The 288264-nt window shown below is 44.0% G+C and overlaps 2 protein-coding genes and 1 pseudogene across 2 annotated transcripts in view; 1 reads left to right on the top strand and 2 right to left on the bottom strand.

The window, feature by feature from the left end:
- Positions 1 to 58437: 58437 nt before the first annotated feature.
- Positions 58438 to 278100, top strand: Dmbt1 (deleted in malignant brain tumors 1). Its single transcript, XM_052175095.1, has 44 exons — positions 58438 to 58498; positions 60985 to 61011; positions 71482 to 71514; positions 73070 to 73393; positions 134586 to 134612; positions 135469 to 135498; positions 148453 to 148485; positions 150005 to 150040; positions 151281 to 151604; positions 214297 to 214323; positions 215132 to 215168; positions 215385 to 215387; positions 218474 to 218496; positions 221241 to 221564; positions 224273 to 224299; positions 227367 to 227399; positions 229037 to 229072; positions 230391 to 230714; positions 233198 to 233224; positions 236629 to 236661; positions 238217 to 238252; positions 239555 to 239878; positions 242238 to 242264; positions 245035 to 245067; positions 246814 to 246849; positions 248134 to 248457; positions 249437 to 249466; positions 250281 to 250316; positions 251076 to 251152; positions 251954 to 251974; positions 255730 to 255902; positions 257374 to 257582; positions 261119 to 261323; positions 262771 to 262979; positions 264118 to 264147; positions 265407 to 265730; positions 266907 to 266933; positions 267477 to 267506; positions 267839 to 267989; positions 269052 to 269260; positions 270135 to 270319; positions 273519 to 273907; positions 276274 to 276545; positions 277934 to 278100. The coding sequence occupies exons 1-44, from the start codon at positions 58438 to 58440 to the stop codon at positions 278098 to 278100; spliced, it is 5313 nt and encodes a 1770-aa protein (XP_052031055.1).
- On the bottom strand, positions 167389 to 168435 carry LOC127695129 (proliferation-associated protein 2G4-like; annotated as a pseudogene).
- Positions 278101 to 287533: 9433 nt separating the features above from the next.
- The window catches only part of C1H10orf120 (chromosome 1 C10orf120 homolog), a 2634-nt gene continuing 1903 nt past the window's right edge, over positions 287534 to 288264 (bottom strand). The window contains exon 3 of the mRNA XM_052197032.1: positions 287534 to 288264. This exon is cut by the window's right edge and continues 25 nt beyond it. Within this exon, the coding sequence (XP_052052992.1) occupies positions 287534 to 288264 (731 nt within the window).

The following is a 288264-nucleotide window of genomic DNA, read 5'->3' as shown; positions in this document are numbered from 1 at the left end:
AGCCCAAAGAGTTGGAGAAAGGCAGGGTCAGAATTAACCCCACCCCCATCCCACCTCCTCACTATCTCTGTAATTATTACCTAGTTCCATAAGACCAGGTTATTAATGGCCAGTTGAGGTTTAGACACTGCCACTTTGTGAATGACCACATGACTTGAGAGTTGTAACACCATGCTGCCTCCTCTTACTTGGCCTTTCACAAGCATTGTGTATGTACAACAGCTTTCCCACATCCCTGGAAGAGTTGCACACGTTACCCTGTGGTATAGATGGATCTGGTTTCTCCTTGGTGTCTCATTTAGCCTTATGGCTAGCTCCAGGTAGATACACCATGCTCCCCAACTTCCAGCCTAGCAGAAGCATGAAAGGCCCTCAAATGCCAAGTGAGATGCCCGTGCTTAGAATCAAATCATGTCTGTCTGTTGCAATCACACCTTGGAGGGGCTGGCCTTTCCAGGCTCTCCAGCCTGGCCTTCGGAGAGCTAAGCTGGGAGGTCTGCTCACTGCATCCAGTGTCTGGGGCCCAGATGTCATAAACCCTCTGGTGCTCCCATCAAGATGTAGGTGGCACAGAGCTAGAGGAAGGGGTCTTCCTGTACCACTCGGTTGTTTTATTTAGAACTTTGCAAAGCTGTTGCCTCAGTGTGGGGGCCCAGCCAAGAGTCAGTGAAGCTCAAATGCAGAAAATGCTAATATGTGCATTTCTCATTTAGCTTGACTTTAAAAAGGCTCAGCTTTTGCCTGGAGACAGCTTCTTATTTACCAGGTCAGGTAAGCTGGGCGTGCATGCTAAGGAATTCACCAGTCTCCCTGTCTCCTCTTCCTCATCCACCATCACTGTCTTCACCATCAGTCATGGAGACAGTATGCTGAAGGTAGCGACAGCCTCCTGATATCAAGAGGCAGGTAGCATTAGAATTTGCAAATGAGGACATTGAGGCTCAGAGTGGTTCACTGACCATGCTGAAATCTTTCACAAAGAGGAAAGATAGCTGACATATTGGAAGTCATGATGCCAAGTTCTAGAATCTTCTCCTTTAACCCTATAATCTCTTCTTTCTGACTACCAGTGACATTGGTAACTGAAGTCCTACTTTCTACAATGGCATCTCAGTAGCATTAAAGAAAAGCAGGCTTGACCCAGGCTTAGGGTAGGTGTGTGACTGAATTTGTGAGACTGATAAATTCTCATCATGTTCCACAGGCACTGATGGCTATGCAAGAACCATGTGTGTTGTGGGGAGTAAGGGAGCAGGTGGGCACATAGAGGGAGAGGCCAAGTGTACCTTTTCTTGGGCAGCTGCCCAGGCTCTATGAACTTGCAGTAGTCTGTCTGTCTTGCAATATCTGCTACATTCTCTTTCAACAACTCATTGGACCAGGATGTGAAGTCCAAAGGCAAGCCTGGATCAAAGCTCAGACTCTGCAAGCTTAGACCCGATTGATACAGAGTTCAGGGATGGTGTCCTGGGGGTGTTGGAAGAGGAAACCAAGACAGATTGTGTGCACAGCTCCATCTTCCCTCACTCTTCTCACAACCCATTCTCCTCACTGTCCAACTACTTCCTGCCCTGCTAATTCTTGCCCTCTTTCATTAATCAGTCCTCTTGGGTCTAAGAATTGAAACTGAGAGAGATGGTATTGTAGTTAGTCTTAAATGTTTCGAGTCTTTTGAGAAGGGAATCTCAGTGGAAAAATTGCCCAATCAGATTGGCCTGTGGGCCTGTCTGTGAGGGATTGTCTTGTTGATTGATGTGGACAAGTGGCCCTGAGTTTTCTAACAAGGCCAGCTAAGTATGAGCCTGGGAGTGAGCCAGTGCTCCTCCATGGCTTCTGCTTCAAGTTCCTGTCTAAGTACCTGCTCTGTCTTGTCACAGTGAAGGACTGCAGCCTGGTAGTGTGAGCTACACAATCTCGCTCCTCATCCACATTGCTTTTGGTCACAATGTTTTATAAAAACAGAAGAAAGTGCATCAAAGTGAACAGATGTTTTAAGACAGTAGTCTCTGAATTAGGGAGCAGGGTGAGGATTTCCCATTTTCGGGAGAGGTATCATGGTACTACTGTGGTACACAGATGGGGTCAACACCCCCACTGACTTCCACTGTATGGATGGTTTTTGAGAGAGGAAGAACAGAAGTTCAGAGAAGCAGCTTCCCTTGCTCACACAGCTATAGCTACAAGAACCAGAGGGTAGAAGCTAGCTTTTGTATCAGGTACTCAAGGCATTGAAGTTCTAGCTGGCTTAATGGTCAGGGAGTATATAGCCCTGTCCCTACTGATGATTTTGAAGGCGGGAGTAAGTAAAACATTCATCAAACATAGTTTTCTCAATAGCAAAAAATACTTAAAAATGTTTTAGAAATTACTTTTATTTTATGTGTATAGGTGATTTGTTTACATGTATGTCTGCACCACATGCATGCAATGCTTGTGGAGGCCAGAAAAGGGTGCCAGAACCTCTGGAACTACAGTTGTAATAGTGCTTGGAACTGAAGCTGGGCCTTCTGCAAGAGTAAAGTGTTCTCAAAGGCTAAGCCTTCTTCTAGTCCTTAAAATAGTACTTTAAGCAAGAATTCATAAAGAATAAGAATCCTTTCTTTCTCTCCCTCTTCCTTCTTTCTTTCTTGCTCTCTCTCCATCCCTTCCTTCCTCCCTCCCTATCTATCTATCTATCTATCTATCTATCTATCTATCTATCTATCTATCTGAGACAAGGTTTCTCTGCATAGTCCTGGCTGTCCTATAACTCACTCTGGAGACCAGGCTGGCCTCGAACTCACAGAACCCACCTGCTTCTGTTTCCCAAGTGCTGAGAATAAAGGTGTGAGCCACCACCACCCAGTTTATTTATTTATTTTTTGTTTCTTTAAGGTGTACCCCTGTAATCCCTGTACCAGGGAAGTGAAGACAGGGAGATTAGGAGTTCAAAGGTCAGCCTTGATGTAAACAAATTTGAGACCAGCTTAACATTAGTTTGGAGTAAAAAACTCATACTTTATACATATTTACCCCAATTAGAAGCAACAAAGATGTCCTTCAATAGCTAATGAATAATCAAACAGTAGTGTAGCCATCCAGTGGAATCATGTTCAGTGACTGTGCTGTCAAGCCACGAAAAGACAGAGAAGGCTTAAATGCACATAGTTGAGATAAGCTGATTAGAAGAAGCTATGTCTCTCTCTCTCTCTCTCTCTCTCTCTCTCTCTCTCTGTGTGTGTGTGTGTGTGTGAGAGAGAGAGAGAGAGAGACACACACACACACATATATATATGTATATGTATATGTATATATATATATATATATATATATATATATATATATATATATATATATAAAACATTAGAAGTGACCCCTTCAGGACACTGTGAACTTAGGTGACAATGAGGAGCTCATGTAGCTGGTGGTGGCTATTGACAGTGGGAGACAGAGTGAGAGGGCCAGGCATATATGGGTATTTTCTACACTTTATATTCAGCTTATTTGTGAACCTAAACTAGTCTAAAACATAAAGTTCACTGATTTTAAAAACTAAACAATAAGAGGCAGTAATCAATCCCAAGGGAGGGGCGTGTCTGACCCAGAAACCCCACCCTGACCTTCTGCCCCAGCCTGTATTGGGCCAGACTGCAGATCTAAGGCAGGTCCTGGACAAAGTGAGTAAGGGGAACTTGTTAGAGGAGGGGGAGACTCTTAGCAGGCGTATACTTGTAAAATGAATGTGAGATGAAAGGACTGGAAGCGACTTCAGAACTCGGCCTCCCACCAGTCAGGAGAGGTACATCCATCTTGGTTCCGTACTCCAGGGATCGGACAGACTGAGGTACACAAACATAATCCGAGGCCAACACCGCGGTGATCTGAGCCCGACGGGTGTTGGCCTGCACCCAGGCCCTGGGCTGGTCGGGGGGGCCATCGGGGTGCCAACCCAGCCAGGAGGTTTTTTGCCCAGGCCTGCATGCGCGCCGCCGCCATTTTGCCTGCAGGACGACAGAGAGCTCTGGCGGGCAGACCTGTAACAGGCATAGCCTGAGGCTAACAAAGCAGGGGTCTAGGCCCTAAAAGGCACAGGACTGACCCCAAGAACTGGGCGGCTTGGTGGGCCATCTGTGAGTCAACCCGCCCAGGTGATTGTTAGCACAGCAGACTCTCCCGGTGCTTTCAGGGAGCACGGGCGTGCACGCCCGCCATCCTAGTCACCTGGCGGACCCAATTAACAGTCATAGCCCTAGGGGAACTTTGCTCGGACCTTGGCCTCCCAGGCTTTTGCCTGGACTCAGGGACTGGGCGGCCAGGCTAACCTTGTGTGCGACAGCCCGGTTGGCGGATCGGCTGCCCAGTGGAGTGAGCGGAACACAGGGGAGGTCACAGCAGCATACACCATAGGCACTCCCTGGGGGTGCACACGTGCTCCATCTGGTCCACAGACACAATCTGGGGCAAGGCCTCAGGCGGAAGCCCTCAGCTCTACTCTCTCCGCTTCCGGATCCAGATCAGCCTGGGCGGCAGCACCACATCTCCAAGTCCTGCAAGTGGCTAGCTGGGCTTCCGGGCGGCCAGCTGGGAGAAGTCAGTGTGCTCCAGTGAATCCAGCTGGCCCCAGCGGGAGCCTTCGGGTGCCTGCTTTGGGATCTGAACAGCCTGGGCAGCAGCACCCTGTCTACAAGCAGTGCAGGAGGTAAGCTGTGCACCAGAGGCCAACTGGGAAGGGGCAGCTTGCACTGGTGAGTCCAGCACTGACAAGACTAACACCAGTGAGAACTAGATGGCAAAAGGCAAACGCAGGAACGTCACTAACAGAAATCAAGGCAATATGGCAACATCTGAACCCAATTCTCCTCTACCAACATGTCCTGGATACCCCATCACACCAGTAAAACAAGATTTGGATTTAAAATCACTGGTCATGATGTTGGTACAGGAACACATGAAGGACATACTTAAAGAAATTCAGGAGAAAATGGATCAAAAGTTAGAAGCCCTTGCAAGGGAAACACAAAAATCATTGAAAGAAATCCAGGAGAATACAAAAGCCAACAAGGAGGAAATGCAAAAAACACTTAAAGAAATACAGGAGAACTTTGGTCAACAGGCTGAGGTCATGAAAGACGAAACACAAAAATCTCTTAAAGAAATACAGGAGAACTTTGGTCAACAGGCTGAGGTCATGAAAGAGGAAACACAAAAATCTCTTAAAGAATTACAGGAAAACACAAACATGCAAGTGAAGGAGCTAAGCAAAACCATCCAGGATCTAAAATCAGAAGTAGAAACAACTAAGAAAACTCAAAGGGAGATAACTTTGGAGATAGAAAGCCTTGGGAAGAAATCAGGAGACAGAGATGCAAATATCAACAACAGAATACAAGAGATAGAAGAAAGAATCTCAGATGCTGAAGATTCCATAGAAACCATGGACTCAACAGTTAAAGAAAATGCAAAATGCAAAAAGCTTGTAACCCAAAATATCCAGGAAATCCAGGACACAATGAGAAGACCAAATCTAAGGGTTATAGGCATAGATGAGAGTGAAGATTTACAACTTAAAGGGCCAGCAAATATCTTCAATAAAATTATGGAAGAAAACTTCCCTAACCTAAAGAGAGAGGTGCCCATGAATATACAAGAAGCCTACAGAACTCCAAACAGACTGGACCAGAACAGAAATACTTCCCGTCACATAATAATCAAAACACCAAATGTTCTAAACAAAGAAAGAATACTAAAGGCAGTAAGAGAAAAAGGCCAAGTAACATATAAAGGAAGACCTATCAGAATCATAGCAGACTTTTCACCTGAGACTATGAAGGCTAGAAGGTCCTGGGCAGATCTCATGCAGACTCTAAGAGAACACAAATGCCAACCAAAACTACTATATCCAGCAAAACTCTCAATCACCATAGATGGAGAAACTAAGATATTTCATGACAAAACCAAGTTTACCCAATATCTATCCACAAACCCGGCCCTAAAAAGGATAATAGGAGGACAACACCAATACAAGGAGGGAAACTTCACCCTGGAAAAGGCAAGATAGTAACCTTTCATCAAACCCAAAAGAAGTTAAGCATTCAAATTTAAAAAATAACGTCAAAAATGATAGGAAGTAACAATCACTATTCCTTAATATCTCTTAACATCAATGGACTTAATGCCCCAATAAAAAGACACAGACTAACTGAATGGATACGTAAACAGGACCCTACATTTTGCTGCTTGCAGGAAACACACCTCAGGGTCAAAGACAAACATTACCTTAGAGTAAAAGGCTGGAAGACAATTTTACAAGCAAATGGTCTCAGGAAACAAGCTGGAGTAGCCATTTTAATATCAGATAAAATTGACTTTCAACCCAAAGTCATCAAAAGAGACCCTGAGGGACACTTCTTGCTGGTCAAAGGAAAAATACAAAAAGAAGAACTGTCAATCCTGAACATCTATGCCCCAAATGCAAGGGCACCCTCTTTCGTAAAAGAAACTTTATTAAAACTAAAAGCACACATTGCACCTAACACAATAATTGTGGGTGACTTCAACACTGAACTTTCCTCAATGGACCGATCAGGAAAACAGAAACTAAACAGGGACACAATGAAACTAATTGAAGCTTTGGACCAATTAGATTTAACAGATATATATAGAACATTCTATCCTAAAACAAAAGAATATACCTTTTTCTCAGCACCTCATGGTACCTTCTCCAAAATCGACCATATAATTGGTCACAAGACAGACCTCAACAAATATAAGAAGATAGAACTAATCCCATGCCTCCTATCTGATCACTATGGAGTAAAAGTGGTCTTCAATAGCAACAGAAACAACAGAAAACCCACATACACGTGGAAACTGAACAATACTCTACTCAATGATACCTTGGTCAAGGAAGAAATAAAGAAAGAAATTAAAGATTTTTTAGAACACAATGAAAATGAAAACACAACATACCCAAATCTATGGGACACAATGAAAGCAGTGCTAAGAGGAAAACTCATAGCCCTGAGTGCCTCCAAAAAGAAAATGGAGAGAGCATACATTACCAGCTTAATGACACACCTGAAAGCCCTAGAACAAAAAGAAGCTATTTCGCCCAGGAGGAGTAGAAGGCAGGAAATCATCAAACTCAGGGCCGAAATCAATCAAGTAGAAACAAAGAGAACCATACAAAGAATCAACGAGTCCAGGAGCTGGTTCTTTGAGAAAATCAACAAGATAGATAAACCCTTAGTCAGACTGACCAAAGGGCACAGAGAAAGTATCCAAATTAACAAACTTAGAAATGAAAAGGGAGATATAACAACTGAAACTCAGGAAATCCAAAAAATCTTCAGATCCTACTACAAGAGCCTGTACTCAACACAACTGGAGAATCTGGAGGAAATGGACAATTTCCTTGACAGATACCAAATACCAAAATTAAATCAGGACCAACTAGACCATCTAAACAGTCCCATAATGCCTAAAGAAATAGAAGGAGTCATAGAAAGTCTTCCAACCAAAAAAAGCACAGGACCAGATGGCTTCAGTGCAGAATTCTACCAGACCTTCAAAGAAGAGTTAACACCAATACTCTTCAAACTATTCCACAAAATAGAAACAGAAGGAACACTACCCAATTCCTTCTACGAAGCCACAGTTACGCTGATACCAAAGCCACAAAAAGATCCAACAAAGAAAGAGAACTTCAGACCAATTTCCCTTATGAACATCGATGCAAAAATACTCAATAAAATTCTTGCCAACCGAATCCAAGAACACATCAAAACGATCATCCACCATGATCAAGTAGGCTTTATCCCAGGAATGCAGGGTTGGTTCAACATACGGAAATCCATCAATACAATCCACTACATAAACAAACTCGAACAAAACCACATGGTCATTTCATTGGATGCTGAAAAAGCATTTGACAAAATTCAGCATCCCTTCATGCTTAAAGTCTTGGAGAGAACAGGAATTCAAGGCCCATACCTAAACATAGTAAAAGCAATATACAGCAAACCGGTAGCCAGCATCAAACTAAATGGAGAGAAACTTGAAGCAATCCCACAGAAATCAGGGACCAGACAAGGCTGCCCCCTTTCTCCTTATCTTTTCAATATTGTACTTGAGGTACTAGCTCGGGCAATTCGACAACATAAGGAGGTCAAAGGGATACAAATTGGAAAGGAAGAAGTCAAACTATCATTATTTGCAGACGACATGATCGTCTACCTAAGTGACCCAAAGAACTCCACTAGAGAGCTCCTACAGCTGATAAACAACTTCAGCAAAGTGGCAGGTTATAAAATCAACTCAAGCAAATCAGTGGCCTTCCTATACTCAAAGGATAAGCAGGCTGAGAAAGAAATTAGGGAAATGACCCCCTTCACAATAGCCACAAACAGTATAAAGTATCTTGGGGTGACTCTTACCAAACATGTGAAAGATCTGTATGACAAGAACTTCAAGACTCTGAAGAAGGAAATGGAAGAAGACCTCAAAAAATGGGAAAACCTCCCATGCTCATGGATCGGTAGAATCAATATAGTTAAAATGGCCATTTTGCCTAAAGCACTATACAGATTCAATGCAATACCCATCAAAATCCCAACTCAATTCTTCACAGAGTTAGAAAGAGCAATTATCAAATTCATCTGGAACAACAAAAAACCCAGGATAGCTAAAACTATTTTCAGCAACAAAAGAAAATCTGGGGGAATCAGTATCCCTGACCTCAAGCAATACTACAGAGCAATAGTGTTAAAAACTGCATGGTATTGGTACAGTGACAGGCAGGAGGATCAATGGAACAGGATTGAAGATCCAGAAATGAACCCACACACCTATGGCCACTTGATCCTCGACAAAGAGGCTGAAAACATCCAATGGAAAAAAGATAGCCTTTTCAACAAATGGTGCTGGTTCAACTGGAGGTCAGCATGCAGAAGAATGCGAATTGATCCATCCTTGTCTCCTTGTACTAAGCTCAAATCCAAATGGATCAAGGACCTCCACATAAAGCCAGACACTCTGAAGCTAATAGAAAAGAAACTGGGGAAGACCCTTGAGGACATCGGTACAGGGAGAAAGTTTCTGAACAGAACACCAATAGCGTATGCTCTAAGAGCAAGAATTGACAAATGGGACCTCATAAAATTACAAAGTTTCTGTAAGGCAAAGGACACCATCAAGAGGACAAATCGGCAACCAACAAATTGGGAAAAGATCTTCACCAATCCTACATCAGATAGAGGGCTAATATCCAATATATATAAAGAACTCAAGAAGTTAGACTCCAGAAAACCAAACAACCCTATTAAAAAATGGGGTACAGAGTTAAACAAAGAATTCTCACCTGAAGAACTTCGGATGGCGGAGAAGCATCTTAAAAAATGTTCAACTTCATTAGTCATTAGGGAAATGCAAATCAAAACAACCCCAAGATTTCATCTTACACCAGTCAGAATGGCTAAGATTAAAAATTCAGGAGACAGCAGGTGTTGGAGAGGGTGTGGAGAAAGAGGAACACTCCTCCACTGCTGGTGGGGTTGCAAATTGGTACAACCACTCTGGAAATCAGTCTGGCGGTTCCTCCGAAAACTGGGCACCTCACTTCCAGAAGATCCTGCTATACCACTCCTGGGCATATACCCAGAAGACTCCCCACCATGTAATAAGGATACATGTTCTACTATGTTCATAGCAGCCCTATTTATAATTGCCAGATGCTGGAAAGAACCCAGGTATCCCTCAACAGAAGAGTGGATGCAAAAAATGTGGTATATCTACACAATGGAGTACTATTCAGCCATTAGAAACAATGAATTCATGAGATTCTTAGGCAAATGGATGGAGCTAGAGAATATCATACTAAGTGAGGTAACCCAGACTCAAAAGGTGAATCATGGTATGCACTCACTAATAAGTGGATATTAACCTAGAAAACTGGAATACCCAAAACATAATCCACACATCAAATGAGGTACAAGGAGAAAGGAGGAGTGGCCCCTGGTTCTGGAAAGACTCAGTGAAACAGTATTCAGCAAAACCAGAACCGGGAAGTGGGAAGGGGTGGGTGGGAGGACAGGGGCAGAGAAGGGGGCTTACGGGACTTTCGGGGAGGGGGGGGCTAGAAAAGGGAAATCATTTGAAATGTAAATAAATTATATCGAATAAAAAAATAAAATAAAAAAAAAAGAAAGGACTGGAAGCATGGCAGATGGCTCCCACGTGACTCCCACGTGACTCCCACGTGGCTCCCACGTGACTCCAAGCAGCATTCCTACCCGCCCAGCGCTTCTGAACACACCTTCTTCCTATGATAGAAACACATGTCCCTGTGAAGGAAAATCTGTTCTAGACTGATGAGTCCCTGGGACCTGACGGGGTAGATATATCATTGTACCCTGTGCCTGCTTAGTGCTTAGGGTTCTAGGTGGGTCACCTTTACCATGTGTTTCTGTATGCGGGGCACAGACCCCTTTTCTGAGGTAGTGAGGGGAGCTACAGCCCCCTCCACACAGCTGCCCACCCTCTCTGTTGACCTCTTTGGTTACTTTTCTTGTTGCTTTGTCTCATCAACCCACTCAGATTCACCTGCTTGGGTAGCAGGTTCGTGTTTCTCCGTCCTGTATTTTACCAAGGTCTTTTAGGGGATGCTTGGGTGGTACATCTGATAGTCTGGTCCCCGCACACACAGTGCCCCTCCTCTTCACTGGCTCACTTTATAACACTGGTCCTTTTTCATTATTGTGGGTGTGATAGCTAAGTTTTTGTGTTTACCAGACTGGGCTAAGGGAAGCCGAGGCAGGTGGGAAAATCTTATTTCTGATTATGTGTGAGGAAGTTTCTGGAAGAGATTAGCTTTTGAATTAGTGGAGTGAATAAAAATGTTTGCTCCTAAAACTAAAGGTGAATGTCATTTGACTCACCAAGAGTCAACAGGATAAAAAGACAGGAAATTCATTCTCTCTCTCCCCCTCCCTCTTCCTCCCTCCCTCCCCCCTCTCTCTTTCTCCCTCTCCCTCTCTCTCCCTCTCCCCCTCCCTCCCTCCTTCTCTCCCTCCTTCTCCCTCTCCCCCTCCCTCCCTCCCTCTCCACTCCCTCTCTCCCTCCTTCTCCCTCTCCCCCTCCCTCCCTCCCTCTCCCCTCCCTCTCTCCCTCCTTCTCCCTCTCCCCCTTCCTTCCTCCCTGCCTCCATCCCTCCCTACTTCCCAGCTTTCGTGTGAAATCCTGTGACTTTCAGCCTGCATTATCATGAGCCCACCCCTCATAGTCGATGTCTTCCTGTGTACTTAAATATATCCTCTTGTTTATGTCTCTCTGTAGACCCTTAACTTATTCTTAGTGAAATTGCAGTTGAATCATTTTATCTAGGGTAGACATTAGAACAAAATAGTTGGTTTTCTCTGAATCTAGGGTAGACATCAGAATGAAATAGTTGTCTTTTGTAAGTTCTTTGACCGTTTAAAAAAAGTCAGTGCAGAAAACTGTAGTAGAACTTTCCCTGTCTAATCACTTTAAATATTAATACAAGAAGAAGTCTGTGATTGGACAGGGAAAAGGGAGGCAGAGTGAGGAGTTGCAGAGATGGAGATGGAGGAGACAGGTAGGGAAGAAGAAAATAAGATGGAGGAGAGACAGGATGATTCAGATTCCTCATGGTTTTAAATAGCCAGAGGTAGATATAATATCATATAGGGATAAAATAATTGGAGTAACTTGTCTAATCTAGGTAGGCATCTTGTACCATTATCAATTGGTCCTGCATTTATTGTGTGGGCATCTTGTGGATTGAGAAGTTATTGATATATAAATCTGACTGATTAATTATAAGCTTCTAGAATTTTGTTTTACTGGCTTATTGAAATGTGGGACCTCCAACCACAGGGTGTTTATGGCTGAGAAGGTCCGGGAGGCACTAAGACTTGTGAACTGGAGCTGGGAAGATCCTGATTGGTTGCTGCAGCGGCTAGCTTAGACAGAGGTGTAGAGACGACCTCCAGTACAGAGAATAACAGGGTGTAGCTCTGGAACTTGCTGTCATCCTTTTAAATATTTCCCACAACAGGAACAGTTGTTGTTTTCTGTTATCAATAGAGCTTTTTTTCTGAAGGAGCTTAACGCCTTTGCATGACTCTGGTCACAAATGGTCTGGGAACACCTGGCATGTCTTGCATTATTGAGCGCTGCAAACTGTGCACCGTAAGGACAAACACTGCAGGGGAGTGATGTTTTCCTTCAGGAAACTAGAGATAAGATTGGGAGCTTTGGAATGAGGAATTTGTTTTACCCAAAACAACTTTTGTGTAATAATCAATATATAGCCGTCTGTACTGCTGTTTGAGGTTCAATTAGTTGAGACTGTTTCTCCCTGTTGCCTCAGAGCCGGAATTACAGTCTGGAGTGACCATCTTTCTTTGAAACATCGACGTTATTCAGTGAAGAAGGTTTATGGCACCTGAGTCTAGGGTACTTAAAATATTTCTTAGTTTGCTGGGAGAAAGGAAAAACAAAAACAAAACAAAACAAAACAAAAAAACCCAAAACGATAAAAATTGTGCAGTGACAATGTTTGTCCACTAGGTGGCGAGCTGACTTCAGGGAAGCTCCTGGAGGTGTCACCTGTGAAAGGATGAAAACCTGGAGGGAGGTAGAGAGGAAGAGCCTGTGAATCTGGTAGCAAGAGTGAGCATTGTATCCTGGAGCCCCCGCTGTGGAGGACAACATGCAGTCAGACCTCAGGCAGAGGCCCATAGCTCACTTCCTATCATCCTCTGCTTCCACCATGCTAACCATCCTAACATGGCAACCCCCACTCACTTGCTTGGTTAAACCCCACTCACTTTCTCTAGCTAAAGGATAAGCCCCATGAGAGTAAGGATCTCATGAGTGATTCCTCCAGCATCAGCAACAAGGAGCAGGATGGGGGTTTAGATACCAAGTGTTTCCTCAAAATTACAGGGTTTGTCATGGGTTTGGTCCCCAGCTAGAGGATCTAATCATCAAGAGGTGACTAGATCCTGAGGGCTCTGACCTAGTGGATGGAATAATCCATCAATGGAGACATAATTTGATGATAATATTGGGAGTTAGTGGTGGCTCAGAAGATAGGCCACAGTTGGAGGAGATGGGTCATTAGGAACAACTTTGAAGGGCCTATCTTGACCCTGGCATTTTCTGTTCCTGCTTTTGGCTGTCACAAGGTAAGCCTACCCTTGCACCACCCACACCCATAGCTGTGATTGGCTTTGCTTCAGGCTTAGAGCTACCATCCCCCAAAGACTACAGACCAGAGTCTCTGAAACACTGAACTAAAACAACCTTTCCTCTTCTCAGCATGTTTATGTGGCCATGCTAAGCATTTTGTCACCAGAGTGAAAAATCTGATCAAGACAAGCAGGATACACACACAAATGGAATGAAAGAAAAGTTTATGAGAAGCCAGGTGGTGGTGGCACACACCTTTCCCCAGGACTCAGGAGGCAGTGGCGGGTGGACCTCTGTGAGTCTGAGGCCAGCCTGGTCTGCAGAGAATGTTCTAGGACAACCAGAGCTACACAGAAAACCCCTTTCTAGAAAAGTAAAAAATGAAAAAAGAAAAGAAAAATAAAAGAGAAGTTCATGAAATATGCCTGGCATCTGGCTCACACTAAAGGAAGCCCCTGACTTTAGGCAACTTAAAATATGGGCACATTTCGGACCTAAAAGACGGGGGAACATTGCTTAGGACAGGAGAACTTTCTGAGGTCCCCTTTCAAGGGGGTATCACATCCCTCTGCATTTATCTTTTCAAAGATATGAGACTTCCCTAAAGTTTCTTCTGTATGGAAGATTAGGGAGGCTCTGTCACTGGGGACTCTGAGTAATGATCAGGTCTGAAACTTTGTTCCCAGGGCGAACTGTCTGGGGATTCCCTCCAACATGGATTGCTGATCTCCCCTTATCTAGCCTAGGTTGTGTCTGTAGATAGACATGCAAATAGGTATGTGAACTCTACCAAGGGAAGGGCTTGATGCCAGAGTCAGACCCCGGGTCCTGACAGCTCCAATAATCCAGGTACAGCCACTTATTCTAAGTCAATCAAATAACTAATAGTAAAAAGCAAGAAAAGAAAACGTATTCATGTGGCCACACTGGGAAGAGGTGCAAAGATGTCCAGCAAGGCCTTCTTCCACAAGAAGACTTCAGCTCCTAATTTGAGGGCGGGTTTAAATGGAAGGTGACAGATGTGTATAATTAAACAGTCTTGGTCATGGCGAGGCTCTTCCCTCCCTCCAGTCATCACTGTTTCAGCTTCAGACTCTCCTGAAAGGTTGACTGGCAAGTGCTGACATTGTAACATCTCTTCCCATCCCCAGAGACAAGATCCCCTGCTGGCTGATACCAGGTCAGAGTCTCTTTATCATCTCAGCTCTGGCTTTCTCAGGGAGAAAGTCTACCTACCCATGATGCTTTGTTTCAACAACCCAAGTAGACATTGCTAGATCAGGCCTGTTTCCACCTCTCTTTGTTCACTTCCTCTCAGGCAAAGAGTTGGGAACCAGCTGATGCCAGGCTTCTCCAGTAGAGCAAGAAAGATTAGACAGAGCCATCTCTGCCTTTCTGTGCTCCCACAAGACCCTCTTCCATCATGGCTGCTTCCTCAGGCTGTGATGTGATGTACCTCTGGGAAGCTGAGCAAGTAGTTCATCTACCTTAGCCATCTCGAGTCTTTCCTCCTACTCAGGGTCAGAGCTGCAGGAGTCCAGGGGTTAGAGAGGGAGTTGCAGAAGTAAGGGTGGTGGTGAGCATGCTGGTGTTTTCACCACACTGACAGAATGCACAGTACATACTTAGTGGAGGACAGAACTTAGCCATGCTTTAGTTCACAGTCTTTTGTATCATTGATTCTGGGCCTGCTGTGAGTCAGAGCATCATGATGGGAGTACACAGAGGAGGGGCTTCTTCCTCTTGTAGTAGAGTGGAAGTAGAGAACATGGGAGGGATATCTAAAGAGATATACTATTTAAAGGCACACTGTCAGACTGTCAGTGACCTACTTCTTGCAGTGAGGTAACACCTTGAAAATTTTTCATTGATTCCCAAAATATCAACACCACTTGGAACCAAGCATTCAACATCTGGGACATGAGGGACATTTCATAGTATTACTGTTCAGTTCCATATGAGGCTGAAACAACTACAGAACTGGTCTCTGTGTCCCAATTTTTTGATGGTCATAGTGACATTTTCCATCATTAGTAACTTGTTTCTTCTGTGTGTTGGCCTTGTAGGTGTGAATAAAAATTTCTGAAAGAAGTTGTATGTGGCCGTGAACAGCAATAACAATAACAATAAAAGTTCTGGGAGGAGACTGTGTCTTCAGAGACTGGAATTTCAGTGCTATGAACAGATTCTAGTTTCGTAGATTCATAGGTTGATACTTTATCTTGGGCTGGTTTTAGATTTATGGAATAGCCATTTCTTACCCCACTCTATATCTGAATTAACACCTCATGATAACAAATACAAACCTTGTGGAAGCTATTAACTTAGCGGCACACTAACTTTCACCAACCTAAGAGCTACAAATGTCATCAAACAGCATCTCAGGCTTATAGAACAGTGCCTCCCCATCTGGATAGATCAGCACCTCTGGTACACCCACCAATGTATTTAAAGTTCCTTTATGATTTTCTCTGCTCTGTAAAACTATAAAAATCCTGAAAAAGTGTTTTCAACTGAAATACAGAATTTGAGGAAACCCAAATCTGTGTTCCTGGCTTGTAATAGCTACAGGATGAATTATCTATTATTCTCTTTAGTATTAGAGTTGTGTTCTTAAAACAGTGACATCATAAAACTTTCAGACACATGGATGGAACTAGAAAAGGTCATCTGAAGTGAGGTAGCCCAGACCTGGAGAGACAAGCATGGTATGTACTCACTTATAAGTGGACACTAGCTGTGAAGTAAAGGACAAAAATTCTACAATCCACAGACCAAGGAAGGTTAAGTAACAAGGAAGAGCTCAAGGGAGGATACATAGATATCCCCAGAAATGGGAAACAGAATAGATTTTGTGGGTGTTCTGGGGGTTAGGTGGGGTTGGGAACAGGAGGGAAGCTGTATTGTTACTTTGTGGGCTATTCTTTTTTTCATCACTAAAATTAGATAGGAGAGAAAGAAGGATAAAGAAGAAAGGAGAAATATTCCTGAATAAGTCAGGGGTCAGAAAGGTGGGGTTACATTATCATTAGACTACTTCTTGCTGATTAGGGCCATCAAGTGCTTTGGGACAAGTTTGATTTTCACCATCAGAATATCAAGATTTTTCTTGTTATTTCTTCTTTGTGCATGACCACTAATAAGCCACAACCAACAACTATTAACAATGACCAAGAACAACTAACAGCAACCAACAATAACCAACAACAACCAATCAACAACCCACTCTGCCTCTCAGGCCCTGGCATTTACATACCTTCTGAAAAGTCTTCAGGATTCCAAACATTACACAATAGTAAAAACTGTCTGCAGGTGGCAAAAATCACACTCTTGCTAGAGCATGAGGCAAATCATAGTCAGCTGCTGTGGACAATCTGAAGCATCCCTGTATTCTAGACCTGGGATTAAAACAAAAACACATTCTTATATTTCTGTGTTTTTAAAAAGAACTCAAAAGTCCAAATTTCTCACTACAATGGATCTGGTGGTATGGTAGAGGAGAGAGTACTGGGAGAGACAAGTGGAATTGAGGGGCATTTGGAGGGTGATATAAAAACTTACTGTGCAGTGGAAACTCCTTGGAATCTACGAGAGTGACCCTAGTGAAGTCCTCTAGTAAGGGGGGTTATAGAGTCTAAACTGGCCATCTGCTATAAGCAGGCAATGCTGCAGACCAAACTCAGGAAGGCACAGGTTTGGCCAAATGACACACAGACACCGAGGTGGTTTTTTGGATCTGAATGTATTTTTTGTTTTGAGGCATGAGCCTTTAAGCATGAGGGGTTGATATTTACATATCAAAAGATATATCCAGTAAAGCAGGCCCAAGGAACAATTAGCATAACCCTTTGGCACAAGGAAGTATAAAATCAACCAGGTAAAATGTTTTTCCCTGTAACAAATTTAGAAGCTCGAAGACAGACAACATCAATCTTCTTGATATAAACTTTTAAAGAGACTTTAAAGGACATTTTGTCAAACTCCCTGAGTCTAAATGAGTCTCAGTGAGTAATAAGTATCCTGAGTCACACCTGGATAAGTTAAGAATGTTGTTTTGGCCAAAGACTCCCTAGGTGGGGTCTGCAGGACAAAAGCAGTTCCACACAAGCTTCCATTGAGGCAGCTCTGAGCCCTGCACCAACTCAAATGTAAATTCTTTCTACCTTGCCCAATACCCACCTGTTCTGCAAGGACATTGTATAAGGTTCTTCAGATGTAAATATCTTCTAGTCTGGCCTAATGTTTCAAATCTACCTATCCTGCAAGGTGACTATGAGGATCAAAAATCAAAAGAAACTTGTATTTTTCATGTGTTGCTGGTTAAACTAGCCTCTTCTTAATAACATTATATCTTTTAAATTATGTCCAATGACTTATAAGCTAATATATAGTCAAGACACGTGAAATATTTATACCACTGTGCTAATTAACGTTTTTCATACCATAGTGTCAGAGCCATACTTCATTTACATACTATTAGAAGGTAAATGTAATTATGTAAACGACTGGAGCAAAGCATTGCAGAATTTTCTGGCTAGTGACTTACTTTAAGATGGATTCTTTTACATCTTAATTTGCTTGGTTTTTCTTAGTCCTGGCTACTAAGAAGGAGGAGAGTTTAGAAAATTGCCAAGTGAGTTTTTCGGTTTCTGCATAGGGGTGTTCCGGAGAGCCGTAGGAGGCATTTCTTGCCTCAGTCTGTAAAACTCTGTCTTACAGAGTTTACTGGGGCCACTACAGCAAGGCAAGGTTAGCACCTGGGACACCAACCTATTAATACAACCTTTGACCTACAATCTGTCCTGTCTGCAAGATGTGCTTGGGTAAAGATGGCACAGAACTTGTGGGAGTGCCCAACTAATAACCAATCCAACTCAAAGCCCATCCAGGAGAGGGAGCCCGCACCTGACACTTTCTGGATGATGAGGAATCAGAGACAAGATAACGCAAGGACTCCAGATAGAACCAAACACAAATGTGGAAAAAAGTCAATGAAGTGATTCCTAATGATATTCTGCTATACTCCTTATCTTAGTTAGGGTTTCACTGCTGTGAACAGATACCATGACCAGTGCAAGTTTTATAAAAGACAGCATTTAATTGGGGCTGGCTTACAGGCTCAGAGGTTCAGTCCATTGTCATCAAGGCAGAAACATGGCAGCATCCAGGCAAATATGGCGCAGGGGGAGCTGAGAGTTCTACATCTTCATCTGAAGGCTGCTAGTAGAAGACTGATTTTCAGGCAACTAGGGTGAGGGTCTTAAGCTAACACCCACAGTGACACTCCTACTCCAACAAGGCCACACCTCCTAATAGGGTCACTCCCTGGGCCAATCATATACGAACTATCACACTCCTAGATTGGTGCCTCGCTCAATTGTCATCAGAGAGTCTTGCTCAGAAGCTGATGGCAGCTGGTGTAGAGACCCACAGTTAAACATTAGGCAGAGCCAGAGGAAGAGGGGGAGGAATGATTGTAGGAGCCAGAAGAGTCAAGGACACCAGGAGAAAACTGCTCACAGAACCAACTAAGCAGGCCATGCAGTGGCTCACAGAGACTGAAAGGACGTGTGTGTGTGTGTGTGTGTGTGTGTGTGTGTGTGTAATGGAGCATAACTCAACCTTAAAGAAAGAGCATGGCCCTAGCATTTGTCACATGGTAGATGGGACTTTGGAATGTAGCATTATAAGTGAAATAAACGAAGCACAGCACCTCAGGTTTAAATGTCTTGAAACAGGTAGATTTCACCATCTAGGAAAGCTCAAAATTATATCTTAAGCAGAAGACTGAAGGAAATATAAATTAGCTTCCTAATGAGTTCTTTCTTGCTCAGAGATGCAAATTCTGTGATGAAGAGAGTCATGGTGTGAGCTTTGTTAAGTGCCTTAAGGGAGGATCTAAAAGCACTTCCCTGATCAATGTGATGTGATGAGGGACAGCTGCAATGCTCTGGACATATCCCAGAGGGAAGGAGAAGCAGAGTGGGAGCCACACAGGATGACTGTGAAAGAGCGACTTCATAGACAAGAATGGCGCCAGCCCGGTGGTCACGGCACCTGAAACTGCTGCCAGCTCACCTGTGCTCCTTCTGAGGGTTTATTTTTGGCTTTTAAATGAAAGTATTTCTGCAAATAACATTTTTTAAAATTTATTTCTTTCACTCTCTTTTTTAAATTTTTAAAAAATTCTTTAATGGTGTTTTGTTCAGAAACTTTCTCCCTATACCGATGTCCTCAAGGGTCTTCCCCAGTTTCTTTTCTCTTAGCTTCAGAGTGTCTGGCTTTATGTGGAGGTCCTTGATCCATTTGGATCTGAGCTTAGTACAAGGAGACAAGGATGGATCAATTCGCATTCTTCTGCATGCTGACCTCCAGTTGAACCAGCACCATTTGTTGAAAAGTCTATCTTTTTTCCATTGGATGTTTTCAGCCCCTTTGTCGAGGATCAAGTGGCCATAGGTGTGTGGGTTCATTTTTGGATCTTCGATCCTGTTCCATTGATCTGCCTGCCTGTCACTGTACCAATACCATGCAGTTTTTAACACTATTGCTCTGTAGTATTGCTTGAGGTCAGGGATACTGATTCCCCCAGAATTTCTTTTGTTGCTGAGAATAGTTTTAGCTATCCTGGGTTTTTTGTTATTCCAGATGAATTTGATAATTGCTCTATCTAACTCTGTGAAAAATTGAGTTGGGATTTTGATGGGTATTGCAATGAATCTGTCTGTATATTGCTTTTGGCAAAATGGCCATTTTAACTATATTGATCCTGCCGATCCATGAGCATGGGAGGTTTTCCCATTTTTTGAGGTCTTCTTCCATTTCCTTCTTCAGAGTCTTGAAGTTCTTGTCATACAGATCTTTCACATGTTTGGTAAGAGTCACCCCAAGGTACTTTATACTGTTTGTGGCTATTGTGAAGGGGGTCATTTCCCTAATTTCTTTCTCAGCCTGCTTATCCTTTGAGTATAGGAAGACCACTGATTTGCTTGAGTTGATTTTATAACCTGCCACTTTGCTGAAGTTGTTTATCAGCTGTAGGAGCTCTCTAGTGGAGTTTTTTGGGTCACTTAGGTAGACTATCATGTCATCTGCAAATAATGATAATTTGACTTCTTCCTTTCCAATTTGTATCCCTTTGACTTCCTTATGTTGTCGAATTGCCCGAGCTAGTACCTCAAGTACAATATTGAAAAGATAAGGAGAAAGGGGGCAGCCCTGTCTAGTCCCTGATTTTAGTGGGATTGCTTCAAGTTTCTCTCCATTTAGTTTGATGCTGGCTACCGGTTTGCTGTATATTGCTTTTACTATGTTTAGGTATGGGCCTTGAATTCCTGTTCTTTCCAAGACTTTAAGCATGAAAGGATGCTGAATTTTGTCAAATGCTTTTTCAGCATCCAATGAAATGACCATGTGGTTTTGTTCTTTGAGTTTGTTTATGTAGTGGATTGCATTGATGGATTTCCATATATTGAACCAACCCTGCATCCCTGGGATAAAGCCTACTTGATCATGGTGGATGATCATTTTGATGTGTTCTTGGATTCGGTTGGCAAGAATTTTATTGAGTATTTTTGCATCGATGTTCATAAGGGAGATTGGTCTGAAGTTTTCTTTCTTTGTTGGATCTTTGTGTGGTTTTGGTATCAGCGTAATTGTGGCTTCGTAGAAGGTATTGGGTAGTGTTCCTTCTGTTTCTATTTTGTGGAATAGTTTGAAGAGTATTGGTGTTAGGTCTTCTTTGAAGGTCTGATAGAATTCTGCACTGAAACCATCTGGTCCTGTGCTTTTTTTGGCTGGAAGACTTTCTATGACCCCTTCTATTTCTTTAGGGGTTATGGGACTGTTTAGATGATCTATTTGGTCCTGATTTAATTTTGGTATTTGGTATCTGTCTAGGAAATTGTCCATTTCCTCCAGATTCTCCAGTTGTGTTGAGTATAGGCTTTTGTAGTAGGATCTGATGATTTTTTGGATTTCCTCAGTTTCTGTTGTAATATCTCCCTTTTCATTTCTAATTTTGTTAATTTGGATACTTTCTCTGTGCCCTTTGGTCAGTCTGGCTAAGGGTTTATCTATCTTGTTGATTTTCTCAAAGAACCAGCTCCTGGACTCGTTGATTCTTTGTATGGTTCTCTTTGTTTCCACTTGATTGATTTCAGCCCTGAGTTTGATGATTTCCTGTCTTCTACTCCTCCTGGGTGAAATAGCTTCTTTTTATTCCAGGGCTTTCAGGTGTGTCATTAAGCTGCTGGTATATGCTCTCTCCATTTTCTTTTTGGAGGCACTCAGGGCTATGAGTTTTCCTCTTAGCACTGCTTTCATTGTGTCCCAAAGATTTGGGTATGTAGTGCCTTCATTTTCATTAAATTCTAAAAAGTCTTTAATTTCTTTCTTTATTTCTTCTTTGGCCAAGGTGTCATTGAGTAGAGTATTGTTCAGCCTCCATGTGTATGTGGGCTTTCTGTTGTTTTTGTTGCTATTGAAAACCACTCTTACACCATAGTGATCTGATAGGAGGCATGGGATTAGTTTGATCTTCTTGTATTTGTTGAGGTCTGTCTTGTGACCAATTATATGGTCGATTTTGGAGAAGGTACCATGAGGTTCTGAGAAAAGGTATATTCTTTTGCTTTAGGGTGAAATGTTCTATAGATATCAGTCAAATCCAATTGGTCCAAAGCTTCAATTATTTTTACTGTGTCCTTGTTTAGTTTTTGTTTTCCTGATTGGTCCATTGAGGAGAGTGGAGTGTTGAAGTCCCCCACAATTATTGTGTTAGGTGCAATGTGTGCTTTGAGCTTTAGTAAAGTTTCTTTTACGAATGAGGGTGCCCTTGCATTTGGCGCATAGATGTTCAGAATTGAAAGTTCTTCTTGGTGGATTTTTCCTTTGACCAGCAAGAAGTGTCCCTCAGTGTCTCTTTTGATGACTTTAGGTTGAAAGTCAATTTTATCTGATATTAGAATGGCTACTCTGGCTCGTTTCCCGAGACCATTGGCTTGTAAAATTGTCTTCCAGCCTTTTACTCTAAGGTAGTTTTTGTCTTTGACATTTAGGTGTGTTTCCTGTATGCAGCAAAATGTAGGGTTCTGTTTCCTTATCCAGTCTGTTAGTCTATGTCTTTTTATTGGGGAATTGAGTCCATTGATGTTAAGAGATATTAAGGAATAGAGATTATTATTTCCTGTCATTTTTGATGTTATTTTTATATTTGAGTGATTATCAAGAATTGACAAATGGGACCTCATAGAATTACAAAGTTTCTTACGGCAAAGGACACCATCAAGAGGACAAATCGGCAACCAACAAATTGGGAAAAGATCTTCACCAATCCTACATCAGATAGAGGGCTAATATCTAATATATATAAAGAACTCAAGAAGTTAGACTCCAGAAAACCAAACAACCCTATTAAAAAGTGAGGTACAGAGTTAAACAAAGAATTCTCACCTGAAGAACTTCGGATGGCAGAGAAACACCTTAAAAAATGCTCAACTTCATTAGTCATCAGGGAAATGCAAATCAAAACAACCCTGAGATTTCACCTTATACCAGTCAGAATGGCTAAGATTAAAATTCAGGAGACAGCAGGTGTTGGCAAGGATGTGGAGAAAGAGGAACACTCCTCCACTGCTGGTGGGGTTGCAAATTGGTACAACCACTCTGGAAATCAGTCTGGCGGTTCCTCTGAAAACTGGGCACCTCACTTCCAGAAGATCCTGCTATACCACTCCTGGGCATATACTCAAAAGATTCCCCAGCATGTAATAAGGATACATGTTCCACTATGTTCATAGCAGCCCTATTTATAATTGCCAGAAGTTGGAAAGAACCCAGGTATCCCTCAACAGAAGAGTGGATGCAAAAAATGTGGTATATCTACACAATGGAGTACTATTCAGCCATTAGAAACAATGAATTCATGAAATTCTTAGGCAAATGGATGGAGCTGGAGAACATCATATTAAGTGAGGTAACCCAGACTCAAAAGATGAATCATGGTATGCACTCACTAATAAGTGGATATTAACCTAGAAAACTGGAATACCCAAAACATAATCTACACATCAAATGAGGTACAAGAAGAACAGAGGAGTGGCCCCTTGTTCTGGAAAGACTCAGTGAAGCAGTATAGAGCAAAATCAGAACAGGGGAGTGGGAAGGGTTGGGTGGGAAAACAGGGGGAGGGAAGGGGACTGATGGGACTTTCGGGGAGTAGGGGTCCAGAAAAGGGGAAATCATTTGAAATGTAAATAAATATATCAATAAATTAAAAAAAATAGAAAAAAAATGGTCACATTTTAAAAAAAATTCTTTAATGTTTTTTTCCAGTCCAGACTTTATATCCCACTCCCAGTCCATCCTCTGACTGTTCCACGTCCCACACCTCCCCTGCCCACAGAACAAATGTCTGCAAGAGGACGTCCCCACCCCTACACCACTAGACCTCCCCACTCCATGGGGCTCCAGGTTAGGTGCATCTTCTCTGACTGAGTCCAGACCTGGCAGTCCTCTGCTGTTTGTGTGTTGGGGGCCTCATATTAGCAGGTATATGCTGCTGGGTTGGTGGCTTAGTCTCTGAGAGAACCCAGTGTTTGTTGAGACTCCTGGTCTTCCTATAGGGTTGCATTCCTAAGCTTCTTCCAGATTTTCTCTAATTCAATCCCAGGGGTCACCAGCTTCTGTCCATTGGTTGTGTGTAAATATCTGCATCAGACTCTTTCAGCTGTTTTATAGGGCCTCTCAGAGGGCAGTCATGATAGGCCCCTGTCTGGAAACACACCATAGCACCAGTATTAGTGCCAGGCCTTGGGCCTTCCCCCTGAGGTGGGTCCCAATTTGGGCCTGTCACTGGACCTCCTTTTTCTCAGGCTCTTCTCCATTTTTGTCCCCAGAGTTCTTTCAGACAGGTATAATTTTTGGCCAGAGTTTTTGACTGTGGGGTGGCAACCCAATCTCTCCAGCTGATGCCCCCTGCCTTTCTGCTGGAGGTGGACTGTACAAGTTCCCTCTCTCCACTGTAGGGCATTTTATCTCAGGTCTCTCCAACTCCTGCAAATTACATTTTAAAATAATCATTTCCTATTTCTAAGTGTGTAGGCAATTTCAGTCACCATCTCATAAATCATTGACTGTGATCAATCAAACACTTACATATTCTTCAAGGTTGAAGCTTATGAGAACTTTGACTTGAGTGACTCCTGGTTCTTAGTGTCAGAGGTCCTTTAAGCCAGAGTATATATCTCATATCTTTAGTGTCTCTTCTGATGTAGGGTCCTTGAAATATCCAGGTTGTCAATTACTTTCCAGTACACCACCGCGGGTTTTGTTTTGTTTTTAATTTTTTTCACTTTCTACCTTAATTGTAAATGCCTTCAGACAGGGATGGTGGTCTTCTTGGAAATTCTGAAGATCTCTGGAACAGTTAGTTGACTACATCTGTCCTCATTAAATTACTGTACAGCTTTTGTGCCTCCCAGGACAGAGCAGCTTTCATTTTGTATGTAATAGGTACAGTAAAAACAAAAAACCCCAATACAACAAGAAAAGACCTTTTGAAATGACTGCTACATAATGCAGGTTTTTACTGTGAATAAAAGAGACATTGAAAGAGAGAGAGAGAAGGAGAGTGAGAGAGAGAGAGAGAGAGAGACAGACAGACAGACAGACATACACACACACACACACACACACACACACACACAGAGAGAGAGAGAGAGAGAGAGAGAGAGAGAGAGAGAGAGAGAGAGAGAGATCCAGAGTAGAGAGAGCAAGAAGTAGACTAGTAGACATGGCCATGGCTGTTGTTAACTGAAGAAAGAACAAATCCATGGTTGACCAGTTAAAGCAAGTTGTGTTCAGTACTGGCCAGGAAGATAGATACTGGGCAGGTCCATACTGAGGATTCACAGAAAATGGTACCAAATTTGTTAGTCAGGTGCTCATAAAGGCAGAACCCAGAGGCCATGGTGCTTCTCAACCCCGTCCAATCGGGGACAAGCTACATCCTGATGTACGTGCTGCCTACACACCTCCTCACTCCATGAGATCAAGCACATCCTGTGTAGTTGGGGCAAACAGCCTTGTTTACCGAAGTGAAAACACAGACATCTTATCTTACATGAACAACAGCCCAGCATTCCAGGAAGGTGTCTGTCCTTGGACAAAAGGGCTTACAGATTAGCTTTGTCCCTCATACTGTCTGTGAGAGAAGAAAGTGGGAGGTGAAGGTAGAGACAGAAGAGAGCAAGGGCAGAACAGCAGAGAAGAGCGGGTTGTAAGGAGGCTGAGGATCCGCAGGGAAGGAAGCCCTGAGGTGGAGCAGGCCTGGAGGTGGAGGGCAGAGACAGAGGTCGGAAGGGTCAGGATGCTAGTGTGGAGGCTTTGAAATGTATAATGGGTACTTGTGAGAAGTGATGGAGGGATTCCGAGACCAGTATAGACTTTTATATGTGACCACAGTAGAAAGCCATTTGTCCCTTCTGCCAGAAGCGAGGCAAATGACTCCTATTGTGGAACAAGAATCTGTTTCCAAGTTCCTGAGGAATACTGGCTTCTATCTAACCCCTGACATCCTTCTATTGTCCAGTTTAGGCTCGTTTCTCGACATAATGCACTGCCTGAGACTTAACAATGTCTTTTTCTTCATTCTTACTACTTGCTTCCTAAAAAGTCACCAGGGCTCTTCAATGCTACTGAATTAAGTCCAGAGTCCTCTATGAGCCATAGTGGAGACTGCACTGTAGCCCAAACACGTAACCCCCTGCCTTGGTTACATGTACCCGTGGGGCACGGCCCGGCCGGCCTTGTACCGGAGATTCGTGAAAACTCGCTGCTATGAAACTGTTCAAATGGCTCCACCCAGCTTGCTAGGTCCCCGGTGGCAGGTCCCCACCATGCCAACACTGTGCTTCATATGCCCCACGGCCTTTGTGAGGTACACCTGGGGAAACCCATTTTTGGCTGACATTTCTTTCTGTCTTGAACCCAGAGGAGCCAACACAGGAAGGAAAACACACCACAAACTTAGTTCAGAAATAATGGTAACTCAATCTCTGGTCGCAACAACTAAAACCTAATCTTGTAAGCTGTATTAGAATCTGATTCTTCTCTTGATACTAGGAAACTATCAGCAACGTCTTACTTCTCTGCTCTCCTGGTTCCAAAATAAACTCCCTCTCTCCCACTTCCTTTCCTCCTCTGTCCAACCCGGATGTCAACCAACATCTGACTCCTTAATTCTTTAGGGAATTGGTTCAGAAGAATAGCACTAGGCCCATCCGCAACACTTCCCCTTTTCTGTTCTAATAAAAAACAAAAGCATTCTTTCAATATAGAACATTACCATTGAGTATTACCATTGTATAATTTATAAGGTATAGATAAAGCTAACACCCAGTCCATCAAATTTTTCATTAAGAGAGAACATTGTCATCTATCCTAAATTAAAAGACTTATCATTCTATACCTGACTCATGTCCTGGCTTTAGATTGTAAGCCATCTGAAAACCATCCTCTCAAATCTATATCATCTTTCTCAATGCTAAACAGCTTGGGCTGGCTATGAGACTCCAGTCTTCATCCCTGTCAGAAACCCAAGAACAACTGATATTAAATGAAAATATATAGGAAGCCTAACACAACTTAATTTATAAAGACTGCTGATCACCTAGACAGTTCCTTACTTCAAAACATTGGAGCATCAGTCTTCAGCCTTCTGGCAAGGTTCATCTGACAGACCTTAGAGATACAGGAATATTAAAGACTAGCCTATTCTGTCTCCACAGAACCAAGCTGTCCTAAACCTGTAATTGTGTCCTTTCTTTGGACAATATTATGTCTGTAGATGAAAAGAGGCAACTCTTGCCTAGTGGCTGTCTTGTCACAACTGGAGTAACACATAGATCTTGAATTTCTTCTTTGAATTCCAGACAGGGAAAACTGTCAGGAGTAGACTAGTCTCAACAACAAGTGAATAAATAATATTAAATGTCACATTCTGTGGATTTCTGACATTTTTGAAAACCAACTATCTACGTAAAGTAATCTGGACTATTGTCTATTAACTACTCTCAGCTATTTCTAAGTAGATTCTTGAAAACACCCTAGGCAATAAACTCAGAGCCATGAATTTGCTATTTGTCCCTAAACTCACAGGCTTGTTTAACATCTCAGATAAGATTAAAATAAAAGTTATAGAAGGACTGGGTCTAATCCTTGTGCTTAAAAATTTTGTATCAGTAGAAGAAATATATACCGATGAAACTATTGATTTTGCATCAAAATAAATTATGTATCATTTTAGAATATGACTTCAGTTAGTAACAATTAAAAAGGTTTTTACCAAATCAGATTATGGCTGTGCAGTCAATTCTAGCTATTCCTCCCTCTTCCAATTATGACTATTTCTACATTCCTTAGAAACACAACCTATAATAACCACTCCCAAACCTAGAGAACTTGGTCAATGGCTCTTCATAACTTCTTCAAGCTGAATATGGGTGTTGAGATATTTTGAAGGGGGGACAAGGGTAGGGAAAATTGGGGAGTTGGTTGGCCTTAAAAGTGCCACACCAATGATTTTTATTAGTCTCTGATGTCTGTGTCCTGGATCTCGATGAAAAATCAAGACATCAGGGGCTTAGGTGGGTCAGTTCAGGATGTCTGACAAGGAGACTCACCAAGGCTCTATATTCTTTAACATACAAATCTCAAAACAATTTTTTAATATTATCGAGATAACCATTTTTTTGATTCTTTGGAATCTAGTTCTTCAGGGGGGGGTCTCCCTCTATCAAATCTGATCATTATAACTCTGGAAGGTGTAAATACTTTAATCACCTTTTCCAAAATCACAAAGACAAAACCTTTTCCCCAAATCAGTATATCCTTGAGCTAGTAACCAGAAAAACCTTGACCTCTCTCCCAGAGGAACAATATAACCCATTTTGAAAACTAAAACAATCTAAAACAAATAAACTAAGATACTGTATGTTCTTATTCTTAGGACTTTCCTCTGTTGCCAAGAGGATATAAAGCTCAATATTCTTGTGCAGCCCACGTTAGACAGAATACAAGTATCCTGCCAGGCAAACAAAGCAATCTTATATTTTCTTGTGGTTCGGATCTCTGCCTAGAGCAGGCAACATGTTATACCATCTATCTGTTCAGCTCTCTGCCTGGAGCCTCAGGCATATATTCTATTAATACCTGTTCACTGCCCTCTCTACTTGAAGTCAGTGACTAATTTTCCCTATCTTAGTTCAAATTAAAACAATCTAAAACAAATGAAGTAAATTAAAATACCCTATGTGCTTATACTTAGGCCTTTCCTATGTTGTTACGAAACTATAAAACCCAGTATTACTGTGGAGCCCAGGTTAGACAGAATTGAGTATCCTGCAAGGCGTATTAGAACAATGTATCTTTATACAATCGTAACACGATTGATTCACCTACTTTATACAATCATAACACAATTGATTAATCTACTTTATACAATCGTAACACAATTGATTTCACCTACTTCTATACCTACTTTGCAGCTAGTCAAAGCAGGATTAAAACCCAGAATTCCCGTGGAGCCCATGTTAGACAAAATTTGAGTATCCAGTAAGAAGTTAGAGCAATATGTCTTTATAACATCTTTCAAACAATCGATTCAAACTTTTACTAACATCTGCCTGTAGGAAGCAGGTAGTTTTTATTTGTTAAGCTCACTGCCTAGAGCAGGCAGCATTCCCCACAGCAGGGGACCTCAGAGCCTGATTTCTATGTTTCAGTTTCCAACTGAGTCATCTCAGGGCTACCCAGCACTTACAAAAAGAAAGGAAATAAAATAAAACTCTAACTCTCAGGCTAATAATTTTGAATTTCTAGTGGATGCATGTCCAGTTAGCATGTTGGTTTGCCATCTGTTGGATGAAATATTAAAAGAGTAGACTCTGCACATTCCTGCACTTGTGCCTCTAACTCTCTGCCCTCGTGGCCTGGCCCGCCATGCACTGGAGATTCGTGAAAATTCACTGGCCGGGAGCTCCCCAAACATCTCCACCCAGCTCACTAGGTTCCCAGGGGGCAGGTCAACCCCATGCTTCAAATCCCTCATGGCCTTTGTAGTGCACATCAAGCAAACCCACACTTGGCCACCATACCTTTCTCTTGTGAACCTAGACCAGCCACCACGTGAAGGAAAACGCAACACAAACTTAGTTCTGAAACAATGGTAACTCAATCTCTGGGTATAACAACTAAAACCTAATCTTGTAAGTCTTATTAAAATCTGATTCCTCTGGTGATACTAGGAAACTCTATCAGCTTCATCTTAACCCTCTGCTGTCCTGGTTCCAAAAGAAACTCTCTCCTGCTTCCTCTCTTTCTCTGTCCAACCCAGAAAGCCCACCTACTTGTCCAGTGATTAGCTCCTTAATCCTTTAGGGGATTGGTTTACAAGAATAGCACCAGGCCCGTCCACAACACCAGATTTCTGTGTAGAACCAGAATCAGAGGCGAGGACTCTTAGTAGTCCCTTTTTCTGGGGTGAGAAAGTTCCCGTGGTGCCTGGCCTATGAGACACAGGGCAGACTGTATCAACCAGAGCCCCTCAGCAGAGTCCAGGCTGTTTGCCTGGGCTTGCGCTAGAAGCCATGGAGACCACTTTGTGAAAGAGTGCTTCCTCCTCTTCTGCTCTGCTTTGACCCTGGTTGCTCCTTCTGGAGGCTGACAGTGTCCTGTCAGAACCACCAGCAAGGTGGCCTCAAGGCCATGGAGAACATGTGCTTGTCTCACTGTGTCCACCAAGATAGGCTCGTGTTAGTTATGTATCTACTGTGACTTAATGTATGACAACATGTGTGAACACAAACACACACATGCACACACACTCTGTAACTCAGTGACCTGGGGCTGTAATGAGGAATCAGGAAATAAAACTGAAATCCATCTACTCAAGGAAGTCACCCAGTGTCAGTGAACTCAGTGGAGGCCATCCACTGTGGTTTGTCCCTTCACTGGCCACACATAAGAATCCCATTATGGCTCTGCTGCCCTTTAGCTCAGGGACATCAATGGCACTGCTATTTTCTTTGCTTTGGCTTAGTGTTCTGAACCTGCCATTGCCCCATACACATTTAAAGTTCCCCTTTTGTTCTAAGTTCCTTGGGTGACAGCGTGTGTTGGGTTCTTTCAAGGCCATCTGCTAAATCCACTGGGGAAGGCTGAGGATATGGTAGCAGTTGTTGAGCAAATCAGTGGTTCTGAGTCACTCGCTTCAGCTCTGCTGGAACCAGTCAGCCGGGGTAGAGTGGCCTGGTGGGGGCTTCTGGGTCCTGAGGAACACACATAACCTTAGCTGATTTGGAAATACAGTGGATTCCTTGGCATAGTGGGCAACAAATTATGAGCCCCCCTCTCTTTCTCTCTCCCTTCCTCCATCCTTCCTTACTTCCCTCCTTCTGTCTCTCTCCCTCCTTTCTTCCCTCTCTTCTCTCCTTCCCCTTTCTCCCTCCTCTCTTTCTCTCTTTCTTTTCCTCTCTCCCTTCCTCTTCCTCTTCCTTCCTTCCTTCCTTCCTTCCTTCCTTCCTTCCTTCCTTCCTTCCTTCCTTCCTTCCTTCCTTCCTTCCTTTCTCTCTCTCTCTCTCTCTCTCTCTCTCTCTCTCTCTCTCTCTCTCTCTCTCTCTCTCTCTCTCTCTCTCCTTTACAGACATGCTTTCCATGCAGCTCCAGATGTCTTTAAACTTGGTGTGTGGTTAAGACCTTGGGTTTATTTATGATCCTCCTGCCTCAAGTGCTGAGATGCCTCCACATCTGGTTTTTGATGCTCTGGGGCTGGAAGCCAGGGCTTCACATACACCAGACAAACACTCTCCCGGTCCCAGCTCCAGCCCTGCCCCCCCCTTTTAGGGATTTCCTTTGAGATGGGATCTTTGAGGTTGTTCAACAGGACCCACTCAGCTAGCAGCTCAGAATGTTTCCTTTGTCCCTAGAGAAGCTGGTACAAATGGACTCTGTACAGTTAGAGAAGTCATGGATTGGGACAAGGAACTGCCCAGAGCCTCCTAGGGTCGTGCTGGGGCTCTAATCTCAGGAGAGCTCAGGACTGGGTTTCCTCATGTCTTCCTCTGAGCAGACAGAACAACATTTCCAGCATTGCTCCCTGACCCTTTGTCACCTTGTCCCTTGCCTTACCCTTCTTCCTCTGTGGCTTTCCAGACTTGGAAGGTACAAACCTCCTATCAAAGGTGAAAAAGGTAAGAGCACAGGACATTCTTCCAGATCCAGGCAAAGGAAGGCCAGTCTACTAGAAACCCGAAGGCAGGAGGAGGGTGAATAGGGCCCAGGCATGCATTGGGAACAGCCTTAGGTGAACCAACCACACAATATCCTACCCCAATATCCCACCCATGTGAGGGAAAGGGGCACTGCCATTCACAAGCCTTGGATAAGAAGTAAGGGACCCTGCTGTTCCAGGCTGACTGGACTCATAGTCTCTGCTAGGGACAGCCATGGAGTTCAGTCTTTATGCAGAGACACTGAGGTGGCCACAGGCGTGTTTAGGAAGGTTTGGAGGTACAGAACCAGGATAGTCCAGTACCCCAACAATGTCCACCCTTCCCATTCATTATTCTGTTCTTCAATCAGTGATGGGTGAGCTTAGCTTTAGCTTATTATTAGAATGGCTAGTGGAAAAGAGTCACTGTTTTTTTCTTCCAAAATTAAATATTGCCCATAATCAATGCTCAGCTATTACAGCTAAAGTGTGTTATTGTCACAATACCTTCCTGGCAGGAACTCCAGGGAAAGATTTTTGACCAATCTTTCAAAAGGACCAAAGCAACTCTGGCCAGTCTCTAGAGGTAACATTCAAAGAGTGACCAGCAGACAGCAGTAAGATTTTGTCTTTCAAACTCAGCCTACTTTGGGAATGCCTTCCAAGGCTCAGTTGGCCTTTGCCAATCCCTATATCCCCCTCTGAAGATCTCCACCAGCAACTGTCTGATCCCCTTACCTTGCATCCACCCTACCCTCTCAGACCACAGAGTTCTCACAACTACAAAAGAGACACAGAAGGGTATACCTAGGATCAGCTCCAGTTATCAGGATGATGAACCTGTTCTTTCCTGCTGCTACATTGCTGCTGTCTGTTTCCTCTCAAAACCAGCACAGATTTAACTGTGAGAGACTTAGAGGCATCACACCATGCAGAAGTACGCTGCCTGCTGCCTGCCCAGTCATGTGCATCCTTATAGTGGGAGAGCAGGCTGGAAGGCTAGAGAGAAGACTTTGTTAGATGACCACCACTGCAACTTTGATCCTGTTGAAGATGGAGTAGATGCAGAAGCTCCTTGTGTGTGTGTGTGTGTGTGTGTGAGAGAGAGAGAGAGAGACAGAGAGACAGAGAGACAGAGAGACAGAGAGACAGAGAGACAGAGAGAAGGAGGGAGAGAGGGAGGGAGGGAGGGAGGGAGGGAGAGAGAGAGAGAGAGAGAGAGAGAGAGAGAGAGAGAGAGAGAGAGAGAGAGAGAGAGAGAGAGTTCCCATGTAGCCCTGGATGGAATTCCTATGTAGACCATGTTTTGCACAAACCTACCTGATTCTGCCCCAGTAGTGCAGGGATTACAGGTATGAGCCATCATTCCTGGACTGTGAGGAAGGAAAGTGACTAAAATATACAGGTGTTTTGTCAAGATATAACTTAAGGAGCAGCCACTGGACATGGGTGAGTCCTCAGGACAGCCCTGGGCATGAAGCGTGCCCTTCAGATGGGCTGGGCAGGTGCTTAATGAGCAGCATTAGCTAAGAGCCAGGCAGAGGCAAAGTTAAATGCAGAGGTCACAGAGAGGTCACAGAGGGTCACAGAGCAGGTCAGGTTAGAGAGGAGGGCAGTATAACCTAATGGGTGAGCCTTGGCTAGAACCAAGAGTAAAGGTGGAGAGAAACAGACATCAAATGTGAAGTCTGCATTTCAGCACACTTGTGGCTATGTATGGTGGCATCAAAGATCCAAGTGGAGGACTGAGCTCAGGGTGGTTGACAAGGATACCATGGAGGCTGATGGAGTGTGAGTCTGGAGTTCTACACTAGGACTGTCAGGGCTAAATTAGGACTGAAGAGGTGACCTTGAGAGACCCTTGTCTGGGAAGTTTCCAGAGGATATGGGGAAGAGGATACTAGGAAGATGATGTAGAAAGCATCATTTTGGCTCCTAGGGTGGAGAATGACAAGTAAGACAGTCCTGCAGGTCAGGGGAGGAGTGGGGTACACGGTGGGGCTAGGGCAGGTCATGGAAGGCACAGAGCCCAGCATGCCAAGAGAGTGGTTCCTGCTGTGTCAGTGCAGGTTTGCCTCTGAGGTTGGTAAATAGGGTGATCACTGTTAGGGCTGGGTGGAGGTCCTGTACCAAGGCTACTGGGGCATCTGGGACAGCCAGAATGCAGATGTTGTCTGTCCACAGCTGGACTGTGGCCATTCTGTATCAGCACCAGGAGGGGCCCATTTTGGTCAGGGCTCAGGGAACATTCTCTTAGGAGCTGTGCACTGCTTAGGATGGGAATCCTACCTGTCCAGCTGTCAACATGATGGGTGGTACAACCATGATTGTGGTCACAGGGAAGATGCCGGAGTCATGTGCTCAGGTAGTGCTGTTCTAGCCTCTAGCTGTTGCATGTACATTCCTAGACAACACTGTGATTGTGTGTGTGTGCACATGCATGTGTGTGCATGTTTGTGTATATGTACTCACACGACCTGTGACTGCTTACCTGCTCTGTTATGAGCCATACTTATTTGACATCAGAGGCTCTATATCACAGTTTCTGTCCATAGACGATGACATTGACTGCTGAGAAGGCCCAATGGGAAGTGTTGAAGACAGATTTTAGCTTCTGTCTTCTCAGACCTCACTGACTCCATCATTCAGTGGACAGCTCTGATGACTGGGACCAAGACCATCCTTGATCTACAGGACAGAAGAGGATGAGGCAACTGCTAGGTCTTACCCCCTAATCTAATAAAGCAATGAGTGGCCAATATGTTCTCTCTATTGGAGATTACATGAAAAACAAAAAACACCATCATGGGGATGACAAACCTTGATTCAACAAAGTAAATCCTATGAAATCGCTGCTGATTGATAATATGATGCTGGTATCCATTCAAATAAAAGGCATCCTTTAATCTACAAAAGACCCACTCAGGATTCCAGTCCATCGAGTGACGGCAAGAATATTGCTAGTCTAACCATTGGTAGGCAGATTTTTTTCCTCCTTTTTTTTTCTTTTTTTTTAATTTATTGATATATTTATTTACATTTCAAATGATTTCCCCTTTTCTGGACCCCCCACTCCCCGAAAGTCCCATCAGTCCCCTTCCCTCCCCCTGTTTTCCCACCCAACCCTTCCCACTTCCCTGTTCTGATTTTGTTCTATACTGCTTCACCGAGTCTTTCCAGAACAAGGGGCCACTCCTCCGCTCTTCTTGTACCTCATTTGATGTGTGGATTATGTTTTGGGTATTCCAGTTTTCTAGGTTAATATCCACTTATTAGTGAGTGCATACCATGATTCACTTTTTGAGTCTGGGTTACCTCACTTAGTATGATGTTCTCCAGCTCCATCCATTTGGTAGGCAGATTTTTGTAACATGTACTGTGCACATGTCACAGAAAACAGTGTGACTGAATAGATAACATCCCACCTGAGAAGGGCACTTAAAGGGACCATGGCCCTGCAAACAGCCAAATTGTGAGTGGCTTTATCTGCCCTTTTGGAATAATTTCTGGAAGATGATGTCGTTCTAGTTGGAGGCACTTTCTCAGAATCATTTTAGAGATGGCAGAAGAGTATATTAAGAGGTTCTGTTTGAACTACAGAAATATCCAAATGATTTTTGGATACTCTGTGTCTACATTGGGACTGCTGGTGAAATGGATAGTATTTTGGATGGAATAGAAACAGAGATGGAGAGTGAGGCCAAAAGATGCTCATGGTGACATCTCAGGAGCAAGTTAGCAAAGGATCATTGCCAGATCCCACAGTGAATTACAGCATTTCTAGTGACGAAAGGTCTTTAGCATGGGAGAGTGTAGGTCCTGCATCTGGGTTCCACAAGTGAGGACCAACATCCAATTAATACTCCCATTCTCATTTTGCAGATATGTCCGAGGGAAGTTGCCTCTTTTGCTCGTTGCAGCCACTTTCTCAGGACTGTTTTTGTGATGGAAAACATTTCCAATGAGAGCTCTTGTTTTAACTTCAGAGATATTCCAAATGACTTTTAGATTCAAATATCATGAGGGTATTTCCCATCATGTTTCTACATTGGGGCCATTGGTGAACTACATAGTGTTTTGGATAGAATAGAAGCAGAGATGAAGGAGATTGAGATCAAAAGATGCTCATGGTGACATCTCAGTGGCAAGTTAAAGAACCATCAGTGTCATATTCCATAGGAGACTTACAGCATTTCTAATGATGAAAGGTCTTTAGCAAGGAAATTGCAGCTCCTGCTTTTGGGTTCCTCAAGTGAGGAGCAAAATCCAATAAATTCTTCCTTTCCCATTTTGCAGATATGTCCTATACACCTGAACAAAACACAGAAGGTAAATTGTGCTTTACCCTTATTGTCCCCAGACCTCCCAGGCTCACCTCTGACTTAGAAAATGTACAGAAGGCAGAGCATGAAACTTCCTAAGCCTCCAGGGAAAATTTTCAGTAAGACTTCAAACCTATGTGGGCATATATGCCATGGATTATGTTCCTGAAATGCAGAGGGTAGGTAGAGTCAGCCAGAGAAGGCATCTTCAAAGGCCACAAAGGAGGTCTTATTTCTAGGGGTTCTATTGACCATTCTCATTGCCCGGAGGTCCCCATGTTTCACCCACACTGTGTCCAATCCAGGGAGCAGAGTCTCCGGCTTCAATGCCTGGAGAGGAAATCAAAACTCATTCCCCAGTGCCTATCATCCTCTGTTCAGCCATGCTAACCTTCTGCATGTGGCAACCCCACTCACTTGCTTGGTTAAACCCCACTCACTTTCTCTAGCTAAAGGATAAGCCCCACGAGAGTAAGGATCTCATGAGTGATTCCTCCAGCATCAGCAACAAGGAGCAGGATGGGGCTTTTGACGCCAAGTGTTTCCTCAAAATTACAGGGTTTGTCATGGGTTTGGTCCCCAGATAGAGGATCTAATCATCAAGAGGTGACTAGATCCTGAGGGCTCTGGCCTAGTGGATGGAATAATCCATCAATGGAGACATAATTTGAAGATAATATTGGGAGTTAGTGGCAGCTCATAAGAAAGGCCACAGTTGGAGGAGATGGGTCATTAGGAACAACTTTGAAGGGCCTATCTTGACCCTGGCATTTTCTGTTCCTGCTTCTGGCTGTCACAAGGTAAGCCTACTCATGCACCACCCACACCCATAGCTGTGATATTTGACCTTGCTTCAGACTTAGAGCTACCATCCCCCAAAGACTACAGACCAGAGTCTCTGAAACACTGAGCTAAAACAACCTTTCCTCTTCTCAGCATGTTTATGTGAAGCATTTTGTCACCAGAGTGAAAAATCTGACCAAGACAAGCAGGATACACACACAAACGGAATGAAAGGAAAGTTTATGAGAAGCCAGGTGGTGGTGGCACACACCTCTCCCCAGGACTCAAGAGGCAGTGCCAGGTGGATCTCTGTGAGTTTGAGGCCAGCCTGGTCTACAGAACAAGTTCTAGGACAGCAAGCATCACACAGTGAACCCCTTTCTTGAAAAATAAAAAAAAAAACAAGAAAGAAAAGAATAAAGAGAATTCCATGAAAAATTCCTTGTATCTGATTCACAGTAAAGGAAGCACCTGCTGCCCCTGGCTTTAGGCAACTTAAAATGTGAGCACGTTTCAGACCTAAGTGACAGGGAAACAGTGCTTAGGACAGGAGGACCTTGCTGAGGTCCCCTTTCATTTTGTTTGTTTGTTTGGTTTTTTGAGACAGGGTTTCTCTGTGTAGCCCTGGCTGTCCTGGAACTCACTCTGTAGACCAGGCTGTCCTTGAACACAGAAATCCACTTGTCTCTGTCTCCCAAGTGCTGGGATTAAAAGCGTGTAACACCACTGCCTGGAATCTGATGTGCCTTTTCAAGGGTGTATCACATCCCTCTGCATTTACCTTTTCGAAGATATGAGACTTCTCTAAAGTTTCTTCTATATGGAAGATTAGGGAGGCTCTCTCTCTGGTTACACTGAGCAATGATCAGATTTGAACCTTTGTTCCCAGGGTGAACTGTCTGGGGTTCCCCTCGAACATGGATTCCTGATCTCCCCTTATCTAGCCTAGGTAGTGCCTGTTGATAGACATGCCATTAGGTATGAGAACTCTACCAAGGGAAGGGCTTGATGTCAGAGTTATTAAGAGTCAGACCCTGGGTCCTGACAGCTCCAATAATCTAGGTATAGCCTCTTATTCCAAGTCAATTAAATAACTAATAGTAAAAAAGCAAGAAGAGGAAACTTATTCAATGTGGCCACACTGGGAAGAGGTGCAAAGATGTCCAGCAAGGGCCTTCTTCCACAAGAAGACTTCAGCTCCTAATTTGAGGGTGGGTTTAATTGGAAGGTGACAGATGTGTATAATTAAATAGTCTTGGTCATGGCGAGGCTCTTCCCTCCCTCCACTCATCACTGTTTCAGCTCCAGACTCTCCTGAAAGGTTGACTGGCAAGTGCTGACATTGTAAAGTCTCTTCCCATCCCCAGAGACAAGATCCCCTGCTGGCTGGTACCAGGTCAGAGCCTCTTTTTCCTCCCAGCTCTGGCTTTCTCGGGGAGAAAGTCTACCTACCCATGATGCTTTGTTTCAACAACCCAAGTAGACATTACTAGATCAGGCCTGTTTCCACCTCTCTTTGTTCACTTCCTCTCAGGCAAAGAGTTGGGAACCAGCTGATGCCAGGCTTCTCCAGTAGAGCAAGAAAGATTAGACAGAGCCGTCTCTGCCTTCCTCTGCTCCCATAAGACCCTCTTCCATCATGGCTGCTTCCTCAGGCTGTGATGTGATGTACCTCTGAGAAGCTGAGCAAGTAGTTCATCTACCTTAGTTTTCTCCAGTCTTTCCTCCTACTCCGAGTCAGAGCTGCAGGAGTCCAGGGGTTAGAGAGGGAGTTGCAGAAGTAAGGGTGGTGGTGAGCATGCTGATGTTTTCACCACACTGACAGAATGCACAGTACATACTTAGTGGAGGACAGAACTTAGCCATGCTTTAGTCCACAGTCCTTTGTATCATTGATTCTGGGCCTGCTGTGAGTCAGAGCATCATGGTGGGAGTACACAGAAGATGGGCTTCTTCATCTTGTACTAGAGGGGAAGTAGAGAACATGGGATATTCTGCTATACCCATAGATTGGTGCCTAGCCCAACTGTCATCAGAGAGGCTTCCTCAGAAGCTGTTAGGAGCAGATGCTGAGACCCACAGCCAAACACTAGGCAGAACCAGGGGAACCCTGCAGAGGAGGGGGAGGATGGATTGTAGGAGCCAGAAGGGTCAAGGACACCAGGAGAAAACAGCTCACAGAACCAACTAAGCAGGCCATGCAGTGGCTCACAGAGACTGAAAGGACAAACACGGACCCTGATGGGTCGGAGCTGGGTCCTCTGCATGTCCTTCATGGTTGTGTGCCTTCTTGTTCTCGTGGGACTCTCACCAGTGGGAGTGGAGGAAGGGACTGGGAGGAGTGGAGGGAGGGAAAACTTCTATCAGGAAATAATGTATGAGAGGAAAAGAAGGGAGTAGAATATTTATTGCCAGAAGATGACAATGAATGCATATTATAGTGAGTATCATTCTACAAGCCTATATAAACTAACCTAAATAGAAATAGTAAATATTTCTGAAATAAAAATGATGAGAGCTGTGGTTTTTGGTTTTTACTTTGATAGAAGTCAGACTGAAGATATCTAAGCCTAAAGTTAAAGGTCTCTGATCCCTTCCCCTTCCCTATGTGTGTGTGTGTTTGTGTGTGTGTGTGTGTGTGTGTATGTCAGAGGTCAATCTGAAGTGCTATCCTAAGGAGCAGTCTTAAGGTATAGTCCACTTTATTTGTTGTATCTGTGTGGGTGTTTTCCTGTATGTGTGCCTATGTACCGCATGTGTACCTGATGCCTGTGAAAGTCAGAAGAGCATGTCAGATCCCTTGGAACTAGAGATACATATCATTTTGAGCTGACCTGTGGGGATTGAACATAGGCCCTCTGAAAGAGTTGCCAGTGCCTTTAACCTTTGAGCCATTTCTCCAGTCCCTCCACCTTGCTTTATGAGACAGGGTCTTTCATTTTGCCTGGGGTTTCTTACCTGGGTAGGCTCGCTGGTGGGTGAGCCCCAGGGATCTGCTGTTCACTCCCACTGATTGCTGGGATTACGAGGGCAGGCAACCATGCATGGCTTTTTCACAGGAGTTTTGAGATTGAACTCAGGACCTCATGATTGCAAGCATTTTTATGATGCACTTTCTTCCCAAATCAGGCTTGTCAGGTCTCTTAAGAAGGATAGAAAACGGGGCCTTTGCAGGTGTCAGGTAGGAAAGTGAATCGTGTAATGTGGTGAGAAGGAAAACTTGGTTCCATTTACTTCCTCAACCTGGATCAAGACTTCAATGAGTCTGATACCAGGCTGTTTGCTGTCAGCATATTTAAAGCACAGTATAGTTTGAAAAAGCGTTTCCTGATATAATACAATCCATGTTGTACAAGAAAGAACAATTAGAGCAGCACTCAACTCAAGGTACATGTCTATTTTGACAAGAAGATGGGTTTTAGAGATAGGCTACCTGTGCTAGCTTGAGGACCTAAAAAAGAATCTGGCCTGGGCTCAGTCATACAGATAACATGGAGTTCATTTAGGTTATTAGCCACCTGTGGTCCAGCGTGAGGGAGATTGGAAGAGCCCCTGGCTATACAGATAATGTACAGATCATCTAGACTATTAGGTTTTTCTCATCCTGATTGTGGTAGCTTGGGGAGCCCTTGGCTGTAAGGGTCATGTATATTACTAGACACATCTGATCCCAGTTGTAGGAGCTTGATATGGCCTGGTCCAACAGATAACATAGGTTACCAGGCTATTAATCACCTCCATTTGTTATGAGAAGTATAAAAAAGTTGAACCTATGCGTTCTAGCATTTGTGCCCCTGCCCTGCTGGCCTGACTGGCCATGCACTGGAAGGCAATAGCCAGCCTGTTTTTATTGGTGGAAATTCTAACTCTGAACTCCACAATCTCTCCACTCAGCTTGCTAAGTTCTCACTGGAGAGTCACTACAACACAGACCCTGAGCTTCAAATCCCTTGAGTACCTCAGGCAAACCTATGTTTCGCTATCTTACCTTTATCTCTTGAACCCAGATGAGCACCTTTGTGAAGGAAAACACAAAACTCAGTTCAGAAACAATGGTAACTCAATTGCTGGATGCAACAAATAAAACCTAATCTTGTAAGCCTTATTAAAATTTGATTCTGCTGCTGGTGCATTCTTGTAGATCTGCCATGCTAATGGGAAACTCTAGCAGCTACATCTTAACCCTGTGCTGTCCAGATTCCAAAAGGACTAACTCTCTCCTGCTTCCCTTCCCCTCCTGTCCAACCTGGAAGTCCTGCCTCCTCACCCAGTGATTGGCTCCTTTATTCACCAGGGGATTGGTTCACAAGAACAACACCAGGCCCATCCACAACATCCATTTCCCAGACTTCTTCTTTTTTTTTTTTTTTTTTTTTTGTATTTTTCCCATTCCTTTCTTCCTCTTTCTCTTGACCCCTCCCCAATCTCTCTGGACCCTGCTTTCCATGGCCCATGTGTTTTTATGTCTCATTTTGGATGGTTGTGAACCACCATGAGGTTGCTGGGATTTGAACTCATGACCTCTGAAAGAGCAGTTAGTACTCTTAAATGCTAAGCCATCCCACCAACCTATTTTCCATATTTTTGGAAAAACACATTATTCATCCTTCCCTTTAAAAGAACAATCCTGGGAGCTTAACATTCTTGGGCTCTCTGGAGACTGGTGTAACTGAAACTTCCTCTGATCTTGAACTCCAAGGGATCGATCTGTCTTTGTCTTTCCGAGATCAGACGAGATCGGGCGCGTTCAGGGTGGTCTGGCCGTAGATTGTCTCTGTCTTTCAAGTGCTGTAATTAAAGGTGTGCCCCACCACTGCCCAACTATCCCAGTGTATTTGAACCTCAGTGTATTGTTTTTCTTCTTCTATGGCACATGTAATTGAAATGGTGAGGTATGATTTTTAACTCTGCCTGGCTTCTTGGGTGAGAGAGAGACAGAGAGGAGGAGAGAAACATAGACACACATTTATATGATCTCTCTTATATATAAGTGTATATATATATATATATACACATATATATATATGTATATATATAAAACATGTGTGTGTGTGTGTGTGTAATGGAGTATAACTCAACCTTAAAGAAAGAGCATGGCCCTAGCATTTGTCACATGGTAGATGGGACTTTGGAATGTAGCATTATAAGTGAAATAAACGAGGCACAGCACCTCAGGTTTAAATGTCTTGAAACAGGTAGATTTCACCATCTAGGAAAGCTCAAAATTATATCTTAAGCAGAAGACTGAAGGAAATATAAATTATCTTCCTAATGAGTTCTTTCTTGCTCAGAGATGCAAATTCTGTGATGAAGAGAGTCATGGTGTGAGCTTTGCCCAGTGCCCTAAGGGAGGATCTAAAAGCACTTCCCTGATAATGTGATGTGATGAGGGACAGCTGCAATGCTCTGGACATATCCCAGAGGGAAGGAAAAGCAGAGTGGGAGCCACGCAGGATGACTGTGAAAGAGCGACTTCATAGACAAGAATGGTGCCCGCCCGGTGCTCACGGCACCTGAAACTGCTGCCAGCTCACCTGTGCTCCTTCTGAGGGTTTATTTTTGGCTTTTAAATGAAAGTATTTCTGCAAATAACATTTTTAAAAATTTATTTCTTTCACTCTCTTTTTTAAATTTTTAAAAAATTCTTTAATGTTTTTTTCCAGTCCAGACTTTATATCCCACTCCCAGTTCATCCTCTGACTGTTCCACAGCCCACACCTCCCCTGCCCACAGAACCCATGTCTGCAAGAGGACGTCCCCACCCCCACGCCACCAGACCTCCCCACTCCATGGGGCCCCAGGTCTCTAGAGAGTTAGGTACATCTTCTCTGACTGAGTCCAGACCTGGTAGTCTTCTGCTGTATGTGTGTTGGGGACCACATATTAGCAGGTGTATGCTCCTGGGTTGGTGGCTCAGTGTCTGAGAGATCCTAGGGGTTCAGGTTAGTTAAGAGTCCTGGTCTTCCTATAGGGTTGCACTCCTAAGCTTCTTCCAGATTTTCTCTAATTCAACCCCAGGGGTCACCAGCTTCTGTCTATTGGTTGGGTATAAATATCTGCATCAGACTCTTTCAGCTGTTTTATAGGGCCTCTCAGAGGGCAATCATGATAGGCCCCTGTCTGGAAACACACCATAGCACCAGTATTAGTTCCAGGTCTTGGGCCTTCCCCCTGAGGTGGGTCCCAATTTGGGCCTGTCACTGGACCTCCTTTTTCTCAGATTCTTCTCCACTTTTGTCCCCAAAGTTCTTTCAGACAGGAACAATTCTGGGTCAGAGTTTTTGACTGTGGGGTGGCAACCCCATCTCTCCAGTTGGTGCCCTGCCTTTCTGCTGGAGGTGGACTGTACAAGTTCCCTCTCTCCACTGTAGGGCATTTTATCTCAGGTCTCTCCAACCCTTGCAAATGATATTTTAAAATAATCATTTTTCTATTTCTATGTGTGTAGGCAATTTCAGTCACCATATCATAAATCATTGACTGTGATCGATCAAACACCTGTTCCTCAAGAGAACTTTGACTTGAGTGACTTCTGTTTCTTAGCGTCAGAGGTCCTTCAAGTCTAGAGTATGCATCATGTTTTTAGTGGCCATTCTTATGTAGGGCCCTTAAAATATCCAGGTTGTCAGTTACTTTCCAGTACACCAGTGAGGGTTTCGTTTTGTTTTGTTTTTTAACTTTTTCCCTTTCCACCTGAATTGTAAATACCTTCAGTCAGGAATGGTGGTCTTCCTGGAAATTGTGCAGGTCTCTGGAACAGTTAATTTACTAAATCTGTCCTCAGTAAATTAGTGTACTTCTTTTGTGCCTCCCGGGACAGAGTTGCTTTCATTTTGTATGTAATAGGTGCAGTAAAAACCAAAAAAAAACAAAAAACAAAAAAAAACAAAAAAAAACAAAACCCAAAACAACAAGAAAAGATCTTTTGAAATGACTGCTACATAATGCAGAAGGTTTTTTTTTTTTTTTTTACTGTGAATAAGAGAGACATAGAGAGAGAAGGAGAGAGAGACAGAGAGACAGAGAGAGAAAGAGAGAGACAGAGACAGAGAGAGACAGAGACAGAGACAGGGAGAGGGAGAGGGAGAGAGAGGGGGAGAGGGAGAAGGAGATCCCGAGTAGAGAGGGAAAGTAGACTAGTAGCCGTGGCCATGGCTGTTGTTAACTGAAGAAAGAACAAATCCATGGTTGACCAATTAAAGCAAGTTGTGTCTAGTACTGGCCAGGAAGATAGATACTGGGCAGGTCCATACTGAGGATTCACAGAAAATGGTACCAAATTTGTTAGTCGGGTGCTCATAAAGGCAGAACCCAGAGGCCATGGTGCTTCTCACCTCTGTCCAATCAGGGACAAGCTACATCCTGATGTACGTGCTGCCTACACACCTCCTGACTCCATGTGATCAAGCACATCCTGTGCAGTTGGGGCAAACAGCCTTGTTTACTGAAGTGAAAACACAAGACATCTTATCTTACATGAACAACAGCCCAGTATTCCAGGAAGGTGTCTGTCCTTGGACAAAAGGGCTTACAGATTAGCTTTGTCCCTCATACTGTCTGTGAGAGAAGAAAGTGGGAGGTGAAGGTAGAGACAGAAGAGAGCAAGGGCAGAACAGCAGAGAAGAGCGGGTTGTAAGGAGGCTGAGGATCCGCAGGGAAGGAAGCCCTGAGGTGGAGCAGGCCTGGAGGTGGAGGGCAGAGACAGAGGTCGGAAGGGTCAGGATGCTAGTGTGGAGGCTTTGAAATGTGTAATGGGTACTTGTGAGAAGTGATGGAGGATTCCAGACCAGTGTAGACATCTATATGTGACCACAGGGTTATGTCAGTGGGAAGCCTTTTGTCCCTTCTGCCAGAAGCGAGGCAAATGACTCCTGTTGTGGGACAAGAATCTGTTTCCACGTTCCTGAGGGATGCTGGCTTCTGTCTAACCCCTGACATCCTTCTATTGTCCAGTTTAGGCTCGTTTCTCGACATATGCACTGCCCAAGGCTTCACAATGTTTTTTTTCTTTCTTCTTACTACCTGCTTCTTAAAAATCCACCAAGGCTCTTCAGTGGTGCTGAATTAAATCCACAGTCCTCTATTAGCCGTAGGCAACACTTCATTGTAGCCCAAACAGTCTTCAGTAGTCCCCTTCTTCATGAATGACGTGCCTCAAGGCCCCAGTAGAGCCTACCAACTCCCAAGGTGGACTATGTTTTCCCTGGAATGAATACTCTAGATAGGGTTTAATTTGTAAATTAAATGCAGCAAGAATTTAACAGCAACTGGCAATAAAATAGTTTAGAGCAGGCCCCTGCGGGAGCCTTCGGGTGTCTGCTTCAGGATCTGAACAGCCTGGGCCACAGCACTCAGTCTCCAGGAAGTGCAGGAGACCTGGTATGCACCTGAGGCAGACTGGGAGTGCACAGCTTGCTCTGGTGGCACGGAGCTTAGGTTCCAGTCCTGAAGCCTCTGGAGGGAGCCCTCAGATCTCTCTGCTTCCGGATCCAGATCAGCCTGGGTGGCAACTCCACATCTTCAGGTCTTGCAAGAGGCAAGAGGGGCTTCCAGGAGGCGGACTGGGAGGAGTCAGTGTGCTCTGATGAATCCAGCAGGCCCCTGCAGGAGCCTTCAGGTGTCTGCTTCAGGATCTGAACAGCCTGGGCAACAGCACTCTGTCTCCAGGCAGTGCAGGAGGTAAGCTGTGCACCAGAGGCCACTTGGGAAGAGGCAGCTTGCACTGGGGAGTCCAGCATTGACAAGACTAACTAACACCAGTGAGAAACAAATGGCAAAAGGCAAACGCAGGAACGTCACTAAAAGAAATCAAGGCAATGTGGCAACATCTGAACACAATTCTCCTTTAACAGCATGTCCTGGATACCCCATCACACCAGTAAAACAAGATTTGGATTTAAAATCACTGGTCATGATGCTGGTACAGGAACACATGAAGGACATACTTAAAGAAATTCAGGAGAAAATGGATCAAAAGTTAGAAGCCCTTGCAAGGGAAACACAAAAATCATTGAAAGAAATTCAGGAGAATACAAAAGCCAATAAGGAGGAAACGCAAAAAACACTTAAAGAAATACAGGAGAACTTTGGTCAACAGGCTGAGGTCATGAAAGAGGAAACACAAAAATCTCTTAAAGAATTACAGGAAAGCACAAACAAGCAAGTGAAGGAGCTAAGCAAAACAATCCAGGATCTAAAATCAGAAGTAGAAACAACTAAGAAAACTCAAAGGGAGACAACGTTGGAGATAGAAAGCCTTGGGAAGAAATCAGGGGACATAGATGCAAATATCAACAACAGAATACCAGAGAGAGAAGAAAGAATCTCAGATGCTGAAGATACCATAGAAACCATGGACTCAACAGTTAAAGAAAATGCAAAATGCAAAAAGCTTGTAACCCAAAATATCCAGGAAATCCAGGACACAATGAGAAGACCAAACCTAAGGATTATAGGCATAGATGAGAGTGAAGATTTACAACTTAAAGGGCCAGGAAATATCTTCAATAACATTATGGAAGAAAACTTCCCTAACCTAAAGAGAGAGTTTCCCATGAATATACAAGAAGCCTACAGAACTCCAAACAGACTGGACCAGAACAGAAATACTTCCCTTCACATAATAATCAAAACACCAAATGTACTAAACAAAGAAAGAATATTAAAGGCAGTAAGAGAAAAAGGCCAAGTAACATATAAAGGAAGACCTATCAGAATCACAGCAGACTTTTCACCTGAGACTATGAAGGCTAGAAGGTCCTGGGCAGATCTCATGCAGACTCTAAGAGAACACAAATGCCAGCCAAAACTACTATATCCAGCAAAACTCTCAATAACCGTAGATGGAGAAACTAAGATATTTCATGACAAAACCAAAATTACCCAATATCTATCCACAAACCCAGCCCTACAAAGGATAATAGGAGGAAAACACCAATACAAGGAGGGAAACTTCACCCTGGAAAAAGCAAGATAGTAACCTTTCATCAAACCCAAAAGAAGTTAACCAATCAAATTTTAAAAATAACGTCAAAAATGACAGGAAGCAACAACCACTATTCCTTAATATCTCTTAACATCAATGGACTCAATGCCTCAATAAAAAGATATAGACTAACCGACTGGATGCATAAACAGGACCCTACTTTTTGCTGCATACAGGAAACACACCTCAGGGTCAAAGACAAACACTACCTTAGAGTAAAAGGTTGGAAGACAATTTTACAAGCAAATGGTCTCAGGAAACAAGCTGGAGTATCCATTTTAATATCAGATAAAATTGACTTTCAACCCAAAATCATCAAAAGAGACTCTGAGGGACACCTCTTGCTGGTCAAAGGAAAAATACAACAAGAAGAACTCTCAATCCTGAACATCTATGCTCCAAATGCAAGGGCACCCTCATTCATAAAAGAAACTTTATTAAAGCTCAAAGCACACATTGCACCTAACACAATAATTGTGGGTGACTTCAACACTGCACTTTCCTCAATGGACCGATCAGGAAAACAGAAACTAAACAGGGACACAATGAAACTAATCGAGGCTTTGGACCAATTAGATTTAACAGACATATATATATATATAGAACATTCTATACTAAGGGAAAAGAATATACCTTTTTCTCAGCACCTCATGGTACCTTCTCCAAAATAGACCATATAATTGGTCACAAGACAGACCTCAACAAATATAAGAAGATCGAACTAATCCCATGCCTCCTATCAGATCACTATGGAGTAAAAGTGGTCTTCAATAGCAACAAAAACAACAGAAAACCCACATACACGTGGAAAATGAACAATATTCTACTCAATGATACCTTGGTCAAGGACGAAGTAAAGAAAGAAATTAAAGACTTTTTAGAACATAATGAAAATGAAGACACAACATACCCAAATCTATGGGACACAATGAAAGCAGTGCTAAGAGGAAAACTCATAGCCCTGAGTGCCTCCAAAAAGAAAATGGGGAGAACATACACTACCAGCTTAATGACACACCTGAAAGCCCTGGAACAAAAAGAAGCTATTTCACCCAGGAGGAGTAGAAGGCAGGAAATCATCAAATTCTGGTCCAAAATCAATCAAGTAGAAACAAAGAGAACCATACAAAGAATCAACAAAACCAGGAGCTGGTTCTTTGAGAAAATCAACAAGATAGATAAACCCTTAGCCAGACTAACCAAAGGACACAGAGACAGTATCCAGATTAACAAACTTAGAAATGAAAAGGGAGATATAACAACAACAGAAACTGAGGAAATTCAAAAAATCATTAGATCCTACGACAAAAGCCTATACTCAAAACAACTGGAGAATCTGGAGGAAATGGACAGTTTCCTAGACAGATATCCGACACTAAAACTAAATCAGGATCAAATAGATCAGTTAAACAGTCCCATAACACCTGAAGAAATCAAAAGGGTCATAGAAAGTCTCCCAACCAAAAAAAGCACGGGACCAGATGGCTTCAGTGCAGAGTTCTATCAGACCTTCATAGAAGACCTAACATCAATACTCTTCAAACTATTCCACACAATAGAAACAGAAGGAACTCTACCCAACTCGTTCTATGAAGCCACAATTACACTGATACCAAAACCACACAAAGATCCAACAAAGAAAGAGAACTTCAGGCCAACTTCTCTTATGAATATTGATGCCAAAATACTTAATAAAATTCTTGCCAACCGAATCCAAGAACACATCAAAACGATCATCCACTATGATCAAGAAGGCTTCATCCCAGGGATGCAGGGATGGTTCAATATAAGGAAATCCATCAATGCTATCCACTACATAAACAAACTCAGAAAAAAAACCATATGATCATCTCATTAGATGCAGAAAAAGCATTTGACAAAATCCAGCATCCTTTCATGCTAAAAGTATTGGAAAGAACAGGAATTCAAGGCCCATACCTAAACATCGTTAAAGCAATATACAGCAAACCGGTAGCCAACATCAAACTAAATGGAGAGAAACTTGAAGCAATCCCACTAAAATCAGGGACTAGACAAGGCTGTCCTCTCTCTCCATATCTTTTCAATATAGGACTTGAAGTTCTAGCTAGAGCAATTAGACAACATAAGGAGGTCAAGGGGATACAAATTGGAAAGGAAGAAGTCAAATTATCATTATTTGCAGATGACATGATAGTCTACTTAAGTGACCCGAAAACCTCCACCAGAGAACTCTTACAGCTGATAAACAACTTCAGCAGAGTGGCTGGTTATAAAATCAACTCAAGCAAATCAGTTGCCTTCCTATACTCAAAGGATAAGCAGGCTGAGAAAGAAGTTAGGGAAATGACACCCTTCAAAATAGCCACAAACAATATAAAGTGTCTTGGTGTGACTCTAACCAAACAAGTGAAAGATCTATATGACAAGAACTTCAGGTCTCTGAAGAAGGAAATCGAAGAAGACCTCAGAAAATGGAAAAATCTGCCATGCTCGTGGATTGGCAGGATTAATATAGTTAAATGGCCATCTTGCCAAAAGCGATCTACAGATTCAGTGCAATCCCCATCAAAATCCCAACACAGTTCTTCACAGAGTTAGAAAAAGCAATTCTCAAATTCATCTGGAATAACAAGAAACCCAGGATAGCTAAAACTATTCTCAACAACAAAAGAAATTCTGGGGGAATCAGTATCCATGACTTCAAGCAATACTACAGAGCAATAGTGTTAAAAACTGCATGGTATTGGCACAGTGACAGACAAGTGGACCAATGGAATAGAATTGAAGATCCAGAAATGAATCCACACACCTATGGTCACTTGATCTTCGACAAAGGAGCCAAAAACATCCAGTGGAAAAAAGATAGCCTTTTCAACAAATGGTGCTGTTTCAATTGGAGGTCAGCATGCAGAAGAATGCTGCATTGATCCATTCTTATCTCCATGTACTAAACTTCACTCCAAGTGGATCAAGGACCTCCATGTACAACCAGACACACTGAAACTAATAGAAAAGAAACTGGGGAAGACAGTTGAGGACATGGGCACAGGGGAAAAGTTCCTGAACAGATCACCAATAGCTTATGCTTTAAGATCAAGAATTGACAAATGGAACCTTATAAAATTACAAAGTTTCTGTAAGGTAAAGGACACTGTTAAAAGGACAAAACAGCAACCATCAAATTGGGAAAGGATATTCACTAACCCCACATCTGATAGAGGGCTAATATCCAATATATACAAAGAACACAAGAAGTTAGACCCCAGGTAACCCTATTAAAAACGGGGTACAGATCTAAACAAAGAATTTTCACCTGAAGAAATTCGGATGGCCAAGAGGCACCTTAAGAAATGCTCAACATCATTAGTCATTAGGGAAATGCAGATCAAAACAACCCTGAGATTTCACCTTACACCAGTCATAATGGCTAAGGTCAAAAACTCAGGAGACAGCAGGTGTTGGCGAGGATGTGGAGAAAGAGGAACACTCCTCCACTGCTGGTGGGGCTGCAAGATGGTACAACCACTGTGGAAATCAGTCTGGAGGTTCCTCAGAAAACTGGACATGAGACTTCCAGAGGACCCTTCTATACCTCTCCTGGGCATATACCCAAAGGATTCCCCTGCATGCAACAAAGACATATGCTCCATTATGTTCATAGCAGCCTTATTTATAATAGCCAGAAGCTGGAAAGAACCCAGATTCCCCTCAAAGGAGGAATGGATACAGAAAATGTGGTATATTTACACAATGGAATACTACACAGCAATTAGAAACAATGAATTCACAAAATTTTTAGGCCAATGGTTTGATCTGGAAAATATCATCCTAAGTGAGGTAACCCAATCACAAAAGAATACGCATGGAATGCAATCTCTGATAAGTGGATATTAATTAGCCCAGAAGCCCTGAATACCCAAGGCATAAATTGCATAACAAATGACTCCTATGAAGAAGTATGGAGAGGGTCCTGATCCTGGAAAGGATTGATCTAGCATTGGAAGGGAATATAAGGACAGAGAAAAAGGAGGGAGGCGATTGGAGAAGGGATGGAGAGAAGAAGGTTTATGGGACATATGGGGAGGGGGGATCCGTGAAAGGGGAAATCATTTGGAATGTAAACAAAGAATATAGAAAATAAAAATATTAAAAGAAAGAAAGAAAGAAAGAAAAAAGTCTCCTTAAAAAAAAAAAAAGCCCAGGCCCAGATGGCTTTATCAAACAAGAAAAAAGCATATCATCATCTCATTAGATACTGAAAAACCTTTAGCTCTTACTTTCATGATTAAAAAACATCTTGGAGGGATCAGGAATACAAGGCACATACTGGATACTGGATATTGGATATTGGCATGTAGACGAATGCAAATAGATCAATATTTATCATCCTGCACAAAACTCAAGTTCAAGTGGATCAAAGACCTTATCATCAAACCAGATACACTGAACCTGATAGAAGAGAAAGTGGGGAAGAGCCCTGAACGCACTGGCACAGGAGACAACTTCCTGAAAGAATTCCAGTAGCTCATGCACTAAAATCAACAATTAATAAATGTGACCTAATGAAACTGAAAACCTTCTGTAAAGCAAAGGACACTATCAACAGAACAAAACAGCAGCTCACAGAATGGGAAAAGATCTTTACCAACCACACATCTGACAGAGGGCTGATTTCCAAAATATACAAAGAACTCAAAAAATCAGATATCAACAAACCAAATAATCCAATTAAAAATGAGGTACAGAGCTAAACAGAGAATTCCCAACAGAGGACTCTCTAAAGACCAAGAAACACTTAAAGAAATGTTCACCAACCTTAGCCATCAGGGAAATGCAAATCAAAATGACTCTGGGGTTCCATCTTACAAAATGGCTAAGATCAAAACATCAATTGACAACACATACTGGTAAGGATCTGGAGCAAGCGGAACATCCTTCATTGTTGATGAGAGCGTAAACTTGTACAACCTCTTTGGAAATCAGTTTGGTGGTTTCTTGGAAAATTGGAAATAGTTCTACCTGAAGACCCAGGTTTGCTACTCCTGGGCATATGCCCAAAAGATGCTCGATGCTTGACCGTGCCATAAGGACATTTGTTTACCTATGTCCATCAATGTCCAGCTCAACTATGTAACAGCTTTATTCACAATAGCCAGAAACTGGAAACAACCCACATGTCCCTCAACCAAAGAATGGATACAGAAAATGGGGTACACTTGCACAATGGAGTATTACCCAGATATTAAAAACATTGATATCATGAAATTTGCAGGTAAATGGATGGTACTAGAAAATATCCTGAATGAGGTAACATAGACCCAGAAAAGCAAACATGGTATGTACTCACTTATAAGTGGATATTATAAAACAGATAAAGGATAACCATGCTATAATCTACAAACCCAAAGAAACTAAATAGAAAAGGAAGGCTAAGGGGAACATGTAAATCTCACTAAGGAGGGGAAATAGAATAGACATCTTGGGTGGGTGGGGAAGGGGACTGGGTGGTTGTGAAGGGAACAGGAGGGATCCGGTGTGAGGAAGATGGAGGGAGAGAATACTGGGAGAGACAACTGGAATTGGGGGAGCATATCTCTGGAATGAGCTAGAAATCTAGGGCAATGGAAACTCTCAGGAATCCATGAGGGTGACTCTAGCATCCTAGCAATGGGGGATATGGAGCCTGAACAGGTCATCTCCTGTAACCAGGCAAGACTTCCAGTGGAGGGATTGGGACACCAAATCAGCCGCAACACTTTTGACCTGCAATTTGTCTTGCCTACAAGATGTGCTGGCTGAGCTACCATGTGAGTGCTGGGAGTTTATCTGTAAGATGGTCATAATGCTGCGCCCTAAGTCCAGCCTGCACAGGGCACATGGGACTGTTCCATGAGGTGCAGGGTGCAGGAAGGTGATAGCATTTGCTAGACTTCCCCAGCTGATGTTTGAGGTCATGCTGGATGAGCAGGGGTAGGAGGGGAACTTCTGAGTAGGACCAGAATGAGTGCAGGTTGGATGTAGGCTGCAGCAGTGTGGCGTGAGAGATGAAGGAAGTCCGAGGAGAGTGAGGTGGGCAGGAGACTGCAGGAGCTGGGGAGGAAGACACCAGCTTCCTGTGTGGAACCAGAATCAGAGGTGAGGACTCTTAGTGGTCCCTTCTGCTAGGGTGAGAAAGGCCCCGTAGTCCTTAGCCTATGAGACACAGGGCAGACTGTATCAGCCAGAGTCCCTCAGCAGAGTCCAGGCTGTTTGCCTGGGGATGGGCTAGAAGCCATGGAGATCACTTTGTGAGAGAGTGCTTCCTCCTCTTCTGCTCTGCTCTGCTCTGTTCTGCTTTGACCATGGTTGCTTCTGGAGGCTGACAGTGTCCTGTCAGAACCACCATCAAGGTGGCGGCCTTCAAGGCAGTGGAGAACATGTCCTTGTCACTCTGTGTCCACCAAGATAGGCTTGGGTCAGTCATGTATCTGCTGTGACTTACTATATGACAACATGTGTGAACACGCATAAACACATGCACACACACACACTATGTAGCTCTCTGGCCTGGGGCTGTAAGAAGGAAGCAGGAAATAAAACTGAAGTCTCTCCACTTAAGGAACTCAGTGGAGGCCATCCACTGTGGTTTGCCCCTTCACTGAATACACATAAGAATCCCATTATGGCCCTGCTGCCCTTTAGCTCAGGAACACCAATGGCACTGTTATTTTCTTTGCTTTGGCTTAGTGTTGTGAACCTGTCATTGCCCCATACACATTTAAAGTTCCCCTTTTGTTCTAAGTTCCTTGGGGTGACAGTGTGTGTTGTGTTCTTTCAAGGCCACCTGCTAAATCCACTGAGGAAGGCTGACTGAGGAAATGGTTGCAGTTGTTGAGCAAATCAGTGGATCTGAGTCACTCCCTTCAGCTCTGCAGGAGCCAGTCAGCTGGGGCAGAGCGGCCTGGTGGGGGCTTCCGGGTCCTGAGGGACACACACACCTTAGCTGATTTGGAAATACAGTGGACTCCTTGGCCTAGTGGGCAACAAATTATGAGCCCCCTTCTCTTTCTCTCTCCCTTCCTCCCTTCTTCTTTACCTGCCTTCTTCAGTCTCTCTCCCTCCTTTCTGCCCTCTCTCCTTTCCTCCCCCACTTTCCCCTCCTCTCTCTTTCTTTTTCCCTCTCCTCCTTTCGTTCTTTGTTTCTTTCTTCCTTTCTTCTTTTCTTTTTCTTTATCTCTCTTTCTTTCTCTCTTTCCTTCCTTATTTCTTTCTCTCTCTTTCTTTCTTTTCTTTCTCTTTCTTTTTTCTTTTCCTTCCTTCCTTCCTTTTTTCTTCTTTCCTTCCTTCTTTCCTTCCTTCTTTCCTTCCTTCCTTCCTTCCTTCCTTCCTTCCTTCCTTCCTTCCTTCCTTCCTTCCTTCCTTCCTTCCTTCCTTCCTTCCTTCTTTCTTTCTTTCTTTCTTTCTTTCTTTCTTTCTTTCTTTCTTTCTTTCTTTCTTTCTTTCTTTCTTTCTTTCTTTCTTTCTTTCTTTCTTCTTTCTCTCCCTTTTCCAGACATGGTTTCCATGCAGCTACAGATGTCTTTAAACTTGGTGTGTGGTTAAGACCTTGGGTTTATTTATGATCCTCCTGCCTCAAGTGCTGAGATACCGTGTATGTGCCTCCACATCTGGTTTTTGATGCTCTGGGGCTGGAAGCCAGGGCTTCACATACACCAGACAAACACTCTCCCAGTCCCAGCTCCAGCCCTGCCCCCTTTTTTAGGGATTTCCTTTTAGATGGGATCTTTGAGGTTGTTCAACAGGACCCACTCAGCTAGCAGCTTAGAATGTTTCCTTTGTCCCTAGAGAAGCTGGCACAAATGGACTCTGTACAGCTAGAGAAGCCATGGCTTGGGACAAGGAACTTCCCAGAGCCTCCTATGGCCATGGTGGGGCTCGAATCTCAGGAGAGCTCAGGACTGGGTTCCCTCATGTCTTCCTCTGAGCAGCCAGAGCAACATTTCCAACATTGCTCCCTGACCCTGTGTCACATTGTTCCTTGCCTTACCCTTCTTCTTCTGTGGGTTTCCAGACTTGGAAGGTACAACCCTCCTATCAAAGGTGAAAACAGTAAGAGCACAGGACATTCTTCCAGATCTCAGGCAAAGGAAGGCCAGTCTACTGGAAGCCCGAGGGCAGGAGGAGGGTGAATAGGGCCCAGGCATGCACTGGGAACAGCCTTAAATGAACCAACCACACAATGACCCTACCCCAATATCCCACCCATGTGAGGGAAAGGGGCACTGCCATTCAAAAGCCTTGGATAAGAAGTAAGGGACCCTGCTGTTCCAGGCTGAACATAGTCTCTGCTAGGGACAGCCATGGAGTTCAGTCTTTATGCAGAGACACTGAGGTGGCCACAGGTGTGTTTAGGAAGGTGTGGAGGTGCAGAATCAGGATACGCTGTCAGAAAGAGCCTGGCTCTAAGCTGGGATACGGTCCTTTAGAGTGTCCTTTGTCACTCATCTCTGGCCTGTTCACAGATGACGTGGATGTGCTAAACTAGAACCTGGTCCTTGTCCAGAGACCAGGCCTTGACTCTGAACCTGCATCACTATTGTGTCTTTTTGTTTAAATATCCATGTATTTCTTTTATGGAGGGGAGGGAAACTGATTTGAGCAAATCTCTCTGTTTATCAAATAGAAATTAGCATATTTGTATTGGTGTCAGAAGAGAAATTCCTTTGAACATTTGCATGTTTGTGGATTATAGTTAGAAGTAAGAAGTTCCCATGGTCTGAACCTTTGGTCTCTGACTTTCTGTTCCCCTCCTGTGACATTTCTTTCTTGAGCTTTGACTCTCAGTCATCCTACTGCACTGCAGCCTTGCCCACATTAGAAACCATAGCCTGATGGACGGATGCACATTTTGGCCTAGGCCCCTGCCTTTTTTTCTTGGCTCTAGCGTTTATATGGGGACGTCACCACACCTTCTTTTATTTCCCTTGTGCCCTGTACCCACTCCCTGCACCAGCTTCTCTGTCTCCCAGCCTCACCTGTGTTCTCTGCCACTATATTCTTAGACATTCTGTTTCCACATTCCAGACAAAAGCCCTGGAATACCAGCTACTGATTTCTCTACTCTCCCGGAAGTTGAGTGGACACGGGGCCCTTAGGTGTAGCCCAATCCTAGTTGCCACTGGATGCTTGGTAGTGCTTCAGTAGACCTTTGACTCTGGTCCTTCTCTCCTGGACAGATCTGCAGGACAATTTTCACGAGGTGGATGTAGCCTGTAAGTTGCAAAGGACTTGAGGGCAGGGCTGGTGGAGATATGTGGGCTCCGTGGAATATTGACTGTCAGTAAAGCTGCAGACTAGATGGACCATCAGGTAGAAGAGGGAGAACAGTGGACGGGACATGGCCCAGGGAACACATGCCCTCCAAATTCCCACTTTCCTTCTGAGTTCCCTATCACACAGGTGGCACCTCTAGCTGGCATCAATGACTCAAAGCCCAATTGGGGGCCATTCTGGGCTCTTGTGTTTGCCATGCACATATTTCCCCAACATAACTGCCGTCTGTAAAGTTTCCTATATTCACTGACTCCTTCTGGTGATTGGAGTTAAGGCTCTTGCCATATTTGTCTGTGTGACCCCAGATGTAAAGCAAATCTGGCACAATAACAAAGTTCTTTGTGTGTTCTTGCATGCAGATATTCTCTATGTTGAGTTAGGTCCTGAACCCATGAATGACCTGTTGAAACACATCACAAGGCCCTATGGGGCGGTCTTGGCTTTTATACTACAAGCTCTTAGCAGATACATGAAGTCCATAGCCCACTGCTTGAGAACCATGGATTCAGTGCAGAAATGCTCAGGGTAGGGTAGTTCATTTAAGAGGAAAATTGCCCTCCTTCTGTTAGAGCCCAAGACCCAACTATGTTTTGGGGTAGCCTCTGCTTAGGCTTGCAGTGAATCTTGATGGATTTTAGCCAAGCATTGCCTTGCTATGTGCCTCCTGATGCACACCATACCATTCCACTTTCCAAGAATTGTGCAGCTAAGTTTTAGAATCTAGGGTAGATCTGACTTGGGGTACACTTGATCTCATTCTGTTCTATCAATGGCTTCTATCTTTTTAGACTGTCATGGGTACTGGTGGCATGCTTGTTTCCTGCTCATTTTTCCTTTGGGTTCAGAGATCCAGGTTGAGCCTGAAGGGAAATGGGGACCCTCTAGCTGGGCATCTCACTGGACCCCAACATCAGTCCATCTTGGCCCTAAGCTTTCTGATGGAAGAAATGAGCTCACCTCTTACTTCTCTCCAAAGGCCAATGGATGCCACTGTCTAACCCAGCTGGAATCCAGCAGGAATCCTTGGATGACCTGAATAGGCTCATCTCATGCTCTGTGGCCATGCCCATGCATGCTCTGGCTTGGAGGTGTCCTCATTAATTCTCTCTTGTCCCCAATATACCTGGGACCATATGTTCATAATTTGGAGGGGCAGTTGTGAGGCCAAGCACTTAGAGATGCCTAGAACAGTTCTTTGTGCAGAAACTGCCTGAGGAGGTCCATGGCAGTTGTCCTTTATCTGGATAAGATTTGCCATTCAGGTTCCTTGTTCTTATTCTTTGCTCTGAAACAAACTATTGGGATGTATTTCGGTCTCTCATATAGACTCATTCTAAAGCCTAAATATACTTCCTTTGTCAATGATTTGGCTTCCTGATGTATCAATTTTATCTGAGCAGTATAATTTATTGTGTAGTTGAATGTATGAGGATCAAGTTTTATTTCAATGTCTGCCATGGGTGACGGTGCAATCCTTGTGAAGGAGGACCTCTCTGAAAGAGCTATCCCCAGTGTCTGAGGACACTGATTAGCACAGAAGCCAAAAATGGAATATACCTTGCCTTTGGATGAATTTAGAGACAGAATGTAAGTCCCTAAAAATGACTTCTCAGAATCCCAGTAGAATCAAGTGATAGAGACTGTGGGTTAACAGGGCAAGTAAAGGAAGCAAGGTACCCTGTGCTCTTACTCACCAGGTCAGAAAACAGTCAATTCTGCTGAGATGGCTGTTTCTTACCAGCACATTCCACCACAGAGTCTATCTTACTCATGTCAAGCAACCTTCTAGGAGTCTTCAATGGGTCTATCAGAATCCAGGAGTGCAAACTGGAGTGTCCCAAAGAGTATGGGGACATTTACATCCTCAACCCAAGGAGGAGGATTAGCATGTAAGATAGACAAAAACAAGGGGTAACTTCTGTGTCTTTCCCAAAATCTGAGCATCATACTGTGTAATGGCTGAGGATAAGAAATCAAAGCAGGGTAAGATGGCCAGGAGTGGTTCAGTGTGAGATCATGGATTTCTCAGCTGAGATGAAGATGTTGGGGGATCATCTGGTGGAAGTTGTTACGGGTGCATGGTCTGGGTGGACCAGTTTTCAAGCCTTCTACATTTAGTCAATGAGCATGGTTATTCTCAGTCCTCTGAGCCTTGGTGATGCCCACAAGAGCTAACTAGGAGGACAGCATGCCAGTATAAACCATCCTGAACCTTCCCCTTGGCACCATGTCTCTTATTTGCCCAACAGCCCACATCCTGCTTCCCAAAAGCTGCTTGGACTCTCCAAGATAAAAATCAAGGCCATGTTCAGGGAGCCACTGGGAGTCTTCGATGCTTACCTAGAAGGAAGTTTTATCACCGAAGTCAGGCCTTCTGTGTTGGGCAACAGCCAGGTTGTTCCTACCATAATCAATCCAACACACATAACCTTGTTCCCATGGATTAGCCAAACTGTTAACAAAGTTCTTCATTTCCGTCATATTGATTTACAGAGGCAATAGAAGCATACCACCAAGAGGGAACACCTCCTTCTACTCAGGAACTTATAAATGTCAAGAAATTTCTACCCAAATCAAGAGGAACCGGCACAATGGGGATCTCCACCATTATCTTTGAAATATGTCTTTTGTGGGGTCAAATCCTTTCTACAGGTATTTTGTCTCATTTATTTATAGTCATGAATTGTGCTCCTGCTAATCTCGGTCCTGGTGGATTGGTTGAAATTGATCATGGTTGTGTGACTGCTCATCTCATGGGGTTTCTTTGCTAATAATTGTAAATATTTGTAAGTTTGTAGAGGCCCGTGCTTCTCTTTTTGACCTGTGTCTGCCTGAGAGACAGAAGTGGTGATGGTGGGGAAGAAGCCAGGCATTCTGTTGGTGTTCCTAGGGAGTCGTTCAATGAAAGGAATGACTGACTGTGCTCAGAAGTCCCCAGGCTCAGGAAAGGCTCATGGGCACTAGGAAGAGACCTTAAACCTTGCTAAATTCCCAAGCTGGGTGCTGTGAATCTGGACGGAGACGAGCCTGTGTAGATGTTCTGCACATGCCTTCTCTTCTGTATGTCTGGCTCTGTCTGCAATATTTACTGAGCAAAGCCAGGGCAAGTGACAGACAGACAGAATGATGTCAGAGTGCCAGTCGCTGACTTGAAGCTCAGTCACTCCAACATGGTTTCATGTTCTCAGAGGGTCAAGTGATGAGCAAGGAAGAGTGACCTGGCCAGTCCTCCACATGGCTGAATGAGTCATCTCACAGAGGACACCCTGTCTATCCCATCTTCTTCTTTGTCTCTGTCTGCCTCTCTCTTTGTCTGTCTGTCTCTTTCTCTTTTCTCCACCTTTTGCTTTCCTGGATATCCTATCTCTTCATCTCTCTTCCTCCGTGCTTTCTCTCTCCATTCCCCTTTCCTTCCTGCCCTCCTTCCCTTTCTCCCTTCCCTTCCTCCTCTCTTCGTTTCTTCTTCACACACGCCGTTCTTTTCTTTCTTCCTTCTGAGTCTCTATGGCTAGGTTCTGTATTTTTGCAAGATTTTCAGATGAGTTACAGAATGCTCACTCTCTCCAGGCTGAGTGAGGGTCTGCTGGAGATGATGTATCATTTGCAGAATAGCTTTCATGAGAACATCAGCTCAAGACCAAAGCCTCAATCTTTGACTGCTGACTAAGGGGTCCTAGACTGAGGCAGTCTAGAATTAGTTAGGTTGTCTCTGTTCTTAGAGAATGTGAAATAGGAAGCAAGGTTAGCTTTCTGGGTGATAGACTTGCTCTGTTCTTGCCCTGTGACCTGGAGTCACCATAGTCCTAAGGGACAGAAAGCCTTGCCCTTATCCACAAAGAAACAAATGCAGTAGTCCTGTGGGGCTGAGGTTATTTGTCCTTTTAGCACGATGCTACCATGTGCTTACATACAGGTATGCATGCTGTGGCTTCAGCACACAGAAGGAAAACTGACCCTCTTCCACTTGTGTCTCTTCTTTGATTCAAACTAGGTATCACCCCAAAGTTAGGCACCATCACTTCCATAGTTCAGGTGAGGCACACCAAGGCTCAATCCATCTGCTATATGGGAGCTGGGCCAGAATTTGAACCTTGAGTAAGGCCTGCTGGCACTGAAGTAACAGCTAGGTCAGATTAAGCCATGGCCTCTCTGTGCAGGGAGCAGAAGGAGCTGAATCTGCTGCATGTGTGGCTTCAGTGCTGTCTTTGTACAGAGTCGGGGTGCAGGTCATGGCGGGCAGGAGAGAGGCTGTGACATTGCTGCTGGTCAATGGCAGAGCCAAGGACACTGTTGGGACAGTCCCTGTCCTGAAATAAAATCCAGTTTACTCTTTGCAAATGGGGTCACATGCTCTGTTCTCCAGAGTGAAGGAATGAGACACCTCCTACCTGCCACCCTGTAGGACTAGCAGGTAGAATTAGTCTTAATATGCTCATGCCCCATTTGGGGCATTTTAAAAATGTTTTCTCCAAATGTAGCTTCCTTAGAGTAGTATGGGTATTGTAATATCTTTGGAAGAGGGGACTTGGGAGGAATCCAAACATTAACCATATACTCATCATCCGTGAACAATTATCTCCCAGTTTCCATGGATTAGATTCTAAGAACTTCCTTGCTTCTTCTACCCAAAACATCAAACTCTCAAGTCTTTTATCAACTTGTGTGTGACCCACAGACACCCTCCTGTTTCCTTCCAGTCACCCCAGATATAGTCCCTCATTGAATATCAGCATTGTGAGACTCAGTGCTACACCACATCACTCACGTGATGATGGCAAGAGGGAAAGGTTTCCATGCTCATTAATACAGAGGCAGGCTTTTTCTTTATATTTTTGATTCACCCCCTGTGTAATTTGTGAAGGAGCCCATGGGTACAGAGGGCTGACTGGAATATTACTAAGACTATTTTATTGTTTTAACCAATGAAAATGGAACCTAGCTGTTTGAGTTTGGGCTTTGAACATACCCATACAGCAAATGTGTAAAAGCTATTGCTTCAGGGCTTGGATGAAGGTGACTTCACATGTTCCTGGTCTGTCTTTGCATAAGAGTAAGTGTTATTGCTTTCTAGGAAGGTATTTGCTAGCATTCTTGTACATTAAACCCAGTACCTGAATTTGCTTTTATTCCTTTCACAGCATCTCAAACAACTCTTCCCACATCTGGTAAGTACATTGAAAATATGGACCTGTATCAGTGTATAATTTCCCTCTATGTTGTGATAGATGCTGATTCAATGTATGTTAATAAATGATACTAGGTTGAAATATATAGTGTCCCATCTAGACTCATAATGACAATAGAAATTCCTGCCAGCTATAGAATAAAGGTTCTATGCTAAGACAATTACAGTCTTCAAGTTTATGTTGTCCCACCCTCAAATTTCATTTTATGGCTGAATCAAATAAAACATCTAGATGTAAATCTTAGATTCAGTCCTACCTGCAAGAAATTCTTACTAGGAGAGATCAAATGGGATTAGGGATCTGTGGTTGGCAGATGATATGGTATGATATATGATATCACATCCTCTTCACACTCGTCCCAAGACTAATCAGAATCTAATATTAATAAGGTTATAGGACCAATTGTTTGTCACTGGTTTATTTCCTCTATTTTGAGACCCATCTAGCCTAGGCTAACCTTGGATTTGCTATGTAGGCCCAGCTACCCTTGAACTCCTGATCTTCTTGCCTGTAGTTTTCCGGGTCCAAGAATCTAGGATTGTGTCACCATGCCCCACTCTTATCACATTTGAAGTGACATATAATTCACTTCCAACCTCCTGCTTTTTAACTTCTTTTGAAAAAAAAAAGGTGTTTCTCATGACCTTGGGCAGTACACATAGCCAAAACTGAAACATTGATCCTCCAACTCCCAGTAAGAGTAAGTGCAGTTGAGGCTAATTTTGTACCCTGTATGGGACTATTTCTTCACAGTGGATTCATTTCTAAACTGAATTTTTTCTTTATTAAGATTGGTGGAACCCAGGGGCGACAAAAAATGGTAAGTTCATTTCCTTCACTTTTGTCTCTGGCTTTGGGCAACTGATGAGATTGGGGTTGAGTTTGCTTGCTGTTGCTGTGATCACACACTGGCCCTAAGCAACTTAGAGGATGAAAAGTCTATTTGGATTACAGGTCACCATCCATCACTGAGTAAAGCCAGGGCAGGAGCTGGAGACAGGAACTGAAGCAGAGGCCATGTTGCATCCCTGCTTCCTGGCTTTCTGACTCATGCTTAGCTAGTGTTCTTGTACAGCAGAGGCTCACCTGCCCGAGGACAGTGGGCGGGCCTTGCCCTAGTGGGCGGGCCCTGCCCTGCCAGTTATCAAGACAATCCATACAGATGGGGCCATGGACAATTCTGGGCAACTCCCAGATTGAGAATCCTTTATATGGCTGGAACTCTGTTGACTATGGAGATAACTAGGACAGATGGCCATCATGGCTGCTGCTGCTGTTGCTGCTGCTGCTGCTGCTGCCGCCTGGTGGAATCCAAAGGAATTGTTGGACACAGCAATCAGGGTTGGGTAGAGGTGAGAGATATGGGTATTAAACTGCTGGGTAGACCCTACCAATCCTTAATCTGCCTCTTCATTCTTCTCTCTGCCCTTCAGTCATGTGATGGATGAACTTAGCTTTAGCCTTCTGTCAAAAGGGCTAGTGGAAAACAGTCACTGTTTCTTCCTTCCAAAATTAAAATATTGCACATAATTAATGCTCAGCTATTACAGGTATTATATGCTATTATTATGATACCTTCCTGGCAGGAACTCCAGGGAAAGCTTTTTGGCCAGTCTCCAGAAAGGGCCAAACCAAGGCTGGCTGTTCTCTATGGGGAACACTCAGAGAGAGCAGAGGGCAGAAATAATGTGTCCTTCAGACCCAGAGTCTTCTTTGGGAACACCTTGGTAGGTTCAGTTGGTCTTTGCCAACCCCCATAGCATCCTCTGAATATCTTCAACAACAACTGTTTGAGCCCCTCTCCTTACATCCACACCAACCTTCCACTCTCAAATCACAGAGTTTTTACAACCACAATGGAGTCAAAGAAGGATCCAGCTCTTGCTGTCAGGACACTGAACCTCTTCCACAGCTGTCTGTTTCCTCTCACAAGCAGCACAGATTTCAGCGTGAGAGACTTAGGGAAACCACTCCATGCAGAAGCATGCTGCCTGCTGCCTGCCCAGTCATGTGCAGCCTTACAGTGGGAGAGCAAGCTGGAGGGAAGACTTCTGTTAGATGGACACCATTGTACCCTTGACCCTGATGAAGATGGAGTGGATGCTGAGGCTCCCTTTGTGTGGTGTGTGTGTGTGTGTGTGTGTGTGTGTGAGAGAGAGAGAGAGAGAGAGAGAGAGAGAGAGAGAGTCTCACCATGTATCTCTGGATGGAATTCCTATGTAGACCATGATTTGCATAAACCTACCTGATTCTGTCCCAGTAGTAGTGCAGGGATTACAGGTGTCAGCCATCATTCCTGTGAGGAATCAGTTTGGACATGAAAGCAACTAAAATATACAGAGGAGGCATCCTCAAGGGCCACCAAGGAGGTCTTCTTCTGAGGGGTTCTATTGACCATTCTCAGTGCCCTGAAGTCCCCATGTTTCACCCACACCTTGTCCAGCCCAGGGAGCAGAGTCACAGGCTTCAGTCCCTGGAGAGGAAATCAAAACTCTGCATAGCCAATGCCCTTGTCATTTCCCTTTGAGGCCTTATAAACCTACTGTGGATGTCATGACCCCTGCCCCCCATTCTGGGACATTACATTTCCAGTTCCATTTCTTTGAGATCTTCCAATAAAAGGTGTTGGTGGCACATCAGTATAGTTTAGATTCTTATGGCCTGGGGTTTGAGAAAGAAAAATCCCTTTCTTTCCTTCTTGGCATTTTTGGATCCAAACACCAGCAAGAACTGTTTTTATACCAATGCCTCTGGCCAGCCTAGAGTTTGTTGTGAATCCAATTTGCTCAATGTCAGGCATTACTTTTCCTTAGGCATGTGAGGTGTCCCAAGGATGAAACTGGGTTTACTTCCACTTAGCCATATTCCTTCCCAAGATTCCACCATGTTTATATCAGGACCTACTGTGTGGGGAGGGTTCAATTATTTCCATATCCTGAGACCTTATGAAGGATACTCAGAAGCTGATTGCTTGGTCCCAGTGGATTACTATCTAGATATCTTTAGTGCAATCTCCAGGACCAAGTCAACTCTTGAAGGTGCTCTGTGCAGGTGTCAGGGCTCTTTAAAAGTAATGTAAACATATGCTTGAACTTTGTGTCTCATTTAAAGGGGACACAATAGAGCCATTTCCAGAACAATAGATAAAACAATGAGCATAGTCACATACACACACACACTTGCATACGCACACACACACATTCAGGCAAGCACACACTCAATAATCTATCATGCAAGATGCTGAAATAGTAGGATCTTGAGTTTCAGTCTAGCCTAGGGTACATCCAGAGATACAGAACTGCATTCACAGAAGCAGGCTTTTTTTCTTTCATAATTATGGCAAACAGGCAGTACACCCATCCACTAATGGAGGCTATATTTGTCTACAGCCAGTTTAATTAGAAAAGAAGAATTACATGTGTCTGTGTGAGAATCATTTTTGTACTGGTTCGCCAGAGCTCTGTGCAAGTACTACAAAGGCAAGTCAGAACTAGGTCTCGAGGTTAATAACACTTTCCCTAAAAATAGCCTTCTAGCCTTGGAGAACCGAAGAGTACATAGATTTCTCACTAGTGTCAAGTCACATAGCATTGCCCAGTACAGACCCTGAGTCACATCCATCAGCAGGTTGAGTGCACGTGCATGTCTTGGTTTTTCTCAATGGAGACTTAACATCATGTTTCTCATTTTTCTCCCTCATCTCTCTATGGACGTGCAGAACTGACTAGTTCAGTTCCTGATCACATACCAATAGGTAAGAAAAGATTGTCTAAATCTCTCTCTGTAGGTCATAATGCTGATTTTATTCTGGGCATTGACTTCCTTGGGACACTTAATGGGATAGTATGGTGGGTGTGTGCTGTGAAGACCTAGAGAAGTTGGGGATGCCTCCTGATCCTGAGGGCTTTCCTCCACTGGGAACCCATTCACTGCCCATTACCCTGTGTGTGTGGAGGGGTCAGTCAGCATGCTGTTGCTGGCCATTTCCCTCTGTGTGTATAGGAGAAGTCAGTATAAGAGTGGGTTCAAAAAATCCGTGGTCTCTAGATTTAGTGTTATGTTAGAAGAGACTCTGTGGTCTTGGTGACCAGCAGTGACAAAGCTTGCAGGCCTCTAGTGTGGGTTCATTGCAGACAGTGTGAGGTCATGTGTTGGGGTCCAGCCTCGACACAGGATCAGAGTTCTCTACTGGAAGCAGGGAAATCTGGAAGGTGCGTAATAAATATACACAGACTACTTTTTGGGTAGAAGCTGACAGGCAATTTTTCAAGGCTTAAAGTTTCTCTTCTCCCTCATTCTCTGTTTTCTTTCTCCCTCGCTCATTTGCTCACAGCTTGAGGCTGCAAACACTCTGCATTCTCCTGCACACTCTGCTCTTCTCCTGTGCGCTTTTCTTTTCTTGCACTGTCATGCTTATACACACCTGTGTGTTCCCCTTTCACTCTCACGCACACTCTTCCCAATCATCTCACACACACACCACATGCACTTTCCTTTCACACACACACACACACACACACACACACACACACACACACACACACACACACTCTTCACGCACATCTCACACATACACCACATGCACTGTCCTTTCACTCACACATACTCTCTTCACACACATCTCTCACACACACCACACATTCTCTCTTCATTCACTCTCACAAGCTCTTCTCATGCTCCCCTGCCTTCTTCTTGCCCCAGTCTTTTATTGATTCTCCAAAAGCAGATAAATAACACATTGTATAATCATAGTCAAATCAAATTCGGAAGAATAACCACATCCCACAAAGAATCAAGAATAACAATTGTTTCCTAAAACTTCCAAGCTTCCCTATTCCTAGTCCTATAGCCATAATAATAATAATAATAATAATAATAATTTCAAAGTTATTGTTATTTAAACTTTAACTTTAACTCTTATACTTCAGAGCTCAGAGCTGGGAGGCCAGCTACTTGCATCCTCTTGTGAAGCTCTAATGATAAATGACATGGGCAAAGCTGCCAGGCAGTGGCCAGGAAGAATCATAGTTCCCCTAGCTTTCTGCTTCTTCATATTGCACACAATGACTCTCCTAAGAGTCCCAGTGTTTTGACTTAGTTTTACTAATATAAGATTTTACATATTCTATGCTTGCTTATCTAGGAACCACTCTCAAATGTTGTGCAAAACTTATTTCATAACTTTAATAAGTTTTTCTTTTGTTGGGGCCCCAATGTTGGCTCTAACTCATTTCCTAATACTTTCATCAAACTTACTTTGCAAGTCAAGCATTAATCTGGAACTACCATTGTGCATTTATTGCATTGTTTCTAAGATGACAACACACGGCATACACTTGGACTCTTAGGACTGTGCTGTGCCTCATGCCTCAATTTTTAATTGTTCAAGAATGATTACATCAGGGAACATCTAGTTTCACAGAATTCACCAGAGCAGGAGAAAGAAGTAAGAAAATCAGACATAATAGAATAATTATGCACATCAAGGTCAACTGAAAAATAATCACACACAAATGAAATCTGTACAGCTGTTGTCCAGGGCTAAGGTTAGAAGAAATGAGAACAACTGTTGTTACAAAGAGCTTCCTAGGACTACTGAAATGTCTCCATCCAGGCCTACTACAGGCAGTCCCTTATTTCAGATGGTGGGTCTCCTGGAGGGATGTTCTCAGGGTCCTATATGCCTCTCCTGCTTCTCAGGGTCCTATATGCCATCATTTTCTACAAGGAGCTTCTGTGGGCAACTGAGATGTCTCCATCCTGGCCTACTGTAGACAGTCTGTTTGCTGTTTCCAGCAGTCATGGAGGCAGTCACTTGGACCAGGAGAGTGTAGACCATCACTGCCTTCAGGTTTATAATTTTATATTGAGCCTGAATGCAGTTCCAAGGTAAACTCTCAACCTTGTGTGTGTAAGCAGGTGTTGAGAGTCTTTGCCAGGGACCCATGAACTTCCATTGTGTCAGGGAGCTCATGGTTCTGCCCCTTTGGTCTCTCATAGATTAATCTGCTCTGCCTTCTCTTTTACTGCTCACAGGTGTGGAACAGGGTGGAGATGGAAGTGAGCATGTGCAGTGTGTATGTGTGGAGTTGGGAGGGTCTGCATCCTTGCTCTACTTGAATCACACTTCATTCTACAGTGCATGGCACTCAAGGCCTTAGGAACAAGGTAGAGTAGGTATCTTGTCACCATCCAGGGCAGATTTAACCCATGCAAACACTGTTTACAGACACCTAGGCATCCTGGTGACAAACACAGTCCTCATGTCTAGAAGAGGATTGAGGGAATTGCAAGGAGGGTTCCCAGGCAAAGTGAGAGGGGAAAGGTATTCACGGGACAGTGTGGCCACGATGCAACAGCAGGAGGAGCTCACATCCCATAATCCTTTGAAGTTCACGAGTGAACTGCCCACAAATTGTACAAGCTCCACCATCCACATAGGACCAACCCAGGAGAAACTACCATGTCTTTCCAGAAACAGATTCCAGTTTGGCTGTGAGGCTGGTGAATGGAGGAGACAGGTGTCAGGGTCGCGTGGAGACCCTTTACCAGGGTTCCTGGGGCACTGTGTGTGATGACAGCTGGGACATCCATGATGCCGATGTGGTATGCAGGCAGCTAGGCTGTAGCTCGGCCTTGTCTGCTTCAAGAAATGGCCAGTTTGGACGGGGCTCAGGGCCCATTCTCCTAGATGACGTGGCCTGTAGAGGCTATGAGGACTATCTGTGGAGATGCTCCCACAGTGGGTGGCTCTCTCATAACTGTGGACACCAGGAGGATGCTGGAGTCATCTGTTCAGGTAAGACCCAGTGATCGTTAAATGTGCCTGACAGCAAAGTGGTCAGGTAACTATTGATGGTCTCAGAACTCCATCCTGCCTCTGTTAATTTGGTCCTTGCATGGGTTGGTGAATATCCAGGAAAATGTCCTTCTCAGTCAGGGCACTGCAGAGTGCTTTCAGGTTCTAGTACCAGGAGCCTAACAGGGAACCTGACTCACAAGAGTGTATTGCAGCCAATGGGATGGAGGATGGAGTTGTGGGCAGTCCATCCTCATGGCTCCTGAGAGACCTGAGCAGTGCAGCTGATTCCACAATTTATGCATATACATAAACACTTATACATACACACCTGATAAACCAGCAATATTAACCACATCCTTCCCATTCCTGAGCAATTATTTCCCAGTTTCCAAAGGAAATGGGTTCCAAGAACTTCCTTGCTTCCACCCAAATCCTCTGGCACTCAAGTCTTTTATCAACTGGTGTGTGACCCACAGACACCCTCCTGTGTCCTTCCAGTCATCCCAGGTCTAGTCCCTCATAGCATCATATCAATGTGTGACTCAGTGCTACACCACATCACTCATGTGAGGATGACAAGAGGGAAAGGTTTGCATGCTCATTAATACAGAAGCAGGCTTTTTTTTTCTTTCATAATTTTGATTCACCCCCTGTGTAATTTGTGAAGGAGCCTATGGGTACAGAGGGCCCTGACTAGAATATTACTAAGACTGTCTTGCTCTTTTGATCAATGTAAAAGGTACCTAAGTATTTGAATTTTGTCTTTGGGGACCGCACATAGTAAAAATGTAGAAGATATCTCTTCAGAAAGGATTTTGCTAAGATCTTGTGGGTGACACAGTCTGATTTTACTTTTATTCCTTTCACAGCTTCACAAACAAGCAGTCCCACACTTGGTAAGTTCTCTGAAAATATGGGTTTGTATGAGTATATAATTTCCCTGTATGTTGTGATAGATGCTGGCACACTAAGTGTTAATGAACGACACTAGGCTGAAATATATAGTTTCCCATCTAGACATGTAATGACAATAGGAACTCCTGCCAGCTATAGTATAAAGGGTCCTTTGGTAAGAAAGTTACAGTCTTCAAGTTTGTGTTAATCTGGCCTCAAATGTCAGCATATGGTAGAATCAAATCGAATATCTGAATGCAGGTCTTGGATTCATCCTACTTGCCATAAATTCTGAGTAGGAGACATGAAGCAGATTCAGGGATGTGTGGTTGGCAGATGATAGGTAAGGATATCATGCGCTTTTGTCATTTGTGCCAAGTCCAGCTTGTCCCAATCCTAATCTGAATTTGATGTTAGCAAGGTTAGAGGACCATTTGTTTGCTATTGGTCTGTTTATTTGCTGTTTCATGAGACCCACCTAGGCCAGGCTAACTTCAGAATTGTTGTTTTTGGCAAGGTCATCCTTGAACTTCTGATCATCTTGCCTGTAGTTTCCAGGTTCTAGGATTCCAAGATTTTGCCACCATGTTCACCTGTTTTTTTTTTTCATCATATTAGCTGTGATGTGTACATCAACTCCAGCCCAGCTGTTTTTTTTTATCTCTCCTTATAAAAAAAATTTTTTTTCAAGACGTTGGGCAATGCACATAGCCAAAAACTAAAACGCTGATCCCAAACCCATCCTCCAGGAGGACTGGCTGTACAGTGCAGTTGAGGCTAACTGTACACCCTGGATGAGACCATTATTACATAGTGGATCCTATTCTAAACTTAGCTTTTTTGTATATTTTTTTAAAATTAAGGTTGGCTTAATTTAAAAAACCTAGCTTTGGCAAATAATGGTAAGGTTTTCTCCTTTGCTCTTGTCTCTGGCTTTGGGATATTGATGAAATTGGGGTGGAATCTGCTTCCTGTTGCTGTGATCACACACTGGCTCTAAGCAACTTGGAGAAGGAAAGGTCTATTTGGCTTACAGGTCACCATCCATCATTGAGTGAAGCCAGGACAGGAGCTGGAGGCAGGAACTGAAAAGCAGATGCCATGGAGGAGTCCTGCATACTTGTTTTCTGACTCATACTTGGCTAGTGTTCTTACACAGCACAGGCTCACCTGCCCAAGGACAATAGGCTGCACTTGCACTGACAATTATCAATCCAGACAATCCATATAGACAGGGCCCTGGGTAATTCTGATCTGGGAAACTCCCAGTTTGAGAGTCCTTTACAGGACTTAGCTGGAGCTCTGTTGACAATGGAAATAACTAGGACAGATGGCCATCATTTCTACTGCTATTGTCTGGTGGAATCCAATGAAATCATTGGGCTCAGAAATCAGGGATGCAGTAGAGTAGACCCTATCAATCCCCACCCTTCCTCTTCATTCTTCTCTCTGTCCTTCAGTCACAGGATGGATGAAGTTAGCTTTAACCCTTTGTCGGCAGGGCTAGTGGAAAACAGTCACTGATTCTTCCTTCCAAAATTAAATATATTGCACATAACCAATGCTCAGCTATCACAGGCAGTATGTGCTGTCATTAGGATGTGTTCCTGGCAGGGAATCCAGAGGAAGCTTTTTGACCAACATCCTTAAAGGGCAAGAACTTCAGGTCTCTGAAGAAGGAAATCGAAGAAGACCTCAGAAAATGGAAAAATCTTCCATGCTCGTGGATTGGCGGCATTAATATAGTTAATAATAGCAGTTCTCTAGGGAGAACATTCAGAGAGTGACCAGCAGGGGGCAGCAAGATGGGCTTCTTCAGACCCAGAGCCTTCATTGGGAACACCTTGGAAGGCTCAGTTGGCCTTTTCCAATCCCCATAGCACCCTTTGAAGAACTCCAACAGCAACTGTCTGAGCCCCTCACCTTGCATCCACTCCATCCTATCACTCTCAGCCCACAGAGTTCTCACAACCACAAAGGAGCCACAGAAGGGCACACCCAGGCTCAGCTCCAGCTGTGAGGATGCTGAACCTGTTCTTTAGTGCTACTACACTGCTGCTGTCTGTTTCCTCTCACAACCAGCACAGATTTAACTGTGAGCATCTTAGGGGCTCCACACCATGCAGAAGCATGCTGCCTACTGCCTGCCAAGTTGTGTGCATCCTTGCAGTGGGAGAGCAGGCTGGAGGCTAGAGAGAAGACTTCTGTTAGATGAACACCATTGCACTCCTGAACCTGCTGAAGATGTAGTGGATGCAGAAGTACCCTTTGTGTGGCAGAATTTGTGTGTGTGTGTGTATGTGTGTGTGTGTGCGTGCCCGTGCATGTATTCTGTCCATCTGAAATAATATCTGGAGGTCACCTTTTTTGCTAATCAGAGCCAGTTTCTCAGAACCATTTTAGTGATGACAAATACTTACAATAAGAGGTTATGTTTGAAGTACAGAAATATCCAAATGACTTTGGATTCAAATATCTTCTGGCTATTTCCATGGTATGCCTCCATTGGTTCTGATGGTGAACTGGAAAGTTTTTTGGTTGGAAAAGTTACAGAGATGAAGATGAATAAGGGCAAAAACTGCTCCTTTTGACATCTCAGTAGCAAGTTAAATTAGTGTCAGTGTCAACTCCACAGGAGCATTACAAAATTTCTAGTGGTCAAAGGCCTTTAGCACAGGAGATTGCAGCTCCTGCCTCTGGGTTCCTCAAGTGAGGACCAACACTGAATGGATTCTTCCTTTCTCATTTTGCAGATGTGCCTTATACAACTGAACAAACCTCAGAAGGTAAGGTGTGCTGTATTGTATCCCTGTGGCCTATTGTTCCCCAGAACACACAGGCTCACCTGTGATGCAGAAGATGGGCAGAAGGCAGAGCGCACGGGGTCCTAAGCTTTCAAGGATATTTTTCAGTAAGTTCAGGCCTATATGAGCATATATGCTATGGACTACGGCCCCAGAGTTGTGCAGGGTGGGGAGGATGATCCAGCAGAGGCACTTTCAAGGGCCACCAAGGAGGCCTTGTTTGTAGGGGTTCTATTGACCATTCTCAAGTTCCTGATTACACAGCAACAGGTAAGAAAAGGTTGTCTAAAGCTCTCCCTGGAGGTCATAGTGCCAGTTTTATGCACAGCATTGACTTCGTTGGGACACTTAAAGGGACAGGGTGATGGTTGTGTGCTGTGAAGACTTAGAGAAGTTGGGGATGCCTCCTGACCTAAGGACTCTCATCCACTGGGAACCTTGTCACTGCCCATTTCTCTCTGTGTGTGGAGGGGTCAGTCAGCATGCTGTCATTGTCTATTTCCCTGTCTCTGTGTGTAGGATAAGTCATTACTGGAGTGGGTTCCAAAAATCCATGGTCTCTAAATTTAATGTTCTGTCAGAAGAGACTCTGGGTTTAGAAGAATCAAGATGGAAAACTTTCCAGTGACGTTGGGTCACTAAATGAGACTGGTGACCTCTTCTGAGTTGCCATTATGAGTCACTTCAAATGGGTGTCCAGTTGAGAAAGCTTAGTCTTAGTGCAAACTGTGTGCAGACATTTGTCTTCTTTAATCATGTTGGGTTGATTCTTGATTTTGATGAAATATTCACATAACTAATCTTGGTGACCAGCAGTGACAAAGTTTACTGCCCTCTAGTTTGGTATCCTTGCAGACAGAGAGTGAGTTCGTGGAGGCAGTCACTTGGCTCAGCAGAGTGTAGACCATCACTGACTTCAGGTTCATAATTTTATATTGGGCCTTAAACCAGTTGTGATATAAACTCTCATCCTTTTGTGTGTAAGCAGGTGTTGAGAGCCTTTTCCAGGAACCCATGAACTTCTGTTGTTGCAGGAAGCTCCTGGATCTGCCCATTTGGTCTGTCATAGATTAACCTGCTCTGCCTTCTCTTTTATTGCTCAGAGGTGGGGACAGGGTGGAGATGAATGTGCATTGTGTGTGCGAGGAGCTGGGAGTGTCTGCATCCTTTCTTTACTTGAATCACACTTAATTCCACACTGCATGGCACTCAAGGCCTTAGGTACAAGATAGAGTAGATATCTTGTCACCATCCAGGGCAGCTTCAACCCATGCCTACACAGTTCGGAGACACTTAGGCATCCTGGTGACAAACATGGCCCTCATGTCTACTCCAGAAGTAGAGGGCATTGCAGTGAGGGTTCCCAGGCAAAGAGAGAGGGGGAAAGGTATTCACAGGACAGTGTAGCCACGATGCAGCAGCAGGAGGAGCTCACATCCCATCATCTTTTAAAGTTCACGAGTAAGCTGCCCACAAAGTGTACAAGGTCCATCATCCACACAGGACCAACACAGGAGAAACCACCATGTCTTTCCAGGAACAGATTCTGGTTTGGCTGTGAGACTGGTGAATGGAGGAGACAGGTGTCGGGGTCGAGTGGAAATCCTTTACCAGGGTTCCTGGGGCACTGTGTGTGACAACAGCTGGGACATCGATGATGCCAACGTGGTGTGCAGGCAGCTAGGCTGTGGCTCTGTCTTGTCTGCCCCACCAAAAGCCTACTTTGGACAGGGCTCAGGGCCCATTCTCCTAGATGATGTGGCCTGTAGAGGCTATGAGGATTATCTGTGGAGATGCTCCCACCGTGGTTGGCTCTCTCATAACTGTGGACACCAGGAGGATGCTGGAGTCATCTGTTCAGGTAAGACCCAGTGATCCTGAAATGTGCCTGACAGCAAGAGGCTAGGTAACTATTAATTTTCTCATAACTCCATCCTGCCTCTGTGCATCTGGTCCTTGCATGGGTTGGTGAATATGGAGGACAATGTCCTTCTCAGTCATGGCAATGCAGAGTGCTTTCAGGTTCTAGTGACTTTAGAGTTTATGTGAGACAGGTAAGCCATGGAAAGGCAATGTCAGTCTCATACTTGAGAAAGTATCAGGGTCAGCATGCACTTGCTCTTTCAAGGAATAACCCAGCCTTGGTTTGGAGCATTGGAATCCTGTTTCTATGTTGAATTTGAATATCTGAATGGCTAATATCTGAATAGCTGTAAGACATAGAGAGCTGAGCAAATTCACTGTTCTTTCCCCCTAGCGTTCCCAAGAATCCTTCTCAGAAAGTCCTGTAGAAGGAATCTTCTGGGGGCAGTGTGAGTTCCTCCTTCCCTCCCTCAGTTTCTACAGAGCTCAGGGTTCTCACACATTGGGGTTCACTACCTGAGTCATGACAACACATTAGGAATGTCAGTTATGAATGTTGGGTTGTGGACATGGCAGCAAGATCAAATGTGGTATGTTCAGAAAATAAGTGGACAAGAAATATTTGGGCCTGGATTAGCAGGTAGGATTGCCAGAGTCCTCCAGAATCCTTTAACCACAAGAGTGTTTCTTTGAATCTTCAACAATGCTGAGTGTGCTTTTGGCTGATTACCCACATGGTAGCAGAGAACCCTGTCTTCTTCTCATGTCTGAAGGTACTCATGATTTTCTTACTTGCTATTGGTAAACTGCAGAAAACCAGGACCCACCTGGGTCATGGAGTCTATAGCAGAAGTTCATGAATTACTGCATCATTCACAGTCTGCCCTGGCAGCACCCACCTTGGAACAGCAGCCTCAGTATATCTGAGTCTGTCTTCCCTAGGGGTCCAGGTGAACTTCTGGGTGCTTTCAATATAACAGTCCTTCTATTTCTCACAGATGTCTATGCCACACCTAGCTCAGGTCACTGTCAACAGCTTGAAGTCCCCCTCTTCTCCTGTTCATTGTAGTGTCACACTTTTTCTTCTGACTCTAGGGCAGTCTTGATAAGACATACACTCCTCCACCACTGTGAGTTTTCACCAAATAAGTTACCTGGGTCATTCACTTTGCTCTTTGCACAGTGATGGCTGACAGAACCTGTGTAGGAGTTGTTTTTAGATCATGCCACAGGGCATCATAGACCTCACTGTAGAATGCTACTGAAGATGGAGGGCCCAAGGCTTCACCATGGTACTGATCCCAAGTCATCTGGCTGGCACCTCACATTTGTGTACTGTCTCCTGGTGATCTTATGTATCTTCCTCTGCCCTGGGTCATCGGAGTTTTCTGTTCCTACATGCTCTTTCCTATGTTCTACATTGATTATCTAACACACACACACACACACACACACACACACACACACACACACACGCTGGAGAATTAGTAGGTCAAGCTCAGCAGCCTGGGTTATATATACATATACGAATGAGTATACACATATAGACATATATACATATATACACAGAGAGAGAGACATACACACACACAAACACACACACACACACAGACACACACAGACACACACAGACACATGCACACACACACACACACACACACACACACATACACACACACACACACACAATCCCAGAAGGGCACACAGGACAGATGTGGACACTGTCACACAGGCACACTCATATACTCCATGTCATTGGGTGTCCATGCATATTCTCCCACAGCATCTCCATTAGCATTTGTCCCCTGCTCAAAACTCTCTGTTGATGTCTTCAGGGGCCTCGATTTGCTGGATTCTCAGCAGGGCAGGGAGCACTCACTGCTCAGTTTGTTCCCAGCTTGGTACATGTGCCAGGAGCCTAACAGGGCGCCTGACTCACAAGAGTGTATTGCAGCTCGTGGGATGGAGGATGGAATTGTGAGCAGTCTACCCGCATGGCTCCTGAGAGACCTGAGCAGTGCATCTGATTCCACAATTTATGGATATACATAAACACTTACACATACACACATGCTAAACCAGCAATATTAACCACATCCACCCCATTGCTGAGCAATTATTTCCCAGTTTGCAAAGGAAATGAGTTCCAGGAACTTTCTTACCCAAAGCCTCTGGCACTCAAGTCTTTTATCAACTGGAGTGTGACCCACAGACACCCTCCTGTGTCCTTCCAGTCATCCCAGGTCTAGTCCCTCATAGCATCATATCAATGTTGTGTGACTCAGTGCTACACCACATCACTCATGTGAGGATGGCAAGAGGGAAACGTTTCCATGCTCATTAATACAGAGGCAGGCTTTTTTTTCTTTCATAATTTTTATTCACCCCCTGTGTAATTTGTGAAGGAGCCCATGGGTACAGAGGGCCCCAACTAGAATATTACTAAGACTATCTTGTTCTTTTGACAAATGAAAAATGTACCTAGGTATTTGAATTTTGTTGTTGGGGACCCACATAGTAAAGGTATAGAAGCTATCACTTTAGAAAGGATTTTGCCTAGATTTTTGTGGGTGACACACAGTCTGATTTTGCTTTTATTCCTTTCACAGCTTCTCAAACAAGCAGTCCTAAACCTGGTAAGTACTCTGAAAATATGGGCTTGTATCAGTGTACAATTTTCCTGTATATTGTCTTTTTTATTTTTATTTTTATTTTTTTAATGAATATTGTCTTCATTTACATTGCCAATGGTAAAACTTTTCCTGATTTTCCCCCTCCCCAAAGACCCTTAACTCCTCCTCCCACTCCCTGCCTCCAAGTATATACCTGTACTGGCTAGTTCTGTGTGTCAACTTGACACAGGCTGGAGTTATCACAGAGAAAGGAGCTTTAGTTGGAGAAGTGCCTCCATGAGATCCAGCTGTGGGGCATTTTCTCAATTAGTGATCAAGTGGTGAGGGCCCCTTGTGGTGGTACCATTTCTGGGTTGGTATTCTTGGGTTCTATAAGAGAGCAGGCTGAGCAAGCCAGGGGAAGCAAGCCAGTAAGAAACATCCCTCCATAGCCTCTGCATCAGCTCCTGCTTCCTGACCTGCTTGAGTTCCAGTCCTGACTTCCTTTAGTGATGAACTGCAATGTGGAAGTGTAAGCTCAATAAACCTTTTCCTCCCCAACTTGCTTCTTGGTCATGGTGTTTGTGCAGGAATAGAAACCCTGACTAAGACAATACCCCTCCACCCGACACGCTCCCACCCCCATCCCCTTGGTTTCCTTTTGTTGGGGGCCTTTATTGAGCCTTTACCTGACCATGGACCACTCCTCCCACTGATGCCCAACAAGACCTTCCTCTGTCACATTTTTGGCTGGAACCATGTGTGCCCCTTGGTTGATAGTTCAGTCCCTGGAAGTCTTGGGGTATCTGGTTGGCCAAAATCATTGATCTTCCCATGGGTATGTAAACACCTTCAGTTCCTCCAGACCACCCTCCACATCCTCTGTTGGGGACCCCATGCCCAGTCCAATAGTTGGTTACTAGTTTCTGCCTCTGTATTTATAAGGCTCTGGCTGGACCCCTCCGGAGACAACCATGGCATGCTCCTTTTGGTATATGCTTCATGTTGTAGTGTTGGGGTTTGGTGACTGTTTATAGGATGAATCCTCAGGTAGGGCAGTCTCTGGGTGGCCTTTACTTCAGTCTCTGCTCCAAACATTGTCTCCCTTATTGCTCCTGTGAGTATTTTGTTCCCTTTCTCAGAGGAACCAAAGCACCCTCACTTAAGTCCTCCTTCTTCTTGAGCTTCCTGTGCTGGGTGAATTGTAACTTGTTTATTTTGAGCTTTTGAACTAGCATCCGCTTATTAGTGAGTGCATCCCATGTGCATTCTTTTGTGATTGGGTTACCTCATTCAGAATGACACTTTCTAGTTCCATCCATTTGCCTAAGAATTTCATAAATTCATTGTTTTAAATAGCTGAATAGTACTCCATTGTGTATATATACCACAGTTTCTGTATCCATTCCTCTGTTGAGGGATATCTGGGTTCTTTCCATCTTCTGGCTATTATAAATAAGGCAGCTATGAACATAGTGGAACATGTGTCCTTATTATATGTAGGAGCACCTTCTGGGTATATGTCCAGGAGTGGTATAGCTGAGTTTGCAGGTAGTACTACGTCTAATTTTCTGAGGAAACGCCAAACTGATTTCCAGAGTGGTTTTCCCAGCTTGCAGTCCCACCAACAATGGAGAAGTGTTCCTTTTCCCCCCACATCCTCTCCAGCATCTGCTGTCCCCTGAGTTTTTCATCTTAGCCATTCTGGCTGGTGTAAGGTGGAATCTTAGTGTTGCTTTGATTTGCATTTCCCTGAAAACTAAGAATGCTGAACATTTCTTTAGGTGTTTTAGAGCCATTACGAGTTTCCTCAGTTGAGAATTCCCTATTTAGTTCTGTACCCCATTTTTTAATAAGGTTATTTGACTCTCTGGAGACTAACTTCTTGCGTTCTTTGTACACATTGCATATTAGCCCTCTATCGGATGTAGGGTTAGTAAAGATCTTTTCCCAATTTGTTGGTTGCCATTTTGCCCTCTTGACTGTGTTCTTTGCCTTACAGAAGCTTTGCAATTTTATGAGGTCCCATTTGTTAATTCTTGTTTTTAGACAAGAGTTTTTAGAGCATAAACCATTGGTTTTCTGTTCAGGAACTTTCCCCCTGTGCCATTGTGTTCAAGATTTGTCCCCAGTTTCTCCTCTATAAGCTTCAGTGTGTCTGGTTTTATGTGTATATCCTTGATCCATTTGGATTTGAGCTTTGTACAAGGAGGTAAGAATGAGTTGATTTGTATTTTTCTGCATGCAGATCTCAAGTTGATCCAGCAGCATTTGTTAAAAATGTTGTCTTTTTTCCACTGGATGTTTTTAGCTCCTTTGTCAAATATCCAGTGATCGTACATGTGTGGGTTCTTTTCTGGGTCTTCAATTCTATTCCATTGATTTTCCTGCCTGTCTGCATATCAATACCAACCAGTTTATTTATTTATTTATTTTTTTTATCACCATTGCTCTGTAGTAGAGCTTGAGGTCAGGGATGGTGATTCCCCCAGAAGATCTTTTGTTGTGGAGAATAGTTTTTGCTATCCTGGGTTTTTTGTTATTCAGATGAATTTGAGAATTACTCTTTTTTAGATCTACAAATAATTGATTGGGGATTTTGATGAGGATTGCATTCAATCTGTAGATTGCTTTTAGCAAGATGGCCATTTTTACAATATTGATCCTGCCAATCCATGAACATAGGAGATCTTTCCATCTTCTGAGACCTTCGATTTCTTTCTTCAGAGGCTTGAAGTTCTTGTCAAATAGATCTTTTACTTGCTTTGTTGGAGTCACACCTAGGTATGAAATATTATTTGGTATTATTGTAAAGGGTGTCATTTCCCTAATTTCTTTCTCATCTTGTTTATCCTTTGAGTAGAGAAAGGCAACTGATTTGATTGAGTTAATTTTATATTCACCCACTTTGCTGAAGTTGTTTATTAGCTTTAGTTCTCTGGTGGAAGTCTTGGGGTCACTTAAATATACTATCATATCATCTGCAAATAGTGATGTTTTGACTTCTTCCTTTCCAATTTGTATACATTTGAACTCCTTTTGCTGCCTGATTGCTCTGGATAGGACTTCAAGTACTTTATTGAATAGATAGGGAGAGTGTGGGCAGCCTTGTCTGGTCCCCGATTTTAGTGGGATTGTTTCAAGTCTCTCTCCATTTAGTTTGATGTTGGCTACCACTTTGTAGTATATTGCTTTCACTATGTTTAGGTATGGGCCTTGGATTCCCAATCTCTCAAAGACTTTTTAGCAGGAAGGGGTGCTGGATTTTGTCAAAAGCCTTTTCAGCATCTAATGAAATGACCATGTGGTTTTTTTCCTTTAGTTTGTTTATGTAGTGGATTACATTGACAGATTTCTGTATATTGAACCATCCCTGCATCCCTGGGATGAAGCCTACCTGATTGTGGTGAATTATAGTTTTGATGCATTCTTGGATTCGGATGGCCAGGATTTTGTTCAGTATTTTTTGCATCAATGTTCATGAGAGAGATTGGTCTGAAGTTCTCCTTCCTTGCTTGGTCTTTGTTTGGTTTAAGTATAAGCATTATTGTGGGTTCATAAAATGAGTTGGGTAGTGTTCCTTGAGTTTCTATTTCGTGGAAAAATTTGAAGTGTATAGGTATTAACTCTTCTTTGAAAACCTGATAGAATTCCCCACTAAACCCATCAGGTCCTGGGCTTTTTTTTTTTGATGGGAGACTATTAATGACTGTTTCTGTTTCCTCAGGACCTAATGACCCATTTAGAAGGTTTATCTGACCCTGTTTTAGAGTTGGTACCTGGTATGTATCTAGAAAGTTGTCCATTTCATCCAGGTTTTCAAACTTTGTTGAATATAAACTCTCGTAGGAGGATCTGATGATTTTTTTTTGAATTTCCATAGATTCTGTTCTTATGTCTCCCTTTTCAATTCTGATTTTTATTAACTTGGATACTGTTTCTGTGCCCTCTGGTTAGCCTGGCTAAAGGTTTATCTATCTTGTTTATTTTTTCAAAGAACCAGCTCCTTGTTTTGTTGATTCTTTGTATAGTTCTATTTGTTTCTGTTTGGTTGATTTTGGCCCTAAGTTTGATTATTTCCTGCTGTCTGCTCCTCTTGGGGGTATTTGCTTCCGTTCTAGAGCTTTCAAGTGTACTGTCAAGCTGTTAGTGTAAGCTCTCTCCATTTACTTTTTGGAGGCATTCAGAGCTATGAGTTTTCCTTTTAGCACCGCTTTCATTGTGTCCCATACATTTTGGTATGATGTGCCTTCATTTTCATTAAATTCTAAAAGTCTTTAATTTCTTTGTTTCTTTCTTGTCCAAGCTATCATTGAGAAGAGCATTGTTCAAAGTTTGTGTGTATGTGTGTTTTCCATTGCTTTTGTTTGAGCTTAAGACCAGCCTTAGGCCGTGGTGATCTGATAAGATACATGGAATAATTTCAATATTTATGCATCTGTTGAGGCCTGTTTTGTGACCAATTATATGGTCAATTTTGGAGAAGGTACCATGAGGTTCTGAGAAGAAGGTATATACTTTTGCTTTAGGGTAGGATATTCTATAAATATCTGTTAAGCCCATTGGTCCATAACTTCAGTTAGTTTCACTGTATCTCTGTTTAGTTTCTGATTCCATGATTTGTCCATTTTTGACAGTGGGGTATTGATGTCTCCCACTATTATTGTGTGGGGTGCCCTTTGAGCTTTATTAAAGTTTCTTTTATGAATGTGGGTGCCCTTGCGTTTGGAGCATAAATGTTCAGAATTAAGAGTTCATCTTGGTAGACTTTTCCTTTGACCAGTATGAAGTGTCCTTCCTTATCTTTTTTGACAACTTTTGGTTGAAAGTCAATTTTATCCTATATAAGAATGACTACTCCAGCTTGTTTCTTGGGACCATTTGCTTGGAAAATTGTTTTCCAACCTTTGACTCTTAAACAGTGACTATGTTTGTCACTGAGGTGGGTTTCTTGTATGCAGCAAAACGTTGGGTCCTGTTTACGTATACAGTTTGTTAGTCTATGTCTTTTTATAGGGGAATTGAGACCATTGATATTAAGAGATATTAAGGAAAAGTGATTGTTGCTTATTGCTTTCTTCTTAGTTAAAGGTGAAATTCTGGTCGTGTAGCTATCTTCTATTGGGTTTGTTGAAAGATTAATTTATTGATTTTTCTATGGTATGGTTTGCTGCCTTGTGTTGATATTTTCCACCTTTGCAGAGCTGGATTTGTGGAAAGATACTGTGTAAATTTGCTTTTGTCATGGAATATCTTGTTTTCTCCATCTGTGGTAATTGAAAGTTTTGCTGGATATAGTAGTCTGGGCTGACATTTATGTTCTCTTAGGGTCTGTATTACATTTGCCCAGGCTCTTCTGGGTTTCATAGTCTCTGGTGAGAAGTCTGGTGTAATTCTGATAGGTCTGCCTTTATATGGTACTTGACCTTTTTCTCTCACTGCTTTTAATATTCTTTATTTGTTTAGTACAATTGGTGTTTTGATTATTATGTGATGTAAGGGATTTCTGCTCTGGTCCAATCTGTTTGGAGTTCTGTAGGCTTCTTGTATGTTCATGGGCATCTCTTTAGGTTAGGGAAGTTTTATCCTGTAATTTTGTTGGAGATATTTACTGGCCCTTTGAGATGTAAGCCCTTGCTTTCTTCTATACTTATAATCTGTAGGTTTGGTCTTCTCATTGTGTCCTGGATTTCCTGGATGCTTTGGGTTACAAGCTTTTTGCATTTTGCATTTTTGACTGTTGAGTCAATATTTTCTATGGAATCTTCAGCATCCAAGATTCTTCTATTTCTTATGTTCTGTTGTTGATGCTTGCATCTATGACTCCTGAATTCTTTCCAATGTTTTCTATCTTCAGAGATGTCTCACTTTGCTATTTCTTTATTGATCCTATTTCCAGTTTTAGATCCTGGATAGTTTTGTTCAGTTCCTTCACTTGTTTGTTTGGTTTTTTTTTTTGAAATTATTTAAGGAATTTTTGTGTTTCCTCTTTAAGGGCTTCTGCATTTTGACCCATGTTCTTCCATAATTCCCTATGGGATTTTTATATTGCCTCTTTAAGGGCTTCTACCTGTTGACCCATGTTCTCCTGTATTTCTTCACGAGATTTTTGTGTTTCCTCTTTAAGGGCTTCTACCTTTTGATCCATATTCTCTTGTATTTATTTAAGGGATTTTTGTACTTCTACCTGTTGACCCATGTTCTCCTGTATTTCTTTAAGGGAGTTATTTATGTCCTTCTTGAAGTCCTCCATCAGCGATATGAGAGGTGATTTTAAATCTAGTTCTTGATTTTTTGACATGATGGAGTATGGAGGATTTGCTGTTGTGGGAGAACAGGGTTCTGATGGTGCCATGTTGCCTTGGTTTCTGTTGGCAATGATCTCGCGTTTGCCTTTGGCCATCTCATTATCTCTGGTGTTAGCTGGTCTTGCTGTGTCTATCTTCTCTGTCCTGCAGGCCTGTGCTTCTGCGTGCCTGGGTTTCTTTTTCTGTCCAATGCCCTGCAAACAGCTGATTCTCCAGGAAGTATCAGGTGATGGGGTCTCCTCTCTGGCAGACTTGGCAAGAGTCGAATGCCCTGCAGGCTGCTAGTTCTCAAATGATCTGCTGCTAATGGATCTCAGATGCCCTGTTGATGCTGGTTCTCGAATGCCCTGCTTCTGCCTGTTTGAATGCCCTGCTGCTTCCAGTTCTCAAATGGCCCGCTCCTGTTAGTTCTTGAATGCCCTGCTCCTGTCAGTTCTTTAGAGAGTATCAGGAAGTAGGGCCCTCTCTTTGCCAGATGTGGTGCTGGTCTACCACATCGGATGGATAGGGGCAGTGACGGGGGAGGAGGGAGGGCTAGAAGGGGCTGAAGGGGAGTGTTGGTCTGGAGGTTGCTGGGTAGTAAGTCTCAGAGCAGAGCGGCTCCAGGAGTCTAGGGGGTGGGCGGTGATTCTTACCTAATGCCCTGCTTCTGTCAGTTCTCTAGAGAATATCAGGAAGTAGGGCCCTCTCCATGACAGATGTGGCGCAGGTCTCTTCCTTGTATATTGTATTAGATGCTGGCACACTAAGTGTTGATGAATGACACTAGGCTGAAATATATAGTTTCTCATCTAGACATATAATGGCAATAGGAACTCCTGCCAGCTATAGCATAAAGGGTACTTGGGTAAGACAATTATAGTATTCAAATTTGTGTTAACCTGGCCTCAAATGTCAGCATATGGCAGAATCAAAAAAAATATCTGAATGCAGGTCTTGGATTCATTCTACTTGCAATAAATTCTGAGCAGGAGACATGAAGCAGACGCAGGGATCTGTGGTTGGAAGATGATATGGAAAGATAACATGCCCTCTTGACACCTGGGCCAACTCCAGCTTGTCCCAAGCCTAACAAGAATTTGATGTTAGCAAGGTTAGAGGACCACTTGCTTGCTATTGGTCTGTTTATTCACTATTTTTTTGAGACCCACCTAGCCCAGGCTAACCTCAGACTTGCTGTTTTTGGCAAGGTCATCCTTGAACTCCTGATCTTCTTGCCTGTAGTTTCCAGGTTCTAGGATTCCAAGATTTTGCCACCATGTACAACTGGTTTTACATCACATTGACTGTGATATGTACATCACCTCTAGCCCAGTTGTTTTTTTCTCTCCTTATGAAAAAAAAATTCAAGACCTCGGGCAGTGCACATAGCCAAAAACTAAAACACTGATCCCAAACTCAACCTCCAGGAGGAGTGGCTATACAGTGCAGTTGAGTTGGCTAACTGTGCACCCTATATGAGACCATTTTTACACAGTAGATAAAATTCTAAACTGAGCATTATTTATTTATTTTGGTAAGGCTTTCTCCTTTACTCTTGTTTCTGGCTTTGGGTTACTGATGAAATTGGGGTTGAATATGCTTCCTGTTACTGTGGTCACACACCGGCTCTAAGCAACTTGGAGAAGGAAAGCTCTATTTGGCTTGCAGGTCACCATCCATCTTTGAGTGAAGCCAGGACAGGAGCTGGAGGCAGGAAATGAAGTAGAGGCCATGGAGGAGCAGTGCTTACTGTCTTTCTGACTCATGGCTAGCTAGTGTTCTTACACAGCACAGGCTCACCTGCCCAAAGACAATGGGCTGGCCTTGCCCTGACAATTATCGATCCAGACAATCCATACAGACAAGGCCATAGGCAATTCTGATCTGGGCAACTCCCAGAATAAGAGTTCTCTACATGATTTAGCTGGAATTCTGTTGACAGTGGAAATGACTAGGAGAGATGGCCAGCATTGCTGCTGCCGCTACTTGGTGGAATCCAATGGAATTGTTGGGCTCAGAAATAAGGGATACGATAGAGATGAGGGACATGGGTGTCAAACTGCTGGGCAGACCCTTCCAATCCCTACCTTTCCTCATCATTCTTCTTTCTGTTCTTCAGTTACCTGGTGGGTGAAATTAGCTTTAGCCTTTTGTCAGAAGAGCTAGTGGAAAACAGACACTGATTCTTTTTTCCACAATTAAAATATTGCACATAACCAATGCTCAGCTATCACAGGGATTATGTGCTGTCATCAGGATATGTTCTTGGTAGGGAATCCACAGGAAGCTTTTTGACCACTTTCCAGAAAGGGCCAAACCAAGGCTAGCAGTTCTCTAGGGGGAACATTCAGAGCGTGACCAGCAGAGGGCAGCAAGATGGGCTTCTTCAGACCCAGAACCTTCATTGGGAACACCTTGGAAAGCTCAGTTGGCCTTTTCCAATCCCCATAGCACCCTCTGAAGAACTCCAACAGCAACTGTCTGAGCCCCTCACTGTGCATCCACTCCAACCTATCACTCTCAGACCACAGAGTTCTCACAACCACAAAGGAGCCACAGAAGGGCGCACCCAGGCTCAGCTCCAGCTGTGAGGATGCTGAACCTGTTCTTTCCTGCTGTTATACAGTTGCTGTGTGTTTCCTCTCACAACCAGCACAGATTTAACTGTGAGCATCTTAGAGGCACCATACCATTCAGAATCCTGTTGCCTTCCTAGTCATGTGCATCCTTACAGTGGGAAAGTAGGCTGTAGGCTAGAGAGAAGACTTCTGTTAGATGAACACCATTGTACTTGTGATCCTGATGAAGATGTAGTGGATGCAGTAGTACCCTTTGTGTGCCTGAGTGTGTGTGTGTGTGTGTGTGTGTGTGTGTGTGTGTGTGTGCATATGTATGCACATGCATTCCCATGTGGATTTCTGGTTTAACTATTGATAGGTAGCATGTACTGTGCACATGTCACAGAAAACAGTGTTACTCTTGTGATCCCACCATACCTGACAATAGTAGAAGGACCACGGTCCTGTTAGTATTCACATTGTGACTGCATTTATTCTCTCCTCCTGAAACAATTCAGGACTTCACCTCTTTTGCTTGTCAGAGCCACTTTTTCAAAACTGTTTTAGTGATGGCAAATATTTATAATAAGAAGTTCTGTTTGAAGTACAGTAATATCCAAGTGACTTTTGGATTCAAATATCATCTGGCTATTTCCATCTTCTTCCTACATTGGTTTTATTGGTGAACTGGATAGTTTTTTGGATGGAATAGGTGCAGAGATGAAGGAGAGTAAGGTCAAAAGATACTCATGTTGACATTCTCAGTGGCAAGTTAAAGAAGTATCAGTGTCATACTCCATAGGAGAATTATAGCATTTCTTGTGATGAAGGCCTTTAGCACAGGAAATTGCAGCTCCTGCCTCTGGGTTCCTCAAGTGAGGACCAACACTGAATGAATTCTTCCTTTTTCATTTTGCAGTTGTGTTCTATACAACTGAACAAACCTCAGAAGGTAAGGTGTGCTATGTTGTATCCCTGTGGCCTATTGTTCCCCAGAATCCACAGGCTCACCTGTGATCCAGAAGATGAGCAGAAGACAGAGCACATGGGGTCCTAAGTTCTCAGGGTTATTTCTCAATAAGTTCAGGCCTATATGGGCATTTATGCCATGGAATATGGCCCTGGAGTTGTGGAGGTTGGGGAGGATGATCCAGAGGAGGCACCTTGAAGGGTCACTGAGGAGGTCTTTTTTGAAGGGATTCTATTGACCATTCTCAGTGCTCTGAGTTCCCCATGTTTCACCCAGACCTTGGCCAGTCCAGGGAGCAGAGTCCCTGACTTCAGTGCCTGGAGAGGAAATCAAAACTCTGTTTAGCCAATGCCCTTGTCATATCATTTTTTCTAAGGCCTTATGAAGGTACTGTGGATGCCTCCGCCCCCATCTGGGGACATCACAGATCCTGTTCCATCTCTTTGAGTTCCTCTAATGAAATATATTGCTGGCATATTAGTATAGTTTAGACTCTAATGACCTGGGCTTAGGGAATAACAAATCCCTTTCTTTTCTCCTTGGCATTTTTTGATCCTAGGACACCAGCAAGAACTGTTTCTATACCATTTCAGATTTTGTTGGGAATCCAATTTGCCCAATGTCAGGCATTTCCTTAGGCCGTACATCCTGAGGTGTCCCCAGGATGAGACTGGCTTTACTCTCACTTACACATATTACTTCCTGAGATTCTGCCCTGTTTATATCAGGACCTGCTCTGTGGGGAGAGGTCAATATTTTCCATATCCTGAGACCTTATGAAGGATACTCAGAAGTTGGTTGCTTGGTTCCAGTGTGTTATTATCTGGATATCTTCAGTCCAATCCCCAGCACCAAGTCAACTTTTGAAGGTGCTCTTTCTAAGAGTCTGGATTTTTTTTTAAAGTAATTTAAACACATGTTTGAAATTTGCATCTCATTTTAAGGGGAGAGATTAGAGTCAAAATAGTAAAAATACAATAAGGGATGTACTCCACCCAGGACTGGAGTAGAGATGAGAGACGTGTGTATTGTTGTAACTCTGGAGACCATGCAGGGCCTCAGCTCAGGTGTGCAACCCCACAGACCGCAGCTTGATGAAAGATCGCTGCAAAAGCATGAGGTTTATTAACTGAAGATTTGTCCACGCATGTGGGGTTGTGCCTCTCAGGAAAGGCAGCAACCCCGAACAAACAAAGTACACACTTTTTATACTTTACAGAGTGTAGTCCAGCAACAGGCTGGGTAATTGGGTACGCTCATTGGTGGGATTCAAGACAAAGGATTCCTGTGGGCATTGGTCAGTTGGCTCAAGGGGACATTCTTGGCCAAGTCAATCAAGTTCCTTCATCCTGCTCTGCACCTGGTCTCGGGGAAGTCCTTGAAAGAGAGCCAGGCTGATAAGGGGGAAGAACTGGGTGGCTGGGAAAATTATGCTGACATATTTCCTCCTTGGAACTTATCAAGAGGAAGAGCAGGGATATTTATTTTTCTCAAGAACAGTTATGCTAGTTTTGGCTAGTCTCAACTAGGCCTATTTACTCTGACCACCCAGCCTCACGTCTATTTTCCCCAAACTCTAGTTTATAGCTATCTATAAAACGTATTATATTTCCTTCAGTATCAAACTGCTCTTCAGACCCTACGAATCCTCACCCTTCCTCTTCATTCTTCTTTTTGCTCTTCAGTCACATGATAGATGAACTTAGCTTTAGCCTTGTGTCAGAAGGGCTAGTGGAAAACAATCACTGCTTCTTCCTTCCAAAATTAAAATTATTGCACATAATCAATGCTCAGCTATCACAGGTAGTATGTGCTGTCATCAGGATATGTTCCTGGCAGGGAATCCAGAGGAAGCTTTTTGACCAACTTCCAGAAAGGGCAAACCAAGGCTGGCACTTCTCTCAGGGAACATTCAGAGAGTGACCAGCAGAGGGCAGCAAGATGGGCTCCTTCAGACCCAGAGCCTTCATTGGGAACACCTTGGAAAGCTCAGGTGGCCTTTTCCAATCCCCATAGCACCCTCTGAAGAACTCCAACAGCAACTGTCTGAGCCCCTCACCTTGCACCCACTCCAACCTATCACTCTCAGACCACAGAGTTCTCACAACCACAAAGAAGCCACAGAAGGGCACACCCAGGCTCAGCTCCAGCTGTCAGGATGCTGAACCTGTTCTTTCCTGCTGCTACACTGCTGCTGTGTGTTTCCTCTCACAACCAGCACAGATTTTACTGTGAGAGACTTAGAGGCACTACATCATGCAGACTGCCCAGTCATGTGCATCCTTACAGTGGGAGAACAGGCTGTAGGCTAGAGAGAAGGCTCCTGTTAGATGAACACCATTTCACTTGTGACTCTGATGAAGATGGAGTGGATGCAGAAGCACCCTTTGTGTGCCTGAATGTGTGTGTGTGTGTGTGTGTGCATATGTATTCCCATGTCTATCACCAGTTTAATGATAGGTAGCATGTACTGTGTACATGTCACAGGAAATATACTGTGACTGTAGTGTTCATACTCGACCTGACAATAGTAGAATGACCATGGTCCTGCTAGTAGCCACATCGTGACTGCATTCATTTTGTCTTTCTGAAATAATATCTGGAGGTCACCTCTTTTGCTAATCAGAGCCACTTTCTCAGAACCGTTTTAGTGATGGCAAATATTTATTATAAGAGGTGCTGTTTGAAGTACAGAAATAGCCAACTGACTTTTGGATTCAATTATCATCTGGCTATTTCCATCTTGTGTCTATGTAGGGGATGTTGGTGAACTGGATAGTTGTACCCTTTCCCCAGACTTGAGTGGGCTAATCAGACCTTGTTTTGCCACAGTTGCCTAGCCCACCTGGAATGGAGTCTCCTGCTGACCACTTCTGCAGTATCCCTGCAAAAACAGGACTGCCTGCTGAAGCTTGCTTTGAAACAAGGATCCAGCTGCAACTAAGGATGGATCTTTACCTATGTAAACGCAGAACTGAAAAATAAACTTTGAGCCCTGATCAGAACTTTTGTCTTGGCTCCATTCTTCTCTCGCCCTACCCCTATTCAGCCTCCCTTTCAGGTAAACCCAGTTTGCCCATGACTACTGGATGGTTACAGGTGGTACCCGAATGAGGGGTCTGAAAATGCGGGGAGGTTGTGTGTGAAGGGGGATAACAACTATGAAATGCTTTCTTGGGTGAAGCGCCTCAGAAATCAGAAGAAAAGTGAACGTATCCAAGAAGCACTGTAAGCAATATACAGAAGTAATGGTAGCGTTAGCCATTGGAAACTGTTGCGGTAAAAAGGTACATTTAGAAGGGTACAGGCTAGGCTGAAGAGGTGTTGGCCTGACACTGACTTCACCTAGGTGTGGCAGCGTAATAAAGCAGGGGAATTCAGGCAATTATCCGTAGTCAAGAACTGCATCAGGCAAGAGGAGTAGGGTTTAAAATAAAATAAAATAAAATAAAATAAAATAAAATAAAATAAAATAAAATAAAATAAAATAAAATAAAATAAATGTTGTCCTTAATTCTCAGAAGTAGGAATGGTAAATATATAAATGAAAGAATCAGACAAGTGGAGGAGGAATTGGGGAAGTTAGAAAAGCAGGGCGCTGGGAAGCAACTATTAGTAACTACCACTGTGCCTCCTCTTCCTCCTCTGGCAGAATTCCCAGAAGAAGAAGGAAATGAAGAGTTAGATCTTGAAAGAGAGAGAGAGAGAGAGAGAGAGAGAGAGAGAGAGAGAGAGAGAGAGAGAGAGAGGAATAGGTTTCAGAAAAGCAGTTGTATATCTGAGTCTCTTTGGACCTCTAATTCTCTTCCCTTTCTGTCTATTGTCTTTCATGCCAAACTGTCCATGTCCATCAAAACTGATTGTTTATGTTAAGTCTGTGTCTTCATTTTGTGGTTTGATTGAATGTTCTATGTTTCATGTTGAAAAGATCTGTTAGTTCACCCTTTGATTTAGTTTTAACTCATTTCAAAAAAGGAGAAATGAAAGAGAGAAAATAAATAAATGGCCGTCTTAATTGGCTTTTGGAGCCCCGCACCTGTAGTTAGGAGTCTAGGACAGGTTAGAAGCCCTCCCAGGAGACTCTCTGTACAAGTCGACCTTAAAGGGGCCAGAAGTTTCTCGGCTTCTATGGTAAGGGAGCTGGTGGCTGTTTATCCTACAAAAATCTCTGTGACTGTGATTATTGGTTTCCTTTAGGTAACAAGGAGTTCCTCTCTTGAAAATACAGTTAGAAAAAGTAAAAATTTTGTTTGGTTAAATTTATAAGATTCATGTGGCTGCTTCAATTTTGTTTCTGATTGGTCTTAAAGGTATCAATATGTTTTGCAAGTCTTGGCTATAGAGTATTGGCTTATGAGTTTTGGGGCATGATTTAAAAGGTGTAATGCTGGTAATAAAAGGTCATTAGCTTAAAACTGTAACTCAGGGTTGGAGTCATTTTAAACAACAACACATGACAGGAACCAACCCAGGAAAACTGGATATTTCTAAATTGGCATAATATTTTGTGTAATTCATATCCTAGGAATGAGACCTATAAAAGATAGGATTTGGAGCAGTGTCTCTTTGGTGAGGCGTTAGAGGCTTCACTGTCTCATGTTTGTGTGCAGGAACAGGCAGTCAAGCTTTGTAGCATGGGAATGGTTCACTTGGTGATTTTGGAGAGACTGGATTGATTGGTGGAGGCTGAGTTTTGCTTTTCAAAGTTGTAGTTATGCTCTAATATTGCAAAAGAAACTCAAGAATTATGGGTAAGCTACCAATGTTCCATTGACTGCAGTTTGCAGTCTGATTGCAGACTTGCGATTCTTTTTTTTTTTTTAGATTCTTTGTTTACATTCCAAATGCTTTCCCCTTTCCCGGTTCCCCCCTCCCCATATGCTCCATAAGCCCTCTTCTCTCCACCCATTCTCCAATCACCTCCCTCCTTTTTCTCTGTCTCTGTAGGTAATCCCCTACAATGCTGGATCAAGCCTTTCCAGGATCAGGGCCCTCTCCTTACTTCTTCATGGGAGTCATTTGATATGCTAATTGTGTCTTGGTTATTCAGAGCTTCTTGGTTATTTAATATCCACTTATCAGTGATTGCATTCTATGTATATTCTTTTGTGATTAGTTTACCTCACTTAGAATGATATTTTTCAGTTACAACCATTTGCCTAAAAATTTCATGAATTCATTGTTTTTAATTGCAGAGTAGTATTCCATTGTGTAAATATACCACATTTTTTGTATCCATTCCTTCACTGAGGGACATCTGGGTTCTTTCCAGCTTCTGGCTATTATAAATAAGGCTAGTATGAACATAATGGAGCATGTGTCCTTGTTGCATGTTAGGGAGTCCTTGGGTATATGCCCAGGAGAGGTATAGCAGGGTCCTCCAGAAGTGTCATGTCCAGTTTTCTGAGGAAACACCAGACTGATTTCCAAAGTGGTTGTATCATCTTGCAATCCCACCAGCAGTGGAGAAGTGTTCCTCTTTCTCCACATCCTTGTGTTTCAGCCAACACCTGCTGTCTCCTGAGTTTTTAAACTTAGCCATTCTGACTGGTGTGAAGTGAAATCTCAGGGTTGTTTTGATTTGCATTTCCCTAATGACTAATGATGTTGAGCATTTCTTTTTTTTTTTTTTGAGATTTAATGCACATCTTTTATAATTTATGATCTACAAAGACTATACTTTAATTTTTTAAAATATTTTTATTTTCTATATTCTTTGTTTACATTCCAAATGATTTCCCCTTTCCCAGATGCCCCCTCCCCATATGTCCCATAAACCTTCTTCTCTCCACCCATTTTCCAATTACCTCCCTCCTTTTTCTCTGTCCTTATATTCCCCTCCAATGCTAGATTAATCCTTTCCAGGATAAGGACCCTCTCCATACTTCTTCATGGGAGTCATTTGTTATGTGATTTGTACCTTGGGTATTCAGAGCTTCTGGGCTGATTAATATCCACTTATCAGAGATTGCAGTCCATGTGTATTCTTTTGTGATTGGGTTACCTCACTTAGGATGATATTTTCCAGATCAAACCATTGGCCTAAAAATTTTGTGAATTCATTGTTTCTAATTGCTGAGTAATATTCCATTGTGTAAATATACCACATTTTCTGTATCCATTCCTCCTTTGAGAGACATCTGGGTTCTTTCCAGCTTCTGGCTATTATAAATAAGGCTGCTATGAACATAATGCAGCATGTGTCTTTATTGCATGCCAGGGAATCCTTTGGGTATATGCTCAGGAGAGGTATAGCAGGGTCCTCCAGAAGTATTATGTCCAGTTTTCTGAGGAACCACCAGACTGATTTCCAAAGTGGTTGTACCATCTTACAACCCCACCAGCAGTGGAGGAGTGTTCCTCTTTCTCCACATCCTCGCCAACACCTGCTGTCTCCTGAGTTTTTGACCTTAGCCATTCTGACTGGTGTAAGGTGAAATCTCAGGGTTGTTTTGATTTGCATTTCCCTAATGACTAATGATGTTGAGCACTTCTTAAGGTGCCTCTTGGCCAACCGAATTTCTTCAGGTAAAAATTCTCTGTTTAGATCTGTACCCCATTTTTTAATAGGGTTATTTGTTTTCCTGGGGTCTAACTTCTTGAGTTCTTTGTATAGGATTTTAGCCCTCTGTCAGATGTAGAGTTGGTGAATATCCTTTCCCAATTTGATGGTTGCTGTTTTGTCCTTTTAACAGTGTCCTTTGCCTTACAGATACTTTGTAGTTTTATGAGGTCCCATTTGTCAATTCTTGATCTAGAGCAAAAGCTATTGGTTTTCAGGAACTTTTCCCCTGTGCCCATGTCCTCAAGGGTTTTCCCCAGTTTCTTTTCTATTAGTTTCATTGTGTCTGGTTTTACGTGGAGGTCCTTGATCCACTTGGAGTGGAGTTTAGTACATGGAGATAAGAATGGATCAATTCGCATTCTTCTGCATGCTGACCTCCAATTGAACCTGCACCATTTGTTGAAAAGGCTATCTTTTTTCCATTGGATGTTTTCGGCTCCTTTGTCAAAGATCAAGTGACCATAAGTGTGTGGATTCATTTCTGGGTCTTCAATTCTATTCCATTGGTCCACTTGTCTGTCACTGTGCCAATACCATGCAGTTTTTAACACTATTGCTCTGTAGTATTACTTGAAGTAAGGGATACTTATTCCCCCAGAATTTCTTTTGTTGTTGAGAATAGTTTAAGCTATCCTGGGTTTTTTGTTATTCCAGATGAATTTGAGAATTGCTTTTTCTAACTCTGTGAAGAACTGAGTTGGGATTTTGATGGGGATTGCGTTGAATCTGTAGATTGCTTTTGGCAAGATGGCCATTTTAACTATATTAATCCTGCCAATCCACAAGCATGGCAGATTTTTCTATTTTCTGAGGTCTTCTTCCATTTCCTTCTTCAGAGACCTGAAGTTCTTGTCCTATAGATCTTTCACTTGTTTTGTTAGAGTCACACCAAGATACTTTATATTGTTTGTGGCTATTGTGAAGGGTGTCATTTCCCTAACTTCTTTCTCAGCCTGCTTATCCTTTGAGTATAGGAAGGCAACTGATTTGCTTGAGTTGATTTTATAACCAGCCACTTTGCTGAAGTCGTTTATCAGCTGTAGGAGTTCTCTGGTAGAGGTTTTCGGGTCACTTAAGTAGACTATCATGTCATCTGCAAATAGTGATAATTTGACTTCTTCCTTTCCAATTTGTATCCCCTTGACCTCCTTATGTTGTGTAATTGCTCTAGCTAGAACTTCAAGTCCTATATTAAAAAGATATGGAGAGAGAGGACAGCCTTGTCTAAAATCCCTGATTTTAGTGGGATTGCTTCAAGTTTCTCTCCATTTAGTTTGATGTTGGCTACCGGTTTGCTGTATATTGCTTTAATGATGTTTAGGTATGGCCTTGAATTCCTGTTCTTTCCAAGACTTTTAGCATGAAAGGATGCTGGATTTTGTCAAATGCTTTTTCTGCATCTAATGAGATGATCATATGGTTTTTTTCTTTGAATGTGTTTATGTAGTGGATTGCATTGATGGATTTCTTTATATTGAACCATCCCTGTACCCCTGGGATGAAGTCTACTTGATCATGGTGGATGATCATTTTGATGTGTCTTGGATTCGATTGGCAAGAATTTTATTAAGTATTTTTGCATCAATCTTCATAAGGGAAATTGGCCCGAAGTTCCCTTTCTTTGTTGGATCTTTGTGTAGTTTTGGTATCAGCGTAATTGTGGCTTCATAGAACGAGTTGGATAGAGTTCCTTCTGTTTAAATTTTGTGGAATAGTTTGAAGAGTATTGGTGTTAGGTCTTCTATGAAGGTCTGATAGAATTCTGCACTGAAGCCATCTGGTCCCATGCTTTTTTTGGTTGGGAGACTTTCTATGACCCTTTTTATTTCTTCAGGTGTTATGGGACTGTTTAGATGATCTATTTGATCCTAATTTAGTTTTGGTGTCTGATATCTGTCTAGGAAACTGTCCATTTCCTTCAGATTTTCCAGTTGTGTTGAGTATAGGCTTTTGTAGTAGGATCTAATGATTTTTTTGAATTTCCTCAGTTTCTGTTGTTATATCTCCCTTTTCATTTCTAAGTTTCTTAATCTGTATACTGTCTCTGTGCCCTTTGGTTAGTCTGGCTAAGGTTTTATCTATCTTGTTGATTTTCTCAAAGAACCAGCTCCTGGTTTTGTTGATTCTTTGTATGGTTCTCTTTGTTTCTACTTGATTGATTTCGGCCCTGAGTTTGATGATTTCCTGCCATCTACTCCTCCTGGGTGAAATAGCTTCTTTTTGTTCCAGGGCTTTCAGGTGTGTCATTAAGCTGTTAGTGTATGCTCTCTCCATTTTCTTTTTGGAGGCACTCAGGGCTATGAGTTTTCCTCTTAGCACTGCTTTCATTGTGTCCCATAGATTTGGGTATGTTGTGTCTTCATTTTCATTAAATTCTAAAAAGTCTTTAATTTCTTTCTTTATTTCTTCCTTGACCAAGGTATCATTGAGTATAATATTGTTCAGTTTCCACATGTATGTGGGTTTTCTGTTGTTTTTGTTGCTATTGAAGACCATTTTTACTCCATAGTGATCTGATAGGAGGCATGGGATTAGTTCGATCTTCTTATATTTGTTGAGGTCTGTCTTGTGACCAATTATATGGTCTATTTTGGAGAAGGTACCATGAGGTGCTGAGAAAAAGGTATATTCTTTTGATTTAGGATAAAATGTTCTACATATATCTGTTAAATCTAATTGGTCCAAAGCTGCAATTAGTTTCACTGTGTCCCTGTTCAGTTTCTGTTTTCCTGATTGGTCCATTGAGAAAAGTGCAGTGTTGAAGTCACCCACAATTATTGTGTTAGGTGCAATGTGTGCTTTGAGCTTTAGTAAAGTTTCTTTTATGAATGAGGGTGTCCTTGCATTTGGAGCATACATGTTCAGTATTGAGAGTTCTTCTTGTTGTATTTTTCCTTTGAGCAGCAAGAAGTGTCCCTCAGAGTCTCTTTTGATGACTTTGGGTTGAAAGTCAATTTTATCTGATATTAGAATGGCTACTCCAGCTTGTTTCCTGAGACCATTTGCTTGTAAAATTGTCTTCCAGCCTTTTACCCTAAGGTAGTGTTTGTCTTTGACACTGAGGTGTGTTTCCTGTATGCAGCAAAATGTAGGGTCCTGTTTAAGTATCCAGTCAGTTAGTCTATGTCTTTTTATTGGGGCATTGAGCCCATTGATGTTAAGAGATATTAAGGAATAGTGATTATTACTTCCTGTCATTTTTGATGTTATTTTTTAAATTTAATTGGTTATCTTCTTTTGGGTTTGATGAAAGGAGGTTACTTACTATCTTACTTTTTCCAGGGTGAAGTTTCCCTCCTTGCATTGGTGTTTTCCTCCTGTCATTCTTTTTTTACAGACCGAAGGTCTGCTGTGGGATATCCAGGGTCCTCTGGTCCAGGAAGGCACAGGTCCGGTTGAGATGACAGACAGAACAAACCACACACACACAGAGGCGGTTTGAACTGAATGTATTTTGGAGCTATAAGGCAAGGATTTTTATACAGGAAGAGTAGGTATTACCATTTCAAAAGATGTAGCCAGTGAGGCAGGCACAATTATCATAGCCATTTGGTACAAGGAAATGCAACATCAATCAGGAACAAAGTTTCTCAAGAAACAGATACAGAGGATCAATTTACAGATGCCATCAAACTTCCTGATTAGAATACAGAGTCACTCATAGTTTACAGCAAACCTTCAAAGAGTTTGAAGTTTCTTATACCACCTGGATCTTAACAAGTTCTTGTGAGAAATCCTTATCTAACATTTAGCCTTTTACCTTGTAAAACAAAAAACTTCCTAACTAAATTAATGCTTTCAGTACCAGAGTGCCCGAGCCATCCTCATATACATACGCACAGCCATAAAAACCTACATGTGGTTGGAAGGTAGTAATTATGTAAACAACTATGAGGCAAGGCACTGAAATTCTAAAACGGGGGTTGGCGGTCAGTGAGTCGACTTCAAAGACCAGATTATCAGCCAGGCCTTAGGAATCCCAGTGAAGAGAGAAAAGGAGGAAGTCAGGGCAAACTGCTACTTGGGAACTAAGGGCTCATCTTAAATAGCCAGAAAGTAAGAGAGTACAGTAAATTGCCAGGTGAGATTATCAGCTTCCACACCTTCCAGAGAGTTCCGTTCTTCCCAGGAGGCCTTTCTTTTCCGCCTCTGTCTGTAAAATATCATTTTTACAGACATCACTGGGCCACCGCGGCATTCTTTGTAGGGCTAGGTTTGTGGATAGATATTGGGTAAACTTGGTTTTGTCATGGAATATCTTAGTTTCTCCATCTATGGTGATTGAGAGTTTTGCTGGGTATAGTAGTTTTGGCTGGCATTTGTGTTCTCTTAGATTCTGCATGAGATCTGCCTAGAATCTTCTAGCTTTCATAGTCTCAGGTGAGAAGTCTGGTATGATTCTGATAGGTCTTCCTTTATATGTTACTTGGACTTTTTCTCTTACTGCCTTTAATATTCTTTCTTTGTTTAGTACATTTGGGATTTTGATTATTATGTGACAAGAGGTATTTATGCTCAGGTCCAGTCTGTTTGGAGTTCTGTAGGCTTCTTGTATATTCATGGGCATCTCTCTCTTTAGGTTAGGCAAGTTTTCTTCCATAATTTTATTGAAGATATTTGCTAGCCCTTTAAGTTGTAAATCTTCACTCTCATCTATGCCTATAATCCTTAGGTTTGGTCTTCTCATTGTGTCCTGGATTTCCTGGATATTTTGGGTTACAAGCTTTTCGCATTTTGCATTTTCTTTAACTGTTGAGTCCATAGTTTCTATGTTATCTTCAGCATCTGAGATTCTTTCTTCTATCTCTTGTATTCTGTTGTTGATATTTGCATCTATGTCCCCTGATTTCTTCCCAAGGTTTTCTATCTCCAAAGTTGTCTCCCTTTGAGTTTTATTAGTTGTTTCTACTTCTGATTTTAGATCCTGGATGGTTTTGTTTAGCTCCTTCACTTGCTTGTTTGTGTTTTCCTGTAATTCTTTAAGAGATTTTTGTGTTTCTTTTTTCATGACCTCAGCCTGTTGACCAAAGGTCTCCTGTATTTCTTTAAGTGATTTTTGCGTTTCCTCCTTATTGGCTTTTGTATTCTCCTGAATTTCTTTCAATGATTTTTGTGTTTCCCTTGTAAGGGTTTCTAACTTTTGATCCATTTTTTCCTGAATTTCTTTAAGTTTGTCCTTCATGTGTTTCTGTACCAGCATCACGACCAGTGATTTTACATCCAAATCTTATTTTTCTGGTGTGATGGGGTATCCAGGACATGCTGTTAAAGGAGAATTGGGTTTAGATGCTGCCATATTGCCTTGATTCCTGTTAGTGATGTTCCTGCATTTGCCTTTTGCCATCTAGTTCTGACTGGTGTTAGTTGGTCTTGTTGTCAATGCTGGACTCACCAGTGCAAGCTGCCTCTCCCCAGGTGGCCTCTGGTGCACAGCTGACCTCCTACACTGCCTGGAGACAGGGTGCTGTGGCCCAGGCTGTTCAGATCCCGAAGCAGAGACTTGAAGGCTCCTGCTCGGGGCCTGCTGGACTCACCAGAGCACACTGACTCCTCCCAGCTTGCCTCCTGGGTGCCTCTCTGGCCTCTTGCAGGGCCTGGAGATGTGGTGTTGTAGCCCAGGCTGTTCTGGATTCTGAAGTTTAGACCTGAAGGGTCCCGACAGAGGCCTCAGGACTGGAACCTAAACTCTGTGTGGCCGAACCCACCAGAGCGGAGCAAGCTGTGTCCTCCCAGCCTGCTTCTGGGTGCACAGCAGGCCTCTTGCACTTCCTGGAGACCAAGTGCTGTCGCCCAGGCTGTTCAGATCCCGAAGCAGACCTAGAGTTGTGTTCTTAAAACAGTGACATCATAAAACTTTCAGGCAAATGGATGGAACTAGAAAAGATCATCCCAAGGGATGCAACTCAGACCTGGAGAGACAAACATAGTATGTACTCACTGATAAGTGGATACTAGCTGTTAAATAAAGGACAATAATGCTATAATCCCAGACCAAGGAAGGCTAAGTAAAAAAAGGGAGCTCAAGGGAGGTGTAGTGTTTATTCCTGGTTGTCAACATGACTATATCTGGAATGAACTACAATCAAGAATTGGAATGCTCACCTATGATCCTAATCTGGAAGCTCAGAGATTAAAGTTTCTGACTTGAATCTTGGCGAGGAGATCTTGAAGCACAGTGGCTATGAATTCCAGAACATTAAGACAAGGACATCTTCCAGTCCAGTTCAAGGTAGTCTGGGATTAAAGGATTGGAGGTACAGGTCATTAATCTGGGCCACACCCTCTGCTGGAGACCTACAGCCTTTAATCTGGGCTACACCTGCTGGAGACCTATTTAAGGACAATTGGAAGAAGGAAGAACTCACTCTTTCTGGCCTTCTTGCCTCGTGGGACTGAACAACTGCTCGATTCTTGGACTTCCATCCACATCTGTCTCATGGGACTGAGCAACTGCTAGATCCTTGGACTTCAATCCACAGCTGCTTCTGACCATTGTTGGGGAGTTGGACTACAGGACATAAGTCATCGACAAATTCCCTAACGATATAGAGACTGCCCATATGTTCTGTAACTCCAAAGAACTCTGACTAAAAAGAAGTGTATGGTTGGGAACAGGAGGGAAGTAGCTGGTATTCTTACTTTGTGGGCTCTTTCTTTTACCACTAAAACTGGATAGGAGAGAATGAAGGATAAAGAAGAAAGGAAAAACATTCCTGTATAAAGTTGGGGGCCAAAAAGGTGGGGTTACATTATCATTATATTACCTCTTGCTGATTAGGGCCATTGAGTTTCTTGGGGGCAAGTTTTATCTTCACCATCAGGATATCAAAATTCTTCTTGTTATCTTTTCTTTGTGCATGACCACTCACAAGCCATAACCAACAACTATTAACAATGACCATCACCAACCAACATCGACCAATAATAGCCAACAATAACCAGCCAACAACCCACTTCACCTCTCAGGCCCTAGCAATTATATACCCTCTGAAAAGTCCTCAAATTCCAAACATCACACAATTGCAGAAACTGGCTGCAGCTGGCAAAATCACACCCTTACTAGGGCATGAGGGAAATCATAGCTGCTGTGGACAATCTGAATCATCTCTGCATTCCAGACCTGGGATTAAAACAAAACACATCCTTATATTTCTGTGTTTTAAAAAAGAACTCAAAAGTCCAATGTTCTCACTACAAAGGATTTGTTGGTGGGATGGAGGAGAACATACTGGGAGAAACAAGTGGAATTGAAGGGCATTTGGAGAGTGGTATAAAAACTTAGTGTGCAGTAGAAACTCCCTAGAATCTACCAGAATGACCCTAATGAAGTCCTGTAATAAGGCAGGATACAGAGTCCAAAGTGGCCATCTGCTATAACCAGGCAAGGTTAGCTCCTAGTAATGGGACTGGAACACCAACCCAGTAACACAACCTTTGACATACAAACTGTTCTATCTGCAAGATCTGCTTGGGTCAAGGTGGCACAGAACTTGTGAGAGTGCCCAACCAATGACTGGTCCAAGACAAAGCCCATACCAGGAAAGGAAGCCCACACCTGACACGTCCTGGATGATCAGGAACCAGAGAGATGAGATAACCCAGAGACTCAGGATAGAACAAACACAAGTAGGAAAAAAGTCAATGAAGTGATTCCTAATGATGTTCTGCTCTACTCATAGATTGGTGCCTCACCCAATTGTCATCAGAGAGTCTTGCGCAAAAGCTGATGGCAGCAGATGCTGAGACCCACAGCCAAACACTAGGCAGAGCCAGGGGAACCCAGCAGAGGAGGGGGAGGAAGGATGGCAGGAGCCAGAAGGGTCAAGGACACCAGGAGAAAACAGCTCACAGAACCAACTAAGCAGTGCATGCAGTGGCTCACAGAGACTGAAAGGACAAACACGGACCCTGTATGGGGCGGAGTTGGGTCCTCTGCATGTCCTTCATGGTTGTGTGCCTTCTTGTTCTCATGGGACTCTCACCAGTGGGAGTGGAGGAAGGAGAAGTAGTATATTTATTGCCATAAGATGGCAATGAATGCATATTATGAGTATCATTATTTAAGACTATATAAACTAACCTAAATAGAAAAATGATGAGAGCTGTGGTTTTCGGGTTTTTGTTTTGTTTTGTATTTGTTTTTTGTTTTTCCAGACAGGGTTTATCTGTATAGCCCTAGCTGTCTTGGAACTCACTCTGTAGTATACCAGGCCTACCTCTGCCTCCCAAGTGCTGGGATTAAAGGCGTGTGCCACCAACGCCTGGCTGGTTTTTGGTTTTTACCTTGATAGAAGTCAGAAGATATTCTAAGATTAAAGTTATAGGTCTTTTATTCTCTTCCCTCCTTCCCCATTTGTGTGTGTGTGTGTGTGTGTGTGTTTAGGTCAGAGGTCAAACTGAAGTGCTATCCTAAGGAGCAGTCTTAAGGTGTAGTCCACTTTGTTGTATGTGTGTGGGTGTTTTACTGTATGTGTGCCTATGTACCACATATGTGCCTGATACCTGTGAAAGTCAGAAGAGGGTGTCAGATCCCTTGGAACTAGAGATACATATCATTTTGAACTGACCTGTGGGGGGAATTGAACCTGGATTCTCTGAAAGAGTTGCCAGTGCTCTTAACTTTTGAGCCATTTCTCCAGTTCCTCTATTTGTTTTATGAGACAAGATCTTTCATTTGGCTTGGGTTTTACTGACCTGGATAGGCTCGCTGGTGGGTGATCCTCAGGGATCTGCCATTCGCACCCCCTCATTGCTGAGATTACAAGGGCAGGCAACTATGCATGGCTTTTTCACAAGTGTTTTAGGACTGAACTTAGGATCTTATGCTTGCAAGCATTTTTATGATGCACTTTCTTTACAAATCAGACTTGTCAGGTCTCTTAAGAAGGACGGACAAGTGGGCCTTTGCAGGTGCCAGGCAGGGAAGTGAATCGTGTGAAGATGTGAGAAGGAAAACTTGGTTCTGATTACTTCCTCAACCTGGATCAAGATTTCAATGAGTCTGATACCAGGCTGTTTGCTGTCAGCATATGTAAAGCACAGTATAGTTTGGAAAATCGTTTCCTGATGTAATACAATCCATGCTGTATAAGAAAGAACAATTAGATCAACACTCAACTCAAGGTACATGTCTATTTTGACAAGAAGATGGGTTTTAGAGATAGGCTACCTGTGCTAGCTTGAGGACCTAAAAAAGAATCTGGCCTGGGCTCAGTCATATAGATAGCATGGAGTTCATTTGGGGTATTAGCCACCTCTGATCCTGCTTGAGGGAGATTGGAGGAGCCCCAGGCTACACAGTTAATGTACAGAGCATCTAGACTATTAGGCTTTTCTGATCCTGATTGTGGTAGCTTGGGGAGCCCTGGGCTGTCAGGGTCATTTATATTAGCCACTTCTGATGCCAGTTGTAGGAGTTTGATATGGTCTGGCCCAATAGATAACATAGGTCACCAGGCTATTAATCACCTCCATTTGCTATGAGAAATATAAAAAATTTGAACCTGTGCATTCTGCACTTGTGCCTCTGCCCTGCTGGCCTGGCCAGCTATGCACTGGCAGGCAATAGCTGACTTTTTTTTTTTTTTTTTTATTTTTTATTTTTTATCTCGCGGAGATTCTAACTCTGAACTCCACAATCTCTCCACCTGGCTTGTTAAGTTCCCACTGAACAATCGCTACTACGCCAACCCTGTGCTTCAAATCCTCCACAGTCTTTGTGGAGTACCTCAGGCAAACCCATGCTTGGCCATCATACCTTTCTCTCTTGAACCCAGATGAGCCACAGTGTGAAGGAAAATGCAACACAAATTTAGTTCAGAAACAATGATAACGCAATTGCTGGGCACAACAACTAAAACCTAATCTTTTAAGCTTTATTAAAATCTGATTCCTCCTGTGATGAATCCTTGTGGCTCTGCCATGGTACTAGGAAACTCTAGCAGCTACATCTTAACCCTGTGCTGTCCAGGTTCCAAAAGGACTAGCTCTCTCCTCCTTCCTTTCTCCTGTCCAACCTGGAAGTCCTGCCTACTCGGCCAGTGAGTGGCTCCTTTATAAACTAGGAGATTCGTTCACAAGAATAACACCAGGCCCATCCACAACATCCATTTCCAGACTTCTTTTTTCTTTTCTTCCCCTTCCCTTCTTTCTCTGGTCCGCCCCTCCATTCGCTCCGTGCCCTTATTACTCTGGCCCATTTTTTAAAATTTGTTTCTTATTATGGATTGTTGTGAGCCACCATGCAGTTGCTGGGATTTGAACTCATGACCTCTGGAAGAGCAGTCAGTAGTCTTAAGTGCTAAGCCATTCCACCAGCCCATTTCCCATATTTCTGGAAAATACATTACTCGTCCTTCCCTTTAAATGAACAATTGTGGGAGCTTAACATTCATGGGCTCTCTGGAGACTGGTGTAAGTGAAACTTGCTCTGACCTTGAACTTCAAGGGATCCACCTGTCTCTGTCTTTCAAGTGCCGGAATTAAAAGTGTGCCCCACCACTGCCAAACGATCCAAGTATATTTGAACCTCAATGTATTTTCTTTCTTCTTCTATGCCACTTGTAATTGAAAGGGTGTGCTATGATTTTCAACTCTGCTTGGCTCTTGAGTGAGAGAGAGAGGCAGAGAGGAAGAGAGAGACACACACATTTATTTTTTTTCATTTTTTAAAATTTATTGATATATTTATTTACATTTCAAATGATTTCCCCTTTTCTGGACCCCCACTCCCCGAAAGTCCCATCAGTCCCCTTCCCTCCCCCTGTTTTCCCACCCAACCCTTCCCACTTCCCTGTTCTGATTTTGCTCTATACTGCTTCACTGAGTCTTTTCAGAACAAGGGTCCACTCCTCCGTTCTTCTTGTACCTCATTTGATGTGTGGATTATGTTTTGGGTATTCCAGTTTTCTAGGTTAATATCCACTTATTAGTGAGTGCACACCATGATTGATCTTTTGAGACTGGATTACCTCACTTAGTATGATATTCTCCAGCTCCATCCATTTGCCTAAGAATTTCATGAATTCATTGTTTCTAATGGCGGAATAGTACTCCATTGTGTAGATATACCACATTTTTTGCATCCACTCTTCTGTTGAGGGATACCTGGGTTCTTTCCAACTTCCGGCAATTATAAATAGGGCTGCTATGAACATAGTGGAACATGTATCCTTATTACATGCTGGGGAATCTTTTGGGTATATGCCCAGCAGTGGTATAGCAGGATCTTCTGGAAGTGAGGTGCCCAGTTTTCGGAGGAACCGCCAGACTGACTTCCAGAGTGGTTGTACCAATTTGCAACCCCACCAGCAGTGGAGGAGTGTTCCTCTTTCTCCACATCCTCGCCAACACCTGCTGTCTCCTGAATTTTTAATCTTAGCCATTCTGACTGGTGTAAGGTGAAATCTCAGGGTTGTTTTGATTTGCATTTCCCTAATGACTAATGAAGTTGAGCATTTTTTAAGGTGTTTCTCTGCCATCCGAAGTTCTTCAGGTGAGAATTCTTTGTTTAACTCGAGACACACATTTATATGATTTCTCTTCCTCTAATATATATATAAATATATATATATAAAGCGTGTGTGTGTGTGTGTGTGTGTGTGTGTGTGTGTGTAATGGTGCATAACTTAACCTTAAAGAAAGAGCATGGCCCTGACATTTGACACATTATAGATGAGACTTGGTCCCATTATAAGTGAAATAAACTAGGCATAGCACCTCAGGTTTAAATGTCTTTAAAACATGTAGTTTTAACCATCTGGGATAGCTCAAAGAGATATCTTAAGCAGAAGACTGAGGGAAAGATAAATTAGCTTCCTAATGAGTCCTTTCCTGCTCAGAGATGCAAATTCTGTGATGAAGAGAGTTGTGGTGTGAGCTTGGCCAAGTGCCCTAAGGGAGGATCTAAAAGCACTTCCCTGATCAAAGCTCAATGTGTTGATGGACAGCTGCAGTGTTCTGGACATATCCTAGAGGGAAGGAAAAACAGAGTAGGTGCCATGCAGGATGGCTATGAAAGACAGATGGCCCAGACAAGAATGGTGATAGCTGCTCATGCTATCTGCAGATGCTGCTAGGTAACCTGTGCTCTGTTTGCAGGTTTTATTTTCGACTTTTAAATGAAAGTATTTCCGCAAATAACATTTTAAAAAAAATGTTTTCTTTCTTTTTTATCTTTTTTTAAAATTTTTTAATTATTTTTTTTTTTTACAGTCCAGACTTTATCTCACTCCCAGTCTATCCTACAACTGTTCTACATCCCACACCTCCCCTGCCCACAGAACAAATGTCTGCAAGAGGATGTGCCCACACCCATGCCACTAGACCTCCCCATTGCCTGGGGCCCCAAGTTTCTAGAGGTTTAGGTGCATCTTCTCTGACTGAGTCCAGACCTGGCAGTCCTCTGCTATATGTATGTTGGGGGCCTCATATTGGCAGGTATATGCTGCCGGGTTGGTGACTCAGTGTCTGAGAGAACGTGGGGATTCAGGCTAGTTGAGACTGCTGGTCTTCGTATAGGGCCACACTCCTCCTCACCTTCTTCCAGATTTCCCCAATTCAACCACAGGGGTCACCAGCTTCTGTACATTGGTTGGATGTAAATATCTGCATCAGACTCTTTCAGCTGTTTTATAGGGCCTCTCAGAGGGCAGTCATGATAGGCCCCTGTCTGTAAGCACTCCATAGCACCAGTATTAGTGCCAGGCCTTGGGCCTTCCCCCTGAGGTGGGTCCCAATTTGGGCCTGTCACTGGACCTCCTTTTTCTCAGGCTCTTCTCCATTTTTGTCCCCTCAGTTCTTTCAGACAGGAACAATTCTGGGTCAGAGTTTTTGACTGTAGAATGGCAATCCCATCTCTTCAGTTGATGCCCTGTCTTTCTGCTGGAGGTGGACTCTACAAGTTCCCTCTCTCCACTGTAGGGCATTTCATCTAAAGTCCCTCCAACCACTGCAAATAAAATAATAAAATAAAATAATCATTTCCTATTTCTAAGTGTGTAGGCAATTTCAGTCACCATCTCATAAATCATTGACTGTGATCGATCAAGTACCTGTTCCTCATGGTTGAAACTCATGAGTGACTTGACTTGACTTGAGTGACTCCTGTTTCTTTGCGTCAGAAATCCTTCAAGTCTAGAGTATGCATCTCATATCTTTTGTGTCCATTCTGATGTAGGGCCCTTGAAATATCCAGGTTGTCAGTTACTTTCCAGTACACCAGCGCAGGTTTTGTTTTGTTTTTAATTTTTTTCCCTTTCTACCTAAATTGTAATTTCCTTCAGACAGGAGTGGTGGTCTTCCTGGAAATTCTGAAGATATCTGGAACAGTTAGTTGACTACAGCTGTCCTCAATAAATTAGTGTATATCTTTTTTGTCTCCCAGGACAAAGCAGCTTTCATTTTGTATGTAATAGGTGCAGTAAAAACCAAAAAACCCCCCAAAACAACAGTAAAAGACCTTCTGAAATGATTGCTACATTAAGAGGAAGGTTTTTTACTGTGAATAAGAGAGACAGAGAAAGAGAGAAGGAAAGAGAGAGAGAGACAGAGAGAGAGAGAGAGATCCAGAGCAGAGAGAGCAAGAAGTAGACTAATAGCCGTGGCCATGGCTGTTGTTAACTGAAGACAGAATAAATCCATGGTTGACCAGTTAAAGGTAGTTTTACCTAGTACTGGCCAGGAAGATAGACACGGGGCAGGTCCATACTGAGGATTCACAGAAAATGGCACCAAATTTGTTAGTCAGGTGCTCATAAAGGCAGAACCCAGAGGCCATGGTGCTTCTCACCCCTGTCCAATCGGGGACAAGCTACATCCTGATGTACGTGCTGCCTACACACCTCCTGACTCCATGAGATCAAGCACATCCTGTACAGTTGGGGCAAACAGCCTTGTTTACTGAAGTGAAAACACAAGACATCTTATCTTACATGAACAACAGCCCAGCATGAACAACAGCCCAGCATTCCGGGAAGGTGTCTGTCCTTGGACAAAGGGCTTACAGATTAGCTTTGTCCCTCATACTGTCTGCGAGAGAAGAAAGTGGGAGGTGAAGGTAGAGACAGAGGGAGCAAGGGCAGAACAGCAGAGAAGAGCGGGTTGTAAGGAGGCTGAGGAGCCGCAGGGAGGGAAGCCCTGAGGTGGAGCAGGCCTGGAGGTGGAGGGCAGAGACAGAGGTCGGAAGGGTCAGGATGCTAGCGTGGAGGCTTTGAAATGTGTAATGGGTACTTGTGAGAAGTGATGGAGGATTCCAGAGCAGTGTAGACATTTATATGTGACCACAGGTTCATGTCAGTGGGAAGCCTTTTGTCCCTTCTGCCAGAAGCGAGGCAAATGACTCCTGTTGTGGAAGAAGAATCTGTTTCCAAGTTCCTGAGGAATGCTGGCTTCTATCTAACCCCTGACATCCTTCTATTGTCCAGTTTAGGAGTTTCTAGACATATGTACTGCCAGAGACTTCACAATGTCTTTTTCTTTCTTCTTACTACCTGCTTCTTAAAATTCCACCTGGGCTCTTCAATACTGCTGAATTAAGTCTAGAGTCCTCTATGAGCCAAAGGTGACACTGCATGGTAGCACAAACAGTCTTCAGTAGTCCCCTTATCCATGAATGACATGCCTCAAGGCCCCAGTAGTGTCCACCAGTTCCCAAGGTGGACTATGTTTTCTCTACGGATAAATACTCTACATAGGGTTTCATTTATAAATTAAATGCAGCAAGAATTTAACAGCAACCAGTAGTAAAAGATAGTAACTAGAGCAAAAGAGGATCTTGGTAATTGGGGGCCACAGAACACCATAAAAGTCACACATGCAACAGACAGCCCAAATGGCTGAGTTACATTGGACCCGGAGGAGCTGTGGAGAGGGAAGGCCAGCTCAGTATATGAGCTGAAGAGTTTAGGGTAGGGCATGAGATATGCCAGCTAGGAGGACCCTGTGATAGGCAGAGACTGAGGGATGTTGGGAGAACCTGGTGGCCAGCATCTGCTTTGATATGTTAATGGACATTTCAGTTAGCAGATGGTCCCAGGTTTGAGAGCTAACAAATAATTTTATTTTACTCTTTTTTTTGGAAACAATAATTTATTTATTATTTTTATTTAATGTGTATTGATGTTTTGCCTGCATGTATATCTGTGCAAGGGTGTCAGATCTTGGAGTTATAGACAATTGTGAGCTGCCATGTGAGTGCTGGGAGTTGACCCTGGGAGAGGAACAGTCAATGCTCTTAACTGTTGAGCTGTCTCTCCACTCTCCACCCTCCCCACCAACAAGTAATTCTTTATATCTTGAACTAATTATTTTTTTAATTTCAGTAGACCACAATCTAGAAATTTTAAATAAATACTACGAAAAGGTATCTTGGGCCCTTGTTAGGAACTTAAGTAACCATTACTTAAGTAAGTGACTTCAAAATCTCTTCCATGTGACTTGAAATAACTTGATGCTTAAGCTTGCCACTGGGCACTTCTGATAAGAGCTGTCTCTCAAAAGCAAGTCTCTGCAGGCTACTGTATAGCCCAGATCCAAAGCCTAGACAGGACAGGCCTTGATATGCTAATGAGCTAACCAGAAGTGGTGTTGACAATTGAAGCAGCCCCAAGCTGTGAGCTCTGGAAGTACAAAGTTTTGCACAAATTGGAAATTGGAGATGCTCTCTAGGATTAACTTGCTGTGCTCCCAGGTGTGGCTTCTCCAGCCTGTGTTGTGTGTCTGCTAGAGACTTGATAGTCTGTGTATGGCCCTGACCTTCAATGTGACCATTGAATTTCTTGCACTGTTGCTGGGCCCACACAGGCTGGCCTGTCAGCACTAGCCATTGGCCTATGCTCTTAAGGACCTCCCTAACCTCTCTGTCAGTGCCATCCTTCTAGTCTGCCACAGCTGAAGGACTTCATGGTAGATGTAGGTTCAGTCCCAAAGCTGCTTAAGAGTCCTCATGGGAGGTTCATCATGGGGAACCCTGTAGCTATATTTCTCACTTGATGTCCCTCACTTGATGAGATGCCTGGTTAACGTTTATGCAACAAGATGTTATAAGGAATGTTTGTGTGAATAAACCAAGCATATTTGAAAAGACAAATCTGGTCTAAGCTCAGGTATACCCCTGGAGAGTCTTATAGGCACCCAGAACAGTTCAGTGGCCTCTGAGCATGGCATAGTCAGCTCTGAGCTACCTCTTCCTCTGACAGCTGTTACATTTAGCATCCTAGAGGAATGAAGCTAGCTCGAATGTCCCTCCAGGTAATCATCTCTTGTTCAAGAAATGCAACTTCCAGAAGGACTTGGAGGAGGCAGCTTGTGTCTAGTCTGTCACTGAGGAAAGCTATCTTAACGTTTAGGCTACAGGTAAGAGCAAGGCAATTGTCTGTCCAACCAGGAAGGAAGGGTAGAAAAATCAGGCCCTTTGGGCTCTGTCTTATCTTCAGATTCCTACTGCATTTCTTTTCATTGGCAGGGCTTAATCTAGGTGATAAAAAACAAGGGGAGCTTGCAAAAAGGAAGCAGGTGGGGTGGGGAGACTTTTACTAGGGGTCTGGAGAGGGCAGGGAAATTTACAGCCTCAGTTTCCTCCTTGGAAAACAAGAAATGCTCATTAAATAGACTCTAAGTTTCGAGAAGAGATTTCAGAGCCAGGAACAGGAAAGTAATGCTTCTAAGATCCAAGAGATGGGGACACACACACACACACACACACACACACACACACACACCACACTTGAGACAGGGTCTCATGTATTCCAGCAGGCCTTGAACTTGCTATGAAGCTAAGGAAAATCATAAGGCAGATGTTCCTGCCTTTAACTCTGAGTGCTGAGGCTATCAGCATGCACACCGGCCATGTGTGTAGGGCTCAAGCCTTGATCTTCTTCACCCCAGGCAAACTTACTATCAAATGAGCTTTATCTATAGCATGGATAGATAGATATCTTATTTCTGTCCTTGCTTTGACTGCCAGGAGGCTCACAGCCACAATGGTGGGGAGGGTAGGGGTGGAGAGGCCTATGGGGGTGCTTATGGGGAAGGCTCCTGGCAGGTCTCAAGTCTGCTCTGTTTCTCCAGCTTCTGTGCTCTTGTCTGCCATTATTTTTCTGTTTATATGATCATTGTTTGCTAGTACATTGTATGAGGTTTTGAAAATGGCATCAGATTGCTTTGGCATAAGCAATACCACCCCAATGAGGAAGGGGAAATAATGTCTCAGTCATGCCTGTTGCCCTCACTTCTTGATCACCACCTCAGGAAGACCTAGCACCCTCTTTGAGCCTCTTTTCTTTATCTGTAAGATGGTTGTACTGCTGCACCCTAAGTCCTGCCTGCCCAGGGCACGTGGGACTGTTCCATGAGGTGCAGGGTGCAGGAAGGTGATAGCATTTGCTAGACTTCCCCAGCTGCTGTTTGAGGTCATGCTGGGTGAGCAGGGGTAGGAGGGGAACTTCTGAGTAGGACCAGAATGAGTGCAGGTTGGATGTAGGCTGCAGCAGTGTGGCATGAGAGATAAAGGAAGTCCAAGGAGAGTGAGGTGGGCAGGAGACTGCAGGAGCTGGGGAGGAAGACACCGGAGGAAGACACCAGCTTCCTGTGTGGAACCAGAATCAGAGGTGAGGACTCTTAGTGGTCCCTTCTGCTAGGGTGTCAAAGGCCCCGTAGTCCTTGGCCTATGAGACACAGGGCAGACTGTATCAGCCAGAGCCCCTCAGCAGAGTCCAGGCTGTTTGCCTGGGGATGGGTTAGAAGCCATGGAGATCACTTTGTGAGAGTGCTTCCTCCTCTTCTGCTCTGCTCTGCTCTGTTCTGCTTTGACCATGGTTGCTTCTGGAGGCTGACAGTGTCCTGTCAGAACCACCAGCAAGGTGGCCTCAAGGCGTGGAGAACATGTGTTTGTCTCACTGTGTCCACCAAGATAGGCTCATGTTAGTCATGTATCTGCTGTGACTTACAGTATGATAACATGTGTGAACACACACACACACACACACACACACACACACACACATACACACACATACTGCAGCTCACTGGCCTGGGTCTGTAATGAGGAAGCAGGAAATAAAACTGAAATCTCAACACTCAAGGAACTCAGTGGAGGCCATCCACTGTGGTTTGCCCTTCACTGGCCACACATAAGAATCCCATTATGGCCCTGCTGCCCTTTAGTCCAGGGACACCAATAACACTGTTATTTTCTTTGCTTTGGCTTAGTGTTGTGAACCTGTCATTGCCCTATAAACATTTAAAACTCCCCATTCGTTCTAAGTTCCTTGGGGTGACAGTGTGTGTTGTGTTCTTTCAAGGCCACCTGCCAAATCCACTGAGGAAGGCTGACTGAGGAAATGGTTGCAGTTGTTGAGCAAACCAGTGGATCTGAGTCACTCCCTTCAGCTCTGCAGGAGCCAGTCAGCTGGGGCAGAGCGGCCTGATGGGGGCTTCCAGTTCCTGAGGTCCAGTCTCATAGCTGATTTGGAAATACAGTGGACTCCTTGGTATAGTGGGCAACAAATATGAGGCCCCCTTCTCTTTCTCTCTCCCTTCCTCCCTTCTTCTTTAGCTGCCTCCTTTGGTCTCTCTCCCTCCTTTCTGCCCTCTCTCCTTTCCTCCCTCTTTCCCTCTTTCTGTTTCCTTCTCCTTTCTTTCTTTTGTTTCTTTTTTCTTTCTCTTTCTCTCTATTTTCTTCCTTCCTTCCTTCCTTCCTTCCTTCCTTCCTTCCTTCCTTCCTTCCTTCCTTCCTTCCTTCCTTCCTCTCTCTCTATTCCTTTCTTTCTTTCTTTCTTTCTTTCTTCTTTCTTTCTTTCTTTCTTTCTTTCTTTCTCTCTCTATTCCTTCCTTCCTTCCTTCCTTCCTTCCTTTCTTTCTTTCTTTCTTTCTTTCTTTCTTTCTTTCTTTCTTTCTTTCTTTCTTTCTTTCTTTCTTTCTTTCTTTCTTTCTTCTCTCTCTTCCTTCCTTTCTTCTTTCTTTCTTTCTTCTTCTTTCTTTCTTTCTTTCTTTCTTTCTTTCTTTCTTTCTTTCTTTCTCTCTTCCTTCCTTTGTCTTTCTTTCTTTTTTTCTTTCTTCTCTCTCTTCCTTCCTTTCTTTCTTTTTTTCTTTCTTCTCTCTCTTCCTTCCTTCCTTCTTTCTTTCTTTCTTTCTTTCTTTCTTTCTTTCTTTCTTTCTTTCTTTCTTTCTTTCTTTCTTTCTTTCTTTCTTTCTCTCTTCCTTCCTTTGTCTTTCCTTTCTTCCTTTCTTCCTTTCTCCCTTTCTTCCTTTCTTCCTTTCTTCCTTTCTTTCTTTCTTTCTTTCTTTCTTTCTTTCTTTCTTTCTTTCTTTCTTTCTTTCTTCTTTCTTTCTTTCTTTCTTTCTTTCTTTCTTTCTTTCTTTCTTTCTTTCTTTCTTTCTTTCTTTCTTTCTTTCTTTCTTTCTTTCTTTCTTTCTTTCTTTCTTTCTTTCTTTCTTTCTTTCTTTCTTTCTTTCTTTCTTTCTTTCTTTCTTTTCTCTCCCCTTTCCAGACATGGTTTCCATGTAGCTCCAGATGTCTTTAAACTTGATGTGTGGTTAAGACCTTGGGTTTATTTATGATCATCCTGCCTCAAGTGCTGAGATACCGTGTATGTGCCTCCACATCTGGTTTTTGATGCTCTGGGGCTGAAAGCCAGGGCTCCATATACACCAGACAAGCACTCTCCCAGTCCCAGCTCCAATCCTGCCTCCTCTTTTTTAGGGCTTTCGTTTTAGATGGGATCTTTGAGGTTGTTCAACAGGACCCACTCAGCTAGCAGCTTAGAATGTTTCCTTTGTCCCTAGAGAAGCTGGCACAAATGGACTCTGCAGAGCTAGAGAAGTCATGGCTTGGGACAAGGAACTGCCCAGAGCCTCCTAGGGCCACGCTGGGGCTCGAATCTCAGGAGAGCTCAGGACTGGGTTCCCTCATGTCTTCCTCTGAGCACCCAGAGCAACATTTCTAGCATTGCTCCCTGACCCTGTGTCACATTGTCCCTTGCCTTACCCTTCTTCCTCTGTGGCTTTCCAGACTTGGAAGGTACAACCCTCCTATCAAAGGTGAAAATGGTAAGAGCACAGGACATTCTTCCAGATCTCAGGCAAAGGAAGGCCAGTCTACTGGAAGTCCGAGGGCAGGAGGAGGGTGAACAGGGCCCAGGCATGCACTGGGAACATCCTTAGGTGAACCAACCACACAATGACCCTACCCCAATATTCTACCCATGTGAGGGAAAGGGGCACTGCCATTCACAAGCCTTGGATAAGAAGTAAGGGACCCTGCTGTTCCAGGCTGACTGGACTCATAGTCTCTGCTAGGGACAGCCATGGAGTTCAGTCTTCATGCAGAGACACTGAGGTGGCCACAGGTGTGTTTAGGAAGGTGTGGAGGTGCAGAATCACGATAGGCTGTCAGAAAGAGTCTGGCTCTAAGCTGGGGTACGGTCCTTTAGAATGGCCTTTGTCACTCATCTCTGGCCTGTTCACAGATGACGTGGATGTGCTAAACTAGAACCTGGTCCTTGTCCAGAGACCAGGCCTTGACTCTGAACCTGTATCACTATTGTGTCTTTTTGTTTAAATATCCATGTGTTTCTGATATGGGCGATGGGGGGGGGCTGACTTAAAATGTCTCTGTTTATCAAATAAAATTAGCATATTTGTGTTGGTCTCAGAAGAGAAATTCCTTTGAATATTTGCATGTTTGTGGATTGTAGTTAGAAGTAGGAAGTTCCCATGGCCTGAAGCTTGGGTCTCTGACTTTCTGTTTCCCTCCCCTGATATGTCTTTCTTTCTTTCTTTCTTTCTTTCTTTCTTTCTTTCTTTCTTTCTTTCTTTCTTTCTTTCTTTCTTTCTTTCTTTCTTTCTTTCCTTCCTTCCTTCCTTCCTTCCTTCCTTCCTTCCTTCCTTCTTTCTTTCTTTCTTTCTTTCTCTCTCTCTCATTCTTTCTTTCTTCCCTTCTTTTTTATTATTGAATATTGTCTTCATTTACATTGCTAATGGTAAAACCGTTCCAGATTTCTCCCCTCCCCACAGACCCCAACCCCTCCTCCCACCTCCTGCCTCCAGGTATATGCTCCTCCACCCAACACACTCCCACTTCCCCCCACTCGGTTTCCCTTTGTTGGGGCCTCTGTTGAGCCTTTACCTGACCAAGGACCACTCCTCCCACTGATGCCCAACAAGACGTTCCTCTGCCACGTTTTTGGCTGGAACCATGTGTGCCCCTTGGTTGATAGTTCAGTCCCTGGAAGTCTTGGGGTGTCTGGGTGGCAGAAATCATTGTTCTTCCTATGGGACTGTAAACCCCTTCAGCTCCTCCAGACCACCCTCCAGATCCTCCATTGGGGGCCCCATGCCCAGTCCAATAGTTGGTTGCTAGTTTCTGCCTCTGTATTTTTATAAGGTTCTGGCAGGGCCCTTCCAGAGACAACCATGGTGTGCTCATTTTGGTATATACTTCTTGTCGTAGTGTCGGGGTTTGGTGACTGTTTATAGGATGAATCCCCAGGTAGGGCAGTCTCTGGGTGGCCTTTACTTCAGTCTCTGCTCCACACATTGTCTCCCTTATTGCTCCTGCATTTTGTTCCCCTTCTCAAAGGAACCAAAGCACCTTCACTTAAGTCCTCCTTCTTCTTGAGCTTCCTGTGCTGGGTGAATTGTAACTTATTTATTTTAAGCTTTTGGACTAGCATCTACTTATTAGTAAGTGCATAGCATGTTCTTTCTTTTGTGACTGGGTTACCTTGCTCAGGATGACACTTTCTAGTTCCATCCATTTGCCTATGAATTTCATGAATTCATTGTTTTTAATAGCTGAATAGTACTCCATTGTGTATATATACCACAGTTTCTGTATCCATTCCTCTGTTTAGGAACATCTGGGTTCTTTCCATCTTCTGGCTATTATAAATAAAGCAGCTATGAACATAGTGGAGCATGTGTCCTTATTACATGTCGGAGTATCTTCTGGGTATCTGCCCAGGAGTGGTATAGCTGGGTCTGCAGGTAGTACTATGTCAAATTTTCTGAGGAATCACCAAACTGATTTCCAGAGTGGTTTTACCAGCTTGCAATCCCACCAACAATAGAGAGGTGTTCCTTTTTTCCCACATCCTCTCCAGCATCTGCTGTCCCCTGAATTTTTCATCTTAGCCATTCTGACTGGTGTAAGGTGGAATCTCAGTGTTGTTTTGATTTGCATTTCCCTAATAACTAAGGATGCTGAACATTTCTTTAGGTGCTTTATAGCAATTTGAGTTTCCTCAGTTGAGAATTCCCTGTTTAGCTCTGTGCCCTATTTTTTAATAGGGTTATTTGACTCTCTGGAGACTAACTTCTTTGTATACGTTGGATATTAGCCCTCTATCAGATGTAGGGTTAGTAAAGATCTTTTCCCAATTTGTTGGTTTCTGATTTGTCCTATTGACTGTGTCCTTTGCCTTACAGTAGCTTTGCAGTTTTATGAAGTCCCATTTATCGATTCTTGTCCTTAGATCATAAGCCATCGGTGCTCTGTTCAGGAACTTTCCCCCTGTGCCCATGTTCCTTAATATCTCTTAATATCAATGGTCTCAATTCCCCTGATATTTCTTTCTTGAGCTTTGGCCCACAGACATCCTGTGGCACTACAGCCTTGCCCACTTTAGAAACCATAGACTGCTGGACCAATGCACATTTTGGCCTAGGCCTCTGCCTTTTTTTCTTGATTTCAGTGTGTATGTGGGTATGTCTCTACACCTTGTTTTATTTCCCTTGTGCCCTGTACCCACTCCCTGCACCAGCTCCTCTGTCTCTCAGCCTCACCTGTGTTCTCTGCCACTATATTCTCAGACATTCTCTTTCCACACTCCAGAGAAAAGCCCTGGATCACTAGCTACTGATTTCTCCACTCTCCCGGAAGTCGAGTGGACACGGTGCCCTTAGGTGTAGCCCAATCCTAGCTGCCACTGGCTGCTTGGTCATGCTTCAGTTGACCTTTGACTCTGGTCCTCCTCTCCTGACCAGATATGCAGGACAATTTTCGTGAGGTGGAGGTAGCCTGTAAGTTGCAAAGGACTTGAGGGCAGGGATGGGGTGAAGATGTGGGCTCCATAGAATATTGACTGTCAGTAAAGCTACAGACTAGATGGACCATCAGGAGGAAGAGGAAGAACATTGGAGGAGACATGGCCCAGGGAACACATGCCCTCCAAATTCCCACTTTCCTTCTGAGTTCCCTATCACACAGGTGGCACCTCTAGCTGGCATCAATGACTCAAAGCCCATTCCATTCTGGGCTCTTGTGTTTGCCATGCACATATTTCCCCAACATAACTGCCATCTGTAAAGTTTCCTATATTCACTGACTCCTTCTGGTGATTGGAGTTAAGGCTCTTGCCTTATTTGTCTGTGTGACCCCAGATGTAAAGCAAATCTGGCACAATAACAAAGTTCTTTGTGTGTTCTTCCATGCAGATATTCTCTATGTTGAGTTAGGTCCTGAACCCATGAATGATCTGTTGAAACACATCACAAGGCCCTATGGGGCGGTCTTGGCTTTTATACTACAAACTCTTAGCAGATACATGAAGTCCATAGCCCACTGTTTGAAAACCAGGGTTTCAGTGCAGAAATGCTCAGGGTAGGTTAGTTCATTTAAGAGGAAAATTGTGGGGAGTGGGGGGCTAGAAAAGGGGAAATCATTTGAAATGTAAATAAAAAATATATCGAATAAAAAAAACCAAAAAAAAAAAAGAAAAAAAGAAAATAATTTCCCTCTATTAGAAAAAAAAATTTTAAAAAGAGGAAAATTGCCCTCCTTCTGTTAGGGCCCAAAACTCAAATATGTTTTGGGGTAGCCTCTGCTTAGGCTTGCAGTGAATCTTGATGGATTTTAGGCAAGCATTGCCTTGCCATGTGCCTCCTGATGCACACCATACGATTCCACTCTCCAAGAATTGTGCAGCTAAATTCTAGAATCTAGGGTAGATCTGACTTGGGGTACACTTGATCTCATTCTGCTCTATCAATGGCTTCTATCTTTTTAGACTGTCATGGGTACTGGTGGCATGCTTGTTTCCTATTCATCTTTCCTTTGGGTTCAGAGATCCAGGTAGACCCTGAAGGGAAATGGGGACCCTCTAGCTGGGCATCTCACTGGACCCCAACATCAGTCCATCTGGGCCATAAGCTTTCTGATGGAAGAAATGAGCTCACCTCTTACTTCTCTCCAAAGGCCAATGGATGCCACTGTCTAACCCAGCTGGAATCCAGCAGGAATCCTTGGATGACCTGAATAGGCTCATCTCATACTCTGTGGCCATGCCCATGCATGCTCTGGCTTGGAGGTGTCCCAGTTAGTTCTCCTATGTCCCCAATATACCTGGGACCATATGTTCATAATTTGGAGGGGCAGTTGTGAGGCCAAGCACTTAGAGATGCCTAGAACAGTTCTTTGTGCAGAAACTGCCTGAGGAGGTCCATTGCATTTGTCCTTTATCTGGATAAGATTTGCCATTCAGGTTCCTTGTTCTTATTCTTTGCTCTGAGACAAACTTTAGGATATATTTTCTTCTCTCACACAGACTCATTGTAAAGCCAATATACACTTCCATTGCCAATGATTTGCTTTCCTTATGTACCAATTATATCTGAACAGTGTAATTAGTGCACTAAGGATAAAGTTTTACTTCAAAGTCTGCCATGGGTGATGGTGTAATCCGTGTGAAGGAGGACCTCTCTGGAAGAGCTTTCCCCACTGTCTGAGGACCCTGATTAGCACGGAACCCAAATCTGGAATGTACATTGCCTTTGGATGAAATTAGAGCCATAATCTCAGTCCCTAAAGATGACTTCACAAGATACCAATAAAATCAAGCGACAGAAACTGTGGGTTAACAGGGCAAGGTAAAGGAAGCAAGGTACCCTGGGCTCTTACTTACCAGGCCAGAAAACAGTCAATTCTGCTGAGCTGGCTGCTTGTTTCCAGCACATTCCACCACAGAGACTATCTTACTCATGTCAAACAACCTTCTAGGAGTCTTCATTGGGTCTATTGGAATCCAGTACTGCAAACTGGAGTGTCCCAAAGGGACACTGGGGACATTTACATCATCAACCCAAGGAGGAGGATTAGCATGTAAGACAGACAGAAACAAGGGACAAGTTCTGTGGCTTTCACAAAATCTGAGCATCATACTGTTTAATTTCTGAGGACAAGAAATCAAAGCAGGGTAAGATGGTTGGGAGTGGTTTGGTTTGAGGTCGTGGATTTCTCAGCTGAGATGAAGATGTTGGGGGATCATCTGGTAGAAGTTGTTAGGGTGCATGGTCTGGGTGGAACAGGTCTTCATGCCTTCTACATTTAGCCAATGTGCATGGGCATTCTCAGTCCTCTGAGCCTTGGTGATGCCCACAAGAGCTAACTAGGAGGACAGCATGCCAGTATAAACCATCCTGAATACATGCCTTCCCATTGGCACCATGTCTCTTATTTGCCCAACAGCCCACATCCTGCTTCCTATAAGTTGCTTGGACTCTCCAAGATAAAAATCAAGGCCATGTTCAGGGAGCCACTGGGAGTCTTCGATGCTCACCTAGAAGGAAATTTTATCACCAAAGTCAAGCCTTCTATGTTGGGCAACAGCCAGGTTGTTCCTACCACAATTAATCCAACACACCTAACCTTGTTCCCACGGGTTAGCCAAACTGTTAACAAAGTTCTTCATTTCCGTCATATTGATTTACAGAGGCAATAGAAGCATACCACCCAAGAGGACACACCTCCTTCCACCCAGGAACTTATAAATGTCAAGGAATTTCTACCCCAATAGAGAGGAACCGGCACAATGGGGATCACCACCGTTATCTTTGAAATATGTCTTTTGTGGGGTCAAATCCTTTCTACAGGTATTTTGTCTCATTTATTTATAGTCATGAATTGTGCTCCTGGACATATCAGTCCTGGTGGGTTGGTTGAAATTGATCATGGTTATGCAGCTGTTCATCTTTGCTAATAATTGTAAATATTTGTAAGTGTGTGGAGGCCTGGGCTTCTCTTTTCAACCAGTGTTTGCCTGAGAGACAGAAGTGGTGACAGTAGGGAAGAAGCCAGGCATTCTGTTGGTGTTCCTAGGGAGTCATTCAATGAAAGGAATGACTGACTGTGCTCAGAAGTCCCCAGGCTCAGGAAAGGCTCATGGGCACTAGGAAGAGGCCTTAAACCTTGCTAAATTCCCAAGCCGGGTGCTGTGAATCTGGACAGAGACGAGCCTGTGTAGATGTTCTGCACATGCCTTCTCTTCTGTATGTCTGGCCCTGTCAGCAATATTTACTGAGCAAAGCCAGGGCAAGTGACAGACAGGACAGTGTCAGAGTGCCAGTCGCTGACTTGAAGCTCAGTCACTCCAACATGGTTTCATGTTCTCAGAGGGTCAAGTGATGAGCAAGGAAGAGTGACCTGGCCAGTCCTCCACATGGCTGAGTGTGTCATCTCACAGAGGACACCCTGTCTGTCCCATCTTCTTCTTTCTCTCTGTCTGCCCTTCCTCTTCTGTCTCTTTCTGTCTCTCTGTTTTTCTGTGTGTCCTTCTCATTTTTATTTTCTGTGCCTTTCTGTCTTTGTCTGTTTTTCTGTCTGTCTGTCTCTATCTCTTCTTTCCACCTTTCTTTTTCCTAGATCTGCTATCTCTTCTCTCTCCCACAGTTCCTTCTCCCTCCATCCCTCTCTCATTCACTCCTTCCCTTCCTCTCTTCTTTCCCTTCCCCTTCTCTTCATTTCTTCTTTACACACTCTGTTCTTACCTGTCTTCCTTCTGAGTTGTTATGGTTAGCTTTCATATTTTTGCAAGATTTCCAGATGAATTACAGAATGTTTGCTCTCCCCAGGCTGGGTGAGGTTCTGTTGAAGATGAAGAATCATTTGCAGCATGGCTTGTACAAGAACATCAGCCTAAGACTGAATCCTTAGTCTTTCACTGAGGACAAGCATTCCTAGACTGAGGAAGCCTAGAACTAGTCAACTCTCTGTCTTCTTGGACAATGTGAAATAGGAGGCAAGACCAACTTTCAGGGTGATAGACTTGCTATACTCTTGCCCTGTGACCTGGAGTCACCGTAGTCCTAGGGGACAGACAGTGTTGTCCTTATTCACAAAGAAACAAATGCACTAGTGCTATGGGGCTGAGGGTGTTTGTCCTTTTAACATGATGCTACACATGTGCTTATGTAGAGGTATGCATATTTGCCATACATGTGTGCTTACATACAGGTATGCATGCTGTGGATTCAGCACACAGAGGGGGAATTGACCCACTTCCACTTGAGCTTCTTTTCTGATTCAAATCAGGTATCACCCCAAAGTTAGGCACCATCACTTCCATAGTTCAGGTGAGGCACACCAAGGCTCACTCGATCTGCTATATGGGAGCTGGGCCAGAATTCGAACCTTGAGTAAGGCCTCATGGCACTGAAGTAACAGCTAGGTCAGATTAAGCCATGGCCTCTCTGTGCAGGGAGCAGAAGGAGCTGAATCTGCTGCATGTGTGGCCTCAGTGCTGTCTTTGTACAGAGTTGGGGTACAGGTCATGGTGGGCAGGAGAGAGGCTGTGACATTGCTGCTGGTCAACGGCAGAGCCAAGGACACTCTTGGGACATTCCTTCTCCTGGAGTAAAACTCAGTTTACTCTTTTGTAAATGGAGTCACATGCTCTGTTCTCCAGAGTGAAGGAATGAGACACCTCCTACCTGCCACCCTGTAGGACTAGCAGGTAGAATTAGTCTTAATATGCTCATGCCCCATTCGGGGCATTTTAAAAATGTTTTCTCCAAGTGTGACTTCCTTAGAGTAGTATGAGTCTTATAATACTTTGGAAGAGGGGGCTTTGGGAGGAATCCATACATTAATGATATCCTCACCATTCCTGAGCAATTATCTGTCAGTTTCCAAAGGAAATAGGTTCTAAGAACTTCCTTGCTTCTTCTGTCCAAAGCATCAAACCCCTCAAGTCTTTTATCACCTTGTGTGTGACCCATAGACACCCTCCTGTGTCCTTCCAGTCACCCCAGATCTAGTCCCACATTGAATATCAGCATTGTGAGACTTAGTGCTACACCACATCACTCACATGAGCATGGCAAGTGGGAAAGGTTTTCATACAGAGGCAGGCTATTTTCTTCATATTTTTGATTCACCCCATGCATACTTTGTGAAGGAGCCCATGAGTACAGAGGGCTGATTGGAATATTGCTAAGACTATTTTATTGTTTTGACCAATGAAAATGGAACCTAGCTGTTTGAGTCTGGGCTTTGAGGGTGCCCATACAGCAAATGTGTAAAAGCTATTGCTTCAGGGCTTGGGTGAAGGTGACTTCATGTATTCCTGGTCTGTCTTTACATAAGAGTAAGTGCTATTGCTTCCTAGGAAGGTATTTGCTAGCATTTCTGTGCATGAAACAGAGAACCTTAATTTGCTTTTATTCCTTTTACAGCATCTCAAACAACTGCTCCCACATCTGGTAAGTACATTGAAAATATGGAACTGTATCAGTGTATAATTTCTCCCTATGTTGTGATAGATGCTGACTCAATGTATGTTAATAAATGAAACTAGGCTGACATATATAGTGTCCCATCTAGACACATAATGACAATAGAAACTCGTGCCAGGTATAGCATAAGGGGTTCTATAGTAAGACAATTACAGCCTTCAATAATATCTTGCCCCACCCTCAAATTTCATTTTATGGTAGAATCAAATAGAATATCTGAATTTACATCTTAGATTCAGTCCTACACGCAAGAAATTCTAATTAGGAAGACTAGATTCTAACTAGATCAAGTGGCCTTAGGGTTCTGTGGTTGGCAGTTGATAACATGTCCTCTTCACACTTGTCCCAACACTAATCAGAATCTAATATTAACACGGTTATAGGACCATTTGTTTGTCACTGGTTTATTTCCTCTATTTTGAGACCCACCTAGCCCAGGCTAACCTCGAACTCTCTATGTAGGCCCAGCTACCCTTGAACTCCTGATCTTCTTACCTGTAGTTTCCCAGATCTAAGAATCTAGGATCGTGTCACCAACCCCAACTCTTATTACATTTGAAATGACATATAATTCACCTACAACCTCCTGCCTTTTAACTTCTTTTGAAAAAAAAAAGTATTTATATTGACCTTGGGCAGTACACATAGCCAAAAGTGAAACACCAGTTCCCCAAATTCCATTAAGAGTGAGTGTAGTTGAGGCTAATTTTCTAACCTGTATGAGGCTATTTCTACATAGTGGGTTCATTTCTAAACTGATCTTTTTCTTTATTTAGGTTGGTTGAACTCAGGGGTGACAAGTAATGGTAAGGCCTTCTCCTTTGCTCTTGTCTCTGGCTTTGGAATGAAACTGGGGTGGAACCTTCTTCCTGTTGCTGTGATCACACACCAGCTCTAAGAAACTTGGAGAAGAACAGGTCTATTTGGCTTACAGATTACCACCCATCACTGAGTGAAGGCAGGACGGGAGCTGGAGGCAGGAATTGAAAAGCAGAGGCCATGGAGCAGCCCTCTTGTTTTCTGACTCATGCTTGGCCAGTATTCTTACACAGCATAGGCTCACCTGCCCAAGGACAGTGGGCAGGCCTTGCCCTGACATTTATCAAGACAATCCATACAGATGCGACCATGGACAAATCTGATCTGGGCAACTCCCAGATTGAGAATCCTTTACATGACTGAGCTGGAGCTCTTTTGACAGTAGAGATAACTAGGACAGATGGTCATCATTTCTACTGCTGCTGTCTGATGGAATCCAACGGAACTGTTGGGCACAGACATCAAGGGTGGAGTAGAGATGAGAGATGTGGGTATCAAACCGCTGGGCAGACCCGACCAATCCCCACCTTTCCTCATTGTTTACTTCTCTGCCCTTCAGTCATGTGATAGATGAACTTAGCTTTAATCTCTTTTCAGAAGGGCTAGTGGAAAACAGTAACTGTTTCTTCCTTCCAAAATTGAAATATTGCATTTTAATTTTGCACTTAGGTTTCCCTAAGTGAGAGACTTAGGGAAACCACTCCATGCAGAAGCATGCTGCGTACTGACTGCCCAGTCATGTGCATCCTTACAGTGGGAGAGCAGGCTGTAGGGAAGACTTCTGTTAGATGGACACCATTGCACCCTTGACCCTGATGAAGATGGAGTAGATGCAGATTTGTCCATGGTTGCATCTGTATGGATTGTCTTGATAAATGTCAGGGCAAGGCCTACCCACTGTCCTTGGGCAGGTGAGCTTGTGCTCTGTAAGAACACTAGCTAAGCATAAGTCAGAAAACAAGAGGGCTGCTCCATGGCTTCTGCTTTTCAATCCCGTTTTGTGTGTGTGTGTGTGTGTGTATAGAAAGAGAGAGAGAGAGAGAGAGAGAGAGAGAGAGAGAGAGAGAGAGAGAGAGAGACTCACCATGTAGCCCTTGGCAGTGAATTCTATGTAGACCATGTAGACCTTGATTTGCAGAAACCTACCTGAGTCTGTCCCAGTAGTGCAGGGATTACGGGTGTGAGCCATCCTTCCTGGACTATGACGAAGCAGTTTGGACAAGGAAGTGGCTAAAATATATAGGTGTTTGTCAAGATGTAACTGACAGAGCAGTCACTAGACATGGGTGAGTCCTCGGGACAGCTCTGGACACAAAGCATGCCCTTCATAGAGGCTGGGCAGGTGTTTGATAAGGAGCCTTAGATAAGAGCCAGGCAGAGGCAAGGTTGAATTGGAGAGGTCATGGAGAGTTCACAGAGAGGTCACCGTGGACAGCAGGTTGGAGAGGAGGGAGGTACAACCTAGTGGATGAGCCTTCACCAGAACTAAGAGTGAAGATGGAAAAAACAGACATCAAATGTGATGACCACATTCCAGAACACTTGTGGCTATGCATGGTGGCATCAAAGATCCCAGTGGAGGACTGAGTTTGGAATGGTTGACATAAATACCATGGAGACTGATAGAGTATAAGTCTGGAGTTCTACACTAAGACTGTCAGGGCTAAATTAGGACTGAAGAGGTGACCTTGAGAGACCCTTGTCTGGGAAGTTTCCAGAGGATATGGGGAAGAGGATTCAGGAAGATGATGTAGAAAGCAACATTTTGGCTCCTAGAGTGGTGAATGACAAGTAAGACAGCCCTGCAGGTCAGGGGAGGAGAAGGGTACACGGTGGTGCTGGGGCAGGTCACGAAAGCCACAGAGCCCAGCATGCCAAGAGAGTGGTTCCCATTGTGTCAATGCAGGTTTGCCTCTGAGGTTGGTGAATGGGGTGACTGATGTCAGGGCTGGATGGAGGTTCTGTACCAAGGCTACGGGGGCAGTGTGTGTGATGACAGCTGGGTCACCCTGGATGCAGATGTCATCTGTAGACAGCCCAGCTCTGGCCATTCTCTGTAAGCACCAGGAGGGGCCCATTTTGAACAGGGCTCAGGGAACATTCTCTTAGGAGCTGCACACTGCTCAGGATGGGAATCCTATCTGTCCAGCTGTCATCATGACGGGTCATTACAACCATGACTGTGGCCACAGGGAAGATGCTGGACTCGTGTGCTCAGGAAGTGATGTTGTGGTCTCTACCTGTTGCATGTTCTCTCCTAGTCAACATTTTGTGTGTGTGTGTGTGTATGTGTGCACATGTGTTCCCATGTGGATTGCTGATTTGACCATTGAAAGGTAGCATGTACTGTGCACATGTCACAGGAAATATCATGCTACTTTGGTGAACACACTCTACTAGAGAATGGCACTTAAAAGGAACATGGTCTTGCAAACAACAACACTGTGAGAGGTTTTGTCTGCCTTTCCAGAATAATATCTGGAAGTCACCTCTTTTGCTAGTCAGAGCCACGTTCTTAGGACTATTTTAGTGATTGCAAATGTTTATAATGAGAGATTCTGTTTGAAGTACAGAAATATTCACATGACCTTTGGATACTTTGTGTCTACAGTGAGGCTGTTGGAAAACTGCATAGTTTTTTTTTTTGGGTGGAATAGATGCAGAGATGAAGGTGAGTGAGAACAAAAGATGATCAAGGTGACATCTCATTATCAAGTTAAAAGAAGGATTAGTGTCACATTCCACAGTGAATTATAGCATTTGTAGTGATAAAAGGCCTTTAGCACTGGAGATTTCAGCTCCTGACTCTCTGTTCCTCAAGGGAGGACCAACACCCAATGCATTTCTCTTTCTTCATTCTGCAGATGTGATCAATACGGCTGAACAAACCACAGAAGGTAAGGTGTGCTATGTTGTATCCCTGTGACCTTTTTGTCCCCAGAACCCACAGGCTCACTTGTGATCAGAAGATGGGCAGAAGTCTGATCATGTTATGTCATAATCTCTCAGGGAAATTTCTCAATAAGATTTCACACCCGTATACACATATATGCCATGGATTATGTCCCTGAGTTGTGGAGATTGGAGAGGATCAGTCAGAGGAGGCATCTTAAAGGGCCACCAAGGAGGTCTTCTTGTGAGAGATTCTATTGATCATTCTCAGTGCCCTGAGGTCCCCATGTTTTACCCACACCTTGGCCAGTCCAGGGAGCAGAGTTGTAGACTTCAATGTCTTGAGAGGAAATCAAAACTCTGCATAACCAATGCTCTTGTCATTTCTCTTTGAGGCCTTATAAACCTACTGCGGATGCCATATGCCCCCACCTCCATTCTGGGACATCACAGATCTGGTTCTATCCCTTGGAGTACCTCCAATGAAAGGTGTTGGTGACACATCAGGATAGTTTAGACTCTGATGGCCTGGGCTTTGAGAAAGAAAAATCCCAAGGCTGGCAGTTCTCTAGAGGGAACATTCAGAGAGTGACCAGCAGAAGGCAGCAAGATGGGCTCCTTTAGACCCAGAGCCTTCATTGGGAACACCTTGGAATGCTCAGGAGCCCTCTTCCAATCCCCATAGCACCCTCTGAAGAACTCCAACAGCAACTGTCTGAGCCTCTCACCATGCAACCACACCAACCTATCACTCTCAGACCACAGTGTTCTCACAACCACAAAGAAGCCACAGAAGGGTGCACCGAGGCTCAGCTCCAGCTGTGAGGATGTTGAACCTGTTCTTTCTTGCTGCTACACTGCTGCTGTGTGTTTCCTTTCACAACCAGCACAGATTTAACTGTGAGCATCTTAGGGGCTCCACACCATGCAGAAGCATGTGATGGATGAACTTAGCTTTAATCTCTTTTCAGAAGGGCTAGTGGAAAACAGTCACTGTTTCTTCCTTCCAAAATTGAAATATTGCACATAATCAATGCTCTGCTACTACAGGTAATATGTGCTATTATCATGATACCTTCCTGGCAGGAACTGCAGGGAAAGTTTCTCGACCAATATCCAGAAAGGACCAAACCATGGCTGGCAGTTCTCTATGGGGAACATTCAGAGAGTGACCAGCAGAGGGCAGAAAGGTGTCCTTCAGACCCAGAGTCTTCTTTGGGAACAACTTGGAAGGCTCAGTTAGTCTTTGCTAACCCCCATAGCATCCTCTGAAGAACTCCAACAGCAATTGTCGGAGCCCCTCTCCTTGTATCCCCTCCAACCTTCCTCTCTCAGACCACAGAGTTCTTACAACCACAAAGGAGTCATAAAAGGGTACAGCCAGTATCCAGCTCTTGCTGTCATGGTCCAGATGTCCACAGGTGTCTGTTTCCTCTCACAAGCAGCATAGATTTCAGTGTGAGAGACTTAGGGAAACCACTCCATGCAGAAGCACGCTGCCTGCTGCCTGCCCAGTCATGTGCAGCCTTACAGTGGGAGAGCAAGCTGGAGGGAAGACTTGTGTTAGATGGACACCATTGTACCCTTGACCCTGATAAAGATGAAGTGGATGCAGAAGCTCCCTTTGTGTGTGTGTGTGTGTGTGTGTGTGTGTGTATGAGAGAGAGAGAGAGAGAGAGAGAGAGAGAGAGAGAGAGAGAGAGAGAGAGAGAGAGAGAGAGTTTTACCATGTAGCCCTTGGCAGGAATTTCTATGTAGACCATGTAGACCTTGATTTGCACAAACCTACTTGAGTCTGTCCCAGTAGTGCAGGGATTACAGGTGTGAGCCATTATTCCTGTCTATGAAGCAGTTTGGACAAGGAAGTGACTAAAATATATAGGTGTTTTTTAAGATATAACTTAAGGCACAGCCACTGGACATGGTTGAGTCCTCAGGACAGCCCTGAGCATGAAGCATGCCCTTCAGAGAGGATGGGCAGGTGTGTGATAAGGAGCTTTAGCTAAGAGCCAGGCAGAGGCAGGGTTGAGTGGAGAGGTCATGGAGAGGTCACAGAGGGTTACAGAGCAGCACAGGTTGGAGAGGAGGGAGGGACAACCTATTGGTTGAGCCTTGGTGAGAACCAAGAGTAAAGGTGGAGAGGAACAGACATCAAATGTGATGACCACACTCCAGCACACTTGTGGCTATGCATGGTGGCATCAAGGATCCCAGTGCAGGACTGAGTTTGGAGTGGTTGGCATGGATCCCATCAAGACTGATGGGGGGTGTGAGTCTGGAGTTCTATACTGGGACTGTTAGGGCTAAATTAGGTCTGAAGAAGACGTCTTGAGAGACCCTAGTCTGGGAAGTTTCCAGAGGATATGGGGAAGAGAATACTTGGAAGATGATGTAGAAAGCAACATTTTGGCTCCTAGGGTGGGGAATGACAAGTAAGACAGCCCTGCAGGTCAGGGGAGGAGAAGGGTACATGGTGGTGCTGGGGCAGGTCACGAAAGCCACAGAGCCCAGCATGCCAAGAGAGTGGTTCCTGCTGTGTCAATGCAGGTTTGCCTCTGAGGTTGGTGAATGGGGTGACTGATGTCAGGGCTGGGTGGAGGTTCTGTACCAAGGCTACTGGGGCAGCGTGTGTGATGACAGCTGGGACACCCTGGATGTAGATGTTGTCTGTAGACAGCCCAGCTCTGGCCTTTCTCTGTCAGCACCAAGAGGGGCCCAGTTTGAACAGGGCTCAGGGAACATTCTCTTAGGAGCTGTGTACTTTTCAGGATTGAATTCCTACCTGTCCAGCTGTCATCATGATGGGTCATACAACCACGACTGTGGCCACAGGGAAGATGCTGGACTCCTATGCTCAGGAAGTGCTGTTGTGGCATCTAGTTATTGCATTGCACTCCTAGTCAACATTGTGTGTGTGTGTGTGTGTGTGCATGCGCTCACATGTGTTCCCATGTAGATTGCTGGTTTAACCACTGAAAGGTAGCATATATAGTGCACACATCACAGAAAATGTGTGACTTTGGTGATCACACTCCACCAGAGGATGGCACTTAAAATGAACATGGTCCTGCAAACAGCCACTCTGTGAGAGGTTTTGTCTCCCCTTCCAGAATAATCTCTGGAAGTCACCTCTTTTGTTAGTCAGAGCCACTTTCTTAGGACTGTTTAAGAGATGGCAAATGTTTGTAATGAGAGATTCTGTTTGAAGTACAGAAATATTCACATGACCTTTGGATACTTTGTGTCTACAGTGGGGCTGTTGGAGAACTGCATAGTTTGTTGGGTGGAATAGATGCTGAGATGAAGGAGAGTGAGAACAAAAGATGATCAAGGTGACATCTCAATATCAAGTTAAAAGAAGGATTAGTGTCACATTCCACAGTGAATTACAGCATTTGTAGTGATAAAAGGCCTTTAGCACTGGAGATTTCAGCTCCCGACTCTGTGTTCTTCAAGTGAGGACCAACACCCAACGCATTTCTCTTTCTTCATTCTACAGATGTGATCAATACGGCTGAACAAACCACAGAAGGTAAGGTCTACTATGTTGTATCCTTGTGGCCTTTTTGTCCCCAGAACCCACAGGCTCACTTGTGATCAGAAGATGGGCAGGAGTCTGATCATGTGGAGTCCTAAGCTCCCAGGGAAATTTCTCAATAAGATTTCAAGCCCATGTAGTCATATATGCCATGGATTATGTCCCTGAGTTGTGGAGATTGGGGAGGATCAGTCAGAGGAGGCATCTTAAAGGGCCACCAAGGAGGTCTTCTTGTGAGAGATTCTATTGACCATTCTCAGTGCCCTGAGGTCCCCATGTTTCACCCACACCTCGGCCAGTCCAGGGAGCAGAATTGCAGGTTTCATTGCCTTGAGAGGAAATCAAAACTGCATAACCAATGCCCTTGTCATTTCTCTTTGAGTCCTTATAAACCTACTGCGGATGCCATATGCCCCCACCCCCATTCTGGGACATCACAGATCTAGTTCTATCCCTTGGAGTTTCTCCAATGAAAAGTGTTGGTGACACATCAGTATAGTTTAGACTCTGATGGCCTGAGCTTTGAGAAAGAAAAATCCCAAGGCTGGCACTTCCCTAGGGGGAACATTCAGAGCGTGACCAGCAGAGGGCAGCAAGATGGGCTCCTTTAGACCCAGAGCCTTCATTGGGAACACCTTGAAAAGCTCAGTTGGCCTTTTCCAATTCCCATAGCACCCTCTGAAGAACTCCAACAGCAACTGTCTGAGCCCCTCACTGTGCATCCACTCCAATCTATCACTCTCAGACCACAGAGTTCTCACAACCACAAAGGAGCCACAGAAGGGCGCACCCAGGCTCAGCTCCAGCTGTCAGGATGCTGAACCTGTTCTTTCCTGCTGCTATACTGCTGCTGTCTGTTTCCTCCCACAACCAGCACAGATTTAACTGTGAGCATCTTAGGGGCTCCACACCATGCAGAAGCATGTGGCCTGCTGCCTGCCCAGTCATGTGCATCCTTACAGTGGGAGAGCAGGCTGGAGGCTAGAGAGACGTCTATTAGATGAATACCATTGCACTCGTGACCCTGCTGAAGATATAATGGATGCAGGAGCACCCTTTATGTGCCTGAATGTATCTCTCTCTGTGTGTGTGTGTGTGTGTATGTGTGTGCATATGTGTGCACATGTGTTCCCATGTGGATTGCTGGCTTAACTATTGATACTAACATGTACTCTGCACATGTCATAAAAACATATTGCGACTCTGGTGATCACACCATTCCTGACAATAGTAGAAGTAACATGGTTCTGCTAATAGTCACAGTGTGACTGCATTTATTCTCTCTGCTGAAATAATTCAGGAAGTCACCTCTTTTGCTAGTCAGAGTCACTTTCTCAGAACTGTTTCAGTGATGGCAAAAATTTTTCGTAAGAGATTCTGTTTGAAGTACAGAAATATCCAAATGATTTTGCATTCAAATATCTTCTGGCTATTTCCATCGGCTGCCTACATTGGTTCTGTCGGTGAAGTGGATAGCTTTGTGGATGGAAAAGGTGCTGAGATAAAGGAGAGTAAGGCCAGAAGATGCTCATGTTGACATCTTAGTAGCAAGTAAAACAAATATCAATGTCATATTCCATAGGAAAATTACAACATTTCTAGTGATCAAAGGCCTTTAGCACAGGAGATTGCAGCTCCTGCCTCTGGGATCCTAAAGTGAGGACCAACACTGAATGAATTCTTCCTTTATCATTTTTCAGATGTGCCTTATACAACTGAACAATCCTCAGAAGGTAAGGTGTGCTATATTGTATCCCCATGGCTTATTGTTCCTCAGAATCCCACAGGCTCACCTGTGATGCAGAAGATGGGCAGAAGGCATAGCACACATTATCCTATGCTTTCAGGGATATTTCTCAATAAGTTCAGGCCTATATGAGCATATGTGCCATGGATTACGGCCCCGGGGTTGTGGAGGTTGGGGAGGATGATCCAGAGGAGGCATCTTCAAGGGCCACCAAGGAGGCCTTGTTTGTAGGGGTTCTATTGACCATTCTCAGTGCCCTGAGGTGCCCATGTTTCATCCATACCTTGGCCAGTCCAGGGAGCAGTGACTCTGGCAGAGGGCAAAGTCCCTGACTTCAGTGCCTGGAGAGGAAATCAAAACTGTTTAGCCAATGCCTTTGTCACTTCATTTAATCTAACCCCTTATAAAGCTACTGCGTATGCCTCAACCCCCATCCAGGGACATCACAGATCCTGTTTCATCTCTTTGAGTTCCTCCAATGAAAGGTGTTGCTGGCACATCAATATTGTATAGACTGACGGCCTGAGTTTAGGGAACAAAACATCCCTTTCTTTTCTCCTCGGCACTTTTTGATCCTAGGACACCGGCAAGAACTGTTTCTATTCCAATGCCTCTGGCCAGCTCAGATGTTGTTGGGAGCAATTGCCCAGTGTCAGGCATTACTTTTCCTTAGGCCTGTGAGGTGTCCCAAGGGTGAGACTGGCTTTACTCTCACTTGGCCATTTACCTTCCTGAGATTCCACCCTGTTTGTGTCAGGACCTGCTCTGTGGGGGAGAGGTCAACATTTTCCATTTCCTGAGACCTTATGAAGGATACTGAGAAGCTGATTGATTGGTCTCAGTGGAGTCATACCTGTATATCTTCAGTGCAATCTCCAGCACCAAATCAATTCTTGAAGGTGTTCTGTCCAAGGTCCAGGGCTCTTTAAAAGTAATGTAAACATATGCTTCAACTTTGTGTCTTATTTAAAGGGACAGATTAGAGTCTTTTTCTAGAACAACAGAAAAACCAATGAGCACAGTCACACATACATACACACACACACACACACACACACAGAAAGAGAGAGAGAGAGAGAGAGAGAGAGAGAGAGAGAGAGAGAGAGAGAGAGAGAGAGAGAGAGAGAGAGAGACTCAGGCAAGCACACACACAATAATCTACCATGCAAAATGATTAGATATAGGATGTTGAGGTTCAGTCTAACCTAGGGTACTTCCAGAGATACAGAACTACAAAAAGCATTCACAGACAGAATTGTGGCCAACAGGCACTGCACACATCTGCTAGTGAAGTCTATATTGGTCTACCAGTCAGATTAATTAGAAAAGAAGAATTAATTACATGTGTCTGTGAAAGAGACCATTTTGTACTGGTTCCCCCGAGCTCAGTGCAAGTCCTACAAAAGCAAGTCAGAACTAGGTCTCAAGGTTAATAACACTTTATAAAAACAGTCTTCTAGCCTTGGAGAACTGAAGAGTACATAGATTTCTCACTAGTGTCAAGTCACATAGCATTGCCCAGTACAGAGCCTGAATCATATCCATCATCAGGTTGAGTGCACGTGCATGTCTTGGTTTTTCTCAATGGAGACTTAACATCATGTTTCTCATTTTTCTCCCTCATCTCTCTATGGACGTGCAGAGCTGCCTAGTTCAGTTCCTGATCACATACCAATAGGTAAGAAAAGATTGTCTAAATCTCTCTCTGTAGGTCATAATGCTGATTTTATTCTGGGCATTGACTTCCTTGGGACACTTAATGGCATAGTATGGTGGTGTGTGTTGTGAAGACCTAGAGAAGTTGGGGATGCCTCCTGATCCTGAGGGCTTTCTCCACTGGGAACCCTGTCACTGCCCATTTCCCTGTGTGTGTGGAGGGGTCAGTCAGCATGCTGTTGCTGGCCATTTCCCTCTCTCTCTGTGTGTAGGAGAAGTCAGTATCGGAGTGGGTTCCAAACATCCATGGTTTCTAGATTTAGTGTTATGTCAGAAGAGACTCTGAGGTTAGCAGTAGTCTTTGTGACCAGCAGTGACAAAGCTTGGGGACCTCTAGTGTGGTCTCATTGCAGACAGTGTGAGGTCATGTGTCTGGGTCCAGCCTTGAGACAGGATTGGAGTTCTCTACTGGAAGCAGGGATATCTGGAAAGTGCATAATAAATATACACAGGCTACATTTTGGGGAGAAGCTGACAGGCAATTTTTCAAGGCTTAAAGTTTCTCTTCTCCCTCATTCTCTTCTCTTCTCTTCTCTCTCTCTCTCTCTCTCTCTCTCTCTCTCTCTCTCTCTCTCTCTCTCTCTCTCTCTCTCTCTCTCTCTCTTCTCTCTCTCTCTCAGCTTGAGGCTGCACACACACTGCATTCTCCTGCATGCTCTGCTCTTCTCCTGTGCGCTTTTCTTTTCTCACACTCTCACGCTCATACACACCTCTGTGTGTTGTCATTTCACTCTCACACACGCTCTTCACACACATCTCACACACATATTGGTATGTACTCTCCTTTCATTCATACACACACACTTTACACACATCTTTCACACACATACCACATGCACTCTCCTTTTACTCACACACACTCTTCACACACATCTCACACACACACCACATGCACTCTCCTTTCACTCACACACACACTCTTCACACACATCTCACACACACACCACAATTCTCTCTTCACTCGCTCCTCACAAGCTCTTCTCATGCTCCCCCCCACCTTCTTCTTACCCCAGTCTTTTATTGATTCTCCAAAAGCAGATAAATAAGACATTGTAAAATCATAGCCAAATCAAATCAAAAGAATAACCACATCCCACAAAGAATCAAGAATTATAATTGTTCCCCAAAGCTTCAAGCTTCCCTATTCCTAGGACTATAACCAAAATAATAATAATTGCAAACATATCTTTATTTAAACTATAACTCTTATACTTCAGAGCTCAGAGCTCTGAGGCCAGCTACTTGCATCCTCTTGTGAAGCTCTAATGATAAATGACATGGGCAAAGCTGCCAGGCAGTGGCCAGGAAGAATCATAGTTCCCCTAGCTTTCTGCTTCTTCATATTGCACACAATGACTCTCCTAAGAGTTCCAGTGTTTTAACTTAGTTTTACTAATATAAGGTTTTACATATTCTGTACTTGCTTATCTAGGAACCACTCTCAAATGTTGTGCAAAACTTATTTCATAGCTTTAATAATTTTTCTTTCTTTAGGATCCCAATGTTGGCTCTAATTCATTGTCTAATAATTTCATCAAAATTTCTTTGCAAGTCAAGCATTATTATGGGACTAACATTGGGCAGTTATTGCATTGTTTCTAAATGAGAAAACACAGCATGCACTGGACCATCAGGACTGTGCCTTGCTGTGCCCCATGTCTCAATTTTTAAAACACACACACACACACACATACACACACACACACACACACACACACACACACACACACACACACACACAGAGAGAGAGAGAGAGAGAGAGAGAGAGAGAGAGAGAGACACTTCTTCCCAGACATAAACACAGATGATCCATACACACATACATAAACACTTGCATGGACAGAGATACAGCCATAGTGATCCATGCTAAACCATGACATAGAGATACACACACAGACACAAAACTATACAAATATATTCTCACATGCAAATATGGAAGTAATAAACAGATCCAAAACAGACACACATTGTTATACACAAAATACCTCCCCACACACATAGACACACACACACACAAACACACAAACACAACACACACACACATACGTACAATCCCAGAAGGACACATAGGACAGATGTGGACACTGACACACAGGCACACTCATGTACTCCATGTCATTGGGTGTCCATGCATATTCTCCCACAGCATCTCCATTAGCACTTGTCCCCTGCTCAAAACTCTCTGTTGATGTCTTCAGGGGCCTCGATTTGCTGGATTCTCAGCAGGGCAGGGAGCACTCATTGCGTATTTTGTTCCCTGCTTGGTACATGTGCCAGGAGCCTAACAGGGCGCCTGACTCACAAGAGTGTATTGCAGCTCATGGGATGGAGGATGGAATTGTGAGCAGTCTACCCACATGGCTCCTGAGAGACTTGCGAAGTCCTGATGATTCCACAATTTATGCATATACATAAACACTTATCCATGCACACATGCTAAACCAACAATATTAACCACATCCTCCCCATTCCTGAGCAATTATTTCCCAGTTCCAAAGGAAATGGGTTCCAAGAACTTTCTTGCTTCCACCCAAAGCCTCTGGCACTCAAGTCTTTTATCAACTGGTGTGTGACCCACAGACACCCTCCTGTGTCCTTCCAGTCATCCCAGATCTAGTCCCTCATAGCATCTTATCAATGTTGTGTGACTCAGTGTTACACCACATCACTCATGTGAAGACAGCAAGAGGGAAAGTTTTCCATGTTCATTAATACAGAGGAAGGCTTTTTTTCTTTCATAATTTTGATTCACCCCCTGTGTAATTTGTGAAGGAGCCCATGGGTACAGAGGGCCCTGAATAAAATATTACTAAGACTATCTTGCTCTTTTGATCAATGTAAAAGGTACCTAAGTATTTGAATTTTGTCTTTCGGGACCCCCATATAGTAAAGATGTAGAAGATATCGCTTCAGAAAGGATTTTGCTAAGATCTTGTGGGTGACACACAGTCTGATTTTACTTTTATTCCTTTCACAGCTTCACAAACAAGCAGTCCAACACCTGGTAAGTTCTTTGAAAATATGGGTTTGTATGAGTATTTAATTTCCCTGTATGTTGTGATAGATGCTGGCACACTAAGTGTTGATGAATGACACTAGGCTGAAATATATAGGTTCCCATCTAGACATGTAATGACAATAGGAACTCCTGCCAGCTATAGCATAAAGGGTCCTTTGGTAAGACCGTTGCAGTCTTCAATTTTGTGTTAACCTGGCCTCAAATGTCAGCATATGGCAGAAACAAATATAATATCTGAATGCAGGTCTTGGATTCAGTCCTACTTGCAATAAATTCTGAGCAGGAGACATGAAGCAGACGCGGGGATCTGGGGTTGGCAGATGATATGTAAGGATACCATGTTCTCTTGACACTTGGGCCAACTCCAGCTTGTCCCAAGACTAATAAGAATGTGATGTTACCCAGGTTAGAGGACCACTTTTTTGCTATTGGTCTGTTTATTCACTATTTTTTGAGACCCACCTAGCCCAGGCTAACCTCAGACTTGCTGTTTTTGGCAAGGTCATCCTTGAACTCCTGATCTTCTTGCCTGTAGTTTCCAGCTCCTAGGATTCCAAGATTTTGACACCATGTCCAGCTGTTTTTTTTTTTACACTGTATCAGCTGTGATGTGCACATCACCTCCAGCCCAGCTGTGTTTTTTTTTAATCTCTCCTTATGAAAAATTTTTTCAAGACCTTGTGCAATGCACATAGCCAAAAACTAAAACACTGATCCTTAACCCAACCTCCCAAGACTGACTGTACAGTGGATTTGAAGCTAACTTTACACCCTGGATGAGACCATTTCTACACAGTGGATCTAATTCTAAACTGAGCTTTTTAAAATTTTTTTAATTAAGGTTGGCAGAACCCAGGTGTGACAGATAATGGTAAGGCCTTCTCCTTTGCTCTTGTCTCTGACTTTGGGCTACTGATGAAATTGGGGTGGAATGTGCTTCCTGTTGTTGTGATCACATACCGACTCTAAGCAACATGGAGAAGGAAAGGTCTATTTGGCTTACAGGTCACCATCCATCATTGAGAGAAGCCATTGCAGGAACTAGAGGCAGGAACCATGGAGCAGCCCTGCTTACTGGCTTTCTGACTGATGCTTAGCTAGTGTTCTTACACAGCACAGGCTCACCTGCCCAAGGACAGTGGGCAGGCCTTGCTCTGACAATTATCAAGACAATCCATACAGATGGGACCATGGGCAAATCTGATCTGGGCAATTCGCAGATTGAGTGTCCTTTACAAGACTGAGCTGGAGCTCTGTGGACAGTGGAGATAACTAGGACAGATGGCCGACATTGCTGCTGCTGCTGTTGTCTGCTTGAATCCAATGGAATTGTTGGGCACAGACATCAAGGGTGGAGTAGAGATGAGAGATGTGGGTATCAAACTGCTGGGCAGACCCTACCAATCCCCACCCTTCCTCCTTGCCCTTCAGTCATGTGATGGATGAACTTAGCTTTAGTCTCTTTTCAGAAGGTCTAGTGGAAAACAGTCACTGTTTCTTCCTTCCAAAATTAAAATATTGCACATAATCAATGCTCTGCTACTACAAGTAATATGTGCTATTATCATGATACCTTCCTGGCAGGAACTGCAGGGAAAGTTTCTCGACCAATATCCAGAAAGGACCAAACCAAGGCTGGCAGTTCTCTATGGGGAACATTCAGAGAGTGACCAGCAGAGGGCAGAAAGGTGTCCTTCAGACCCAGAGTCTTCTTTGGGAACAACTTGGAAGTCTCAGTCTTTGCCAAGCCCCATAGCATCCTCTGAAGAACTCCAACAGCAATTGTCGGAGCCCCTCTCCTTGCATCCACTCCAACCTTCCTCTCTCAGACCACAGAATTCTTACAACCACAAAGGAGTCATAAAAGGGTACAGCCAGTATCCAGCTCCTGCTGTCATGGTCCAGATGTCCACAGGTGTCTGTTTCCTCTCACAAGCAGCATAGATTTCAGTGTGAGAGACTTAGGGAAACCACTCCATGCAGAAGCATGCTGCCTGCTGACTGCCCAGTCATGTGCAGCCTTACAGTGGGAGAGCAAGCTGGAGGGAAGACTTCTGTTAGATGGACACCATTGTACCCTTGACCCTGATGAAGATGAAGTGGATGCAGAAACTCCCTGTGTGTGTGTGTGTGTGTGTGTGTGTGGTGTGTGTGTGTGTGTGTGTGTGTGTGTGTGTGTGTGTGAGAGAGAGAGAGAGAGAGAGAGAGAGAGAGAGAGAGAGAGAGAGAGAGTTTCATCATGTAGCCCTTGGCAGGAATTTCTATGTAGACCATGTAGACCTTGATTTGCACAAACCTACTTGAGTCTGTCCCAGTAGTGCAGGGATTACAGGTGTGAGCCATCATTCCTGTCTATGAAGAAGTTTGGACAAGGAAGTGACTAAAATATATAGGTGCTTTTTTAAGGTATAACTTAAGGCACAGCCACTGGACATGGTTGAGTCCTCAGGATAGCCCTGGGCATGAAGCATGCCCTTCAGAGAGGATGGGAATGTGTGTGATAAGGAGCTAAGAGACAGGCAGAGGCAAAGTTGAGTGGAGAAGTCATGGAGAGGTCACAGAGGGTCATAGAGCAGCACAGGTTGGAGAGGAGGGAGAGACAACCTATTGGGTGAGCCTTGGTGAGAACCAAGAGTAAAGGTGGAGAGAAACAGACATCAAATGCGATGACCACACTCCAGCACACTTGTGGCTGTGCATGGTGGCATCAAGGATCCCAGTGCAGGACTGAGTTTGGAGTGGTTGGCATGGATACCATCGAGACTGATGGGGTATGAGTCTGGAGTTCTACACTGGGACTGTTAGGGCTAAATTAGGACTGAAGAAGACATCTTGAGAGACCCTTGTTTGAGAAGTTTCCAGAGGATATGGGGAAGGGAATACTTGGAAGATGATGTAGAAAGCAACATTTTGGCTCCTAGGGTGGGGAATGACAAGTAAGACAGCCCTGCAGGTCAGGGGAGGAGAGGCGTACACAGTGGTGCTGGGGCAGGTCACAGAAGCCACAGAGCCCAGCATCCCACTGTGTCAATGCAGGTTTGCCTCTGAGGTTGGTGAATGGGGTGACCGATGTCAGGGTTGGGCAGAGGTTCTGTACCGAGGCTGGGGCAGCATGTGTGATGACAGCTGGGTCACCCTGGATGCAGATGTCATCTGTAGACAGCCCAGCTCTGGCCATTCTCTGTAAGCACCAGGAGGGACCCATTTTTTTGACCAGGCTCCAGCAACATTCTCTTGGGAGCTGTGTACTTCTCAGGATTGAATTCCTACCTGTCCAGCTGTCATCATGATGGGTCATACAACCACGACTGTGGCCACAGGGAAGATGCTGGACTCCTATGCTCAGGAAGTGCTGTTGTGGCATCTAGTTGTTGCATTGCACTCCTAGTCAACATTGTGTGTGTTTGCGTGCATGCACTCACATGTGTTCTTATGTGGATTGCTGGTTTAACCACTGAAAGGTAGCATGTATAGTGCACACATCACAGAAAATGTTGTGTGACTTTGGTGATCACACTCCACCAGAGGATGGCACTTAAAATGAACATGGTCCTGCAAACAGCCACTCTGTGAGAGGTTTTGTCTCCCCTTCCAGAATAATCTCTGGAAGTCACCTCTTTTGCTAGTCAGAGCCACTTTCTTAGGACTGTTTTAGTGATGGCAAATGTTTATAATGAGAGATTCTGTTTGAAGTACAGAAATATTCACATGACCTTTGGACTTTGTGTCTACAGTGGGGCTGTTGGAGAACTGCATAGATTTTTTTGGGGGTGGAATAGATGCAGAGATGAAGGAGAGTGAGAACAAAAGATGATCAAGGTGACATCTCAATATCAAGTTAAAAGAAGGATTAGTGTCACATTCCACAGTGAATTATAGAATTTGTAGTGATAAAAGGCCTTTAGCACTGGAGATTGCAGCTCCTGACTCTGTGTTCTTCAAGTGAGGACCAACACCCAATGCATTTCTCTTTCTTCATTCTACAGATGTGATCAATACGGCTGAACAAACCACAGAAGGTAAGGTCTGCTATGTTGTATCCTTGTGGCCTTTTTGTCCCCAGAACCCACAGGCTCACCTGTGATCCAGAAGATGGGCAGAAGTCTGATCATGTTATGTCATAATCTCCCAGGAAAATTTCTCAATAAGATTTCAAGCCCGTATACACATATATGCCATGGATTATGTCCCTGAGTTGTGGAGATTGGGGAGGATCAGTCAGAGGAGGTATCTTAAAGGGCCACCAAGGAGGTCTTCTTGTGAGAGGTTCTATTGACCATTCTCAGTGCCCTGAGGTCCCCCTGTTTCACCCACACCTCGGCCAGTCCAGGGAGCAGAATTGCAGGTTTCATTGCCTTGAGAGGAAATCAAAACTCTGCATAACCAATGCCCTTGTCATTTCTCTTTGAGTCCTTATAAACCTACTGCGGATGCCATATGCCCCCACCCCCATTCTGGGACATCACAGATCTAGTTCTATCCCTTGGAGTTTCTCCAATGAAAAGTGTTGGTGACACATCAGTATAGTTTAGACTCTGATGGCCTGGGCTTTGAGAAAGAAAAATCCCTTTTTTTTTTTTTCCCTAATGACTAATGAAGTTGAGCATTTTTTTTCTTTTTTTCTTTTTTTTATTCGATATAATTTATTTACATTTCAAATGATTTCCCCTTTTATAGCTCCCCCACTCCCCGAAAGTCCCGTAAGCCCCCTTCTCTTCCCCTGTCCTCCCTCCCACCCCTTCCCAGTTCCCCGTTCTGGTTTTGCCGAATACTGTTTCACTGAGTATTTCCAGAACCAGGGACCACTCCTCCTTTCTTCTTGTATCTCATTTGATGTGTGGATTATGTTTTGGGTATTCCAGTTTTCTAGGTTAATAACCACTTATTAGTGAGTGCATACCATGATTCACCTTTTGAGTCTGGGTTACCTCACTTAGTATGATGTTCTCTAGCTCCATCCATTTGCCTAAGAATTTCATGAATTCATTGTTTCTAATGGCTGAATAGTACTCCATTGTGTAGATATACCACATTTTTTGCATCCACTCTTCTGTTGAGGGATACCTGGGTTCTTTCCAGCATCTGGCAATTATAAATAGGGCTGCTATGAACATAGTAGAGCATGTATCCTTATTACATGGTGGGGAATCCTCTGGGTATATGCCCAGGAGTGGTATAGCAGGATCTTCTGGAAGTGAGGTGCCCAGTTTTCGGAGGAACCGCCAGACTGATTTCCTGGCACTTCCCTAGGGGAAACATTCAGAGCGTGACCAGCAGAGGGCAGAAAGATGGGCTCCTTTAGACCTAGAGCCTTCATTGGGAACACCTTGGAAGGCTCAGGTGCCCCTTTCCAATTCCCATAGCACCCTCTGAAGAACTCCAACAGCAACTGTCTGAGCCCCTCACCTTGCATCCACTCCAACCTATCACTCTCAGCCCACAGAGTTCTCACAACCACAAAGAAGCCACAGAAGGGCGCACCCAGGCTCAGCTCCAGCTGTGAGGATGCTGAACCTGTTCTTTCCTGCTGCTACACTGCTGCTGTGTGTTTCCTCTAATAGCCAGCACAGATTTAACTGTGAGCATCTTAGGGGCTCCACACCATGCAGAAGCATGTGGCCTGCTGACTGTCCAGTCATGTGCTTCCTTACAGTGGGAAAGCAGGCTGTATAGGCAAGAGAGAATTCTGTTAGATAAACACCATTGCACTCCTGACCCTGCTGAAGGTTTAGTGGATGCAGCAGCACCCTTTGTGTGCCTAAATATGTGTGTGTGTTTGTGTGTGTATGTGCATGTGTGTGCACATGTGTTCCCATGTGGATTGCTGGTTTAACTATTGATACTAACATGTACTGTGCACATGTCATAAAAACATAGTGCAATTCTGGTGATCACACCATTCCTGACAATAGTAGAAGTACCATGGTTCTGCTAGTAGTCACATTGTGACTGCATTTATTCTCTCTGCTGAAATAATTCAGGATGTCACCTCTTTTGCTAGTCAGAGTCACTTTCTCAGAACTGTTTTAGTGATGGCAAAGATTTTTCATAAGAGTTTCTGTTTGAAGTACAGAAATATCCAAATGATTTTGGATTCCAGTATCTTCTGGCTAGTTCCATCGGCTGCCTACATTGATTCTGTTGATGAACTGGATAGGTTTTTAGATGGAAAAGTTGGAGAAATGAAGGAAAGTAAGGCCAAAAGATGCTCCTGTTGACATCTCAGTAACAAGTAAAATAAATATCAGTGTCATAATCCGTATGAGAATTACAACATTTCTAGTGATCAAAGGCCTTTAGCACAGGAGATTGCAGCTCCTGCCTCTAGGATCCTAAAGTGAGGACCAACACTGAATGAATTCTTCCTTTCTCATTTTGCAGATGTGCCTTATACAACTGAACAAACCTCAGAAGGTAAGGTGTGCTATGTTATATCCCTGTGGCTTATTATTTACCAGGACCCACAGGCTCACCTGTGATGTAGAAGATGGGCAGAAGGCAGAGCACACATTATCCTATGCTTTCAGGGATATTTCTCAATAAGTTCAGGCCTATATGAGCATATGTGCCATGGATTACGGCCCCGGGGTTGTGGAGGTTGGGGAGGATGATCCAGAGGAGGCATCTTCAAGGGCCACCAAGGAGGCCTTGCTTGTAGGGGTTCTATTGACCATTCTCAGTGCCCTGAGTTGCCCATGTTTTATCCATACCTTGAACAATCCATGGAGCAGAGTCTCTGGCAGGGTACAGAGTCCCTGACTTCAGTGCCTGGAGAGGAAATCAAAGCTCTGTTTAGCCAATGCCTTTGTCACTTAATTTCTAAAGCCTTATAAAGCTACTATGAATGCTTTGATCCCAATCCGGAGATTGGGATCTCAGATCACAGATCCTGTTCCATCTCTTTGAGTTCCTCCAATGAAAGGTGTTGCTGGCACATCAGTATAGTATGGACTCTGAAGGCATGAGTTTAGGGAACAAAACATCCCTTTCTTTTCTCCTTGGCATTTTTTGATCATTGGACCCCGGCAAGAACTGTTTCTATACCAATGCCTCTGGCCAGCTCAGATGTTGTTGGGAATTCAATTGCCCAGTGTCAGGCATTACTTTTCCTTAGGCCTGTGAGGTGTCCCAAGGGTGAGACTGGATTTATTCTCACTTGGCCATTTACCTTATTTACCTTCCTGAGATTCCACCCTGTTTATATAAGGACCTGCTCTGTGGGGGAGAGGTCAACATTTTCCATTTCCTGAGACCTTATGAAGGATACTCAGAAGCTGATTGCTTGACCCCGGTGGAGTCATACCTGTATATATTCAGTCCAATCTGCAGCACCAAGTCAATTCTTGAAGGTGCTCTGTCCAAGGTCCAGGGCTCTTTAAAAGTAATGTAAACATATGCTTCAACTTTGTCTCTCATTTAAAGGGGACAGATTAGAGTCTTTTCCAGAACAAAAGAAAAAACACAGTCACACACACACACACACACACACACACACACACACACAAATATACCATGGAAACTGCTGAGATAGTAGGATCTTGATTTTCAGTCTAGCCTAGGGTACTTCCAGAGAAACCGAACTACAAAAACCATCCTCAGACAGAATTGTGGCAAACAGGCACTGCACACATCTGCTAGTGAAGTCTATATTGGTCTACCAGTCAGTTTAATTAGAAAAGAAGAATTACATGTGTCTGTGAGAGAGACCTTTTTGTACTGGTTCCCCTGAGCTCAGTGCAAGTCCTACAAAGGCAAGTCAGAACTAGGTCTCGAGGTTAATAACACTTTCTCTAAAAATAGCCTTTTAGCCTTGGAGAACTGAAGACTACATAGATTTCTCACTAGTGTCAAGTCACATAGCATTGCCCAGTACAGACCCTGAGTCACATCCATCATCAGGTTGAGTGCACGTGCATGTCTTGATTTTTCTCAATGGAGACTTAACATCATCTCATTTTTCTCCCTCATCTCTCTATGGACGTGCAGAGCTGACTAGTTCAGTTCCTGATCCCATACCAACAGGTAAGAAAAGATTGTCTAAATCTCTCTCTGTAGGTAATAATGCTGATTTTATTCTGGGCATTGACTTCCTTGGGACACTTAATGGCATAGTATGGTGGGTGTGTGCTGTGAAGACCTAGAGAAGTTGGGGAAGCCTCCTGATCCTGAGGGCTTTCCTCCACTGGGAACCCATTCACTGCCCATTTCCCTGTGTGTGTGGAGGGGTCAGTCAGCATGCTGTTGCTGGCCATTTCCCTTTCTCTGTGTGTAGGAGAAGTCAGTATTGGAGTGGGTTCCAAAAATCCATGGTCTCTAGATTTAGTGTTATGTCAGAAGAGACTCTGAGGTTAACGTTAGTCTTGGTAACCAGCAGTGACAAAGCTTGGGGACCTCTAGTGTGGTTTCATTGCTGACAGGGTGAGGTCATGTGTCTGGTTCCAGCCTTGATACAGGATCGGAGTTCTCTACTGGAAGCAGGGATATCTGGAAAGTGCATAATAAATATACACAGGCTACATTTTGGGGAGAAGCTGACAGGCAATTTTTCAAGGCTTAAAGTTTCTCTTCTCCCTCATTCTCTGCTCTCTCATTCTCTGCTCTCTGCTCTCTCTCTCTCTCTCTCTCTCTCTTTTTCTCCCCCAGCCTGAGGCTGCACACACTCTGCATTCTCCTGTGCACTTTGCTCTTCTCCTGTGTGCTTTTCTTTTCTCACACTCTCACGCTCATATACACCTATGTGTGTTTTCTTTTCACTCACACACTCTTCACACACATCTCTCTCACACACCACATGCACTCACGTTTCACTCACACATGCTCTTCACACACATCTCTCACACACACCGCATGTACACTCCTTTCACTCACACACACAATCTTCACACACATCTCACACACACACCACATGCACTATCCTTTCACTCACACATACTCTCTTCACACACATCTCTCACACACACCACACATTCTCTCTTCACTCGCTCCTCACAAGCTCTTCTCATGCTCCCCCACCTTCTTCTTGCCCCAGTCTTTTATTGATGCTCCAAAAGCAGATAAATAAGACATTGTATAATCATAGTCAAATCAAATTCAGAAGAATAACCACATCCCACAAAGAATCAAGAATTACAATTGTTCCCCAAAGCTTTAAGCTTCCCTATTCCTAGACCTATAACCATAATAATAATAATTGCAAACTTATCATTATTTAAACTTTAATTATTATATCAGAGCTCTGAGGCCAGCTAATTGCATTTTCTCGTGAAGCTGTATTGATAAATGACATGGGCAAAGCTGCCAGGCATCAGAGAGAAAGAATCAAGTTAATCCCTAACTCTGTAGTTTCCCTCGCTTTCTGATTCTACTTATTGCCCATAGTGAATCTCCTAAGAGTCCCAGTGTTTTGACTTAGTTTTCCTGATATAATGTTTTACATATTCTATACTTGCTTATCCAGGAACCACTCTTAAATGTTATGCAAAACTTATTTCATAACGTTAATAATTTTTCCTTTTTTTAAGGTTCCCAATGTTGGCTCTAATGCATTTTCTAATAATTGCATCAATCTTTCTTTATAAGTCAAGCATTAATCTGGAACTGCCATTGTGCACATATTGTGTTGTTTCTAAGATGAGAACACACAGTATGCACCTGGACCAATAAAACTGTACTGTGCTGTACCCCATGCCTCACTTTTTAACACACAAATACACACACACATACATACACACACATTGCCTCTCAGACATAAACACAGACAATCCATTTGCATATTCATAAACACTTGCCTGGACAGAGACACAACAATAGAGCTCCATGCTAAACCGTAACATAGAGATACATAGACACAAAACTATGCACATGTATTCTCACATGCAAATATCGAGGTCATAAACAGATACAAAAGAGACACACATTGTTATACACAAAACACCCCATCACACATACAGACACACACAAACACACACACACACACAGACACACACAGACACACACAGACACACACAGACACACGCACACACATACACACACACACACACACAATCCCAGAAGGGCACACAGGACAGATGTGAACACTGACACACAGGCACACTCATATACTCCATGTCATTGGGTGTCCATGCATATTCTCCCACAGCATCTCCATTAGCACTTGTCCCCTGCTCAAAACTCTCTGTTGATGTCTTCAGGGGCCTCGATTTGCTGGATTCTCAGCAGGGCAGGGAGCACTCATTGCTCAGTTTGTTCCCAGCTTGGTACAGGTGCCAGGAGCCTAACAGGGCGCCTGACTCACAAGAGTGTATTGCAGCTCGTGGGATGGAGGATGGAATTGTGAGCAGTCTACCCGCATGGCTCCTGAGAGACCTGAGCAGTGCATCTGATTCCACAATTTATGCATATACATAAACACTTACACATACACACATGCTAAACCAGCAATATGAACCACATCCTCCCAATTCCTGAGCAATTATTTCCCAATTTCCAAAGGAAAAGTTTTTCAAGAACTTTCTTGCTCCTACCCAAAGCCTCTGGCACTCAAGTCTTTTATCAACTGGAGTGTGACCCACAGACACCCTCCTGTGTCCTTCCAGTCATTCCAGGTCTAGTCCCTCATAGCATCATATCAATGTTGTGTGACTCAGTGCTACACCACATCACTCATGTGAAGACAGCAAGAGGGAAAGGTTTCCATGCTCCTTAATACAGAGACAGGCTTTTTTTCTTTCATAATTTTGATTCACCCCCTGTGTAATTTGTAAAGGAGTCCATGAGTACAGAGGGCCCTGACTTGAATATTACTACGACCATCTTGTTCTTTTGACCAATGAAAAAGGTACCTAGGTATTTGAATTTTGTCTTCGGGGACCCCACATAGTAAGGATGTAGAAGGTATTGATTCAGAATGGATTTTGCAAATATTCTTGTGGGTGACACACAGTCTGATTTTGCTTATATTCCTTTCATAGCTTTTCAAACAAGCAGTCCCATAACTGGTAAGTTCTCTGAAAATATGGACTTGTGTCAGTATATCATTTCCCTGAATGTTGTGATAGATGCTGGCACACTAAGTGTTAATGAAGAACACGAGGCTGAAATATAGTTTCTCATCTAGACATGTAATGACAATAGGAACTCCTGCCAGCTATAGCATAAAGGGTCCTTTGGTAAGGCAGTTACAGTCTTCAATTTTGTGTTAACCTGGCCTCAAATGTCAGCATATGGCAGAAACAAATAGACTATCTGAATACAGGTCTTGGATTTAGTCCTACTTGCCATAAACTCTGAGTAGGAGACATGAAGCAGATGCGGGGATCTGGGGTTGGCAGATGATATGTAGGGATACCATGTTCTCTTGCCGCTTGGGCCAACTCCAGCTTGTCCCAAGCCTAATAAGAATGTGATGTTACCCAGGTTAGAGGACCACTTGTTTGCTATTGGTCTGTTTATTTGCTATTTCATGATACCCACCTAGCCCAGGCTAACCTCAGACTTGCTGTTTTTGGCAAGGTCATCCTTGAACCCCTGATCATCTTGCCTGTGGTTTCCAGCTTCTAGGATTCCAAGATTTTGACACCATGTTCAGCTGGGGTTTTTTTCTTTTTTTTACACCGTATCAGCTGTGATGTGCACATCACCTCCAGCCCAGCTGTTTTTTATCTCTCCTTATGAAAAATTTTTTCAAGACCTTGGGCAATGCACATAGCCAAAAACTAAAACACTGATCCCCAACCCAACCTCCCAAGACTGGCAGTACAATGGATTTGAGGCTAACTGTGCACCCTGTATGAGACCATTTCTACACAGTGGATCTAATTCTAAACTCTTTTTAAATTAAGGTTCGCAGAGCCCAGGTGTGACAAATAATGGTAAGGCTTTCTCCTTTGCTCTTATCTCTGGCTTTGGGCTACTGATGAAATTGGGTTGGAATCTGCCTTCTGTTGCTGTGATTGATCACGTACCGTCTCTAAGTACCTTGGAGAAGGAAAGGTCTATTTGACTTACAGGTCACCATCGGTCATTGAGTGAAGCCAGGACAGGAGCTGGAGGCAGGAACTGAAAAGCAGAGGCCATGGGGGGGGGGGTCCTGTTTACTTGTTTTCTGACTCATGCTTAGCTATTGTTCTTACACAGCACAGGCTCACCTGCCCAAAGGCTATGGACTGCTCTTGCCCTGACAATTATCAATCCAGACAACCCACACAGACAGGGACATGGGCAATTCTAATCTGGGCAGTTCCCAGACTGAGAGTCCTTTAGGTGACATAGCTGGAACTCTGTAGACAGTGGAGAAAACTAGGACAGATGGCCAGCACTGCTGCTGCTGCTTCTATCTGGTAGACTCCAATGGAATCATTGGGCTAAGAAATCAGGGATGCAGTGGAGATGAGGGACATGGGTTGAAAACTGCTGGGCAGACCCTACCAATCCCTACCCTTCCTCTTCATTCTTCTTTCTGCCTTTCAATCACCTACCTGATGGATGGAGTTAGCTTTAGCTTCTTGTCAGAGGGGCTAGTGGAAAACAGTCACTGATTCTTCCTTCCACAGTTAAAATATTGCACATAGTCAATGCTTAACTATCATCAGGATATGTTCCTGATGGGAATCCAGGGAATCTAGGGGAAGTTCTTTGACCAATTTCCAGAAATGGCCACACTGAGGCTGGCACTTCTCTGGGGGGTGGGGGGGGAGGGCGGCATTCAGAGCGTGACCAGCAGAGGGCAGCAAGATGGGCTCCTTCAGACCCAGAGCCTTCATTGGGAACACCTTGGAAAGCTCAGTTGGCCTTTTCCAATCCCCATAGCACCCTCTGAAGAACTCCAACAACAAATGTCTGAGCTCCTCACCTTGCATCCACTCCAACCTATCACTCTCAGACCACAGAGTTCTCACAACCACAAAGGAGCCACAGAAGGGCACACCCAGGCTCAGCTCCAGCTGTCAGGATGCTAAACTTGTTCTTTCCTGGTGCTACACTGCTGCTGTCTGTTTCCTCTCACAACCAGCACAGATTTTTACTGTGAGAGACTTAGGGGATCCACATCATGCAGAAGCATGCGGCCTGCTGACTGCCCAGTCGTGTGCATCCTTACAGTGGGAGAACAGGCTGTAGGCTAGAGAAAAGACTCCTGTTTGATGAACATGATTTCACTCATGACCCTGATGAAGATGTAGTGGATGCAGAAGCACCCTTTGTGTGCCTGAATGTGTGTGTGTGTGTGTGTATGTGCATGTGTGTGCAAATGTGTTCCCATGTGGATTTCTGGTTTAACTATTGCTACTTAGCATGTACTGTGCACATGTCACAGGAAACATATTGCGATTCTGGTTATCACACCATTCCTGACAATAGTAGAAGTACCATGGTTCTGCTAGTAGTCACAGTGTGACTGCGTTTATTCTCTCTGCTGAAATAATTCAGGAAGTCACCTCTTTTGCTAGTCAGAGTCACTTTCTCAGAACTGTTTCAGTGATGGCAAAAAATTTTCATAAGAGATTCTGTTTGAAGTACAGAAATATCCAAATGATTTTGCATTCATATATCTTCTGGCTATTTCCATCGGCTGCCTACATTGGTTCTGTCGGTGAAGTGGATAGCTTTGTGGATGGAAAAGGTGCTGAGATAAAGGAGAGTAAGGCCAGAAGATGCTCATGTTGACATCTTAGTAGCAAGTAAAATAAATATCAGTGTCATAATCCATATGAGAATTATAACATTTCTAGTGATCAAAGGCCTTAAGCAAAGGAGATTGCAGCTCCTGCCTCTGGGTACCTCAAGTGAGGGCCAACACTGAATGAATTCTTCCTTTCTCATTTTTCAGACGTGTTTTATACAACTGAACAAACCTCAGAAGGTAAGGTGTGCTATGTTATATCCCTGTGGCTTATTATTTCCCAGAATCCACAGACTCACCTGTGATGCAGAAGATGGGCAGAAGGCAGAGCACACATTATCCTATGCTTTCAGGGATATTTCTCAATAAGTTCAGGCCTATATGAGCATATGTGCCATGGATTACGGCCCTGGGGTTGTGGAGGTTGGGGAGGATGATCCAGAGGAAGCATCTTCAAGGGCCACCAAGGAGGCCTTGCTTGTAGGGGTTCTATTGACCATTCTCAGTGCCCTGGGTCGCCCATGTTTCATCCATACCTTGGCCAGTTCAGGGAGCAGAGACTGGCAGAGGGCAAAGTCCCTGACTTCAGTGCCTGGAGAGGAAATCAAAGCTCTGTTTAGCCAATGCCTTTGTTATTTCATTTTGTCTAAGGCCTTATAAAGCTACTGTGGATGCCCCCACCCCCATCTGGAGACATCTCAGATCCTATTCAATCTCTTTGAGTTCCTCCAACAAAAGGTGTTGCTGGTACATCAGTATAGTTTAGTTTCTGATGGACTGAGCTTACGAAACAAGAAATCCCTTTCTTTTCTCCCTGGCATTTTTTGCTCCTAGAACTGTTTCTATACCAATGCCTCTGGCCAGCTCAGATTTTGTTTGGAATCCAATTTGCCCAGTGTCAGGCATTACTTTTCCTTAGGCCTGGGAGGTGTCCCAAGGATGAGACTGGCTTTACTCTCACTTGCCCATATTCCTTCTAGAGATGCCTCCCTGCTTATCTCAAGACCTGCTCTGTGGGGGAGTTCAATTTTTCCCATATCCTGAGACCTTATGAAGGATACTCAGAACTGGTTGCTTGGTCCCAGTGTGTTAATATCTGGATGTCTTCAGTCCAATCCCTAGCACCAATTCAACTCTTGAAGGCACTCTGTCCAAGAGCTTGGACTGTTTTAAAGTAATTTAATCATATGTTTGAAATTTGTGTCTCATTTTAAGGGGAGAGATTAGAGTCATTTCCAAAACAGCCAAAAATACAATGAGAAAGGATGCATACATACGATATTCTGCCACGTAAGATGTTGAGTTAGTAGGATCTTGAGTTTCAGTCTAGCCTCAGGTACATCCACTGAACTAAAAAAAAAATTACATACAAAGTTGAGGCAAGCTGTCATTACACACATCTGTTAGTGAAGGTTATATTGGTCTACCAGCTGGTGTAATTAGAAAGGAAGAATACGTGTGTCCATGTGAGAAACATTTTTGTAGTGGTTCCCTAGAGCTCAGGGAAAGTCATAGGTAGGCAAGTTAGAGCTAGGGTCTGTAGGTTCATAACATTTTCTCTAAAAATAGCCTTTTAGTCTTGGAGAGCTCAAGATTACATAGATTTCTCACTAGTGTCAAGTCACAGAACATTACCCAGTACAGACCCTGAGTCACATCCATCAGGAGGTTGAGTGCATTTGCATGTCTTGGCTTTCCTCAATGGACACTTAACATCATGTTTCTCATTTTTCTCCCTCATTTGCATATGGATGCGCAGAGCTGACTACTCAAGTTCCTGATTACACAGCAACAGGTAAGAAAAGGTTGTCTAAAGCTCTCGCTGGAGGTCATAGTGCCAGTTTTATGCACAGCATTGACTTCGTTGGGACACTTAAAGGGACAGGGTGATGGTTGTGTGCTGTGAAGACTTAGAGAAGTTGGGGATGCCTCCTGACCTGAGCACTTTCCTCCACTGGGAACCTTGTCACTGCCCAGTTCTCTGCATGTTGAGGGGTCAGTCAGAATGCTGTCATTGGCCATTTCACTCACTCTGTGTGTAGGAGAAGTCAGTATCCAAAAATCCATTGTCTCTAGATTTAGTGTTATGTCAGAAGAGACTCTAGGGTTAGAAGGATCAAGATAGACAATTTTCCAGGGAGGTTGGGTAACAAAATGAGACTGATGACCTCTTATGAGATGCCATTTTGATTCACTTCAAATGGGTGCCCAGTCAAGAAAGCTTAATTTTGGTGCAAACTGTGTGCGGATATTTGTCTTGTTTATCATGTTGGGTTGAACCTTGACTTCCCTGAAAAGTTCACATCAGTAATCTTGGTGTCCAGCAGTGACAAATCTTGGTGCCTTCTAGTGTGTTATCCTTGCAGACAGAGAGTGAGGTCATGGAGGCAGTCTTTTAGCCAGCAGAGTATAGACCTTCACTGCCTTCAGGTTTATAATTTTATATTGGGCCTGAAAGCAGTTCTGATGTAGACTCTGAACCTTGTGTGTGTAAGCAGGTGTTCAGAACCTTTGCCAGGGACCCATGAACTTCCATTTGGCAGGGAGCTCATGGTTCTGCCTCTTTGGTCTCTCATAGATTAATCTGCTCTGCCTTCTCTTTTACTGCTCACAGGCAGAGACAAGGTAGAGATGAATGTGCAGTGTGTATGTGAGGATCTGGGAGTGTCTGCATCCTCTCTCTACTTGAATCACACTTGATTCTACAGTGCATGGCACTCAAGGCCTTAGGTACAAGGTATTTTGTCACCATCCAGAGCAGACTCAACCCATGCAAACACAGTTTTCAGACACCTAGGCATCCTGGTGACAAACACGGTCCTCATGTCTAGAACAGAAGTAGAGGGCATTGCAGTGAGGTTTCCCAGGCAAAGTGAGAGAGTAAAGGTTGTCACAGTACAGTGTGGCCTTGATGCAGCAGCAGGAGGAACTCATATTCCATAATCCTTTAAAGTTCATGAGTGAGCTGCTCACAAAGTGTACAAGCTTCATCATCCACAAGGACCAACACAGGAGAAACCCCCATGTCTTTCCAGGAACAGATTCTCCTTTGGCTGTGAGGCTGGTGAATGGAGGAGACAGGTGTCAGGGTCGCGTGGAGATCCTTTACCAGGGTTCCTGGGGCACTGTGTGTGATGACAGCTGGGACATCCGTGATGCCAATGCCGTGTGCAGGCAGCTGGGCTGTGGCTGGGCCTTGTCTGCCCCAGGAAGTGCCCACTTTGGACAAGGTTCTGGGTACATTGTCCTCGATGATGTGGCCTGTAGAGGTTATGAGAACTATCTATGGAGATGTTTCCACCCTGGCTGGCTCTCTCATGACTGTGGACACCATGAAGATGCTGGAGTCATCTGTTCTGGTAAGACCCAGTAATCATTAAATGTGCCTGGCAGAAAATCAGTCAGGTCACTATGAATGCTATCAGAACTCCATCCTGTCCCTGTTCATTTGGTCCTTGTAAGGATTGGTGAATATCCAGGACAATGTCCTTCTCAGTCAGGGCACTGCAGAGTGCTTTCAGGTTCTAGTGACTTTAGAGTTTATGTGAGACAGGTAAGCCATGGAAAGGCAATGTCAGTTTCATACTTGAGAAAGTATCAGGGTCAGCATGCACTTGCTCTTTCAAGGAATAACCCAGCCTTGGTTTGGAGCACTGGAATCCTGTTTCTGTGTTGAATTTGAATATCTGAATGGCAAAGCTATAAGGCATAGCCATCTGATCATATTCACTGTTCTTCCCCACCCCCCACCCAGTGTTCTCAGGAATCCTTCTCAGAAAGTCCTGTAGAAGGAATCTTCTGGGGAAGTGTCATTTCCTCCTTCCCTCTCTCAGGCTCTACAGAGCTCTGGGTTCTCACAGATTTGGGTTCACTAGCTCTATCATGACATCACACTGGAAATGTCAGTCATGTTGGGTGGATGTGGACATGGCAGCGAGGTCATATGTGGCATGTTCTTGAGATAAATGGACAAGAACTATTTGGGCCTGGATATAGCAGGTAGGATTGCCAGAGTCCGCCAGAATCCTTTAAACAAGAGGGTCAATCTTTGAACCTTCAACAACTCAAGGCTGAGTGTGCCTTCGGGTGATTACGCACACAGTAAGGAAGAATGCTGGTTTCCTCTCATGTTTGCAGCTGGTAATGATTCTCTTACTTGCGCTTTGTAAGCTGCAGAAAACCAGGTCCACTTGAGTCATGGAGTCCCTAGCAGAAGTCCATGAATTTCTGGATTATTGATGGTCTACTCTGGCAGCACCCACCCTGGAACCTCAGCCTCAGTACATCTGCCCAAAGTCTGAGTCTGTCTTTCCTGGAGTCTAGGAGAAATTCTGAGTGCTTTCTATCTAATAGTCCTTCTATATCTCAGAGATGTCAATCCCACACCTAGCTCAGGTCACTGTCAACAGCTTGAAGTCCCCTCTTCTCCTGTTCATTGTAGGGTCATGCTTTTTCCTATGACAGTAGTGCACTATTGATAAGACACACACTCCTCAATCCCTCTGAGTTTTCACCAAATAAGTTACCTGGGTCATTAGCTTTGCTCTTTGCACAGTCATGGAGGGCAGGATGTGTGTATGAGTCATTGTAAGAACACACCCCAGGGAATCACAGACCTCACTGTTGAATGCTACTGAAAATGGAGGGCCTGAAACTTTGCTATCTTACTTACCCCAAGTCAGCTGGCTGTCACCTCATAGAACCACACTGTCTCCTGGTGCTCTGCGTTTCTTCTTCTGCATTGGGACATCTGAATGTTTCTACATGTTCTTTCCTATTTTCTACTTTGCTTATCTTTCTGATGTATATGTACGTGTATGTGTTTGTGTATGTATATGCATAACCCAAGCTGCTGAGCTCTACCTACTAATTCTCCAGCCTCATTTCCCAATGCTGGTGTTACCATTGTGAGCTCTCGTGCCCAGCATACATCCTGGTTTCATTTCTTCTCCTTATTACCCAGGAAACTGCAGTTCACTCAGTTTACAATAGTGTGCTTGTCACATTCCACATTTCAACAGTAACCCCTGTAGCTAAAGTCAGGTCACTGCAGATGCTATGGTGTCCTGACGCAGGTCTACTTTTTCCTGTTTTTCACCAGCCTCCACTTGGTTTGTTCTAACCTCTGTTTCTAAAGATCAGGGACACTGTCACCTTTAAAAATCTCTCCCTAACTTATATATTTTAAGACACACACACACACACTGACACTCAGACGTAAACACAGACAAACGGTGCACACATACATATATACTTGTATAGACAGAGAGACAAACACACCTAGAGATACATACACAGACACAAAACCATACACATAATTTTGCATGAAAATATACACTTCTCAGATAGTACAACACAAACACACATTGTTATATACAAAATACCTACACATACACATAGACACACACACACACATAATCACAGAAGGGCACATAGGACAGATGTGGACACTGACACACAGACAGACACATATACTCTATGTCATTGGGTGTCCATGCATATTCTCACACAGCATCTCCATTAGCACTTGTCCTCTGCTCAAAACTCTCTGTTGATGTCTTCAGGGGCCTTGATTTGCTGGATTCTCTGCAGTGCAGGGTGCACTCATTGCTTATTTTGTTCCCAGCTTGGTACAGTGCCAGGAGCCTAACGGGGCACCTGACTCACAAGAGTGTATTGCAGCTCGTGGGATGGAGGATGGAATTGTGAGCAGTCTACCCGCATGGCTCCTGAGAGACCTGAGCAGTGCTTCTGATCCCAATATTTATTCATATACCTAAACAATTATACATACACACACGGTAAACCAGCAATATTAACCACATCCTCCTCATTCCTGAGCAATTATTTCCCAGTTTCCAAAGGAAATGGGTTTCAACAACTTTCTTGCTCCTACCCAAAGCCTCTGGCACTCAAGTCTTATATCAACTGATGTGTGACCCACAGACACCCTCCTGTGTCCAGGTCTAGTCCCTCATAGCATCATATCAATGTTGTGTGATTCAGTGCTACACCACATCACTCATGTGAGGATGGAAAGAGGGAACATTTTCCATGCTCATTAATACAGAGGCAGGCTTTTTTCTTTCATAATTTTGATTCACCCCCTGTGTAATTTGTGAGGGAACCCATGGGTACAGAGGGCCTAGACTAGAATATTACTAAGACTATCTTGCTCTTTTGACCAATGAAAAATGTACCTAGGTATTTGAATTTTGTCTTTGTGGATGCCACATAGTAAAGATGTAGAGGCTATTGATTCAGAAAGGATTGTGTCAATATTCTTGTAGGTGACACAGTCTGATTTTGCTTTTATTCCTTTCACAGCTTCTAAAAAGAGCAACCCCATAACTGGTAAGTACTCTGAAAATATGGGCTTATATCATATATAATTTCCCTGAATGTTGTGATAGATGTTGGCACACTAAGTGTTAATGAACGACACTAGGCTGAAATATATGGTTTCTCATGTAGACATGTAATGACAATAGGAACTCCTGCCAGCTATAGTATAAAGGGTCCTTTGGTAAGACAGTTAGTCTTCAATTTTGTGTTACCCTGGCCTCAAATGTCAGTGTATGGCAGAATCAAATATAATATCTGAATGCAGGTCTTGGATTCAGTCTTACTTGCAATAAATTCTGAGTAGGAGACATGAAACAGATTCAGGGATCTGTGGTTGGCAGATGATAGGTAAGGATAACATGCCCTCTTGACACCTGGGCCAACTCCAGCTTGTCTCAACCCTAATAAGAATTTAATATTAGCCATGTTAGAGGAACATTCATTTGCTATTGGTCTGTTTATTTACTATTTTTTGAGACACACCTAGCCAAGGCTAACCTCAGACTTGCTGTTTTTGGCAAGGTCATCCTTGAACTCCTGATCTTCTTGCCTGTGGTTTCCAGGTTCTAGGATTCCAAGACTTTGACACCATGTCCAGCTGCTTTTTTTAAAAATCACAGTGGACATGATGTGTAAGCCACTTCCATCCCAGATGTTTTTATATCTTCTTACCAAAAAAAAATCATGTTTATCAAGACCACCAGCAGTGCACATAGCCAAAACTGAACCAGAGATCCCACCCCCAACCTCCAGGAGGAGGGGCTGTACAAGCAGTCCAGGCTAACTGTGCACCCTCTATGAATTATTTCTACACAATGGATACAATTCTAAACTGAGCTTTTTATCATTATTATTATTATTAAGGTTTGCTGAACCCAGGAGCAACAAATGATGGTAAGGCCTTCTCTTTTGCTCTCATCTCTGGCTTTTGGCTACTGATAAAATTGGGGTTGAATCTTATTCCTGTTGCTGTGATCACATACTTGCTCTAAGCAACTTGGAGAGGGAAGGCTCTATCTGGCCTACAATTCACCATCCATCAGTGGCTCACGCCAGGACAAGGGCTGGAGGCAGGAGCTGAAGCAGAGGCCATGGAGCAGCCCTGCTTACTTGTTTTCTGAGTCATGCTTAGCCAGTGTTCTTTGTTTTTGTTTTTGTGTTTTAAGATTTATTTATTATTATATGTAAGTACAGTGTAGCTGTCTTCAGACATTCCAGAAGAGGGCATCAGATCTCTTTACAGATGGTTATGAGCCACCATGTGGTTGCTGGGATTGGAATTCAGGACCTTCAGAAGAGCAGCCAGTGCTCTTAACCACTGAGTCAGCTCTCCAGCCCTTAGCTGATGTTCTTATACAGCCCAGGCTCACCTGCCCAAGGACAAAAGGCTGGCCCTGCCCTGACAATTGTCAATCCAGACAATCCATACAGACTGGGCCATAGGCAATTCTGCTCTGGGCAACTTCCAAATTGAGAGTCCTTTACATGATTTAGGCGTAGCTCAGTTGATAGTGGAGATAACTAGAACAGATGGCCACCATTGCTTCTGCTGTTGCTGTTGCTGCTGCTATCTGATGGAATCCAATGCAATTGTTGGGCACAGAAATCAGGGATGGAATAGAAATGTGGGACATGGGTGTCAAACTGCTGGGCAGAGCCTACTATTCCCTATCCTTCCTCTTCATTCTTCTGTCTGCCCTTCATTCACATGATGGATGAACTTAGTTTCAGCCTTGTGTCAGAAGGGCTAGTGGAAAACAGTCACTGCTTCTTCCTTCCAAAATTAAAAATATTGCACATAATCAATGCTCAGCCATCACCGGTAGTATGTGCTGTCATAAGGATATGTTCCTGGCAGGGAATCCAGAGGAAGCTTTTTGACCAACTTCCAGAAAGGGCCAAACCAAGGCTGGCACTTCTCTGGGAGGAACATTCCGAGAGTGACCAGCAGAGGGCAGCAAGATGGGCTCCCTCAGACCCAGTGTCTTCTTTGGGAACACCTTGGAAGGTTCAAGTGGCTTTTTCCAATACCCATAGCACCCTCTGAAGAACTCCAACAGCAACTCTCTGAGCCCCTCACCATGCATCCACTCCAACCTATAACTCTGAGACCACAGAGTTCTCACAACCACAAAGGAGCCACAGAAGCCTCCAGGATTGGCTCCTCCTGTCAGGATGCTGAACCTGTTCTTTCTGGACTACAAAGCTGCTGTCTGTTTCCTCTCACAACCAGCACAGATTTAACTGTGAGAGCCTTAGAGGCAACACACCACGAAGAAGCATGCTGCCTGCTGACTGCCCAGTCATGTGCATCCTTACAGTGGGAGAGCAGGCTGTAGGCTAGAGAGAAGACTCCTGTTAGATAGATGAACACCATTTCACTTGTGATCCTGATGAAAATGTAGTGGATGCAGAAGCACCCTTTGTGTGCCTGTGTGTGTGTGTGTGTACATGCGTATGTGTGCATATGTATTCCCATGTTGATCCCCAGTTTAATGATAGGTAGCATGTACTGTGTACATGTCACAGGAAACATACTGTGATTGTAGTGTTGACACCCTACCTGACAATAGTAGGAGGACCATGGTTCTGCTAGTAACCACATTGTGACTGCATTCATTCTGTCCTTCTGAAATAATATCTGGAGGTCACCTCTTTTGCTAATCAGAACCACTTTCTCAGAACTGCTTTAGTGATGGCAAATATTTATTATAAGAGGTTCTGTTTGAAGCACAGAAATAGCCAACTGACTTTTGGATTCAATTATCATCTGGGTATTTCCATCTTGTGTCTATGTAGGGGATGTTGGTGAACTGGATAGATGTACCCTTCCCCCAGCCTTGAGTGGGCTAATCAGACCTTGTTTTGCCACAGTTGCCTAGCCCACCTGGAATGGAGTCTCCTGATGACCACTTCTGCAGTATCCCTGCAAAAACAAGACTGCCTGCTGAAGCTTGCTTTGAAACAAGAACCCAGCTGCAACTAAGGCTGGGTCTTTCCCTATAGAAACGCAGAACTGAAAAAATAAACTTTGAGCCTTGATCAGAACTTTTGTCTTGGCTCCATTATTCTCTCGGTCCCCTACCTTTATTCCAGCCTCCCTTTCAGGTAAACCCAGTTTGCCTGTGACTGCTGGACATTTACAGGTGGCCCCTGAATGAGGGGGCCTGAAAACAGGGGAGAAATACTATCTTGGATGGATCTATGCAAAAATCAGAAGAAAATTGAAAGTATCCAAGAAGCACAGTAAGCAACACACAGAATTAGTGCTAGAGTTAGCCATTTGAACCTTTTGTGGTTTAAAAAAAATAGTGCAGTCAGAAGGGTACAGGCTGGGCTGAAGAGGTGTTAACCACACACTGACTTCACCTAGGTGTGGCAGCGTAATAAGGCAGGGGAATTCGGGCAATTGTCCACAGTCATGAACTGCATCAGGTAAAGGCAAGTCTGCAGCCAAGAGCTACATCAGGCGAGAGGAGTAGTGTTTAAAATAAAGTAAAATAAAATAAATGCTGTCCATAATTCCCAGAAGTAGGAATGGTACATATATAAATGAAAGAATTAGACAAATGGAGGAGGAATTGGGAAAGTTAGAAAAGCAGGGTGTTTGAAATAAACTACCAGTAGCTGCCACTGTGCCTCCTCTTCCTTCTCTGGCAGAATTCCCAGAAGGAAATGAAGAGTTAGATCTTGAACATGAGAGAGATAGATAGAGAAAGAGAGAGGGGGGACAAGGAGAGGGAGAAGGAAAAGAAGGGAAGGGAGAGGGAGGGGAGAGGGAGGGGGAGAGGAAAAGAGAGGGGGAGAGGGAGAGAATAGATTCCAGAAAAGCAGTTGTATATCTGGATCCCTTTAGAACTTGTAATTCTCTTCCCTCTCTGTCTATTGTCTGCCTTTGGCATGCCAATCTGTCCATGTCCATCAAAACCGGTTGTTTATGTTAAGTCTGTGTCTTCGTTTTCTGGTTTGATTGAATGTTCTATGTTTCATGTTGAAAAGATCTGATATTTGTTCACCCTTTGATTTAGTTTTAACTCATTTCAAAAAAGGAGAAAAGTAAAAGAGAGAAAATAAATAAATGGCAGTCTTAACTGGCTTTTGGAGCCCTGCACCTGTAGTTAGAAGTCTAGGATAGCTGAGAAGCCCTCCCAGGAGACTCTGTACAAGTCGATCTTAAAGGGGCCAGAAACTTCTCGGCTTCTATGGTAAGGGAGCTAGCTGGTGGTTGTTTTTCCTACAAAAATCTCTGGGACTGTGATTATTGGGTTCAGCAGGTAACAAGGAGCTCCTCTCTTGAAATTACAGTTAGAAAAAGTAAAAATTTTGTTTGGTCTACATTTATAAGATTCATGGCCACTTCATTTTGTTTCTGATTGGTCTTAAAGGTATCAATATGTTTTGCAAGTCTTGGCTATAGAATATTGGCTTGGAAGTTATTGAGCATGATTAAAAAGGTGTAATATTGGTAACAAAAGGTTAGCTTAAAACTGGTAACTCAGGGTTGGAGTCATTTTAAACAACACACGACATCAACCAACACAGGAAAATAGGATATTTCTAAGTTGGCATAATATTTTGTGTAATTCTTATCCAAGAGATGAGACTTACAAAAGATAAGAGTTGGAGCAGTGTCTCTTTGGGGAGGCAATGGAGGCCTCACTGTCTTACGTTTGTGTGCAGTCAAGCTTTGTACCATGGGACTAATTCACTTGGTGTTTTGGGAGAGACTGGATTGATTGTTAGAGTTTAAGTTTTGCTTTTCAAAGTTGTGGTTATACTCTAATATTGCAAAAGAAACTAAAGAATTATGGCTAAACTATCAATGTCCCATTGACTGCAGTTTGCAGTCTGATCGAAGGCTCATGATTTTTAACCCACCCATGGTTTGTAATTAGGATGATTTCAAGAGTGATAAAAGTTAAAAACAGCTGTGGTCAGTATGGGCCCGCTGCCCCTTTTACACAAGCTTTATTGGATACAGTGGTAGAAGCAAAATTTAACCCCCAAGATTAAAAAAGACAGGAAATCTCAGTGGGGATTTATTTGGTATCAGACAGGCTTCTGATGAACATTTTTTTTAAGGAATTTGTGGAAAAACAGCAAGTAGAATTTTCAGAGACTCTCAAGCAGGAGAAATTAGAACTACGGCTGCCCCCCCCCCATGGCATTATAACTGTAAATAAAAGAATTGCTCAACTTATTTCATTTCCCTTACATCTACTACCTTCTGAAGCCCTAGAAGTTGTGGTAATGGTAAATAATATTAAGTTGATCGATGTGCCTGCAGAAGGAAATTTCCCTATCCATAGAGAAATTAATGACCAAGGCTTCGGAACTAGTGACTCCATATGCTTTTGTGGGAGGCACAGAAACAGGTGCTTCTGTCCTAGTTTTGCAAGGAAAAAATTATGAGCATCTTAGAACAGCAATAGAAACAGATAGAGAAAAGACAGAAACTTCTATTTATTTGCAAGATTCTCTAACATCCCTGTCTGAGGTAGTTCTTCAGAACAGGAAGGGACTTGATCTTTTATTTCTTCAACAGGGAGGATTATGTGCAGTCCTCCATGAAGAATGTTGTTTTACATGGATCATTCAGGAGTAATTAATAAAGGATGGCTAAAGTTTGAGAAGGACTTGCAAAAAGGAAAAGAGAAAGAAAGAATCAGGAATGGTTTGAATCTTGGTTTTCCACGACTCCATGGCTTACAACTTTAATTTCTAGATTGCTTGGATCATTAATTATAATTTTGTTGCTTTTAACTTTTGGGCCTTGTGTTTTAAGCAGGTTGGCTGCGTTCATGTAAGATCACTTTCAGCAAGCTCAGCTATTCACGATGGCAGCTGTTCATCACTATGAAGAAATGCATTAAGTGCATATGCAGCATCTAGCTTTGACATGTTCTTCGTGGCTTTGGTCTGAATGGAATAAGGGTGTGCTATGAGGGCTGGTAGTCAATGACGGGCCACTGATGTTCTATGACTCTTATCAACCTAAGACCATGTGCCAAAAGACTGTGTTTGTTCATATTAAACACTAAAAGGTCATGTTTGTGCAAATGAAAACAAGCAAGCTGTGCATGTCCTCAGAGTCGGGTAAGAGAGAGAATAGACTCAGACCTAAGCCAGCCATGGCCGCCAGCCACCATAATTCCCAGGTGGGACTATAGAGCATAAGTAAATCTTATGCCCCAGTCCAGCTAAAATTTTAAAAATATAAAAAGGGAGGAATTGTACCCTTCGCCCAGCCTTGAGCGGGCTTATTAGACCTTGTTTTGCCACAGTTGCCTAGCCCACCTGGGATGGAGTCTCCTGTTTCCCACATCCACAGAATTCCTGCAAAAACAAGACTGCCTGCTGATGCTTGCTTTGAAACACGAACCCAGCTGCAACTAAGGCTGGGTCTTTCCCTATGTAAACGCAGAACTGAAAAGTAAACTTTGAGCCTAGATCAGAACTTTTGTCTTGGCTTCATTCTTCCCTCGCCTCCCCCCTACCTTTATTACAGCCTCCCTTTCAGGTAAACCCAGTTTGCCTGTGACTGCTGGACAGAAACAGATAGTTTTTTGGATGGAATAGATACAGAAATGAAGAAGAGTAAGGCCAAAAGAAGCTCATTTTGACCTCTCAGTGGCAAGTTAAAGAAGGATCAGTTTCATACTGCATAGTAGAATTACAGCATTTCTAGTGATTAAAGGTCTTTAGCATGGGAGATTGCAGCTCCTGCTCTGGGTTCTTCCCCCCCTCCTGCCCCCCCTGATGTATTCTTTATTTACATTTCAAATGATTTCCCATTTTCTGGGTCCCCACTCCCCACAAGTCCCATAAACCCTCTTCCCTCCCCCTGTTCCTCCATCAACTCCTTCCCACTTCCCTGTTTTGGTATTCCCCTATACTGTTGCGTTGAGTCTTTCCAGAACCAGGGGTCACTCCTCTGTTCTTTTTGGACATCATTTAATATGTGGATTATTTCTTGGGTATTCCAAGTTTCTAGGTTATTATCCACTTATCAGTGAGTGCATACCATGACTGGTCTTTTGAGACTGGGTTACCTCACTTAGTATGATGTTCTCCAGCTCCGTCAATTTGTCTATAAATTTCATGAATTCATTGTTTCTAATGGCTGAATAGTACTTCATTGTGTAAATTTACCACATTTTTTGTATCCATTCCTCTGTTGAGGGACACCTGGGTTCTTTCCAGCTTCTGGCTACTACAAATAGGGCTGTTATGAACACAGTGGAGCATGTGTCCTTATTACATCCTCTGGGAATCCTCTGGGTATATGCCCAGGAGTGGTATAGCAGGGTCCTCCGGAAGTGCCATGCCCAGTTTTCTGAGGAACCGCCAGACTGATTTCCAAAGTGGTTGCACCATCTTACAATCCCAGCAGCAGTGGAGGAGTGTTCCTCTTTCTCCACATCCTCGCCAGCACCTGCTGTCTCCTGAGTTTTTGACCTTAGCCATTCTGACTGGTGTGAGGTGAAATCTCAGGGTTGTTTTGATTTGCATTTCCCTAATGATAAATGATGTTGAACATTTCTTAAGGTGTTTCTCAGCCCTCTGAAGTTCTTCATGTGAAAAATCTTTGTTTAGTTCAGTACCCCACTTTTTAATGGGGTTATTTGGTTCTCTAGGTTCTACCTTCTTGAGTTCTTTGTATATATTAGATATTAGCCCTCTGTCGGATTTAGGGTTGGTGAAGATCCTTTCCCAATCTGTTGGTTGACATTTTGTCCTTTTGACAGTGTCCTTTGCCTTACAGAAATTTTGTAGTTTTATGAGGTCCCATTTGTCAATTCTTGATCTTAGAGCATAAGTTATTGGTGTTCTATTCAGGAACTTTTCCCCTGTGCCCATGTCCTCAAGGGCCTTCCCCAGTTTCTTATCGATTAGTTTCAGTGTGTCAGGTTTTATGTGGAGGTCCTTGATCCATTTGGAGTTGAGCTTAGTACAAGGAGATAAGAATGGATCAATTCGCATTCTTCTGCAAGCTGGCTTCCAATTGAACCAGCACCATTTGTTGAAAAGACTATCTTTTTTCCACTGGATGCTTTCAGCTCCTTTGTCAAAGATCAAGTGACCATAGGTGTGTGGGTTCATTTCTGGGTCTTCAATCCTATTCCATTGATCCGCTTGCCTCCAATACCAAAAGAATTTTTCCTTTCTCATTTTGCAAATATGTTCTATACAACTGAATATACCACAGAGTGTGAGGTATGTTATGTTGTATCCCCGTGGTCTATTGTTCCCCAGAATCCACAGGCTCACCTGTGATCCAGAAGATGGACAGAAGTCTGATGACGTGGAGTCCTAACCTACCAGGGAAATTTCTCAATAAGATTCCAAGCCTATATAGGCATATATGCCATGGATTATGTCCCTGAGTTGTGGAGATTGGAGAGGATCAGCCAGAGGAGGCATCTTCAAGGGCCACCAAAGAGGTCTTGTTTGTAGGGGTTCTATTGCCCATGCTCAGTGCCCTGAGGTCTCCATGCTTCACCTACACCTTGGCCAGTCCAGGGAGCACAGTCTGTGGCTGCAGTGCCTGGAGAGGAAATCAAAACTCTGCTTAGCCAGATGAAATGCCCTTGTCATTTCCTTTCATCTAAGGCCTTATGAAAATACTGTGGTTGTCACAGTGCCCCATCCTGGGACTTCACACATCCTGTTCCATCTCTTTGCGTTCCTCCAATGAAAGATATTGGAGGCATATCCATATAGTCTAGACTCTGATGACCTGGACTTTGGAAAGAAAAATCCTATTCTTCTCTCCTTGCAATTTCTAATTCCCAGGACACCAGCAAGAACTGCATCTATAACAATGTCTCTGGCCAGCCCAGAGTTTTTTTGGGAATCCAAATGGCCCAATATCAGGCATTACTTTTCCTTAGGCCTGTGACGTGTCCCAAGCATGAGACTGGCTTTACTCTTCACTTAGCCATATTCCTTCCAAAGATTCCATTCTGTTTATATCAGGACCAACTGTGTGGGGAGAGGTCAATTTTTTTTCTGTATCCAGAGACCTCATAAAGGTTACTCAGAATCTGGTTGCTTGGTGCCAGTGGGTTAATATCCGGATATCTTTCATCCAATTCCCAGCACGACGTCAAGTCCTGAAGGTGCTCTGTCCAAGGGTCAGGGCACTTTTAAAGTAATTTAAACATATGCTTGAAGTTTGTGTCTCATTTAAAGGGGACAGATTAGAGTTATTTCCAAAACTTTAAAAAACAATGAACATGGTTACACACAACCACACAAACACAGAAACAACCACACATACTACAAACAATACAAATGCACACAGACACACACACATACACACACATGTAAGAACAGGCACAATATTCTACTACTCATGATGCTGAGCTAGTAGGATCTTGAGTTTCAGTCTAGCCTAGGGTACATGCAGAGATACTGAAACAAAAAAGCATTCACATACAAAGTTGAGGCAAACCAGCATTCCACAAATCTGATAGTGAATGTAATATTAGTCTGCCAACCAGTGCAATTAGATAAGAATTACATGTGTATCTGTCAGAAACATTTTTGTAGTGGTTCCCTAGAGCTCAGTGCAAGACATATATAGGCAAGTTAGAACTCGGGTCTGTAGGTTCATAACATTTTCTCTAAGAATAGCCTTTTAGCCTTGGAGAACTCAAGACTACATAGATTTCCCACTAGTGTCAAGTCACATAGCATTACCCAATACAGACCATAAATCACATCCATCAGGAGGTTGAGTGCATTTGCATGTCTTGGTTTTTCTCAATGGACACTTGACATCATGTTTCTTGTTCTTCTCCCTCATTTGCATATGGATGCCCAGAGCTGAGTACTCTAGTTCCTGATTAAGAAGGTAAGAAAAGATTGACTAAAGCTCTCGCTGGAGGTCATGGCACCAGTTTTATGCACAGCATTGACTCCCTTGGGACACTTAAGGGGACAGGGTGATGGTTGTGTGCTGTGAAGACTTAGAGAAGTTGGGGATGCCTCCTGACCTGAGGACTTTTCTCCACTGGGAACCCTGTCACTTCCCATTTCTCTCTGTGTGTGGAGGGGTCAGTCAGCAAACTGTCATTGGCCATTTCCCTCTCCCTGTGTGTAGGATAAGTCAGTATTGGAGTGGGTTCCAAAATTCCATGGTCTCTAAATTTAATGTTATGTCAGAAGGGACTCTGGGGTTAGAAGGATCAAGATAGACAACTTTCCAGTGAGGTTGGGTCACAAAATGAGACTGATGACCTCTTCTGAGATGCCATTCTTATTCACTTCAAATGGGTGTCCAGTTGAGAAAGTTTAGTCTTAGTGCAAACTGTGTGCAGACATTTGTCTTGTTTATCATGTCGGGTTGAACCCTGACTTCAAAAAAGAATTCACATCAGTAATCTTGGTGACCAGCAGTGACAAAACTTGGTGCCCTCTAGTTGGGTATCCTTGCAGAAAGAGAGTGAGTTCCTGGAGGCAGTCATGTGACCCAGGTCAGTGGGGGACCAACGATTTCTTCAGATCAATAATTTTATATTGGTCCTGAAAGGAGTTCTGGTATCAACTCTGAAAATTGTGTATGTAAGCAGGTGTTGAGAGCCTTTGCCAGGGACTCATGAATTTCTGTTGTGTCAGGAAGATAATCTTTCTGCCCCTTTGGTCTGTTTTAGACTAACCTTCACCATTACTGCTTGCAGGTGTGGGTCAGGATGGAGATGGATGTGTGCATGTGCAGTGTGTGTGTGTGTGTGTGTGTGTGTGTGTAGCTGGGAGGGTCTAAATCCTTTCTCTACTTGAATAACACTTTATTCTAAGTTGCATGGTATTCAAGACCTTAGGTACAAGGTGGAGTAGGTATCTTGTACCCATCCAGGGCAGCTTCAACCCATGGCAACACAGTATGCAGAAACCTAGGCATCCCGGTAACAAATATGTCCCTCATGTCTAGATCAGAAGTAGAGGGAATTGCAGTGAGGGTTCCCAGACAAAGTGAGAGGGTAAAGGTCTTCACAGGACAGTGTGACCACGATGTAGCAGCAGGAGGAGCTCACATCCCATAATCCTTTAAAGTTCTCTTTAAAGTGAGCTGCTCACAAAGTGTACAAGTTCCACCATCCACACTGGACCAACACAGGAGAAACCACCATGTCTTTCTAGGAACAGATTCTGGTTTGGCTGTGAGGCTGGTAAATGGAGGTGATAGGTGTTGTGGTTGCCTGTCATTGGATCCAATTCTGAACTGAGCTTTTTCTTTATTAAGGTTGGTGGATCCCAGGGGTGACAAATAACATTAAGACCATTTCCTTCATTCTTGTCTCTGGCTTTGGGCTACTGATGAAATTTGGTTGGATCTGCTTCCTGTTGCTGTGATCAGACACTGACCCTAAGCAACTTTGAGGAAAGGTCTATTTGGCTTACAGGTCACCATCCATCATTGAGAGAAATCATGGCAGGAACTAGAGGCAGGAACTGAAGCAGAGGCCATGGAGCAGCCCTGCTTACTTGTTTTCTGATTCATGCTTAGCTAGTGTTCTTACACAGCACAGGCTCACCTGCCCAAGGACAGTAGGCAGACCTTTTGAGGACAGTTATCCAACAAAGCAATCAGCACAGACAGGGCCACAGGCAATTCTGATCTGGGCAACTCCCAGGTTGAGAGTCCTTTTCATGAAGTAGCTGGAACTCTGTTGACTGGAGATAACCAGGACAGATGGTCAGCACTGCTGTTGCTGCTCTCTGGTGGAATCCAGTGGAATCATTGGGCTCAGAATTCAGGGATGAGGTAGAGATGAGGGACATGGGTGTCAAACTGCTGGGCAGACCCTACCAATCCCCACTCTTCCTCTTTATTCTTCTCTCTGCCATTCAGTCACGTGATGGATGAAGTTAGCTTTAACCCTTTGTCAGCAGGGCTAGTGGAAAACAGTCACTGATTCTTCCTTCCACAACTAAAATATTGTACCTAATCAATGCTCATCTATCACAGGTAGTATGTGCTGTCATCAGGATATATTCCTGGCAGAGAATCCATAGGAAGCTTTTTGACCAACTTCCAGAAAGGGCAAACCAAGGCTGGCATGGGATATTTCGTTCTTCTTATATTTGTTGAAGTCTCTGGCTGCAGTGCCTGGAGAGGAAATCAAAACTCATTCCCCAATGCCTATCATCCTCTGCTTCCACCATGCTAACCGTCTGTACATGGCAACCCCCACTCACTTGCTTGGTTAAACCCCACTCACTTTCTCTAGCTAAAGGATAAGCCCCACGAGAGTAAGGATCTCATGAGTGATTCCTCCAGCATCAGCAACAAGGAGCAGGATGGGGTTTAGATACCAAGTGTTTCTTCAAAATTACAGGGTTTGTCATGGGTTTGGTCCCCAGCTAGAGGATCTAATCATCAAGAGGTGACTAGATCCTGAGGGCTCTGACCTAGTAGATGGGATAATCCATCGATAGAGACATAATTTGACGATAATATTGGGAGTTATCCGAAGATAGGCCACAGTTGGAGGAGATGGGTCATTAGGAACATTTCTTTTTGACTCCTGATTTTATTTTTCAATTTCTTTTTCTACTAAAAGTAGTCTTTGGTGGCTGGGAAGCCTGGCCGCCCAACTCTAGAGTCTCTCGGAGCTAGAATTTTGGTGAAAGGAGTGGGTGAGTGGGGGACCAGGATGAGGCAGAAGACCCCCCCACACACACCTGTTCTGCTGGTAGTCTTGGGTGGTGAAGATGAACTGCACTTGACAGAGCCTGGGGTGTGGTGGGAGTGAGTGAGGCAGGAATGACAAGCTGGGGAGGGGACACACCTCAGTCCCCAGATTCATTCTCTTCTAATGTTTCTCCACTGGTGGCATTCTCTGCAGTCATGGAGGCCTTCTTTTTCTTCTTTTTCTGCATTTTTCGACTTTCAGAACTTTGGAGAAGACTCTTTAGCCCTGCATCCTGAACCTCCATCTCAGACTTGTCAGGCTCAAAGGGACCACTGGTTATCTGCATGGTGCCATTGGGCATGAGTAGAACTGTAAATTTAAACTGGGCAACAAATTCACCCTCCTTCTCATAGAGAACATTAAATGGCTGTAGTAACTCATGTTTGGCATACTCTTACCACACCCATCCGAGCCTTCTTCTCATCTTCAAATGCTCTTAAAGTAAAGGGCATGGCATCAAAACACCTTTCCACCTCCCTGGAAAAGGCACATGAAGTTTTCATTTTCAGGCCATATTGTTTAGAGGGGTCTCACTTGTAGATGGTGGTTCTTTGTCCTGCATCGTTGGCCTTGCTTTCTCCTGGGCTGAAGAGGATATCCACAGCATAAACCTCATGCACCTCAACTTCCACCTTTTCATGGTCCTTCTTCTGCTGGTCTGTAGGATTCTGGATAATGGTCTTCTCTCTACCGATCACATGTTGCTTCAACTGGTGTGACAACAAACCTTCTATTGGTGTGCAATTAAATGAGTGAGCAACTTTATTCCAGGCTTGTGTCATTTGTGTGTTCTTGTTTCCAGGTTTGACCAGTTGTAAAGCAGCTTCAGCACATAGGTGAGCGGCCTTAATGACATCTGCTTTCTGACCTGTTACCTGGGTCCCCTGAGCTACATCAATTATGAAAGTGTGAGTCACGCTGGCAATGAAGCCATCCACATGAACCCCAAGGTCTATTTTTACCAAGTCACCTTCCTTGAATATATATAGTCCTGGTCACTCTTCAAAGGGGAGAAGTGGCACACACAGTTATTTATGGAAATGCTGGTAGCAAAGGTAATACCTTTCTTCATCTCCTTTTCCTTCTTGAAGATCTTCCCTGTCTCTTCCATGATCATGGCATCGCCTTTCTCACACAAGCTCAGTACACTACTGAAAGGTGCAGAGAAGTCCAGCAAGGCCTTCTTCCACAAGAAGACTTCAGGTCCTAATTTGAGGGCGGGTTTAAATGGAAGGTGACAGATGTGTATAATTAAACAGTCTTGGTCATGGCGAGGCTCTTCCCTCCCTCCAGTCATCACTGTTTCAGCTCCAGACTCTCCTGAAAGGTTGACTGGCAAGTGCTGACATTGTAACGTCTCTTCCCATCCCCAGAGACAAGATCCCCTGCTGGCTGGTACCAGGTCAGAGCCTCACTTTCCTCCCAGCTCTGGATTTCTTGGGGGAGAAAGTCTACCTACCCATGATGCTTTGTTTCAACAACCCAGGTAAACAAAATTGTATCAGGCCTGTTTCCAACTCTTTTTGGGTTCTCTTCCTGTCAGTCAAAGCTCTGGGAACCAGCTGATGCCAGGCTTCTCCAGTAGGGCAAGAAAGATTAGATATAGCCATCTCTGCCTTCCTGTGCTCCCATAAGACCCTCTTCCATCATGGCTGCTTCCTCAGGCTGTGATGTGATGTACCTCTGGGAAGCTGAGCAAGTGGTTCATCTACCTTAGCCATCTCAAGTCTTTCCTCCTACTCCGGGTCAGACCTGCAGGAGTCCAGGGATTAGAGAGGGAGTTGCAGAAGTAAGGGTGGTGGTGAGCATGCTGGTGTTTTCACCACACTGACAGAAGGCCCAGTACATACTCAGGGGAGGACAGAGTTGAGCCATGTTTTAGTCCATAGTCCTCTGCATCATTGATTCTGGTCCTGCTGTGAGTCCGAGCATCATGATGGGAGTACACAGAGGAGGGGCTTCTTCATCATCTTGTACCATAGGGGAAGTAGAGATCATGGGAGGGATATTTAAAGATACATAATATTTAACGGCACACTGTCAGTGACCTACTTCTTGCAATGCGGTAGCACTTTGAAAAATTTTCAAAGATTCCCCAAATATGAACACCACTTGGAACCAAGCATTCAACATGTGAGTCATGAGGGACATTTCATAGTGATACTGTTCAGATCCATATGAGGCTGAAACAACTACAGAACTGGTCTCTGTGTCCCACTATTTTGATAGTCATAGTGACCTTTTCCACAATTATTAATTTGTTTCTTCTGTTTGTTGGCCTTGTAGGTGTGAATAAGTATTTCTTAAAGAAGTTGTGTGTGGCTGTGAACAGCAACAGCAACAACAACAACAATAACAATAACAATAACAATAACAATAACAATAACAATCAAACTTCTTGGAGGAGTCTGTGTCTGCAGAGACTGCTGGACAGACTGGAATGTCAGTGCTGTGAAGAGATTGAAGTTTTCTTGATTCATAGGTGGATACTTTATCTTGGGTTAGTTTTAGCTTTATGGAATAGCCATTTCTTACCGCACTCTGTATCTGAATTAACACCTCATGATAACAAATAAAAACCTTGTAGAAGCTATTAACTTAGCAGCTCAAACTTTCACCAATCTAAGTGCTACAAATGTCATAAGAAAGCATTTTGGTGTTATAGAATAGTGCCTCCCCATCTGGATAGATCAGCCCCTCTGGTATACCCACCAATGTATTTTAAAGTCGCTTTATTTATGATTTTCTCTGCTCTGTAAAACTATAAATATCCTAAAAAACTGTTTTGAATTGGAATACAGAATTTGAGGTAACCTAAATCTGTGTTCCTGGCCCATAATTACTTGTAATAGCTACAGAATGAATTATCTATTATTCCCTTTAATATTAGAGTTGTGTTGTTACATGAGTGACATAAAACTTTCAGGCAAATGGATGGAATTTGAAAAGATCATCCCAAGTTAGGTAACTCAGACCTGGAGAGACAAACACGGTATGTACTCACTTATAAGTGGACAAGAGCTGTTAAGTAAAGGACAATCATGCTACAATCCACAGACCAAGGAAGGCTAAGTACCAAGGAGGAGCTCAAGGGAGGATACATAGATATTCCCAGGAATGGGAAATAGAATAGATTTTGTGGGTGGACTGGGGGTGGGTGTGGTTGGGAACAAGAAGGAAGTAGCTGGCATTCTTACTTTGTGGGCTCTTCTTTCTTTCACCAATAAAACTAGATAGGAAAGAAAGAAGGACAAAGAAGAAAGGAAAAAGCTTCCTGAATAAAGTCAGGGGTCAGAAAGGTGGGGTTACATTATCATTAGACTTCCTCTTGCTGATTAGGGCCATCGAGTTCCTTGGGGCAAGTTTGATCTTCAATATCAGGATATCACAATTCTTCTTGTTATTTTTTTCTTTGTGTACAATCCACAACTAACAACTATTAGCAATGACCAGTAACAACTAACAGCTACCAACAATAACCAACAACAACCAACCAGCATCCCACTCTGCCTCTCCGGCCCTAGCATTTACATACCCTCTAAAAAGACCTCAGGATTCCAAACATCACACAATTGTAGAAACTGTCTGCATCTGGCAAAATTACACCCTTGCTAGAACATGAGGCAAATCATAGTCAGCTGCTTTGGACAACCTGAAGCATCCCTACATCCTAGACCTGGGATTAAAACAAAAACACATGCTTATATTTCTGTGTTTTAAAATGAACTCAAAAGTCCAAAGTTCTCACTACAAGAGATCTGGTGGTGTGGTGGAGAAGAGAGTACTGGGAGAGACAAGTGGAATTGAGGGGCATTTGGAAGGTGATGTAAAAACTTAGTGTGCAGTAGAAATTCGCTGGAATCTATGAGAGTCACCGTAGTGAAGTCCTCTAGTAAGGCAGGATACAGAGTCCAAACTGGCCATCTGCTATAACCAGGCAAGGTTAGCTCCTAGTAGTGGGACTGGGATACCAACCTAGTAACACAATCTTTGTCCTACAAACTGTCCTGTCTGCAAGATGTGTATGGGGAAAGGTGGCACAGAACTTATGAGAGTGCCCAACTAATGACTGGTCCAAGACAAAGCCCATACCAGGAAAGGAAGCCCACACCTGACACGTCCTGGATGATCAGGAACAAGAGAGATGAGATAACCCAGAAACTCTGGATAGAACCAAACACAAGTGGGAAAAAAGTCAATGAAGTGATTCCTAATGATCTGCTATACTCATAGATTGGTGCCTCACCCAATTGTCATCAGAGAGTCTTGCTCAGAAGCTGATGGCAACAGATGCTGAGACCCACAGCCAAACACTAGGCAGAGCCAGGGGAACCCAGCAGAGGAGGGGGAGGAAGGATGGCAGGAGCCAGAAGGGTCAAGGACACCAGGAGAAAACAGCTCACAGAACCAACTAAGCAGGCCATGCAGTGGCTCACAGAGACTGAAAGGACAAACACGGACCCTGTATGGGTCGGAGCTGGGTCCTCTGCATGTCCATGGTTGTGTGCCTTCTTGTTCTCATGGGACTCTCACCAGTGGGAGTGGAGGAAGGGACTGGGAAGAGTGGAGGGAGGGGAAACTTCTGTCAGGACATAATGTATGAGAGGAAAAGAAGGGAGTAGAATATTTATTGCCATAAGATGACAATGAATGCATATTATAGTGAGTATCATTCTACAAGCCTATATAAACTAACCTAAATGACAATAATAAATATTTCTGAAATAAAAAAGATGAGAGGTATGGTTTTTGAGTTGTACCTTGATAGAAGTCAGAGTGAAGATATCTAAGCTTAAAGTTGTAGGTCTCTGATCACCTTCCCTCCCCCCCCCCCCCCCCCCGTGTGTGTGTGTGTGTGTGTGTGTGTGTGTGTGTGTGTGTCAGAGGTAGAGGTGAACCTGACGTGTTATACTAAGGAGCAGTCTTAAGGTGTAGTCCATTTTGTTGCATGTGTATGGGTGTTTTGTTTGTATGTGTGCCTATGTACCGCATGTGTACCTGACACCTGTGAAAGTCAGAATAGGGTATCAGATCCCTTGGAACTAGAGATACATATAATTTTGAACTGACCTTTGGGGAATTGAATCTGGGTCCTCTGAGAGAGTGTCCCATGCTCTTAACTTTTGAGCCACGTCTCTGTTCCCTCCACCTTGCTTTATGAGACAGGGTCTTTCATTTGTCCTGAGGCTTGCTGACCTGGCTAGGCTCGCTGGTCAGTGAGCCTCAGGGATCTGCTGTTCACTCCCACTCATTGCTGGGATTACAAGGACAGGCAACTATGCTTGGCTTTTTCTCAAGTGTTTTGGCGGTTGAATTCAGGAACTCATGCTTGTAAGCATTTTATGATGCACCTTCTTCCCAAATCAGTCTTGTCTGGTTTGTTAAAAAGGACAGACAAGGGATTCTTTGCAGATGTCAGGCAGGTAAGTGAATTGCATGAAGATGTGAGAAGGAAAACTTGGTTCCGATTACTTCTTCGATCTGGATCAAGACACCAATGAGTCCGATACCAGGCTTTTTGCTGCACATTTAAAGCACAGTATAGTTTGGAAAAAAGCTTCCTGATGTAATACAATCCATGCTGTACAAGAAAGATCAATTAGAACAACACTCAACTCAAGGTACATGTCTATTTTGCCAAGAAGATGGGCTATAGAGATAGGCTACCTGTGCTAGCTTAAGGGCCTAACAAGGGGGTCTGGCCTGGGCTCAGTCATACAGACTGCATCGAGTTCATTTGGGCTATTAGCCACCTCTGGTCCTGCTTAAGGGAGCTTGGAAGAGACCCTGGCTATACAGATAATGTAAGAGTCATCTAGACCATTTGGTTTCGCTGGTTCTGACTGTGGGAGGTTGGGGGGTCCTTGGCTGTAAGTGTCATCATCAATATTACTAGCCACTTCTGATCCCAGTTGTAGGAGTTTGATATGGCCTGGCCCAACAGATAACATAGGTCACCAGGCTATTAATCACCTCCATATCCTAGATTTCTTTTTTGTTTCTCTTTTCCCCTTCCCTTCTCCCTCTTGCTCAGACTCCTGCTCGCTCTGGACCCTGTTCACTCGGGCCCATGGGCTTTTTATTTGTTTCTCATTACAGATGATTGTAAGCCACCTGTGGTTGCTGGGATTTGAACTCATGACCTCTGGAAGAGCAGTCAGTGCCCTTAAGTGCTATGCCATCCCACCAGCTCATTTTCCATATTTATGGAAAAAAACACATTATATATCCTTCTCTTTAAAAGAACAATCCTGGGAGCTTAACATTCTTGGGCTCTCTGGATACTGGTGGGTGGTGGGCACAAGGACTTTTGTGCTGAGCTCCTAACATATGGACTCAACAAGAGTTGTTGACAGTCTGAAACTTTCCTGACCATCAAAGGAGACCTATCTGGAAGGGAGTTGTGGAGTCAGAAGCAGTAGAGAAGAGGGCGGTGCAGAGTCCTTAGGAGAACAAGAGTAATTCCCAACCACTTATGGATGGCTCCATCCTGCTCATTGGAGACTGTGGGATACTCTAGATGAACCCATCTGTGCTTGGGAGCTTCCAGTTAAGTTTCTGTTTTTTACACATAAAAGGGATTCTTGGTTCCTGCAGACATGGAGCCCAGTTGACTCCAATGTTCTAAACAGCCACCTAATCCACATCAGAACTGCATCTGTTCCCCCAGTTCCCCCAAAGGCTTCTATTGCAATACCTTCAAGTGTTTCTTTTTGAAAGGAGTGCTTATCCTAAGCCACTTCTGAGTTGGAAGGTGGAGGGATACCAGAATCAATAAAATGCGGGCGCTGTGGAGGAAATTCAATCCAAAGTTTGAGAATTGCCAAGACACGGCTTTGTTCAAAGGATCAACCTGAACTTGCCAGGGACTCTGTCCCACCACATCGGTTATGTTAGAGAGGGCAATCAGCTCCCAGGTGGGAGACACCTGTGTTTGTAACTGATCTTGTTGCTTACGCAAGCTGGAGAATGGTTCAGCCCAGGCCTCCAGGAAATGTACTAGCATCTAGGTCTGGTTCCATCAGTCATATTCACTACTAGAAAAAGCATGTTACCTGAGAAGGAAGTTCACTCTTTCTATGCCCCACCTTCAGCCACCCAGTTGTGTCCAAGGTCAAGAAACTGGCATATTTTGTGTCTGGCAAGGGCCCTCTTCCTGGTTCATAGGAGGCCATCTTTTTCTCTATGTGCTCACAGAAGCAAGAGGTCTATCTGGGGTCCCTCTAGTACAGTGGTTCTCAACTGTCCTAATGCTGTAACTCTTAATACAGTTCCTTATGTTGTGTTGAGCCCCCATCCGTAAAGTTATTTTGTCACTACTTCATAATTACAATTTTACTACTGTTATGAATTATAATGTAAACACCTGATATGCAGGATATCTGATATGTAACCTCTGTAAAGGATCATTCAACCACAGAGGGATTGAGACTTACAAGTTGAGAACCACTGTTCTAATAGGTACTAATCCCATAGTCTTCCTGCCCTATCACTTCCCAGTAAGTGAATACTACTTTTTTTTTATTTCTGTGAGAAAAGCAATTTAAGAAGTAGGGGTGGTATTTTAGCTCACAGTTAGAGGGTGTAGTCATCATAGTAGGAAGGCAAGGTGGCAGAAACTTGAGGCAACTGATCACATTGCATCTGTAGTTGGGAAGGAGAGAGAGAGAGAGAGAGAGAGAGAGAGAGAGAGAGAGAGAGAGAGAGAGAGAGAGAGAGAAGAAGAAGAAGAAGAAGAAGAAGAAGAAGAAGAAGAAGAAGAAAGAGGAGGAGGAGGAAGGAAGAAAGAAAGGAAGGAATGAAGGAGGGAGAAGAAGAAGAAGAAGAAGAAGAAGAAGAAGAAGAAGAAGAAGAAGAAGAAGAAGAAGAAGAAGAAGAAGAAGAAGAAAGACAGAGAGAGACAGACATGCTAACACTCACCTTGCTGCTAACACTCACCTTGCTCCCTTCTTTTATTTAATTTGGGATCTCAGCCCATGGGGTGTTGCCACCTACTCTCAGTGTGGAGCCTTCTCACTTGAATTTATCTAATCTAGAAACTCCTTCATAGACGTGCCCCAGGTTTGTTTCCATGGCAACACCAGACCATCCTATCAAGTTGGCAGTATCAGCCATTACCAGGCACAATTTCAGACAGCATCGTATTGAGGACTAGCTTTCACCAGATAGGTGTAGTCAGCCACTATTGGATTTGAAACTAGTAATTCTCGTCTGACTTACTTTTCTCATGAACCCAGCCCAGTGTTTTCAGAGAAACTAAGGTTAGTGCTAGGTTATGTGGAAATGGCATCCTGATTGGAGCTGGGCTCTTCCTCTGGTTTGACCACACCCCTAGTTTCTCTCCCTTCTGAATGGAAATAGCCAACTAATTTGGCAGGAGACCTTGACCACTGCATGAGGCCCTTACAGTTTCTGGGAAGGAAAATGGTATCTCATAGTGTTTTTGTGGTCTCTTTTTGGATGCTTATTTTCCATTGGTAATTTCTCTTTTGGTGTTCCCTTTCAGCCTTGGGGAGAATAGTGGGAAATGAGCTGCTGATGTCATCTCTTTTGTTTTCCTAAGTCCTCAGCTTCTCTCTTGTGCATATTAGTTGCACTGTGAAGGTACTTGACATACATTACTTTAGTCTTTAGCCCATGAAATAAATATTAATATTCCTATAGTGTATGGAATTGAGCATGGGGAATACCCACAATCCCAGCACTTGGGAGTCTGAGGAGAACTTCCATGAGTTCCAGACTGGGTTATAGACTAGCAGCCTGTCTTCAGAAGAAGAAACTAAGGCTTCAGGTTAGATTCTAAAATGTGGTCTCACTTGAAGAGGTTGACAAGTTACTATTTTAAAATTTCAACACTATAATATTGTCCTTTCAGGAGTCATTTCTTCAGTTAATTACCAGAATGTCAACACTTGTCACACCCATGGAAAGGGAATCTCCTTCTCCCAGTCCTGTTGTCTGTATGCCTATTATCTGTCTTTGGGGATAGGATAAATACCATCCCTGTGTATCCTTATTCTCGGGATCTGTGAATGTGTTCTTTACTGTAACAAAGAGGGGCTTTGTTGGTGTGATTGGATTAAGGGTATTGAGTTTTGGAGATCACTCTGGATTATCTGATGGGTGCAATGTTTTCCAAATTCTTTGTAAGAAGGAGGCTTCAGGGTCAGAAGGAAAAAGAGGCCACTGAAGCAGGGGTTAAAGGGATGGTGAAGGTCCTGGAGAAAGAGGGTGGGGGCAAATGGATTTTAGAAGCTGAAGAAGTAAACAGAAGGCTTCTCCTAGGACCTGAAGAAGGAATGCAGCCCCGCCTTTATCAGCTCCTAAGATCATTTTGCACTACCTACCTCAAGGACTGCGTAAGACTAAGTTTGAATAGGGAATTGGAATGAGCTGTGCTTGTGCAGTGATTTGCCCTCCCTGCCCTGGTATCCATTTCTCCAGTCAGATGGATGCTTGGCTTCCCTGGGAACACGTGTCTACTTAGCAGACATATCTGGAGAACTTGCTACCTTTTTGTGCATGTTGGCTTTCAGGTGGTGTGAGGGGAGTGTAACTTGGTGAGCAGCTAGAGGGAGGGATGAGGTGATTGAAGCTGGTTGTAGGGGTACATGCCTAAAACTCCAGCACTGAGGCTGAGGCAGGTTGATTGTGAATCCAAGGCCTGAGCTATGTACTGAAATAGAGATAAAGTTTCAATGGGAAAATAGGGCAAAGGTCAACAGACCAGGAGGTTCTTCTGGAATAAGGAGAGGCTAAGTGAACAGTAGACTTTTGTGAGCTATGATCTTTTATCTCTCTCTTTGAGCTGCTTGAAACATTAGCCCCCTTCCCCCAATAATGATAATGGTTTTTATCACTACACTACAGTCCTTGGCTCAAATAGAAGAACAGGAGTCAGGGCTGGGTTAATTAGAGTGATTGTTCCCAGCAGTAGAGGGTGGGTGACCCTGGGCATTGTTGACTGCTATCCAGGAATATGCTAGGTCTGTTTCTTCTACATAGTATTTCTTTTCACACTCACCCACAACAGAGTTATGGGGATGCATATTATGGTGTATTTTATTATTTTACTTTAGCAGATGAGTGTTTTTCCTGCATGTATGTTGGTGTGTCACATGTGTGCCTGATATCCATGGAGGCCAGAAGAGGGTATTGGGTACCCTAGAAATGTAGTTATAAACCACAATTTGTGAGACCTTGTGTGCATGCTGAGAATTGAATCTGAGACCTCTGAAAGAGTAGCCAGGGCTCCTAGCCTGTGAGCCATCTTTCAAGTCCCCATGTTAGCATAATTTGTTTTGTTTTGTTTTGAGAAAGGGTCTCACTATTTAGCTCTGGATGTTCTGGAACTTGATTTGTAGAACAGGCTGGCTTTGAACTCACGGAGATCTACCTACCTTTAATTCCCAAGTGTTGGGATTAAAGGCATGCACCCCTATGCCTGGCTTTATATTAGGTTCTTAAACCATCCCAGACCCCTTGATTCTGATGTCAAAAAGATTTGGGGGCAAAATAAAAGTTTTCTTTCTCAGTAATAGTTTCCCTTCAAATATTAGCAATCATATTTATTTTTATGAGCATAATTAATGAAACACTAAGTTTAGGGGTTGGTTTACACATGCCGAACCAACTGATTCTTGTGGTTAATTTCCTGTTAAATTTCTCCAGAGTACATATCAGTCTGGATAAAGGGTATCTCATAGTTACTCTCTATTAACTATTAGAAGTAATGATGGTAAGTATTTTATGGAATCTTAGTCATGCTCCAATTTCGGTAAATTACATGTTATCTCAACTTCTGTTCAACGAGTCACACCTTGTCTTATGTAACAGTCCATTTACTGCATGATAATGTGTAGCATTTAGGAGTTGATGGAAAAAGTGGAGGGTGGTGGACTTTGCCTTGAAAACTTTTGGGAATCAAATCTATCCATTACAATAAAGTGGGTCTGGTACAGGATGTTTCTACATAATGCTGGTGCATGATAACCTTTGGGCCAGCAATGTGGTTATTTTATAACATAATATGACTGAAGCTAATCTTTCTGATGGGTTATTTTTGTGCTGTGAATTACTGGAACCATTCAAATTGTGAGGGACCTCATAAATGATTAACTGCGGGGTAGGGAATGGGCATTAGGGGCCAGCAAGAGGCTCAGTGGGGACAGGTATTAGCCATGGAAGACTGATGACATGCATGCAATTCCTGGGTCCAGGCTGGAGAAGGAGGGTACTGAGTCCTAAACATTGTCCTCCACATGTATGTGGTGGCACACATGCACTTGCATACATGCATGTGAGCACATGCATGTGAGTGCACACATTCCAATACCTCCCCCACTACTACCACCACCACCAATAAATAAAATCTTTAATAAAACAAGTTAATAAATGAAAAGATGTTGGCCTTGTCCCTACATGAGATGACAGTTGAGACAAGTTCTTGTGATCATTTCAATGCAAAGGAAACCAACTCAGCTAGTGTTATATTGCTCTGGAGCAGTTGCACCTGGACCCTTAGGTCCATGCTTGCCTTAAGATGTGAGCTGCAAGTCATGCAAGATTCTGTCCTTTCTAGGCATGGATCCATCACATATGCTTCTATTGCAAATCTAGAATCAAAGCATATTTCTTATATCAGTATTATGAACATGCTTCTTGCAAGAATAAGTAGTTAAACAATACATACTAGGGACTGCATTGCTCTTACTGCCAAAGACTCTCATCTCAGTAGAGGGCAGAATGATGTGGGAAGGTTTGGGGAATGGGAATCAGGCTTAGGCCTTAGCTCAGACCCTTCACTATGTGTCACTGCAGAGTTTTCCCAACTCTATCCCATCTGTAAAATGGACCAAAACAACTGTCTTGGTCAGGGTTTCTATTCCTGCACAAACATCATGACCAAGAAGCAAGTTGGGGAGGAAAGGGTTTATTCTGCTTACGTTTGCATATAGCTGTTCATCACCAAAGGAAGTCAGGACTGGAACTCAAGCAGCTCAGGAAGCAGGAGTTGATGCAGGGGCCATGAAGGGATGTTACTTACTGGCTTGCTTCCCCTGTCTTGATCAGCCTGCTCTCTTATAGCACCCAAGAATATCAGCCCAGAGATGATACTACCCACAAGAGGCCCTCCCCGCCTTGATCACTAATTGAGAAAATTCCCCACAGCTGGATCTCATGGAGGCACTCCCCCAACTGAAACTCCTTTCTCTGTGATAACTCCAGCCCAAGTCAAGTTGACACACAAAAGCATCCAGTACAACCTACTTCACAAACTTGTGTGGATCTACAAAAACACATTCTGTGTCCGAGATCAGTCCTTACTAATTGGAGATGACAGCTGTGACCTCTTGTCATTATGATGCTTTTCCAGTCTGGCCCTTTAGGTACATTTGATGCAGTGGTTTGGGCCCTGGTGGAGCTTGGGAGGGGCATCTGTGCAGCATACATGAGGCTCTGTATTCTATACCAGCACTGTAAAATTTATTGTGATGATGGTAATGAGCTGGGTATGGAGGCTTGCATCTGTAATCTCAGCACTTTGGGCGGGTAAGGCAGGAGGATTGCTGTGAGTTCAACTTGAGCTTGGACAACAGAATGTGTCAAAATACACTGGGTCAAAAGGCAAGTCAACCAACCAAAGAAAAACAAAATGAAGAGCAACACATTCCCCTCAGTCACACCATGGTTTCACTTAGTGTTCAGGGACACATCGGCTACACATACTAATAATGAGTACATCTCTCTTCTTTCCAGAGAGGCTACACGATGTCCTGGAATCACCTTTGTGGCCGTCTTCTGGCTAAGTTTCCTGGGGCCTATTGTGTTGTACTAGGCTCAGACCAGATTGTAGGTATGTAGACTTTAATTATAAATGTTGGCAAAGCTATCTTGACAGGGAGGATGGAAGACATCAACAGAGACCATTGTGTATCTCTGCTCAGCTGTAATTAAGGTGCACCAAGTTTTCTCTGAAGCGAGCACACACTGTGCCCTCATGCCTCTGGCACAGAGAGCTCTTGGGAACCTGTCTAGATTTCCTTATTTCTTTATTGTTAGATTGCCAGAGAGACACTTGTGGGACTTTTTGGTCATTAGGGAAATGTTTGGTAAATGTTAAGATGCTAAGCGGGTAGCTGGCCACTCTCTGTAACTCTAGGGTTCCTGGGTCCCCAGGAGATGACAAGTGCATAGGAGACAGTTGACTGTTGGGTTTGGTTTGGTCCAGACTATAGGCTCAGATGTTGCTTCGTTTCCCTCAGTGACTGTTTCTTCTCTTGTGAAGTGTTTGTGAGAAAGTCTGTGTTTATCCTCTGAGCTACGGGAGTTATACATGAGATAATACAGTTATGACTCTCAGGCCTGGCATGGAGCCCAAGAAAGCTTGTTATTTCTTATTGCTTCTTGTTTCTCCCTAAGGGTGTCAAATGCCAATTCTGTTGGTGATATGATTGCCCAACATGGATGGATTCACTAAGGTGCATTGCATGTGGGCCTCTGTTCATGCATGATAGCTAGGTAAAAGGAAGAGGAGAAAGTCCCCATGCTGTACTTAGAAAACACACACACACACACACACACACACACAATTTCTTCATCTTAAGCATGCATGCAGCCCTGAAGTCCATATGTCTGTGGGACCATATCTAAGAGGCCCCAACCTAGGAAATCAATACTGGAACACTAACATGGAGCAATGCATCAGGTGTGAAGACCCATGAGATGCAAAAATCACACTGAGTATGCAGGAAGCTGACCCCACTCAGTTTCCTTCTGACATCTTTCTTTCCTTAAGGTCATAATCTAGGTTCTCTGAGTTGGGGGATGCATCTCTTGACAGAAGAAGGTTTGGCTTTTCAGGTTAGGATTCCCGTAACAGTGGGTATGGTTTTATAGCAATATCTCAAGTGAGAAGCATTTTTCTGTCAAGGGGAGACTAGCTAGCCCAGGGAACTCTCTAAGAAAAGGATAGGCAAAATCCCAAAGACCTCGTTTTCGGCTGGTCATTGAATGTGTTTGTTGGGTGACTCTAAGAATGGAAAATAGAAGGGAACATTAATGTTGGTCCTTTTATTTAATGTGTTTACTTGTTTAATTTGTCCTATGGTAGTCCAGAAGACTCAGGAGGGCAGAACCCTGTGTTCTCTGATATCTCCACAGAGCTTATCATACAGTAGGCATAATAAATATTTATGGAGTAAATGAAGTCCTATGAGTCTCAGACTGACGTTCTGTGAGAGAAACTCTGAAACCAACCATTAGTCTGTTCTTCCACAGAGCAGGAAGAGCCTAAAGCTCACAGAATGCTTTTGACTTAATCTCTATAGAGAAGTATCTGTTGAGGGAAAAGTTGTAAGTTCATAAAGATTATCAATTCATACATTATACTTCCCAGAGTCCTAATAGATTCTAGCAAGGCTGACATAGTTGATGCCACAAACATTTCCTTTATCATAATTATGCTTACTTTTGCTTTAGTGGAACTTTCTGAACCCATACTTTATTTGTTTTTTTGTTTCTTGGTTAAAATTATAACATCCAAACACTAGGTACTTTCTTGCTTTCATTGGAACCAAATATCTAAGATCAGAAATTAAGTTATTTTGATTCAGACAGTTCACAGAATATTGTTTGTCATGGAGGGGAAAGCATGGTGGCTTCAGTGGCTCAGTTTGTGGTTGTGGGAGCTTGCAGCATGACTTGATTATTCATTGGCTGACTAGGAAAGAGAATTCATACACTGGAAGTGGGGCTAGGCTATCACCCTCAAGGTCTATCCCTAGTGATCTGCTAGTACCTATGTCTCCTAATGTTCCTAAATCTTCCCCCAAACTGCCACCATCTGAAGGCCTAATTTCCAAACACAGCAGCCTGTGGAGAATGCTTCACATTCAAACCACACCAAGCTACATACAAAGTCCAGCAGCTATTTAATCTACCAGCAAAGAGCTTTTCTGTAAGAACAAGCAGAATTACAGTAGCTATAAAAGCAAAACCATGCAGACTTAGATTTTTCCAAGGAAATGGCAGGGATTATAGAGACATTGATAAATGAAATTGAAGGAGACATAAATAAGTGGGATTAGAAGTGGGGTATCATGGATTAGAAGAATTAAGATAAAACATCTATGATACATGAAGTAATTGACACATTCAATGCAGTCCCATCAAATCCCAGTGATGTTTCCCACATAAATAGAAAAATAATACTTAACCAACTAACCCACCAACCAACCAACCAATGAACCAACCAACCAACCAACCAACCAACCAACTACACATAAATGATAATAAGTAAAAGAAATAAGATGACCTCATAAAAGTACAGAGTAGTGATTGTTGCCAGGGTGTTTGGGTTTGAAGATGTTAGAGTAAGTGAATAGGATTTCATTTATACAGAAGGCACAAGTTCAAGAATAATATGGCTGAGATGGGATCTAGTTAGTACCAATGTATTGTACTATTGAAAGTTGCTGTGTAGATTCAAAACATTCATACCACAGAACAATGAGCACAAGTCCGTGCATATATCTTAGCTTTATTAGTCATTCCACAGTGTCTCCTCAGAATAAATAAAATGATGTGGGTTTGTTGTGAGTTGGTTCACACAGTCACTGGTGTGTGTGTGTGTGTGTAATAAAGAAGGAACATTAAGGCTACCCTGAGGACAGACAGCAAGCCAGTGAGGAGACTCCTGCGGCTGTCTGCCAGAGAAGCTAGTCTGGACTGGTCTGCTGGCAGCAAAGATAGATTGACAGGTTGAGCTATGTTATGGCTGTACCTCCAGCTGGAATTGTACATAGGGACTATACTTGGGGACTATGGAAGGGGATTTCCAGCACTTTCTCTCTGTCTCCCTGTCTGTCTTTCTATCTCTCTTTGTTTCTATCTGTCTCTCCTCCCTCCTCCCTTCTCTCTAGCACTATCTCTTTTTCTCTTTCTTTCTCTGCCATTCTAGATGGCCTCAGGTCACTTGAACCTGTGGTAGGCTGGATGGCTTTTAAGTTTACCTCTGTAACATCCCTCCCTGGGACCTCTGGACTGGATAGAAAATATCTTCCTGGAATGAGTAGTATCTTGTCTCTCAGAGACACCTACCCCATATTATTTCTACTTCTCTCTTCTAGATGCATAGTAATTAGAATGAATTTCCCCTTAGAAGTTGACCACACAAATCAAAACTTTATCCTGTCTACTTTTTCTTGCTCCAAGAAATGAGTTTTTTCCCTCTTGAGGGCAGGATGAAGAACTTCCACATGTCCGTCTTGATTCGTGTCTGCTGCCGGTATCTTCTGCCGGTATCTTCTGTCTTTCTCTGTCTAGGCATACATATTGAACCTGAGCACTAATGTTTTTGAAGTAAAATTCTGTTGGTACCCATTCCAGTCTTTCTCCCTGGTACCTACCCTAGTCTAACATTTTTTAGGGAGATAGAAAAGAACACAAAATTCAGCTGTGTGCCATTTTTATGTGCTTCCTGGTTATTTTAAAATTTGAAAAAGCTACTCATTAAGTTTATGAGCATGTTTTACATGACAGCCATCATTTCAGATGATGTCAAGGATCACAGAGTGGTGAGGAAAGTACCTGGTCATTTTTTTTTTTTTTTTTTTTTTTTTGGTTTTTTTTTTTTTTTTCTTTTTTTTTTTTTATTATTCGATATAATTTATTTACATTTCAAATGATTTCCCCTTTTCTAGCCCCCCCACTCCCCGAAAGTCCCGCAAGCCCCCTTCTCTTCCCCTGTCCTCCCACCCACCCCTTCCCACTTCCCCGTTCTGGTTTTGCTGAATACTGTTTCACTGAGTCTTTCCAGAACCAGGGGCCACTCCTCCTTTCTTCTTGTACCTCATTTGATGTGTGGATTATGTTTTGGGTATTCCAGTTTTCTAGGTTAATATCCACTTATTAGTGAGTGCATACCATGATTCACCTTTTGAGTCTGGGTTACCTCACTTAGTATGATATTCTCTAGCTCCATCCATTTGCCTAAGAATTTCATGAATTCATTGTTTCTAATGGCTGAATAGTACTCCATTGTGTAGATATACCACATTTTTTGCATCCACTCTTCTGTTGAGGGATACCTGGGTTCTTTCCAGCATCTGGCAATTACAAATAGGGCTGCTATGAACATAGTAGAACATGTATCCTTATTACATGGTGGGGAGTCTTCTGGGTATATGCCCAGGAGTGGTATAGCAGGATCTTCTGGAAGTAAGGTGCCCAGTTTTCGGAGGAACCGCCAGACTGATTTCCAGAGTGGTTGTACCAATTTGCAACCCCACCAGCAGTGGAGGAGTGTTCCTCTTTCTCCACACCCTCTCCAACACCTGCTGTCTCCTGAATTTTTAATCTTAGCCATTCTGACTGGTGTAAGATGAAATCTTAGGGTTGTTTTGATTTGCATTTCCCTAATGACTAATGAAGTTGAGCATTTTTTAAGATGCTTCTCCGCCATCCGAAGTTCTTCAGGTGAGAATTCTTTGTTTAACTCTGTACCCCATTTTTTAATAGGGTTGTTTGGTTTTCTGGAGTCTAACTTCTTGAGTTCTTTATATATATTGGATATTAGCCCTCTATCTGATGTAGGATTGGTGAAGATCTTTTCCCAATTTGTTGGTTGCCGATTTGTCCTCTTGATGGTGTCCTTTGCCTTACAGAAACTTTGTAATTTTATGAGGTCCCATTTGTCAATTCTTGCTCTTAGAGCATACGCTATTGGTGTTCTGTTCAGAAACTTTCTCCCTGTACCGATGTCCTCAAGGGTCTTCCCCAGTTTTTTTTCTATTAGCTTCAGAGTGTCTGGCTTTATGTGGAGGTCCTTGATCCATTTGGATTTGAGCTTAGTACAAGGAGACAAGGATGGATCAATTCGCATTCTTCTGCATGCTGACCTCCAGTTGAACCAGCACCATTTGTTGAAAAGGCTATCTTTTTTCCATTGGATGTTTTCAGCCTCTTTGTCGAGGATCAAGTGGCCATAGGTGTGTGGGTTCATTTCTGGATCTTCAATCCTGTTCCATTGATCCTCCTGCCTGTCACTGTACCAATACCATGCAGTTTTTAACACTATTGCTCTGTAGTATTGCTTGAGGTCAGGGATACTGATTCCCCCAGATTTCCTTTTGTTGCTGACAATAGTTTTAGCTATCCTGGGTTTTTTGTTGTTCCAGATGAATTTGATAATTGCTCTTTCTAGCTCTGTGAAGAATTGAGTTGGGATTTTGATGGGTATTGCATTGAATCTGTATAGTGCTTTAGGCAAAATGGCCATTTTAACTATATTGATTCTGCCGATCCATGAGCATGGGAGGTTTTCCCATTTTTTGAGGTCTTCTTCCATTTCCTTCTTCAGAGTCTTGAAGTTCTTGTCATACAGATCTTTCACATGTTTGGTAAGAGTCACCCCAAGATACTTTATACTGTTTGTGGCTATTGTGAAGGGGGTCATTTCCCTAATTTCTTTCTCAGCCTGCTTATCCTTTGAGTATAGGAAGGCCACTGATTTGCTTGAGTTGACTTTATAACCTGCCACTTTGCTGAAGTTGTTTATCAGCTGTAGGAGCTCTCTAGTGGAGTTCTTTGGGTCACTTAGGTAGACGATCATGTCGTCTGCAAATAATGATAGTTTGACTTCTTCCTTTCCAATTTGTATCCCTTTGACCTCCTTATGTTGTCGAATTGCCCGAGCTAGTACCTCAAGTACAATATTGAAAAGATAAGGAGAAAGGGGGCAGCCTTGTCTGGTCCCTGATTTCAGTGGGATTGCTTCAAGTTTCTCTCCATTTAGTTTGATGCTGGCTACCGGTTTGCTGTATATTGCTTTTACTATGTTTAGGTATGGGCCTTGAATTCCTGTTCTCTCCAAGACTTTAAGCATGAAGGGATGCTGAATTTTGTCAAATGCTTTTTCAGCATCCAATGAAATGACAATGTGGTTTTGTTCTTTGAGTTTGTTTATGTAGTGGATTGTATTGATGGATTTCCGTATATTGAACCAACCCTGCATTCCTGGGATAAAGCCTACTTGATCATGGTGGATGATCGTTTTGATGTGTTCTTGGATTCGGTTGGCAAGAATTTTATTGAGTATTTTTGCATCAATGTTCATAAGGGAAATTGGTCTGAAGTTCTCTTTCTTTGTTGGATCTTTGTGTGGCTTTGGTATCAGCGTAATTGTGGCTTCGTAGAAGGAATTGGGTAGTGTTCCTTCTGTTTCTATTTTGTGGAATAGTTTGAAGAGTATTGGTGTTAACTCTTCTTTGAAGGTCTGGTAGAATTCTGCACTGAAGCCATCTGGTCCTGTGCTTTTTTTGGTTGGAAGACTTTCTATGACTCCTTCTATTTCTTTAGGCATTATGGGACTGTTTAGATGGTCTAGTTGGTCCTGATTTAATTTTGGTATTTGGTATCTGTCAAGGAAATTGTCCATTTCCTCCAGATTCTCCAGTTGTGTTGAGTATAGGCTCTTGTAGTAGGATCTGATGATTTTTTGGATTTCCTCAGTTTCCGTTGTTATATCTCCCTTTTCATTTCTAAGTTTGTTAATTTGGATACTTTCTCTGTGCCCTTTGGTCATTCTGGCTAAGGGTTTATCTATCTTGTTGATTTTCTCAATGAACCAGCTCCTGGTATTGTTGATTTTTTGTATGGTTCTCTTTGTTTCTACTTGATTGATTTCGGCCCTGAGTTTGATGATTTCCTGCCTTCTACTCCTCCTGGGCGAAATAGCTTCTTTTTGTTCCAGGGCTTTCAGGTGTGTCATTAAGCTGGTAATGTATGCTCTCTCCATTTTCTTTTTGGAGGCACTCAGGGCTATGAGTTTTCCTCTTAGCACTGCTTTCATTGTGTCCCATAGATTTGGGTATGTTGTGTTTTCATTTTCATTGTGTTCTAAAAAGTCTTTAATTTCTTTCTTTATTTCTTCCTTGACCAAGGTATCATTGAGTAGAGTATTGTTCAGTTTCCACGTGTATGTGGGCTTTCTGTTGTTTCTGTTGCTATTGAAGACCACTTTTACTCCATAGTGATCAGATAGGAGGCATGGGATTAGTTCTATCTTCTTATATTTGTTGAGGTCTGTCTTGTGACCAATTATATGGTCGATTTTGGAGAAGGTACCATGAGGTGCTGAGAAAAAGGTATATTCTTTTGTTTTAGGATAGAATGTTCTATATATATCTGTTAAATCTAATTGGTCCAAAGCTTCAATTAGTTTCATTGTGTCCCTGTTTAGTTTCTGTTTTCCTGATCGGTCCATTGAGGAAAGTGCAGTGTTGAAGTCACCCACAATTATTGTGTTAGGTGCAATGTGTGCTTTTAGTTTTAATAAAGTTTCTTTTACAAAAGAGGGTGCCCTTACATTTGGGGCATAGATGTTCAGGATTGTCAGTTCTTCTTTTTGTATTTTTCCTTTGACCAGCAAGAAGTGTCCCTCAGGGTCTCTTTTGATGACTTTGGGTTGAAAGTCAATTTTATCTGATATTAAAATGGCTACTCCAGCTTGTTTCCTGAGACCATTTGCTTGTAAAATTGTCTTCCAGCCTTTTACTCTAAGGTAGTGTTTGTCTTTGACCCTGAGGTGTGTTTCCTGTAAGCAGCAAAATGTAGGGTCCTGTTTGTGTATCCATTCAGTTAGTCTGTGTCTTTTTATTGGGGCATTAAGTCCATTGATGTTAAGAGATATTAAGGAATAGTGATTGTTACTTCCTATCATTTTTGACGTTATTTTTTAAATTTGAATGCTTAACTTCTTTTGGGTTTGATGAAAGGTTACTATCTTGCTTTTTCCAGGGTGAAGTTTCCCTCCTTGTATTGGTGTTGTCCTCCTATTATCCTTTTTAGGGCCGGGTTTGTGGATAGATATTGGGTAAACTTGGTTTTGTCATGAAATATCTTAGTTTCTCCATCTATGGTGATTGAGAGTTTTGCTGGATATAGTAGTTTTGGTTGGCATTTGTGTTCTCTTAGAGTCTGCATGAGATCTGCCCAGGACCTTCTAGCCTTCATAGTCTCAGGTGAAAAGTCTGCTGTGATTCTGATAGGTCTTCCTTTATATGTTACTTGGCCTTTTTCTCTTACTGCCTTTAGTATTCTTTCTTTGTTTAGAACATTTGGTGTTTTGATTATTATGTGACGGGAAGTATTTCTGTTCTGGTCCAGTCTGTTTGGAGTTCTGTAGGCTTCTTGTATATTCATGGGCATCTCTCTCTTTAGGTTAGGGAAGTTTTCTTCCATAATTTTATTGAAGATATTTGCTGGCCCTTTAAGTTGTAAATCTTCACTCTCATCTATGCCTATAATCCTTAGGTTTGGTCTTCTCATTGTGTCCTGGATTTCCTGGATATTTTGGGTTACAAGCTTTTTGCATTTTGCATTTTCTTTAACTGTTGAGTCCATGGTTTCTATGGAATCTTCAGCATCTGAGATTCTTTCTTCTATCTCTTGTATTCTGTTGTTGATATTTGTATCTCTGTCCCCTGATTTCTTCCCAAGGCTTTCTATCTCCAAAGTTGTCTCCCTTTGAGTTTTCTTAGTTGTTTCTACTTCTGATTTTAGATCCTGGATGGTTTTGCTTAGCTCCTTCACTTGCATGTTAGTGTTTTCCTGTAATTCTTTAAGAGATTTTTGTGTTTTCTCTTTCATGAGCTCAGCCTGTTGACCAAAGTTCTCCTGTATTTCTTTAAGAGATTTTTGTGTTTCGTCTTTCATGACCTCAGCCTGTTGAGCAAAGTTCTCCTGTATTTCTTTAAGTGTTTTTTGCATTTCCTCCTTGTTGGCTTTTGTATTCTCCTGGATTTCTTTCAATGATTTTTGTGTTTCCCTTGCAAGGGCTTCTAACTTTTGATCCATTGTCTCCTGAATTTCTTTATGTATGACCTTCATGTGTTCCTGTACCAGCATCATGACCAGTGATTTTAAATCCAAATCTTGTTTTACTGGTGTGATGGGGTATCCAGGACATGTTGGTAGAGGAGAATTGGGTTCAGATGTTGCCATATTGCCTTGATTTCTGTTAGTGACGTTCCTGCGTTTGCCTTTTGCCATCTAGATCTCACTGGTGTTAGTTTATCTTGTCAGTGCTGGACTCACCAGTGCAAGCTGCCCCTTCCCAGTTGGCCTCTGGTGCACAGCTTACCTCCTGCACTGCTTGTAGACAGTGTGCTGCTGCCCAGGCTGTTCAGATCCCAAAGCAGGCACCCGAAGGCTCCTGCTGGGGCCCGCTGGATTCACTGGAGCACACTGACTTCTCCCAGCTGGCCGCCCGGAAGCCCAGCTAGCCACTTGCAGGACTTGGAGATGTAATGCTGCCGCCCAGACTGATCTGGATCCGGAAGCGGAGAGAGTAGAGCTAAGGGCTTCTGCCTGAGGCCTTGCCCCAGATTGTGTCTGTGGGGCAGATGGAGCCCGTGTGCACTCCCAGGGAGTGCCGACGGTGTATGCTACTGTGACCTCCCCTGTGTTCCGCTCACTCCGCTGGGCAGCCGATCTGCCAACCGGGCTGTCGCACACAAGGTTAGCCTGGCCGCCCAGTCCCTGAGTCCAGGCAAAAGCCTGGGAGGCCAAGGTCCGAGCAAAGTTCCCCTACGGCTTTGACTGTTAATTGGGTTTGCCAGGTGACTAGGATGGCGGGCGTGTGCGCCCGCGCTCCCTGAAAGCGCCGGGAGAGTCTGCTTTGCTAACAATCACCTGGGCGGGTTGACTCACAGATGGCCCACCAAGCCGCCCAGTTCTTGGGGTCAGTCCTGTGCCTTTTGGGGCCTGGACCCCCGCTTTGTTAGCCTTAGGCTATGCCTGTTACAGGTCTGCCCGCTTGAGCTCTCTGTTGTCCTGCAGGCAAAATGGCGGAGGCGCGCTCGCAGGCCTGGGCAAAAAACCTCCTTGTTGGGTTGGCACCCCGATGGCCCCCCGACCCGCCCAGGGCCTGGGTGCAGGCCAACGCCCGTCGGGCTCAGACCACCGCGGTGTTGGCCTCGGATTATGTTTGTGTACCTCAGTCTGTCTGATTCCTGGAGTACGGAACCAAGATGGATCCTCCTCTCCTGACTGGTGGGAGGCCTAGTTCTGAAGTGGCCTCCGTGCAGGAAAGGCGCCGCACAACTGCAGCTGCTTGCTGTCCGGCTGGTCAGCGAAGGTCAGTGGTCGTGGGCGCAGGGCCTAACTGGTCCCTGTGACGCCTTGGTTCCACTGCTGATGGCCCTTCAGCTGGAGCAGCCACTGCTGCCGCCGCTGCCGCCGCCGCCGCCGCCCTACCTGGTCATTTACACGACCACTTTCGGAGGTCAAACTTCCTCCAAAATTTGAGTCTTCCTCGAATCTGGTTCTTCAGTGGTTTAGAATTTTGTGGATGACAGAGTTTGCTGATAACAGTTGTGGGTGGAGAGAAGATCTTGGCAATGGGTGGACAGGTATGAGTAGGTGTGCCTTCAAAATGAGAAACCGAGCTCTCATCTCTTCTTTTGCACTCTGTTGGGTCAAGATGCTTGGCTTGGTGTGGGCTTTGGTATTCTCTAGCTACCTAGTGTCTCCCACAGAACCGTGATAGAGCAGAACTCAGCTTTGGGCCCACTTTGAGCTATACAGTGATCTTTTCTGTGCAATTCCCCTAGCTTAGGAACTAGCAGATCATCTCAGGAAATGAGAAATAAAACATAAGAAAACAGATAAAGCCAATGTAAAGCAGTGAGACTCAAATCAGGCTTAGCCAAGGTGAGTGATCTCCTGTTGTGCTTTTAACTTGCATCTCATGGTAAGAAGGTACACTTTCCACCTGTCCAGGGCTGGGTTTCTGAGCTCTTTCTGATAAGCTCTGTTGCAGGATAGGTGGGCTGCTACAAAGAATTGGAGAGTGTTAAGTCCTACTACGAGGGCACAGCTTGGCTAGGACAGAAAGCTCATGGACAGGCAGGTAGATTAGACACAGCTGGTGGAAAGCCCGTAGGCTGTGGGTATCGAAGATTCTGAAAGGTGAGTTTGATGACTGCTGGAAACTGCAAGAGGTCCAAGTTGATTCAAAGCCCAAAGGAGACAAAACAAATGGCTCTTCCGGGCCTTTCAGATGCTGACAGATCTGTGTTGTTGCTATAGTAACATACATCAGCCAGCATACATCTACCTGTCCAGCTATGCATACAAGGCTTTTCTCTGTGTGCAACGCTGCTGTCTGACCCTTACTTGCCCTGCTGTCCCATCTCCCACTCCTCACCATCCTCCCACCTTGCACCTTAGGCTGTCCTCTCCATTTTCACACTGTGCGGCACTCGCTCTTATCTTCTTGTTCCCACGCACTCTAGTTCCTCTGCTCTGAAGCCCTCTTTCCCTCCTGCCTCCCTTCTGGCCTTGCTTCCCACACTGCCTGCTCTCTCTCACCATTACCTTTATGACTTGATGTTCATTCTTTGTGCTACTCCCTCCAGTGAGGGCCTCTTCTTGGCACCCTTATTGCCCGCTTGGCCCCATTATTGCTCTGCCATAGAATTGCCTTCTCATTCAGCTCTCCACCATAAGATTTTATGGAACTTATTTTATTCGTTTTGATTCCTAGTACCAGACCCAGAACCTGACATGGAGCAGATATTTTAGACATTCTTACTAAATGAACAGTGTAGTTTAAATATGAATTGGAACTATCTTATATTAAAGCAAAGCTCCACATGTAACAATGTCCTATAAAAGATTTAAGGATCCTGGGATCCTAGTATCATGGCTCTCAGAGGTTAGGCTCTGACACTAATATGTCGTGATCTCTTCTTAAGAAAGTCAGTGGATCTGGACCAACACTTGCAATACATTTGTATTATCAAAAAAAATATTGCTATTGCCATATCCATCAAGAGCTTGTTGAACAAATTAGGACACTTGGAGAGAGAGAAGGACTTTTCTGTGATCTTTGTTCAGAGGAAGAATTAAGAACTTAGTATGCAGTTGAGCCTGTGGTTGATGTGGATGTGTGAGCACAGTCAGGGCATTAAGTTCCTGGCTGGAGCTTTGGCGGAAAGAGCAGTGGGGAATCACATTAGCTGGATGCTTTTATAGGTAATGTAGAAATTCTCTTATGGGTTTCAACATTGTTTTGAACGTTTGATTCTTCAAGTTTCTGTTAGAATTTTAGATGGGAACCATTGCTTCAGAAAGAGTGGCCAGCCCACCAATAATAAGCCCAAAAGCCCTAGGGGAACACTTTTTGGGGACATCAGTGGCCCTTTTGTTTCCTAGATCTCCAGACAGTTTTTTCAAGATGATTATATGATAAAAATTCAAGGGCTGCACCCTTTTTGTATTTTTATGAAACTCTTATCCTTTGGCAAGTATTGCAAATATGTCTGACCTCCTACTCTCAGTTATTGAATCATTTCCCAGTAGCAATCTCCATCTGGCTGGTTATAAGTAAGTGTTTTTCAGAGAATGATAAGAGGAAAGGATGTTGACATAGAATGTTGAAATCACAGTGTGAGAGCTTTCCCTGGTCTCCTGCCAGTGGTTAGATTTTAATCATGATTTGGTACCTGGTTCTCTTTTATATTCTATAACTCTTCCTTATTCCTCTCAAATTTAGACCTTCTTAATCTCCAGTATCGGAGCTCAAATCTTGGATTGTGGTTTATGGTAGTTGCTTTAATTTCTCCTCCAGTCATATGCTCAATATGCTTCAAGACTATGTTGGTAGAGGTAATGAGATGTTGGTGAAATATTTCCCTTAAAGATTGTATCATTCTTTTTTATCCTTGTAAATATTTTTACTAGAAATTATATATTTTTGCTAAAATCCAACATCACCATGCAAGCAAGCATTTACTTGATATTTGAGTGGTATCTCTTTTTACAAACTTTCAAGGTCATTTTGTTTTAGGCATGACTTTTATAGACAGGGCATACCTTGATTGAGAAAACATGGTAGATATTCTGCTTCTACTGAAAAGTGAATTTAGCCCACTTATATTTAGTGTGATTTCTTGTCTATTTGTATTTATTAAAAATATTTTATCTTTTCTGCTTCTACCTAATTTGTTTGTTTGTTTGTTTGTTTGGTTGGTTGGTTTTTCAAAATAGGGTTTTCCTGGGTATCCTTGACTGTCCTAGAATTCAACTCTGTAGACCAGGCTGGCCTCAAATTCATAGAGATGCCCAATTATTGGGATTAAAGGCATGCACTACCACTGCCTGGCACTCCTACCCAATTTGTTTGCATTTATGTGTTATTCCAATGTTTGTATGAGAAAGTGATATTAGAATCCAGCCTCTGCTCAGGCCTCTTGTCACAGATACTAACAGGTATGCTATTTGGATGTTGTCTGTGAATCCCTAGCTAACAGACTTGCTGGTGCTGTGACTTTCTGACAGTGCTACCTCCTGCCCTCCATTTATTTCCCTGCCTCCTGCCTTAGAATACAGATGGGCTACAGGCTTTTGTGGGGGAAATGCTTCCATCCTAAATATAAGGTACAAGAAGAGAGTCTCTGTCATGCAGGCTTTGATTCTTTTCAGATACCCTGCATGGTGTCTGTCTTTGATGGTGGGGCCTAACTCTATTTGAAGTCCCTCCCTTGATGTTGCCCCTCTATCTTCTGTCCATGGTGTTAATAATGTTTCTAATAACTCCTTAGGTCCCCACAGTCCATCTCAGTGTCCTTTCAAACCATCCTCTTTATTCAAAACCTAACCAATCAGTCTAATTCAAGATTGAATGTCACACTATCATTCTTTCTTTCTTTTTTGGTTTTCTCTCTCTCTTTCTCTCTTCTTCCCTCCCTCCCTTCTTTTCTCTCATTTTTGTTCAGGGTCTTTCTATACCTCTCTGCCTGTTCTGATGCTCACTCTAGCTGGCCTTGAGCTCACACCAATCTCCTGCTTCAACCTCCCAGGTGCTGGGATTAAAGGTATGTACCACTATATCTGACCACAATTTATTTATTTATTTATTTATTTATTTATGATACAGGATATTGCTATATAGCCCAATAGGCCTTGAATTCATTATGTACTGTGTGCTTGTTTCAAACTCTTAATCATCCTGTGTCACCCTCCAGTGTGCTGGGAGATAGGTGTATACTATCACATCTGGTTTTGTGTATCTTTTCCATCCTAGCTTTATGATAATATTTATTAACATGTATTCTTTATCTTTTTTTGCTCAAGTAAAAGGAGTAAATTATACATTATTATTATTTTAATTATTACTCTTTTTAATCATTATTTTTTAATTTTGTTTACATATATGCATGTCTGTGTGAATATGTTCACATGAGTACAGGTTCCTGGAGAGGGCAGAAGATATCGGTTTCTTTGAACCTGGAGTTCCAGGTGGGTGTAAGTTGTTTTATGTGTGTGCTAAGAACTGAACTCAGGTTCTCTGGAAATGCACCAAGTATTCTTAACAGCTAAGCCATCTCTCCAGCCATTTTAATAGCTACTTCTAAATGTAACCATGTACTTGGTTAATGTAACAATAGTTAATACAAACAATAGTTAATGTAACATTTTCTATGAAATATGAGGTTCTTCAGTATTTAGATTCTACCATAGGACACATTCTTTTTTACTTTTATATTATACAAGCAAGTCTTCATCAATGATGCTAGGGGAGTGGGAGTTAGACAGATTTCCTTTTAGACAGACAAGGAGAGGGGCCATTGTTATGTAATAAATGTGGCAAACTTCTAAGACTGTTGGCTTCTTCCTTATCATCCTGACTTGACCCAAAAGCCTGGCAGCTTAAAACAAAGGCTTTGGACTCCACCCTTCCTCCAACAGCTACACAAGGACACTAGAATATCCCCTAGTGAGGGACTGGCCCAGGCTGGATCAGAACTTGCTACAGGACAAACTAGCCCAGGCTGTATCAGGACATACTGCAGGACACATTGGCCCAGTCCGGATCAGGACATACTATATGACATACTGGGCCAGGCTGGATCAGGACATGCCTACACTGTAGGCAAATCAAACATCCTGTCTTTCTTCAAATCACTAACCCTAACTCAGAGGAAGAAAACTCCACAAATATCAACTGTTGAGAAGAAGAGACTAGATTCCCCTTACTCCCTGTAAGGACCTTTTTCTCTGTGTGCCCTTGCTGTGTGAGTCTGTCTCCTCAACCCCCAATAAATGCTGTTCTTCAACTGCTGATTTCATCTGCTGATGCTTGCTATGTGTGAGATTCTCCCACTAATCCCTGTTGCTACTGAGATTTTTTCCTGGCTTTTCATTCTTTAACTGGCAGAGCAAATCTGACTAAGACTATTTTCCTCAATGCACACTGCACACAGACAGACAGACACTTTATTGCAGTTGTCTATTTTGAATGTTCTGTCTTCTATTCTTCCAAGATCACATTTCCTACTGCTTCCTGAAGCTGCCCCTTTCATTTTGGTGGGAGTTCTTAAGACCCAAATTAAAATTTGCTAATTGACTCAGTGAATAATGTGATCCAAAGTAGGCTAATTAAATTCTTTCCCCAAAGTTTTTAAATAGGGACAGAAAGAAAAATATTTTTTTCATGTTATAGACACTGACACATGCCATGGACAATCTCCATCACACACAGTGAGGATGAAGGAAACAACAAGGCCTAGGGAAGGCAGAGGGCCGAAGACCACTAAGCTCATCAGGAAAGGCAGCAGAAGGAAGGGTTGCAATCATTGTGCTCATTGTTTTTCAAGAATTACAGGAATTGAGTATGTTAAATAAATTGGATGTATTTTGTACCTCATGATCTGTGAAAAGGACAAGAAGCTTTGAAGAAGAAGGGTGAAGGGAGCAGGCTGGCGAGAGGCTGCAGTGGGCAAAGTGAAACCCATCTCCCCCAAATAAATAAAATTTAATAAATATCTAAACTTTATGAAAAAGGAAGGATGAAGTTGGAACATGATAAGAGAAGTTTGTAAAGATGAAATTGTGACAGGATAAGACAGTACAGAGGTTTTTTCATCTTGTATTTTCACTGAGACCATTTTAATTTTAAGTAGTTGATGGAGAATCCTGTGGGAAATTATCAAACTCTGTTCTAGGAATCCAAGGTCAAGATGCCCCACTTACCTTATCTTTGTTTTTGCCTACTTGTAAAACATCCCCCTCCATCTAACCACTTATGCTAGCTTCTGTTATACTGCTTGCTTGCACAAAACCTCCCCCTATAGCAACTGAGGAACATATCAGAATGTGATTTTTGCCTTTAAAAATTGCTTACCCTAAACACTTGGAGCTATGCTTGGGTCCTGAATATTTTGAGCGTAGTCCCAGTCAGCTGAAATAGACTTTCAACTGGCTATAAATTTTGTCTGATGTGTCTGAGTGGTCATCTCTGATGAGCTCCCAGTAACAAAAGGCTAGGACAGAGTAATTACTGATGCAACATCAAAGGGAGATAGATATTTCCCTTCTTTATTTGGGTCAATGTTTAACAACGTTCATTCTTGTACATTTTGAGTCTTTTCCTTCATGAAAAGGATAGCTAAGAGGTATGGAACACACACACACACACACACATTTGAGGACTATATCATGACATTATAAAATACATGTAGAGGATAATGGGTATTATGATAAAACAGATGAAACTATTCATCATATATGGTTTCTTTTTTCTTTTTCTTTCTTTTTTTAAAGATTTATTTATTTATTATATCTAAGTACATTGTAGCTGTCTTCAGAAGCACCAGACGAGGACATCAGATCTCTTTACGGATGGTTGTGAGCACCACGTGGTTGCTGGGAATTGAACTCAGGACCTCTGGAAGAGCAATCAGTGCTCTTAACAGCTTCTTTCTTTCTTTCTTTCTTTCTTTCTTTCTTTCTTTCTTTCTTTCTTTCTTTCTTTCTCTTTCTTTCTTTCTTTCTTTCTCTATTTCTTTTTTCTTCTTTCTTTTTTTTTTGTGACAGTAGCAGCATACATTTAAAAAACACAAATCCTGACATAATTCAGTATTATTGCTGTAGTCATTATGCTGTTTGTTAGTTATACAAACTTCTTTGTTGCACATGTCTCTTATTTCTGTATTTTTTTTTTTTTTTGTATTTTTAACAAATCCTTTCCTTGTTGCCACCTACCTGGGATCCTACTATTTCATTCTCATCCCAGAACACACACACACACACACACACACACACACACTGTCATGAAACTTTCTCTGACCTTGAACTTCAAGGGATCCACCTGTCTCTGTCTTTCAAATGCTGGAATTAAAAGCATGCAACACCACTGTCCAGCTATCCCAGTATATTGCCTTTCTTTTTCTATTCCACATGTAAGTGAAATGGTGTGCTATGATTTTTAACCCTGCCTGACTTCTTGTGAGAGAGAGAGGGAGAGAGAGAGAGGGAGAGAGAGAGACAGAGACAGAGACAGAGAGGAAGACAGAGAGAAACAGAGAGACACATATTTATATGATCTCTCTGTATATATTAATATGCATATATAGGTATGTATATACATACACACAAATACATAAAACATGTGTGTGTGTGTGTGTGTGTGTGTGTGTATTTGTGTAATAGAGCATAACTGAACCTTAAAGAAAGAGGATGGCCCTGGCAATTTTCATATTACAGATGGGACTCTGGAGGGTACCATAATGAAATAAACTAGACACAGAACCTCAGGTTTAAATGTCTCAAAACAGGTAGTTTACACCAGGCATAGCTCAAAGTGATATCTTAAGCAGAGGCCTGAGGGAAGGATGAATTAGCTTCCTAATGAGTCCTTTCTTGCCCAGAGATACAAACTCTGTGATAAAGGGAGTTGTGGTGTGAGCTTGGCCAAGTGCCCTAAGAGAGGATCTAAAAGCACTTCCCTGATTAAAGCTCGATGTAATGATAGACAGCTGCAATGTTCTGGGCATCTCTTAGAGGGAAGAAAAAACAGAGTGGGAGCCACACAGGATGACTGTGAAAGACAGACATTACAGACAAGAACAGTACCAGTTGCCAACAGGAAAGTCATTAGGATAGAGACCGGCAGGTGTGCCAGGCACAGGTAGGACTCGGGCCAAGATGCCCAGGCTCCTCTGTAACACCAAGCAGTCTTCTGAGAGAAGACAGCCAAACATGGATTAGTCAGGAGAGAGGGCAAGGAAGAAGGTTCTGGAAGAAAGCCATATAAAAGGAAGACGAGGAAGTCTGTTTATTTGGCTCCAGAGGAGCATGCCCAAAACAAAGAGGGGAGATGGACTTTGTAGGGGGTGGACACAGTGAAGTCCTCACATCCTAAAATAACAAACTGGGGCTAAGGATGAAGGGGAAGGGGGTTTGGCAATCAATGTTGGCAGCAGGAAGAGGAAGCTTTCCCCGGTGCTCTACAGCCATGGCCATTGCCATGCAAAGAGACATAAGATGGCCTGGCCCTTGTGCCAGGGTTTCTAGGGAGTGGTAGAGCAGCACATAGTTTGTTAAGTTGTTCTTCTACAGCCCAGGAACCTGTGGAAGTCTTTCATATGACCCAGAGGTTGAATGAGACCCTCTTCTACATGCTGACTTCATATCCCTCCCTCCTGCCTTCATCTCTCTGTTCCCCAACAGCCTAACTCTAACAAAAAACCTGGGCGTCCACAGTGGGCTTTCTTCTTGGAGTGACCATCAGCTCCTGACATGGTTCAGATGCAAGGAGATGGAACACACGCACACACACACACACACACACACACTCACTCTAAATTAAGCTAAAATAAAAAAATAAAGTGGTTTGTATTTCAACAAAAGGAAGAAAAGAGATATTCTAGAATGTCAGCAGTCACTTTGAAAGTATCCCTTGAGGGTCCAAACTGCTCTGTGAGTGCATTCAAGGCCAGCGTGCTGGTTCCTGTCAAGCTCGTGCTGCCTGGAAACGCTGCTGGGCAACCTGGGTTCTGTTTGAGGTTTTATTTTTGACTTTTAAATGAAAGTATTTCTGCAAATAACATTTTGATTTGATTTCTTTCTACTATCTTTTTTTATTCTTTAATCTTTTTTTTTTTTTTTACAGTCCAGACTTTATCCCATTCCCACCCTCCGACTGTTGCACATCCCACACCTCTCCTGCCCATAGAACTCATGTCTGCAAGAGGATGTCCCCACCTCACTAGACCTACCCACTCCCTGGGGCACGGAGTCTCTCGGGGTTTAGGTGTATCTTCTCTGATTGAGTCCAGACCTGGCAGTCCTCTGCTGTATGTGTATTGGAGGCCCCATATTAGCAGGTGTATTCTGCCTGGTTGGTGGCTCAGTGTCTGAGAGATCCCAGGGATTCTCCTGGTCTTCCTATAGTGTCATCCTCCTCCTCCTCAGTTTCTTTCATTTTTCCCTAAATTCAACCACAAGGGTCACCAGCTTCCGTCCATTGGTTGGATGTAAATATCTTCATCAGACTCTTTCAGCTGCTTGTTAGGCCTCTCAGAGGGCAGTCATGATGGGGCCCTGTCTGTAAACACACCATAACAACAGTATTAGTGTCAGGCCTTGGCCTTCACCCTGAGGTGGGTCCCAATTTGGGCCTGTCACTGGACTTCCTTTTTCTCAGGCTCTTCTCCATTTTTGTCCTTGCAGGTTCTTTAAGACAGCAACAATTCTGGGTCAGAGTTTTTGACTGTGGGGTGGCAACCCCATCTTTCCAGTTGATTCTTGGTCTTTCTGCTGGAGATGGACTATACCAGTCCCTCTCTCCACTGTAGGGCATTTTTTTCTAAAGTTCTTCCAGCCCCTGCGAATAACATTTTAAAATAATAATTTCGTATTTCAATGTGTGTAGGCAATTCAGTCACCATCTCATAAATCACTGACCGTGATTGATTAAACACTTACCTGGTCCTCATGATTGAAGCTCATGAGAACTATGACTTGAGTGACACCTGTTTCTTAAAGTCAGGGGTCCTTCAAGTCTGAAGTATACATCTCACGTCTTTAGTGGCCGTTCTGTTGTAGGGCCCTTGAAATATCAAGGTCATCAGTTACTTTCCAGTATACCAGTGGGGGTTTTGTTTTGTTTTTTAATTTCCCCCTTCCACCTGAATTATAAATGCCTTCAGATAGAAATGGTGGTCTTCCTGGAAATTCTGCAGATCTCTGGAACAGTTGGTTGACTACATTTGTCCTCAATAAATTAGTGTACATCTTTTGTGCCTTCGAGGACAGAGAAGCTTTCATTTTGTATGTAATAGGTACAGTAAAAAAAAAAAAAAACCAACCCCAAAACAACAAGAAAAGACCTTCTGAAATGAGTGCTACATTAAGGGGAAGGTTTTTACTGTGAATAAGAGAGAGACAGAGAAAGAGAGAGAGAGAGAGAAGGACAGAGAGAGAAGGAGAGAGCAAAAAGGAGGAAGGGAGGGAGGGAGGGAGAGAGAGAGAGAGAGAGAGAGAGAGAGAGAGAGAGAGAGAGAAGTAGACTAGTAGACTATTGTTAACTGAAGAAAGATCAAATCCATGTTTGACCAATAAAAGAATTAAAGCAAGTTGTGTCCAGTACTGGCCAGGAAGATAGACACGGGGCAGGTCCATACTGAGGATTCACAGAAAATGGCACCAAATTTGTTAGTCAGGTGCTCATAAAGGCAGAACCCAGAGGCCATGGTGCTTCTCAACTCTGTCCAATCGGGGACAAGCTACATCCTGATGTACGTGCTGCCTACACACCTCCCGACTCCATGAGATCAAGCACATCCTGTGCAGTTGGGGCAAACAGCCTTGTTTACTGAAGTGAAAACACAAGACATCTTATCTTACATGAACAACAGCCCAGCATTCCAGGAAGGTGTCTGTCCTTGGACAAAGGGGCGTACAGATTAGCTTTGTCCCTTATACTGTCTGTGAGAGAAGAAAGTGGGAGGTGAAGGTAGAGACAGAGGGAGCAAGGGCAGAACAGCAGAGAAGAGCGGGTTGTAAGGAGGCCGAGGAGCCGTAGGGAGGGAAGCCCTGAGGTGGAGCAGGCCTGGAGGTGGAGGGCAGAGACAGAGGTCAGAAGGGTCAGGATGCTAGTGTGGAGGCTTTGAAATGTGTAATGGGTACTTGTGAGAAGTGATGGAGGATTCCAGACCAGTGTAGACATTTATATGTGACCACAGGTTTATGTCAGTGGAAAACCTTTTGTCCCTTCTGCCAGAAGCGAGGCAAATGACTCCTGTTGTGGAACAAGAATCTGTTTCCAAGTTCCTGAGGAATGCTGGCTTCCACCTAACTCCTGACATCCTTCTATTGTCCACTTTAGGAGTTTCTAGACATATGTACTGCCTGAGACTTCACAATGTCTTTTTCTTCATTCTTACTACCTGCTTCTTAAAAATCCATCAGGGCCCTTTATTGCTACTGAATTAAGCCCAGAGACCTTTATGCACCATAAGGCGACACTGCATTGTAGCCTAGCGTTCAGTTGCCCCCTTATCCATGAATGATGTGCTTCAAGGTCTCAGTAGAATCCATCAATTCCCAAGGTGGACTATGTTTTCCCTACCCATGAATACTCTAGATAGGGTTTAATTTGTAAATTAAATGCAGCAAGCATTTAACAGCAACTGTCAATAAAACAGAGTAACTATAGCAAAAGAGGATCTTGGTAACTGGGGGCCACAGAACACCATAAAATTCACATATGCTACAGATAGCTCAAATGGCTGAGTTATATGGGAGCCAGAGGAGTTGGGGAGAGGGAAGGCCAGCCCAGTATGTGAGCTGAAGAGTTTAGGGTAGGGCATGAGATATGCCAGCTAGGAGGACCCTGTGATAGGTAGAGACTGAGGGATGCTGGGAGAACTTGGTGGCCAGTATATGCTTTGATATGTTAATGGGCATCTTAGTTAGCAGATTGTCCCAGGTTTGAGAGCTAACAAGTAATTCTTTTTACTCTTTTTTTAAACAATAATTTATTTATTATTTTTATTTAATGTATATTGATGTTTTGCCTGCATTTATGTCTGTGCAAGGGTGTCGGATCTTGGAGTTATAGACAATTGTGAGCTGCCATGTAAGTGCTGGGAATTGAACCTGGGTCCTCTGGAAGAACAGTCAATGCTCTTAACTGCCGAGCTGTCTCTCCAATCCACACGCCCCCACCAGCAAGTAATTCTTTATATCTTGAACTAATTTCTTTTTAATTTCAGTAGACCACTATCTAGAAATTTTAAATAAATACTAAGCAAAAGCATTTTGGGCCTTTGTTAGGAACTTAAGTAACCATTACTTAAGTAAGTGACTTCAAAAGCTCTTCTATGTGACTTGAAATAACATGTCTCCTAAGCTTGCCACTGGGCAGTTCTAGTAAGAGCTGGCCCTCACCTCATAAGGTTACAGAGTTTCTGTAAGGCAAAGGACACCATCAAGAGGACAGATCGGCAACCAACAAATTGGGAAAAGATCTTCACCAATCCTACATCAGATAGAGGGCTAATATCCAATATATATAAAGAACTCAAGAAGTTAGACTCCAGAAAACCGAACAACCCTATTAAAAAATGGGGGTACAGAGTTAAACAAAGAATTCTCACCTGAAGAACTTCGGATGGCGGAGAAGCATCTTAAAAAATGCTCAACTTCATTAGTCATTAGGGAAATGCAAATCAAAACAACCCTAAGATTTCATCTTTCACCAGTCAGAATGGCTAAGATTAAAAATTCAGGAGACAGCAGGTGTTGGAGAGGGTGCGGAGAAAGAGGAACACTCCTCCACTGCTGGTGGGGTTGCAAATTGGTACAACCACTCTGGAAAGCAGTCTGGCGGTTCCTCCGAAAACTGGGCACCTCACTTCCAGAAGATCCTGCTATACCACTCCTGGGCATATACCCAGAGGATTCCCCACCATGTAATAAGGATACATGCTCTACTATGTTCATAGCAGCCCTATTTATAATTGCCAGATGCTGGAAAGAACCCAGGTATCCCTCAACAGAAGAGTGGATACAAAAAATGTGGTATATCTACACAATGGAGTACTATTCAGCCATTAGAAACAATGAATTCATGAAATTCTTAGGCAAATGGATGGAGCTAGAGAACATCATACTAAGTGAGGTAACCCAGACTCAAAAGGTGAATCATGGTATGCACTCACTAATAAGTGGTTATTAACCTAGAAAACTGGAATACCCAAAACATAATCCACACATCAAATGAGATACAAGAAGAAAGCAGGAGTGGTCCCTGGTTCTGGAAAGACTCAGTGAAACAGTATTTGGCAAAACCAGAACGGGGAACTGGGAAGGGGTGGGAGGGAGGACAGGGGAAGAGAAGGGGGCTTACGGGACTTTCGGGGAGTGGGGGGGGGCTAGAAAAGGGGAAATCATTTGAAATGTAAATAAATTATATCGAATTAAAAAAAAAAAAAGAGCTGGCCCTCAAAAGCAAGCCTATGCAGACTACTGTACAGCCCAGATCCAAAGCCTAGACCAGGACGGGCCTTGATGTGCTAATGAATTAACCCTAAGTATTGTTGATGAAGTGAAGCAACCCCAAGCTGTGAGCTCTGGAAGTACAAAGCTTTGCACAAATTGGAATTTGGGGATTCTCTCTAGGATCACATTGCTGTGCTCCCAGACATGGCTTCTCCAGCCTATGTTGTCTGTCTGCTGAAGACTTGATAGTTTGTATAGAGTCCTGTCCTCTGTGACCTTTGAACTTCCTGTACTGTTGCTGGGCCCACACAGGCTGGCCTGTCAGCACTAGCCATTGGCCTCTGCTCCCAAGGACCTCCCAAGCCCCTGTCAGTCCCATCCAGTCTGCTACAGCTGAAGAACTTCATGGTACATGTAGGTTCAGTCTGAAAGCTGCCGAAGAGTCCTCATGGGAGGTTCACCATGGGGAACCCTGTAGCTGTATTTCTCACTTGGTAAGATATCTGCTTAACTTTTATGCAGCAAGACATTACAAGGAATGTTTGTGTGAATAAACCAAGCATATTTGAAAAGACAAATCTGGCGCGGACATCCTGATTGCTGGAAGCTTTATAGCCCCCAGGACTTGCTCTCTGCAGCTCTCCTTGTGTCAAGCTTGGGGAATCAGAATCTTGATGCTTCTAAGCTCAGGCATCCCTCTCGAGTCTTAGAGTAAACCGGAACAGACCAGTGGCCTCTGAGCCTGGCATAGTCAGCTCGGAGCAACTCCATCCTCGGACAGCTGTTATGCATAGCATCTTAGAGGAATGAAGCTAGCTCGACTGGCCCTCCATGGTAATCATCTCTGGTCCAAGAAATGCAGCTTCCACGACTTGGAGGAGGCAGCTTGTGTGTAGTCTGTCACTGAGGAAAGCTCTCTTAACCTTTGGGCTACAGATAATAGCAAGGCAATTCTTGGTCCAACCAGGAAGGAAGGGTAGAAAAATCAGGCCCTTTGGGCCACTGTCTTATCTCCAAATTCCTATTGGATTTCTTTTGACTGGCAGGGCTTAATCTAGGTGATAAAAAACAATGGAAGCTTGCAAAAAGGAAGCAGGTGGGGTGGGGAGACTGTGACTAGAGGTCTGGAGAGGGCAGGCAAATTTGCAGGCTCAGTTTCCTCATTGGAAAACATGGAAAAATTAAAAAAAAATTAAGTAGACTCTTAAATTTTGAGAAGAGATTTCAGAGCCAGGAGGAGGAAAGTAATGCATCTAAGATCCAAGAGATACACACACACACACACACACACACACACACACACATGCACACACACACACACACACACACACACACACACACACACATAATTGAGACAGGGTCTCATGTATTCCAGCTGGCCTTGAACTTGCTATGAAGCTAAGAAAAACCTTAAACTTCAGCTTTTCCTGCCTTTAACTCTGAGTGCTGAGGCTATCACCATGCATACAGGCCACGTGTGTAGGGCTTAAGCGTCGTTCTTCTTCACCCCAGGCAAACTTACTATCAAATGAGCTTTATCTCCAGTCTGATAGATATCTTGTTTCCATCTTTGATTTGACTGCTAGGAGGCTCACAGCCACAAACCTAGTTGATCTTTAGTAGTTAAGTCCCTCTAGTAGGCGGTGGGAAGGGTAGTGGTGGAGAGGCCTGTGGGGTGCTTATGGGGAAGGCTCCTGGCACGTCTCAAGTCTTTGTTCTTTCTCTCCAGCTTCTGTGTCCTTTTCTGCCATTATTTTTCTGTTTATATTGTTTGCTAGTGCATTGTATGAGGTTTTGAAAATGGTATCAGATTGCTTTGGCATAAGCAATACCATCCTAATCAGAAAGGGGCAGGGATGTCACAGTCATGCCCCATTGTCCTCACTTCTTGATCACCACCTTAGGATGCCCTCTCTGAGCCTCTTTTCTTTATCTGTTAGACAGTTGTACTGCTGTACCCTAAGTCCTGCCTGCTCAGGGAACGTGGGACTGTTCCCTATTGTGGTGCAGGGTGCAGGAAGGTGATAGCATTTGCTAGACTTCCCCAGCTGCTGTTTGAGGTCATGCTGGATGAGCAGGGGTAGGAGGGGAACTTCTGAGTAGGACCAGAATGAGTGCAGGTTGGATGTAGGCTGCAGCAGTGTGGTGTGAGAGATAAAGGAAGTCCGAGGAGAGTGAGGTGGGCAGGAGACTGCAGGAGCTGGGGAGGAAGACACCAGCTTCCTGTGTGGATCCAGAATCAGAGGCGAGGACTCTTAGTGGTCCCTTCTGCTTGGATGAGAAAGACCCCATAGTCCTTGGCCTATGAGACACAGGGCAGACTTTATCAATCAGAGCCCCTCAGCAGAGTCCAGGCTGTTTGCCTGGGGATGGGCTAGAAGCCATGGAGATCACTTTGTGAGAGAGTGCTTCCTCCTCTTCTGCTCTGCTCTGCTCTGTTCTGCTTTGACCATGGTTGGTTCTGTCCTGTCAGAACCACCATCAAGGTGGCGGCCTTCAAGGCAGTGGAGAACATGTCCTTGTCACTGTGTCCACCAAGATAGGCTTGGGTCAGTCATGTATCTGCTGTGACTTACTATATGACAACATGTGTGAACACGCACAAACACATGCACACACACACTATGTAGCTCTCTGGCCTGGGGCTGTAAGAAGGAAGCAGGAAATAAAACTGAAGTCTCTCCACTCAAGGAACTCAGTGGAGGCCATCCACTGTGGTTTGCCCCTTCACTGAATACACATAAGAATCCCATTATGGCCCTGCTGCCCTTTAGCTCGGGGACACCAATGGCACTGTTATTTTCTTTGCTTTGGCTTAGTGTTGTGAACCTGTCATTGTCCCATACACATTTAAAGTTCCCCTTTTGTTCTAAGTTCCTTGGGGTGACAGTGTGTGTTGTGTTCTTTCAAGGCCACCTGCCAAATCCACTGAGGAAGGCTGAGGACAGGGTAGCAGTTGTTGAGCAAATCAGTGGATCTGAGTCACTCCCTTCAGTTCTGCAGGAGCCAGTCAGCTGGGGCAGAGCGGCCTGGTGGGGCTTCTGGGTCCCGAGGTCCAGTCTCATAGCTGATTGGGAAATACAGTGGGCTCCTTGGTATAGTGGGCAACAAATTATGAGGCCCCCTCTCTTTCACTCTCCCTTCCTCAGTCCTTCCTTACTTCCCTCCTTCTGTCTCTCTCCTTCCTTTTTTCCCTCTCTCTTCTTTCCTTCCCCTCTCTCCCTCATCTCTCTATCTTTCCCTCCCTCTATCCCTTCCTCTCCTCCTTTCCTTCCTTCCTTCCTTCTTTCCTTCCTTCCTTCCTTCCTTCCTTCCTTCCTTCCTTCCTTCCTTCCTTCCTTCCTTCCTCCCTCCCTCCCCCCCTCTCTCTCTCTCTTTCTTTCTTTCTTTCTTTCTTTCTTTCTTTCTTTCTTTCTTTCTTTCTTTCTTTCTTTCTTTCTTTCTTTCTTTCTTTCTTTCTTTCTTTCTCTCCCTTTTCCAGACATGGTTTCCATGCAGCTCCAGATGTCTTTAAACTTGCTGTGTGGTTAAGACCTTGGGTTTATTTATGATCCTCCTGCCTCAAGTGCTGAGATACCATGTATGTGCCTCCACATCTGGTTTTTGATGCTCTGGGGCTGGAAGCCCCACATACACCAGACAAACACTCTCCCAGTCCCAGCTCCAGTCCTGCCTCCTCTTTTTTAGGGATTTCCTTTGAGATGGGATCTTTGGGGTTGTTCAACAGGACCCACTCAGCTAGCAGCTTAGAATGTTTCCTTTGTCCCTAGAGAAGCTGGCACAAATGGACTCTGTACAGCTAGAGAAGTCATGGCTTGGGACAAGGAACTTCCCAGAGCTTCCTAGGGCCATGGTGGGGCTCGAATCTCAGAAGAGCTCAGGACTGGGTTCCCTCATGTCTTCCTCTGAGCAGCCAGAGCATCATTTCCAACATTGCTCCCTGACCCTGTGTCACACTGTCCCTTGCCTTATCCTACTTCCTCTGTGGCTTTCCAGACTTGGAAGGTACAAACCTCCTATCAAAGGTGAAAAAGGTAAGAGCACAGGACATTCTTCCAGATCTCAGGAAAAGGAAGGCCAGGCTACTGGAAGCCCGGGGGCAGGAGGAGGGTGAACAGGGCCTAGACATGCACTGGGAACAGCCTTAAGTGAACCAACCACACAATGACCCTACCCCAATATCCCACCCATGTGAGGGAAAGGGGCACTGCCATTCACAAGCCTTGGATAAGAAGTAAGGAACCCTGCTGTTCCAGGCTGACTGGACTCATAGTCTCTGCTAGGGACAGTCGTGGAGTTCAGTCTTTATGCAGAGACACTGAGGTGGCCACAGGCATGTTTAGGCAGGTATAGAGGTGAAGAATCAGGATAGGCTGTCAGAAAGAGCCTGGCTCTAAGCTGGGGCAGTTTTTTAGAATGGCCTATGTCACTCATCATCATGTTCACAGATGATGTGGATGTGCAAAAACAGAGCCTGGTCCCTGTCGGGAGGCTAGGCCTTGACTCTGAACCTGTATCAGTCTTGCCTCTTTTTGTGTAAATGTCCATGGATTTCTGATATGGAGGGTAGTGAAACTGACTTTTGAAAATCTCTGTCTACTAAATACAAATTATCATCTTTGTGTTGGTCTCAGAAGAGAAATTCCTTTGAACATTTGCATGCTTGTGGACTATAGTTAGAAGTAGGAAGTTCCCATGGCCTGAAGCTTGGGTCTCTGACTTTCTGTTTTCCTCACCTGACATCTCTTTCTTGAGCTTTGACCCTCAGTCATACTGCCGCACCCCAGCCTTGCCCACATTAGAAACCATAGCCTGCTGGACGGATGCCCATCTTGGCTTAGGCCCCTGCCTTTTGTTCTTGGCTTCAGTGTGTTTGTGAGGAAGTCTCTACACCTTGTTTTATTTCCCTTGTGCCCTGTACCCACTCCCTGCAACAGCTTCTCTGTCTCCCAGCCTTACCTGTGTTCTCTGCCACTATATTCTCAGATATTCTGTTTCCACATTCCAGACAAAAGCCTTGGATCACCAGCTACTGATTTCTCCACTCTCCCGGAAGTCTAGTGGACACGGGGCCCTTAGGTGTAGCCCAATCCTAGCTGCCACTGGCTGCTTGGTAGTGCTTTAGTAGACCTTTGACCACGGTCCTCCTCTCCTGACCAGATATGCAGGACAATTTTCACGAGGTAGAGGTAGCCTGTAAGTTGCAGAGGACTTGAGAGCAGGGCTGGTGTGAAGATGTGGGCTCCGTGGACTGTCAGTAAAGCTGCAGACTGAATGGACCATCAGGAGGAAGAGGAAGAGCAGTGGAGGGGACATGGCCCAGGGAACATATGCCCTCCAAATTCCCACTGACAGCGCCCACACTGCCACAGTACCAAGTATCGGGCATAGGCCTGGGGGATTAATAAAAAACACAGACTCAGGTCATTCTGCAAGGAGAATGCCAAAGCTTTACTCAGAGACTAGCAATATATATATATACTAGAGGCCAGGGAAGGAACAGGAGAAAAAAATTATAGTCATAGGTCAGGCACCTGGGAAGTCCGTACCACACCAGGCAGGAAGGCAGGAATCAAGCTAAGCCACGGGATGTTTTGCTCTCAAGAAACCTGTGCAAACAGCTCAGCTGGGGGTGTTGAGCCAAGCTCTCTGGTTCCCAACATCCCACTTTCCTTCTGAGTTCCCTATCACACAGGTGGCACCTCTAGCTGGCATCAATGACTCAAAGCCCGTTTGGGGGCCATTTTGGGCTCTTGTGTTTGCCATGCACATATTTCACCAACATAACTGCTGTCTACGGAATTTCCTATGTTCACTGACTCTGCCTGGTGATTGGAGTTAAGGCTCGTGCCTTTTTTGTCCATGTGTCTGGCACATTGACAAGGTTCTTTGTGTGTTCTTGCATGCATATATTCTCTATATTGAGTTAGGTCCTGAGCCCATGAATGACCTGTTGAAACATATCACAAGGCACTATGAGGCAGTCTTGACTTTTTTACTACCAGCTGTTAACAGATACATGAATTCCAGAGCCCACTGTTTGAAAGCCAGTGGTTTAGTGCGAAAATGCTCAGGGTAGGGTGTTACATTTAAGAGGAAAATGGCCCTCCTTCTGTTAGGGCCCAAGACCGAACTACATTTCAGGGTAGCCTCTGCTGGGCTTGCAGTCAATCTTGATGGATTCCAGCCCAGCATTGCCTTGCCATGTGCCTCCTAATGCACACCATACCATTCCACCCTCCAAGAATTGTGCAAGGTTTAGACTCTAGGATAGATCTGACTTGGGCTACACTTGATCTCATTCTGCCCTATCAGTGGCTTCTATCTTTTTAGAGTTTGGCAGGTACTGGTGCCATCTTTGTTTCCTGTTCATCTTTCCTTTGAGTTCAGAGATCCAGGTAGAGACTGAAGAGAAATTGGTACCCTCTAGCTGGGCATCTCACTGGACCCCAACATCAGTTCATCTGGGCCCTAAGCTTTCTGATGGAAGAAATGAGCCCACTTCTTACTTCTGTCTAAAGGCCAATGGATGCCACTGTCTAATCCAGTTGGAATCCAGCAGTAATCCTTAGATGACCTGAACAGGTTCATCTCATGCTCTGTGGCTATGCCCATGCATGCTCTGGCTTGGAGGTGTCCTAGTCAGTTCTCCCATGTCTCCAAAACACCTGGGATCGTATATACACAATTTGGAGGGACAGTTTTAAGGCTAAGCAATTAAAGGTGCCTAGAACAGTTCTTTGTGCAGAAACTGCCTGAGGAGGTCCACGGTGGTTGTCCCTTATCTGGATAAGAGTTGCCCTTGGATGTCATTCAGGTTCCTTGTTCTTAGTCGTTGCTTTAAAACAAACTATAGGGATATATTTTATTCTCTCACACAGACTAATTCTAAAGCCAAAATACACTTCCATTGTCAATGATTTGATTTCCTGGTGTACCAATTGAATCTGAGCAGTGTAATTAGCGTAGTTGGACATCTGAGGATCAAGTTTTACTTCAAAGTCTTCCATGGGTGATGGTGAAAGAGGACCTCTCTGAAAGAGCTGTCCCCACTGTCTGAGGACCATGATTAGCACAGAAGCCAAAAATGGAATGCGCCTTGCCTTTGGATGAAATTAGAGCCAGAATCTCAGTCCCTAAAGATGACTTCACAGCATCCCAGTAGAATCAAGTGACAGAAACTGTGGGTTAACAGGGCAAGGTAAAGGAAGCAAGAAGCCCTGGGATCTTACTCACCGGGCCAGAAAACAATTTTGCCAAGCTGACTGCTTCTTATCAGTTCATTCCACCACAGAGACTATCTTACACATGTCAAGCAGCCTTCTAGGAGACTTCATTGGGTATATCGGAATCCTGGAGTATAAACTGGAGTGTCCCAAAGAGTTTGGGATCATTTACATCATAAACCCAAAGAAGAGGATTAGAACATAAGACAGATATAAACAAGGGGCAAGTTCTGTGGCTTTCCCAAAATCTGAGCATCATACTGTGTACTTCTGGAGGACAAGAAATCAAAGCAGGGTAAGATGGTTGGGAGTGGTTTGGTGTGAGGTCATGGATTTCTCAGCTGAGATGAAGATGTCGGGGGATCATCTGGTAGAAGTTGTTACATGTCTGGGTGGAACAGGTCTTCATGCCTTCTATGTTTAGTCAGTGTGCATGGACATTCTCAGTCCTCTGAGCCTTGGTGATGCCCACAAGAGCTAACTAGGAGGACAGCATGCCAGTATAAACCATCCTGAATACATGCCTTCCCCTTGGCACCATGTCTCTTATTTGCCCAGCAGCCCACATCCTGCTTCCTAAAAGCTGCTTGGACTCTCCAAGATAAAAATCAAGGCCATGTTCAGGGAGCCACTGGGAGTCTTCGATGCTCACCTAGAAGGAAGTTTTATCACCGAATTCAGGCCTTCTATGTTGGGCAACAGCCAGGTTGTTCCTACCACAATCAATCCAACACACCTAACCTTGTTCCCACGGATTAGTCAAACTGTTAACAAAGTTCTTCACTTCCGTCATATTGATTTATAGAGGCAATAGAAGCATACCACTTAAGAGGGCACACCTCCTTCTACTCAGGAACTTATAAATGTCAAGAAATTTCTACCCAAATCGAGAGGAACCAGCACAATGGGGATCTCCACCGTTATCTTTGAAATATGTCTTTTGTGGGGTCAAATCCTTTCTACAGGTATTTTGTCTCATTTATTTATAGTCATGAATTGTGCTCCTGCTAATCTCGGTCCCGGTGGGTTGGTTGAAATTGTTCATGGTTGTGTGACTGTTCATCTCATGGAGTTTGTTTGCTAATAATTGTAAATATTTGTAAGTTTGTAGAGGCCCTTGCTTCTCTTTTTGACCTGTATCTGCCTGAGAGACAGAAGTGGTGACAGTAGGGAAGAAGCCAGGCATTCTGTTGGTGTTCCTAGGGAGTCGTTCAATGAAAGGAATGACTGACTGTGCTCAGAAGTTCCCAGGCTCAGGAAAGGCTCATGGGCACTAGGAAGAGACCTTAAACCTTGCTAAATTCCCAAGCCGGGTGCTGTGAACCTGGAAGGAGACGAGCCTGTGTAGATGTTCTGCACATGCCTTCTCTTCTGTATGTCTGGCCCTGTCAGCAATATTTGCTGAGCAAAGCCAGGGCAAGTGAGGAACAGACAGGACGATGTCAGAGTGCCAGTCACTGACTTGCAGTTCAGTCACTCCAACATGGTTTCATGTTCTCAGAGGGTCAAGTGGTGAGCATGCAAGAGTGACCTGGCCAGCCTCCCCATGGCTGAATGTGTCATCTCACAGAGGACACCCTGTCTGTCCCATCTTCTTCTTTCTCTCTGTCTGCCCTCTATCTGTCTGTCTTTTCAGTCTCTCCCTCAGTTCTTTCTCTCTACATCCCCCTTTCCCTCCTGCCCTCCTTCCCTTACTCTCTTTCTTCCCTTCCTCCTCTCTTCATTTCTTCTTCACAACCCTTTTTTTTCCTTCCTTCCTTTCTTACTTCTGAATCTCTATGGTTAGGCTTCGTATTTTTGCAAGATTTCCAGATGAACTGCAGAATGCTCACTCTCTCCAGGCTTTGTGAGAATCTGCTGAAGTTAAAAGATCATTTGTAGAGTAGTTTTCATGAGAACATCAGCCCAGGACTGAATCCTCAGTCTTTTACTGCTGACCAAGGGGTCCTAGACTGAGGTATCCTAGAACTAGTCTGGCCGTCTTCTTAGAGAGTGTGAAATGGGAGGCAAGGCCAGCTTTCATAGTGATAGACTTACTCTGTCCTTGCCCTGTGACCTAGAATCACCATAGTCCTAGGGGACAGAGAGCCTTGCCCTCATCCACAAATAAACAAAGGCACTAGTGCTATGGGACTGAGGGTGTTTGTCATTTTAACATGATGCTACACGTGTTTACATAGAGGTATGCATGTTTGCCGTATATGTGTGCATATATGTATATATGTATATGTGCATATATGTATACAGCTATGCATGCTGTGGCTTCAGCACACAGAGGGGTAACTGACCCTCTTCCACTTGAGCTTCTTCTCTGATTCAAACCAGGTTTCACCCCAAAGTTAGGCACCATCACTTCCATAGTTCAGGTGAGGCACACCAAGGCTCACTCGATCTGCTATATGAGAGCTGGGCCAGAATTTGAACCTTGAGTAAGGCCTGCTGGCGCTGAAATAACAGCTAGGTCAGATTAAGCCATGGCCTCTCTGAATCTGTTGCATGTGTGGCCTCAATGCTTTCTTTGTACAGAGTCAGGTGGGCAGGTCATGGTGGGCAGGTCATGGTGGGCAGGTCATGGTGGGCAGGAGAGAGGCTGTGACATTGCTGCTGGTCAATGGCAGAGCCAAGGACCCTCTTGGGACATTCCTTCTCCTGGAGTAAAACTCAGTTTACTCTTTTTCAAATGTGGTAACATGCTCTGTTCTCCAGAATGGAGGAATGAGACACCTTCTGCCTGACACCCTGTAGCAGGTAAAATAAGTCTTAATATGTCATGCCCCATTTGGGGCATTTTTAATATGTTTCATTCAAATATGAATTCCTTAGAGTAGGATGGGTCTTGGAATATCTTTGGAAGAGCGGACTTGGGAGAAATCCAAATATTAACCATATCCTCACCTTTCCTGAGCAATTATCTCTCAGTTTCCAAAAGAAATGAGTTCTAAGAACTTCCTCACTTCTTCTACCCAAAGCATCAAACCCTCAAGTCTTTTATCAATTGGTATGTGACACAAAGATGCCCTCCTGTGTCCTTCCAGTCACCTTAGATCTAGTCCCTCATAGCATATGAGCATTGTGAGACTCAGTGCTACACCATCATTCATATGATGACGGCAAGAGAGAAAGGTTTTCATTCTCAATAATACAGAGGCAGGCTTTTTTCTTCATATTTTTGATTCACCCCCTGCATAATTTGTGTAGGAGCCCATGGGTACCCAGGACTGGCTGGAATATTACTAAGACTATTTTATTGTATTGACCAATGAAAATGGAACCTAGCTGTTTGAGTCTGGGCTTTGAGGGTGCCCACACAGCAAATGTGTAAAAGCTATTGCTTCAGGGCTTGGGTGAAGGTGACTTTGGGTGTTTCTGGTCTGTCTTTGCATAAGAGTAAGTGCTATTGCTTCCTAGGAAGGTATTTGCCAGCATTCCTGTGCACGAAACAGAGAAACAGAGAACCTTAAAATTTGTTTTTATTCCTTTCACAGCATCTCAAACAAGTGCTCCCACATCTGGTAAGTACATTGAAAATATGGACCTGTATCATGTATAATTTCTTCCTATGTTGTGATAGATGCTGACTCAATGTATGGTAGTACATGACACTAGGCTGACATGTATAGTGTCCCATCTGGACACATAATGACAATAGAAAATGCTGCCAGGTATAGCATAAAGTGTCCTATGCTAAGACAATTACAGTCTTCAAGTTTTTGTTGCCCCACCCCAAAATTTCATTTTATGGCAGAATCAAATAGAACATATGAATTTAAATCTTAGATTCAGACCCACCTGCCAGAAATTCTGACTAGGAGAGATCAAGTGGGCTTAGGGATCTGTGGTTGGCAGATGATATGATATGATATATGATAACATGCCCTCTTCACACTTGTCCCAGGACTAATGAGAGTCTAATATTAACAAGGTGATAGGGCCATTTGTTTGTCACTGGTTTATTTACTCTATTTTGAGACCCATTTAGTCCACGCTAACCTTGGACTTGCTATGTAGGCCCATCTACCATTTAACTCCTGACCTTCTTGCCTGTAGTTTCTGGGGTCTAAGAATCTAGGATTGTGTCACCATCTCAAACTCTTATCACATTTGAAATGATATATAATTCACCTCCAACCTCCTGGATTTTAACTTCTTTTGATAAAAAGTGTGTTTCTCATGAGCTTGGGGAGTACACATAGCCAAAACTGACACACTGATCCCCCAACTCCCAGTAAGAGTGAGTGTGGTTGACGCTAATTTTGTACCCTGAATGAGACTATTCGACACAGTAGATTCAATTCCAAACTGAGCTTTGTCTTCCTTAAGGTTGGTGGAACCCAGGGGTGACAAATCCTTCACTCTTGTCTCTGGCTTTGAACTACTGATGAGATTGGGGTTGAATTTGCTTATCACACACTGGGCCTAAGCAACTTGGAAGAGGAAAGGTCTATTTGGCTTACAGATTACCATCCATCACTGAGTGAAGTCAGGGAGGAGCCAGAAGCAGGGACGTGGAGGCAGGACCTGAAGCTGAGGCCATGGAGGAGCCCTGCTTACTGGCTTTCTGACTCAAGTTTAGCTAGTATTCTTACAAGGCACAGGCTCACCTGCTCAAGGACAGTGGGCATCCTTGCCCTGAAAATTATCAAGACAATCCACATAGACAGGGCCATAGGCAACACCCAGATTGAGAATCCTTTACAAGACTTAGGTGGAGCTCTGTTGATTTTGGAGATAACTAGGACAGATGGCCGGCATTGCTGCTGCTGCTGCTGTTGCTGCTACTGCTGCTGTTGCTGCTGCTGCTGTCTGGTGAAATCCAACAGAATTGTTGGGTTCAGAAATCAGAGTAGAGATGAGAGATGTATCAAGCTGTTGGGCAGACCCTATCAATCCCCACCCTTCCTCTTCATTCTTATCTCTGCCCTTCAGTCCAGTGATGGATGACTTTAGTTTTAGTCTCTTATCATAAATGCTAGTAGAAGACAGTCACTGTTTCCTCCTTCCAAAATGAAAATGTTGTGCATAATCAATTCTCAGCTATTACAAGTAACATGTGCTATTATCACCAAACCTTCTTTTTTGAACAATCTGCAGAAAGGACCAAACCAAGGCTGGCAGTTCTCTGGGGGGAACACTCAGAGAGTGACCAGCAGAGGACAGCAAGATTGTGTCCTTCAGACCCAGAGCCTTCTTTGGATACACATTGGAAGGCTCAGGTGGCCTTTGCCAATCCCCATAGCATCCTCTGAAGATGTCCAGGAACAACTGTCTGATCCCCTCACCTTGCACCCACTCCAACTTTCCACTCTCAGACCACAGAGTTCTCACAACCACAAAGGAGCCACAGAAGCATACAGCCAGGATCCAGCTCCTGCTGTCAGGATGCTGAACCTGTTCTACAGCTGCTGTCTGTTTCCTCTCACAAGCAGAACAGATTTCAGTGTGAGAGACTTAGGGCCACCACTCCATACAGAAGCATGCTGCCTGCTGACTGCCTAGTCATGTGCATCCTTACAGTGGGAGAGCAGGCTGGAGGGAAGACTTCTGTTAGATGGACACCATCACACCCTTGACCCTGATGAAGATGGAGTGGATGCAGAAGCTCATTCTGTGTGTGTGTCTTTGTGTCTCTGTGTGTGTGTGAGAGAGAGATACAGAGATATACAGAGAGAGAGAGAGAGGGAGAAGGAGAAAAAGGGAGAGGGAGAGGGAGAAGGAGAGGGAGAAGGAGAGGGAGAGGGAGAGGGAGAGGGAGAGGGAGAGGGAGAGGGAGAGGGAGAGGGAGAGGGAGAGGGAGAGGGAGAGCGAGAGAGAGAGAGAGAGAGAGAGAGAGAGAGAGAGAGAGAGAGTCTCGCCATGTAGCCCTGGCTGGAATTCCTATGTAAACCATGTTGACCTTGATTTGCACAAACCTACCTGATTTTGCCCCAGTAGTTCAGGGATTACAGGTATGAGCCATCCTTCCTGAACTATGAGGAAGAAGTTTGGACAAGGAAGTGACTAAAATATATAGATTGTTTTCAAGATATAACTTAAGGAGCAGCCACTGGACATGGGCAAGTCGTCAGGACAGCCCTGGGCATGAAGCATGCCCTTCAGAGAGGATGGGCAGGTGTGTGATAAGGAGCTTTAGCTAAGAGCCAGGCAGAGGCAGGGTTGAGTGGAGAGGTCATGGAGAGGTCACAGAGGGTCACAGAGCAACACAGGTTGGAGAGGAGGGAGGGTCAACCTAGTGGGTGAGCCTTGGTGAGAACCAAGAGTAAAGGTGGAGAGAAACAGACATCAAATGTGATGACCACACTCCAGCACACTTGTGGCTATGCATGGTGGCATCAAGGATCCCAGTGCAGGACTGAGTTTGGAGTGGTTGACATTGATACTACCGAGACTGACAGGGTGTGAGTCTGGAGTTCTTTACTGGGACTGTCAGGGCTAAATTAGGACTGAAGAAGACATCTTGAGAGACCCTTGTCTGGGAAGTTTCCAGAGGATATGGAGATGAGGATACTAGGAAGATAATGTAGAAAGCAACATTTTGGCTCCTAGGGTGGGGAATGACAATGTCAGGGGAGGAGAGGGGTAGACAGTGGTGCTGGGGCAGGTCACAGAAGCCACAGAGCCCAGCATGCCAAGAGAGTGGTTCCTGCTGTGTCAATGCAGGTTTGCCTCTGAGGTTGATGAATGGCAGTGACCGCTGTCAGGGCCGGGTGGAAGTCCTGTACCAAGGCTACTGGGGCACCGTGTGTGATGACAGCTGGGACACCCAGGATGCAGAAGTCGTCTGTCGACAACTCGGCTGTGGCCATTCTGTATCAGCACCAGGAGGGGCCCATTTTGGTCAGGGCTCAGGGAACATTCTCTTGGGAGCTGTGCACTGCTCAGGATGGGAATCCTACCTGTCCAGCTGTCAACATGATGGGTGGTACAACCACAACTGTGGCCACAGGGAAGATGCCGGAGTCGTGTGCTCAGGTAGTGCTGTTGTGGCCTCTAGCTGTTGCATGTACACTCCTAGTCAGCATTGTGTGTGTGTGTGTGTGTGTGTGTGTGTGTGTGTGTGTGTGCACATGTGTTCCCATATGGATGGCTGATTTCACCATTGATAGGTAGCATGTACTGTGCACATGTCACAGGAAACATCGTGTTACTATGGTGATCACACTCCACCAGAGGATAGCACTTAAAAGGAACATGGTCTTGCAAACAGCAACACTGTGAGAGGCTTTGTCTGCTCTTCCAGAATAATCTCTCATAGTCACCTCTTTTGCTAGTCAGAGCCACTTTCTTAGGACTGTTTTAGAGATGGCAAATTTTTACAATGAGAGATTCTGTTTGAAGTACAGAAATATTCACATGACCTTTGGATACTTTGTGTCTACAGTGGGGCTGTTGGAGAACTGCATAGTTTGTTGGGTGGAATAGATGCTGAGATGAAGGAGAGTGAGAACAAAAGATGATCAAGGTGACATCTCAATATCAAGTTAAAAGAAGGATTAGTGTCACACTCCACAGTGAATTATAGCATTTGTAGTGATAAAAGGCCCTTAGCACTGGAGATTGCAGCTCCTGACTCTGTGTTCCTCAAGTGAGGACCAACACCCAATGAATTTCTTTCATTCATTCATCCACATTCATCCTGTACTGTGGATGTACAAATGTGATCAGTACAGCTGAACAAACCACAGAAGGTAAGGTGTGCTATTTTGTATCCCTGTGGCCTTATCGTCCCCAGAGCCCACAGGCTCTCCTCTGATCAGAAGATGGGCAGAAGTCTGATCATGTGATGTCCTAAGCTCCCAGGGAAATTTCTCATTTAGATTTCAAGCCCATATAGGCATTTATGCCATGGATTATGTCCCTGAGTTGTGGAGATTGGGGAGGATCAGCCAGAGGAGGCCTCTTCAAAGGCTACCAAGGAGGTCTTCTTGTGAGGGGTTCTACTCACCATTCTCAGTGCCCTGAGGTTCCCATGTTTCACCCACACCTTGGCTAGCCCAGGGAGCAGAGTTGCAGGCTTCAGTTCCTTGAGAGGAAATCAAAACTCTGCATAGCCAATTCCTGTGTCATTTCCCTTTGAGGCCTTATAAACCTACTGTGGATGTCATAACTCCCCTTCCTCCCATTCTGGGACATCACAGATCTGATTCCATCTCTGAGTTCCTCCAGTGAAAGGTGTTGGTGGCACATCAGTATAGTTTGACTCTAATGGCCTGGACTTTGAGAAAGAAAAATCCCTTTCTTTCCTTCTTGGCATTTTTTGAACCTAGGACACCAGCAAGAACTGTTTTCATGCCAATGCCTCTGGCCAGCCTAGAGTTTGTTGGGAATCCAATTGGCCCAATGTCAGGCATTTCTTATCCTTAGGCATGTGAGGTGTCCCAAGGATGAGACTGGCTTTACTTCCTCTTAGCCATATTCCTTCCCAAGATTCCACGATGTTTATATCAGGATTACTGTGTGGGAAGAGTTCAATTATTTCCATATCCTCAGACCCTATGGAGGATACTCCGAAGCTGATTGCTTGGTTCCGGTGGATTAATACCTGGATATCTTCAGTCCAATCTCCAGCACCAAGTCAATTCTTGAAGGTGCTCTGTCCAAGTACGAGGGCTCTTTAAAAGTAATGTAAACATATGCTTGAACTTTGTGTCTCATTTAAAGGGGGCACAATAGAGCCATTTCCAGAACAATAGATAAAACAATGAATACAGTCTCTCTCTCTCTCTCTCTCTCTCTCTCTCTCTCTCTCTCTCTCACACACACACACACACACACACACACACACACACACACACACATACACACACATACACAGGCAAGCACACACACAATATTCTACCACGCAAGATGCTGAGATAGTAGGATCTTGAATTTCAGTCTAGCCTAGGGTACATCCAGAGGTACAGAACTAAAAAAGCATTCACACACAATGTTGAGGCAAAGAGGTACTGCACACATATGTTAGTGAAGGTTATATTGGTCTACCAGCCAGTGTAATTAGAAAAGAAGAATTAAATACGTGTGTCCATATGTGAAACCTTTTTGTACTGGTTCCCCAGAGCTAAGTGCAAGTCATACGAAGGCAAGTCAGAACTAGGGTCTGTAGGTTAATAACACTTTCTCTAAAAGTAGGCTTGTAGACATGGAGAACTCAAGACTACATAGATTTCTTGCTAGTGTCAAGTCACACATCATTACCCAGTATAGAGCCTCATTCCCATCCATTAGCTGGCTGAGTGCATTTGCATGTCTTGGTTTTTCTCAATGGAGACTTAACATCATGTTTCTCATTTTTTTTCCCTCATCAGTATATGGACATACAGAACCAACTAGTTCAGATCCTGATTATACAACAATAGGTAAGAAAAGATTGTCTAACTCTCTTTCTGTAGGGCATAATGCTGATTTTATTCCTGGCATTGACTTCCTTGGGACACTTAAGTATGGTGGGTGTGTGGGGTTAAGGCTTAGAGTAGTTGGGGATGCTTCCTGATCCCGAGGGCTTTCTTCCACTGGGACCCCTCTCACTGCCCATTTCCCTGTGTATGTGTGTAGGGGTCAGTCAGCATGCTGCCATTGGCCATTTCCCTCTCTCTGTATGTAGGAAAAGTTAGTATCGGAGTGGGTTCCAAAAATCCATGGTCTCTAGATTTAGTGTTATGTCAGAAGAGACTCTGAAGTTAGCAGTAGTCTTGGTGGCCAGCAGTGACAAAGCTTGGGGACCTCTAGTGTGGTTTCAATGCAGACAGATTGAGGTCATGGAGGCAATCACTTGGCCCAGGAGAGTGTAGACCATCACCGCCTTCAGGTTTATAATTTTATATTGGGCCTGAAAACAGTCTGATGTAAACTCTCAACCTTGTGTGTGTAAGCAGGTGTTGAGAGTCTTTGCCAGGGACCCATGAACTTCCATTGTGTCAGGGAGCTCATGGTTCTGCCCCTTTGGTCTCTCATAGCTTAACCTGTTCTGCCTTCTCTTTTACTGCTCACAGGGGTGGGACAGGGTAGAGATGAATGTGAGCATGTGCAGTGTGTGTGCATGGAGTTGGGATGACTCTGCATCCTCTCCCTACTTGAGTCACACTTGATTCTATAGTGCATGGCACTCCAAGACCTTAGGTACAAGGTGGAGTAGGTATCTCGTCACCATCCAGGGCAGATTCAACCCACGCCAACACAGTCTGCAGAAACCTAGGCAACCTAGAGACAAACATGGCCCTCATGTCTACAAAAGAAGAGGGCATTGCAGTGAGGGTTCCCAGGCAAAGTGAGAGGGATAAAGGTCTTCACAGGGCAGTGTGGCCATAATGAAGCAGCAGGAGGAGCTCACATCCCATAATCCTCTTAAGTTCATGAGTGAGCTGCCCACAAATTGTACAAGCTCCATCATCCACACTGAACCAACACAGGAGGAACCACCATGTCTTTCCAGGAACAGATTCTGGCTTGGCTGTGAGACTAGTGAATGGAGGAGACAGATGTCGGGGACGCGTGGAAATCCTTTACCAGGGTTCCTGGGGCACCGTGTGTGACGACAGCTGGGACATCAATGATGCCAACGTGGTGTGCAGGCAGTTGGGCTGTGGCTCGGCCTTGTCTGCCCCAGGAAATGCTTATTTTGGACAGGGCTCAGGGCCCATTGTCCTCGATGATGTGGCCTGTGGAGGCTATGAGGACTATCTGTGGAGATGCTCCCATCGTGGCTGGCTCTCTCATAACTGTGGACACCAGGAGGATGCTGGAGTCATCTGCTCAGGTAAGACCTGGTGATCATTAAATGTGCCTGACAGCAAAGCAGTCAGGTAACTATGCATGCTATTAAAACTCCATCCTGCCTCTGTTTATCTGGTTCTTCTAAATGTTGGTGAATATCCAGGACAATACCCTTCTCAGTCAGTGTCCTGCAGAAGGGTCTCAGGTCCTAGTGACTCTAGAGTTTGTGTGAGACAAGCAACCCATGGAAATGCAATGTCAAGTCCCAGACTTGAGAAAGTATCAGGGTCACCATGCACATGCTATTGCAAGGAGTAACCCAGCCTTGGTTTGGAGCATTGGAATTCTGTTTCTATGTTGAAATTGAATATCTGAATGGTGAAGCTGTAAGGTATAGCAAGCTGAGCAAATTCACTCTTCTTTCCCCCCAGCGTTTCCAAGAATTGTTCTCAGATAGTCCTGCAGAAGGAATCTTCTGGGGAAGTGTCAGTTCTTCCTTCCCTCCCTCAGGCTCTACAGAACTCTGGGTTCTCAAATATTGGGGATCACTAGCTCAATCATGACAACACACTGGGAATGTTAGTCATGAATGTTGGGGTGTGGACATGGCCATATGTGGTATGTTCAGAAGATAAATGGACAAGAGATAGTTGGGCCTGGATATAGCAGGTAGGATTGCCAGAGTCCTCCAGAATTCTTAAACCACAAGGGTGAATCTTTGAATCTCAAGGCTGAGCGTGCTTTTGGCTGATTATCAACATGGTAGCCAAGAACCCTGGTTTCTTCTCATGTCCAAAGTTGGTCATGACTTTCTTACTTGCTATTGGCAAACTGCAGAAAACCAGGACCCACCTGGGTCATGGAGCATAAAGCAGAAGTTCATGAGTTACTGCATTATTCATGGTCTGCCCTGGCAGCACCCGAGTCTGTCTTCCTTAGGGGTCCAGGTGAACTTCTGGGTGCTTTCAATATAACAGTCCTTTTATTTCACACATATGTCTCACCACACCTAGCCAAGGTCACTGCTATAGCTTGAAGTCCCCCTCTTCTCCTGTTCATTGTAGTGTCACGCTTTTTCTTCTGACTCTAGGGCAGTCTTGATAAGATATACACTCCTCCACCACTATGAGTTTTCACCAAATAAGTTACCTGGGTCATTAGCTTTGCTCTTTGCACAGACATGGCAGACAGGACCCGTGTAAGAGTTGTTGTAAGAACATGCCACAGGGCATCATAGACCTCACTGCTGAGTGCTACTGAAAATGGAGGGCCTAAGGCTTCCCCATCTTAATCCAGGTTGCTCACCTTGACCTACTAATTCTCCAGCCTCATTTCCCAAAGCTGTGGTTACCACTGTGAGCTCTGGTGCCCAGCATACATCCTGGTTTCATTTCTTCTCCTCATTATCCAGGGAACTGCAGTTCACTCAGTTTACAATAGTGTGCTTGTCACATTCCACGTTTCAACAGCACCCCCTGTAGCCACAGTCAGGTCACTGCAGATGCTATGGTGTCCTGGAGCAAGTCTACTTTGTCATGTCCTTCACCAGCCTCCACTTCACCAACCTCTCTTTCTAAAGATCAAGGACACTGTCCCCTTCAGAAGTCCCTACTGGATTTATACTTTTTAATATACACAAACACACACACACACACACACTGACAAACATACACACAGACAAACCATACACACATACATAAATACTTGCATAGACAGAGACACAAACATGCACTGAGATACATACACAGACACAAACACCATAAACATATATCCTCACATGCAAATATGCACTTCACAGACAGTGCAACACAAGCACACATACACAAAACACCCCCCCACACACACACACACATACAATCCCAGAAGGGCACACAGGACAGATGTGGACACTGGCACACAAGCACACTTACATACTCTATGTCATTGGGTGTCCATGTGTATTCTCCCATAGCATCCACACTAGCACTTGTCCCTTGCTCAAAACTCTCTGTTGATGTCTTCAGGGACCTTGATATGCTGGATTCTCTGCAGGGCTAGGAGCACTCACTGCTCAGTTTGTTCCCAGCTTGGTACATGTGCCAGGAGCCTAACAGGGTTCCTGACTCAAGAGTGTATTACAGCTCATGGGATGGAGGATGGAATTGTAAGCAGTCCACCCTCATGACTCCTGAGACACCTGAGCATTCCTGCTGATTCCACAATTTATGCATATACATAAACACTTATCCACACACACACATGCTAAACCAGAAATATTAACCACATCCTCCCCTTTCCTGAGCAATTATTTTCCAGTTTCCAGAGGACATGTGTTCCAAGAACTTTGTTTCTACCCAAAGCCTCTGACACTCAAGTTTTTCATCAACTGGTGTGTGATCCACAGATGCCCTCCTGTGTCCTTCCAGTCATCCCAGATCTAGTACCTCATAGAATATCAATGTTGTGTGACTCAGTGCTACAAGAGGGAAAGGTTTCCATGCTCATTAAGTCAGAGGCAGGCTTTTTTCTTTCATAATTTTGATTCACTCCCTGTGTAATTTGTGAAGAAGACCATGGGTACAGAGGGCCCCGACTAGAATATTACTAGCACTATCTTGCTCTTTTGAACAATGAAAAAGGAACCTAGGTATTTGAATTTTGTCTTTGAGGACTCCACATAGAATAGGTGTAGAAGCTATTGCTTCAGAAAGGATTTTGCCTAGATTTTTGTGGGTGACACACAGTCTGATTTTGTTTTTATTCCTTTCACAGATTCTCAAACAAGCAGTCCCACACCTGGTAAGTACTTTGGAAATATGGGCTTGCCATCAGTGTATAATTTTCCCCTTCATTGTGATAGATGCTGGCACACTACATGTTAATGAAGGACACTAGGCTGAAATATATAGTTTCCCAACTAGACATGTAATGATAATAGAAACTCCTTCCAGCTATAGCATAAGGGGTTCTGTGGTAAGATAATTATCGTCTTCAATTTTGTGTTAACCTGGCCTCAAATGTCAGCATATGTCAGAAACAAATATAATATCTGAATGCAGGTCTTGGATTCAGTCCCACTTGCCAAATTCTGAGCAGGAGACATGAGGCAGACTCGGGGATCTGGGGTTGGCAGATGATATGTAAGGATACCATGTTCTCTTGACAGTTGGGACAACTCCAGCTTGTCCCAAGCTTAATAACAATGTGATGTTACCCAGGTTAGAGGACTACTTGTTTGCTATTGGTCTGTTTATTCACTATTTTTTGAGACCCACCTAGCCCAGGCTAACCTCAGACTTGCTCTTTTTGGCAAGGTCATCCTTGAACTCCTGATCTTCTTGCCTGTGGATTCCAGGTTCTAGAATTCCAAGATTTTGACACCATATCCAGCTGTTTTTTTTTAAATCACACTGAACATGATTTATATGCCACTTCTAGCACAGCTGTTTTTATATCTTCTTATGAAAAAAAGTATGTTTATCAAAGCCACGGGCAGTGCACATAGCCAAAACTAAAACACTGATACCACCATCAGCATCCAGGAGGAGTGGCTGGGCAGTGCACTTGAGGCTAACTGTGCACCCTGGATGACACCATTTCTACACAGTGGATCCAATTCTAAACTGAGCTTTTTTTTTTTTATTAAGGTTGGTGGAACCCAGGCACAACAATTACTGGTAAGGCCTTCCCCTTTGCCCTTGTCTCTGGCTTTAGGCTGCTACTTGTAAAATTGGGCTTGAATCTGCTTCCTATTGCTGTCATCACACACTGGTTCTAAGCACCTTGGAGAAGGGAAGATCTATTTGGCTTACAGGTCACCATTCATCATTGAGTGAAGCCAAGTCAGGAACTGAAGGCAGGAACTGAAAGAGAGGCCATAGAGCAGCCCTGCTTACTGGCCTTCTGACTCATGCTTAGATAGTGTTCTTTGTATTTTTTTTAAAGATTTATTTATTATTATATCTAAGTACATTGCAGCTCTTTTCAGACACAGCAGAAGAGGACATCAGGTCTCTTTACCAATGTGAACCACCATATGGGTGCTGGGATTTGAATTCAGGACCTTCAGAAGAGCAGCCAGTGCTCTTAACTGCTAAGCCATCTCTCCAGCCCTTAGTTGATGTTCTTATACAGCACAGGCTCACCTGCCCAAGGACAAAAGGCTGGCCCTGCCCTGACAATTGTCAATCCAGACAAAACAAACAGACTGGGCCATAGGCAATTCTGATCTGGACAACTCCCAGTTTGAGAGTCCTTTACATGACTTAGGTGGAGTTCTGTTGACAGAAGTAGGAGATAATTAGGACAGGTGGCCAGCATTGGCGCTGCTGCTGCTGCTGTTGCTGTTGCTGCTGCTGCTGCTGCTGCTGCTGCTGCTGCTGCTGCTGCTATCTGGTGGAATTCAAAGGAGTCATTGGGCACAGAAATCAGGGATGTGGTAGAGATGAGGGACATGTGTCTCAAACTGCTGGGCAGACCCTACCAATCCCCACCCTTCCTCTTTATTTTTCTCTCTGCCCTTCAGTCACGTGATGGATGAACTTAGCATTAGCCTTGTGTCAGAAGTGCTAGTGGAAAACAGTCACTGATTATTCCTTCCACAATTAAAATATTGCACATAACCAATGCTCAACCATCAGAGGTAGTATGTGCTGTCATTAGGATATGTTCCCGGCAGGGAATCCAGAGGAAGCTTTTTGATCAACTTCCAGAAAGGGCCAAACCAAGACTGGTACTTCTCTAGTGGGAACATTCAGAGTTTGACCAGCAGAGGGCAGCAAGATGGGCTCCTTCAGACCCAGAGCCTTCATTGGGAACACCTTGGAAAGCTCAGGTGCCCCTTTCCAATGCCCATAGCACCCTCTGAAGAACTCCAACAGCAACTGTCTGAGCCCCTCACCTTGCATCCACTCCATCCTATCACTCTCAGACCACAGAGTTCTCACAACCACAAAGGAGCCACAGAAGGGCGCACCCAGGCTCAGCTCCAGCTGTGAGGATGCTGAACCTGTTCTTTCCTGCTGCTACACTGCTGCTGTCTGTTTCCTCTCACAACCAGCACAGATTTAACTGTGAGCATCTTAGGGGCTCCACACCATGCAGAAGCATGCTGCCTGCTGCCTGCCAAGTTGTGTGCATCCTTACAGTGGGAGAGTAGGCTGGAGGCTAGAGAGAAGACTTCTGTTAGATGCCCACCATTGTACCTTTGACCCTGTTGAAGATTAAGGTTATGCAGAAGCACCTGAATGTGTGTGTGTGTGTGTGTGTGTGTGTGTGTGTGTGTGTGTATGCATATGTATTCCCATGTTCATTGCCAGTTTAATGATAGAAAGCATGTACTGTGTACATGTCACAGGAAACATTCTGTGACTTTAGTGTTCACACCATACCTGATAATAGTAGAAGGACCATGGTCCTGCAAGTAGCCACATTGTGACTGCATTTATTCTGTCCTTCTGAAATAATATCTGGAAGTCAACTCTTACTAATGAGAGCTACTTTCTCAGAACCATTTTAGAGATGGCAAATATTTATAATAAGAGGTGCTGTTTGAAGTACAGAAATATCCAAATGACTTTTGGATTCAAATATCATCTGGCTATTTCTATCTTCCTACATTGGTTCTGCTGGCGAACTGGATACTTTTTTGGATGGAATAGGTGCAGAGATGGTGGAGATTAAGGCCAAAAGATACTCGTGTTGGCATCTCAGTGGCAAGTTAAAGAATTATCAGTGTCATACTCCATAGGAGAATTGCAGCATTTCTAGTGATGAAGGCCTTTAGCACAGGAGATTTTAGCTTCTGCCTCTGGGTTCTTTAAGGGAGGACTAATACTGAATGAATTCTTGCTTTCTCATTTTGCAGATTTGTTCTATACACCTGAACAAACCTCAGAAGGTAAGGTGTTCTATGTTGTATCCCTGTGGCCTATTGTTCCCCAGAACCCACAGGCTCAGCTGTGATCCAGATGATGGGCAGAAGGCAGAGCGCATGAGGTCCTAAGCTCTCGGGGAAATTTCTCAATAAGTTCAGTCCTATACGGGCGTATGTGCCATGGATTATGGCTCTGGAGTTGTGGAGGTTGGAGAGGATGACCCAGAGGAGGCATCTTCAAGGACCACGAAGGAGGTGTTGATTTTAGGGATTCTATTGACCATGCTCAGTGCCCTGAGGTCTCCAAGTTTCACCCACATTTTGGCCAGTCCAGGGAGCAGAGTCTCTGGCAGCAGTGCATAGTGAGGAAATTAAAACTCTGCTTATCCAATGCCTTTGTCATTTCCTTTTGTCTAAAGCCTTATAAAGCTACTGTGGGTGTCACAGTGCCACATCCTGGGACATCACAGATCCTGTTCCATCTCTTTTGAGTTTCTCCAATGAAAGGTACAGGAGGCACATCAGTATAGTTTATACTCTGATGGCCTGGGCTTTGGAAAAAATCCCTTTCTTCTCGCCTAGGGATTTCCAAAATCCTAGGACACTAGCAAGAACTGGTATCCGTATTTCATACCAATGCCTCTGACCTGCTCAGAGTTTGTTGGGAATCCAATTGGCCCAATATCAAGAATTACATTTTCTTAGGCCTGTGAGGTGCCCCAGCATGAGACTGGCTTTACTCTCACTTAGCCATATTCCTTCCAGAGATTCCATCCTGTGTATATCAGGACCTACTGTGTGGGGAGAGGTGAATATTTTTCTGTCTCCAGAGACCTTATGAAGGTTGCTCAGAAGCTGGTTGCTTGGTGCCATTGAGTTAATATGTGAATATCTTTAGTCCAATCCCCTGCACCAAGTCAAATTGTGAAGGTGCTCTGTCCAAGAGTTAGGGCACTTTTAAAGTAATTTAATCATATTCTTGAAGTTTGTGTCTCATTTAAAGGGGACAGATTCATTTTTGTAACTTAAAAAAAAAACAATGAATATGGTCACACACATACAACCACACACACATAAACAACATACTCAACCACACATACCATACACAATACACATACAGACACAGACACACATACACACACATACACATGCACCTATGTATGTAAAAACATGTACAATATTATACCACTCATGATGCTGAGCTAGTAGGATCTTGAGTTTCAGTCTAGCCTAGGGTACATGCAGAGATACTGAAACAAAAAAGCATTCACATACAAAGTTGAGGCAAACCAGCTTTCCACACATCTGATAGTGAATGTTATATTAGTCTGCCAACCAGTGCAATTCGATAAGAATAACATGTGTACCTGTCAGAAAGATTATTGTACTGGTGCCCTAGAGCTCAGTGCAAGTCATATGTAGGCAAGTTAGAACTAGGGTCTGTAGACTAATAACATTTTCTATAAAAATGGCCCTTTATACTTGGAGAACCCAAGACTACATAGACTTCTCACTAGTGTCGAGTCACATAGCATTACCCAGTATAGATGCTGAATCTCATCCATCAGCAGGTTGACTGCAGTTGCATGCACTGGTTTTCCTCAATGGAGACTTAACATCATGTTTCTCATTTTCTCCCTTATCTGTATATGAACTTATAGAGCCAACTACTCAAGTTCCTGATTACACACTGACAGGTAAGAAAAGATTGTAGAAAGCTCTCTCTGGAGGTCATTATGAAAATTTATATTCAGAATTGACATCCTTGGGATACTTAAGGGGATAGTGTGGTGGGTGTCTACTGTGAAGACTTAGAGAAGTTGGGGATGCCTCCTGACATGAGGACTTTCCTCCACTGGGACCTCTGTCACTGCTCATTTCCCTGTGTGTGTGAAGGAGTCAGTCAGCATGCTGTCATTGGCCATTCTCCTTTCCCTCGTGTGTAGGAGAAGTCAGTACTGGAGTGGGTTCCAAAAATTCATGGTCTCTAAATTTAATGTTATGTCAGAAGAGACTCTGGGGTCAGAAAAATCAAGATAGACAACTTTCCAGGGAGGTTGGGTGACAAAATGAGACTGATGACCTCTTCTGAGATGCCATTCTGATTCACTTCAAATGGGTGTCCAGTCAAGAAAGCTTAATCTTAGTACAAACTATGTGCAGACATTTCTCTTGTTTAAACATGTTGGGTTGAACCCCAACCTCAAAGAAGAGTTCACAGCAGTAATCTTGGTGACCAGCAGTAAAAAAGCTTGGTGCCCTCTAGATTGGTATCCTTGCAGAAAGAGAGTGAGTTCATGGAGGCAGTCATGTGACCCAGGTCAGTGGGGAGCCACCGTTTTCTTCAGAACAATAAATGTATATTGGTCCTGAAAGGAGTTCTGATATCAACTTGGAAAACTGTGTATGTAAGCAGGTGTTGAGAGCCTTTGCCAGGGACTCATGAATTTCTGTTGTGGAAGGAAGATCAACTTTCTGCCCCATTGGGCTGTTTTAGACTAATCTGCTCTGCCTTCTCCTTACTGCTCCCAGGTATGGGACAGGGTGGAGATGGATGTGTGCATGTGCAGTGTGTGTGTGTGTGTGTGTGTGTGTGTGTGTGTGTGTGTGTGCGTGTGTGTGAGTGTGTGTGTGTGTAGCTGGGAGCATCTACATCCTCTCTCTTCTTGAGTCACATTTGATTCTAGAGTGCATGGCACTCAAGGCCTTAGGTACAAGGTGGAGTAGGTATCCTGTCACCATCCAGGGCAGATTCAACCATGGCAACACAGTTTGCAAAATCCTAGGCATCCTGGTGACAAACATGGCCCTCATGTCTAGAGCAGAAGTAGAGGGCATTGCAGTGAGGTTTCCCAGGCAATGTGAGAGAGGTAAGGTCTTCACAGTACAGATGCAGCACCAGGAGGAGCTCACATCCCATAATCCTTTAAAGTTCATGAGTGAGCTGCTCACAAAGTGTACAAGCTCCATCATCCACACTGGACCAACACAGGAAAATCTACCATGTCTTTCCAGGAACAGATTCTGGTTTGGCTGTGAGGCTGGTGAATGGAGGAGACAGGTGTCAGGGTCGCGTGGAGATCCTTTACCAGGGTTCCTGGGGCACCGTGTGTGACGACAGCTGGGACATCAATGACGCCAACGTGGTGTGCAGGCAGCTGGGCTGTGGCTCAGCCTTATCTGCCCCACCAAGTGCCTACTTTGGACAGGGCTCAGGGCCCATTGTCCTTGATGATGTGGCCTGTAGAGGTTATGAGGACTATCTGTGGAGCTGCTCCCACCGTGGCTGGCTCTCCCATAACTGTGGACACCATGAGGATGCTGGAGTCATCTGTTCAGGTAAGACCCAGTGATTATTAAATATGCCTGACAGAAATTCAGTCAGGTCATTATGAGTGATGTTACAAATACATTCTGTTTTATTCACCTAGTCCTTATAATGGTTGTTGAATATCCAGGGCAATGTCGTCCTCAGTCAGGGCCCTGCAGAGTGCTCTAAGATTCTAGTGACTCTAGAGTTTATCTGAGACAGGTAAGCCATGGAAATGCAATGTCAAGTCCCAGACTTGAGAAAGTACCAGGATCATCATGCACATGCTCTTGCAAGGAGTAACCCAGCCTTGGTGTGGAGCATTGGAATCCTGTTTCTATGTTGATTTTTAATATCAGAATGGCGAAGCTGTAAGGCATGGTGAGCTGAGCAAATTCACTGTTCTTTCCCCCCAGTGTTCCCAAGAATCCTTCCCAGAAAGTCCTGCAAAAGGAGTGTTCTGGAGAAGTGTCAGTAACTCCTTCACTCCCTCAGGCTCTATAGAGCTCTGGGTTCTCACAGATTCGGCGTCACTAGCTCAGTCATGACAATGTAGCAGGAATGTCAGTCATGAATGTTGTGTTGTGGACGTGGCAGCAAGGTAATACATAGTATGTTCTTGAGATAAATGGACAAGAAATATTTGGGCAGGGACGTATACTACAGTCCTACAGAATCCTTTAAACACAAGGGTGGATTTTTGAACCTTCAACAACTCAAGGCCCAGTGTCCTTTTGGCTAAAGAGCAACAAAGAATGCTGGTTTCCTGTCATGTCCACAGGTGGTCATGACTTTCTTACATGTGATTAGTAAGCTGCAGAAAACCAGGTCCCACCTGGGTCATGAAGTCCATAGCAGAAGTTCATGAGTATCTGTGTTATTCACGGCCTGCTCTGGCCACACCCACCCTGGAACCTCAGTCTCAGTACATCTGCACAAAGGCTGAGTCTGTCTTCCCTTGGAGTCCAGGAGAAATTCTAACTATCCTTCTGTTTCTCACAGATGTCTATGTCACACCTAGCTCAGGTTACTGTCAACAGCTTGGAATCCCTCTGTTCTTCTGTTTATTTTGGGTCATGATTTTTTTTCTGACACTAGGGCACTATTGAGAAGACACACACTCCTCAACCTCTTCTTTCTTTTTACCAAATTTGTTACCTGGTTCATTAGTTTTGATCTTTGCACATTCATGTCTGACAAGAACTGTACAGGAGTTGTAAGAACACACCACTGGGCATTATAAATATGAGTGCTGTATGCTACTTAAAATCAAGGGCCTGAGGCTTCACCATGGTAGTGACCCCATGTCTGCTTACTGGCACCTCACACTTGTGCACTATCTCCTGGTGATCTTTGTGTATCTTCCCCTGAATTGGGACATCTGAATGTTTCAGTTCCTACATGGTCTCTCCTGTGTTCTATGTTGTATTTTACTGATCTATAAGTATATCACTACAGTAGTATATGTATAACCCAGGCTGCTGCACTTGATGTACTAATTCTCCAGCCTTATTTCCCAGTGCTAGGATTTCCACTGTGAGCCCCTGTGCCCAGCATACATGCTGGTTTCATTTCTTCTCCTTTTTTTTTTTTTTTTTTTTTTTTTTTTTTTTTTTTACAGGGAACTGCAGTTCACTCAGTCTACAATACTGTGCTTGTCACATTCGTTTCAATCCCGGCCCCTGTAGGCACAGTCAGGTCACTGCTGATACTATAGTCTGTTGGAGCAGGTTTACTTTTCCCTGTCTTTCACCAGCCTCCACTTGGTTTGTTCTCTAAGGGTTAAGGACACTGTCCCTTTCAGAAGTCATTTCCTAATTTATATCTTTTAAGACACACAAAAACATACATATCACACACAGACATCACACACACACACACACACACACACACACATATACACACACAGAGACACTCAGATATAAACACAAAGAAACCATACACAAATACATAGATACTTGAATGGACAGAGACCCAAACATACATAGAGATAAATACACGGTACAGAAAAAAGACACATATTGTCTCACATGGAAATGAAATGGGTTCCAAGAACTTCCTTGCTTCTACCCAAATTCTCTCACTCAACTCTTTTATCAACAGGTGTGTGATCCTTAAACATCCTTCTGTATCCTTCCAGTCATCCCTGATCTAGTCTCTCATAGAATACTAATGTTTATTACTCAGTGCTACACTAAATCACTCATGTGAGGATGACAAGATGGAAAGGTTTCTGTACTTGATAATACAGAGACAGGCTTTTTTCTTTATATTTCTGATTCATCACCTGTGTAATCTGTGAAGGAGCCCATGATACAAAGGCCCCGACTGGAATATTACTAAGACTATTTTGCTCTTTTGACTAACAAAAAAAGGAAGCTAGGTATTTGTGTTTTGACTTTGGGGTGGGGCCCACATAGGGGAGTTGTAAATGCCATCACTTCAGAAAGGATTTTTGCCAGGATTCTTGTGGGTGACACACAGTCTGAATTTGCTTTTATTCCTTCCTCAGCTTCTCAAACAAGCAGTCCCACACCTGGTAAGTTCTTTGAAAATATGGACCTGTACCAGGGTATGATTTCCCCTTATGTTGTGTTAGACACTGGCACACTACATGGTAATGAATGACACTAGGCTGAAATATAGTGTCCCATCTAGCCACAAAATGACAATAGAAACTCCTGCCAGCTATAACATAAAGGGTCCTGTGCTAAGACAATTACAGTCTTCCATGTTATGTTGCCCTGGCTTCAAATTTCAGTGTATGGCAGAGTCAAACAGAATATTTGAAGGCAGGTCTTGGATTCAGTCCTGCTAGAAGAAATTCTGACTTGAGAGAAGAAGTGGACTCAGGTATCTGTGGTTGGCAGATGATATGTAAGGACAACATGTCCTCTTCAAACTCGGGCCAACTCCTGCTTGTCTCAAGACTAATCAGAATCTAATATTGACAAGGTTATAGGACAATTTGTTGGCTATTGGTCTGTTTACTTATTATTTTTTGAGACCCATCTAACCCAGGCTATCCTCGGACTTGCTGCTTTTGGCAAGTGTACCCTTGAATTCCTGTTCTTCTTGCCTGAAGTTTCCAGGTTCTAGGATTCCAAGATTTTGCCACCATGTCCTGCTCGTTTTTTCTCACATCTGACATGATGTGTACATTCCTTACATCCCAGATATTTTTATCATTTCTTACCAAAAGCAAAGCAAAACAAAACCAAAAAGGAAAATCATTTTTATCAAGACCTTGGGCAGTGCATAAAGCCAAAACTAAAACACTGATACCACCCAACCCTCCAAGGAGGATTGGCTGCACAGTGCAGTTGATGCTAACTGAGCACCTGGGATGAGACCATTTCTACACAGTGGATCCAATTCTAAACAGAGCTTTTTTTCCTTTGTATTAAGGTTGGTGGAACCCAGGGGCGACAAATAACGGTAAGACCATTTTCTTCACTGTTGTCTCTGGCTTTGGGCCACTGATGAGATTGGGGTTGAATCTGCTTCCTGTTGTTGTGATTACACAGTGACCCTAAGCAACTTGGCTTACAATGTTACCATCCATCATTGAGTGAAGCCAGGGCAGGAGCTGGAGGTAGGAACTGAAAGAGAGGCTATTGATCAGCTACTGGCTTTCTGATTCATGCTTAGAGAGTGTACTTTGGTTTTTTTTTTTTAAAGATTTATTTATTATTATATCTAAGTACATTGCAGCTGTCTTTAGACATAGCAGAAGAGGGCATCAGGTCTCTTTACCGATATGAACCACCATATGGTTGCTGGGATTTGAATTCAGGACCTTCTGAGGAGCAGCCAGTGCTCTTTAACTGCTAAGCCATCTCTCCAGCCCTTAGTTGATGTTCTCATACAGCACAGGTTCACCTGCCCAAGGACAAAAGGCTGGCCCTGCCCTGACAATTATCAATCCAGACAATCCAAACAGACTGGGCCACTCCAGTCTGATCTGATCTGGATAACTCCAAGATTGAGAGTCCTTTACATGATTTAGGTGGAGTTCTGTTGACAGTGGAGATAGCTAGGACAGATGACCAGCACTGCTGCTGCTGCTGCTGCTTCTGCTACTACTACTACTACTACTACTATCTGGTGGAATCCAATGGAGTTATTGGGCACAGAAATCAGGGATGTGGTAGAGATGAGGGACTTGTGTCTCAAACGGCTGGGCAGACCCTACCAATCCCAACCCTTCCTCTTCATTCTTCTCTCTGCCCTTCAGTCACAGGATGGATGAATTTAGCATTAGCCTTGTGTCAGAAGTGCTAGTGGAAAACAGTCACTGATTCTTCCTTCCACAATTAAAATATTGCACATAACCAATGCTCAACTATCAGAGGTAGTATGTGCTGCCATTAGGATATGTTCCTGGCAGGGAATCCAGAGGAAGCTTTTTTTTTTCCTTTTTTTATAATCCTTTTTATTTAAATTTTTTGCACTTGTGGTTATATTCCTCTCCCAGTCTACTCTCTGACTGTTCCACATTACATACCTCCTCCCTGCCCCTGTCTCCATGAGGATGTCCCCATCCTCACACCCCAGCTCCACCAGACCTCTAAACTCCCTGGGGTCTCCAGTCTCTTGAGTGTTAGGTGCATCTTCTCTGACTGAACACAGACCCAGCAGTCCTCTCCTAAATATGTGTTGGGAGCCTCATATCAACTGGTGTATGCTGCCTGGTTGGTGGTCCAGTGTCTACGAGATCTGGGGGTTGGGGGTTTCAGGTTAATTAAGACTGCAGGTCCTTATACTTCCAGAAAGGGCCAAACCAAGACTGGCACTTCTCTAGTGGGAACATTCAGAGAGTGACCAGCAGAGGGCAGCAAGGATACCTCCTTGGGACCAGAGCCTTCATTGGGAACACCTTGGAAGGTTCAGTTGGCCTTTTCCAATCCCCATAGCACCCTCTGAAGAACTCCAACAGCAACTGTCTGAGCTGCCCACTGTGCATCCACTCCAACCTATCACTCTCAGACCACAGAGTTCTCACAACCACAAAGGAGCCACAGAAGGGCGCATCCAGGCTCAGCTCCAGCTGTGAGGATGCTGAACCTGTTCTTTCCTGCTGCTACACTGCTGCTGTGTGTTTTCTCTCACAACCAGCACAGATTTAATTAGGAGAGACTTAGACCACTCCATGCAGGAGCATGCTGCCTGATGCCTGCCCAGTCATGTGCATCCTTGCAGTGGGAGAGCAGGCTGTAGGCTAGAGAGAAGACTTCTTTAGATGAACACCACTGCACTTGCGACCCTGATGAAGATGGAGTGGATGCAGAAGCACCCTTTGTGTGCCTGAATGTTTATATGTGTGTGTGTGTGTGTGTGTGAGTATATGTGTGTGTGCATATGTATTCCCATGTTGATCCCCAGTTTAACTATTGATAAGTAGCATGTACTGTGTACATGTCATAGGAAACATACTGTGACTGTAGTGTTCACACCCTTCCTGACAATAGTAGAAGGACCATGGTCCTGCTAGGAGCTACATTGCAACTACATTCATTCTGTCCTTCTGAAATAATATCTGGAAGTCAACACTTTTGCTAATGAGAGTCACTTTCTGAGAACCATTTTAGAGATGGCAAATATTTATAATAAGAGGTGCTGTTTGAAGTACAGAAATATCCAAATGACTTTTGGATTCAAATATCATCTGGCTATTTCCATCTTCTTCCTACATTGGTTCTCCTGGTGAACTGGATAGTTTTTTTGGATGGAATAGGTGCAGAGATGGTGGAGATTAAGGCCAAAAGATACTCATGTTGGCATCTCAGTGGCAAGTTAAAGAAGTATCAGTGTCATACTCCATAGGAGAATTACAGCATTTCTAGTGATGAAGGCCTTTAGCACAGGAGATTTTAGCTTCTGCCTCTGGGTTCTTTAAGGGAGGACTAATACTGAATGAATTCTTCCTTTCTCATTTTGCAGATGTGTTCTATACAACTGAACAAACCTCAGAAGGTAAGGTGTTCTATGTTGTATCCCTGTGGCCTATTGTTCCCCAGAATCCACAGGCTCACCTGTGATGCAGAAGATGGGCAGAAGGCAGAGTACCCGGGGTCCTAAGCTCTCAGGAAAATTTCTCAAGTTCAAGCCTATGTGGGCATATGTGCCATGGATTATGGCTCTGAAGTTGTGGAGGTTGGGGAGGATGATCCAGAAGGGGCATCTTAAAGGGCCACCAAAGAGGTCTTGTTTGTAGGGATTCTATTGACTATGCTCAGTGCCCTGAGGTCACCATGTTTCACCCACATCTTGGCCAGTCCAGGGAGCAGAGTCTCTGGCAGCAGTGCCTGGAGAGGAAAGTAAAACTCTGCTTATCCAATACCTTTGTCATTTCCTTTTGTCTAAGGCATTATAAAACTACTGTGGATGTCACAGTACCACATCCTAGGACATCAGAGATACTGTTCCATCTTTTGAGTTCCTCCAATGAATGGTATTAGAGGCACATCATTATAGTTTATACTCTGATGGCCTGGGCTTTTGAAAAAAACCCTTTCTTCTCTCCTTGGGATTTCTAAATTGTGCCAATATCAAGCATTACTTTTTCCTAGGTCTGTGAGGTGTCCAAAACATGAGACTGGCTTTACTCTCACTTAGACATATTCCTTCCAGAGATTCCATCCTGTGTATATCAGGACCTACTGTGTGGGGAGAGGTGAATTTTTTCTGTATTCAGAGACCTTACGAAGGTTACTCAGAAGCTGGTTGTCTGGTGCCATTGAGTTAATATGTGAATATCTTTAGTCCAATCCCCTGTACCAAGTCAACTCGTAAAGGTGCTCTGTCCAAGAGTTAGGGCACTTTTAAAGCAATTTAATCATTTGCTTGAAGTTTGTGTCTCATTTAAAGGGGACAGATTCATTTTCCTAACTTAAAAAAAAACAGTGAATATGGTCACACACATACAACCACACACACATAAACAACACACTCAACCACACATACCATACACAATACACATACAGACACAGATACACACACACACATACACATGCACCTATGTATGTAAAAACACACACAATAGTCTACCACTCATGATGCTGAGCTAGTAGGATTTTGAGTTTCAGTCTACCCTAGGGTACATGCAGAGATACTGAAACAAAAAAGCATTCTCATACAAAGTTGAGGCAAACCAGCATCCCACACATCTGATAGTGAATGTAATATTAGTCTGCCAACCAGTGCAATTAGATAAGAATTACATGCATATCTGTCAGAAACATTTTTGTACTGGTGCCCTAGAGCTCAGTGCAAGTCATATGTAGGCAAGTTAGAACTAGGGTCTGTAGGCTAATAACATTTTTTTTAAAAAAAAAAATAGCCGTTTAGACTTGGACAACACAAGACTACATAGACTTCTCACTAGTGTCGAGTCACATAGCATTACCCAGTATAGATGCTGAATCTCATCCATCAGCAGGTTGAGTGCAGTTGCATGCACTGGTTTTCCTCAATGGAGACTTAACATCATGTTTCTCATTTTCTCCCTTATCTGTATATGAACTTATAGAGCCGACTACTCGAGTTCCTGATTACACACTGACAGGTAAGAAAAGATTGTAAAAATCTCTCTCTGGAGGTCATTATGAAAGTTTTATGTACAGAATTGACTTCCTTGGGACACTTAAGGGGATAGTGTGGTGGGTGTGTGCTGTGAAGACTTAGAGAATTTGGGGATGCCTCCTGACCTGAGAACTTTCCTCCACTAGGACCCCTGTCACTGCTCATTTCCCTGTGTGTGTGAAGGAGTCAGTCAGCATGCTGTCATTGGCCATTCTCCTTTCCCTCGTGTGTAGGAGAAGCCAGTATTGGAGTGGGTTCCAAAAATTCATGGTCTCTAAATTTAATGTTATGTCAGAAGAGACTCTGGGGTCAGAAAAATCAAGATAGACAACTTTACAGGGAGGTTGGGGTCACAAAATGAGACTGATGACCTCTTCTGAGATGCCATTCTGATTCACTTCAAATGGGTGTCCAGTCAAGAAAGCTTAATCTTAGTACAAACTATGTGCAGACATTTCTCTTGTTTAAACATGTTGGGTTGAACCCCAACCTCAAAGAAGAGTTCACAGCAGTAATCTTGGTGACCAGCAGTGAAAAAGCTTGGTGCCCTCTAGATTGGTATCCTTGCAGAAAGAGAGTGAGTTCATGGAGGCAGTCATGTGACCCAGGTCAGTGGGGAGACACCTTTTTCTTCAGAGCAATAAATGTATATTGGTCCTGAAAGGAGTTCTGATATCAACTTGGAAAACTGTGTATGTAAGCAGGTGTTGAGAGCCTTTGCCAGGGACTCATGAATTTCTGTTGTGGAAGGAAGATCAACTTTCTGCCCCATTGGGCTGTTTTAGACTAATCTGCTCTGCCTTCTCCTTACTGCTCCCAGGTGTGGGACAGGGTTGAGATGGATGTATGCATGTGCAGTGTGTGTGTGTGTGTGTGTGTGTGTGTGTGTGTGTGTGTAGCTGGGAACATCTACATCCTCTCTCTTCTTGAGTCACATTTGATTCTAGAGTGCATGGCACTCAAGGCCTTAGGTACAAGGTGGAGTAGGTATCTTGTCACCATCCAGGGCAGACTCAACCATGGCAACACAGTTTGCAGAAACCTAGGCATCCTGGTGACAAACATGGCCCTCATGTCTAGAACAGAATTAGAGGGCATTGCAGTGAGGTTTCCCAGGCAAAGTGAGAGAGTAAAGGTCATCACAGGACAGTGTGGCCTCGATGCAGCAGCAGGAGGAGCTCACATCCCATAATCCTTTAAAGTTCATGAGTGAGCTGCCCACAAACTGTACAAGCTCCATCATCCACACTGGACCAACACAGGAAAATCTACCATGTCTTTCCAGGATCAGATTCTGGTTTGGCTGTGAGGCTGGTGAATGGAGGAGACAGGTGTCAGGGTCGCGTGGAGATCCTTTACCAGGGTTCCTGGGGCACCGTGTGTGACGACAGCTGGGACATCAATGACGCCAACGTGGTGTGCAGGCAGCTGGGCTGTGGCTCAGCCTTGTCTGCCCCACCAAGTGCCTACTTTGGACAGGGCTCAGGGCCCATTGTCCTTGATGATGTGGCCTGTAGAGGTTATGAGAACTATCTGTGGAGCTGCTCCCACAGTGGCTGGCTCTCCCATAACTGTGGACACCATGAGGATGCTGGAGTCATCTGTTCAGGTAAGACCCAGTGATTATTAAATATTCCTGACAGAAATTCAGTCAGGTCATTATGAGTGCTGTCACAACTACATTCTGGTATATTCACCTAGTCCTTATAATGGTTGTTGAATATCCAGGGCAATTTCCTCCTCAGTCAGGGCCCTGCAGAGTGCTCTCAGGTTCTAGTGATTCTAGAGTTTATCTGAGACAGGTAAGCCATGGAAATGCAATGTCAAGTCCCAGACTTGAGAAAGTACCAGGGTCACCATGCACATGATCTTTCAAGGAGCAACCCAGCCTTGGTTTGGAGCACTGGAATCCTGTTTCTATGTTGATTTTTAATATCAGAATGGCGAAGCTGTAAGGCATGGTGAGCTGAGCAAATTCACTGTTCTTTCCCCCCAGTGTTCCCAAGAATCCTTCTCAGAAAGTCCTGCAAAAGGAGTGTTCTGGGGAAGTGTCAGTAACTCCTTCACTCCCTCAGGCTCTATAGAGCTCTGGGTTCTCACAGATTTGGGGTCACTAGCTCAATCATGACAATGTACCAGGAATGTCACTCATGAGTGTTGGGTTGTGGACATGGCAGTGAGGTCATACATAGTATGCTCATGAGATAAGTGGACAAGAAATATTTTGGCCTGGATGTGGCAGGGACTTATGCTACATTTCTACAGTATCCCAGTAACACAAGGGTGGATTTTTGAATCTTCAACAATTCAAGGCTGAGTGTGCTTTCGCCTGAAGAGTAATGAAGAATGTTGGTTTCCTGTCATGTGCGCAGGTGGTCATGACTTTCTTACTTGCAATTAGTAAGCTGCAGAAAACCAGGTCCCACCTGGGTCATGGAGTCCACAGCAGAAGCTCATGAGTATCTGTGTTATTCACAGTCTGCCCTGGCTGCACCCACCCTGGAACCTCAGCCTCAGTACATCTGCCCAAAGGCTGAGTCTCTCCTCCCTGGGAATCCAGAAGAAACTCTGGTGTTTTCTATCTAACTGTCCTTCTGTTTCTCACAGATGTCTATGTCACACCTAGCTCAGGTTACTGTCAACAGCTTGGAATCCCCCTGTTCTCCTGTTTATTTTAGGGTCATGATTTTTTTCGGACACTAGGACACTATTGAGAAGACAACACTCCTCAACCTCTTCTTTGTTTTTACCAAATTTGTTACCTGGGTCATTAGTTTTGCTCTTTGGACATTCATGGCTGACAGGAACTGTACAGGAGTTGTAAGAACACACCACTGGGCATTATAAATATGAGTGCTGTTTGCTACTTAAATCAAGGGCCCGAGGTTTCACCATGGTAGTGACCCCATGTCTGCTTACTGGCACCTCACGTTTTTTCACTGTTTCCTGGTGATCTTTGTGTATCTTCCCCTGAATTGGGACATCTGAATGTTTCAGTTCCTACATGGTCTCTCCTGTGTTCTATGTTCTATTTTACTGATCTATAAGTATATCACTATAGTAGTATATGTATAATCCAGGCTGCTGCACTTGATCTACTAATTCTTCAGCCTCAATTCCCAGTGCTAGGATTTCCACTGTGAGCCCCTGTGCCCAGCATTCATGCTGGTTTTATTTCTTCTCCTTTTTTTTTTAAACAGGGAACTGCAGTTCACTTAGTCTACAATACTGTGCTTGTCACATTCGTTTCAATCCCCTGCCCCTATAGGAACAGTCAGGTCACTGCAGATGCTATAGTCTGTTGGATCAGGTCTACTTTGCCCTGTCTTTCACCAGCCTCCACCTGGTTTGTTCCAACCTCTCTAAAGGTTAAGGACACTCTCCCCTTTAGAAGTTGCTCCCTAATTTATATCTTTTAAGACACACAAAAACATACATATCACATACACAGACATCTCTCTCTCTCTCTCTCTCTCTCATATTGTCTCACATGGAAATGAAACTTCCAAGAACTTCCTTGCTTCTACCCAAATCCTCTGATACTCAAGTCTTATAACACCTGGTGTGTGACCCACAGACACTGTCCTGTGTCCTTCCAGTCATCCCAGATCTAGTCCCTCAGAATATTAATGTTTATGACTCAGTGCTACACTAAATCACTCATGTGAGGATGACAAGATGGAAAGGTTTCCGTGTTTGGTAATACAGAGACAGGCTTTTTTCTTCATATTTCTGATTCATCACCTGTGTAATCTGTGAAGGAGCCCATGATACAAAGGCCCCAACTGGAATATTACTAAGACTATTTTGCTCTTTTGACTAACAAAAAAGGAAGCTAGGTATTTGGGTCTTGTCTTTGGGGTGGGGCCCACATAGGGGAGTTGTAAATGCTATTACTTCAGAAAGGATTTTTGCCTAGATTCTTGTGGGTGACACACAGTCTGAATTTGCTTTTATTCCTTCCTCAGCTTCTCAAACAAGCAATCCCACACCTGGTAAGTTCTTTGAAAATATGGACCTGTACCAGGGTATGATTTCCCCTTATGTTGTGTTAGACACTGGCACACTACATGGTAATGAATGACACTAGGCTGAAATATAGTGTCCCATCTAGCCACAAAATGACAATAGAAACTCCTGCCAGCTATAACATAAAGGGTCCTGTGCTAAGACAATTACAGTCTTCCATGTTATGTTGCCCTGGCTTCAAATTTCAGTGTATGGCAGAATCAAACAGAATATTTGAAGGCAGGTCTTGGATTCAGTCCTGCTAGAAGAAATTCTGACTTGAGAGAAGAAGTGGACTCAGGTATCTGTGGTTGGCAGATGATATGTAAGGACAACATGTCCTCTTCAAACTCGGGCCAACTCCTGCTTGTCTCAAGACTAATCAGAATCTAATATTGACAAGGTTATAGGATAATTTGTTGGCTATTGGTCTGTTTACTTATTATTTTTTGAGACCCATCTAACCCAGGCTATCCTCGGACTTGCTGCTTTTGGCAAGTGTACCCTTGAATTCCTGTTCTTGCCTGAAGTTTCCAGGTTCTAGGATTCCAAGATTTTGCCACCATGTCCTGCTCTTTTTTTCTCACATCTGACATGATGTGTACATTCCTTACATCCCAGATATTTTTATCATTCCTTACCAAAAGCAAAGCAAAACAAAACCAAAAAGGAAAATCATTTTTATCAAGACCTTGGGCAGTGCATAAAGCCAAAACTAAAACACTGATACCACCCGACCCTCCAAGGAGGAATGGCTATACAGTGCAGTTGATGCTAACTGAGCACCCGGGATGAGACCATTTCTACACAGTGGATCCAATTCTAAACTGAGCTTTTTTTCCTTTGTATTAAGGTTGGTGGAACCCAGGGGCGACAAATAACGGTAAGACCATTTTCTTCACTGTTGTCTCTGGCTTTGGGCCACTGATGAGATTGGGGTTGAATCTGCTTCCTGTTGTTGTGATTACACAGTGACCCTAAGCAACTTGGAGGAGGTCTATTTGGCTTACATGTTACCATCCATCATTGAGTGAAGCCAGGGCAGGAGCTGGAGGCAGGAACTGAAAGAGAGGCCATGGAGCAGCCCTGCTTACTGGCCTTCTGACTCATGCTTATCTAGTGTTCTTACACAGCACAGGCTCACCTGCCTAAGGACAGTGGTGGGCCTTGCTTGGCCAATTATCTGTCAAAGCAATCTACACAGACAGGGCCACAGGCAATTGTGATCTGGGCTACTCCCAGATTGAGAATCCTTCACATGACTTAGCTGGAGCTCTGTTGACAGTGGAGATAACTAGGACAGATGGCCATCATTGCTGCTTCTCTATGATGGAATCCAGCGGAATTGTTGGCCACAGAAATCAGGAATCGAGTAGAGATGAGAGACATGGGTGTCAAACTGCTGGGCAGACCCTATCAATCCCCACCCTTTCTCATCATTCTTCTCTCTGCCTTCAGTTATGTGGTGGATGAAATTAGCATTCACCTTCTGTCCGAAGAGCTAGAGGAAAACAGTCACTGATTCTTCCTTCCACAATTAAAATATTGTACATGACCAATGCTTAGCTATCACACGTATTACATGCTATCATCAGGATATGATCCTGGCTGGGAATCCAGAGGAAGAATTTTGACTTCCAGAAAGGGACAAGCCACGGCTGCCACTTCTCTAGGTTTAGAGAGTGACCAGCAGAGGGCAGCAAGACTGTCTCTTTCCGACCCAGAGCCTTCTTTGGAACTTGGAAGGTTCAGTTGGCCTTTGCTAATCTCATAGCACCCTCTGAAGTACTCCAACAGCAACTGTCTGATCCCCTCACATTACAGAGTTCTCACAATCATAAACATTCACAGAAGGGCACAGCCAAGATAAGCTCCTGCGGTCAGGATGCTGAACCTCTTCTTTCCTGGTACTACACAACTGCTGTCTCTTTCCTCTCACAACCAGCACAGATTTAACTGTGAGAAACTTAGGGGCACCACATCATGTAGAAGCATGTTGCCTGCTGACTGCCCAGTCATTGTGCAGCCTTACAGTAGGAGAGCAGTCTGGAGGCTAGATGGATACCATTGCACATTTGACCCTGTTGAAGATGGAGTGAATGCAGAAGCACCTTTTGTGTGCCTGAATGTGTGTGTGTGTGTGTGTGTGTGTGTGTGTGTGTGTGTGTGCACATGTATTCCCATGTGGATTGCTGATTTAAGCATTGATAGGTAACATGTACTGTGCACATGACACATGGAATATAGTGTGACTGTGGTGATCAGATCCCAGCTGACAGCAGCAGTAGACGGACCATAGCCCTGCAAGCAGTCACACTGTGCATGGGTTTTTCTGCCTTTCTGCAATAATCTCAGGAAATTTGCCTCTGTTGCTCACCAGAGCCACTTTCTCAGGACTGTTTTAGTGATGGAAAATGTTTACAATGAGAGGTTTTGTTTGAACTTCAGGGATATCCAAATGACTTTTGGATTCAAATATCATCTGGGTATTTGCCATCATGTTTCTACATTGGGGCTGTTGGTGAACTGCATATGTTTTTGGATGGAATAGAAGCAGAGGTGAAGGAAAGTAAGGTCAAAAGATACTCATGGTGACATCTCCATAGCAATTTAAAGAGGGCTCATTGTTAGATCCCACGGCGAATTACAGCATTTCTAATGATGAAAGGCCTTTAGCACAGGAGATTTTATCTCCTACCTTTGTGTTCCTCAAGTGAGGATCAACATGCAATGAATTCTTCCTTTCTTATTTCGTAGATGTGTCCTATACAACCGAACAAACCACAGAAGGTAAGTTGTGTTATGTTATATCCCTGTGGCCTTATTATCCCCAGAACTCCTAGATTCATCTCTGATCCAGAAGATGGGTAGAAGTCAGAGCATGAATATTCCTAAGCCCCCAGGGAAATTTCTCAATAAGTGTTTAAGTTTACATAGTCATATATGCCATGGATTATGTCCCTGAATCACAGAGGTTGGGTAGGATCAGTCAGAGGAGGCATTTTCAAAGGCCACCAAGGAGGTCTTATTTCTAGGGATTCTATTGACCATTCTCAGTGCCCTGAGGTCCCCATGTTTCACCCACACCTTGGCCATTCCAGAGAGCAGAGGAGCTGGGAGATGTGGTGCCTGGAGAGAAAATCAAAACTCTGCTTAGCCAATGCCCTTGCCATCTCCCTTTGTCTGAGGCCTTATAAACCAATTATGGATGCTTTGATCCTCCACCCCCATCAGGGGACATCACAGATCCTCTTTGAGTTCCTCCAGTGAGAGGTGGTGGTGGCTCATCAGTATAGTTTCAACTGTGGCAGCCTGGGCTTTAGAGGAAAATCTCTTTCTTCTTTTCTCCATGGGATTATTTTGTGCCTAGGACACCAGCAAAAACTCTGGCCAGGCTACCCTTGTTGAGAAGACAAAGTGCCCATATGTCAGGCATTACTCTTCCCCAGGCATGTGGGGCGCCCCAAAGATAAAGTTGATTTTCTTGTAGCTTAGCCATATTCCTTCCCAAGATTCCACCCTGTTACTTATTCGTAACAACTCCACAATGAAAACCGACTTTCTTCTCTGTATTGATTACCTTGCAGGACACTCTTTGGTAGCAGACATTGTTCCTAGGCTTGGTAGGCACTAGGCTGTAACTGTGGGAGTTAGGTTTCAGGGAAGAGGGGACTGAACAACGCTTTGACACAGAGCTGTGAGAGAGGACTTTCGTAGAGCTGTTTGTATCAGGATCTAGTGTGTGGCTAGAGGACAACTTCTTCCATACCCAGAGTCCTTGTGAAGGTTTCTCAGATGGAACCTGGTCACCTGGTAGCAGTGGGAAGATCTCCAGTTATCCACTCCAGACCTCAATATCATGTCAACTCTTGTCTGAGATCCAGGGCTTTTCAACATAATATTAACATATATGTTGAAATTTGTGTCTTTTCTAAAGGCAAGAGATTATAATCATTTCTAATATAGTAAAAACCAATGAGCTAGGCATTCTCTCTCTGTGTGTCTCTGTCTCTCTTTGTATCTCTCTTTCTTTCTCTCTTTTACACACACACACACACACACACACACACACAAATACACACAGTGTGTTCTAGTACTCAGGAGTGTGAGGTAGGAGGATTTTGAGATTCAGTTTAGTCTAGGGTCATACAGTGAGATATTTGAATTAAAAATATCTACATAGAAAACCATGGTAAATAGGCATTCCAGACCTGTGCTACTGAACTTTATATTGTAATTATCAGACAGTATAATTAGATAAAAACTATTAATGACATATTTAAGCATGACAAACCTCATTTTTATTAGTTCCCTAGAGCTCAGCACATGTTCCATAAAAATAGCCCTTTAGATTTGGAGAACTCAAGACTACATAGATGTCTCACTAGTGTCCAGTCACATAGCACTGCCCAGTACAGACCCTGAATCTCATCCCATCAGCAGGTTGAGTGCATTTGTATGTCTCAGTTTTTTCTCAGTGGAGACTTAACATCATGTTTCTCATTTTTTTCTCCTCATCTGTATATGGATATGCAGAGGTGACTACTCCAGTTCCTGAGTACACACCAATAGGTAAAGAAAAAATGCATAAAACTATTTCTGTAAGTCATGATGTGAGTTTATTCCTGGCATTGTCTTCCTTGGAACACTTAAGGGGATAGGCTGGTGGGTGTGTGCTGTGGAGACTTAGAAAAGTTGGGGATGCCTCCTGACCTGAGGACTTTCCTCCACTGGGACCCCTGTCACTGTCCATTTCCCTGTGTGTGTGGAGGGGTCAGTCTGTATGCTGTCATTGGCCATTTCCCTCTCTCTGTGTGTAGGAGAAGTCAGTATTGGAGTGGGTTCTAAAAATCTATGGTCTCTAAATTTATTGTTATATCAGAAGAGACTCTGGGTTTAGAGGTATCAAAATAAAGCAACCTTCCAGAGGGGTTGGGTGACAAAATGAGACTGATGACCCCTCATGAGATGCCATTCTGATTCACTACAAATGGGTTTCTAGTCAAGAAAGCTTAGTCTTAGTGCAAATTGCGTGCGGACATTTGTCTTGTTTAATCATTTTGGGTTGAACCTTGACTTCAATGAAAAGTTCACATCAAGTAGTCTTCGTGACTAGCAGTGACAAAACTTGGGGACATCTAGTGTGATATGCTTGCAGAAAGAGATTGAGCTCAGGGAGACAGTCACATGACCCACCTCAGTGGGTGGGGGGAGGGATAAACAGCTCCTTCAGCCTTATACTTTTGTATTGGGCCTAAATGCAGTTCTGATGTAAACTCTCCACCTTGTGTATGTAAGCAGGTGTTGATAGCTTTTGACAGGGACCCATGAACTTCTGTTATGACAGGAGCTATCATTCTGACCCTTTGGTCTCTCATAGACTAACCTGCTCTACCTTCTCCTTTACTACTCGCAGGTGTGGGACAGGGTGGTGATGAATGTGCACATGTGCAGTGTATGTGTTAGGAGATGGGAGGGTCTGCATCTTCTCCCTACTTGAGTCACACTTGATTCTACAGTGCTTGGCACTCAAGGCCTTAGGAACAAGGTGGAGTAGGTATCTTGTCACCATCCAGGGCAGATTCAACCCATGCCAACATAGTTTGCAGAAACCTAGGCAACCTAGAGACAAACACGGCCCTCATGTCTAGAACAGAAATAGAGAGCATTGCAGTGAGGGTTCCCAGGCAAAGTGAGAGGGGAAAGGTCTGCACAAGACAGTGTGGCCAGGATGCAGCAGCAGGAGGAGCTCACATCCCATAATCCTTTAAAGTTCATGAGTGAGCTGCCCACAAAGTGTACAAGTTCCATCATCCACACTGGACCAACCCAGGAGAAACCACCATGTCTTTCCAGGAACAGATTCTGGTTTGGCTGTGAGACTGGTGAATGGAGGAGACAGATGTCAGGGTCGCGTGGAGATCCTTTACCAGGGTTCCTGGGGCACCGTGTGTGACGACAGCTGGGACACCAATGATGCCAACGTGGTGTGCAGGCAACTGGGCTGTGGCTGGGCCTTGTCTGCTCCAGGAAGTGCCCACTTTGGAGCAGGCTCTGGGTCCATTGTTCTGGATGATGTGGCCTGTACAGGACATGAGAACTATCTGTGGAGCTGCTCCCACCGTGGCTGGCTCTCCCATAACTGTGGACACCATGAGGATGCTGGGGTCATCTGTTCAGGTAAGACCCAAAACCCATCAGATATTGTCCTCAAGAATGGGCTTTTAGAGGTCACTGGCTCTGTTCTCAGTGCTGTATTTTGGCTTCATCAATAGTGGAGCTCATTATGCATTGTTGAGTTGTTCTTACTCAGAGAACTGTCCAAAACTTTCATAGCTGTCTAGGAATTCTAGAGTTCTCTAGGTGCAGAGCTAGGTCCCCAACTTGAGGAAATACTGGTGTCTTCATATGTTCCCTCTTGTAAGCTATCTCATAGTATTTGAAAGTCCCTAGGTACTGGTTTTAATGCTTAGCACCCAGCAACTCATGTAAAAACTATAATCCATTATTTTACCTGAGGGACATTCATTTGACTCCACTTCCCGTGGTCCCTGAAATAATTCACAGAGATAGAGCCTTTGTAGAATACGTGTGTTCCATTTCTCCACTTTCTTTTGTTTTGTAATCATTTGTCCTTAGCCATAATCATCTTAGGTTAGTCCAGTTAGCTAACCTTAGTCAATGACTCATTGATTAACAGGTAGAAATCTGGATGACAGTGTAGGATATAGGCATTACAAGGTGATGATATATTTGGGGCTCATGAATCAGCCATGAAGAATTCATATTGGATCAGTGAAGCAAGAAGAACCACATGTTTCCAACAGTATCCTACTAACATGAGGGTAGTCAGTGGGTCTTCAACAGCTCATCACTGAGACTAATTTTGATTGATTACCTCCATGGTCATTCAAGGAAGTTTGTAGCCTGTTCTAGCAGTAGTCGTTACTTTCTTACTCCAGATAATGACTTATGGGCACTGAGGTTCAGGCTTTTGTTGTAGGGTGCAGGATGGATTTGTGAGTGCATCTAGGTTTCTGGGTACACTGGTTATATGCAGAACATCAGCTCTTTGTGTGAAACCACCAACTCTGTTCCACCTGTGGGACCCCTAAGTGGGGTCCTGTGCTCTGTGTCTAACCTACCTTCTTTCTTACAGCTGCCCAAAACCAGAACACAGCCTGGCCAGGTGAGTCTCAGCATCTTTATATGGAAGATCTCTGTTCTTGGAAATCCCATTTTGGGGAAACATACTCTTCTCTTGCCACTTTCATATTCAGGAGTCACTTTCTTATCCCCAACCCAAGTTTGCGTCAAATATTTGGTAGAGTAGTAGTTGAGACACTTGCAACTGAAATAAAAAGTCACCCATGCAAGGAACTTTGGCCCTTTTATATTCAAGACCTGTCTGCAAATCGATGTGGACATTCTTTGGCCGTTTGAAACCATCAGCTTTATCCAAGTCACTCTCTTCTATTTCTGCAAAACCTGTATTGCCCCACAATCAGGTCCCCACCATCCCATATGTACTTCATGGTCACCTCCCCACCAACTTGTATGTGCTGCATGGTCACCTTCCCACCAACACATATGTGCTCCATGGTCAACTCCCCATGCTATGTGAGGTAGATGGAGAAGCAAGGAATGTTTTGTGAATCTAATCACCAGAAAAGTCAATTCTTCTATGTTCTACAGTCTGTTGCCTTTGGCCTTTTGTCTTTCTCTACTATTTATCTAAATCCGGGACATGGTGTCACATATACCTGCCCCATACTCGGATCCCCAAATGGACAGACAGAGCTTCTTAGAGAAAAGAATGTCTCAGTTTAAGAGAGGAGCAGAACATTCTGAAATCCTTAGGACCTTGTTCTTTGGATGAGAATCTGGGTTGGACCCCTGTGCATAAGTTACAAGTGTAGCTATTGAATGGATTCTGCATTGTGTGGAGAACATCTTTTTGCGTCCATTTGTCTCCTAATCTTACTTTTTGTTGTCATTTTCAGACACGTGGCCTACTTCTACGCCAGAAACTACACCAGGTAATGAGACTTCTTACCATGGTTTGGCTCCCTATACATCTCAGGTTGAAACCTTGACTGGCTAATAAGAGATTAAGATGAAGGAATTGTCTGCCTTGCTTATGATCCTTTGTGTTTAGTCATATAGAAAGGAGTTTACCAAGTTGCTGATAGGTTGGTAGAGATCCCTATTCTACTCACAGCCACAGCCAACAGCCACAGAGGTGGGACTCTTTCGTATTCTATCTTCTCCAGAACCTTCATATTTTCTATAAAGTACAAAGGCAGCATCTGTTGAGCCCACATCCCCTGCTTGTCTCAGGAGAATCACAGACTTGCAGCACTTAATCATTTTGCTAAATTTTGCTTTCCTGTGAAATCATTTGCTATGGTGGACCCTTCTTATGACATTTGTCTGGAAAGCATCATCTTTTGCAAGAGTCATGCGACATGGGACAGCAGTGACTGTTCTTCTCATGCTCCTTACATATAGATGGCATGAGTCTTTTAGTAAGCAACTGCCATTCAGGACAATGATATCATTGCACCTCACTGGCACTATGATGGGCACATGAGAGCATGGCCAGTGCCACCATGTGCCCTTGAGAAAAGACTCTGTTCCTCAGGTGCAGTGTGTCTGTGTCCAATGTTTCCATCTTGGTAACACAGGGATCTTGACAACACTTTGATGCATAGGCCTTCCTTCTACACTTGATCTTAGCCAAAAGGCCGAGAAGTGATACAGCCCTTCCTTCTAATCTAGCTTTGTTTTCTCTCCAGATTGGTTGACTACAACTCCTATTTATGGTAAGTTTGGGATGAGACCAACTCATAGCTTTCAGCATTTCAACCAAAAGGTTGGAGAAAGGCAAGATTTCTAGAATCTTCTTGAAGTCTGTGCTCAATCACAGCTCTCGATCACAGCTCTGAAAGTCAAGGAGAAAGAATGGAATTAGAAAGAGGTCCTATCTTTCCTGCATATATCCACAGTGATCCACTCTGCCCACAAAAATTTATCTTCTATTTACTCCATCCTAGAACTAATGAACAGACTTGGACTGAGCCCTGAGCATCCAGTCCTGGGGTTAGACTCATGACCAGGACTACAGGTCTTCAATGTGAGCCCTTGGTGGACACTTACTGTTCCATTCAGTATTCTGTCAGCCTCAGATTCAAGATTCCTGATGAAGGTAGATCCTGGTGAGCTAACCTCACCTTATGCTTGTCTCAGTAGAAATGTGAAACTTTGCAGTAGTTAATTCATTTTATTAAACTTTACTTTCCGAAAAAAAATCATTTTTCCTAAAAAAATTGCTATGGAGACTCTTTCCTAGTAATGTGCCTAGAAACCATTGTATTTTGCAAAACATGTGACAACAGAGACTGTTCCTGTCAGGTTCTGAAGGTACAGATTGCATGATTGTTTTCCCAAGCAACTGTCAGTCAGGACAAACTTGTCGTTTCCCCGGGCCACAACTTTGTTAATATGAAGTACACTTGAGAGCTTGGTCAGAGCCACCACTTGCTCTCAAGAAAGGGACTTTGTTACTTTCAGCCACAGTGCTTCTGTGTCCAGTGTTTTCCACTCCCAACCATGGGTGCACTAACAGAATTGATGCACAGACATTTCTCTAATGTAGCTTTGTTTTCCTCTGCAGATTGGTGGACAACTTCTCATGGTAAGTCTGGGGAGTGGCCAAACTTCTCTTTCAGCATTTCAACTAAGAGTTGGAGAGAGTTGGGAGTGCTAGGATCTTCTTGGAGCACAGATCACAAAAACAAGGAGAAACAAGGGCATTAGAAAAAGGGCCTATCTTTCCTGAGTCCATCTCCAGTAGTCCACTTGGTCTACACAGTTACAGCTCCTATTTACTGGATCACAGATTTAATGAGTAGGTTTGGAAAGAGCTCTCAGGAGGCACTCATGGGGTTGGGATTCCAGATCTCCAATATGAACCTTTAGTGGAGCCTGCCTATCCCATCCAGAACACCATGGCATACCAGAAGACCTAGGCTTTGAATGCTCTGTGTCAGAACAGCGGAACAGTGCTTCTTGTAGACTTTCTCTTCCCCAGAGAGAGTAACACTCTTAGTAAATCATGCACACTTGGCCTAACCTCTGGGATAGGTATTAATTATACCCAGATACTTTCTGTCCAGGTTGCAGAGACTTGGCACCACTAGTCTAAGTGATTGGTACCTACAATCATCTGCCAGCCAGGAAATCAAAGAAATTCAAGGAAAGGGGCTAGAGAGATGGCTCAGCAGTTAAGAACTCTGACTGCTCTTCTGAAGATCCTGAGTTCAAGTCCTAGCAACCACATGGTGGCTCAACCATCTGTAATGAGATCTGATGCCCTCTTCTGGAGTGTGAGGACAGCTACAGTGTACTCACAAAAATAAATAAATCCTTTAAAAAAATTCAAGGAAAGCTTTTCACCATGAGCACAGGGGAAAGAAGACTGCAGCTTTGGTAGAACTTTTCATTTTCCACCTACACATCCACTGAATAGATACACTGAGTAGATGGACAGGTTTTCAGGTCCTGGGGTAGAGTCTGTGTTCATGGCTATAAAGCCTTCCAGACCTATGCCTCATAGCCAGTGTGTGGGGAGATGTCCTAAGAGACCCGAATGGCCAAATGTAAGGCCTTGATCTGGACTTGGGGTAGTTATGCATAATTCACTGGGAAGACACACACTATAGGATCCACCCTGTCAACATGTGCAGACACACATCTCCTTGTGAGGTGGGAGCAGAATGTGCATCCTTAATGACTTAATGAGTAGCATCTTCCTGGAAGTCTGTATGGCCACACCCTTGGTCTGAGGCAGCAGATGAGTTCAACTCAGTCTGGTGTGCTCAGCATCATGCACAAAGGACCAGGCTAGGCAACTTCTCTTCAGGGCTCTGACATGTTTTTGTTTCTGGGTTTCTCTCACAGCTCCTTCAACACCATTCCCTACCATAGCTGGTAAGTCCTCATCTACTTCAACTCCTCTCTCTCCTCTGCATCCCTATTCTCCTCACAGTCATGTCCACCAGCTACAGAGCAGGAGGGACTCAGTATTCTGTCTGCCCCAGGACCTTCAGCTCTCTCCATCAAGTACAACGGCAGAACGTGTTGCAACAACCTCTCCTCTGCTCCACTCAGTGGGACATGAGAGCACTTGATCCCTTTTGCTAGATGTCACTTCCTGTGAAATAATTTGCCATGGTGGGACTTTCCTATTCTGTTTGTGTAGAAAGCATTACTTTTAGTAGTGGTTATGTGACATCGGGACAGATGAGACTGTTCCTTCCAGGTTTCTCAGGTATAGATGCTACAATTCTATTAACTATTTTATTATTCATGAAAATTTTTATGGAAACTGCTAATTTGATGGAAACATGAGAGTATGGTAAGGGCCAGCCCTTGCTTTCAAGGTGCCGACAGTCTTATATTCAGCTCCAGTGTTTCTGTGTCCAATGTTATCTGCTCTGAACCAGAGTCCCTTGACAGAACATTGATGCACAAGCCTTTCTTCTCATCTGGTTTTGCTTTCTCCCAGATTGGTGACCTACAACCTACCCTTCTCATACTATGTGTGTTTTCAGTACTTCAACCAAGAGTTTAGAAAGTGACAGGCATTCTGGAATCTTCTTGAAGTTTGTGCTGAATTACAGCTCTGAAAGTCAAGGAGAAAGAATGGAATTAGAAAGAGGTCCTATCTTTCCTGTGTATATCCACAGTGATTCACTCTGTCCACAAAATGTATCTTCTATTTCCTCCATCCCAGAACTAATGAACAGATTTGGTCTGGCCCTGAGAATATAGTCCTGGGGTTAGACTCATGACCAGGACTACAGGTCTTCAATGTGAGCCCTTGCTGAACACTGCCTATTCCATTCAGTATTCTGTCAGCCCCAGAACCTTCAGGATTCCGATGAAGTTAGATCCTGTTGAGCCAACCTCACCTTATGCTTGTCTCAGTAAGGATGTGAGACTTTGCAGTAGTTAATTTATTTTATTAAGCTTTACTTTCCTGAAAAGAAAACTCTTGCTATGGAGGCCCTTTCCTATGTAATTTGCCTAGAAACCATTGTACTTTGAAAAACATGTGACAACATAGACAACTGAATCCTGTCAGGTTCTGAAGGTACAGATTGCATGATTCTTTTCCCTAGCAACTGTCATTCAGGGCTCAGTTTTAGTTTTCCCCGGCCACATCTATATTAATATGAAGCACACATGAGAGCATGGTCAGGGCCACCACTTGTTCTCAAGAAAGGGACTTTGTTACTCTCAGCCACAGTGCTTCTGTGTCCAGTGTTTTCCACTCCCAACCATGGGTGCACTGACAGAATTGATGCACAGACCTTTCTCTAATGTAGTTTTGTTTTCCTCTGCAGATTGGTTTACAACTCCTTCTCATGGTAAGTCTGGGAAGTGGCCAAACTTCTCTTTTAGCATTTCAACTAAGAGTTGGAGAGAGTTGGGAGTGCTAGGATCTTATTGTAATCTGTGCTGGAGCACAGTTCACAAAAACAAGGAGAAACAAGGGCATTGGAAAGAGGGCCTATCTTTCCTGAGTCCATCTCCAGTGGTCCACTTGGTCTACACAGTTACAGCTCCTATTTACTGGATCACAGATTTAATGAGTAGGTTTGGAAAGAGCTCTCAGGAGGCACTCATGGGGTTGGGATTCCAGATCTCCAATATGAACCTTTAGTGGAGCCTGCCTATCCCATCCAGAACACCATGACATACCAGAAGACCTAGGCTTTGGATGCTCTGTGTCAGAACAGCGGAACAGTGCTTCTTGTAGACTTTCTCTTCTCCAGAGACAGTAACACTCATAGTAGCAAATCATGCACATTTGACATAACCCCTGGGATAGGTGTTAATTATACCCAGACACTTTGTGTCAGGTAGCAGAGACTCAGCACCACTAGTCTAAGAGATTGGTATCTACAATCATCTGCCAGCAAGAGTCAAAGAAATTCGAGGAAAGGGGCTGGCTGGAGAGATGATGGCTCAGTGGTTAAGAGCTCTGACTGAAGGTTCTCAGTTCAGATCCTAGGAACCACATGCTGGCTCAACCATCTGTAATGAAATCTGATGCTGTCTTCTGGACTGTCTGAGGACAGCTACAGTGTACTCACATAAAATAAATAAATAAGTCTTTAAAAAAATTCAAGGAAATGTTTTCACCATGAGAACCTAGGAAAGAAGACTACAGCTTTAATAGAACTTTCCATTTTCCATCTACACATCCACTGAACATCCTGCACCTACTCTCATAATGAAAAGACAAAAGGAAGGAGTCCTGCATGTCTTCAGAATATGACCAGGGCTAGGTTATTTCCTGTCTGGTTTTTTCCTTGGAATTTTGGTCAAACCTGACTCTTCCCCCTGCTAGGCACCTGTGCAGTGTGCTCCAGGGTTCATTAGCATTTCTACACTTTTCTGTTTGCAGAGTACACCTGTGGAGGTTTGTTGACCCAAGCCTATGGGCAATTTTCCAGCCCATACTACCCCTCAAGCTATCCTAACAATGCCAGATGTTTGTGGAAAATTTTGGTCCCCAGCATGAACCGTGTGACAGTGGTCTTCACAGATGTGCAGTAAGTGTGGGTGCAGAGCAGCTGTTACAGAAAATTGTGGGGTGCTTTGAAATTCATGGGGTGAATAGGCAAGTCGGCACTTAAAATACAGGTTCCATTTTTGATGTGGAACAAGAGTCACCCAGGGAGGATATAATGGGTGGAAAAGCACAGGAATTTGAAAATACTCCATCTTAAAGTCCCAGGTTGTTATGAATTTGCACTATGGCCCTATGTGCCATGTTCCTAATCCTCAACCAGAAGAAGGGGTGGAATGCCTGTTTTCCTCACCTTGTTGATCAGCAAGTGACCAGAGAATGGCAGTCACTTGGAGCCATTACTCAGTGGGAAGGAAGGGTGGTGGCCTATATAGTGACAGTCTTAGGTGTACACAAGGTCAGTGCTGCTAATGAGGGCACCTTTTCTGTGCCAAGCTTTCTCCACAGCTGCTTCTCATTCTGTGAGGCACCAGGAACAGGTGCCAGTGCATTTCCACTGAAGTGGATATGGTCCCAGCATTTACTAAGCTGTGTTCCCAGGACCTCTCTTGGTGTCTGTAGTGGCTTTGCAAGTCTCTGCTGTAGAACAACATATACATTGTGTCAGTGTCCTTGTTAGGACAATGCAAGGAGTACATCTGAAGGGCATCAGATCCTCTGCAGGAGTCTCCTCATTCTTCTTCTTGTCAACATCCCACTGACAGTTACTAGCACACAGTAAAGTTTTATGAAACCACCTCTGTCTACAACTTTTCGTCACTTCTTGATAATATAGTATTCTGTCATGGCTCCATTTCAGTGTTTCTCAGTGGTCATGGAATACTGCGTTGATATCAATAGATGAGATACTCAAGTGTCAGAGCATTACAGTAACTTGTCTTGTGGTGTTTTTTTTTTCTTGTTATGTCTTGTTCAATTTTTTTTTAACATGTGTGAGTGCATTGTGTGTATTCGTACATCTGTGAAATGCATGTGTGCCTGATCTCCCAGAGGTCAGAAGAAGGCATCTATTTCCCTGGATATGGACCTAAACACAATTGTGAGCTTTGTTGTTGGTGCTGGGCATTGAACCTTAGTCCTCTAGAACAGGCAGTTAACCACTTAACTTAACCACTGAGCTATCTTTCTACCACTTGCCTTGGGTGTACTTCTTCCTTTTTTATATTTATTAGATGTTTGATTTATCCTGAAGATAATTGGGGACTCTGTGAAGGAACCAATTAGTATGTTCTCAGGTGACCTTCCTTTGCTGATGTAAATCTTTCAAAGAGAGGTATTATGGATTACATATCTGTGAGTCCCAAGACAGAATTTTACCAGGCATGCTGGACATGGGAAGAAAAATAAACTCCCTTTGAATTCCTTGAACTTATCAATTCTCTCAAATGATGTATTTAGTCACTGTTTACAGGGCAATAATTACTTAGATGTGAGCCCTCATACCACATTGCAGACACAGAAAAGGGGACTGACTGTTTCTTCTGTGTTCTCAGGCTCGAAGGAGGCTGCAACTATGACTATATCCTGGTTTATGATGGCCCTGAGTACAATTCTTCTCTCATTGCACGGGTGTGTGATGGGTTCAATGGATCTTTTACCTCAACCTGGAACTTCATGTCCGTAGTCTTCATCACGGATGGCAGTGTGACAAGAAGAGGGTTCCAGGCTGACTACTACTCTACCGCCATCAGCACCAGCACAAGTAAGTTCCATTGTGAGAATGAATGTCCACTTGTATTCAGGGAGGTCACAAGGAGCCATCTGAGCTTCAACATTTCTGAGTTTGTGACAAGGGCAATAGAGTGGTACCCTGGGTCCAGTGCTCGCTGAGAGGGACTGTGGTCAGTGAGTCTTGGGTTCTGACTTGAGGAAAGAGAGGCTTGGGACAGCACTGGCTGATGGGATGTGCAATGGCTTTCTTGTCATCATCAGAGACTAAAAGGTCAAAGGTGATTGTTCAACAGATAGTGAGAAGTCAATGCCAGGAGTAATGGATGATGTCATGCTTGGGCCTTCGTGACTGTTCCATAGTGTGGGACACTGGCCGCATATGGGACATATGGCTTCCTTCTGAGAGATAGATCATGGGATATGAAGATGGACAGAACATTGAATCAGAGGTTGAGTTCCTAATTAGAGACACCATGTAGACCTCTGAGTGTAACCGAGAAAGGCTGAGGACTGATGTCCAAAGTCTCTTGTTCATCAACGAGCAGAAGGGCAGATATTGTCCTGAGCTAAAGATCTGACTTGCTGCTTCTTCTAATCTTGGTGGTGAAGCTCATTTATTACTTGTGAAAATGATCAATTGACAAAAACATTTCGCTTGGGTCAATTCTTGTCTCTGGGTTTTGATGTACGTGTATGTCTGCACAGGTTTTCAGGTCCTGGGGTAGAGTCTGTTCATGGCTATAAAGCCTTCCAGACCTATGCCTCATAGCCAGTGTGTGGGGAGATGTCCTAAGAGACCTGAATGGCCAAATGTAAGGCCTTGATCTGGACTTGGGGTAGTTACCCATAATTCGCTGCGTAGACACACACTACAGGATCCACCCTGTCAACATGTGCAGACACACATCTCCTTGTGAGGTGGGAGCAGAACTTGCATCCTTAATGACCTAATGAGTAGCATCTTCCTGGAAGTCTGTATGGCCACACCCTTGGTCTGAGGCAGCAGATGAGTTCAACTCAGTCTGGTGTGCTCAGCATCATGCACAAAGGACCAGGCTAGGCAACTTCTCTTCAGGGCTCTGACATGTTTTTGTTTCTGGGTTTCTCTCACAGCTCCTTCAACACCATTCCCAACCATAGCTGGTAAGTCCTCATCTACTTCAACTCCTCTCTCTCCTCGGCATCCCTATTCTCCTCACAGCCATGTCCACCAGCTACAGAGCAGGAGGGACTCAGTATTCTGTCTGCCCCAGGACCTTCAGCTCTCTCCATCAAGTACAACGGCAGAACGTGTTGCAACAACCTCTCCTCTGCTCCACTCAGTGGGACATGAGAGCACTTGATCCCTTTTGCTAGATGTCACTTCCTGTGAAATAATTTGCCATGGTGGGACTTTCCTATTCTGTTTGTGTAGAAAGCATTACTTTTAGTAGTGGTTATGTGACATTGGGACAGATGAGACTGTTCCTTCCAGGTTTCTCAGGTATAGATGCTACAATTCTTTTAACTATTTTATTATTCATGAAAATTTTTATGGAAACTGCTAATTTGATGGAAACATGAGAGTATGGTAAGGGCCAGCCCTTGATTTCAAGGTGCCAACAGTCTTATATTCAGCTCCAGTGTTTCTGTGTCCAGTGTTATCTGCTCTGAACCAGAGTCCCTTGACAGAACCTTGATGCACAAGCCTTTCTTCTCATCTGGTTTTGCTTTCCCCCAGATTGGTGACCTACAACTTACCCTTCTCATACTGTGTGTGTTTTCAATACTTCAACCAAGAGTTTAGAAAGAGACAGGCATTCTGGAATATTCTTGAAGTTTGTGCTGAATTATAGCTCTGAAAGTCAAGGAGAAAGAATGGAATTAGAAAGAGGTCCTATCTTTCCTGTGTATATCCAGTGATTCACTCTGTCCACAAAATGTATCTTCTATTTACTCCATCCCAGAACTAATGAACAGATTTGGTCTGGCCCTGAGAATATAGTCCTGGGGTTAGACTCATGACCAGGACTACAGGTCTTCAATGTGAGCCCTTGCTGAACACTGCCTATTCCATTCAGTATTCTGTCAGCCCCAGAACCTTCAGGATTCCGATGAAGTTAGATCCTGTTGAGCCAACCTCACTTTATGCTTGTCTCAGTAAGGATGTGAGACTTTGCAGTAGTTAATTCATGTTATTAAGCTTTACTTTCCTGAAAAGAAAACTCTTGCTATGGAGGCCCTTTCCTATGTAATTTGTCTAGAAACCATTGTACTTTGAAAAACATGTGACAACATAGACAACTGAATCCTGTCAGGTTCTGAAGGTACAGATTGCATGATTCTTTTCCCTAGCAACTGTCATTCAGGGCTAAGTTTTAGTTTCCCCGGGCCACATCTATATTAATATGAAGCACACATGAGAGCATGGTCAGGGCCACCACTTGCTCTCAAGAAAGGGACTTTGTTACTCTCAGCCACAGTGCTTCTGTGTCCAGTGTCTTCCACTCCCAACCATGGGTGCACTGACAGAATTGATGCACAGACCTTTCTCTAATGTAGCTTTGTTTTCCTCTGCAGATTGGTTTACAACTCCTTCTCATGGTAAGTCTGGGAAGTGGCCAAACTTCTCTTTCAGCATTTCAACTAAGAGTTGGAGAGAGTTGGGAGTGCTAGGATCTTCTTGTAATCTGTGCTGGAGCACAGTTCACAAAAACAAGGAGAAACAAGGGCATTAGAAAAAGGGCCTATCTTTCCTGAGTCCATCTCCAGTGGTCCACTTGGTCTACACAGTTACAGCTCCTATTTACTGGATCACAGATTTAATGAGTAGGTTTGGAAAGAGCTTTCAGGAGGCACTCATGGGGTTGGGATTCCAGATCTCCGATATGAACCTTTAGTGGAGCCTGTCTATCCCATCCAGAACACCATGACATACCAGAAGACCTTGGCTTTGGATGCTCTGTGTCAGAACAGCGGAACAGTGCTTCTTGTAGACTTTCTCTTCTCCAGAGAGAGTAACACTCATAGTAGCAAATCATGCACATTTGACATAACCCCTGGGATAGGTGTTAATTATACCCAGACACTTTGTCTCAGGAAGCAGAGACTCAGCACCACTAGTCTAAGAGATTGGTATCTACAATCATCTGCCAGCAAGAGAGTCAAAGAAATTGGAGGAAAGGGCCTGGAGAGATGATGGCTCAGTGGTTAAGAGCTCTGACTGAAGGTTCTCAGTTCAGATCCTAGGAACCACATGCTGGCTCAACCATCTGTAATGAAATCTGATGCTGTCTTCTGGACTGTCTGAGGACAGCTACAGTGTACTCACATAAAATAAATAAATAAATCTTTAAAAAAATTCAAGGAAATGTTTTCACCATGAGAACCTAGGAAAGAAGACTACAGCTTTAATAGAACTTTCCATTTTCCATCTACACATCCACTGAACATCCTGCACCTACTCTCATAAAGAAAAGACACAAGGAAGGAGTCCTGCATGTCTTCAGAATGTGACCAGGGCTAGGTTATTTCCTGTCTGGTTTCTTCCTTGGAATTTTGGTCAAACCTGACTCTTCCCCCTGCTAGATGCCTGTGCAGTGTGCTCCAGGGTTCATCAGCATTTCTACACTTTTCTGTTTGCAGAGTACACCTGTGGAGGTTTGTTGACCCAAGCCTATGGGCAATTTTCCAGCCCATACTACCCCTCAAGCTATCCTAACAATGCCAGATGTTTGTGGAAAATTTTGGTCCCCAGCATGAACCGTGTGACAGTGGTCTTCACAGATGTGCAGTAAGTGTGGGTGCAGAGCAGCTGTTACAGAAAATTGTGGGGTGCTTTGAAATTCATGGGGTGAATAGGCAAGTCGGCACTTACAATACAGGTTCCATTTTCAATGTGGAACTCAAGAGTCACCCAGGGAGGATATAATGGGTGGAAAAGCACAGGAATTTGAAAATACTCCATCTTAAAGTCCCAGGTTGTTATGAATTTGCACTATGGCCCTGTGTGCCATGTTCCTAATCCTCAACCAGAAGAAGGGGTGGAATGCCTGTTTTCCTCACCTTGTTGATCAGCAAGTGACCAGAGAATGGCAGTCACTTGGAGCCATTACTCAGTGGGAAGGAAGGGTGGTGGCCTATATAGTGACAGTCTTAGGTGTACACAAGGTCAGTGCTGCTAATAAGGGCACATTTTCTGTGCCAAGCTTTCTCCACAGCTGCTTCTCATTCTGTGAGGCCCCAGGAGCAGGTACCAGTGCATTTCCACTGAAGTGGATATGGTCCCAGCATTTACTAAGCTGTGTTCCCAGGACCTCTCTTGGTGTCTGTAGTGGCTTTGCAAGTCTCTGCTATAGAACTACATAAACATTGTATCAGTGTCCTTGTTAGGACAATTCAAGGAGTACATCTGAAGGGTATCAGGTCCTCTGCAGGAGTCTCCTCATTCTGGTTCTTGTCAACATCCCACTGATGTCTACTAACACACAGTAAAGTTTTACGAAACCACCTCCCTTTACAATCTTTCTGCCCCTCTTGATAATATAGTATCCTGTCATGGTTCCATTTCAGTGTTTCTCAGTGGACAAGGAATGCAGCGTTGATCTCAGTAGATAAGATAATCAAGGGTCAGAGAGTTCTTGTGGCATTTTTTGTTGTTGTGTTAGGTTTTTATTTAACGTGTGTGAGTCTTTTGTGTGCATATGTATGTCTGTGAACTGCATGTGTGCCTTATCCTTCAGAGGTCAGAAGAAGGTGTCTAATTCCCTGGATATGGAGGTAAACACAGTTGGGAGTTTTGTTGTAGGTGCTGGGAATCGAACCTTGGTCCTCTAGAACAACAGGAAGTGCACTTAACCACTGAGCTATCTTTCTACCACTTGCCTTGGGTGTACTTCTTCCTTTTTTATATTTATTAGATGTTTGATTTATCCTGAAGATAATTGGGGACTCTGTGAAGGAACCAATTAGTATGTTCTCAGGTGACCTTCCTTTGCTGATGTAAATCTTTCAAAGAGAGGTATTATGGATTACATATCTGTGAGTCCCAAGACAGAATTTTACCAGGCATGCTGGACATGGGAAGAAAAATAAACTCCCTTTGAATTCCTTGAACTTATCAATTCTCTCAAATGATGTATTTAGTCACTGTTTACAGGGCAATAATTGCTGAGATGTGAGCCCTCATACCACATTGCAGACACAGAAAAGGGGACTGACTATTTCTTCTGTGTTCTCAGGCTTGAAGGAGGCTGCAACTATGACTATATCCTGGTTTATGATGGCCCTGAGTACAATTCTTCTCTCATTGCACGGGTGTGTGATGGGTTCAATGGATCTTTTACCTCAACCTGGAACTTCATGTCCGTAGTCTTCATCACGGATGGCAGTGTGACAAGGAGAGGGTTCCAGGCTCACTACTACTCTACCGCCATCAGCACCAGCACAAGTAAGTTCCATTGTGAGAATGAATGTCCACTTGTATTCAGGGAGGTCGCAAGGAGCCATCTGAACTTCAACATTTCTGAGTTTGTGACAAGGGCAATAGAGTGTGACAAGGGCAATAGAGAGCACCTGGGTCCAGTGCTCGCTGAGAGGGACTGTGGTCAGTGAGTCTTGGGTTCTGACTTGAGGAAAGAGAGGCTTGGGCCAGCACTGGCTGATGGGATGTGCAATGGCTTTCTTGTCATCATCAGAGACTAAAAGGTCAAAGGTGATTGTTCAACAGATAGTGAGAAGTCAATGCCAGGAGTGATGGATGATGTCATGCTTGGGCCTTTGTGACTGTTCCAAAGTGTAGGACACTGGCCACATATGGGACATATGGCTTCCTTCTGAAGGATAGATTATGGGATATGAAGATGGACAGAACATTGAATCAGAGGTTGAGTTCCTAATTAGAGACACCATGTAGACCTCTGAGTGTAACCGAGAAAGGCTGAGGACTGATGTCCAAAGTCTCTTGTTCAGCAACGAACAGAAGGGCAGATATTGTCCTGAGCTAAAGATCTGACTTTCTGCTTCTGCTAGTCTTGGATGTGGAGTTCATTTATTTCTTGTGAAAATGATCAGTTGACAAAACATTTTGCTTGTGTCAATTCCTGTCTCTGGTTCCACACCAGAGAACCCTAAGCACAAGTTCCCTCACTGGGTCTTGGTGTAGGTGTATGTCTGCACAGGTTTTCAGGTCCTGGGGTAGAGTCTGTTCATGGCTATAAAGCCTTCCAGACCTATGCCTCATAGCCAGTGTGTGGGGAGATGTCCTAAGAGACCTGAATGGCCAAATGTAAGGCCTTGATCTGGACTTGGAGTATTTACCCATAATTCGCTGCGTAGACACACACTACAGGATCCACCCTGTCAACATGTGCAGACACACATCTCCTTGTGAGGTGGGAGCAGAACTTGCATCCTTAATGACCTAATGAGTAGCATCTTCCTGGAAGTCTGTATGGCCACACCCTTGGTCTGAGGCAGCAGATGAGTTCAACTCAGTCTGGTGTGCTCAGCCTCATGCACAAAGGACCAGGCTAGGCAACTTCTCTTCAAGGCTCTGACATGTTTTTGTTTCTGTTTTTTTCTCACAGCTCCTCCAACACCATTCCCTACCATAGCTGGTAAGTCCTCATCTACTTCAACTCCTCTCTCTCCTCTGCATCCCTATTCTCCTCACAGCCATGTCCACCAGCTACAGAGCAGGAGGGACTCAGTATTCTGTCTGCCCCAGGACCTTCAGCTCTCTCCATCAAGTACAACAGCAGAACGTGTTGCAACAACCTCTCCTCTGCTCCACTCAGTGGGACATGAGAGCACTTGATCCCTTTTGCTAGATGTCACTTCCTGTGAAATAATTTGCCATGGTGGGACTTTCCTATTCTGTTTGTGTAGAAAGCATTACTTTTAGTAGTGGTTATGTGACATTGGGACAGATGAGACTGTTCCTTCCAGGTTTCTCAGGTATAGATGCTACAATTCTTTTAACTATTTTATTATTCATGAAAATTTTTATGGAAACTGCTAATTTGATGGAAACATGAGAGTATGGTAAGGGCCAGCCCTTGATTTCAAGGTGCCAACAGTCTTATATTCAGCTCCAGTGTTTCTGTGTCCAGTGTTATCTGCTCTGAACCAGAGTCCCTTGACAGAACCTTGATGCACAAGCCTTTCTTCTCATCTGGTTTTGCTTTCCCCCAGATTGGTGACCTACAACTTACCCTTCTCATACTATGTGTGTTTTCAGTACTTCAACCAAGAGTTTAGAAAGTGACAGGCATTCTGGGATCTTCTTGAAGTCTGTCATGAATCATAGCTGAGAAAGACAAGGAGAAAGAAAGGAATTAAAAGTCGGGCCCATCTTTCTTGTATCCATCCACCGTGATCCACTTTATCCAATAAAAAACTATCTTCTATTTACTCCATCCCAGAACTAATAAACAGATTTAGTCTGAGCCCTCCTGGGACTGGACTCAAGTTCAGGACTTCAAGTCTATTGAGTCTTGGCTGTACACTTCCCGTTCCATTCAGAACACTGTGGCAGAAGACCTATGTCCTGGACTCTGTTATTTAGAACAGCAGAAATATGCGTAGAGTGCATAGTGCTTCCTGTAGATTTTCTCTGTTTTGCACAGAGTGACACCCATATCAGCAAATACATGTACACCTGATATTAGCCCCTGAAAGATGTGTGATAGCCCCTGAATATCCTTTGTATCCAGGGTGCAGAAACGTTGTATCAGCAATCTAAGGGATTGGCACCCACAATTACCTGCCAACTGAGGAGTCAGAGAGGCTCAAGGAAATCCTTTCACCATTAGTACGTGGGATATCTGACCGTGGCATTGGTAGAACTTACCTAATGACTGCTACTTTATCTCAGGAAATGATTCTTCATTGGTGCTGAGGCTGGTAAATGGAACAAACCGATGTGAGGGCCGAGTGGAGATCTTGTACAGAGGCTCTTGGGGCACCGTGTGTGATGACAGCTGGGACATCAATGATGCCAATGTGGTCTGCAGGCAGCTCGGTTGTGGCTCTGCTGTGTCTGCCCCAGGAAATGCTATGTTTGGACAGGGCTCAGGCCTCATTGTCCTGGATGATGTGTCTTGCTCGGGTTATGAGTCTCATCTGTGGAACTGTCGCCACCCTGGCTGGCTTGTCCATAACTGTCAACATTTTGAGGATGCAGGAGTCATCTGCTCACGTGAGTTGGGTGAAAACCTATATTGTCTTCTTCCAGTATGAAAGGCCTTCTTATCCTTGGGTCTTACCCATCAATGAATGTGACTTTCTTATTAAATGAAATTATCTTATTTATTTATTGGGAATGAGTTTTACCGCGTTGAATGACGCTGGTAGTAGAAATTGTCATTGGTACCCTACACTGAAGGAACACCACTCATTTTAAGTTGAAGCTGTGGTAGAAGAATAAAGGGAAAAAATTATAGGCTTCAGTGTTTCTTCAACCATGGTTGAAATCTGTGGGGATAGAAGGAACTTCAGTTTAGACACTGTGGAATATACTGTATCGATGAGCATACACCATTTCAAACTGTTTTCTAAGAAGCATGGTATATTCAGGCCATACACTTTCCCAAGGTTTCTGATGAGGGCAATTGTTTAGCACTATGAATATTGGTTTGTACACAGAAAGTTTTTAGCCTAAGAGAAGGGTATCTGTATCCTGCAAAATAACTCCTTCCACTTCTATAACTCAAGTTTATTTGGTTGGAACTAAAACAACCAAGCACACTGTACCAATGCTCTAACTTTAAACCAACTGTAAATCTAACCCTAACCCTACCCAAACACTAACCCTAACTCTAACCCTAACCCTAACCCTAACCCAAACTCTAACCACCTAACCTTAACCCTAACCTTAGCCACAACATTAACCCAACCCAAACCCAAACCAGAACCCCCTAACACAAACCCTAACCCAACCCTAACCCCAACCCAATCCTAACCCTAACCCTAAGCCTAACCCTAAGCCTAACCCTAACCCTAACCCCAACCCAATCCTAACCCTAACCCTAACCCTAACCCTAACCCTAACCCTAACATAACCCTAACCTTAACTCTGAGGCCTATATGGTTACACGTAAAAATTTGGCCTGGACAAGGCCACTTAACATCTGAATCACTGGACAGTTATGAAATACTAAGTTCAGTCTGTTACCTTGTCCAGCCACATTTGTCACCTTGAGGAGGACCAGAAGGTGGAATACTAATTAAGCCTCACCAAAAACATCTTCCTAGGAGTACAGATGGCTACCAATTCCTTCTCAGTGGTAGGGGATGAGCAGAGTCTGCCCAGTGTCATCCACCCAGGTTCCAGATTAGTCACCTTCTAATCTAACATGGCTTCTTTTTCTTACAGTCCCTAATCAGCCTTCTTCCAGTCCAGGTGAGTCCAGCTGTCCTTTAATTCCCATGTGTCCCCCTTTCTCTGCTATTCTCAAAATGCAGGCAGTAGCTACAGAATGGTAAAGGACCAAAGAAATATTGCTGTCCCAGAAACTTCTGTAGTTTCCTAAGAGTAGAAAAGTACCTTCAGAGGAGCTCACATGACCTTCCTGCCTGACCCAGTGGAATAGGAATGTTTCAGTAATTAATCTATGTTACTAAGCAGTACTTTCCTGATGTGATTAGAATCTGTTCTGGACAAAGAATTGTCTTACCCATGGATTATGTGTTAGGGGACAACTGAGCATTCTCATGACAATATTTAGGAGAGAATTAAAGTTGCCAGTGGGTCTGGACCACTTTACTATGCTTGAGGTGGGCATCTGTGAGTGTGGTCTAGGGTAATCCTGGCTCTGTATGAGATGAGTCCCTGTCTCCCATCCACAGTGACTTCCTGGCCACTGCATCCCATATCCCAGCCACATTGGGTTTCACCCTTGATTCATGCTATCTCATTCTAATCCAGCTTTGTTTCCCTCTCTAGTTTGGTGGAGTACGCCAGGTCCTTCCTATGGTAAGTATTTTATTTCAAATCTGTGGTGAAGCAAAGATGAGAGGGAGGAGACACACACACACACACTCACACTCATTCTCACACACTCACACTCATTCTCACACACTCACACATACGCACACACACACTCATATTCACATACTTGCACATACTCACACATTCATACATATATACTCACACACTTATGTACACATGCACACAGAGATCCCTAGGCTTCAACAAGTGAACCAGAGCTAGGCTAACTTTATCATGTCCCTCAAGCATCTCTCCCATGCCAGGCAGGTGTGCAGTGTGTTCTGGAGTTCATCCACATTTCCCCTCTTTCCTGACAGTAAACTATACTTGTGGAGGTTTCCTGACCCAACTCTCTGGGCAATTTTCTAGCCCACTCTACCCTGGGAACTATCCTAATAATGCCAGATGTTTGTGGAACATCGAAGTCCCAAACAACTACCGTGTGACTGTGGTCTTCAGAGATGTGCAGTAAGTGTGGATGCATAGCATATGTTAGAGAATTTGGGAAGCCTGGGTTAATAGTCAAGACAGCATTTACAATTCAGGTTACATGTTTAAAGTGAGACAAGAGTAGGCTATGGAGGGTGGCAAATCAGTGCAAGAGCACAGGAATTGGAAAATACTCTGGCTTAAAGTCCCAGGGTGTCATGGATTTGATCTATGGCCTTGGGGGGACACTTTCCTAAGCCTCAGTCAAAAGAAGGGGCTAGAATGCCTGCTTCCCGCATCTCCTCTTGTTGATTGAGAGATCACCAGAGCATTTGAAAATACTTAGAGTATTCTCAGTGGGCGGGAGGACCTGTGGCTTGGGTAATGACAGTATTGGGACCACAATATACAAGTGCCCCTGTTTTGTACAGAGCTTTCCTCATCGCCCCTTTCTTTCTGTGAGTCCTCAGGAACCAGGGTGCTAGTATTACTGCTGTGTGTGGCAGAGTCCTCATCACCCATAAGCTTACAAATGAAAATGTTCTTAGCAGAGGAGATGTCTACAGGAGCCCATTAATATATGCATCATTCTGGGAGGCGAGTGGCCCAGATGGCCAAGAAACCATGCCAATATTCTCTAGCACCCCAATACCAGTGTCCACTGCTTGGGACCTTTTATGAACTATGCTTTCCCCATGCAGTGCTCCATGTGACATCATCAGCACAGTGCACAGTGTTTATCTCAGTGGCTAAGAAACCCAAGCATTACAGGGTTCCAGTGTTTCTTTCTTTCACTATTCATCCCCACCACCCTGACATCATTGGCACTTGTTTTATTCTGGAAGGGACCTGGAAGCATTTTGACAGAACAAATCAAGATTTCTCTTGTGGCCTTCCTGTATTGCTTCAAAGGGAAGTCAGGGAAAGAGATTATGTATCTCCTACATATAGGGCTGTATGAAGACAAGCCACAGCCGTCTTGGCAAGATGAATTCCCCTGGGTTTAAGAAAGTCCTCTATTCTTTCGAATTATGAACCTGGTTAGGGTTTCCATGGCTAAGGTTGCTGAGCCCTCATCAATTGCTCCTTTTGTCTCTCCAGGCTGGAAGGGGGCTGCAACTATGATTATATAGAGATTTTTGATGGTCCCCACCACAGTTCACCTCTCATTGCCCGGGTTTGTGATGGAGCCATGGGCTCTTTCACCTCAACATCCAACTTCATGTCAATTCGCTTCATCACGGATCACAGTGTTACTCGAAGAGGGTTCCAGGCTGATTACTACTCAGACTTTGACAATAACACTACCAGTAAGTTCCCTTGTTAGAACAAAGGCTTGTTAGGACTGGGGAAGCCACTGAGAGCCTGCTGATCCTTTATTGTCCTTGGATTGTAACATAAACTATTAGAACAACTGTGGCCCCTATGATTGAGTTTATGCATTGCCAGTTAAGAGAGACTGTGCAATGAGTCTTGGGACTCTGAATGTCCAAAAGACAGACAATGACCAGCATTGGCTGATGAGAGTTGTACTGGATTACTGTGGTTGGCAAAGAGCATGAAGGTATAAGATGCTTGTTCTCAACAGACAGTGAGAAGGCAGTGCCAGGAGTTTTGAGTTACTGGCCATGTCCTGAGACCTATACATTAAGCTTCTGTCTGAAGATGAATAAAGTTGGATACATTAATATGGGCAGCTACTGCAACTGAGGCTCTATGGCCCCAGTTTGAGATGCTATATAAACCTTCAGCTACATTGCTGAAGGGTTGAACATGATGATATCCATAGTCTATAACTGGTCAGAATCAGAGGCATCAATTTTATTCTTAACTAAAATACATTACCTAATGATGTCACTACTGTCTTATTATGCAGTTGCTTTACTTCATGGGAGAATGCTAACTTAGCAAAAAAAAAAAGTTTTGGATATGAAAAGTCCTATCTCCAGTTCCATACCAGAAAATCCTATACATCTAAGTGCCCTCATTGGCATTCCTGAGGATGAGATTGAGTATAGCCATAGGGTACCCTTGGAGCCATAGTGACTCCATTTTGAGCATGTGTGTCATGTGTGGACTGTGTGAATCAGCCATCTCGATCTGTTTCTTAAGCTGGGGAAAGACCCTCGTGAGGGTTGTGGGGTTTGGAATTCTGACTCTGCATGCTCTGCTCTTGTCCTTCAGATCTCCTTTGTCTGTCAAATCACATGCAAGCCAGCGTGAGCAGGAGCTACCTTCTGTCCATGGGCTATTCTGCCAGGGATCTTGTCATTCCTGGTTGGAACACAAGTTACTACTGTCAGCCCCAAATAACACAGAGAGAGGTCATATTCACAATTCCCTACACAGGCTGTGGCACTACCAAACAGGTAAGCCGGGCACTGCCCACTCTATTTCCCTTTGAGCATGCTTTCGTTAGTCAAAGGAAATTTGAAATTTGTGTGTGTGTGTGTGTGTGTGTGTGTGTGTGTGTGTGTGTGTGTGTTAGCATGCCTCTGCATTTATATGGAGGTCAAAAAACAACTTATGAGAGTTGGGTTTTTCCTTCTACTATGTGGGTCATGGGAATAGAACTCAGATTGTTAGGCTTGGCAGCAAGTTTCTTTACTCACTGAGCCATCTTACCAGCCCTGAGCATGATTTATCACAGTGATGGCTGCCATGCTTCTAGAACCCTGGGGATCTACAAGTTATGGCCAGGATGTGATCGGAAGATCAGAAGGGAGACAGAAGCCTCTGGTACAGTAGCTATAGCTACTTTTAAATAGGAGGAATGCAGAGAGAGAAGAGGGGGAAGCCCGGTAGTTTCCACAGCTGTGTCCAGCAGAGGGAGCACTCAGCAGGAATCTCCCCACACAGCTCCCAGGAGAAGCTTGAGATTTTTTTCTTTTTCTTTTTTTTTTCCTTTCCTTTCCTTTTTGTTTCTTTTTCTTTTTTTTTCCTTTCCTTTCCTTTTTTTTTTTTTTAAACCAATAAAGCCAGAAGCCAGGAGCTTCAGACAGTGGAGCAAACATCGAGACAGTCAGTTTAGTGAGAGAGCATGAGACTGCAGGACACCCAGTCATGTGCTAGATGACTGATCCCAAAGCAAGGCTCCTCCCTGCTCGGATACCTCCAGAGAGTCCCTGCTGTCCACAGCCAACAGGCCAGCTCACACTGGGCCCTACATCAGTATGTCAGCATCCCTGTATCTTTTTCCTGGGTTTTAGCACTCTACTGAGGACTGTCTGGTCTACTCATTATCTGCCTCAGATTTTTCATAGTCGGGGGTTTTTATTTGGGATGTGTCAAAGAAGCAGAGGCACCTAAACCAAAGATATAAATACACTTTACATACCTAAGATCTGTAACAGCCAACAGCTGTCAAGTGCATTGTTATGCCTTTGAGGAAGCCGGTGCCCTGCTGAGACTCACACTCACTTGGTTGCCACAGTTGCCAATTCTTAAGTGGCCAACAGGAGGGGTGGCCAAGGCTTTGACATCATACTATGACATTGTCATCTACAAAATTTACACTGGAGTACTGCAGATTGACTTACAAAAGCATGTACCCTGTTTGGCATTTTGAGTAGTGTGGCCCATGGACCATCATGGTTTAGACATGACTAGTAGAGTGCTCACCCATCTTGGTTTGCTTGAGACTTGGCGATTTTAACATAGACTGCCCTGTTGTCATCCTGACAGTGGAAGGTGCTATGCTGAGTCCACGTTGTACTCCCAAAATGTTATTTTATTATTTTATCTTATTTTTTTGAGGCAAAGTTTCTCCATGCAGTTCTTGATGGCTATGTAGACTAGACTGACTTTAAACTCACAAAGATCTTCCTACCTCTGCCTCTTGAGTCCTGGGATAAAAGACTCACACTACCAAGCCTAGCTATGCCCAAATTCTTTCCTCCTCCTCCTCCTCCTCCTCCTCCTCCTCCTCCTCTTCTTCTCTTCTTCTTCTTCTTCTTCTTCTTCTTCTTCTTCTTCTTCTTCTTCTTCTTCTTCTTCTTCTTCTTCTTCTTCTTCTTCTTCTTCTTCTTCTTCTTCTTCTTCTTCAAGACAGGGTTTCTCTGTGTAGCCCTGGCTGTCCTGGACCTCACTCTGCAGACCAGGCTGGCCTTGATCTCAGAAATCCACCTGCCTCTGCCTCCCAAGGGATTAAAGGCATGCACCACCACTGCCTGGCAAATCTCATTTGTCACTGGAATTTGAACCAGCAACTCTGGAAGAATAGTCAGTGCTCCTAATCATTGAGTCACAGCTCCAGTGCTCCAAATATTTAACGAGCAGTCTTGCATTGTCACCCCCCACTTTAGAAGTGAGGATACTGAATGGAGAGAGGCCAGGCCCATTATAAGTCAATAGGATAGGACTGACTCCACAAGGCAAGAATCTCAGAAACATTCTGCTAAGAAAAAGGAGCCAGACACAGAAGAGTCATACAGAAATGTTATTATATCACTATTAGATAGAAATGCCCCATTCATACTAAATTTAGCAAAAGAGTATGTCTGTGCAATAGAAAAAAAAGGTTTTCATGAGTGGCCTGCTTCTAGGTTAGAGGATGTGGCTTTTAAGGTGGGATGGAGATGCTTGAGCAATAGAAAAGTAGCATGTCTTACTATGGTGATATGTACAGGACATACAAGTTCGGATGCCTATAATGCACCAGACACATGATAAGCATTTGCCACAGGCCAGGCACTGTGTGAAGGACCAAGGAGAATTCCTTCCCAGTCCTCTGACACACAGCCAGTTTGGTTATTTTGCTCTGTAAGTTAACCATGCCATCTCCAGCCTTTTGCGAGTCAGCTCACTTGAAGGTGACTACTGTTCCTTTTTCCAAATGTGCAGTCTGGAAAATCAAACATCTCAGCAGCTTGCTGATGGCACTTCATAGACCACTGAGGGCATCTAACCAGCGTGCCAGCCCAGCCTGTTCTAACTGGAATGAATCTGGGTAGCACTCGCTGCATTCCTGTCTTCTCACTTATGAAATAGCCACAGGATCTACCAGACTGAATGCTTCAGAGGCAGGGTTAATTTTATTTGTCTTTGCCATCCTTGGTACCCTAGTTCAGAGCCTAAGACTATGAGAGTATCAACAACTATTATGTATGCCATGCACTGAACTGAGACCTCTACATGACTTTGAAAAGTCTCAGGAAACCTTTATCCTCACTTAATCTCAGGAGATAAAACCTTAGAGAAGCTAAGCTGTGTCCAAGGACACATGCTCAGGAACGGTGGAGTCTGTGTGCTCTGTAGCAGGTTGTTCATGGCTCTGCCAGGCTGCCACATACTGGGAGGGGGTGGTGATACATTGGCTGGTATCACAGAACGGATGAGCTTTCTCCGTGAAAAGCATACCAGGGCATTGAGAACCCAGGTCTCTCAGTAGACTCACATATAGGACTTTCTATCATATTGGTTGTGTTTCTACCTGGGCATCCATCCTAGGTAATAGCAGCCACAGTGCAGACAGGTGCCTTCTCTGTATGATTCTGCAGGAGTCTGGCTGAGTCATCTCCCTCTTTCTAACCCACATCCTTGTTGACCTGACCTGCTTTCACCTGTTAGGCTGACAATGAGACCATCAACTACTCCAACTTCCTCAAAGCGACTGTTTCAAATGGCATCATCAAAAGGAGAAAGGACCTCCACATCCATGTCAGCTGCAAGATGCTTCAGAACACCTGGGTCAACACCATGTACATCACCAACAACACAGTAGAGATCCAGGAAGTCCAGTATGGCAATTTCGATGTGAACATTTCCTTCTATACATCCTCCTCCTTCTTGTATCCAGTGACCAGCAGCCCATACTACGTGGATCTGGACCAGAATTTGTACCTCCAGGCCGAAGTCCTCCATTCTGACTCCTCTTTGGCTCTGTTTGTGGACACCTGTGTTGCTTCGCCACATCCTAATGACTTCTCATCTTTGACATATGATCTCATCCGGAGTGGGTAAGGAATTCTGTGTGGGGATAGATGCAAACTTTTGCTTTATAACTCACACATGAGTAGCCAAAAAGCTCAGAGTTTTCTACCCATGGCTTTTTGCCTTTGTGGGACCCTCACACTGTCTCCTGGGTCACCTTTCTGACTAAGGGGATGGGTAACTAGGCACCATATCCTGTTAGCATGTGGAAAGAGAGGAGTGACTCATCGATGGTCAGTAAACTAGTGGACTATGAACTGGGGTTAGATCTCCAGTCATCAGACTCTAGTCTTAGGGTTAATCACTGATTTGAGAGCAGACCCAAACTAAAATACCTAAATCTCTGGGTCAGTTTCTGCACCCCAAGCTAACTGGAGATAGTGGCAAGAAGTAGATGTTATGAAGGTTAAATGAGAAAGAATAATGGGCCCCTGAGGTCACATCATTCTCAGCAGGTGGCCTAGAGGGTTACTGTAGCAAAGGTGCGCATGGTCCTCATATTCTCCATCTGTTAGGAATGCAAATTCTCAGTCTTGGCTCAGGACATGTTTAGGTTGAATCACCGGATACCAGGTTGGCTGTGCTGATCTCCTCGACTCTACCCTCCCTGGAGGAGGCTCTTTGGGGAGGTGCGATGCTCCTGCACTCTTGGAGGAGGCCTGACATGGTGGGTGTACAAGCCCAGTCCCCACTGTGTAATCTCTGCTGGTGAGCATGGTACTTCTTGGCTTCTAGTATGGCTCTTGGCACCTCAGTACCCATTGCCTCCCATGGGACTTCTGACAGCAATTATGGCAGTAGGATTAAATCTCACACCAATCTGAGGCACCAAAGAAGACAGCCTCACTTCCAGGAAATATTTGAATATGAATATCAGTTCAGTAAACAGCCTGAGAATCATCTTGTCCTATATGTCTAGTTGGTCCTACTTGAATTGTCCCTGTTAGAGGCAGCAAACACAGGAGAAAACTTACCTAGACCCCTCTTGCTCTAAATAGTAACTGTCTTAGTTAGGGTTTTACTGTTGTGAACAGACACCATGACCAAGACAATTCTTATATGGACAAAATTTAATTGAGGCTGGCTTACAGGTTCAGAGGTCCAGTCCATTATCATTAAGGTGGGAGCAGGGCAGCATCCAGGCAGGCATGGTGCAGGCAGAGCTGAGAGTTCTACATCTTCATCTGAAGGCTGCTAGTGGAAGACTGGTTTCCAGGCAACTAGGAGTAGGGTCTTAAAAGCATGTGCCTACAGTGACACTCCTGCTCCAACCAGGCTACACCTCCAAATAGCGCCAATGCCTGGGCCAAGCAAACAATCACAGCAACCAAGTAGTTTCTGAATGGATGCGAAATGACTGAAGTGGATGCAAACCAATGAGCAATTAGTTCTTCTCTGCCAAAGGTTCTTTCTTGACTCTGGTGACATTTTGCCATACTTTTGGCCATGCCATTTGTAATGCCAAATAAGCCTGGAGCATAGGGACTCACTAGCTATGACTAGTGCAGAGTTCCCTTGCCCATACCCTTATCCTCACCTGTACCCCTACTCCCATTCCAGATCTTTCAAATGCCCCCGCTCTGAACAAACCTCTAGCTAGTCTTTCTCTTGGCATGCTAATAGGGCTGCAGTAAAGTAGTCTAGGTATTTCAGGGCAGTTGAGTTGAAGATAGAGACAGGAAGGAAGCTCTGGGAAGGAGGAGCAAGAAGGAAAATTGACATGGGACTAATCCTCTTCGAGAGCCAGGCTGCCCTGGGACAGTCCACCTATGAAGCACTCCTATCCTGAAGCTCTGGGCCCATTCTTCTTGAGTCTCTTTCAGTGCATCCCTTCTGCCTCACTATTATAAACCTCACATGGTTTGACCCTTGGAGACAGCCTCATCTACTTCTCAGTGGAATTCCTTAAGTAGATTGGCTGGGTGGTTTTCTTCCATTACCAGCAGGTGCCAAAAGGAAGAGGAAGTGTGGATCCTGGAGTAGGGTCTTCGAGAGAACTCACCATTATGGAGGTGTGCTTGCACAATGGCAGACCTGGTGAGGGACTCAACAGAGAGGCCCTAGGAGACAGGGGACAGGGAACACAGATGTTCAGCCTATATCTGAATGTCACCTTTTGAGGCCTAGTGACAAGGAAAGGGAAGAAGAGGCCATTTCCTTTCCTGTCCTACCTCTGGTCTGCTCTTGGATTCTAAACTTGAACTGACTTCTCTATTTCCCTGACTTCTCACATGTTGGTGAGGTACCAGAGCTGCTGGGACTTAGATGCACATCTCACAATGAGTGTGTGGAGGCACTGGAGGCCCAGGCAGTCAGGGGGACTGCGGGGTACAGGGGGATTAAGGTGAGTCCATGCTTCAGCAAGCTAACCTGTTCCTCTCCTCACTTTCAGATGCGTACGAGATGAGACCTACCAATCCTACTCCTCGCCCTCACCACGCATCTCCCGCTTTAAATTCAGTTCTTTCCACTTCCTGAACCGCTTCCCCTCAGTGTACCTGCAGTGTAAACTGGTGGTGTGTCGAGCGTATGATGTCTCCTCACGGTGCTACAGAGGCTGCGTAGTGAGGTCCAAGAGGGATGTAGGTTCCTACCAAGAAAAGGTGGATGTTGTCCTGGGACCCATTCAGTTGCAATCCCCCAGCAAAGAAAAGAGGAGTCTCGGTAGGTGGTTGCCCTCATATCCCACCTTCCACTGGGGCCCATGATTCTGGGGAAGGGAGGGGAGTTTGGGACCCTTTTATCTATGCTATGGGCCAACCCAAACTGCACACAAGTTGATGAATTAGGTCTGGTTGCTGCCTTCCCCTGAGACCTAAGGTCACATGTAGGTGATAGGCAAAAGATTTGTGACCTGGAAGGCTTGATTCTCTGGGTTTGGAGCTCCCAGAATCCTCAATTATAAGGTGAAAGGGTTAATGTCTCTTAAGACTGTCAAGGAATTGCTAAAGCAATGTTTGTTAAACTGCCTAGGTCCTTCTCTGGGGCAAGTCCCTAGATGTTTGATGAATGTTCTATAGTTTTTGTTGTTAGTGTAATTAATGGTAATATTATGCCTCACCGCAGTGATGACAGGTGTTTTGAATTAACCAACTGGGTGGGATGTGGAGATGCAGGCAGCATGGATTGATTTTGACTGCTGGAGGTTGGGGATTCTAGCACTAAAGGGGCCATTTTGCTTCCCACCTAGACCAGGTGATAGGTGTGATTTCTGCTGTGTTGTTTTGTTATGGGTATTGACTAGGAAATACCTACAGTAGGACTCCTAGGACCTCTGGCCTAGGTTCAGCCAGATCTACCTATCTTCTAGGTAGGGAGATACAATGGCCAGGGTGACACAATGGCCAGGGTGACAGGGGCAGAAGTGGATTTGTTATATTGTCACAAACTCACCCCCAGGACTGGGCAGCACCATCACCTGTGGGAACCATCTGTGATAGCTCCCTGTCCTCATGCCCCATAGTAGCCCTTCTCACACCTGGTTCCAGACTCTTCTCCATTCATTCATTAAATATTTACCAAAGGCCCATTGTGTGGTAAGAAGCAGATAAACAGGGTCAGTCAGAGCAGATGTGTGCATAGTGCCTCTGATGGGGACAGGGCTATGTAGAACAGGACAGTGGGCAAAGCGAGGAGCCAGGAGATGCCTGTTTCCTTTTATACCCAAAGTTAACACAGTGGCTCAGGTTCTGGATTTCTTTGGCATGGGACTCTTATCACCATTTCCCAACTGGCTTCAATGCCACACTCTCTCCCTTTCCACTCATCTACAGACCCAGAATTGTTCTCCCAAAGCCTGGTCCCAGTTCCCACTAAAACCCCCCTTAACTCCCCTGATTGGCCAGACAACAGAGAGTAAATTCTCTCTAGACCAACACTCAGCTGCTTCCTGGAATACTAGTAACCTCAGTTTCCCCTTCTCCCATCTCTTTATCCCTCCCCACTGGAAAGAGTTGTGTCAAAGGCCACCCTGTTCCTTGTCTCCTCAAGGTGCCCTTTCTCTGACTGTGTCCTTTCCCCACTCTATCATCTCATTCTCTGTTCTTCCTCAGACTTGGCAGTGGAGGATGTGGAAAAGCCAGCCAGCTCCCAGGCAGCCTATCCCACTGCAGCCATCTTTGGTGGAGTCTTTCTGGCCATGGTCCTAGCTGTGGCAGCCTTCACACTGGGAAGGAAGACGCGTGTTGCCCGTGGCCAGTCTCCAAGTACTAAGATGTGAAGCAAAACAACCCAGGCATTGGCTCTACATGCACAGATTCCCAGAAAAGATGGAAGTCATAAGTATCTAAAGCTTGGCACCCAGATACACAGTGACTAGGAGTCCTTTAGCACAAATGCACGGCCAAGCATGATGAAATCACAAAGAAGAATGGTGGGGGCCATGTTTTTCCAGGATCTACAGGCTAAAGGCTGGGGAAAATGTTTTAAGAGAACAAGACTAGTTCTCCTACAACTGTGTACCAAACACTGGTGCCAGCTGTGCTTTCTCTAGCTAGAATTTCCCTTTACTCCATGTATAGCCAACTTTCTCAAACTGTAGTGTTGATGTTAGCCTTTCCTTACAACTTTGCAAACTAAATATAAAGAATCTTTCTCAAGGCAAGTGTCTGCGTGCTCATTGTCTGTATAGGTTTACCCACATACTGGATTCCCTCAAGTCAGTCAGACAGCTTTGGTGACACAGCCACAGAAATGATAAAGGGTCAAGGGATTCTGCTTTGTCGCTTTCGGAACCTTCAAGAGAATGATCATCTACATTCCTCAAAGACTCTTCATCTTTCCATTTGTGACACACACAAATGTTCAGAGTTATGGGCTGGGAAGGGCCAGAGGAGGGTCCCCATGCCTAGGACAGAAGTCCTGTTTGCATGAAATATCCAGGGAGAAATGTGACAGATGGTCATAGAAGATAAAGAAGTGTAGTCAGGTACCCAGGCTGGCAGACCTGGCTGCCAGTGCCAATGCAGACCCCAACAGGCAACTGCTAGTGTGATCCTAACTATAGACATGTTGCTAGAGTTAGGTGAGACCCCTTGGGATAAAGGCCAGAGTTCAACTGCCAGCTTTGACAAGAGATGACTGAGAACTACACATCACCAGCCTTGATGAGACTTCAGCTCCTATGAGATAGCTCATGGGATGGACACACACACACACACACACACACACACACACACACGCGCACACACACACACACACACACACACACACACACACATACATTCTTCCAGCATGCAGAGGAGCTAGGAGGCCAGGGCATATCAGGGATATTCCTGATGGGTCACTCTGTGTGTGGGATAGCTTGGAAAACATCAGTAGTAAAGTGAAATGTAGACACAGCCTGTGGCTAGATCTGAGCAGATGTGGACCTGCATAGAGATCCGTGGCTCTGTGTTGGGCGACACCCTCACATGAATGACAGACACACAGTGGATAAAAGAACAGGACTCAGCAAATCTGTTTGAGCTGTGTCTTGCTTTTCTTCCAGTCCCATCCAAGCAGACAGGGCTCCCTATCATCCTCTTGCCATCCCAGTGGTGGAGACAAGAGGGCGCTACAGCTCAACATTAGTGCCTTTTTGTTACTGCACCTCTCTTTCTCCCTCCCTCTCTTGCACCTTCCTTCCTATATGAATGTTGTGCATTTAGGTACCTCTCCCCCTTCCTCCTCCCCTCTCCTCTTTCCTCTCTCCCCTCTCCTCCTCCTTCATCCCCCTCCCTTTCTCCTCTTCCCCTCCTTCCTCCCTTCTTCCCCCTCCCTTTTACATCTTCCCCTCCCCCTTCCTTCTCCCTCCCCTCCCCTTTTTCTCCCTCTTTCTCCCTCTCCCTCCACCTTTCTCTCTCTCTCTCTCTCTCTCTCTCTCTCTCTCTCTCTCTCTCTCTCTCTCTCTCTCTCCTTGACATCTCTCTGCTTTATGGAGGTAGGATCTCACTCTGAACCTAGAGCTCACCAACTCTGCTGCTCTAGAGCCCCAGCTTGCTCTGTCTTCACCTTCTCAAGTGTAGGTTTTAGAGTCAGCTGCCATGTCCCGTGAAGACAAGTCTTTCTCCCTTTAGCCTTACAGCTATGTCTGCGAATCTCGACCCACCCAGCCTCATCCCAGACTCCCCAGGTGGACAGAGTCCAAGAGAGAAGTCAGGCCATTCTTACTTCCCCAAGGAAGTTTACAGATCTCAGGTTGCCAGCCTCTGGGGCATCAGGGGACTTGCAGGTTCCAGCACACCCCCCTCTGGTATAATGGGTACACCTTAACTTCATGTGTTCCTCCTCCTCCACACCCTCAGAGTCACAAGTTACTTCCTAGAAATTCTCTCACTTCAGACTCAGTTTTTAATAGTTACCACATTGTTTTATGGAAGGAAATAAGAACTAGAAATTTCCTATTCTACCATCTTGCTTGTAATTGTCCCCTACTCTTAAGTGATAAATTCTTTTGCAGAAATATAGGTGGGATTTGTGTTAACCTTGCTATCTCTATATTCTCATACTCACACATATGCAGGACCACTGGAGACAGAAAGGACAGTGTGGAAATCAGATTGACTTTTTTTTTCCTCACTGAGAGAAATAATTCCTAAGGTTGTGACATTTACCTCTGGATAGCTATGAGCGAGATACTCATTAAGACTGAAATGTAAGCGGCTAATGCTTTTCTGTGCATTAGGAGCCTTTGGATACCATCACAGCTCTTAAGAACAGGACAGCTTTATAACTCTTGAAAGGCAATATCTCTCCTCTTTGAAAGCATTTCAGGTTCAAAGAGGGGAAATTTCCCCTCTAGGCAGGGAAGGGTACCTCACACTCTACAGAATATCAAAAATAACTGAAACAACCTTTAATAGGCCGTGAGTTGGATTGTTAGAAACTGCGACAGAAAAGGCTTTTTCGGTAATGGCTGATTTAAAAGCTAAAAGCGCTGTCCCTTGCCAGGAAGAGAATTTACCAAATGATAAGTAACGGGCTTATTTGAAGTGGAGGGAACTTCGAGGGATGCATGTGGATTTATACACATGTATTACATCATGTGCTCTTCATGTCACAATTACCATAGAATACTAAGGGGAGAATAGAAGGACAACCAGGACACTGATTAATCTTCCTGAGGATATGGATATTTTCATGGAGGACCAAGTCTTTAGGGCTTTCAGGTCGACATCACTTAGGTTTCTGAGTCAAACCCAAAATTAGCAATAATTACTCAAAATAGCATTATGATTATTTGTTGCAATGGAGAACAGCATTGCAGGTGCTGTTGTTAAGATACAGTTCATTGATTCAGGCCATGTCTTGGTCTTCCATAGTTGGATTTTTAAAAGCCAAGGTGGTAGAGTTCAAAGTCAGGGAGGACATTGGGAATGGTTCTGTGTAACTCTTCAGGATGGACATTTTTGAAGTAGAATATTTTGCATGTTTCCCTCTGATCTTGTTACTTTTCTGGATGAGTTTTTTTGGCAGCTGTGACTGCTTTGAAGATTTTGTAAAGCACAACTGAGATGAGCACTAATTCCCCCAATAGCTGTCTGTCTGTCTGTCTGTCTGTCTGTCTATCTATCTACCTACCTACCTACCTACCTACCTATCTATCGACTGAATATATTTATCAGAGAGACCTAGAAGGTGCTTTGTAACCATTTGCCCAAGCAAAGAACAAGTTTGTCTGACTCTCTAAGAGGCAGGCACTTTAGGTATTTATATCCCCTTGTAGTGGCAGGTCTTAGAAAACCAGTCTTCAGTGGGTTTAAAGATGCCCTGGCATTTTTACACGCCCCAGCCTTGCTCTGCTGCTCTAGGAGCTGACCTCCTTCTTGCTGGGCAGCAGCTGGGAAGCAGCTCCTCTCACCCTGCTCTGCATCACACTTCACTTTGGCTTCTTCCAGGGTCCATCATGTTCGTGTCTGCACCAGTCACCGACCGATGGGGATGGTGAGGCTCATCTGCATCATTTATTCTTTGTCTTCATTGTTCTTGGGCTAGTTTACAGGCAGGTCTTGGATTGTTTCCTCCTGGGGACATTGGCTAGTGGGGTAGGGATAGATAGCTGGATAGTCCTGGAGTTCTCTGTTACCACAGAGGGGAACCATGCAGAGGAGGCTACATACCCTTCAGCCTTTCCACTCACCTTTGTGGGATGAAAGCCAGGGCACTGGGGACAGGAGTGAGGCATCCTTGGGTCAACACAGACTGAGGCCAGTTGGGTGGTTCTGATGGTGTGAAAGCTGTTGGCAGGTTTGGACAGATAGACTGTTGCATGTTTTGTAGGCAAGTGAAAGAAAGACACACAGGAGAGGTAGGAGAGACTGTTTAAGGACCTTTAGAAAGAGTGTAGCTAGGACGAAGATTTGGGGGACACAATCCTCAGAAACTGAGGCTAATCCAGAAGTTTCTGCCAAGAGGACATTGTGACATGGAAGACTTTGATTTTGGGGTATCCCTGTAAACCACAGTCCTTTTGGTCTCCCAAGGCAGCCACAAGCATGCTGGTATGTTGCTCTCAAGTCAATGTGAGAGGAAATTAGCTGGGAAATGGGAAGGATGTTTCACAGAAACCTGCATCTGTAGAGACACTGAAAGGATGCCAACCCCACTGGGAATTGAAGAAGTGTGGCCCCTTAAAATAAAACACTTAACTGTTATATGTTGCATATTTGATTAAGCGGTCTTTAAAATTCTTGGTAAAATCTAGAGTTGGTTAGATTTTGAGAGATGGGAGCTTGTATTCTCTTGACTGCTGTGTATGTTGGTGACATTCTTATTGGACAACTGGTTATTAATGTGTAGCAAAACACAAGTATGTTCATTCTGACTCTGCAATGTCACTTTTCCCCAAAGCACTGTTTCTCTGCCCTGGATCTACAAAACTGTTGACCTGCTTAATACCCTGCTCATTGTGGATGCCTTGTTTAGTCACATCTCTAGCCCCTTCCTACAAAATACCAGCAACATCCCTGACTTGCCTCCCTTTGGGGCGTGTGGACCATGCAGACAGGAACAAAAATTGGTGAGCTAGAGCATCCTCAAACCCTGGAATCTCAGAGACCTGAGACAGCAAGAGTGGGGCTGCTCCCTGCCTGCCTTTGTGCATGCTCTGCACAGCACGTAACCAGGACACTCAACTAAGGTGACCATGTGCAGTTAGTCACGTAGCACAGCCCAGGGAATGCCTCTCCATACTAATGAGACAGCTCAATAACCTTAGCCTTCAGCCAATGACCTTCCTTTCCTGATAGTCTCATGGCTTTACCCCAAATTATATAAACTCTGGTTCATCCCGAGTAAAGTATATGCATTTATATCTATCTCCAATAAAGAAATACGAACAAGCTAAGATTGTTTCAGAGAGCTGTTTCATCAAAAGTCACCATGAAGAAGGCCTTTGCCTTTGCCTAAATGAGCCATGACACTAAGGTCCCTGAAGAAGGCCTTCTCTCTTATTGCACTCCCTCTGGCATTGGGCACTTACTTCCAACCAGACCATAATCCTGCCTGACCCCTGGACTCTGCTTGCCCCTTCCAGTCTGGCATGAGGGAGGACATGGATGGCCCAAAGGGAAACCCAGGAAGCTGACCTCCAGGCCTCCCTGAGGCAGCTTATATGCTGTGTCCAGACACCACCAGAGGAGAGGCAGAATACAGGACCACACAGTCCAAAGTTGTGAAATGAAAAATGTCTCCAGACATTGTGACCATACAGGGAGATGGGTGACAAGTCAGTGACTCATAGGCTGTGAATGAAATCACCCAGGCAAAAAGGGAAGTGTCATTTTATTAGATCCTCCATGGTACAGCTACAGTAGGGGCAGTTAGAGAGACTGCAGGGGTATTCTAAGAAGCTGCCTTCACAGCAGGATTCCTGCGTAGGCAGACAAGCAGGAGATACTTCAATGTTACAGTGTCTTGATTACACCTGGAGCTTGTATCTGACAACTCAGTATTTTGCTGAGGGATAAGCTTTACAGTGTGTAACCCTAAGGCTAACCCCATATCCTTAACCCGAACACTAATCCACTAACCCTAACCCTCTAAACCTAAGCCTAACACTAGCCCTAACCCTAACCCTAAGCTTAGCCCTAATCCTAACCGTCTAACCCTAACCTCCTAACCCTAACCCTAAGCCCAACCCTAACCCTAACCTTTTTGGTCCTGCTTGGAGGCAGTGGTGGTCTTGCAATGGGCTCAGCCTGCTCTGTTCTCAGATCAAAATGATATAGCACAGCCTCCAACCCAGGGCAGTGTCCACAGTTGTGAAACACTGTGAGGAGTAAAGACTTGTGACTTTCGGGGAGTGGGGAACCAGAAAAGGGGAAATCATTTGAAATGTAAATAAAAAAAAATATATCGAATAAAATTTAAAAAAAAAAAGCCTGTCCTAAAGACATAACATCATAGAAGCAGAGGATGGGCATGGTAGGAAGACGTCTAAGGTCTAGAAGCGCTCTGTTGCGGGGCTCATCTACCACTGAGAGAGAAGGGAGCCCCCCCCCCCCACACACACACTTGGCCTTGGAACCCTTCTTTCTCTACCTTGTCAGCAGAGCTCAGGCTAGTTGCTAGAGAAATACAGGTGGAGGGAATAGAAGGATTGAGTTGTTCTTGATCACGTGTGCAGTGTCTTTCCTCTGCCCCCATTGTTTCAGTAAATTAGTCATTCATAGCCACTAATGCCAACTTTATTGATACATAATCCACTCACTTTATATATCATGCAATCCACTCACTTAAGCTTACAATCCAGCAATCTTTAGATGGTTGGCAGTACATCACACCATCATATAACACCTTCATTACTTCCAAAAGAAATACCAAAGGCATCCAAACCTACTCATTTGTTTCCACCTTCACCCCAAACTTTCAGTAACCACAAACCCGTCTGACTCTAAATTTAACTCTGATGGGCATTTTGCATAAATATAAGTGGAAGGTGTGTGGTCTTTAGGAACTGGATTCATTCACTTGACATGATACTTCTATATTTAAATATAATTGGATCTTGAGCAGTTCCTAATCTTTCACACACCTGAAGAACATTTTCTTGGGTGAATGTTACCATCACTTTACCCATCACCAATAAACATTTTGGTTATTTCTACTTTAGACCCACGGTAAGGAAAATGCTATGAACATTTATGTACAAACACTTGTGCGTGGACACAGTCTAGATTCTCCTGGATGTATCCTGAGAGTGAGAGAGGAGTGGGGAGCTATATATAACCCTTTCATTTATTGTATTGTTGGACTGTTCCTCCAGTCCAACTTGCACAGTAGACTTTGTAACCATGGACACTGTTTTGAGAGTGAACCATGAGGATTCTAGTTTGACATGTAATAAGTGGAGGCACACATCTGTCCATTTGGACAACGCTACTCCAAAGGGGCTAGCACCTACATCATCTCCACTGTTATACCTAGGCTGGTTTCTGTGCCTTTGCTCTAGGCACATTCAAAGGGTTTTAGATAAATCAGTCAGAGGAGTGTGACCAGACTCTGGTTCTGACACTGAAACCTAGTGAATGTAGGCAAGGTTTTTAGGCTCAGAGATTTCTTGACTGCCTCACCTCCAGGTTCAAGGCCATGTAATGTAATAGAGGGGGCTGGAACCTCTTCAAGCATGGAGTCATGGTGACCATGGTCAACTACTTACTCTTCCTTGGAGACTTCCAGAATAGTAAAACAGGAACCACTGTTTTTCCAGAGCCATGTGGAGAAAGGTAAGTGAGAATTTGTCTCTAGTCACTTTACCCTTCTTTTCTAGACCACCCTGGGGCTTCACTGTGGCCAGTGTCATTCCAGGAGAGGAGGAGACAGATTTCAATAGTGTCCCATGGATAGCCTCAAGCTACCAAACTGAGTAGTCCCTGCTGTTGGAGCCAGGCCCTGCTCAGAATGAAGGTCTGTAGCTTTCATTTGGGCATTGTTGACATAAGTGTGTAATTCGTGAGCCCTCTCTATACCCTGAAGACCCTTTGCTCCTTACTCAACTTCAGAATTTTGTAGCTTACTCAATACAAAGAAATACCATGGTAGACAGGCTTCAAGAGACTCTCCTCCAAATGAAAGTGTCTCACTTCATCCGTGAAGAGAAGGAAGGGACAAAGAGGAGAATGCCTTTGTCATTGGGCAGATGCCTTCTTTATGGGTGTGTATGCATGTGAATATGTTTGTGTGTGCATGTGCACGCTCACAAATGTGAATGTGTTTTATGACGGGGAGTGTTGAATTTCTTTTATTGTTTTTTTACTTGTCAAAAACAGATTATAAACTGGGCCTGGTGGCATGTATACGTTTATAACCTGAATTACTTGGAAAGGCCAGGACAAAGCTCAATCTGGACAACTTACTGAGGTCCTGTATCCAAAACAAAAGGTAAGGGCCTGGAGAGATGGCTCAGTGGTTAAGAGCACTGACTGCTCTTCCAGAGAACCCAGGTTTGATTCACAGCACCCACATGGTGGTTCAAAACCATCTCTAACTCTAGTGGTAAGAGAGCCAACACTCTGTTCTGGCCTCCAGGGGCACCAGGCACATATGTGGTGCACTGATGCACACACAGGAAACATCAGAACTTGGTCTTTGAAGGGAAACTTCATTTGCTCTAGATGTCCCCCTACCCCAGAACTGGAGTTCCTATCTATGCTCATGCTGAGCCAGAAGGTACTATGGAGGAGGTACTATGGAGGAGGTACTATGGAGGAGGTACTATGGAGGAGGTACTATGGAGGAGGTACTATGGAGAAGGTACTATGGAGGAGGTACTATGGAGGAGGTACTATGGAGGAGGTACTATGGAGGAGGTACTATGGAGGAGGTACTATGGAGGAGGTACTATGGAGGAGGTACTTTGGAGGAGGTACTATGGAGGAGGTACTATGGAGGAGGTACTATGGAGGAGGTACTATGGAGAAGGTACTATGGAGGAGGTACTATGGAGGAGGTACTATGGAGGAGGTACTTTGGAGGAGGTACTATGGAGGAGGTACTATGGAGGAGGTACTGTGAAGGAGGTACTATGGAGGAGGTACTGTGGAGGAGGTACTATGGAGGAGGTACTATGGAGGAGGTACTATGGAGGAGGTACTGTGGAGGAGGTACTATGGAGGAGGTACTATGGAGGAGGTACTGTGGAGGAGGTACTATGGAGGAGGTACTGTGGAGGAGGTACTATGGAGGAGGTACTGTGGAGGAGGTACTATGGAGGAGGTACTGTGGAGGAGGTACTGTGGAGGAGGTACTATGGAGGATGTACTATGGAGGAGGCTGAGAACCTAGTCCCTGTCACTCACATTTGGATTGCTTTCTAATTGCCAGGACTCAGTGTTTGATGGGCAACTTCAGTTTTTCAATGAATACCCAGGATAAAAAACAAAAAACAAAAACAAACAATCAAACAAAAAACAAACAAAAAAACAGCCCAGCCAGTTGGGGGCAAGCCCATTGTTTAGAACTAATGACTGTGGTGAGGGTGGCAGCTGAGACTCAAGAGCATCTGGAAGTAAGGAAGCCTCCGCAACCGGGTCACATTTTGGAAACACTGTAGAGACATAGCGGGAGCCACGGAGATCAAAAAAAAAAAGAGCAGAGGGGAAGGACCCTGGGGCACAGTGGGCGGTAGAAATGCAGAACAGTATGCTTGCCCACACTCAGGACTAGATAGAGCTTCACCTCGGGCAGCAAGGAGGCCTTTGCTTGTGTGCCTTGAAGAGATCCTCTTCCGGCAACCAGTAGATTTTAATGGCATCATTTGGGTGGATTCCCTTTGATATGAAATCCTGGTTCATGAGCATCAAGTCTCCAGGAAAGCCAGTGATGGGGAAGAGGTTTCTGTTTGTGAGGCCCGTGATATGCCGCTCCTGTCTCTTCACAGGAAGGAAGGTTTTCCGATCATTACGATGGCATACTACACACTTTTTGGTTTCTTCTGACTTGAAAACCACATTCAATGTGACTTCTCGTGTTTTTGTGGGGTCAGACTCGGCCTCCCCTTTCTCCCCGCGACTGCCTTTATAATTGCTGTCCCTGTCATCACCATCTTCTCCCTCTTCACTGGACTTGTCTGCACCTGGGGCACTCAGGTCCGCTCCGGAGTGCAGTGTGGCGTTCCTGAGCCTTTCAATGTATGCAGAAAACTGGTTTTTTTCCAGGGCCCGTGCCAGCTTCATTCTTTTGATGTGCTTCTTGACACCGATCACCTCTCGGCGTGGTGTTTGGAACTCCTCAGCAGGCACAGACACCTTTGCTGTCCATATTTTTTCCGGGGGTCCACACACAGCACAAGAAGAGGGGTCTCTTCCCAGCTCTGCGGCCCTTTTATAGTCTTCAGACTGCTCCTGGAGTTCCCGCAGCATCCTCCACTCTCTGTAGTGTTTGTCAGCCAAAAATCTCCTTGCTG

This window comes from Apodemus sylvaticus, chromosome 1, assembly GCF_947179515.1.
Source record: "Apodemus sylvaticus chromosome 1, mApoSyl1.1, whole genome shotgun sequence".
NCBI classification, from domain to species: Eukaryota; Metazoa; Chordata; class Mammalia; order Rodentia; family Muridae; genus Apodemus; species Apodemus sylvaticus.
The sequence above is the reverse complement of the archived record's forward strand: the minus strand, read 5'-3'. Positions and strand labels throughout refer to the sequence as shown.

Coding starts and splice junctions, on each gene's coding strand:
- Dmbt1 (XM_052175095.1), top strand. CDS start 58,438: ATGGGGATCTCCACCATTATCTTTGAAATATGTCTTTTGTGGGGTCAA. Junction 134,613..135,468: donor AACAAGCAGTCCAACACCTG/GTAAGTTCTTTG, acceptor TTTTTAATTAAG/GTTGGCAGAACCCAGGTGTG. Junction 148,486..150,004: donor AACTGAACAAACCTCAGAAG/GTAAGGTGTGCT, acceptor ATGGATGCGCAG/AGCTGACTACTCAAGTTCCT.